Raw genomic sequence first — 245,323 nt, forward strand, 5'->3', positions numbered from 1 at the left:
TTGCTTATTTGATTGAAAGACATTTTGTTGCCTCCAAGTTTTCACAATTATGAATAATACTGCTATGAACACAATTGTGCATGTTTTTGTGTGAACATGCCTTAAACTCATCCAATATTCTTTTGACAAATGATGTAATTGGCAATCAGTGTCCTTACCAGGCAATTCTCAGTGTACTTGCTTTTTGCAGTCAAGTGCCACCCCTGGGATCTCAAATTCATTTTCTAGCTCCTTTATAGAGCTCATTTCGCTGTTCTCCTAAATCAACTGCTTCTGTATTTTGGCCAGGTGTATAGAAGACCAGTAGGTTGGCTTTGGGCTTATGTTTAACTCTGCCAACATATTTGGAATACTAGAAAGAGCTTTACACTGAAGGGAAATCTGAGATCTTTGGCTTGGTTCTAGTCCCATCCTTGTAACTCCGATTTTTTTTTTATAGGTTTTTAATCTCTTTAGGTTCCAGTCAGCTTCTCTGCAATCCAGGGATAATAATATTTTATTGCCTGAAGCGAAAAATTGGATTAGTAGATGTCTTGAGATTATTTCTCAGTACGTGATTGGGCATTGTAGGCATTTCAAAATGTAAAGGAACAAAAGAGTGCATCAGAGAAGCCCAAGGAATGCATCTGAATTGGTAGGGGGCAAGAAGGCAGTGGATTTCCGGATTGTGGGGATTTAAAGTGCTTCTATTTCCCATTTTAACCCTTGGCCTGACTAGAATTCCACTTGTGTTCCTTCCATAGTGGTTGTGCTGTGGGGAGACCCCGTTTGATCAGTGATATGCACCCCCTCAGGCTAGCTCCAGTCAAAAGCCTTGGGCAATCTCTTCAAAGAGGTACAGAATGAAACCAGTGAAGATGCCTACTAAGTGGAGTCTGTTCTGGGGGCATCAGAACCCAATTGGTCTGATCCTTTCTGGGCTGCAGGGCCATTCTAGATAACTTCCTGGTTGCTGAGACAACAAGTAGGAGAGAGGAGTGCGGTGTCTCTGCCCAAAGGATGTCTTTCTGAGCAGAAGAGGCTCTGAAGGGTTGGGGTGGTGGTGGTGAGGCAGACTTACAAGTTCTTCTTCCCTCTTCTGCAGATATCACGGTGATTTGCCCCTGGGAGGCGTTCAGCCACCTGGAATTGCATGAGCTTGCTCAGTTTGGGATCATCTGATGCACCTGAGGTTCTGCCACTTTCAACAGCATCTGCTCTAATTTTGCTTACTTTTGCCCTATTGATCTGCCAGAGTCTTGAAATTCAGCTGTTCGGAAGTGGTTTCTTCAGCTTACACAGTCATTTCCCCCTAAATTGCTATGAAGAGTTCTCTTGGTGTGAGATTCTCTCTTGCCCTATATAGTTCAGCTCAGAACAGTGGATGCAAATAGACTTTTGTTAGGACATTTCAAATTTCCTATCAGCTGGTTAGAATTCAGTGATAGTTCTTGAAATTTTGTTTATCTGTTAAGTCCTTCAAATTTAGTTTTTACCAGGCAGTCCCTACAATTAATAGTAGCTTTTAAGATAACATTTTTGTCACCCCCCTTCCCCTTCTCATTTAATAAAGGAGATACTTACCTTGAATCTTATGATGAAGTTGTATTAAATGCTATATGCAAGTATCTGATGCCCTCTTCTGAAAGTCAGTTCAGCAAAGAGGGCACGGTCGTACAGGAAGTAAACACAATGCATGCAAAAGAGCATAGGAATAAAGTCAAGTTCTGATTCCACTTTGTAACTTGTAAATCGTACATTTTCTGTGTCTAAATTTGGAGACGGAAACTCAGGAATCTGTTAGCGTGAACCTTCCTTTTAGTGTCCTGGCTCAGTTGATTGAAAATATTTATATGCTACGGAATTTAGACTCAGATGGGACAGGTAGTTGAACCCTCTGAATAAATGATGGTTTGCTTCACCTCTGAGGTTGTGTCAAATGTAATGTGCACATAGCCATCTTTCCCCAATACTTTCACGGCAATTGTGCAATTCAATTGCTGCCCCTACGTGACCTGGATGCCTTGGGTACTAGCAGTATTGATTTCTTCATTTCAGTTTCGTAATCTGTGGTAAAAGAATGGGGAAAATTAACTGAAAAGAAAGACAGGGTTACAGAGACAAAAGAGATCTGGGTTCTAATCCTGGCTTGACCAGTACATTACTCTGCAATTTTGGACAAAAATCTTTCGCCTTGGATCTTCTGGTTTGCCTGCATTAGGCCATCTAGGTTCACGGTATTGATAATTCCACAACTTTGAGGTCTGCAGAGTGTGAGTGTGAAAATCAAAGAAGCTCAGCACTCAAGAAAATGTCTTGTGCTACAGGCTCTGCACTGTTTTGCACAAATGACCTAGTTACCTCTGGCCAAAACATTTGAAGCCCAAGGGAGGAATCTGGATTGGTTGGGGGTAAGGAGATGTCCAGACCATGGGAATTTAAAGCACTCCTATGTTTCATTTTAATTCTTGGCCTGGCTAGAAGTCCATTGCTGTTCTTCCTTAGTAGAAAAGAGGGGAACCTGGGTGGCTCAGTTGGTTGGACATCCATCTTAGGTCATGATCTCATGGTTCATGAGTTTGAGCCCCATGTTGGGGTCTATGCTGACAGCTAGGAGTCTGGAGCCTGCTTCGGATTCTGTGTCTCCCTCTCTCCCTGCTACTCTCCAGCTCATGCTCTGTCTCTCTCTGTCTCTCAGAAATAAACATTAAAAATTTAAAAAAAAAAAGAAAAGAAAAAGTATAGAAGAAAAAGTAAAGCATAAAATCTAAGAGTTGGAACTGTGACATGCAGGAAGTATAGTGATGATGTGTAGGCACTTCCCCTCCAGCAGGAAGTCCTGCTTCCACTCATGCTCCTATTTTCAAGTCAGACACTCCACTTGATGGCCAGAGCCTCTGGGTGTGCTTGTTCATTCCCGTGCCTTTCAGGTAGGGAGGTCTGTGTTCTTCTCCAGTTCAGTGAGATTTCTCCATTGGATTACTTTGCAAATGTTTCTCTAAACATTTTAAGAATGCACCCAGAGGAACATATTCAATGGTCAGGCTAGAGAAAGATCTAGAAACCATGCTGCATGAAAAATTGTTGAAGGAACTGATAATATTTAGGCTAGATGAGAAAACCATAATTGCCAGCAAATATTTGAAAAGTTGTAATGAGTGGGATGAAGCAGGTCTATTTTATGAAGTATAGCATTTAGTGGTAAGCTAGATCAGATATAATTGAAAGCCATTCAAATTCTAGAATTCTGTCCTTTCCATTTCTAATTCTATGTCTACCATTTCTATTATTCCTAATAAGAAACAAGAAAACCTTTCTCATATAAATAGCACACATATGAAAGAGAATAAAGGTAAATCATGGTCTCCGTCAAAATCCTGGCAGCAGAAATGCCATACTCAGAGTAACTGAGGAAATTTTAACAAAGGAACTATTTAAAGCTTGGGGTGGGGAGAGTGCCTGGGTGGCTCAGTGGTCGGACTTCAGCTCATTCATGATCTCGTAGTTCATGAGTTCAAGTCCAGTGTTGGGCTCTGTGCCGACAGCTTGGAGCCTGGAGCCTGCTTTGGATTCTGTGTCTCCCCCTCTCTCTACCCCTTCCCTGATCACGCTCTGTTGTCTCTCTCTCTCAAAAATAAATAAACATTAAAAAAATTTTTTTAAACACTTGGAAAAGGCCTGGCTGGCTCAGTGGGTAGAACATGTGACTCTTGAGCTTGAGTTCATTAGTTCAAATCCCACATTGGGTGTAGAGCTACCTTAAAAAAAAAAAAAAAGGAGAGAGTAAGGTAAGAAGGCTTGGGAAGGGTTAAGGAATATCTAAAAAAGGTAGGACAGTAACTTGGGGCTGGCTACAGTGTTGAAACTACGATATTTCAAACCCTAGGCCTGAAGGAATCCCAGTAGGTCTTCTCTCTAAGAAAGGCCACTGAGGGGGCTGTAGAAGGACACAGCCACCTCACAGGGATCCTGTGAGTAATCAGGAGGGAGTGGGGATGAGGCTGATAAATAACCCAATGTTATTCTTCTCTCATTCTCTACTCTTCTGCGGATGCCTCCCATTAGATAAACCCAATTGGAAGTCAAAGGACAAAGGAGCCCATTGACATTGTCTAAAGTTGATTCCAACAACAGGGATCAGGTGGACAAGGGTAGAGAGTGGAGGGGCAAATGGGAATTTTCCAGCTGGGCACAGTATCAAAGAACAGAAACCATTCGTCCACCAGAGCTTGTTGGAGTTGGGAAATAAGCCTGTGTATGCGCAAAACCTAAGGTATGTGTAAACCAAAGGTGAAGGAAGGATAATGTCAGGCAGAACACAACAGAAAAAAGAGAACAATCCCAGAAGGAAGTTATCATAGCATTCCATGATTTGGAGGATTTTTTGAAATGTTCTAACACTTTCTTGATAATAAAAACCATTGAGGATTTCTTGTTAAAAACACAAAATTTGGGCCACATTTTGGATTTTCTGAAGAAAAGCCTCCAAGGGTGAGATCTAAACATCTTTTGTTTTCAAGAAGGACTACAGGTGATTCTCACATTTGTACCACCTTGAAAACACTGATGCCGTCCAAGCCTACGTTAGGAAATGTTAGGAATTAGAGAATTCTAATAACATCCAGGTGACTGATTTCACTGGGCCTACTTGCCATAAAAACATATGTAATATATGTGAGAACAAGGGCTACCATTCATGTGTTCTGACTCTTTTAGACTTATAAAATAGACATGCCTCATGACTTCAGACCTAACCCAGTTAAATGCTTCTCAAATGGTACAGAATGTCAGACGGTTAGACTGAGGCAGTTCCAAGAAATATCGGGCCAAATAGGCACCATTACTCCTGGGGTGGACCTCTTACCATTGTCTCACATGGCCGCCCTCTGTCTGTAGTCAATGTCACTTTCTATCCTCATTTGTCCCCTCTGACTGGAGTAGAGGGGACCAGGGAGGGAGAGAGCTTTGTCTCAGCAGGTGGAGGCCGTGACCTTCACTTATCCGTCACCCCTTTTGTATTTGTTCCCATCAATGGGTGGAAGTTGGGGTTGATGGTGCTGGTGATGTAGGCAGCAACTCCCATGCTAGAGCTCAGGAGCGTTAGAGCAGGAAAAAAGTGTGTAAGGAGGAAATGCTCTTCTGGAGGGCCCCACTGTGGGCAAATATACACAGTTGTTACTAAACAATTGAGACTGTGCAGTTGACCTCTAATATTTTTCTTTGCACCATGAGAAAAACAAGAATCGCTATAAACTGAGAAAAGGAGGGAGAGTATTTTCTCAACAACTAAAGAAGTGAAGGGAAAACACACATAGATAAGACGAATCAATAAGACTAATATCTTGCACAAGAGGAAAACCAATAACATAAGACTGGCAACACAACAACTAATATTATGAGAACAGAGATAATATGACACTGAATTTTTTTTTTTAAAAGACGTATTTTATAAAAGGCTAGAGGGAAAGGCTTATTTACACAAGCCACAAAAATTATGTACGTGTATAAACTAGCACAGTGCTTTCTGCAACTCAAAATGAAGTATTTGACTTTCTTCTTTTTCAAGGGCAGAGCCAGACTGATGAAAACTGAAATTTAAAACCAGATTCATAAACCGATTGTGCGCATCAGTCACACCATGTCCTTATGATAAAATAATTATGAGGCTCGGGTTCTGCCTGGCTGAGCTGCACAGGATCCGCTAGACATCTTCTTGGTCTCAGTGTTTGAGAATAAAGCAAAGATATTGGATTAAATAATTGCTAAGGTCCCTTGCAGCTCAAAATTCTAAAAATCAAGTAATAAATCTAAGCATATTTCAAACATGAAGAAACCGTTCTCTTTCTGTCCAGAAGTCCTAAGGCGCTGTTTCCAGCTCTTTTCATGTATAACACTGCCACCTGCTGTGATGAATGAACACTTCATGAACTTGAAGACCATTTGCAATGGAAAACTTTTAAGTCCATTGAGCTAGTTCTGAATTTGTTCCCACTCATTGGCCAATTTAAAATGGACCACTTGGTTATTCATGTGTATCAAGTGCATGTTTATTCAGGCATAAGATAAACATTAAAGGAGTATACATGCAAATGAGGTAAGTTTCATTTACCCCATGCTTTCTGTCTCCCTCCTGTTCTTAGTCAATCCTTGTTATTAGTTTGTTGTACATACTTCCAGAGACAATGTTATGTGTATACATTGTTTTCTTTGCATGATGATAGCATACTATATTCATTATTCTATACCTTGCTTTTCTACCTATCTTATCTTGGGGGTTGCTTCATGTTCGTTCATTTTTATACACCTCATAGGTTCAATTTACATGATTGAATTCTAATTCACTTATTTAGTCTCATACTGATGGTCGTTTAGGATATGTTTAGACTCTTACGTCTTTCATTAATTGTCTGCACATGTATGACACTTTTGCACAGATTTATCTCCAGGTAAATTCTTAGTAGTAGAATGGATAGATTCTGAAGGAAAGAGATTGCCAAATTAGCCTCCAAATAATTTGTAATTGCTAACACAAAATGCACAATTATATACACTTTCCCTAACACTCTTGTCTACACAGATTATTAAATTTTATTTTGCCTGAGAGTGAGCAAGTTTTCATGTTTAAAAATCACTTTTGGGGTGTCTGGGTGGTTCAGTTGGTTAAGCATCAGACTTCGGCTCAGATAATGATCTAACCGTTCATGAGTTCGAGCCTCACGTCGGGCTCTGTGCTGACAGCTTGTAGCCTGGAGCCTGCTTTGGATTCTGTGCCTCCCTCTCTCTCTGCCCCTCCCCTGCTCATGCTCTCTCTCTCTCTCTCTCTCTCTCTATCAAAAATAAATAAACATTAAAAAATGTTTTTAAACAAATAAAAAAATCACTTTATAATTGCATCTTTATAAATTGTCTTCTTAAGTGCTTTGCCTGTTTTCCAATAAAATGATTGATCTTTGTACTGAATTATAAGATACTGATCTCTATTTTCCTATCAATCTATCTGAATGGAAATATTTGTCTTTATCTGTAGTAAAAACATTTTTCCTATTTGGTTTCTTAGTTTTTTATTTTCCTTTATATTATTTTTTATCAGGTAGACCTTTATTTATTTATTTGTCTGTTTGTTTATTATCTATTTATATTTTGAGAGAGAGAGAGGGAGAGAGTGCCCACATGCATGCAAAAGAGGGAGGGGCAGAGAGAAAGGAAGAGAGAGAATTCCAAGCAGGCTTCACTCTGTCAGCACAGAGCCTAACATGAGGCTCGATCTCATGAACCCTGAGATCATGACCTGAGCAGAAATCAAGACTTGGTCACTTAACTGACTGAGTCACCAAGGCGCCCCTGATTTTAATGACCTCTGTATAGTTTTGTTTTACTTAGGTTTTCCCATTCCAAATTCGCAAAAAAAAAAATTCATGTTTTCTCCCAAGTTTTTCTTTCATGTTTTACTTTAAGTCTTGGATTCATCTGAAAGTTATTGTAGAATGTATTTTTTCCCAGGTAAACAGCCATATATCCTAATGGGATTTATTTATTTAACAATCCATGTTCCCATTAATTTACTGAATTGCTGTATTTATCACAGTGGCTCTATTTCTGTCATTTTATGTTGATCTATTTCTAAATAGCTACCCACTTCAGAGTATGCTATAAGACCTGAGAAAACTTCCATTGCCTCATTATGATTCTTTTTCATATATTTTCTGGGTATTATTGCATATTTATTTTTTCATGTATAATTTAGAATCAGCTTGTCTAGCTCCTTCCACTCTCATCCTGTGTGTGAACCCTCCTAAAAAATTACCTTGGAATTCTTTTTATTGTGGTAAAAAACACATATAAAATTTACCCTCTTACATTTTTGTGTACAAAATTGTTAACTATAAGTACAATGTTGTATAGCAGATCCCTAGAAATGGCTCACCTTGTATGACTAAAACTCTGTACCTATTAAATAGCAGCTTCCCAATACCCACCCCCAACCTGCCCCTGGTAACCACCATTCTATTTTGTCTTTCTGTGACTAACTTATTTCACTTAGCATAATATCCTCACATTTCATCCATGTTGTAGCATATGACAATATTTCCTCATTTTTCATGGCTGAATAATATTTCATTGTATGTGTATTCAACATTTTCTTTATTCATTCTTCTATCAATAGACATTTAGCTTGTTTCCACCTTCTAGCTATTGTGCATAATGCTTCAATAAACATGGAGGGGTGTGCAAATGTCTCTTTGAGATGCTAATTCAAATATTTTGGATCATATGCTAGGTCTGTTTATTTTTTGGGGGGCTTCCACACTTTTCCATAGGAGCTTCACCATTTTACCTTCCCACCAAAAGTGCACAAGGCTTCCAACTTCTCCACATCCTTGCAAACACTGATTTTCTGGGACATTTTTTTGTTTGTTTATTTTTTATAATGGTTATACTAACAGGTATGAAATAATATCTTATTTGTGGTTCTGATTTGCATTTCACTCATGTTTTGTGATGTTGAGTATGGTTTAGTGAGGTTTTCACATACCTGTTGGCCATTTCTTATGTTTTCTTTGGAGAAATGTCTATTCAAGTCCTTTGTCCATTTATTAATCAAGTTATTTGGGATTTGTTTTTCTTTCTTTTTTTTTTCTTCTTCTTTTTTTTTTTTTTTTGGTATTGAATTGTAAGAGTTCATTATGGGCATTAATCTCTTACCAGATATATGATTTTTAAATATTTTCTCCTATTCAGTAGGTTTCCTTTTCATTTTGTTGACTGTTTCCTTTGCTGTACATAAGCATTTTAGTTTTATGTAGTCCCGCTTTTCTATTTTTGTTTTTGTTGCCTGTGCTTTAGGTGTTACATCAATGAAATCATTACCAAGACCAATGTTATGAAAGATGTCATCTAGGTTTTCTTCTAGGAATATTATGGTTTTAGGTCTTTAAGTCTTGATACTCATTTTGAGTTGATTTTTATGAATGGTGAAATATAGGGTTCAATTTCATACTTTTGCATGTGGATATACAGTTTCCCCATCACCATTTGTTGAAGAGACTATCTTTCCCCATTGGGTAGTATGGCACCCTTGTTGACCATTTGACTGTATTGGTTTACTTTTGGGCATTCTATTCTGTTCCATTGATCTATATGTCTGTGGTTATGCCAATACCACACTGTTTTGATTACTGGGGTCTTGTAATATGTTTTCAAATGAGGAAGTCTTGGGTCTCCATGTTTGCCCTTTTTCAAGATCATTTTGGCTGTTGGGGGATCTTTGTGATTCTAGATGCAATTAGGGATTATTTTTTATATTATGTCAAAACACTATTGAGATTTTGGTAAAGATTGCATTTAACTTATAGATTGCTTTGGGTAGTATGTACATTTTAACAATACTAAGTCTTCCAATCCATGAACATGGGATATTTAAAAAATTTTTTTTATCCATTCAATCACTCTATGTCTTTTCACTGGAGAATGTAATCTATTTTCATTTCTGATAAGGAAGGACTTACTATTGCTCTTTTGTTAAATGTTTTTTGTCTGTCTTGTAGCTTTTTTGCCCTGTCTTCCTCTCTTGCTAATTTCTTTTTTATTTCATTGATTTTATATAGTGATATGCTTTGATTCTTTTTTTTTTTTTTTTTTTTTTTGCATCTTATATAAGTAATTTTTTTCTGGTTATCATACTTATAATAATCTATTTTAAGCTGATATCTTAAACTTCAATGGCATACAAATACTTTGCACTTTTACTCCCCTTTTCTATGTTATTGATGTTGCAAATTACATCTTTTCATATTGTGTATCCCTGAACATATTTTTATAGTTATAGTTCTATTTTTGTATTTTAACTTCTATACCAGAATAAAGGTGATTAACATATGACCATTACAGTATTACAATATTCTTTATTTTTCTCTATATTTACTGTTATCAGTAAGGTTTATATTTTCATATGCTTTTGTGTTGCTGTCTAGTGTCTTTTTGTTTTCATTTGAAGAACTTCCCTTCTATTTCTTGAAAGGTATTGTGTCTGTTTACAAAATGTTGGACCAAATAAAGTGCTGACCTTGAGTGGAACAAATTAGTTTTTGAAAATAAGCTGACATTTGCCAAAAAAAAAAAATACATATACATCTTGGTATTTTCCAAATCCTCTCAACTTGAAATCATTTTATTTATTTAGTTAGTTAGTTATTTTGGCCTGAATAATGTCATGGTGGAAGGTTGTGAGATGCAGACAAGGAAGATAATGATCAGAACAGGAAAAAGAAGCATATGGTATGCTTTGGTTATAGCAATTCAATAGACCCTCTGATAGACATTTTTGGAGGCTTATTAGGATGAGACCCAACCAAGACAAACTCTGGAGTCACAGAGATAAACAACTTGCTTCTCCAAATGTATTTTCTCATCTGTAAAGTGGAGAAAGTAGCATCTGTTTCATGGGGGTATTTTTTGAAGATTATATGAGATAAGAATGTAATACCAAGCTCATAGTAAATACTCAATGATCACAGTATAATTGCTATTGTCATTGTTATTATTATCATGAATCTCTTGCTCTCAAGATGCTTATAGCCTAGCACAGGGCACGGTTTGATATGAAATCACACTGAAGGGAGCCATCAACTACATGACAGTACTGGTAGATGTGTCTGTGGGGGATGAGTTTTGAAGTTAGGAAGAGTAATAATTTAGGTGAATCTGTCCATTGCTCTCCGTTTCTATAGTCTTCTGGATCAATTATTACAACCAACTTCAAATAATCCTTCTGTTCTCACTCCTGTCCCCCAATTCATCCTTCAGATTGCAGCCATAATGTCTGTTTTCCCAGAACTTAGAATGTAAACTCCACGAAAAAAGTGACCTTAAAGTATTATTCTTGGCTGTTTTCTCAGTGTCTGTCATGGAGTCAGGCAGACAGTAGGCACTCAATAGATATTTGTTGAATTAATGAATAAGTAATGAAGTAAAAGACTCTGGCCCTAACATTGCTATCCTAGCCTAAAGGAACCCTCTTTCATGTTGACTTTGTATTCATGAGAGCTCACTTGGCAAAACTGGCAAAATATTATGCTGATCTAGATGAGCATTGTACTCTCAGCTGAAACTTCTACATATACTCTCTCTCTTCCTAAAAATCAAGAAACATCATGAACAATGTCAATTAAAGACATATCAACAGCACCTTGCTTGCATATCCTTCACTGGCTTAGCAGAATTCTATTGATTTATGTTTTTAGGAATCACCATAGAGTAAATGAATGTTTTGTTTTCAATTAGAGACCACAAAATTTTAGAGCATATTAGCTTTTGTTTTTAGCTCTATTATGTAACATTCTGTCTAGAGGTAGAGAGAAGGGCATTAGGATAATTGAAGAGTTAATTCACAAAGCCTCTGGTTTTGTCCTTTATACATCTATTACTCAAATATTTTAAAAAATTTTTTTAGGGAGAGAGAGAGAGAGAGAGATTGTGAGTGGAGCAGAGGGATAGAGGAAGAGAGAGAGAGAATCCCAAGCAGGCTCCATGCCCAGTGTGGAGCTCAATGTGGGGCTCAATTCCACAACACTTCGGCCATGACCTGAACCAAAAGTAAGAGTCAGATGCTCAACTGACTGAACAACCCAGATGCCCCTCAACATTTTTATTAATATTTTTGAACACTTAGGAAAATATTGTGGTAGCCAATTTTGTCTCACACTTAAATATCTGATACGGCCAATTACCTTAGTGCTGAGTTATTCTCATTTTAAAAAAAATTTTTTTTAACATTTATTCATTTTTGAGACAAAAAGAGACAGAGCATGAATGGGGGAAGGTCAGAGAGAGAGGGAGACACAGAATCTGAAACAGGCTCCAGGCTCTGAGCTGTCAGCACAGAGCCCGACGCAGGGCTCGAACTCACGGACTGCGAGGTCATGACCTGAGCCGAAGTCGGATGCCCAACCGACTGAGTCACCCAAGCGCCCCTCTCATTTTTAATTATGTGGTCCTATAGATCTTCCCTTTGAAGTGGGACAGTCTCATTTTACACATAATGTCCGGAGACCCAGGAGATAACTAATTCCTGGTTTAACACTTTAGCTCCCATTATGAGCTCCAATATTTTCCCATGTTCTTCATAGCAAACATGGACAGATGAAATATATATTTTCATATACACAGATTTATATACAGATGCTATATATGTACATGTATATGTAGTGTACCTATAGTACACATATGTATGTGTGTGTGGTCTCAGATGAGGTAGTAGAAAAATTGACATAGAGGTGAAAGAAGAAATGGATATTCATTCAACATGTTCTAAGTGTCTGATGACTTATTACCCCCTTTTAGTTGTGAGAATAACAATGCAATATGTGCATTGTTAATAGCATTTTACACCACAGGAGAGTATGTCTTAGCAAGGTTAAAATAACAGAACTATGATTAAAATTCTGGTCTTTGAACACAAATTGGAAAGTTCTTTTCATTACACCTACTATTTGCACAGGATGAAAAAGGACTTGAACTACATTGAACATTCAAGTATAAATTATTGTTCCATGGAAATGCAAAGAGTAGTTTGAAGGGGATGCTTGGGTGGCTCGGTTGGTTAAGCATCCTATTCTTGATTTTGGCTCAGGTCAGGATCTCATGGTTTGTGGGTTTAAGCCCAGCATCAGGCTCTGTGATGAATGTGGAGCCTGTTTAGGATTCTCTCTCTCCTTCTCACTCTGCCCCTCCTCCACTCACACACTCTCTCTCCCTCTCTTTTCCTCTGTCTCAAAACAAATAGTAAATAAACTTAAAATAGTTTGGAGGTGTTCTAGGAATAAGATATATATGGCCTCAAGTAAAACATACTGTATTATGTGATGACATTTCTGCTTGAAGTTTGGAAAAATTTACATAAATTTAATAAACATTTTCAGTATCAACTTTTCAAAAGACTCTGTGTGTTATAGAACGAACTGTACTCCCCTCAAAAGATATGTGAAAGTCCTGATTCCCAGTGCCTATGAGTGTGACCTTACCCGGAATTAGGGTCTTTGTAGATGTAATCAATATGAGATAATATTGGAGTAGCTTGGGACTATAATTCAATATGACCATTGTCCTAAGAAAAGGGAATTTGGGACACAGACACTGACACACAGGGAAGATGGCCTTGTGATGATGAAGGCAGAGATTGAAGGTAGGCTTCCAGAAGCCAAGAAACAGCTGATACTGTCAGAAGCCAGATGAGGCAAGGAAGGACCCTTCCCTAGTGGCTTTGGAGGGAGCATGGACCAGCTGATACCTTCATTTCAGACACTAGGCTTCAGAACTGTAAGAGAATAAATTTCTGTTGCTTTAGTCACCCAGTTTCTGGTACTTTGCTATGGCAGCACTAATTGCCTTTGCTATGGCTATATGGAAATTAATACACTGTTAGTTCTGGAAAGGAATACAGAAGCTAATTATTTATTCATTTACCAAATTTTTGAGTGCCAGCTTATGCCAGGTTCTCTTGCACGGGAAGAATACGCACTGCAGACATAATGAACAAAAACAGACATGATCCTTGCTTTTGTGGCACTTACACTCTAGTTGGGGAGAAATAAAATAAATAAAGATGACATACAGAAAAGTAAAATTTCAACCGTGGTTAGGTTTGTAATTATCTCTAGTACTTAAAACTATAAGTATACATAATGGGGAAGTAATCAGATAAGGTTGTTGGGACAGACATTCCTGAAGAAATGACAACTGAAGTGAGATCTAAAGGAAAAATCTCATTATCCAGATGATGGGTTAATGGGGATGTGGTGAAATATACCAGGCAGAGGGTAGAGCACATACAAAGGCCCAAGGAGGAGTGAGCTGGGCAAAGTTCAAGGACTGAAGCAGAGACCGTTGAAGCAGGAGTGTAGGGAGGCAGAAAGAACACATTGTAGGGCGAGACTGGAGAGACAGAGGGAATCAGACAATGTGTCTGGAAGGTCACGCCAAGAGTTAGTTAGACCTTTATTTATCCCTCCTAAGAGCATGTTAGAGAAAGCCAAGGTATACACGTTTAGTCCAAAGAAAAGAGCTAGTGGCTGATGGTGTGTTTGTGCCAGATTATGTCCTCGGTTCTTCCTACTCAGATTTTCCAGTGTCCTGAGACCCAGGAAGAGATGCTGTAATCAGAGACTGTGTCACTGAAATCCGGGAGGAGCACTGAGAGGACAAGGGGGCATGAGCATATTTAAAGCCTAGGCGGTTACAGCTTCAGTGGTTCAGAGAGAGTGTTCCAGGGACGCTGCACAAGAGCAACACCACAACATCTGCATCTTTGGGAGTCAGCCTTGCCCCAGAGAGCAAGAGAGAAAGAAAAAGGAAAGAAATTGTGAAGGTCGGTTTTAAGTATCAGCTTGACAAGGCCATAGCACCTAGTTACTCAATCAAACACTAACGAATAGGCCAGGAAGAAATTTTGTAGTTGTGATTAACATCTACAATCAATCAATTTAAATAAAGGAGATTATCCTTGCTAATCTGGGTGAGCCTGATCCAATCAATTATCAAGCCTTGAAAGGAGAACTGACATTGCCCTTAAAAAAAAGTTTGGCCTGTGGACTGCTGCATCAGTTTCTACCTGAGAGTTTCCAGCCTTCACTAAAGATTTCAGGCTTGCCTAGCCAGCCCCCACAACCACATACACCAATTTCTCACAACTTCTGTGTAAAAATGTATTAATGCTTAAGTCTACTCATTGTTTCTCCACTAGGACATTGACTGATACGGACATGAAGGTGCTGAGAGGTATGGTTGATGAAGCACCTGTTGGGGATCTCAAAATTAAGTGGAGGGGTTAGGTTAGTGAGCAGCAGACCGAATTTCCCACAGGAGGAGTGGAGGTCCAAACCAGAGAAATATGGTTTTGTGATCGTTATTTTGAAAATATGTTAACATTCAGGCTGTTATGATCCGTGGCAATGTCGTTCCGTGTTATTGGACAGGTTTAATGATGGTGAAAGTGGGGGGCGGTAAGCCTGTCTCTGAATGTTATTTATGGCCTTATTGAGCTTTCCTCGAAACATTTCTCTTAGTTCTTTATGCTTTGTAATTTCTACCAGCAAGATTAGGAGACTGCCAGCTTGTGGACATTTAGCTTCATAGTCTAGTGCTAACAAAAACAAATACATAAACAAACACATGTACACAAATGTTCTTGAGACCTGTTAAAATGGGAACAGACTTTAAATTATTCACTGCATGACCTCATTTTACAGAAGGAAAACTTGAGGCACAGAGGATGAAGTGGTGGGTCACTCATGATATTTTCATTTGACCAATTTGATCAGCCATTTTGAAACTTTAGCTACGTGCTCCTCCAGAGCTCAAAATGGATTAAGACAGGCTTGGGGCGCCTGGGTGGCGCAGTCGGTTAAGCGTCCGACTTCAGCCAGGTCACGATCTCACGCTCCCTGAGTTCGAGCCCCGCGTCAGGCTATGGGCTGATGGCTCAGAGCCTGGAGCCTGCTTCCGATTCTGTGTCTCCCTCTCTCTCTCTGCCCCTCCCCCGTTCATGCTCTGTCTCTCTCTGTCCCAAAAAGTAAATAAACGTTGAAAAAAAAAAAAAAAAAAAAAAGACAGGCTAAAGGCGCAGGTTGGACAGATACGAGATTTGGGGTGAGAATAAGGATAGGATGACGTTCAGAAGAGGATGAGCCTGAGGGATGGTTCTTAACACATTGTTTTATTGTAAAATTAGTGTTAAAAATCAGTGTAAAATACATATTTGATAAAATGGAAGAGCTTGTTCTAAATAGTAAAATGCCCCTCATACCCTTTATGTTCTCTACTTCCTAGAGGCAACTCTTTATCTGCTTCTATCTTTTATCATCTCATAGTTACCAGGGTAACTTAAAATTATAGGCTTCTGTCTTTATTTAAACAATATTTAGAGACTCCTCGTGATAAAAGATGACATATTAACTCTTATCATTGGCTACTTCCCTTAGCCAATCTCATTTCCTATATTCAATACTTATTATTTTTAGATTTTCTATTCATTACCACTATTATTTCAATGATACAGTTCAGTGACGTTCCGTCTTCTACCAGCTTTAGTCATTATCTTGAATCTTTGCTTATTTAGGATGACACTCTTAGGGTTTCACCCCTCTCGCCAAATTTCTTTCTTCTTTTGCCCATTATGTCAGCCACAACTTTTCTTTTATATTCTCAGGATTTTCAATATTAACATTCTGTTCACTAGCCCTACCTGAATCTTCTATATTTTCCCTATAAATTGATTCTAAAAACAAAACTAATCAACAACAGTTACATTATTGTGACTATATAATTTCCCCCCGCCCCTCAAAGTGGGGCCAACTAGTATGCTTAGTAAACATCTCTTCTCTACTCGTTCAGTGTCTACATTTCTGGACTGCTCAGGGAAACATCTTTCCTGTATAAAGGTCAGAAAGAATTTCTTCCTCTACACATCATTAGTTATTTAAGGTCCTGTAAAGTTTTTTGTTTTATTTATTTGTTTACTTGTTAATTATCTTGTTTGTTTTTTTGTTTTGGCAAAAAAACAATATACTACATCATACTCTCATAGTTTATCTAGCTTCATGATTATTTTGTTTATTGTGTCAAGTCCTCCAACTCTGGGGGACACTTCCCTACCAGAGCCTCTATCCTACTGGGCCTATCTGGACTGGCTGGTTTCCAAGCTCAGAGCATAGCTATGTTGTTCCAGACATACTCTTTTCTAGATCAAATTCGTGTTTTCCTTCCTGGAAATATTTACGATTATTTTTTGTTGGTGGTGCTCTAAAATTTACAAGGATTTTTCACTCATGCTACTCAGCAATTAGGAAATCCTTCTCTGCTGAAAATGTCTTTCCCAATTTTGGAGATTTTTTTCTGCCTGCTGTGTCTTTGGTAATATTCTTTCCCCCATTTTCTCTGTTCTCTCTCTCTGAGATTCTAAGTCAAAAGATGGTTTCTCTAGTTCTCTTATGTTTTCTGTCATATTATATTTCTCCTTTTTGTTTTGCTTATGTTTCTTGATATTTTTGTCCTTTATTTTTCTTATAGTTTTGTGGGGGTTTTTTTCTATCCTATTTTCAAACTCTTTACCAGTCTCTGCTTTGTCCTTTTTCTGCACATCCTGTTCGTGGATGTCAAATCTTTTTCTATACCCGAGTTCTCTTTTATTCCCTGTGGTTATTTTGTTGTTGTTGATGATGATCTTTTTTTTTTGTTTTTTCTTTATGCTGCTGTACTTTTTCACATATCTAGTTACCTTTGGTTTGTTTCTCCATATTTAAGAATGAAGGATGGGATCTGGTAAAAGCACCTCCCCTGTTATACTGGTTTCTAATATTGGCTTTCAGATATTAGAGTATTCCACTGAGTGGAAATTTCTGAGAGGGACTTCTGTTTATAAAGGCAGAGCTTGTGCAATGGCAAGCTTAGCTTTACGATGAGAAGATGTGAGGGTGGCTGTCAGGTGTGGTTTCCCCAAAAGTCAGAGTGAGGAGACTTGACTGTGAGTGTCAACATCATACTAGAAGTCTTAGCTCCCCAGACTTGCAAATGTCAGCAATGAGAGAGAAGAAGAGAGCAAAATTTCACTGGTAACCTCTTCTCTGTTTATATTTCCAGTAAATCTGTCCATTTCCAGGCTCCTAATCAGTCCCTCCCCCTGAGCTCAGAGCCCCTCTGATATTCTAGTTGGCAGATGGTGGCATCCCCCACCCCCTTCATCTTCCAACACAGCTCCCTCATGGAACATTCCAGGCCATGACTTCTTTTGCTATAGTCCATCAATAAACTCCCACCTGCGTTCTATCTTCCAAAGATTTACTAAAATCTCTTATGTATTGGTTGTTCTTGCCCTCTATCTGTACTCTTTTCTTGAGTCTGTGTGTGTATATTTCTGAAATATTTCAATCTATTCTGGGAGATATGGGACATAAAGGCATGCACCTTTGAACAGTTTGATTCCTTTTGATGTTAAAATGTTGTATTTTATTAGTGCTAGTGTGTGCTTTTCTGATTCTTAAAAAAATAATCTTCCCACAATTTGTTTTTTATGATGTCGGTTTCAGGACACAGAAATTATTTCACACATATTTTGTTGAGTAAGGATCTACAAAGGAACTTGGAGATAGTTTCTGTTCCTTCCAAATAATAAATCAAGGACAGTCTGAGGACCTCTATGCATTCTGGAACATGATATGCACTTTGGTACATAAAAATACAACGTATTGTTGCTGCCTTCTGGAACTATAGATGATAGTGGCAGGGACAAAGCTATTCAGAAAAACAAGAATCAATAAAAGACATTATATAATTAAATCCCAAATTGTATAAAATAGCTGATTGTCTTTTAACCTCTTTCATCGAGACTGAGAGCCATGAAGACTTGAGACAGTGTGGATGCCTCCCTAGAGGAGCTAGAAGCTGAGTTGGCATAAATAGGACCATAGTTAGAGAGAGGGTGGGCAGATGGGAATGATCAAGGCACAGAGGACCCAGTGAGGGCCAGCTTATTATGGTCTAATGAATCAGACAAAACCCAATCGAATGTGTGGAATCACTTTTTTGGTCAATAAACACTAACTGAGCATCTCCTATGTGCAAGCAAGGTATTGTGTTGGGCACCAGATGGGTAAAACAGTGAAAGAATCCTTGTCTCTTTCTGTTTATAGAACTAGATACAGCTGATGGGAGCATGAGAACATATGTTAAGACAGCTCCCAATTTAGGTCTTTCAGTCTCCTCATTTGTAAAACAAAGATGTTAGATGGGTGATAGAATCTCTAAGCCTCCTTTCAATGATTATAACTTATGCAACAATCACATTTAGAGGTACTTCAAGTTGTTGGCTTATTCTGTTTCAGATCTAGGGGTTTTCAAACTGCTGCAGATGCATGGCAAGAACATGCAGATCATCAATATTCATTAGTTTTTCAAAGATAAATATTAGTGGATAGCAATGTAATGATTAATCTTTTCATCACTGTAATTGGTTTGATAACATTGTAACAAGGTATTAAAGCACTTACCACTAAGACAGTCTGATTGTGAAAATACAGAGGGACTGTGGATTTGGACAGGGCTAAATTTACTGTTCTTTGCTGATCAAACAGATGCAAAGGCCATTGGGGAACTAGGAAAAGGAGGGAAATCATACACAGTTTAGCAACATTGTCTACAGTGACAAGGAGCTTAATTAGGGACTTCAATATCTATTCCAGAGAAATGGAGAAGTAAATTTCTAAATTTTTTTTTTTTTCATTTTCCAGCAGGGTTGGTTAATTCTTAGCGTTTGTCCTGGAGGGAAATCATCTGAAGACTGTAGAGAACACTGAGAAAATACACCTTGGTTTCTGACATCACACTCTTTCAGACCCAAAGTGCTCTGAATACATTTACATTCCCCATCCCCACAGTGTCTTTAGCAGAGAAACTATATTCCAGAATTGTGTAACTTTAACATTTGATACTACTCATTAGTGGCAAGTAACAGGAAATCTGTTGGTTTAAACCTTTTTCGAAAACCTTCACTTTTCTTCAATCATCAGACCGAAGCTGTGTAGATGCTAGTGACAGGTCCATTGCTGAAAGATGTCAGGGTTGCTAAAACATGCTGAAAGATTTTCAGGTCTTTTTTTCCCATAACTGCAAGGTGGCTGTTTCAGCACCAGCCATCACATCCATGTTCAAGATAGGACGAAGGAGACAGAAAAGCCAAAACAGCCAGAAAATGCAACACTGATTCCTATCCCCACTCCAGCAGACTTTTCCTTACAGATCAGAACTATCACACGGCTACCTCTAAGAAAAGGAGGCCATAAAGATTTCCAGCTGCTATACAAAGAGACCATGAAGATGAAGGGGTTGGGAATGCCTTTTGCGTAGCCAATCACCAATGTCTGCCCCATTATTTCATACGTCAGCAGCATACTTTGAACAAATAAATGCTTAATATTACAGATTCCCCCCCACAACTGTGTGCCAAGATAGCTTACTGATTGATATTCATCTACTTATCCATTCAACAAATACATTACTCTGAGTCAGGCAGTAAAAAAAACTTCCCTCAAGGAGTTTCCAGATGAGACAGATAAACTAAAACAAAGGGAGAACACCTAAATCAGTTTGAAGTTGGAAGAGGCTGGGAGGAGGCATTTTGAACCAGGCACTGTCTTAAATTTGGGAAATACAAAGACAAAAGAAATTCAGTTCAGTGGAAGAAGACAGACAGGAGAGTGGGATAAGGGATGAGACAGAGGTTCCTGTCACATTAGTTCTTCCATTATTCAGGCTTTTAGGACCAAGGAATCATTGCTTTTCTTAATCATTTTTTAAAAATGTTTATTTATTTATTTTTGAGAAAGAGAGAGCATGCACAAGAAGGGGAGATGCAGAAAGAGAGAGAGAGAGAGAGAGAGAAAGAGAGAGAGAGAGAAAGATAGAATCCCCAAACCAACTGAGTCACCCAGGTGACCCTTCTTAACCATTTCAAAACAGAAATGTCTTAGATATTTCGTAGGTCTAGCAACTTCTACACCCCATGCTCAGGCCCTTAGAAACTGTATTCTTTCTGAGCTCTACAGGCTTTCTGTAGGTTTTTTGGTAGAAACACACACACACACACACACACACACACACACACACACACTTTCTTCTACCCTCAAGTTCTATGACCTGAAGGCCTCTTACCCTCTTTTTTCCCCTCCACATCTTCCTTCCCTTCTATATCTTTCCTTCCCTCACTGGTCACCTTAAACTCATGAAGGAGTCTCATGAATCCTTCACCTGAAGAATGCACACTTACATCTGGTATTCAGGCAATGTGACCCTATGGGCTGTTCAGATATTGATATTTCCATAACTTAGGTACATAATTACTGTCTTGAGCCCCCTACATGCCCCCTCCCACTCCTGCACCTTAGACTCTTTTCTACACAATCCGAAGCCAATGGGTTAATACCTAGCACTGCATGAGACCTGGAGGACGTCACTTTATTGCCCGTGACTTTTGGTTCTTAAATATGTTTAATATCTTTTCTGAGCTATTCAACAGCACATAGAGTCTGTAAAACTCAAATGCCTCCAGAGGCCAGGAGATAGTGGAAACCTGGTGCAGCAAGCTGAGTGGGACCAGAGGTTGTGCAGCACTGAGGACAACATGCTCGTGTCAGAAGACATCTTCAAGCAGTGGACCCTGGAAAGTGAGGCCTAGTATTACCAGATTCTCAGAAAAGAAGTCAGAATATGGATTTTAATGTTAGCTATGAGAAGCAATATGGTGAGAAGAGTGTTTTTAATCCCTCGGGAAATAAAGATTGTATTTATAGCATTTTAAGTAGTATGTATAACCTGATGTTTTATATTAAACAGAGTTTAAATTAATTAAGGATCAGTAAACGTATGCTGGAGTCTCAGTTACTCTTTCTAACACATGTTACTGTAACGACACACATGCACACTCATAGAGATTTGATTAATATCCTCCATAATTTAATAGTCATAGTGCCTTGAAGAAGCAAAACAAATTAGAGTCCAGGCATCTGTGGTATTTATTTTGCCCAAAGTAAAAATATAGCAGAGCTGGAGCAACCATTTTACCATATTTTTATCTAGGCAACTAACTATACATTAAGCTACAAACAGGTGATTTGCCACTGAAGCTTTAAAAAAAGGACAAGTTGAAGGGCACCTGGGTGGCTTAGTCGGTTGGGCAGCAGACTTCGGCTCAGGTCATGACCTCACGGTCCGTGAGTCCATGAGTTCGAGCCCCGCATCGGGCTGTGTGCTGACAGCTCAGAGCCCGGAGCCTGGAGTTCTGTGTCTCCCTCTCTCTCTGCACCTCCCTCGCTTGTGCTCTGTCTCTCTCTCTCTCTCAAAAATAATAAACATTAAAAAAAAGTTAAAAAGAAAAAAGGACAAGTTGCTAACTCATCTTCTCTGGGATTTCATTCTCCTGTATAATCTGTGCCCGTAGCTCTTTACCAACTTTGAGGAGATCATTTCAGACACCAGAGTAGGTCTGGGATGCAAAAACATCCTCCAAGAGAGTGTCCTGCCGCCCACCCACCTCAGTGTGCTGGGCTTGAGCTGATGTGTCTGTCTTTGGTTCTTCCCAGGACGCCACAAATCTTAGGTCTTGTTGTTTTATCAGGGAGATGATGTTAGCCAGAATGCTTAATACGAGCCACTGACAGTTGGAATGATGGCTTATGAAACACAGAAAGTTAATGTAAAATGTCAATCCAGGTGAACTGGAGCCATTAGTTGTTTTTCTAGAATTTTCTGTGTGTTCACATTAAAAAGAAGAAGTGGATTGAATACCCTTTTCCCCCATGGACCTAGCACTACCGGCCATTGGTATGTATTTGTTTCTGTCTGTCTTCCCCATTAGAATGTCAGCTCCAGAAGGACAGGGGATTTGTCTGTCTTATTCACTGTTATAACCACCCCGACACCTAGAGAAATGCCTGGAAATGGAAGGATGTCAATAAATATTTCTTGGTTAATAAATACACGAATGAATAAATGAAGGAGATGATTATTTGTGTGCATGGATGGCTGCAAAGATCAATGGGGCATAGACGGGCTTTCCTACTCTAGACTCAGCAGTGCTGTTCCCCGTTTGCAAACCTCAGGTGCCAGTTGAACCATCAGCTGTGATTTGTGAATGCCTCCGTTTACTCGAAGTTGTTGCTAAGAAGATGCTGTGCTGATTTATGAAGTTAGTCTCGATTCCAAACCCAGCTTTCTATCTTCAGCTTTGTGACACAGGTCTAGGAAATATAGTTCGGGCTGCCTGGAGGAGGAAGCCCTGGGGGCATGCTGTGAGGTTGGAAGGGGACTGCCTGGAAGTTCCTGTTCTGGTTTCTGTCAACAGCATACCCAGCAGCAGCTGCTCTCTTTTGGCAGCCGTGACTGTTCCAGTCTGTTCTCCAGTTCCTTCTAAGCCCTCCCTAATTCTGCAGAGCTGTCTGCACCAGCCAGGCAGTGCCGTCTCCGCAGCAGTCTGCTGGGCTTTGAGGACCCGTTCTCCACCGCCAAGTTCCCCCCTCCACTGCACCTTCCCCGTGGTGCTTCCTGCTTCTGGAAGTTCTCTCTGTGTTAATCCCTTCAATGTCCCCTTTTCGCATTTTCCACCCTCTAACACTTACTTAGGCAATTGTTTAGTTGATGATAATTACTTTATACTACGTCTATTTGTTAAATGATTAGTATGCTTTCTAGTTTCCTGAACTGGACTCCAGTGGACAAAGATTCTTGTCATGTTCTTTGTCCTAAAGCTATATGTGTTTCTCCAAATTTTATATTTTAAGGCTCTAATAATTCACAGACTTTCAGAGCTGCTACAATTCAATTTAATTGTAATTGCAGGATTTCTTTTAATTTAAAAGATCTTTCTGATGATGGGTATTTAACTACATAACACACATGGAAACATGTACAGAATACAAATACCATAATTCCTTTCATCAACTTTAATATATTTCAGTTGGATCAATTTTTCTTTTTTTTCTTTTCTTTTCTTTTTTTTTTTTTTTTTACTCTTCAGAGCATCTCTTTTTAAAAATGCAACAACAAACAAAAACAAAAACAAAACCTGAATGGTCCATGAATTCTGAGATCATCATCTCTTTCCATGATACTGGAGGAGAGAAGAACTTCCTATAGATTTATAATCCTGTCCCAGACAGGTAAAAAAAAAAAAATTCAGATTGAATAATTTGAGTAGTTTTCAGGAGGGCCTCATCTTGACAGACCACTTGCTTATTCCTGCCAGAGTCTGTTCATAGCAAGAAGGATGCAAGTACACAGAATTTGAAAACCATGTTTTAGGAAGCTATCCTTTCCTGCTGGGTCAGAGTAAGGGGTTCCAAACAGCTCATTAGGAAATCCTGGGCTGCGACCAGACGAGAGACAGAAATGGCCATCTACGATGGCTGAAGTTCTGTGTAATCTCACAGTTATGCCCACAGTAGGCTTTCTGTCTCTGAATTGTGACCTAAGGTCCAGCAATCCATTTGATTTTGCTGATCACAGCATTTCCTTGTATTCAGCAAAAGATGAAAACGTGATATAATGGGAAGGTTCCAGCCATCAATAGAGAGTGTTGCTTGACCTGTGGAGAGGACATAAAAGTGTTCCTCTCTCTCTCACCAATTTCTGGGGCTGCTATCTGCCAAGTGCCTCTTAGGTGCAAAGCATTATTGTAGACACTTTACATGCATTTTTTTATTGGTTCCCCACAAACCTGTGTTTGTAGATGTTATGGTGACATAATTTATCACAAGTCTTGAGCCCAGAATTTAATCACCCACAATTAGAAAGTGGTGGAGCTAGCCCTTTGTCAAAACTGAGTTTAAAACCTGAAGTTTTGTCTTTTTATCTTCCTTCCTTCCACTGTAACAGCTGATGTGCTCTTGTGCATAATCTTGTGGGGCATTTTTCCTATTTTCCATTAATGAAGACCACAGAGGACTTATTGTCTCTTGCAACTTCTTTTTGATTTGCATTATTTTTCCATTTCAAAAACAGGTATCATGCCATCTCTTGTAATTTTCAATAGGTTTTATGGCATCAGTATTGATTCCTAAAGATGCCCCTTAGAGTTTCAGATCTGAAACTATTGATTACTCAGAAATTCCTCCTTTGTTTAATTTTAATGTCAACTGGGTCATTAGAACTTCAGGTTTCACATTTCCTCTGTAAGTAGTTTTCCGGCAAAGATGGGCACTTCCTTTACTGTTTTACTAAAATTGTATAATTTTGGGGTGTTTTCTTTAGCAAACATTGAAAGAACACTTATATACATTGGGTGCTGGAGTGCAATTCTTACTGCAATCTTACCTAAGATACGTAATATTGAAAGCCCGATTTATAAATAAGATACACTGAGGCTTAGATGGTAATTGCTCAAGGTCACTAACTAGACTAGAAAGTAGTGGGGCTGTGCCTCAAACCCAAGTTTGTCCACTGCGCATAGCCTGTCCCTTGACACACTAAAACCTATCCATGTCCACTGCATCATACCATCACCCCAAACTTGACTCAGAGTGATGGTTTACAGAGCACATGCCTGGTGCCCCGGTGGCCCTGTGTGTTCACTCCAGAGCCAAGGGTCCTGTGCAATGCCTGTAGAGCAAGGATCTCACTCTCTTGTAACTGACTTAATTTCTGTTGCCCCAACTTAAGGAATAACAGGCATCTTTGAAAGAGGTCTTTCCACTGTTTCATTCCAGCATTTGGCCTAATGAGGAGCCCACAGTTGTGATTTAACAAATATTTATTAAATAAATGGATGAATGATTCTAGACTTGCCAAAGACATGCTCAACTTTGCCTTGTGTGCCTATATCTACCTGGGGGAATTTCCATCTGTTTCAGCTACCATCAGATCTCCATAAACAAACACGTAGTTGTTGTTAAGTTGGTAACAGATATTTGTTGTTGACAAAGCAGATTAAGGGATGTGGAGAAATTACATCTTTGATTACCTACAGGAGCAATGGGAGGTGTTCTTGAGTGGACATTTTTATAATAGTACATCGAACTGAGATTATATTGGCAGTATCATTTTTTGTTGCAAGTGGCATAAACCCAACTCACACTGGCGTAACAAAAAGTATATTTATAAAAAAAAGTATATTTATAACTTTTAATATATAGCTGGGAAATGGAGTGTTGGAGCTGGCTGCAGACCCTGATGGACCCCAGAGCTGAGCAGTTGTGTTTAGGTTTCTCCCCATGTTCTCCTTCCTTTTTCTTTATTTTGTTTCTCTGACCCTGACTTCGTTCTACAGAAAGGCTCTCCCCATTTGACCAAAGAGGAAAACCTGGATAGGAGGACCGTAAGTCAAAGGGTCTTAGAGTGCTCCCAGCAGAATCAGCATCACCCGTAAGCTGTTTGGAAATGCAACTTCTTGGGACCTATCCCAGACATTGACTAAGAAGCTCTGAAAGCAGGGACCAGTAATCTGTGTTTTAACAAGCTCTCAAGCTCTTGTGATACACACTGAAATTTGAGAACCACTGGAATAAAGGATGGAAACTGAGTCATGAAATACATGGGCATCACCCAGTGCTACCTTCCATGTACAGAAGTAGAGGAACATGGAGATGGCCCCGAAGGACAGATGTATGCCTGGAATTCATCTGATATACACATCACTCACTTGAGAAAAGCCTAATCAACCCACCTTAATTAGGTCTTTAGCTCTATTTGGAAGAGTTTTCAAAAAGAAAAGGATTTGGCGAAAGTGTAGTAACGGATGCTTTTTGGTAAATCTCACCTTTAAGACTTATGGCAGCACTGGAGGAGAGTGGGGTCCGTGCCTCATCCAAGAAAGGCATTCAGAGTCAAAACCCCAGAGTTCCAGGAGAACTCTGGGAACCCTGTAGCTTCCAATTTTATTTTCTGTTAACAAAAATTTTGGCACCATTCTTTTACTGTATGGTAATTAGTAATAAAATCGTTGGATGAGAGTGGGTTGTTTGCTAATTTGGGGAGATAGCACAAAGAGGAAAAAGTCAGAGAGAATTGTGATCCTCTCTGAAACAGGTCTAGGGGAAAGGACATCCCGGGCGATGAAAACAGAAGCCACAGCTCAGAGAAGGAGAGGAAAACTGCTTGAGTTCATTGTGCTTCTAAGAATAGAGGAGCCCCCAGGGACTACAGAGGATTCCCAGGGACCTCAGTTCCCTTAGAAGTAGTAACAAGTCACTTTGGAAGGCTGTATTCTGTGCAGCTCCCCCCTGCACCCCCGTTATCTGCAGGGGATTGGTTCTAAGACCCCCTGTACATGCCTGAAACTGTGGATAGTACTGAACCTTCTATATATGATGGTTTTTTCCTAGACATGCACAACCACGATAAAGTCTCGTTTATAAATCAAGCACAGTAAGAAATGAACAACAATAACGAATAAGTAGAAAGTATAACAATACATTAATAAAAATTATACGAATGTGGGCCTTCTCGCTCACAAAATAGCTTACTGTACTGTACTTACCTTTCTTCTTCTTGTGATGACAGGAAATGATACAGTGCCTACATGATGACATGAAGTGAGGTGAGTGATACAGGTCTTGTGAGTAGCTTTAGGCTACTCTTGACCATCAGAACGAGGATCATGTGCTTCCCAACTGTGATAGACTGCAGGTAATTGAAACCTTGGAGAGCAAAATCACGGGTAAGGGTTTCTTTTCAGACTATAATTGCTTTTATTCTTGTTTGGTCCTTTAATTTTTTTTTTCTTTTTTTCTTTTTTTTTTCAATATATGAAATTTATTGTCAAATTGGTTTCCATACAACACCCAGTGCTCATCCCAAAATAATTTTTTTTTTCAAAGAGATTTTCCCTCCTTTCCGGGCTAATTAGAATTTTCCTGGCCAGGGTCGTTGTAGACACAAGGTTGTCAGAATGCCTCTTCAGGACAGTAAAACCGATGGTAGTTTGGAGTTCCTGAGTAAAATTAAGGTAGCAAGAGTCAAGAAAGAGCTAATTAATAAATCGAAATAATACAATGATTCAAAATGGAATAATCCTAATAATTATTCTAAATAAAACAATTCTAAATAATAAGAGTAATATATAATGGCAAACGCCATTGATCTTTTATGGTGTGCTAGATCCTTCAGTTGTATTAACTCAGTTAATGTTCCTAGCTACTGTCCATTTCAAAAATGCAAAAAAAAAAAAAAAAACAAAAACAAAAAAACAACCAACTGATACAACTTGCGCGACTCAGTTTTTTTTATATAAACCCATCAAGTTCTGTCTTCAGAGCTTATGCAGCTTATCATGACATAATGCTACCTCTCGAGAGAAAGTGTATATTTCATGAAGTGCGCAGAAATCTGCAAATATTTAATACTCCTTAGCATTGAGAAGGCCATTGCACATAGTTTCCTTAAGAGGCCCTCTGTATGAAGATAGGATCCAACCTGCCATCCTATCCTCACCGTGACATGTTATTACAGCTAAGACATCAGAGTGTACATTAACCTCTTCTTAAGAAGCATTTCCATCAACTGACCCTATAGAGAGGTTAGTAGTGCTACCCGTAATTTATATTCTTCTTTACAATTATTTGAACTCTTTGCTATGAAGGTTAAAGACTCTTTCCCATCTCAGCTATTTTTATGGGAAAATTAACTTGAAGTTAACTTAGGAAGAAACACATGAACCAGTGACTGAATAGGAGGCTGAGTAACTTACAACCTGACTTCTTGACAAAGTGACTAACATTCATGTGTTGGGTTTTATTGTAATTTGCCATAGTTCTCAAAGACTGCTCAGAATATTCAACTGTATTTTAATTTCACTGCTGGCTTAGCTGATGAATTCAGTTATTCTTATCTGAGCAGTAGTAGAGTCTAGCAAGATCTTACATCGTTCTAAAGGAATCAATTTATAAATTTTGTTTACTTCAAGATTCTAGCTGACACATAAATTTAGCAACTACAGAATTACAGATAGCATTACAAAAAAGCTATTAGCTCTTCTCTTAGAAATAATATTTATACATGAAATATAATTACTGCCTGAAAGCGCACTGTCTCCAGAGCTAAAAGCAATAAAGCCAAAGCAATAAAGAATTTACTATTAGTTCTCCTGGGAGAAAGAGGCCACCAGCAGGATGGGAAAGAAGCTGTCGAAAGAGCTAAAGTCTTCTGCCCTCACTAGGAGATTCGTTAAAGTATTTTTCTCATTGGAATCCTTTGTTCACAGATGTTTTCCCAAATGATGCTCTCTCTTCTTTCCCCAGATAACTGGATTAAAAAAAGTTAATGAATACAACCCCAACAAGCTAGATAATATATAGACTTTGTCCTTGAAGTTTAAATTCAGTTCAGCAAATACTTATTGGGCAACTAGTTTATGCAAGATACATTTCTAGGTGTTTTGAGAGAAACCAAGGTGCATAAGGTATGATTCCTATCCTTAAGAGGCTTAAGGTTTAGAAGGGAGAGAAGCCATGCAATATTGCAGCTACTAATACTAGCTACTTCATGCCAGGCATCGTTCTCGGGGCTTTAGACATATGAACTCATTTTATCCTCACAGTAATTCGGAAGAGTATGTCATCCTTAGCTGATAGGTGGAGAAACAAAGGTAGAGTATTGTTATAACTTGTCCAGTATTACACAGAAAAAAGTGAGTGGAAACTTGGGATATCAGGAGACGACATGTGTGCCTTAAAGTCATACAGTAAATCAATGTCAGAGCCTGGGCTATAATTCACATGGAGTCCCCTGACTCTTGGCACAAGGCTCTTTTTATTAAACTACGAAGTCTTTTTGTTCTTTCCTTAATAATGAATGGGGCTAGAAGGGATTTCCACACTCCATCCAAGACTCCTGCTTGCTTATTCTGAGAAAGCAATCAACTTTAACTCCAACTTTGTTTTTCCAAAGAGCCTCGACAAGTATTCACTAAGGGCTTTATGAAACCTTAAGCAAAGCACTCTTTGTATAAATACCATTTTGAAAGAGTTTTCTGGCTAGAATTAATATAAACGCACATTGACTGTTGACTTTAGGAAGACTTTCACGTGAATATCAATTTTTGAAGTTTATTTATTTTGAAAATTCACTCATTTATCTAAAAATGTATGTTTTGGTTTAGCAAATTATAATCAAAGTTTGTTAGATATTTTTTTTTATTGGGGAAACTGGTTTTATTTACATAAAATAAGCATGCTAATTTTCCTAAATGATTTTCAGGACATAGGCAAGGCTGACTATCATCAACCTGGACCTTTAGACAAAAGTGAATGGCAGGTAGTCTCACTTTAATATCATATTTTTAAAAAATGTTTATTTATTTTTTTAGAGAGAGAGAAAGAGAGAGAGTGAATGGGGGAGGGGCAGAAAGATGAGGTCAGAGGATCCGAAATGCGTTCTGTGCTGACAGCAGCAAACATGATGTGGGGCTCAAACTCATGAACCGTGAGATCATGACCTGAACCAACATTGGATCCTCAACCGACTGAGCCACCCAGGTGCCCCAATAATATCATATTTTTGATCTGCTTTCTCTTCAGTTCAGTTCCTGGATTGTCATATTTGTCCACCATGGGATGGCTCACCCCCATGCTTTTGGCAGCCACTGAAGCTTCATTATTTTCTATTTCATCCTTTCAGATTCTATGCTTTTTCAAGTGGTTAGGAGATAACTGCATGGATAAATCAATTAGTGACAACGGGCATATTAGTTTCCCAAGGCTTCTATAACAAAGTGCTACAAAATGAGTGGCTTAAAACAGCAGAAATTTATTCTCTCACCATTTCAGAGGCTAGACGTCCAAAGTCAAGGTGTTGGCAGGGTTGTGCTCCCTCTGAAGGCTCTAGGGGAAGAAAACTTCCTTCTTTCTTTCGAGCTGCTGATGGCTTCTGCCAACCCTCAGTTTTCCTTGGCTTGTACCTGTATTAGTCTAGTCTCTGTCCCTTATGTCTCCTCTATGTCTCTGTGTCTGAAGCTCCACCTTTCTCTTATAAAGACACCAGTCACTGGATGGCTCACTCTAATCCAGTATGACCTCATCTTAACTAATTACTTCTCCTTACTGCCCTATTGCAAATAAGGGCACATTGTGAAATTCCAGATGGATGTGAATTGTGGCAGACACTATTTACCCTGCACAAAGGGGTTTAATAAGAGGAGGAAGGGGGAAAGGTCTACTCATCCAAACAAATACAGTAAAACTTTGGTTTGTGAGCATAATTCGTTTCAGAAACATGCATGTAATCCAAAGCACTTGTATATCAAAGCGGATTTCCCCATTAGAAATAATGGAAACTCATGATTTGTTCCACAACCAAAAATTTTCATGTAAAAATGATTGCAGTACTATAATACAAAATAATAAATAAAATACAAAATATAAAGAAAAATAAACAAATTAACCTGCACTTACCTTTGAAAATCTTCGTGGTTGGTGTGAGGGAGGTAAGAGAGGAGAGGATTATTGTGTAGGATGATTTCCACTATCACTAATGGAATCACTGCTATCTATTGGTTCAATGGAATCTTTTTCTTTTTGTACAACTTTAGCCAGGAAGCTATCCAATGACCGAGCATGAAGCAAAGCATTCCTAAGCTGACCCTTGTATGGAAAAGCAAAGGAGTAGCCAAAGGTCCTTTGAAGTGACCAAAAAAAAAAAAAAAAAAAATACACTAGTGCCAGTTGTGGGCACTTTCCAATGTTCTGAAAAATCACTGATTTCTACCAAACATCACGGCCTGAGACCAAGTATCTGAGCACCCACAATCCCACAGCGAGAGAGAGAGAAGACCCATTGGCTCAGTTGTGCTCATGTGACATTTGACATCAGGTGCTATTCATATTGCAAGACATAACTCACTTATCAATTTAAAATTTATTAGAAATGTTTGTTCATCTTTCAGAACACTCACAGAATAAGTTACTTGCAACCCAAGGTTTTACTGTATAGGTTTATTTTGAGAGGAATTGTAAGGTTTCATCTGTCCAGAAATTACTTTGCCTACAATTTTGTCACGATTTTAGTTTCCCTTTATGGCTGATTAGAAATGTCCATTGACCCCCTTGGGTCAGACATCATCTCAAAAAGTCATGGTGACAAGTGCCCATGTTACTCAGGAGAAGAGGGAGGGTCATATTTGGTCATATTAATTCATCCACTTCACTAATTATCTTCCAAAGAGCAACAGAATTAGGTATGTCTTGAAAAGAAATGATTCTTAAAAAGAAAGAAAGCAAGAAAGCCACTTGAGCATAGTGTCTTTAGTGTTAGGCAAAACATTTAATTCTCAGTACTGCCATGTACTAGGTTCCTAATCATGGGCAACTCTCTTGGACAATTAAAATTACATCCAGGGTTTGTTATTATTAGGATTAAAGAAACACATGGTAGGGGCCCCTGGCTGGCTCAGTCAGAAGAGCACACAACCCCTGGGGTGCCTGGGTAGCTCAGTTGGTTAAGCATCTGACCGACATGTTCTCATGGTTTATAAGTTCGAGCCCCACATTGGACTTCGTGCTGACAGCTCAGAGCCTGGAGCCTGTTTTGGATTCTGTGTCTCCCTCTCTCTCTGTTCCTCTCCTGCTTGCACTCTGTCTCTCTCTCGCTCTCAAAAATAAACATTTAAAAAAAAAAAAAGAAGAGTACACAACCTTTGATCTTGGGGTCGTGAGTTTGAGCCTACACATTGGGTATTGGGGATTACTGAAAAACAAAACAAAAACAAATCCAAAACAAACAAACAAACAAACAAACCCCAAAACTTACAAAAGAAAGAGACAGAGGCACCTGGGTGGCTCAGTTGTTTAAACGTCCTACTTCGGTTCAGGTCATGATCTCGTGGTTCATGGTTTGAGCCCCATGTCGGACATGTCAGCTGTGCTGACAGCTCAGAGCCTGGATTCTGCTTCAGATTCCGTGTCTCCCTCTCTCTTTGCACCTCCCCTGTTCACACTTTGTTTCTCTCTCTAAAAAATGAATAAACATCAAAAATTTTTTTTAAATAGACAGTAGGTATTAAAAATAATAGCCAATATGTTTCCTACAATTAAAAAAATAATAAAAATGTCAAAAGGGAATGGGGTTGCTATGTAAGACGATGACATCTAAAATGTATTTTACCTTTTTATTTTATTTTTTGATGAAGTTAGTCTCCTATATTCCACACCGAAGTAGGGGACAGTAGGCTACCTTAGAATGCTGAAACAAAAGATTTACTACTTACTGGGGTAGTGAAACCACCAAACTCCTCATCCTTTGTAAGCTGTGGTTCAGTTTACCCACAACTCACATTTGACAGAGTGCCCGTGTTGGGCCTGCTAACTGCAGGAGCCCAAACACAACCCTTCCCCAACACGGCACAAATTCCATCTTTCCTGCAGTAATTTTTTGTGTGTGCGTAGGGTAACTCTAAAGACTAAAAGGAAGTGAGAAGGGGCACCTGAGTGGCTCAGTTGGTTGAACCATTTTGGCTCAGGTCAGGATATCACAGTTGCCATATTGAGCCCTGTGTTGGGTTCAGCACTGAGGCGGAGCCTGCTTAAAATTCTCTCCCTCCCTCTCCCTCTACTTCTCCTCCCCTGCTCATCTGCATGCACTCTCTCTCAAAAAAACTTTTTTTTTTTTTTTTTAAATAATAAAAGGAAGTGAGAAGACACCACTTACAACGAGCAGGTAATGTGGATAGTTGGTGTATTTCTAAGAATGCAGGCAGCTCTTTGAGACAGGATTCTGACTGCGTATATGAACCTCGGGGGTTTTTTTGTTTATTTTACACCAACTGGTAGACCAATCTGTTGCTCATTGCTTCTCGGTTACTCCCATCAGTCCCTAGTTTGCAAAAGACAGTTTGCACGTGATCACTGGGCTTGCCATGGCTTAGGCCTGGGGTTGGCTTAGTCTGCAAAATCTATTAATGTGGTGATACTTCTCATAAGTAGTCATTGGACACCCAGGTTTGGTCTCTGTATTTCGGTCTCAGGGTCTTTGGTGGATTTCTTGCCCTTCCTGATCCCCTCTGCCCGTTCCCACCAACACCACTACCTATCTGGCCCCACAGACCCCAGTGTTGTTGCCTGTGGTACAGTTCTGGAAGAGTTAGCTGTCTTTTTAACAAACGCTCACTAGGGAGCAGCACACTGAAAGGTTTAAAGCCATATATACTTTTCACTGGGTGGATTCATTTAACTTTCTAAACAGTAATTTCTTATAAAGGTACAATGTATATTTTCACATGAAATTCTTATTTGAGTATTTTTCTTGGACTTTTGGGACAAAAACAGTCAGATAATGATACTTTCCTGACACTCACTGGTTATAGAAATTTAACTAGGCTCTGTGGGAAGGCAAAATAATATGGTGCTTGCTTCAGGGAGGTCAAAACACATCCTATTTTTCTCATCCTAAATGACCCCCCATTCTTCTACTGTGAGGGGAAAAAATCAAGGAAAATGTTCTATCACACAGTTCATTCCATTTCCTTCATTCTGTCCTTCTTTGAAATGTCTACCACAGCCAACAGCAAAAGATTTTCTAAGCAAAACAAAAATTTATCCTTGCCAAAGGAAAAATAAGGGTCAACCACTGGAAGAGGCTCCAATAGTGAACTGAAACTAATGCAGCCCCAAATCCCTCTTTTCTTAGCATGATCCTTGTACTTTGAATCTTGAAATGGAAGAACAAGGGGAAATTGTGCTATGTTCTATGTACTACATAGGCCAATGTCACAGATAGGGTCTTATTTAAGAACAAGAACTTCTATCACCCTTAAATACACCAAAATAATTTCCTACTTTCTCTCTCTTTCTTATAATCACAAACACTCCTCCCTACTACCCACCCCCACACCCTTATGTAGTTGTTTCTCAAAATTGATTGTGGAAAGGAGAAACATTAGTAGCTAGTTCAAGCCCATTTATCTCAGTAGATAAACTAACCTGTAACTAGTGGGTTACCATCAATTGGGATGCAAGTTCAAAATAAATGCAGTTTTCCATGCTTGGTGGCAGCTAGAACTTACATCCTCATATAGTTCCAGTCCTATAGTACACACGGAAGGAAAGGAAGCAATGTAAGTACATATAGTGTTCTGGTAACATAAAGAAGCAGTAAGATAAAAATTGAGCGTGTCTGCAGCTGAAGCTGGAAAGTGGTTAAGCACATAGCATAGAAAAATGTCAAGTATAAAACTGGGATCCAGAAAGTAGATAATAAAGAGTGGCCCCTGGATTTAGCTAAATGGGAAGGGAGAAATTCTTGGGATTGAGATAATTAGACTTGGAAAGTAAAATGTTTAAGGAAAATGCTCTTTCCTGAAAACTGTGTTAGAATTAAGTGATGATCACTCATTCAAATATTGTAAATACGTGTCATGAACATGAAAGTGGAGGCATAGCGGGGTCAAAAGACATCTTTGTCTTTGAGCTAGTTCCACATGGGGCTCAAGAGGAGGTACCAAGAACAGAATTGATGTCAGAGAAGGAAGAAAGGAAGGTGTAGCTGAGAGCAAATTGTTCTTTGTCCACGAGATGGAATGGAATTTTGTACTGTTGGTTAGACATGTACATGGCATAGGTCCCAGAATGAATTTTTTAAAGATGTCTTATTGTACAGAATGAATGGAAATTACATGACCACCTGCTCTGACAGATCCAGTAAGGCAGACTGAAGATCTCACACTCAAGTTCTCATGTCTGCAATGTGTTCCTCAACATGGGATACTACATTTAATGTATCTTTTGTCTTTTGATCCTCAAGGCTGTTGCCCATCACATATCCATCTTATGTGGTTACTGGCGACTCATTTGCCAAGAGGTCACCTTCGGAAGCTGGAGACCCACTGTGGGGCAGCCTCATAACAAACCTTCGGTGTCTCTGAAAGAGAGAATTTTGGAGTCATTGGTTTTTCTACTTTCCCCTTGTGGCAAGTTTCTGCTGTGTTGCCATGGAGCAACGCTGCAAACTGAATGTGGCTTTATGGTGTCTAGAGTTATCAGTTAACCCAATCCAAGTAGGTTATTCATCCCATGACATGACTGAAAACACCACCATACCCTTCCACTACCCCATCTCCTCTGCTGAAACCTATTATTTTCTCCAACCACGTGGTGATCAAAAGACCTGACATTGGCTCCTCCTTTGGGTAAATGCTTGTAATAGATATTGTTGTATGGGATGGGTTATTGCTCTAAGCCAAGACTTTTCAACCTTGACATTTGGGGGCACTATTAGCATTTGGCTAGGTAATTCTTTGTCTTGGGGGCTGCCCTGTGTATTGTAGGATATTTAGCAGCACTTGATCTCTACCTGTTAGATGCCAGGCGCACAAAAATAGCTCCAGACACTTCTAAAGTTCTCCCGTGGGGCAAAATCACCTGGTTGAGAACCACTGCACTGAACTATTTTTTTTTTTAATGTTTATTTATTTCTGAGGGGGGGAGGGGCAGAGAGAGGGAGGGAGACAGAGGGTGTCTGTTCCCCACTGACAGCAGGTTCCCCACTGACAGCACAGAACTGATGCTGGGCTTGAACTCATGAACTGTGAGATCTTGACCTGAGCCAAAGTTGGACACTTAACCGACTGAGCCACCCAGGCACCCCAACTGTACTGAACTGTTTATGTCCCGTCAGTTCCATGTGACTTGGCTCCAAGAATCTAAGAGAGCACTGACAGAATGAGAGGTTTCTGGAGCTGAGGAAAACCAGAAGTTCAGGAAGCTGTAGGAAGTGGCTACAAAGGGTAAATGTGAGCTGGTTATTGTGACACAGAGGTAACTTCCAGAGAACCGCAGAAGACCGGATGAGGGGGAGGCAGGGATGAGGGGGAGAAAGAAAGCTGAAAGGAAGATGAAATATTGAGAACAATGTGGCTTTCCCTTTAGTGCCTACAGAGATAACCAGCAGATGAAAACCACAATGGAGAGTCAGAAAACCTAGGATCCCACTTTGCTCCCCTCTTGGTCTTTAAATCATGACTTTATGCTTAGTTTCCTTATCTATGAAATGGGGCTCTGTTTCCAGACCCGATTATCTCAGGTTGTTGTGTTAAGGTAATACATGAGACCATATCTTGTGATTGTGTTCTCCATAAAAGCGTCACGAATTACTATTTTTGTATGGCCGTGCCTCACATGTAAGTCAGAGGCTAAGGGCATGTAACTCAAAACTACGGAGGACCTGGAGGCAGAGAGAGTCAAATCCATCCTCGGGGAGAATCATGTAGTTTAATTAAAATGCAGGCCATCCTTCATCACCTAACCCCGGGGCTCAACAGCAGTTATAAGGCATCCAAGAGTGAACAGTTATATCTGGGTAGACGGGAGAGTAAAATTCAACTCTTAGCATCTTCCATCTAAAGGAATTTCTGAGAATCTCAATGTGCAGGTATAGGTCTTCCCAAAAAGGAAATCTTATTAAATCTCAGTAATAAGATCACGATATGTCTATAAGCTGCTTGTGTTCCATGGTGGAAAGAATACTTGCCTGGCAAAAACTTTTAGATATTTTCAGTAACTCCCTACACAGAACAATCATGGATTTCCCCTCCCCCTCCTCCCCTTCCCCTTTATATCCTGTATGGAGGGCCGATAAATCTTTCTTAAAGCATATATATTTTTTCAGGACTGGAATTGGCTGGTAGACAACAGGGGAACAAGTGAAACACCAGTCTGAAAACCTAAGGCAACAAGACCTTTTGGAGCTTCCTAAAAGGTTATGATGAGGATCAGCTCAAGTTTGGAGGCAAGATTTAGTGCTTATTTGCTCAACCCTAGTCAAAATAACTAAACATGTTTGCCTCAGCAGTCTAGACTTTAGCACCAGGCTGAGAGGAAAAACGACATCGACTAAGATGCACCCAGTTCTTCTGGGGATATACCACATGTGGCAGAATTCAGAAGCGGAGATATACGTACAGTGACTGGATTAGCCCCACCTCCTCTTTATGTAGAAACTTAGACATCATTTCAGAGTTTCATTTTCATTTGCAAATTTTCTGTAGACCAAGCTACACATAAAGACATGTGGAAATGTGTTTCAGGCTTTCTATAAGTGAAATGCTGCTGGAGATCACAGTCGTACTAAATTGGAAGCTGAGAGCTTAATTATAGTAAAATCTAGTAGCGTAGGAGGTAGCAGCTGAGATGCCAGACTGCCTTTCCTTTGTCTTTGGCTTTTAGGGATGGTTTCTAACCCTCTTCTTTTATATGACTCCCCCTTTTCATTTTCCCAAACCAGACAGCTTACCCTACGGGCACATCGTTACTGCAGCCATCTTCTAGGGGGTGATTAATAAGTAACTACGGTTTAATGATACAAGGAATAGAAGGGCTAGTAGCCAGAAAGACAAAGGTGACTTGAAGAATGTTAGGAGGTTTTAAGAAAAACAAGTGCTCTAAACTGGCATTCTATACTTCCTCTACGTCTGTCAAATTCTAGGATTCAATAAATGCATCCTCAGAACAGTACAGAGAGTAGAGCGTTGTAGCTTTTAAAGATGAGGTTTTTTGAAAAAACGCAGTAGTTTTTTGAAAAAATGCAGTCGTTTTTTGAAAAAATGCAGTAGTGCTCTCAAAATTAGCGGTTCCCTGTCATGGAATGATTTCTAATAAGAAGAATGATCTCTTCCATGTTAAGGATAGCCACAAAATGGATGGAAAAATTCTCATGATTCCTACCTAACTGGAAATTGTGTGACTTGCATGTGTTGTTGGACTCTTAGAACTTTTACAAGAAAAACACTGAAACCATGTTTGTTTGTTTTAATGTAATTTATTGTCAAGTGAGCTAACATACAGTGTATACAGTGTGCTCTTGGCTTCAGGAGTAGATTCCCAACTCATCACTTACATACAACACCCAGTGCTCATCCCCACAAGTGCCCTCCTCAATGCCCATCACCCATTTTCCTCTCTCCCCTCCTCCCCCGCATCAACCCTCAGTTTGTTCTCTGTATTTAAGAGTCTCTTATGTGTTTGCTTCTCTCTCTCTGTTTGAAACTATTTTTCCCCCTTCCCTTCCCCCATGGTCTTCTGTTAAGTTTCTCAAGTTCCACATATGAGTGAAAACATATGATAGCTATGTTTTAAAAATAGGTCCATTTTATGTGGTACAACATGGATGAATCTTGAGGACAATAAGGCAGTCACAGAAAGACAAATATTGTATGATTCCACTTATAAGAGGTATCTAAGATAGCCAAATTCATAGAAACAGAGTGTATAATGGTGGTTGCCAGCAGCTGGGGGGAGGGAGAAATAATTTCTCTTCAGTGGGTAAAGTTTCAGTTTTGCAAGGTGAGAAAGTTCCAAAGATCTAATGCACAACAATGTAAGTATACGTAATAGTATAATAGGGAATAGTACAATAGGGAACTATATAGTTAAAAAATGGCTATGATGGTAAGTTTTATGTTACATTTTTTACAATTAAGCATTTTAAAGTATTTAAATTTTATTTTAAGCTACTTTGCAAACAGCGAGTCTTTGCTCTAAAATATTGGCAAGAATTATTGAGTAGGAACACAGAATGTAGAGAGTGTAGCTGAGTGTGGTTGTGTTAGTCTGTCAGATAAGCTTTCAGATCAGAGTGAGGATCACTAAATGTTAAGTACAGTTGACAAGAAAGAACAACAATTCTTTGCTCATTGCCTGTTACATGACCTAGGAAAAGATATATTGTGTAATTACTCAATAAGTATTTACTGAACAATGAGAAGAACAAATCTTTTTGCTAGGTGGTAGGGATTCAGCAATGCATAAGACTGACTTACATTTCACACCTCAATCTATTGCAAATTCCTCCTTGTTGAAGTTATCAATGACCTTCTGGTAACCAAATACATTAGAAGCATGTTTCATAGAGCCTCATTGATTAGTTCCTCCTTCTTAAAACATTTTCTCTATTGGCTTCCATGACATCACCCTTACCTGGCTCTTTTTCCACTAGAGCTGCTTCCTCTGGCTGGTCCTATGAATATTAGTATTCTTCAGGGTTTGATCTTAGGCCCCCCCCTTTCTTCTCTATGCATACTCCCTAGGAAATCTCATCAACTAACTTATGACCCGAAATCTTATCTCCAGCTCAAATATCTTTTTCTGGACTCCAAAGTATGACATCTTACATGGTACTAGATAGTTCTACTTGAACGTCCCAATGACATTCATTTGAACAATCTCCTTTTAATTATTCAACAGATTCATTAGTTCCCACCCACCTAGCCTTGACTTTCCTTAATTCATCCAACATATTGTTTTCAGAAGGACCTTAGTACATGTTGAGGAGGAAGAACTTCCTTTGTCCTTCAAGGTCCTTCTTTTGGACTTCTGCCCTTCGTGGTCCTTCTAGCAGGATTAAGAATCAAACTGACAAGAGACAGATTGACAGGAGAAAAGTATATTTAATTTCATATGTGTGGGGAATCCACACAGACATGAACTTCCAGAGACAGTCAGGCAACATGAGGTACACGTGTCATCCTGAACTAAGGAGAAGGATGTAGAAGTCTGGGACTTCAGAGGGAAAGAATGCGACTCACAGGAAAATGAAAAAGAGTAAATGTTTGGTACACAAATGTTTGTTGGGCCATTCAGAAACAATGGAACATAGATGACTTTGACCAAAGAGACTTCGCTACGTTCCTCCCTGTCTACCACACCTAGTACGTATTATAATGTAGTTATCTACTGCGATTGCTCTCTTCCTGGAGCAAGTCCTCTATCTAAATTCGTTTTAGGCAGTTGAGACCTGATTATCTCATTTCACTGGTTTGGGAAAATGAAAAGGAGAAGTATAAAAAAGCAAAGAGCTTTTCCTGAATCTGCTGGATTTTGATAACTTAAAAAAAATTTTTTTAATGTTTATTTTTGAGAGAGAGAGAGACAGAGTGTGAGCAGAGGAGGGGCAAAAAGAGAGGGAGATACAGATTTTGAAGCAGGCTCTAGGCTCTGAGCTGTCAGCACAGAGCCTGATACAGGGCTTGAATTCACAAACATGAGCCGAGGTCTGATGCTTAACCAACTGAGCCACCCTGACGCCCCTGGGTTTTGATTACTTTTAACTCAAAAATGATCTTCATGCTCAAGTGGGTCGTCTCGGGGCAGCCTGCCTTTGGCCCCTACACACACCGTCTGATTATGTTGTTTTTCTTTGCAAAATTCTTGAGTGGATCCTTATTACCTGTAAGGTAAAATCTTTACACTTTTTCAATATCTTTTGGGTTCTCTCTTTGCCTCTTCTCAAGCACCACCTCTTATTTATATAATCTCTGCATCCTATTCTCAAGCACATTGCTCTTTAATTTGAGACTCTCTCATGCTTGCTTTCACTTTGGTGCCATTGTATATTATTTCCTTTGGCTAGAATACCCTGCTAAAAACTTGCCCAGGGAATTCTTTTATAAGAGAGCGTACTTTTTGTACCCATATGGAGTCTTATTTGTAGGTGGTTCATAACTATCGTTTTATTATTTCTTTGATTTTAAATGTACACAAGTACATGGGAACTCTATACTCTTTGCTCAATTTTCCCATAAACCTAAAACTACCTCTAAAAAAAGAAACAAAGTCAGTTATATATTTTAAAAGTACACCTTAATTCCTGAAAATAGGCAGGTAATTAGTTTATTTAACCATCTATATCTGCTTTATGATGCACCTTTAAGAAACTAAAGACGATATGAATGAAACGCAGGTGGATACCTTTTCTTGTCATTGATTGTTCATGCCAAGCATTACAAGGGAAGAACTGGTGATTCTCAGGATATTTATGAAAATTTTGTTTTCTGTGGAGTAGGATAGATTCTCAAATCAGCCAGTTCTTCTATGCCGTTGGAAGCAAGTGAATAATCTGCTGTGTTGAAAAAATGTTTATTTATTTTTTAAAGAGAGAGAGAGGGGAGAGTCAGAGAGGGAGGGAGTGAAAGAGGATCCCAAGCAGGCTTGACACTTACAGCAGAGAGAACCCAATGTGGGGCTTGAACTCACAAACCATAAGATCATGACTTGAGCCAAAATCCAATGTTTAACCGACTGAGCCACCCGGGGGCCCCATTATATCTGCCATTCAAAGAAAGAAAAAGTTAGTCAACAACTATACATCTTCTAAGAAGAAAATCCTAAATGACCATAACAATACTTTTGAAGAAATAGCATTAATGCTGTTGATGATGTTGATAATGATAAAAGCAGTGAACATTTGCCAAAAGCCCACTACTTGCTAGGAACTAACCATTTTGCCCACAAGGAAGGTATCATCATTCTTAGCCCCATTTTTCAGAGGAAGGCTCACAAGGTTAAATCTCTTGTTGGAGGCCACACAGCTATAAAATAAGAGTATAATGTAAAAGCCTCTTTGGTATTATAGCTACTACTGCCTCTAAAAAATGTAGAAACAGAGAATTTGGAATCGGGAGAAGGCTTTGGAGGGCTGACTTCTTAGAACCTGAGCCCCCACACATTTCTCGTTTCTTTACTCTTAAGTTTTCTCTCATTTCAAGGGATCTGCACCACATTAGCCAGGAAGTGTGAGAGAGACCTTTGTCACAGTTATTTAAAACCCAGATTATATGAGCGCTATGCCTTCATCATCTCTACATTAAGCCACAGCAGGGGGAGAGCTACATGGAAAATGAATATCTGTTAAGTATTCTCTGCCTTGGGCCACATCTTCCCTTTGAATTTGAAAGAGAGGAAAAATGGCATAGCTCTGTTATGACTGTGGGGAGGGAGAAAATCCTAAAAATCAAATGGCTTTGTTAGAGATTCATGCAAGACAACAAAATGAACAGACAAGTCCTTTTTGCTGCACTGAAGCTCCTTCGCTGGCTTAGGCTGAACGTGAAATGACATTGGAGCAGGATTTGTGAAAAGGGAATTGGATATCTTGATGTTCCTAATAAGATAGAACATAACCAGACCTCCACTGCTTACAAAAGCCATTTGGGGCTGGCGGAATGAGGAGAAAGCCCTGAAGGGGAAGGTGAAATGGGCAACGCAGAGACTCCTCCATCCCCCTAGCCAGTCCCAGCAGGGCAGTGGGATTTCAGAAAGAATTTTCCCTGTGAAAATGAAGGCACAAGTGTTCTGACTTCACATTCATCACGCTTTGTTCTTTCCCACTTACTTTCACATTTTATCTTCATGACAAATCTGTGATGGCAGCAGGAAAGTACTGTTATCCCTATTTATCTAAGAAAGAAATAAAAGACCCAGTGAGGTCCTGTGTCTTGGCTGAGTTCAGGGAGTTAATAAGGAATGACAATTGTACTAGAACCATGAATGTTTGGATAGGTACTGGACTCATTGCTCATAGCTGAAAGCAGATAGAATGGGAAAAGAATAGGACCTCAGATCTCATATATTTTCAAGCTTTCAAGGTCCAGGTAAGTGCAGAAATGTGAAGTGCAGGAAGCAGAGGAAAAATGAGACCATACCAGGCCCACCAAAATTCACTGCCAGAATTTTGAAGTTAGGTGTCTTGTTTAGGGTTTTTCAGAAACAGACCCAAATGCAAGGACCCAATACAAACAGACCCAATGCAAGAAGTTTGACTGGGAGGTGGTGTTTCCAAGAAAAAAACAGCTAGAGGGTGGGAAATTGAGAAAGGGAGAGAAGCCATGCAAAAATGGGCGATGCATGACAAGCCAATTACAACTGTTTGCTACTGGATCTTGATTCTACTGGGGAACTCCCTGGGAGCTGATGTAGAAAATGCACTTCATAGTTTGCTCATCCAAGGGCTGTGGGTTAGGGGATGCTGCAGAGATTAGTGTAAAAGGGAAACTGTTCCCTCAGCACTTGTTGCCAGGTTTGTGCAGGTTCCGGCCTGCAAAGAAAGCCTTCAGTCAGTTTAAAATTGGTTGGATTTCCACTCCAGTGATAAAATCATAAGGAGTGTGGGTGAGTGCTGACAGTCTACAGCACAGTGTCTCCAGCAAAGGTCAAGAGTGGGAGAGAAGTACTCAGAGTAGGCATAGAAAATTCTTATTTTGGGATAGAAAAGCATAGTATGGTAATTGATTGAGTTTTCTCAGCATCAGAGGTAATATCAGATAACCTCTTTTTAAAATTTTTAATTAACCTTTGTTGAAAGGTTTGTTGAAATTAACCTCCCTCCTCCCTCTTTCTTAACCCCTGGCAGGCACTGATCTGTTCTCCATTTCTATAATCTTGTCATTTTAAGAATGTTATACAAATGTAATCAAATAGTATGAACCTTTTGGAATTGGATCTTTTTAAAGCAGCATAATTCTCTGGAAATCTATTCAAATTGCATGTTTCAATAGTTCATTCTTTTTCATTTCTAAGTAGAATGAAAATGTGGTATGGAGGTAACAGTTTGTTTAACCATTCAGCTGTTGAAAGACATCTAGAATTTTGCTAATTTCTTGCTATTATGAATACAGCTGCTATGGCCATTTATGCATAGGTTTATCTGTGAACATAAGTTTTAATTACTCTTGAGTAAGTCGGCCCAGGATCCAACTGTTGGATTACGTGGTGGTTTTGTGTTTGGTTTCCCCGCCTTGACTGCCAGTCTTTCAGAGTGGCTTTATCCCTTTATATCCACACCAGCAACATATAGGTGATCCAGTTTCTTGGCATCCTCACTAGCATTTGGTGTCATCACTATTTTTCATTTTAGCCATTCTGATAGGTATGTAGTTATCGCTCATTGTGATTTTAATTCCTATTTCACTGATTGCTGATGATGTTGAACATATTTTCATATGCTTCTGAATATAAGGCCTATGTGGTTTAACAAATATATGGAGTCCACAATTTGTCTTTTCTGTATTTTAACAGGATATTTTGCTAAACAAAGTTCTCAATTTTGATTAAATCCAATTTATCATTTTTTCCTCTTATAAATTGTGCTTTTGGTGTGTTAAGTGTTAAGAACCCTTTGGCTGGTCCTAAATCCCCAGTATTTTATCCTATGTTCTTTTCTAAGAATTTTATAATGTTACATGAAATCCGCAACCTATCTTTGTATAAGTTACATTTTATGTAAGTTAATGTTTGTATAATGTGTGAGATATAGGTCAAGTTTCATTTTCTTTCTTTCTTTCTTTCTTTCTTTCTTTCTTTCTTTCTTTCTTTATTTCTTTCTTTCTCTCTTTCGTCAATAAATACTCAATTGCTCCAGCACCACTTATTGAAAAAGCAACGCTTCCTCCACTGAATCGCTTTTGTTCATTTGTCAAAAATTAATTGGACATATTTGTGTAGGTCAATTTCTGGGTTCTCAATTTTATTCCAGTGATCTTCATTTGTATCCTTCTGGTACTACTATACTCTCTTGATTCTTTCAGCTATGTAGGAAGCCTAGGAACATTAGGAAAAGTGATTCCTCTACTTTATTTTTAACTTTCAAAATTGTTTTGAAAAATAAAGGTCTAGAACGTTTACCCTTTCCATATAAATTTTAGAATAAGTTTGACTATGTCTACATGAAACTGTCTGAAATTTTGATAGGCATTTTGATAAGCAGGCAGATAAATTTGGGGAGAATTGATGTATGTGCTATGTGGAATTTTCCAATCCATAATCATGGTATGGTCTCTCCAAGTGTTTAAGTCTGATTCTTTTTCTGAGCATTTTATAATTTTTGCAAACTGATTCACTACGTTTTGTTACCTTTATACCTGACTATTCCACTTTCTTTTGAGCAACTGTAAATGGTATTGCATGCTTTATTCCAGTTTCTACTTGTTCCCGGTCAATATATAGAAAAACAGTTGATTTTTGTGTGCTGATCATGGATCCTGTCACCCTACTAAACTGTCCTGGAAGGTTTTGTTTTGTTGATTCTTTGGAATTTTCTGTATATATATGGTATCATTTGCAAATAGTAGTAGTTTTCTTTCTTTCCAATTTGTAAACCTTTTGTTTCTCTTTTATGCCTTATTACTACAATGGCAAAATTTTCCAGGTCTGTGTAGGATAAAAGTGTGAGAATGGGTAGCCTAGCCTTATTTCTGGTCTTACAGGGAAAGCATTCTTTCACTATTAAATACGATGTTAGCTGTAAGTTATTTGTAGATGCTCTTTCTGAGGTTAGAAAAGCCCTCCTTTATTCCTGGTGTACTAGGAGTTTTATTACGGATGAAAGTTGAATTATATCAAATATTTTTTCAGTGTTAATTTATATCATGTGATTTTTCTTCTTTAGTGGTTGTTATGTGAATTACATCGGTTAAATGTTGAATATTGAACCAGCACGTATACATGGAATAAATGGTACTTGGTTGTGATATATTATATCTTTTCCACGTTTGGTTAGATTGCTAAAATTTTGTTGAGTTCCAAGAACTCTGCTTCTCACTAGGATCAAAGAGTTTCAGATACTTCGAATCTATGACAAACAGATTTTTTTTTTCTACCAGGCCTGCACTGTCTTACTTCTGTGAAGGAGATATGATTTTAGGGATACTGGAAAGACTCTTACCGTACCTTTTCTCAGGCTTGCTGATAATAAAAAAAATTTTTCAGAGGAAACAGATTATTTCATTCTACAGTTAGAAATAAACAGCTTAAAATGCAAAACACCTATGGGAAAAATACATGTGCAGGTTTTGGCCTTGGGAAAAGCAGTGGTACCGACAACCTCTAATGTTGGCTATCATGAATGGCAACATGTAGAAATGTCGCATTTGCCACTCCTCCCAGCCACCCGTGATCCCTGCACTTCTTATCTCCTACTCTTTCCTACACACACTACATCAAAACCCCATTGCCAAACCACTCCCCAAGATGTTTAAAATCACAGACACCTGTTTTTTTAAATTTTAACATAGACGTGCAACATAAATAAAACATATAGATCTGAATTGTTCTGGATTAAGTGGGATAGCTGGAGAGGAAACTCAAGCCCAACCCATTTTTCTCTGCCAACAGTTCCAAAACCACTCTCCTAACTCACTTTCCCCCGAAAAATATGTAGGATGGTTGCCTGAAGAGTGGGGAGATATTGAAGCAAGACGATTTCTTTTTGGTTAAAACTACATAGTTTTTAAAATCCAAACATGGAAGGCTAATCAAAATCACTGCTAATGTCACTCTTTCTAATTACCTTAAAAATCAAAATAAAACAGAATGTTGTGCAGGACTGAAGAAGGAGAATGTCTCTGCAGAGATTATGTTGATGTCACTGGGATGAAAGACATGCTCTATGTCCAAGTTTTGACTGCAAACAGGGAGTTCTGTCTGTGAGCCTCCAAACTCCCCCTTCCGGACCTCTGCTGCTATCTTCCTGCACCAATGTGGATTCAGTGACTCTCAGGTCACCACAGTCTGTTTTTGGATGGGGGAGGGGGATTTTGAGGAAGTCTTGGAGCTCAAGCTTTAACACTTGTCGCTATGGCAATACATGTAATACAAAACCTAGAAATGATGATATAACAATAGAGGTTGTGGTAGGGTGGTGAGGTTACAAGATTTTATTTCCCCATAAATTTTGAAAATAATGTTCAAATTTAGAATTTGGAGCTAAGTAAATTGTGTACTTTATAGCTTTAACAGGAAACAAAGAAGATGTAACTGGGATTTCCATTAGCCCAATGTACTGTCTTCCAGTGAGAAGAGAACACAAGACTTGTGGAGGTGGGGTCTTCTGCTCACCTCCTCATACTCTTGCCCAGCTTTCAGAGAGCAAGCACAATTAGGACTCCACTAAATGTAAAATGAAAATTTTAATCTAGGCTCCATGGTTGTAAAAGATGTAGGAAAGAAGAGTTCTTGCATCGTGGAAGGATTCCTGTACTTTGAGGCAGGATGTTTATGTTCAATTCCTGCTCTGAGAATAACTAACCATGTGATTTTGAATAAATCACTTCATATCTCCAGCTGTTTTCTATAGGACAAAATATTTACCTCACAAGGATACATTGTTAGGTGCTTCAGAGTTGCACTGGCATCTCTCACATTAGGGGAGAGCAATTTCCTGTATGCAACCAAACAGCTATTTACACTTGGAATTAATCTCTGGGCACTACTGATGAAAACATTTTCTACAGTGGTTCTTGAATTTGACCAAGTTTTGGGAGTTTTAAAAACAGATTTCGACCCACCCCAAACTAAGAGAATCAGCATTTCCATGGGCAAGATCCAAGACTAAATGTTTTCAAAAGTGATCTACTGTGATTTTGATGATTGCCCAGACTTGGGGAAACCTACGCTTTTCAAACTTTAAAATGCATGTGATTCACTCAGGCTTTTGTTAAAATGGGGATTCTAATTCAGGAGACCTGGGTTGGGGGCTGAGGCTCTACTCTCTAGGTAGCAAGGGTTTAGATGTCCTTTGGGTCTCCCTCTCTTTGAGAGGGCAAGTCACACATTGTCTAGGAGGTTCTCTCTAGGAAAAGGGGAAGATGATTTGAGCTCAGAGACTTCTTAGTTTGTGAGTAACTCAAATGGTTAAAAACCACATAAATTATTCCTGCCTGGACTAAAAAATAAATGGTTGAATGTATAATTAAAATGTCAACTCTGAGAAGGCATTAAAAGAAAGGAGGCAGTGGATCAAATATCATTCCTTGTTTTTATAAGATATTTTGGGAGCAAGGGGTGGAAACCATGCTTTGTTTTGCATGCTCATGCATTGGGCAACTTGATTGTTATCTTATAACAATTTAGAATCACTTCAGACAATAGCCCAGGTAATAAAGGTCCTTTGCTATTGAAAGACTCCCTCAAAATGAAAATTTATTGGGAAATTCCATTTTTAATCGTTCAAATTCAGACTTCTCATAAATATTGAAATGGGACCAGGAAACATTTTAAAAAATCCAAACAAATATCTAATTTTCAAAAATAAGTGAACATAGAAAGCAATCCCATTTTGATGAGTTTGTCAGGGTCTGGGTTCTCATCCTCAACTTTGTATGTTCAGACACTGTATTATAAAAAGTTAACTATAATATCAATGTTCTTAATATACACCAAACAGCAGGCAGGTATAGCAGTTATTTCCTTGTTCTGATCAGGGTATATTTTCCTATAGGCAAACTAATGATGATGTTGCCAGGAGGCATGGTTTCAGAAGAGAGGGATCACTTATATAATCTAAATGCTTACTATTATCAAATTCTGGTAATTTGATTATTCAGTCTCCACAGAGAATTGCATCTATGGTGGGTAAAGTGCAGGGCCCCAACCCAGATAAATGGATACTGTTACCAATGTGGTCTCTGGCCATAATCTACCAAAATGGTGCATACTTGCTGAATACCAGTCTGTAAGGTGGATGGGACATTTGAGTCAGTCTGCCAGAATATTCTCATCTCTGGAAAGTGAATAATAAGTCAGTGTTTCTTATTTTATGCTTTTATTGCTGACAACCACAACCTCTTTTCCTAAAATGCACTAAATAATACTTTTTTTCTTCCTTTAGGAAAATAGAACTGACTATACTCCTCGCGAGGTTTCAGGCTCGTTATAGTAAGCATTCCAAGATTTAATGTTTATTTTGTGATATTTATTATTTTTTCCTTTACCAGCTCCCAAACACAATTCCATTTCCTTATCCCCTCAGGAGGCACCCACTCTAGTATTTATAATATGTGTTCTTCCAATCCACTTTCCATACATGTTTTAATCTTTGAAGAATGCAAGGTGGTATTTTGTCAGTTAAATATGCATATACATTTAACGCTATAAAATAAAAGTTGTAATTGCATTTTTCTTATGTTTTTCACACAACATTATGCTCTTGATGACCAACAAAGTTAAGAATTCTAGTTATGGCTTCTGACTACTACAATAGTAATTCTATTCTATGTATATATCAGATGTTCCTTGGTCATTCCACTAGTGATAATCATGTTAGATATTTCCAACTCTGCTACCATAAGCAATACTATGTGGATATTCTGGCGCACTCAATCTTTTGATTGAGGTTTTTCATATATAGTTAGTGAGTTTTAAAAATTAAAAATACCTTCCCCACTCAATCTTCTATTCATTTGCCTTGTCTAAAGTGTCCTTAATTGAAGAGAAATCTCAGTTTTGATGTAGTCAGATGTATACATTTATTTGTTAATGTCCTAAAAGTACAAACTAAAGGGGCGCCTGGGTCGCGCAGTCGGTTGAGCGTCCGACTTCAGCCAGGTCACAATCTCGCGGTCCGTGAGTTCGAGCCCCGCGTCAGGCTCTGGGCTGATGGCTCGGAGACTGGAGCCTGTTTCCGATTCTGTGTCTCCCTCTCCCTCTGCCCCTCCCCCGTTCATGCTCTGTCTCTCTCTGTCACAAAAATAAATAAACGCTGAAAAAAAATTTTTAAAATAAAAGTACAAACTAAAGAGGAAAAAGCAATTTGTACATTTGATTACCTCATTATTAGTTATCTCCCAGATATATATAAGTTACATGTATACAGAAATTCCTTTATGCATTCTTTACTTGTTTTACTGGTCTATTTATTTGTTCTTGTTCTAGAACTGCACAATTTTAAATATTTGGCTTTTTTTTTTTTTTTTTTTTCACTTGAAGGAGGCTTGTTTATTGGACCGCAGGGGATAGTTAGTGGCCAGGGAATGCACTGAGAGGACCCAATTTCCGGGGTGCCTCCCTCGATCTTCCATAGGTGGTGACAGTTTTGCACAGTCCTTTCTATGGTGTCATCTATGGTGACTAGGGGCCGGTAGCCCATGACCTGTTTGGCTCTCTCACAGCTTAATGGTGGAATGTGCCAACCAGCATGACCCGCATTGGTGTGAAAGGGGGCTGGAGATGGATGACAGGACTGATCACCGTCACCAGGAGGGACAGCAGAAGGGCCAGGTGGTAGGGCACCCAGCACAGGATGTGGTACTTGGGGGCCTCGTAGTTGAGGCCTGTCAGGATGTGGGGCAGGAATGTCCAGAAAGGGATGGGTTCATCGTTGGTGATGTGAAATGCCTTCCCAATGACGGCTGCATCTTGGGAGAGGTGTTTTGCAGCCAAGATGTGTCCGTGCACCACGTTCTCCACATTCTCCACAAAGGTGAAGCCCACCAGGTCCTCCCCGTTTCCAATCACAAACTTCATGTTGCCTTTCTTGGCTGCCTTGATGAGGATGGGGACCAACTGGGGGTCTTTGGGGCCAAAAGTGACATAAGGGCGAGTGGCTATGGTTACGAATTTCCTCTCAGGATCACTGGGGTCCAGGACTGTTCTCTCCTTTAAGATTTTTGTCTCCGTGTAACAGTCAATGGGTTTCATGGCATAAGGGAGGTCTTCAATTCCATTCTTGATGTTGACACCCTCAAAGATGAACTGACACTGCTGGTTAAAATTAGTTTCTAAACCCCAGCCTCTTTGCAAGTTTTAATGACATTCTTGGTTGCAATGTAATTCACTCTGTAAGAGTTCCTTGTCGTTACTGGATGGTGGGGGTGATGCACAGTGGAAAACTCTGATTATACCTTTCAGAGCTGGGTACGGATCCTGTTGGTTGCAGAGGTCACCCGGAAAGAATTCCCCCACCCCGGGGGGTTGTCAAACCCTTGCCGCATATCAAATCCATTGACAGCGTAGCCTCTTGCCAGCAACTGCTCCACCATGTGCTGCCCCAGGAATCCAGCGCCTCCAATCACTGTGCACTTGGTGGCATTTGGAACGTCTTCTGTCAAATGTGTCCGTGTGACTTGGTCTCTCATTGGCTCACCAAATGCTTGTTCCATTTCAGCTCCAAATATCGTTACGTTTGCGATGAAGTTTTCTCAGTGCTCACTCAACCCTCAGCAAACCAGCCTCCATCTGTAGGCGATCCCCGGGGCCAGCCTCAGCGCTCCCTCAGCTTGCACCCAAACACCTGCAGGCGCCAGCGGCCATCCGTTTCTCCACGCCCCAGTGAGCCCAGTACGATGTTGCTGGAGCACAAACACCTTTGTTCTTCTTTTTTTCAAAATGTGTTAGTTCTGCAGGAATTTTTATTCAGTCACATTAATTTTTGAGTTAATTTATCAAGGATCTTCCTTTCAAAACTTTCTGAGGTTTTGACTGGATTTCATGGAGTGTATAATTTATAAATTATTTTAGAGGCAGACTGCTATTAACCCATATACACATACAGACATATATAATCTTTTGTATCCTCTAACAGAATATTCAGATTTTCTCTATAAAGGTCTTATGCCATCTTTTTTAATTCCTAGGAATGGAGCAAATTTTGTAAAATATAATTTTTTATAGTTTAGTATTATTGGACTAGAGGAAGAATATTAATTCTTACATGTGGCTCTTTTATTAAGTAAATTTATTGTACTTCTTATAGTTATAATATATATAGTAATTTTCTTGGGATTTCATTGTAAATGAAACCATTCATAAATAATATCTACTTGTTATTATAGTTTTTCTTTTTTGCCTTTTTTTACTAGGAAGACCTACAATACTTGGTTGAGGCACCATTTATAATGACAAAAATTCTTGTCAGTCTCCTAAACTTATGTAAAGTTTGTCTAAAACTTTTATATTAAAAATGATTGGAAAACAGCCTTAAGATTAAAGAAGCTCTGTTCCATCCATAATTTTCTGATAATTTTATTATTAGTGTATTTTGAAAATTATAGCATACGTTTTTCTTTTTTTCTTTTTTATTCTGTGATGTGGCAAATTTGAGAGTTTTTTTTTTTTTTATGTTTGACCTCCTCATATTCCTGAGTGATACCTACATTACCACCATGCATTAAAAAGGGAAAACGTTGAGGTAAAGGGGATTGATCCTAGTATTACTCCTATTTTTCTGTGAGTTTGAAAATGTTCACAACCAAATTTTAAAATTTAAACTTTAAAAATTTAAATAAGAACCTGTTCAATAATCGGGAGTTAATATTTTATGTAGAACTGTTACATCTATGTGGTTTTTCTTTTTTTTTTTTTTTTAATTTTTTTTTTTTCAACGTTTATTTATTTTTGGGACAGAGAGAGACAGAGCATGAACGGGGGAGGGGCAGAGAGAGAGGGAGACACAGAATCGGAAACACTATGTGGTTTTTCTTAAATGTGTCAATATCATTAGTTATTTCTCTTTTTTAGCAGGGCCTTTCATTCTCTACAGGGTAATTTTATTTATTTAATTTTTAATATATTATAAGTTTGCTTTATTTTTTAAGGCTCAGAGGGCAATCTTATTTCCCTGAGTGCAAGCCATTATCATTTCACAGGAGTTCTCAAAATCCTATGAAAAATCACACAACATGAAGAATGCCTCCCTCTTGTGCTTCTGCTTAAGGCAGAGGCTGTGAGATTTAGGGAAATACGATAAGGAAAGTGGGGTCGTTTTTTGTTTTCTTTTTTAACCTTCCCAACCTGTTTTCTAGAAACCAGATGGACATTCTAGCTGCTGGTAATTGGTCAATAGCTTGGTCAAATGAACTCTTCTAAGATGACAGTTGTGAAATCTGGACACTACATAAAGCACAATTATTGGAAGGCACCGGAAAGTGATCAAATGCAGGCTGAAGGGAATAAACCATTCAAATATGGAAAATACAACAGGTAAGTTTTGCAAATTTACAGGTTTGTGCCTGAGCACATATCTTGCACAACTTGGGGTAGCAGACAGCCATAGTTCATTAAAAATTATGTGAACCGGACCTCCAATTCAAAAAGTTAGAGAAAGAACATCAATATTAACTTTATAAAGGCAGAAGTAATTACTAAAAGTAAAAACCCAATGAGTTAGAAAACAAAAATTACCAAATAAAAGAATATCATATTTGGGAAGTTATCAACAAAATAGAAAGCATTTTTGTAGTCTAGTTAAAAGAATTAGGCATAGATGCACAGATACAATAGTAAGTTGACAAAAGGGAATAAATAGCAAAGTGAAATAATTTTAAATTATCATGTAACTACTCTATAAATCTTTTGTAAATAAATGTGTAAACCTAAATGAAATGAATAAGTCTCTAGGAAACTATAGTTTATTAAAAATGCAGTTAATATAGCAGATCCTTGCAGACCAATTTCACTGACCCAGACGATTTCATAGGGAAATGCTCCTTAACCTTTGAAGATGTAGATAGCCCCAATGCTACTTAGGCTATTCCAGTACATAGGGGAAAAAAAATTCCAAATTCTTATATAATGTAAATATAGCACTAGCGTCAATATCAGATGAAAACTTCACAAAAGAATAACTAATTTTGTTTATAAATACTGATGCGAAATAGTCAATTATAAAAATCACAAAGCACACATAATTCAGTATATGTTATCTTTGGATTCAGTGAGATTTATTTCAACAATGCAAGGATGGTTTTTAATATTATGGGTTCCACTAATCTAAACTGTATATTGAAATTTCTAGAAGAATTATATGGTAATCTCCATAGATTCTGAAAATGCATTTGACAAAAATCAATGTCTGTTCCTGATTAAAATAAAATCAGTGGTATAAGAATAAAACAATACAACATGCATACTCTGATGCCAGCATCCTATTTAACAGGAGAGCATTAAATAACCAACATATTCCTCCTAAAGTCAGAAACAAAACAGAATTTCCTATATCATTGCTATTATTTAACATTACAAAGTATTACTAACAAAATTAGACTGTTAAAAGTTATTGAGGACTTAAGATTTGTAAAAGGAAAGGTAAAATAATCTACATCTATAGATGATATAATAATATATCTAAAATCCCCCACATCAGTAGAAAAACTACTACAAAATAAGAGCCCTTAATAAGGTAGAAAAATATAAAAAATAATAATCTATCAGTCTATCTATCCATCCATCCTTTGTATATACAGACAATATCTAGTTAGACAATATAGTTAGAAGAATCCATTTACAATCATAATAAGAAAGATAAAATGAACAATCTCTTTATGAAGAAAGTTTTAAAACACTCGTGAAAAACCTAAAAGTTGACTTAAACAAATATACCCCGTTCCTATTAAAAATTTAATATCACTTAGTTGCCAGCTCTTTCTAATTTATTTAATGTAGTTCAAATAACTATGCCAACAAGTTTTTATTTTCCGTAACCACACAAATAGATTCAAAAGTTCATTTGGAAGAGTAAATAAACAAGAATAGCTAAAAAATACTTTGAAGGAGACTAGTTCCATGTTCCATGTTCCATGTTAAAACCTAATATAAAGCCTCTATGATTAAGGGAGTGTGATATTATTGAATAAATAGGAAAACTAATGGAATAGGGTAAAGAAATTTAAAAAATAGACCATGAACATAGTAATTCTGCAAATGATATGATAAATTTGGAAATTCAAATTCATGGATGAAAAGACAGATTTTTAATAAAAGGTTTTGGAACAACTAGTTAGTCATTTGGAAGAAGGCAAAATTCTATCCAGATCTTATATTATAAACTAAGAAATATTCCAGAAAGATTAGCACCATACGAATGGAATTGTACTATGTCTAGAGGAAATCATTTGTGAAATCCTTTTTCTCAACAAGGTATAGGGAAAAACTTCTTAATTATGACTCAGAATTCAAAAGCAATAAATGTAGATACATTTGGTCATATTAAAACAAAACCAAACTTCTTCATGGCAAATACCAAAAGGACAAATGACACACTGGGAAAAACCTGTTGTAAAACCCTAATATGTGATAACCTCCAAACATTGATAAATGTTTGATTTTTAAAACTGGACAAAAATACAGACAGTTCTCAAAAACGAATGACAATGACCCTGACGAACGATGAATATGAAAAAGCTTTGCTCAGTCTTTCTCATAATAAGAGAAATGCAAATGAAAACCCCAGTGACATACTGTTTCTTGCCATCAGTTTCAAGCCCCACTTTGTTGGTGTGACTGTTAGAAGACAGGCACTCTCACACTTTGCTAGTGAAAGTGCAAAGTAGAGCAGCTCTTACAGGAGAGAATTTGACCACAGTGAGTAAAATTCCCACTAAAATTGCTCCTTTGACTTAGGAATCTCACTTTTGGAATCTATCATAAACACAAATTCGCAAAAATAAAAAGTGACATATGTACAAGATTATTCATTGAGGCATTATTCGTAATAGTGAAAGACTCAAAACAACTCGCATGGTTAGCCATAGACAACTGGTTGCATAACTATTGCACAATCCCACCATGAAAACTATGCAGTGGTAGAAAGGAATAAAGGTATTAGAAGGATCTGTATACATTAAAGTATAGTTATCTCCAAAATATATTGTTAAGTGAAAAAACAAAAAAAAAAAACACCCAAAATATAGAAGAGGGTATATAGCATGCTAGCTTTTGTATTAGAAAGAGAAAAAGGGGAAATTATTTGGAATCTTTCCTTGCAAAAGGAAACAATGAAGGGAGTGTAGAGTTAATGCAGGAATTCTTTGAGATACCTCACTGACTTTTGAACTTGGAATTATGTAAATATTTTACATCATAAAATAACTAAGTAATGAAGAAAAATAATCCTTTGGTATTGATGAGAATTGAAAACAACAGAAACAAATGAACATTACCACATACTAATTTATTTATTCTGCTTGACCTTGGAACACAGTACTATAACTGTAAATCCTCAGCTATGTATAACTTCAGGACTAAAAACTGAAAGAAATCTTAAACTTCATTGAATACTTTTATTGCAGATTAAAAAAACTCAATTATTCATTTGAAAGTATTATATGCATACCATATGTATACACGAATAAAGTACAGAATTATATTGATATTGTTAGGAGATGTTCAGATAGCTAGCATTTTGTATTCACAGGGAGAGTGTGAAGGGGACCAGCTACCAAGATGCAGTGCAATACAGAGAAATACCAGCACTCTAGGCAGAAGTTAACCCTAGAAATCAGGCCAAAGCTGGTCTCAACAGGCCAGATAATTGTAGGCAGGAAGATAATGTTGGCAAACTTAATATGAGGCTTGGTCCTTATTTGAGTATTCCAGGATAAGATGAAATCATCAAATAGTTGCATATTCAATTTATTTATTTATTTATTAAAAAAAATTTTTTTACATTTACTTATTTTTGAGAGAGAGAGAGAGAGAGACAAAGCACAAGTGGGGGAGGGGCAGAGATAGAAGGAGACAGAATCCTAAGCAGGTTCCAGGCTCCAAGCTGTCAGCGCAGAGCTGGATGCCGGGCTCAAATTCATGAACCGTGAGATCATGACTTTAGCCAAAGTCGGACACTTAACCAACTGAGCCACCCAGGAGCCCCGTATATTCAATTTATAATTGAAGCAAGTTACAATTGTTTCTTATAGTTATTCAATGAAACAAAAACATTTATGACTGCTATCCATTACGATAATTTATTATATATTGAAATACATGACACATTTATTTCTCAACTCTCCACTCAGATTCAAAAAGTAGAATTCTGTTAGCTTTTTCTTATGTTTTATTTTTCTAATCCTGTTATTTTTCTTCTTTTTAAGTCTCCTGATCTAGATTTTAATTACAGAGCACATGGAAACACTGTATCAATATCAGTAAATCTTAAAGGGTACATACAAGAATTCAACAAAGGCAAGAATTCTACACATTAAATAGAAGTCATAGGAGTCACATGGACTGATGGGGCCCGGAAGAGGCCGGCAACTAAAGTCAGTGACTCAAATAACATTGGCATTTTCCACAAGGCAAAATTGTCTATGAAGCAGGTGTAATGCTATGTCCTGTATCCAGAGGTGGAAATTGTCTTTTTTTTTTTTCCTCTCTCTCTTTTAAGTTGGAATACAGTTAGAAGTCTGATAAAAGTTTTTTTGCTTGTGTGAAGTCCTCGTCAGGCTCAGCAGGGTTTGTCAGTTGGATGTGCATATGGGAACTACTCCTTCCAAATGTGGAGCGTCTGCCTCTACCTCAAACATGATGTTTTATATTTCCATTTGCTCAGATCCAAAAATATCTTTCCCAATGGAGTGTTCACCTACCCATCTTGATCTCTTTTTCTCACCCCACCAACACTTTTTAACTTCAAGTCACTATGAAGCCCAAACAAATAAAGCTTCCTGAAGTGTGTAGAGTTTTCCAGATGGTTCTTACTTCTTTGTTTCATGGAAATGGAAAAGTGCATATAGCTTTCCTCTGCTTAAGAATTAGAAATCACAGGAGCGCCTGGGTGGCTCAGTCGGTTAAGCCTCCGACTTCAGCTGAGGTCATGATCTCACAGTCCATGAGTTCAAGCCCCCATTGGGCTCTGTGCTGAGCTTGCTTTGGATTCTGTGTCTCCCTCCCTCTCTGCCCCTCCCTTGCTCATGCTCTGTCTCTCTCTCTCTCAAAAATAAATAAACACTTAAAAAATTTTTTTTTAAAGAATTAGAAACTATAGGGGCACTTGGGTGACTCGGGTCATGATCTTGTGGTTTGTGAGCTCGAGGCCCGCATTGGGCTCTGGGCTAACAGCTCAGAGCCTGGAGCCTGCTTTGGATTCTCTGCCTCCCTTTCTCTCTTCTCCTCTCCTGGGCATGCTCTGTCTCTTTCTCAGGCACTTGGTGTATTACGATTACATTTTTTCTTGTAAAAAGTTTAATTTCTCCTGGAGCTAATAATTGCCTCTTTTTTCATTTGTTTAGGTTTTTTTTGTTTGTTTTTGTTTTGTTTTGTTTTTATGTATCTAGAAACTTCAGAAGGTGAGGGTGCCTGGCTGGCTCAGTCAGTTGACAGTTCAACTTTGGCTCAGGTCATGATCTCACAGTTCGTGGGTTCAAGCCCCACGTTGGGCTCACTGCTGTCAACACAGAGCCCACTTTGGATCTTCTGTCCCCCTTTCTCTTTGCCTCTCCTCTGCTCATGCTCTCTCTCTCTCTCAAAAATAAAATAAACATTAAAAAAAAAAAGCTTCGGGGACACCTGGGTGGCTCAGTCTAAGTGTCCCACTTTGGCTCAGGTCATGATCTCACAGTTTGTGGGTTTGAGCCCCACGTCGGGCTCTGTGCTGACAGCTCAGAGCCTGGAGCCTGCTTCAGATTCTGTGTCTCCCCCTCTGTCTGCCCCTCCCCAGCTTGCGCTCTGTCTCTGTCTCTCAAAAATGAATAAGTGTAAAAAAGAAAGAAAGAAAGAAAGAAAGAAAGAAAGAAACTTCTGAAGGTGAAGGAAAGCATTGAACCTCACTGCATCTCTGAGGGCATGGGTGTTGGAAGCATCACCAATGACTTCATTTCAAGAATTGACAGAGGCTAGTTCACCAGCTGGTGTGTATGTGGGGTCAATGGGGAAACTGTGCCTAGCAGGATTCATAGGTAGCACATGGCAGAAGACTGGAATGCTTTGGAATCTTCCTGGGAGGTAAAAATAGATAAAAAGTGCAAAGAAAGGACAGTAAATGTTGCTTTGAGAAGTTGCATGTTGAAAATGAGAGGAGCTTTACTTATAAGAAGCACCAGTAGTTACGTGAGAAATAATTTACACAAATTCCATGCCTAGAGCGCTAAGTACATAAAGTTCAAAGGGAGAATGGAAATTAAGACTTTTTTAAATATGTGGGATCAAGGAGCAAAAAGAAGGCTCACGGAAACTGGAATATCTGAAATGCTCTGACTGAGCGATAAAGCATTGTATATGATAGATATTTTTCCCCCAAGATGGGGAAACATATTATGAAACTTTATGGCTCAGTGGGAGATTTCCTGGAAATGAGTTTCATCTCACAGATAGCGAGCTTCAGACTACTATTCAGAAAATGAGTGGCATCCTAATCACTGAAGGCAAGATATATTTTTCTCCTTTACCTCTTATACTTCCTGTCTACCCTTCTTTCCAAGATAATACCAAGATTTTGCCTTGGTACACTTTTGTAGGTATAGGTAGTCTTGAGTTATGGAATAATTTTGTTCCTAGGAATTTGGCCACGGGGCCAAAAATTTGTTGTATAAGTTTTATGGACATGAGGCCAGTGGTGTGATAGCCTATATCTTTTATGGTAGGACTGCAAAGAAGTACACACACGTTTTAGAGTCGAAATAACAACAATTTAGGAGGCACCCGGGGGAGACAGTGCAGCATACAGCAGGTGCTACAGAAACCCAGATTAAATGAGTATCCTCTGGGTTGAGCTGAAAACTGATTTTGAACTTAAAATTTTTAGTGCCTAAGAAGGATATTCCATCCAAAACTGTAATTCTCTCTGGCAGCTTCATATTTGAAAGATCTATATCTTATTAATTTTCAGCACATTGTATCATTTGGAGATGGTCTTTGCGCTGTCATTTGGGTATCACATATAATCTTGAGTAAGTTACAATGGATAAAATTACTGAGCATAATTTGAAATGAGAAATAGAATAAAACTGGCTTTTGGTATAGACAGCATAACTTTGAGTTAATGTTCTGTTCTGACCCATATCAAAGCACTTGGGGGCAACCACTGAGTGGCCACATCATGAATTTCAGGAGAATATTTCAGGGCATTGAGCGTGGTGTGGCATGGCACCGTGAAGGACAGCCATGAGGGCCATTCACACTGCTGGTTGACCAGACGCTTGGCTATACGGTCTGCGGGCTATGATAGAACAAAATTTGTGGAATCTTGATGACACTGCATAACCCTATACTGCTGTTTTGGCCAAGAAAGGAGGAGATTTTAATTTTCTATTATCGATAGATCTATATATGTATAGATAATAGATCTATTTATTATCTATATCTATCTCCTACCTCTATAGGAGAGAGTGTTAAGCCTACTTCACATCCTTACTTGCTGTCCTTTTCAGATGAAGGGTGAATAATGAGAGTCTGTGCATTTATTGGGTCGTGGCTTTTTTACTAGTTTCTAGAGGACTCTCCTTTAAATCTAGGAAAATGGCACCACTCAGCCAAAAGGCTTATCTTGTTCTTCTGGTGCCTTCAAGGGAAAGGAAAGATAGGGGTTTTATCTGGAAGGCCCAACTAAGTTTCTGCTTTCTCTATTTCAGCTTCTTAGCCTGCCATGGGGTGAGTAAATCAAACCAGTTCTGCGTATTTTTGATGTCTTCAATTTGGGGTTAGGGAACAAATGGCCTTTCACGTTGTTGAAGTCACTCTTGCCAAAGGACACTGCACTTTAGTAGAGAAATGAGCACCCGACTGACCATAAATAAAACTGACATTTTGAGTCCTATTAGCTATAATATCATTGTACCTATTCTTTCTCACAGGAAGGTGAGTCTTATCATTCCTTTCTCTGCAAAGCCTTCCTATCTGTTAAATGACCTGATGAGCTGTTGCACCTGTAGTGGCCACCAATATAAACCACAGCCACAGGCACTTCGCTGGGCCCAACTGAAGAGCCTATGGGGAAGTGGGGTTTGATCCTGAATTACAATCACCTGGGGCATTTCAAATAATCATGATGCTCAGCCCTGCTCTCCGGAGACATGATTTAATCCGACTGATTGGGGGGCACTTGGGGGGCTCAGTCGATTGAACGTCTGACTTTGGCTCAGGTCATGATCTTAGGGTTCATGAGTTCGAGCCCTGCGTCGGGCTCTGTGCTGACAGCTCAGAGCCTGGAGCCTGCTTTGGATTCCGTGTCTCCCTCGCTTTCTGTGTCCCTTCCCTGCTCGTGCTCTGCCTGTCTCTCTCTCTCAAAAATGAATAAATATTAAAAAAAAATTTAATTGGACTGACTTGGGGATCCTAGCATCAGTGTTTCTGCAAAGTCCTTGGAGTTTCTAACATGCAGCGAGAGTCGAGACCCAAATAAAATTGGAAGCTGAACAACAAGTATTCTTATTTCACTTGAAACAGGCAAGGAACCCGGCTCCTCGGTAATCAGAATGCTCTTTTCATTAAGGCCAGCTTCATGACCCCGAAGGCTGCCTGCAAAATAAGTAAAGAAATGGCTAACAGGTTGGGGTGCCTGGGTGGCTCAGCTGGTTAAGCGTCCGACTTTGGCTCAGGTCATGATCTCACAGTTTATGAGTTCAAGCCCCGTGTTGGGCTCTGTGCTGACAGCTCAGAGCCTGGATCCTGCTTCGGATTCTGTGTCTCCCTCTCTCTCTGCCCCTCCCCTGCTCACACTCTGTCTCTCTCAAAAATAAATAAACATTAAAAATTAAAAAAAAAAGTGGCTAATAGGTTGTGTTAGTTACACACACTATAGCTTCCTTGTGCTGGTTTAAAAAGTAAACATGTGAGTTCAGAAATTGTGACCCAGAGTGATGTGAATTCCCTTTGAGTCTGGACTATTGTGAGAGAGAATACTTTAAATGTATCTTGGCAAGAATATCAATGTGTCTCTGTGATTGGTAAAATTATACTTCTAATCTACTTTGATGCAACAAACATCATTATTTGGGCTTCTAGCTATTTGTTAATTTATAATCAATCTTTACATTTTCTTTCACCTTTTAAAATATTCCATAGTAATTTTAGAAATATAAAATGATTCAAGCATGCTGAATATCTCTTATTTATAAACTTATAATTTCAGTGTTTGAGTAAGTAAAAATATTGGACCATTATAAATTTCCTCTTTAGATATCAAGATGACACATCAAATACAGAGAATCTACAGGGCACAGGGCAGTATAAGTAGTCAGTGTCACAATTTTCAAAGATAAGGCTTCAAGAGAAAGGAATGGCTTGAAGGAAAATCCCTTGAAGAAAACTTTATGGGTTTGGCAAGATTATTGTCATATGGGAATGACAGGAGCAAAGGTATTGACACAGGAATGTCAGGTATGGTCACAAACAATAAGTAGATTGTCAGTTGGAGGAAAGGTTTGTATTCAATTTCAGATCCCTTTTAGGAAAAACACATTGATAAATGTACTTGCCCTTTTGATGTAATCTTATTTACTAATATAAAAGTCATTTTGAAGATGCTTCTTTAGTGTAGTTTAAGAGCGTATCTCCTCTCATTTTTGTTGCCCAATGTTTATATACTAGTTAATACTTATTTCTGGGCTTGCCCTTTTCTTTTTTCCTTTTAAAAAGCTTTTTTTTAATGTTTATTTATTTTTGAAGGAGAGAGAGAGAGCATGAGCAGGGCAGGGGCAGAGAGAGAGGGAGACACAGAACCTGAAGCAGGTTCCAGGCTCTGAGATGTCCCCAGTGCAGAGCCCGACATGGGGCTTGAACTCACAAGCCGTGAGATCATTACCTGAGCTGAAGTCAGACGCCCAACTGACTGAGCCACCCAGGTGCCCCATGGGCTTGCCCTTTTCCGTTAATGGTAGAAGACGGAGGACCACATTTTCACTAGTCACTGTTTGCTTACCATCGATCTACTACTGTGTGTTTGTCTAATGGTGCTGGAGAGCTCACTCTGTATTTCACATGAGACTACCTCCTTCCCTTTGCTGATAAACTATAGTTCTTTTATAGTACATCACGTGTAGCATCTTGTCTTTTAGATATTTTTACCTGTAATAACTGAGTGGAGGTAGATGGACAGATGGATATAAAAAACATTTCAAATAATCCTTAGAGGCGCCTGGGTGGCTCAGTTGGTCAAGCGCCAGACTTCAGCTCAGGTCATGATCTCACGGTTTGTGAGTTCAAGCCCCGCGTGGGGCTCTGTGCTGACAGCTCGGAGCCTGGAGCCTGCTTCCGATTCTGTGTCTCCCTCTCTCTCTGCCCCTGCCCTGCTCATGCTCTGTCTCTCTCTCTCCAAAAATAAATAAACATTAAAAAAAATTAAAATAATCCTTATATTTCTAAGGATGGAACTTGCTTCCTGCCCTCTCAAAGAAACAGTAGCAGAGTTGATCAGTTCAGCCTTCTTTAGCCCAAGGCATCAACATGATATTATGACTAAGGGTGAGAATTCTGGAGCCAAGTTGCCTTCGTTTGAATCCTGGCTCCACCATTTTCTAACACTACTGACTTGGCCAAAATATCTAGCTTCTCAGTGCATCTGCGTCTTTACTTCTCAGATGGAGATGATCATCAAAATCCACCTTCTTGGATCATTCTGAGAGCTTTAAATAAGGAATACATGCCTTTTTAAAAAGTGTTAGGCACAAGTAAGAAACTGTAATGTAATTAAGGTGACATATTTTCATTTTCTAATATTTTTTTCTACTACTGAAAAGTTGCTACTACACAGGCAAAATATAATTGTAAAACTTTAAGTGAACCTTGACACGCCTCTACATATTTGCTTTTTTTTTTTAATCCACCCTATTATATTCTCCCATTCAGAAAATTGTGGTAGTTTTACATTTCTCTGGATAAACTGTGTCCTTCTCTCCAACGATCATGCAAAACGTGTATTCTGCTGGTCACAAAGTCTTGCTTTGCCGCAAGACTTTCAGTGCTCTGCCTCACTTCCCCATTTGCTGAGGAAGGAGGGAAAACAAAGAAGGATTGTCTCCCCTCCCTGTAAGTTTCCTTCATGTTTCCCCCCCGCCCGCCACACACACAGACATGCTGGCACTGAGTTACCTTCAGGAGAATATAATAAGAAAACATGAATAAGGACTTTTAGTCTTCCACATTTGAACTTTTGGACACAACTTTAAACAAATTTGGCATATGTTAGCCATATGTTTAAATGTCAGCCAAGTTGTTAGATGTCTAATATGCAAACATAAGCTGCAAAGTTTAGGGTTGCAAGTAGAAATTTTCCTTTTTGTTCAGAACTGGGCTCACACTGTTATGTTTTAATGTTTTTTGATTTGAAGGGCATCAACAACCTTTTCCCTCTGTCCAAAAAATATCCCCTTTTGCCCTCCTGTTCCAAATGCCTCTTCCCTACTAATTATTTTTGGAAAAAATGACAAAGACTTGCATGCCAAAGCAAGTTAGATTGTTTTCTGTGCGGGGAGGATTAGGAAGCATGTAAACAGCCAGTATGTTGGAACATTTCAGTTGAGTAAGAGGAAAGAGGGGGGGGGGGGGGTGGAAGGGACAGAGCCCTGAATTAATTTTTGCCCATATGTTTGTCTTCCTTAAAGAGTTTCTGCTTTCACTTACTTCTAAAGTTCTTTAAAGGGAGATTGGTTCAGTATAGACCTCCCTATGTTATTGGGCAAATAATAGTTGGTTGCCCTTTAGAAAATGGAACCACAAAGACAGCTGAGGACCAAAGAATATGAGCTAGAACCAAAAACTATCCTAATATAAACAAGGACAGGGATATTTGCCTCTGAGAAATGATCTAACACTTAGTGTCCATGACGTTGAACTGAAAAGAATATCCACTTAATGGAAAACAAGAGTAGAGTAACTACTCACTGTTTACGCTTATATGATCTTTGTTTCTTTAAATGTAATGCCATGTGCTTCTATGTCTTGATATTGCCAAATAAAAGCAATATAGAAGAAATTAACAAAGTATCTGCAAACCCCTTGAGGCCGTATTTCATATGCAGTGATGAGATACTGACCCAGATAAATCTCATTATTCAAAACATTTAATTTCCATTTATTCTCACTTGTGCTGATCATTAAGAATGGCAACAGACTAGGGGAGCCTGGTTGGCTCAGTTGGTTAAGCCTCTGACTTCAGCTCAGGTCATGATCTCACCGTCTGTGAGTTTGAGCCCCATGTCTGGCTCTGCTGACAGCTAAGAGCCTGGGGCCTGCTTTGGATTCTGTGTCCCTAGCTCTCTCTCTGCCCCTCCCCCACTCACATTCTGTCTCCGTGTCTCTCTCTCTCTCTCTCTCTCCTTCTCAAAAATAAACATTAAAAAAATTTTTAAAAAAAAGAGTGGCAATAGTCTAAAATCTTTCTTGTTTCAACTTAGCATTTGGAAAGCATCTTTATTTTGGTTTGGTATACCTATTAGTATACAATGTATTCACTCATCTTATCTCTGTAGTAACCAGCTTTTGGGGCAGGGCAGTTTAGGACTCTTTTTTTAACCTTAAACTGAGGCTGTCCTGATTAGAAAGATAAGGCAACATACATTTGAATCAATATGTTTACATGCAATAAAAGAGATTTTTAGTCATCTGGCCACATGCAAAAATTCCCACATTGTATATGATGTGGAAAAGGGTAAACTATAAACACTATAGGTAAAAAAAAAAAAAATTGAATTCAGTTGTGGTTGTGGTAAAAAGCACAACAAACCACGAGTCAAAGTTTGGATGACTTAAGGTCAAATCTTGTCTCTACCTTCAGTAGTTACATCATTCTGGGTAAGTTACTTAAAGTTTGAATGCCTATTTCTTTTCTTTAAATGAAGATATAAAAATATTCCTTGATGACTAGTGTGAGGAGGGAAGAAAATAAAGCATGTGAAATGTAGGTGGGTTGTAGACATTAATATTAAGGTTATAGATGTCTAAACTTTCTTTACTCTACTTACTATCACCATCATGATGATCCCATACACTCCCTACTTTTACGCACCCAGTGAACTAGATCTGAAAAATCTGTAACAAACAGATTTTCTTTGTTGTTTGGTTGATCCCTATTTGAATGGATCTTAATTAGCCTGTAAGGCAAGACAGTATCTCTCAAGAATTTCCATGGATGTCAGGAAGCTCTTCGTGCCATTAGTATGTTTGCAGCTTTGTTTTGTTTTGTCTTAGAAAAAGAACCTACACTTGCATTTCTTTGTTGACTGAATCCGTAGCTATGCCTTATCATTATTCTGAAAATGTGTAAAGATAGACTAAAATTATTTGTCAGCCTTTTTTGTTTGCAAACTGTGCTACATTGCCAATATAAATTCTCCAAACACCTTGCTCTGTAAGACATTCATTGGAGATATTGTCCCAGTGACTTTGGGTACCCTCTAATAATTTATCTTATTTTAACTTCATAAGTTGGCTGAACTTTTTGTTGGGATCTTTATTCAATGATTCTCGGTTTCCCAAATTCAAAGGCTATCTCATGACTGGAACTGCCACTCTTCTGGAAAACAAGATTTAAACATAAGTTAAATGTATATAAATATAAATAATGTACCTTTTTGTAGGGTTTATCACCTGTATTAATTTAGAAATATTTACTGTATGAAGAAGACAAACAGGGAGGGGAACGTTATCTCCGTAATTCCACTCTCCATTTTGAAATAGATTCTGTCCACCACTGCCTTTTGTGATATCAAAAGTATTCAATTTATTCCTCAACATTGGAATTAAAAAGGAAAAGACTCTTCATTAAAATAAAATTTACTAACTTAACTTCAGTGATGAAAGTATTTTACAAACTTAGTTTAGATCCCACAAAGCCAAGTTTGGAAGAATTTATCAAGACATCTTAAGCATGGTGTCCGGCTTATTTCTGGCATTTTAGGTTCCCAACTTGATATTCCAATTAAGGTTCAGAACTAAATGGAAATAGCTACTTCTACTTCAAAGCAATGGACTGTTTATCTTCTATGAGCTATATAGATTTAAACCATTTATTTTCTAACTTTGAACAACTTTTTTTTAAATCAATGATTATTCCTGTTTAAAGAATATCATATTTTAATTTATTGTACATATGGAAGTTAAAATGAGTAAGAATAGAAGTGATCTATTATCATCCTCATTTTACCTCCATTTTTTGTTTAGAACATTTCCTTCTGATTCATTCTGGGTCCACTGTTCTACTTCGGGGATTTAAATTCTTTTTTTTTAAAAATTTGTTTTTCAATGTTTATTTATTTTTGGGACAGAGAGAGACAGAGCACGAACGGGGGAGGGGCAGAGAGAGAGGGAGACACAGAATCGGAAGCAGGCTCCAGGCTCTGAGCCATCAGCCCAGAGCCTGACGCGGGGCTCGAACTCATGGACCGCGAGATCGTGACCTGGCTGAAGTCGGACGCTTAACCGACTGCGCCACCCAGGCACCCCTTGGGGATTTAAATTCTTGATCTTTAAGCTTTTGATTTTAGGTTTGCTATTTCCCTTGGGAATCAACTTTAATTGCACAAATAAGAGTTCTTTCTGTGATGATGAAGCAAAAGGGCTGTGTGTGTAGTTTTCCTTTTAAAATATGCTCTCTCATCTAAGGTCTCTCATGTTCTCTCTCATGTTAAAAAAGAAATTAGTTTCTGCTATATACAGGATGTGTCTCCAATTTGAAGCCCTAAATATGTCTTTTTTTTTTTTTTCTTTCCTGTTAGGTGGTTTCTGTTACTTGCACAGTAAAAAACATAACGTTTGCATACTTTCTTATGTATAAATTGCTTTCGTGTTCTCATTTGAACTTCATAATAAGCCTATGAAGTAATAGAATCACTTATGAAACTCCTGGCATGTAGTAGCTTCTTAAATATTGACTGAATAAAGCATGGATATTGATGTCTTCTTTTTTAAAATAGGTGCCTGAAGCACTGAGAAGTTAAAATAATTTTCTAAGGTTTCTAGTTAGAGTTTGGACTCATTATTTTCAGCTTTTCTAGATCACGGGGCAAGGTTCTTGCTACCTACCATATGATACCACACTGATGACAGTGTGCCTTTAGTTGTTGTAAAGGCAAATTTTACATTGAGTGAAAGGTTCAGATATTAAGTGTACTATTCAAGTTTTGAAAATTGCATTCCTCTGTACAACCAACACACCAATGAAGATACTGAGTATTTTCATTTTCCCAATATTCTCTGAGGACCTTTCCCATACAGCCGCTACCTCAGGCAATCACTGTTCTGATTTGTTTCCCACCATAGATAAGTTTTCCTTAGGCTAACTTTCTTACAAATAGAATCAGATAGTCAATACTTTCTTGTGTCCCAATTCTTACACACAGCACAATGTCTGAGACTTACTCATTGTGTTACATTGTAAGTAGTTTATTCCTTTTTATTGCCGGGTAATATTCCATTGTATGAACATACCACAATTTGTTAATCTGTTTTCTTCTTGGTGAGCACTTGGATTATTTCTAATATTTAGCTATAAGTCAAACTGATATAAGCATTTATGTATAAGTTTGTGGATATCCACTTTCTTTCTTCCCTTGCCTTCCCTCCCACGCCCTATCCTCTCCCCTCCCTTCTCCTCTTTCTTTTCTTTCTTTCTTTCTTTCTTTCTTTCTTTCTTTCTTTCTTTCTTTCTTTCTTTCTTTCTTTCTTCTCCCATCCTCTTTCCCTCCCTCGTTCCTCCCTCCCTCTCTGTCTTTCTCTCTCTCTTCCTTTCTCTTTTCCTTTCTTGAGAATTGCTAGGTTACAGGGTAAATGATGGGAAATGAAAGAAACTGCCAACACCTTCCCAAAACGTACCATTTTGTCCAATTTTATGATAATTCCATTTGTTTCATATCATTATGTTGTCAGTTTTTTAAATTTTGGCCACCGTACTGGGTATAAGGGGATCTCTTTGAGGTTTATTTTGCATTTCCTTGGTTAATATGTTGAGTTTTTTTTTTTCTTGTGCTTATATGTCATTCTTGTATCTTTGTTAGTGACATGTCCCACTTTGCCCCCCATTTTCGAATAGGATTGTCTTTTTGTCATTGAGTTGTAGTCATTCTTTATATATTCTGGATATCGTTCACATGTACTGTGAATATGTTCTCTGAGTTGGTGGCTTGCCAATTTATGTTCCAAGCCTGTCTTGATGAACATAAATCTAATGCTTCTTTTGTTGTTTTTGCTTTCGGCATTCTGTCCAAGCAGTATTTGCCTTATCCTAGGTTGCAAATATATATTTCCTCCTAATTTTTTTTATAGATTTAGATTTTATATTTTAGTTTGCAAGTTTAGCATTTCCATATGTCCATTTTGTGTTAATTTTTCAGATAAATGTTGAGATGAATTCTTTTCCATGTGGATAGTCCGTTGTTTCTGCATTTTCATTGAAAAAATGTTTATTTGCTTACTGAATAGTTATATCATCTTTCAAGTCAATTGACTGTGTAAGTTTATTTCTGAGCCCTCTCTTCTGTTTGATCAATCTACTTGCCAATCCTAATGCCAGCATGATACATGTTAATTACTGTAGCTTAATAGTAGGTTTTGAAATATGTTAGTGTCTTATGATTTGGTCAAAATCCTTTTGACTAATGTAGGCTCTTTGCATTTCCATTTAATTTTTAGAAATATCTTGTTGTTTTTAGTGAAATCCTGCTGGAATTATAATTAGACTGTTTTCTAATGTATATGTCAATTTAGGGAGAATTATTAACATGTGAACAATACTGAGTGTTTCAATCCATGAATTTAATATGACCTTTATTTACCTGGGTCTTCGTAGTTTTCAGTATACAGGTCTTTAGATATTTTGCTAAATTTATTTCTAAGTATTTTAATTTGATATTACTGTGGATATAAGTTTTACATTTTAGTTTTTAATTGTAAGGCGTAAGTGTATAGAAATAAATTGATTTTGCATATTGACTGTATGGAGAACTTACTAAATTCTCTTAGTAGTTGTTTCATGAATGATCTCAAATATTTTCACATAGACAATCATGTTATCTTCAAATACTTTTCTTTCCTAATTTTTATGTAGTTTGTATTTTTCTTGTTTTGTTGCACTGTGTAAGACCTTCTGTATTCTATTAAATAGCAATGATGAAAACTGATATCCTTGCCTTGTTCCTGATCTTAAGGAAAAAGTATTCAGTGTTGCACCATTAAGTAAGCTGTAGGGTTTTCTCTTTCTTTCTTTCTTTCTTTCTTTCTTTCTTTCTTTCTTTCTTTTAAATAAATAGCCTTATCAGAGTAAGGAAATTCCATTCTATTCCTATTTGCTGTGAACTTTTATCATGACTGGCATGTAATTTTGTCAAATGCTTTCTGTATCAGATGAGATAAGCATATGACTTTTCCTTAAACCTGTCATTGTGCCGACTTAAGTGATTTTCAAATGTTAAGCCAACTTGCATTCCTAGAATAAATACCATTTGGCCATTACATTTTATTCTTTTTATCTGTCGCCAAATTCAATATGCTAAATTCGTTAAGGATTTTTGCGTGTATGTAATGACGCATATTGGTCTACAGTTTTCTCTTCTTTGTAAAATCTTTGTTTAATTTTTGGTATCAGAATTATGCTGGCCCCAACAGTCTGGGCAGTGTTCCATTCTCTTTCCTTCTGCTGAAGGGCATATGTAAAACTGCTGTTATTTCTTTGTTAAATATTTAATAGAACTCACTAGGGAAATCATCTAGGTGTGGCATTTTCTTCATGGCCTTTTTTTGTTATTATGGTTACCTTAGTAGGAATAAGTCTACTCAGATTTTCTATTTCATATTTTCTTAATTTTGATTCAGTTTTGTCTTTCAAGGAATCTAAGCATTTGATCTGAGCTGTTGAATTTATTGGCATAAAGTTATCCATGGTGTGCCCTTATTATTCTTTTTTTTTTCTTAGAGAGAGAGAGAGAGAGAGAGAGAGAGAGAGAGAGAGAGCAGGGGAGGGGCAGAGAGAAAGAGAGAGAGGGAAAGTCCCAGGCAGGTGCCACGCTTAGTGTGGGCCCTGATGCTGGACTGTATCTCACAAGATCACTGCCTGAGCCGATATAAAGAGTCTGAGGCTTAACTTACTGAGCCACCCGGACACCCCTTATTATCCTTGTAATATCTGTGGAATCTGCGGCTGTTTTGTCTCTCACTTATAGTTTTGGAAAATTGTGGTCTCTCTGTCCCTCCTCTGTCTGCTGCTCCTCCTCTCCTCTCTCTCTCTCAATCTCTCCTTCCCCCCCCCCTTTCCTTGTCTTCTCCCCTCCCCCCACCATGATACTCCCTTGGTAGGAGTTTTCCAATTCTATTTTTCTTTCCAAAGAAACAATTTGGCTTTAATTTTTGTATCGTACGTTATATCTTTATTGTATTGATTTCAGCTTTTTATGTCTTTTCTTCTACCTCTCAGATGAATAATTTAAGCTCAAAGAAAATTGAAAGATCTTATTTTTATGGAATTCAAATTTAATTCTGCTGTTTGTTTTATTAAAAATTTTGTTTTATTAAAAATTTTTTTAACGTTTATTTATTTTTGACAGAGAGAGAGAGAGAGCATGAGCAGGGGAGGGGCAGAGAGAGAGACACAAAATCCAAAGCAGGCTCCAGGCTCTGAGATGTCAACGCAGAGCCCGACGTGGGGCTCAAACTCACAAGCCGTGAGATCATGACCAGAACTGAAGTCAGATGCCCAACTGACTGAGCCACCCAGGCACCCCAAATCCTGTATGTTTAAAGAATGTTCTTCATGAGATATCAGTCTTTAAAATGAATTTAAATTTATTCTATGGTAAAACATATGGTTCATCTTTGTAAATATTTCATATCCACTTAAAGAGTATATATATATATAAAGTTCAGTTGGATATTGTGAGAAGTGTAAATTAGGTCAAGTTGGTTATGGTGTTTAAATCTTTTTTGTCTTCACTACTTGGTTTTATATAATTAATTGTTTTATCCATTGCCGAAAGAGAAGTGTTGGCATCAAACTATCTTTGGGGATTTCTCTTTCTTTAATTCTGTCCGTGTATTGTGTTTCATGTATTTCAAAGCGCTATTATATTAGGCATACATACATTTATAATTTACACTTTATTATGATTTCTATTGAACTGGCCTTTTATCATTATTAAATAACTTTGTCTTTAAAAACATTTTTTTAAATTTGTTTTTGAGGGAGAGAGAGGGCACATGTGAGTAGGGGAGAGGCAGAGAGAGGGGCAGGATCTGAAGTAGGCCCTGCACTGACAGCAGAGAGCCTGATGTGGGGCTTGAACCCACAGACTGTGAGAGCATGACCTAAGCTGAAATCAAGAGTCAGATGCTTAACCAACTGAGCCACCCAGATGCCTCAATAACTTTGTGTTGGGTGGTATTCTTTGTCTTGAAGTCAGTCTACATCATCTGCTATTAATATAGTTACTCCAGACTTCTTATGCCAACTCTTTTCAGTGTGCCAATATTGTTTCCATCTATTTGTTTTCATCCTGTCAGTGTCCTTATATTTAAAGTGTGTCTGTTAGAGGTAGCGTTTACTTGAGGCTTGCTTTTGATTCAGTCTGACAACCTCTCTTTTTTTATTTGGAGGGTTTAGATCATTACCTATGACATAATTATTGATGTGGTTGGATTTAATACTATTTTGTATTTATAAAAATTTTGTCATTTATTTGTGTTTTTTTATCCTCAGTTCTTCCTGTCTGGTCTTATTTTAGATTAATCATTTTTTATTTCATCTTAGTTCCTCCATTGGCCATTTAGGTATATCTTTTTGTTTACATCTATATATTTTTATATTTGTAGGATTATATTTTAGTGTTTGATTCAAAGTATTCAGAATGTAGCCCTTTGAAATGATATCTAAACCCTTTACAAACAATTTAAGAACTTTTTAATAGTGGAATTCCCACTTTCCTATTGTATGTTATATATAAATACACTTTAAACCCCACAATAGACGTTTATCGTTGTTTTAAATGGTTGTAAAAAAAAATTAAAAGAAGAAGAATATAGTCTTTTATATTTACACTCATTTTTACCTCTTTTGGTACTCTTCATTTTTCCTCCATATTCAAGTTTGCATTCAATGTTAATACAATGCATTGAGAAAATTTTCCTTTAGATTTTATTGTTCTGCTATCAACAAATTCTCTTAATTCTTCTCTATTAATACTACCTTATTTCGTAGATGAAACATTTTCACTGGGTTTACAATACAGGATTGCCTCCTGCTACCATTTTCCTCATCTTTTAATACTTCAAACAATGGGGGTGCCTGGGTGGCTCAGTCGGTTGAGCGTCCGACTTCGGCTTGACTTCGGCTCAGGTCATGATCTCACACTCCGTGAGTTCGAGCCCCACGTGGGGCTCAGAGCCTGGAGCCTGCTTCAGATTCTGTATCTCCCCCTGTCTCTGCCCCTCCCCTGCTCATGCTCTGTCTTTCTCGGTCTGAAAAATAAATAAAAACATTAAAAAAAAAACTTTTTAATACTTCAAAAAATGTCACTCTGTTGTCTTTTGGTCTTCAATTTTTTGGATAAGAAGTCTTCTATGATTCATATAATTGGTTTCCTGTATCTGATATTTTTCTCTGGTTGTTTTATTTATTTTCTCTTTATTCTTTATTCTCAACAACTTGTCAGTAATGTGCCTAGCTGGGGTTTTCTTAGTCTTTATTCTGCTCAGAGTTTATTGAGATTTTTGGATCCCTCTGTCACTTTTCTCCACCAAATTTGGGAAATTTTCAGCCTCTGTGCTTTCAAATATGTTTTCCTCCCCCACACTCTCTTCTCTTTCTGGGATTTGAATTATATGTCTAGTAGACTATTTGCTGATGTTCCCCAGGTCACCTAGGCTCTAGTTTTTAATTCTTTTTGTATCTGTTGTTTCAGATTTCTGTTGTTCTCTCCTCAGATTCACCAATCTTTGGTTTTCCCCAGTCTGTTTTTTATGTTCATTGAGGGAGTATTTATTTTAAATGTTTTCAATTTCAGTTCTAGAATTTCTTCTGTTTCTCTCCTTTTTCTTCTTTTTAATAGTTTCCATTATTTTTTCTGCTGAAAGCTCAGTTTGGGCCACTATGGATTAATATTTTTTTTTCTTTAAGTCCTAGACCATTTTTATGATGGATTTTTTAAAGCCACTGTCTGCTATTTGCAGTGTCTTACCTCATTTGTTACATGTGCCTTCATTCCTCCTGGTGTTTAGTCACATTGTTTCGCTCATTTGCTTGTCTAGTAATTTTTTATTGTATATTGCACATTCTGAGTGCTGTGTAGTTGTATCTGGATTTATCACCCTTCATATTGTTCTGGCAGACAATTAATTTCCAAGTAGATAAGCTTGATCTTTTTGAGGTTTGTTTTTAAACATTTTAAGGTTGCTTCTAGAGGAGCCATTATTTTAGCCTTATGTGTATAAGACTGGTCAGAATTTCTCTGTCTCCCTGTATAGCTCTAGGATCCACTCATCTTCTAAGTTCCTAGCATCTCTTTTCTGGAGGACCTTGCTTACCATTGTCGTATGCATGTGCATATTAATATTTGGCAAAAATCTTAAAAGGAGTCACATGAAGATTTCTTTCTTTCTTTTCATTTGTCTCTCTCTTCTCCCTGGTAGACTGCTCTACAAATTTCAGCCAGTGTGGTAACATCGAAGTCTGATTTAGGACTTTCCAGCTTATTGAGACCCATGTGGTCTTCATGAAGTCTCCCTTCCATGTAGATCAATCAGGAAAGTACCCCCAGCCAAAAAGTCATGGCCATTCCTAGGTTCATCTCACTGACTTTCTTCTCTGAGGGATCACAGCCCTATGCCTGTTGTCCATTATCTGAAAATAGATTCCTCAGATATTTTATCCTATTTTACAATTGCTTACCTTGGAAACATCAGTTGGGTACTAGTTACCTTCTCATGAGCAGAAGTGGAAATCTTTCATGAGCAGAACAGAAGTTTTGATCACTGATTTTTTCGGAGAAACTTTGTTCCTATTAGCTTTAAATACATGTATAATCATGCTTTCTACTTATCTTTCCCACAGTTCATTAACTTAAATAAGCTTAAACTTCTTCGTTTCCTTTTTCTCATTACCCTCCTCCTCTTCTTAATTCTTCTCCTCCTCCTCTGCCACCTCCTCCTTCTTTTTCTTCTTCAGAATTAATGCTTAGCCATGACATTTATCAGTTTTGACCTTTATTACCGGTACATATATATGTGTGTTTGTTTATTTATGTATTTATTTATTTAATTTATATATATTTTATATATTATATAAATTATTTTATATAATTTATATAATTTATATTTATAATATATATATCATATATATTATAAATTTATATAATTTATATTATATAATATTATATAAATATATTTTATATATTATATAAATATTATATTTATATATTATAAATTTATATAATTTATATTTTATATAATATATAAATATATTTTATATATTACATAAATATATATTTTATATAAATTTATTTATATAATTTATATGTCATATAGAATTAATTTATAATTAAACTACATTTATAAATAATTTATGTAATTATATAAAAATTATATTTATACTTTATATATATTTAAGGAGCTATATTTTTAACTATTATGTATTTTAATGTATAATTAAATAGTGTAAGATATAATATATGTTTAGATACCATTAAAATTTGGGAAGATTACTGCTTTTTCTATGCAGCCTGACTGCCTGTCCAAATCTACCTCTCATCTTTTGTTTTTTGTACATCTAATCAGAATATTTTGTTTTATAGATAGATGCCTTGTCATAAAAATTTGCTTCTCATATCAGCCAATTCAGAAACATAGCTTGGGATCTTTGTTTAAAAATGTTATGCTGTGTAATTGAATACATGCCTATTTGCCACTTTGATAAAAATAACCAGAGTATATGGTATTTAACCAAATATTCACCTTTGCTAGACATCATAGGTATCATTTTCTTTATAGCAAATATTGAAAATGTTAGCAGCAAAACTTGTTTATGCTTCAATTTTTTCTTGTATGAGCTCCCGGCTGTATGAATAAAATGAGAGCTTTTCCTTCCTCAGATGGATCTGTTTTCAGTACAGTCACAGAGAAATCAGTTTCCATGACTGCGAGATTAGTTGCCCATTCATTCCCTTATTAAATTACTGTCTAACAATAGTCTTTCCTACTTGCTGGCCCAGGGACATGATTTGACCTTTCATTTTGAATTGCTAAGTAAAATTATAAATTCATGTATTCATTTCCTATTTGAAAAGACTGGTTTTTATGTTTCCTTGGTTATCAAAGTTAATTTTTTTTTGGATTGATTAAACTCAATCTTGTTATGTGAACTCTCAGGGGTGGAGTCATAGGGTTTATTGGTTTCACAAGGACTCATAAAAGATAATTGACTGCCTACAATGGAACTGACATTTCTTTTCTATAAAAATTGTAACAAGCTGATGAGTGTCTGATAGTCACATTTCTACCACTCACATACAGGAGTTTGTATATGTCTTAAAATGAGTTCAATCAAATCAGCTAGCAATAACCAGATATATTAGACTTATTGCTAAAAGAACTCTACTCCCAAATGAAGTTTGAGATAGGATTATAGTAGCTATTCGTTTTTGCTCTGATGGTAAAAAATATTTATATTAAAAATAATGCTTTTTTAAAAAGAAAAAATGTATCTATATCTATATATCTATATATCTACATATGATATTTTCTCAGTATTTTGATTACTTAATACCTCTACTTTCCTGTATGGAATTCTGTGAGATACTGAAAGAAAGGTATTGGAATCTTGTCAGCCTCTGGGGGAAGATACGAAATTAATTCACTAAGATGAAACCTACTACAAAGCAATATAACTCTTATAAACACTGAAAGAATGACTGGAATAGAATTGATTTAGGTGATATTGGTTCCAAAAGAACATTTGGTATGATTGCCTTCATATAATTTAAGGCTTATTTTCTGTGTCTGTTAATCTTTGTAAAATGCCTGTGTATGTCTTTGGACCCTTCTGAAGAATTGAAAAGGAAATGATGAAGGAGTAAATTCAGGATTAGATGTTACTTCTAACAACCACTGTTAGCAAACCAGTGCTGGTCTATTGTGTGTATATCAGAGCACGCTAGCTCAAAGATTTGGTTATTGAATCATCTAACGTTTTGACACCTTTAGGAATGTCACATACCCTTTCTGGTCTTAGTTACCTCACTTATAAACAAAGGATACTGATTAAATACTTTCTGGTATTTAGTCTTATATTTTGAGTTTCCCTGATCAACTGTCTATTACCCTTCTGGCCACAGCCGTGACCCTTTGAATGTACATAGGTCTCCATGACACCTAGCTTCAGAAATTTCAAGAACATTTGAATAAAAATGCTATGTTAGACTTCAAATCAATCCCCTTCTTTTCCCAATTTTGCTTAAAACAACGACTTTTCAAGCCAGAAAGGAGACATAAACCAATTCTGAAAGTGTAACTGTCATTTTTCTGTTAGATGCAGTTAATTATAGATGTAAAATGTAACTAAGAACTGGTTCTACTTGAAGCGCATGATTATGGTAGAGGAACTTCCAGAGAAAGGAAACAAACTATCCTAACCCCCAGCAGTGATGACTAGCTTTAAATAGTTGAGCTTGATCATCCTAAAGTATAAAGTGTCTCTCATTCCTGCTCTTATCCGGTGCCCTTCTGTTACTTATTTATTCTGGCTCTTTTTTTTTTTTTTTTTTTTTTTTTAACTTGACCAATGAGTAAATTGGGATTGAAATAGGGATGGAAGGGATATGAATAAAAAATGGCTGATAGGTTGTAGCGTTCACTATTTCAAGAAAGCACTGTTGGGGCGCCTGGGTGGCGCAGTCGGTTAAACGTCCGACTTCAGCCAGGTCACGATCTCGCGGTCCGTGAGTTCGAGCCCCGCGTCAGGCTCTAGGCTGATGGCTCGGAGCCTGGAGCCTGTTTCCGATTCTGTGTCTCCCTCTCTCTCTGCCCCTCCCCCGTTCATGCTCCGTCTCTCTCTGTCCCAAAAATAAATAAACGTTTAAAAAAAAAAAAAAAAAGAAAGCACTGTTGATCTGTACAACGTTTAGTAATAAAACAGCTTTCCCTCAAATTCAAACATACATATGTGCCCCTAAAATAAGCTGTTTGGGGACATAGGGAGACTCTGTGGGAGTTGTGTAGTCTTCTGTTATTAGCCAAACCCAAATGGAGCTGAGCTATATCTTGATCACTCAGGAAAATTGCAGAGGAAATTGATGTCTCCTTGGCTCGCAAGAGATATAATCCTAATGACTGTAGAGAAATACTAATGCCAAATACTTCCTTCTATACACTTATGATCATTAATATCTGTATCTCAATTTACTGGAGTGAGTAGGATACTTGCAATCCTCTTCCTTTGGGAAGGGATGTCGTTATAAGGTATAACTAGATGAAAGGGAGTTGTAGCATGATTTGAGGACAAAAACTCTATCACAGGTTTTTTCAAGAAGATAGATTAGAAAAAACTTCCAATGCATCTGAAAATTTTGTTAATCCTAACAATATTGCACTATAATCATATTATACTAGACTTTTAGTTTTGTTGGCCAGTGCAGACTTACGTGTCTGTATCACTTTAGGAATAACTGTTTACATCTAATAATGATGAAATTCTATGCCAAACCACCTTTGCCTATATGCACCATAATTTGCTCCCAACCCATACAATGCGATGGATGACGTGCCATTCACATTCTGCACTTTTTTTTTTTTTTTTGCCTACTTCTTCTTGAAACAGTTACTTTTTTTTTCATCCTCCAAGCATCCACACTGAGCTGACTTTTGCTCAGCCTTCAAGATGAACTCCCAGTGTGCATTCTCTGCCACAAAGCTCTGGGTCACCCTCACGCCCATCCTGCTGTGTGGATCAGGTACTTTATCTATAATTGTCTCTATCAGAGCATGACATTACATCAATACCAAGAAAACATTATAATTTATCTTCTCCTCAGGTAGACTTTGAACACTGACGGCAGAAATTTGGCTCATTTATCTTGGTGCCATGTATGGCATTGTGGACACCATAACACACAGTAAGAGATTTATAAACAAAATAAATCAAAATACCAGAAATAATACGTTTGCCCAGAGGGAACAGCAAAGTGGTGAAATTGTGAGAAAGTCAGGCTTTCATACCACTCATTTCCTGTGTGTATGGCTGTGCTACTTAAGGTACACAGAGGTACCTTAAGTGTCTTCAAAAAGAAATATATGGTTTAAAATAAATGATCAGAGAAGTAATATGATTAAAAGCTAACAGTCTGTTAGTGTAACAGGTTTTCAACTTTTTAAAAAAACTGATGGACTACATACACAGTTTGTTAGGGGGAGGAATGCCATCTTAGCTTTAACGTTTTATTTATTTTTGAGACAGAGAGAGACAGAGCATGAACGGGGGAGGGGCAGAGAGAGAGGGAGACACAGAATCGGAAGCAGGCTCCAGGCTCTGAGCCATCAGCCCAGAGCCCGACGCGGGGCTCGAACTCACGGACCGCGAGATCGTGACCTGAGCTGAAGTCGGACACTTAACCGACTGAGCCACCTAGGCGCCCCCCATCTTAGCTTTAAATAAAAGGGAATCTTGGGCTGATTCTAAAAGATTACACAATGGCTTCACATTCAGAAATTTGGGACAATGTGTTCTCCGTAGTAGTTCCAAATTTAGTGCATATAATAGGGATTACTCTAAAAGAGACTCCTGATTACTATTTATACTACTGCTACCAGATATTATTAGCATGAGATGGTGAAATATCTTCTTTTCTCTGATATTAATGCCATTTGTGTTCAACTGTGTTCCATCTAAGATTAAGCTTCCACATTATGTTTTCTAATGATGTTTTCTCAACCTCTATTTTTTGAGGGCAAGATCAAAGAATATTATAACACCATGAGTAGAACTTCAATTTAAAATTATTTTGCCATTTCACCTCCCTCCTCCCCATTTTTTAACTTTAAAGAATATGCCTTGCCAAGTGATTTGGCTTAAGATAAAAGAATATTTTAAAGCAATTTCAAGTGTATGACAAGATATCTAGAAAATAACTTGCCTTGCTTGAAATTTGATTGTCTAGAAGGATAAATTTAAAAAACCTGATTTTTTAAAAACTGATTTTTATAATATCTGCAAGTAACTAAAGCAATAATTGTCATATCAGGTGCAATCTTATTAGGAATCTTGATTTCTTTCTCAAGCCTTTCTGAATTGATTTATAATATTTATAAATATTGCTTGGTAGTGTTTATATAATGTTTAAACAATGCTTTTATTAAAATAAAGTTTAATAACATATACCTGAGTTATATACTAAAGTTTGCTTCCATATTTTTGACCCATAGTCTATTAAATTTAGATTTCAATATTTTATCATTCATTCATAATTCAAAGTTTGAGTGAATCATTTCCATATGGCACACGCTGTCCCAGGCACTAGATAAATTGCCATGGACAAAGTAGATATGATACTAGCTTTTGTGGGACCTGCATTAATCTGGATTGAAACTGTCTGGCCCAGAAATAGTTCTTTGCTCTTGTCATCTTTCTGTCTGTGTTTGACAAAATCTTTTGAATTGGGGGCCTATCAGGACAAATAATGTCACAGAATTATTTGCTCATGAAAGAAGAGGGACGTGTTGGTCTGTCTGGCACATGAGGAGGCAGGAAGGAAATCTTACAGTCTTACAGGGCCTTTGAACGTGCTATGCATCTATTTCTGGTTGCTTTCAAGATTTTCTTTTTGTCTTTGATTTTCAGCACCTGATTATAGAGTGCTGAGGTGTGATTCTGTTTGTGTTTGTCCTGTATTAGAGTTCAGTGAGCTAGAATTTGTAGGTTGATATCTCTCATCGGATGTGACAAATGCTCTACCAATATTTCTCAGATATTCCTTCTATCTCATTCTCTTGTATCTCCTCTTGGAACTTCAATTACAGGTGTTAGACTTTTAGAGAAGATCTGCGGGTTCTATCGTTTCCATCCTTTTTCTCTCTGCGCTTCAGTTTTGATATGTCCAATTGAAGTCTTTGCATTCACTAATCCTGTTTTCTGGGCTGGTCTATTGTTAAACCTATCCAATGAGTTCTTCATTTCAGATGTATTTCAAACATTGCAAGTTGCAGTTCCAGAATGCCCACTAAATTTTTAAAAAATTCTAATTCTGCACTTAAGTATTCCATTTTAAAATCTAATTTGTCCATTTCCCCTATTTTCTTCACTATTAATTATGTTATGTACTAACTTCTGCATGTGAATCATCTCTGGATCTCATTAATTTTTAAATCTCCTTTATTAGCTTTTTCCTGCCTTAATCACATTTGGATGATATATTGTCAGACTACACTATGACGTTTTCCTCTAAAGAGTCTTGAATTTTGTTCTGACAGTCAGCTAAATTATTGGCCGTTAACTCTGATCATAGGGAAACTTGATTTTAGGCTTTGTTACAGCAGGTATGTTTTGTTTTGCACCTACTTCTAGGGTGCGACATTTTCGTGGCTTGGAACCCAAAGACTAGATTGTTCACCAAGGCCTTTGCACACTTGTTTGGCCCAAACTTCAACTTCTGTTTCCTCGGTGTTCTCTGCTGAGCCTCTTAGAATTTTGGTCTACTTTTGTAGGTATCACCTTAGGCATCAGCCAAAGATCAGAAGGGAATTTTGAACACAGATTTTTAGAGTTTTTACTGTTTTTATCTCCAGTACCTTCCCCTCAAATGTCACCTGCCTTGGCAACCCCAAACAGTGACCTGTATCTTCGTGCTAGCAAGAATCACTGCTCTATCACTCTACTTCCTTGAACTGAGGTTTGGAAGATGCTCTCAGTGAGAGCCAGGGAAAACATAGGGTTCACCTTGTGTTCTCTCTTCCTCTCAAGGTTTGAGCTCTGCTGTAGCTGCTGTCCAGTGCCCAGAAAGAGCTGTTAATATGTTTTAACTCTTAACTATTTATAATAACAGGATAAGCTCAATACCATCTAATCCCTCTTACCTTTCAATAATATAAGTTCTTTCAAATATTTTTTATCAAGAAAGTTCTTTCATGTGAAATTCATTATCTTTGTGTTACTAGGCAATCACTGTATCACCTTCTTTCTCAAGAATATTGAAATGGGAAGTGGACGAAATACTGTAAACTTGGTCTTTGAGTTTTTATTTCCAGCCCATTGGCCCTGCCAATCTGGTTTTTGACCTCTGCACTCTATGGTATCTTCTGTACACATTCAAGGACTCAGTTTATTTGAGACAATAGGTATATCTGGAATTTCAACTTCCTTAACCTCTGCAGCAACAATGGTTGTTATTAGTAACAACCATACCATTCTTAATATTCTCCTCCTTGTATTAGTCTGATAATATTTTATTGACTCCTCTATGCCATGTACCCTGTAGATGTTTACAGTTTCTCTTCTCAGATTATATTCTTTCTCTGTTCTTCCTAGTCATTCTAATGAACTCCTGTGGCTTCAACCACTGAGCACATGATTTCTTTGGTCTAGAGTTGTAACTCTAAACTTCCAGGGTTGTGCCTCAAATGTCAACTTCTTTGAAGTTCCTGAATTGTTGAAACAGCACTGGGATGAGCATTTCTGCTGTCATTTCATAGAAAATTGAGAGCATTTTACCCAACTACTGTGCAAATCTCTCTCTTCCTCCCACATCCTTCCCCGTCAAGAACTTACTAGCTCATAAGCTCTGTAAAGACAAAGACAGATTCATTCATCTGTGTAGACTTTATAGTGCTCTGGATGCAGCTAATAAAGATCTCCTTGAGTAAATGCTTATTATTCATGTGCTACTGAAAGTCTTATTAATATCTCAAATATAATTGTTCTGCTAGTCACTAAGAAGATTTTGAGTTATTTTTATGGTTATAAGAGGAGAATATTTTATTACAAACATCTAACACAAAGATATTTCTTAGAGGATATTTATTTCTTTACAGAAAAAAGAAAATGTTGCACAGGGTCAGGAAATGGAACTGAACATCGTGGCAAGCAGGAAGATAAACAACAGAGACTTTTTGCTCTACAAAAAAAGGGGTGAGAGTGAGCTGAGGAGTCAGGAGACTGGAGGGCTGAGAGCTGTGAAGGATAAAGTCAGGGGGAAACCAAAGGACCTTTTAGGCACACAAAAATCCTATTTATGGCTGGAATCTGTTTGCCTTGCTTTAGTAAAGAATCCTCTTTCATCACCTCAGAGCTCCAGCTGAAACAGACTACATTCATTAATAATTTGGGTGAGTGTTTCGTATTTTGTTTTACTTTGAGCTTTAGAATTTGAAGAAGACTGTGTTTCACATCAAGAACAAAAGTTTAAGGCACCAGAAGACAGATGTGGCCACAAGAACAATTTGCCTTAATCTTGGGAAAGAGCTTTCTTTAGACCTCCAAAGGCTATAGTAGTTCCAAAGCATTTTACCTGGATCTGATGGCAGAAAGGATCTCAGTTACTTACTAGATAACGGTAGCATTTACCAAGCAACACTTCCAAAGTATTGCTAAGTGCAGTTTCTTATTTTCTTGGTATATTTGAGCTCCTGAAGGATAGAATCATCCCTGAAACATTCTTTGTTTCTTCTGCCATCTCTAAAATAGACAAGAGACTTATAGGATGAAGTTTACAGTTGGTCAGTTCGAATGAAAGAAATGAATAAATTAAACAACTTACGCTATTTCCTCACCTTTTTTGGGTGCATGAATGATCAGGTTTACCTTGATTTCATAGTATTTTTTTAGAAATTAGGGAGAGGGAGGAAATCTTCTAAACGTGTTGCCAATCATATGGACTCTGGTAAACAACTAGATCAGTAGTTCTCAGATTTTAGCAGGCGTCAGAATGAGCTGGAGGGTTTGTGAAAACATTTTGGGAGCTCCACCCAGTTTCTGACTCAGGAGATCTGGGGTGGGGCCCAAGACATTTGCAAATCTAACAAGTTCCCAGGAGATGCTAACGAGGCTGATCTGGAGACCTTACTTTGTGAACCACTGATGGAGGTGATATATTAAAATAGAGGACTCTTCACAGATGACATTACAGGAACACTTTGTTCTTGAAATGCCTAAAATATCTTTCACTGCCCTGTAACATAACAAAGTAGAAGGTTCTAGGATTGTACATCCTCAGCTCTGCCACCCGCTCAAGGTGACCTTAGGTAAACCATTTCTATTTGTACCTAAACTTCTTCTTATGAAGGGGTGAGTGGTAAATTTCCTATTTTTCAAGCTCTTTCCAGTTTTTCTAGAATGAAAACTCTCTACAGAATTGAAAGTACATAAGCCTTCTATCAAGAGCATTAACTAAGTCCTAGTGATTCAGTGACAGTTTTTCCCCAGGAGCTTTTGTTACAATATTCTATCATCAGCCAGACTCTGGAGAAGTGACACACTAAAAATAAGAATAAAACCAGAACTTGACCTTGATCGATCTGTTATACTTTTCACAGTACAAAGATATTAAATGTGCCTGATTGAGATTGGGATCTAGGCTCTCTCCTTCCACATCACACGAGGACAGGCTACACAGGAAAATGGATCAGTTGTCTCTCTGTCTGAAACAAGGAGCACCTTAGCTCTTGGTGTCTGTGCACATCGATTTGGATGGGTCAGTCATCCCAAATGAATGAAATAACTACCTCCTTCTCCAAGTTCTCAAAGCAAAAGCATTGCAAATTCAGTTATCTTTTTTTCTGTTATAAAACGAGATTCATGTTTGAAAGTCAGCCATATGAGAGAAAGATATTTTTATTTTATTCCTTTTCCAAAAAGATTCACATTTTGTACAATCAGAATGCCTTTCTGGGGCTCTTCATATGGAGAAGTTGGTTTAAGGATGTATATAACAGACACATAATTTGAAGGCATAAAGAAGGCCTAAACCATTAGCTTTGAGCTTCTCCATATGATGACACGTATGCAGTTTAGTTAACCGAGAGCACTGCAAGTTTATTTTCTTGCTATTAATCGCCGTGCTTCTTCTTTTTCAATGGTTGACATTGATTGATATTGTCTAGACAGAATTGATTATATTTTTCACTCGGTTGTTTGGTATAGGATAGATAGAGCTTTGAAAGGAATGGAGTTGTAAGCTTGGCAGCCTTTATCTGTGAACTACCACGCGCCTTGCAGAAGGGACTCGTGCAGCGTCCAGGAGTCACATCTGATCTTAGCTCTAATTTTGAGTTTTCTTCTCTGCATCCCTGTAAGTTCTATAGATCGAACTGATATTTGGATTCCGGCAGGAAGAAGAAAATGATGCAGACAGCAACAGACTGCAAAATTTTAATGAAAATCATGATATTCGTAGAGCAATAATATACTTTTAGGTACAAAGTACCTTTCCTTGATATTATGGCAAAAGCGTATTTACGAGTAGGATGATCATAGATGACATTTTTGCCTGGACAGTCTTGGTTTACACCTATTTCCTTGGCACACTTATTCATCATGCTTTTTTGATCTAAAGTGCTTCAGTTTGGATGGTAAATGTGGTCATCTTATTTACTGGCAAGTGTAAATCATACTCAAAAAATGACTTTTTTGTGTGTCTATTAAAGAAATAAGTTGTAAACATTTTTTGATTCCTTGTGTGCTTATTATTTCTACAACATTGGGCCCACAACAGGCATTACTTCAGCAAATACTTAGCCTCTGATTCAAAGAGAGTCCCCAGGGGGCACACCGCAGGTATAATGGACACGAAACACAAGATGTGGCAACTTGGTTACACCAGTCCTTTCATCGGTGATGACTGGAAATTATATTGCTTATGTATCTGGAAAAACATGACTTAACATCATACCAAATATATTTTGAATTATTATTATTGCTGTCTATGGTGCATAGAAATCCTAGCAAATGTTTTTGAATTATTCAGGAAAAAGGAAGGAATTGTAATGGGTGATCTTTATAGGTAAGAGGGTCCATTATGTATGGAAGAGCAGAAAGTTTCCTCATAAGAGGAGTCTTGCTGTTCATTATCTATTTATGTTTATTATTATCTACTTATGTTCATTACCTACTTACATCATAGATACTACCTCCCAGTATCAATGAACATCATAAATTTGTCATAAAATTGTATTCTGACAAACGTGTTTCTAGTTTCAAGCAAATGAAATATTTAGCACCAACTTTGTTCTTAGCACTGCCTTAGCCCCTAGAATATATAAAAGAATGATTTAAAATTCAGTAAAGACTCACAAAGCAATTATATAAATGTAGGTCTACAATAAATAGGAAATATGGTTATGCTGTGGAATGCATGACATATAAAATTTTAAAGGCGTTTAAGAGGCAGCAACTGGAATTTGCCTGCCATTCGGGCCTTCGAATGATGCTCGAAAGGCCTGTGCTCGGTGCTTATGTGCCAGATGTCAACCCTTTAGCAGCACTTATGCCAAGAGCTTGAACAGACTGCTGCCAAATCTGCAGTGCAATTAAACAAATGGCACAATAAAGAACCTCCTTTTTATTTACCAAGCTGTTGTACAGGCTTAGGGGCCATTTCACTCCACATGAAATAAAGGTACTCTCTTTAGAGAAATTCTGGACACAGCAACAAAGGGAAGAAGAGACCGAAATAACGAATTCTCTGAGAACATTAGAAGAAGTTGTGATTGATATGACTGGCTTCATTCATTTATTTTAATGTTTATTTTTTGAGAGAGAGAGAGAGTGTGCATGTGAGTGGGGGAGGGGTGTAGAGTGAGGGAGAGAGAGAATTCCAAATGCAGGGCTTGATCTCACAACCATGAGATCATGACCTGAGCTGAAATCAAGAGTCTCACGTTTAACCAACTGAGACACCCAGGCGCCCCAAATGTGACTGGCTTTAAATAATGCCATTCTGGAAAATCCAAATAGCTATCAATTTAGAATGTTTTTCTTAAAGTTAAATATTCAGTTGAAGAGCAAGTAAATACACGTTGGGAATTTTTATTTTTATTTATTTTATTTTATGTATTTTTAAGAGAGAGAGAGACAGAGAGAGAGCAGGGGGAGAAGGGCAGCGGGAGAGAGAGAGAGAATCTTAAGCAATCTCCGAGCTCAGTGCAGAGCCCAGAGCCTGACACGGTGCTTGATTCTATGACCCTGGGATCATCACCCAAGCCGAAATCAAGAGTCTGTCCCTCAGTCGACTGAGCCACCCAGGCACCCCCTTGCAGGGAACTTTGTAAATCCCCTTTCCCCTCAGGAAGATATTAAAACAGAGAGGGAGTGGACCTGTTGGAATCTTTGCCTTCCGTTTTCCTGGCAGGCTAAGGCAGCTAGCTAGCTAACTTTAACCATGTGAATAACTTGGCATCATCAGGATAGCAGCTTCTAGTTTTCTTATCCTCTCTCCCTAGACGGAGTAGTTTTTCTATTTCCATTTACCCAGGCCAGAACAGAAAGTAGCACTTTTCATATGTGCAACTGTCATTAAATTTACTAAAATAATGAGTTTTCTTAATGCATTTGGGATATACTGAAAAAGGGCATCCTACATGTAGAATTTTAGGCAAGAAAGAGAAATACAACGTTTCCTTATTGAAGGAAGCAATGTTTCTTGATTTCACAAAATAGAAAATTTAGAGGTTGTGTCCAGTGATTTAGGATAGTTGTAGAAGTCTATCACTAAAGTCCTTTTCATCAGAACTTTTAAGAAAAGGTGAAGGGTATAACATTGAAGGGAATGGAGAGCCAGGAAAGTTAGGTGGACTGAAAGCTCACGCAGATGGGAGCAGAGTCAGAACGCAAACTGTTCTCTCAACATCTCAACTAACAAAACTTCCTTATGTAAGTGCCTTCTATAATTCAGATACAATAAAAATGCCCAGTAGAAACACTAGCATGGAAAGTAGGTAAAGCAATTTTCTGACTATTAAAAAAGCTAATTCAAATGAACATTTTATGAATACAACTGAATGATTGGAAATTTTTCTCTGTCTGCTAAAATCGTATTTATCTGTAAAAGACCAGCTGTGTATTCTCCACAAACAGAAATGATCTTAATTAAAACAAACAAATAGAGAAAAACCTGGTGCATAAGCCTCACCCAGGCCAACTAAATCCATGTCTGGAGGATGGGGATGAGGCTTTGTTACTGGGAGAGCATGTATATGGGCTTGTTAGGGCTGTCATAACAAAATACCACAGACTGGAAGCCTTAAGCAACAGAAATTTATTCTCTCACAGTTCTGGAGGTTAGAAGTCCAAGGTCAAGGTGTGTTCAGGTTCGATTTCCTCTGAGGCTTCTGTCCTTGGCTTGCAGATGATCACTTCTTGCTGTGTCCTCAGATGGTTGTCTTTCCGTCTTGTTGTCCGTGTCCTAATCTCCTCTTCTTCTAGGGACACTAGTTCAATTTGAGTAGAGCCCACTCTAACGACCTCATTTTACCTTAATTACCTCTTTAAAGGGTGCACTTTAAAGGTCACATTCCAAGGTACTGAGGTTAAGACTTTAACACATGAATTTTGGAGTGGACACAATTCATCCCATAACGGCATCCGTGGGTTAGAAGTCCTACTTCAGAGGATCTCTGAGCTGCTTAAGGGCACTGCACACCTGGGGATGTTTGGAACAAACTTAATATAGCTCATATTAGCTTAATACAGCTAATAACAGGCTGAGCCTTGAAGTCAGCTTGTGTTAAAGGTGAAGAGCCCTGAGCTGCAAAGGCAGTATGGGATGCTAGAAACATACAGGAATTGTCAATGGCGAAGGCAGCTCTGTTGACTGGTAATTACATAGGTGCGTAATTTAGCCATTCCAAGTCTGACTTATCTGAAAAATAGGAATGATACCTCAGAGATTATTTTATAGAATAACTGTAATAGTATTCGAAGTGATAACATAGTGACTAAAGGGCAGTAGTACTCAAATACTAGCAAAAATAGGATTCTAGTCCTCACTCTGCCACTTATTATCTGCATTTATTTTTTACCTCTGTTATAACAAATTCCTATAAGCTTAGTGGTTTGAAACATTAATTTATTATCTTACAGTTCTGGAGGTCAGAAGTCTGACATGGGTCTCATTGGGCTAAAATCAAGGAGTCAGCAAGGCTGTGTTCCTTTCTGGAGGCTCGAGGGGAGAATACATTTCTTTGTCCTTTCCAGTTTCTAGAGGCTGCCTGTACTTCTTGGCTCATGATTTCCTTCCTCACCCTGAAAGCCAAAATCTCTCTGATCCTGCTTCTGGTCATTGTCACATCTCTTTCTCTGACTCTAGCCAGGGAAGATTCTCTGCTCTTAAGGACACATGTGATTAGACTGGGCTCATCCAGGATGATTTTCCCATCTCAAACTCCTCTACTTAATCACATCTTCCGAGTCCCCTTGGCCAAATAAGGTGACATATTCACTGGTTCACAATAATGGAGGCCATTATTCTACCTACTACAGTATCCCTGGACACATTTTCTCTAAGTCAGTTCTTTCACAATAAAATGAAGGTGTTATTGTCACTGACATTAACTCGAGAGGTTTGTTATAAAAACTTGATACATGATTTCTTATTTGAGAGTAACAGTACTACAATGAATAAGCTTAATCTTTATTCTGTAGCCATATGAGAAACAAAGACTGATTATCAAAATCATAAACAGAAATTCTATCAATTTTCCTTACATTGTGGTAAATTCTTACATTTTCTTTTCTTTTCTTTTCTTTTCTTTTCTTTTCTTTTCTTTTCTTTTCTTTTCTTTTCTTTTCTTTCCTCCCTCCTCTATCTGACCCTTATCTCAGTGATTCCTTTTTACTTTAGTGATAGCTCTCTCTTACCGTCCAAGTCCAAAGTTCTGTCCTTACTTTGGAAGTGTACCACAATTGCTACCACATCTGTTAACTAATCAAGATACCACTTTCTCTGAGAGTTCTAGACCAAAAACAAAAAAAACAAAACAAAAAAAAAATTGAAACTTGGACATGGTCCTTATCTATTAGATACTAAACTTGATACCGAGATCAATGCCATATTCTAAGATTCCTGAAAGTCAGAATTTATTGCGCTAGTCCTAAAATAAACTAATGATATAATTTGGGAGTACGCATGACTAATTGTTTCATTTGTTACTCTTCTCCAATAAGCTTGTAGAAGCTGGGCCTGCTTGACACAGGCGGAATAAAGGGGTAACCAATACATATCATCCTTTGATCTGTTATAGTCACACAATAAAAAACAGTGCTTCGGAATTGGGTCTCATGGTCAAAGATATCAGCTGATAGCTGATAGCTGATAGTTTAACCCTTGGTCTGCTATTATTCACTAGCTGAGTGACCTTGGGAAAGTTTTCCCTTATATAAAACTTCCTCATCTGTTAAATGGTGATGATATCTAACTTATAGGTTTGATTTGGATAACAAATACTGCATGGAATACATTTATCACAACATCTACAATAAAGGAAACGCTCATTGTTTGACTTTTGTTATTATATTTTGTCTTCAGCTTTCCAAATGGCTGATATGAAGAAAATGGGCAAGAGGAATAATTTAGATTGATAATAATTCATAAAAATTAGTTTCTTTCCTATGTGAAGACCCACAGACACAGGAAGCAAACATGTTGAGCAAATTCAGAAATGTAAGTATTTTCCCGGTGTCTTCCTTTTCCTCCCTACCAAAGATGGTCAGCTTTCCTCTATCAGTTTCTTCTTGATTGCCCACCAAAAGAAAGGTCTTTCACTTTGAGATTTGTCCTTTGAATTTCTGTAATGCAGAATCTGAAGAAATGGGTGAATAGGAGGAGGAAGGGGGGTAGCTTTTTTTTTTCCTTTTGAAATGTGCCAGAGGAGCTATTGTAGGAGTAAAAAGAAGAAAAGAGATTAAAAAAAATTTTTTTTTAATATTTGTTTATTTTTGAGACAGAGAGAGACAGAGCATGAGCAGGGCAGGGGCAGAGAGCGAGGAAGACAGAATCTGAAGCAGGCTCCAGGGTCCGAGCTGTCAGCACAGAGCCCCATGCGGGGCTCAAACTCCCCAACTACGAGATCATGGCCTGAGCAGAAGTCAGAGGCTCAACTGACTCAGCCACCCAGGTGCCCCAAAGAAAAGGGATTTAAAAACGTATTACTGTTTCACTTTTGAATTATTTTGGATTATGTATTTACTTTAAGATGTTAAGAAATACATTAAGAAGTTAGTTTTTTGAAATTAGGTTTTAGTGATGAAGCTATTCATTTGCTATACAGCAAATTGTGATAAGCTAGGATCGGAAAACAGCAAATATTGAGAGAGAAAGAGAGGAAGAGGGAGAGCCTGGAAGGAGTGGCCTGTGAAGAGGGAAGGAGGAGACCAGACAAACTGCTCATTTCAGAATGAGGTCTGGCTGGGGTCAGACCTGCGATAGGAGTTGGATGTATCCATATTCAGCTACTTGGAGTTCACATTTCAGGTCATATTTTAGGCAAGGCAAGCCCACAGATCAATTTGCTAACCTCAGATTTTGAAAAGCCTTAACAACTGGTTTACTTTGGGTCTCATGGAAACAAATAACTGGCTTTGCTAACGGGACATTTTTCAGCTGGTGGTTTTGGCTCCATCATCACAGACAGAATCAGGGATCAAAATCAAGCCTTGACTGTGACTGAGCGGATGCAGACATGTCAAATAAAAAGTGACATTTTCTTCTTGGACAAAGATCACAGATTATATGCTCTGGCGTTTTAAATTTTGGCTTTGTCTTTGGGCTATATTTTAATTCTGGTATATCGTCCTTTATTTCCCCAACTCTTTCCTGGAAACAATGGCAGTTTTCATCCAGAGACTGATCTTGTGTCCAGGTAGCTGATAGCTGATGTCTTTTATTTGTGGACCAGATGCTGGTTTAATTTTTTTTTAAGTCCCTAGCCACAACCTTAGAAGCTCATTAATATAGAAGGTAGAAGCTGTAGTAAAATCAGGAAAACTGCAGTATTTATGCTTTTGGTTTAATCCAACATGCTGCAAACAAGCACCCAGGTTTTCAAAGACTTGTTCTCAGAGCTATGGAAGCCCACATCAAAACAAGGTGTGACTCCTACAATTAAATGAATGATGATCTGGTTCATGAAACTTACAAAAACATACATCACCACAATGAAAGTTAAAAAAGGATCATTATGAGGCACCTAATCTGTGAATACAAGAAGGAAAAGGAGAAAGGTCAGTGAAAAGTTCACTGGAAAGATATTTAAGCCGATGATATTTAAGATTAATCTTTAAGATTAAGCAGCATCTATTTTTAATACTGCCTATAACTTCTCTTTCTTATCCTAAAAGTTATACATGTGCAGGTTATTTGACAGACACCAAAACATCATAATCCAGTACAAGACAAGCACATTAGCAATTTATTTTAGTCTTTCTTTTTAGGCAATTTATTTTAGTCTTTCTTTTTAGGCATAGTTTTTACATAAAGTTTATCTGCATAATTTAAATCCCATTTATCTTTTTAAAAAAATGTCAGGAGCACTTCCTCATGTTTTTTACTTTGTCAATAATTGCACTGTCCACATAAAATGTATTTGCCCATACTGTAATTTTAATTTTTTTACTTTTGTTTTTTTAACATTTATTTATTATTGAGAGACAGAGAGTGAGCAGGGGAGGGGCAGAGAGAGAGGGAGACATAGAATCTGAAGCAGGTTCCAGGCTTCTAGCCACCAGCACAGAGCCCAACTTGGGGCTCGAACCCACAAACCGGGAGATTGTGACCTGAGCCAAGTCAACCGACTTGACCAACTCAACTGACTGAGCCACCCAGGCTCTCCTTCCCGCACTGTAATTTTAAACAAACCTTTTATTGGATATGTAAGTGGCTTCCTTTTAAAACATTTCTTTGCTTGCTTGTTTGTTTTTTGTCATTATGAGGCTCAACAATGTGACTTGTACTTTTGGTATTAAGTGTTTGCTGCTTTTTAAAATTTCCTTAAAATATTTTTCTGGAAATTGCCTCTTGAGTGTGAACACTTGAAGGTATAAAGGGGCTGATACAGGAATAGTGTTTCAGATACAACATTATCATAGCAAGGCTATTTCACCAGTTGTGAAAGTAACTGTGAAAAAATAAACTTGATCTGGAAGGATGACTGTGGCTGTGGAGATGATTTTCCACATAGGTCTTATGTTAATATGTGAAAATAGAACCCTATATATACAAAAACAAAAATAAAGCAGAAGTCTGTGAGCATGTTTTATTGTGAATCCTCGAATATAGCATTTTATAGAGATAAGATGTTTCTGAATGGGAGACAGAAGAAATTTACATTTTGCCTGGGTGGGCAGAGTGTGGTGAATTACAAGTAAAACGTAACTTTAAGACAGAATGAGGGAAGCTGCTAATTGTGTAACTGTGCTTATAGAATCCAGATAGCTAAACACAGAATACTTGAGGCTCTGATTCAAAAATTATATAATGGAAGAGCTAATGATGAAGCACCAGGCAAATAAAGTTCACACAGAGAATCTAAAAAATATCTTATTTTTCTAGGGATGAAATAGTGGCTAAAGAAGAGGCAATATGGACTGGACCAATCCAGGAATGGGACCTTAAGGCAGTTTCTTTTGGTTAGGGGGATCACAGAAGAATCTTAGGAAGATTTTCTGGACTAAACAGGGAGTTGATCTTGGCTGTTGAGTAGCATGAAACCACCTCAAAACTAACAAGGGTATCTCTTCTCAGGTAAGGAAATACCAGTGTGCCCCAACTCATCCACAGAGAATGGAGAGCTGACCGTTCTCACCTACCACCCGGTAATGGCCACAATAAGAGGAAAACACCAAGCCAGCCTATGTGCTTTAGCCAGAAATGATCCCGTTTTACCTCTGACTGATAGAGGCAAAGAGAAATACATCCACCAGCTCTCTAGCAGTTTCACATGGAGCTCTATTTTGTTTGCTTTAATGTTTTAGAAATAAAACAAAAACAAAAACCCAGTGCTAGATCCCCATTCTCCTAGAACTAGAACTCTTTCTTACAGGGAAATCACTGCATGTTATCTAAGCAGACTTGATCTTTTCTCCTGCTAGAGGAGTCAGAAACAAACATGGTCTTGAGAAATTAGTGTACCCAACCTACTGACCACCATGAATGGTTTAAGGGTGGGTTTAATATATACCTCAGGACAATCAAGGTCTGTGCAGTTTTTACCAGCCCTCTTTCCTCTGGGCTGACCAATACCTGGTTTTGTTTTTCTTGACAGAGAATGAAGGGAGACAGTATCTTATTGTGTTTTAATTCCCTGGACCCATCCATGCCTAAAGCCCTTATCCATGACCTTCTTTATCATGCCTAAGCCAGATTGCAAAATTTCTGTCAGCTATGACAAAAAATGCACTGACTAATACAGGTCATGTATTCCTTACATGCCACTGAAATGACTTTGTTAAAGAAAAGGCAGTATTTATTTGGAAAACTCTGAAGTGAAGGAAGAAAGAAAATATATTGTATTTCCTTCTTGAGCCATTAGGCTCAAGTTCCTGAGGATCCTCATGACCTAACTCACCCTGGAAAAGTTCAGAGACTTTGTATAACAACAACAAGACTAGATGGTCAAATGCACTTACAAGTATTTATTAAGTTCACAGGAATAAAACAAATTTAACATTGAATAAATATAATGGAATTGATTATTATTTTTTTAAGTTTATTCATTTTGAGACAGAGAGAGAGCTTGCACATGTGCACACACATAAGCAAGTGAGGGAGGGGAAGAGAGAGGGGGGTAGAGAGAATCCCAGGAAGGTTCCATGCTATCAGTGCAGAGCCTGACTCAGGGCTTGAACCATGAGATCATGACCTGGGCCAAAATCAAGGATCAGATGCTTAACCAACTGAGCCACCCAGTTGCCCCATGTTACTTATTTTTAAAGTAAGCTTTAGTATCATAGATATCAATTAATTTCTATATACTATTCTTTGATTGCTAAAAATTTTTTTGAGTATTTTAAAGAAATTTCTCCTCCACATTCCTAGTAAAGTCATTGTAAATTTCTTTTGCTTTATCTCACACTAAGAAGTATTAAGTATAAGCTTCCTTCCAAATGGTCAATACTTTCTAGATTTTATGACTTTGAGTCACTTGTGCCTAAATATTCAATCTTTACGATGATGCAGAATAATCTGAATGCTTGAGATAGAAAAAGCTTCATGTATCATTTGCAAATTATTTCCCTATGTCTTTCCCAGCACCTGGACTAAATAATTTTCACTCTTCCCTTGACAAGTTTAGACTATGGTACAAAACACCATCCTGTCTAGGCAGGATTCAGCCTGAACACCTCCTCACAAGCTCTGGAGTGCTTCTTTTCTCTCTCCACAGAGTAAATTACAGAAGCCTTTACCCTTGTTCTGACGTCACTAAGGTTGTTTAGCAGTTTAATTATTCACAGGGCTCCTGGGAGGAGCTGACCTCCTGGGATGCTCCCTTGCAGACATCAGAAATTAATATATTTATCTTCTTATCCCCATTATTTTGATGTATTCCTGCTCAATTTAAGTGAGGACTGCCCATTACAGAAAACTGATAAATTGATTTCAAGGCTATTTCAAGACAATGTCTATTCTTGGATACAAAATAAGATGATTATAGAGACTTTGGTACTCAGGTACATGATGTTGGCCTGAATTCTCTTTACCATTTTAATTAAACATTTAATTACCATTTATTATGATAAAGTTGGAGGTGAGAAGCTTCATTAGAAACTCAGCATCATTCCATCTCCAGGAACTATACAAATTACCCACGTACTTTTGTTAAAGCTGTTATAATTCTAAGAACATGGGAAAACCTTGGCTCCTGCGCAGTAATAAGAAAATCTGACATATCCCTTTATGAGGCAGGAGAAAACTGTAACAATTTAAATACTCCCCTACCCCACAATATTCACAGATTCTTCCTTTACTATATCTGATGTTGGTTTGTTGTACCTTGGCCCAGCAGAAGAGGTTGTCACATTTTGATGTATACAATCATTATTTAGGAAGCTTGCTAAAATGCAGATTTCTGGGATCTACTCCCATATATTCTGGTTCAGTAGACCTAGAGAGGGTCTAAGGTATAAATTTTCAACAGGCTTCCCAGATGCGTCGATTGAAAGTGTTCCATGGGCTATATTTTGAGGAACATTGCCATAGGGGATAGAGTATTCAGCTGTTTTAAGGATACCCCAGGGATTCCTACAGCCTCTCCAAGCTGTGTAGAAATGGGATCAAGATGCTTTACTATTAACGCTCCCAATAAGTTTTGACCAAGATGGAGAAAGATAGAGGAGAAATGGCTATTTACTTATGGGTTCAGATTTTTTTCACCATGATATTACCCTTGATTCTGACAAGGACATGATTTGCAACCCGGAAGAACATCTGGCGGGTCGGCAGTCCAGAGTGTAGCTTAGTGTTAGGCCAAGCAGAGTTCAGATAGAGCAGCATGTTTGTGGGCTGGTGCCCAGTAATTACAGTTGGTGAGAAGAGTTCCAATATGCTTTAACTGCTCGTGATGTTTTATGGTCATGGTCAGATCATTTATCAGCATCCTACATTTGTCCAGCATAATTTCTGTTCCCCACTCTGAGCTGTGATTTTAACAGATTGTTTCTAGCCAAGGTCATAGCTGGAGGTAGAATGTCAGTTCACGTTAACTAATTTCAGCTGGGAACAGAACCACAGCAGTGTGTCTTGTTTGTTTTTTTGTCATTGTTCCTAAGAAACTTGGATGGATACTGCTTTGCCCATTTTGTTCTCACCTATCCTTTGCACTCCTTTTCTCCCAGAAAGGGTTTCCTTTAGTACTCGGGTTGACCTGAATGCATAACATTTACTATTAACTAGAATTCCAGTAGTAAAGTGAAGCAAGCAAGCAACCTGGAGACCCGCTTTTTGTGAGTCAATGTGGATGTGAAATGTCTCAATTTTCCATAGAAGAATAGTTTTGTAAATGTTGTGTAGATAATTAAATCTCAAGTGAAATGTGTTAGTTTTTGCATATTTCTATTTTTTCCCAAGTTCCAATAGAATGAATTGGCTAGCAAAACTAGCAAAATGACTTTTAAGATTCAAATTGTATGTGATATGATTTGGTTTAGAGACAAAAGCTGAGCAAATAAATGAGAGCTGCATGCCCCTTTTCGTCAGAGAAATGGAAAGCTAGCATATTACTAATTTGGCTATAGAAGCTGAGTTTATTATATGTTTGTACTGACTTAAGTGCTTCATACAATGAAAATGTAGCAACAGACAAGAAGAGTTGCTCTATAATCCACAAAATATGCTCTGTTTTTGGCTTGGCACTAAAAATGAGCAGGTGGCATCACTTTATGCAGTAGATAAAGTCTGGAAAATGTGTTTGCAAATTGAATTTTTATTTTAAGAAATCACATATTAAATTTTCTGGAGATGGACAACTTTATAAGGGAATTCTACAGTGATTGTTTTTTAAGGTAGGGCTAGCAATTCTTTTTATAAATTCACTCCTAATATTTCCATTTTAAAATGCTATAGCATATGAAGGGCCAGAAGAATGGCACCTAGCCATCCAGAGACCCATGGTCCAATCTCACCACTATTCACTACTTTACTATAGACTTGAGAGGACTGTATCAGATGATTTCTAAGAACACATTCATGTCTAAAATGTCAGGATTCAAAGTGCAATTTTTTAGTGAGCCAATCTGTTCAAAATAAAGGAGGATTAAGACTTGACAGTTGTTAAAATATTTTAAAGCTGCACTATCCAGTACAGTAGCCACTAACCACATGTGGGTATTGAGCTCTTGAAATATGGTTGGTCCAAATTGAGATGCACTATAAATGTAAAGTACATATTGGACTTCAAAGACGTAGTGAAATATTTCATGAATTAATAATGTTGATTATTTTATGTTGATTATATGTTGCAGTGATAATATCTTAGAAGACTGTATTAAATCCAACATACTAGAATGAATTCCACGTATTTCTTTTTTAATTTTAAACACGAACCTTCTTAAATTTTAATAGGTTAAATTTAGGCAATTAATAATGATCTAACACATCTAAAATAAAAATTTTAACTGCTATATATGGCTCACGTTATATTTTCATTGGGCAGCACCACTCTAAAGGGATAGCATATCCTACTAAAGAACCCTCCTGAAGATCAGAGGACTTCCCCCATTCCTGATGGAAAGCCTTGGTGATATAGAAGAGATTGTTTGAAGATAAGATGAAAACATTATTTTCTAGAAGTGTAGTTCACAGAACACTAGTCCTGTGAGGCGTATCACCGTAGCTGAGTGAGTTTAGGCAACACTGTGTCCCTGTTACTGAGCCACTGGCATAATGAAAGCTTAACTAAAGTCACGGGCAGTTAATGAAACTTGCTTCTCTCATGTTAATGCACAAATTCATTTGAAACTGGATCCTTTCATTTTTAAGTGGTAACTGGTAGCAGTCTATAGACTCAAGAAAGTTACTTTGGGACATGCTGTTGGAGTAGATAATCACCACGTCCCTTTTGGCTGCTGTTGGTTTATAGGCAGCTTATAGAAGCTCAGCTCTTAGAAAATTGTACTTGCTTCTTTGTATGCATGCCTCTTTTCTAAAAAAAAATCCTCCCTCTATAAGATTCTTTCTTTCACTTTTCTACGTGGTTTGAAATATCACCAGTTAACTGTGTTTGTGTTATCAATCCTATTTTTTTAATCCTAATTTGCCCATCCCTCAAAGAAGGTATATATAGTTAAGGGTTCAAGGAGGTTGGGAGTGAGGGAGAACCACAATGTGTAAGAGAGAGGCAGGAGAGTTGGGAGATTCTGAAAAGGTATTTGTCCTTCTGGAAATATTATGTTGAATGTATTTCTCACCAAGAATCGTGCTGCTATGGATTAAACAGGCTGCTGTGGACTAGCCGGGGAACCTAAGTATGATTTATAACTTGACTTTCCAGGGAAATTGCATTCAGCATTCCAAAAAGCCAATTTATAAGCAAATGTTAGGAATGTAAATTGCAAGTTGGACACTACCAGGGTATAGATTGACTCAAAAGCTCAGGGGATAAAAGCAATCAATATCCTGTATTTGTTTCAATGCCGTACCTTGCTTTTCATAGTAAGCCCCCGCTTTCCCAAACAGCGGGGAGATGGAGAGAATGACAGAACAAACATGTTTATGACAATGTTTATAGGCTCTCATAAATCATAAAGGAATGTCGAGAAGTAATGTCAAGCACTTACTTCCCTGGGTTACTAAATAGTGAGGTTTTTATTCTTAAAACTACTCCTTCATAGAATAAACCAAGCAATTTTCTTCTCTCATAAAACATGTAAAGAGTAGACAGACACATGCACATACACACACTCCCAGACTCAGGAAATCCAGACACTCCTTCAGAGTTCCTAAGGAAAAATAAAATGCAGTGTTTGGGTTCAGTAGAGTAGAATGGAACATTCCCTGGTGATGAGTCTCTATTGACTGGAGGTACTCCAACCGGGGAGCCTGAAATGGTATAGGAGCATGGGGAATTTAAATGAAAGTATTATTTTAAAATAAAATACTGACAGTTTATCAAGAGTGAAAAAGATGCATATCAAAAACCTATTCTCAGATGTTGTACACTTGTTTTAAACAGATTTCAGGAAGACTTTCTTTGACTTGACCTCCTTGTTGAATTCCCAAATGAAAGATATGTTTCTTTTTCTAATCTGCATTTTTTAGATACCATTTACATTTAATAAATAAACCAATTTCACATTTATGTATTGATGCATTTTAGAAAGTATATACAATCCTATAACTACTGCCACATTTATAATATAGCATATTTCCATCACCCTAGAAAGTTCCCTTGAGTCCCTCAGTATGCTCTATTCCAGGTTGTTACCTTCAGATTCTGGTGACCACAGATCTGCTTTCACTGTCATTTTCCTTTTCTCGATTTTGTATCGTATAGGTGGAATCTTAATCATATGTGGTATCTTGTGTCTGGCTTCTTTTACGTAGCATAATGCTTTGAGAATCACGTAGCCGTTTGCCACTTTCAGCGTGTAGTGGTTTTTCACAGCACAGGTACACCATAATTTGTTTATTCATTGACTCATTGATAGAAAGTTGAGTTGTTGCCAAGTCTGTGGGGGGATTTTTTGGGCAATTATGAATAAAGCTGCTGTAAATGTTGGCAGACAGGTCTTTATGTGGACATAGATTTCCATTTGCCTTAGGGCATAAGAAAGGATTGCTGAATCATATGTTAAGTATATGTTGAACTTTATAATAACTGCCATCCTGTTTTCCAGGTTGGCTGTACCATCTTGCATCCCCACTGGTGACATTCCAGGAGGTAGTCACCTTCACCCATATATGTATCGTCAATCTTTCTTTGAATTTTAGCCATTCTAGCAGGTGTGTATAAGTAATGCATTATACTTTTCATTTGTATTTCCCTAATGTCTGAGGGTGTTCAGCATCTTTTCATGCAATAGTTTTCCATTTGTATATCTTCTTTGGTGAATTATCTATTCAAAACATTTGCAGAATATTTGCCTTATTATTGAGTTCTAAGAGTTTGAATGTTCTGGATATACTTTCTTGGTGAGATATGTATTTTCCGCACATTTTTCTATCTGGCTTGCTGTTGCATTTTCTGAAAGCCTTTTATAAAATAATAACCTTTTAATTTTCATTTTATTTGTGCTTTTCGTGTTCTAAGAGATCCTTGCCTAACTCAAGGTCACAGAAATTTTCTTCTGTTTTCTACTGAAAGTTTTATAGTGTTAGCTCTTTTATATAGCTCAAGATACATTTAGAATTTAAATTTTGTATATAATATGAAGTATGAGTTGATATTTATTTATTTATTTTGCTGACAGATATGCAATTGTTGTAGCGTTGTTTGTTGAAAACAGTATTTTTTTTTTAACTGAATTATCTTGCTACCTTTGTCAAAAATCAATCAGTCTTACAGGGTGGTTCTACTTTTGCTTGATCTATTATTTGCTTGATAAGTTATTTTGACTATTCTAGGTCCTTTGCAGTTCAATATCAGTTTTACAATCAGCTTGTCCTCCTTAGAAAATAGACTTAAAATTTTGATTGGCATTTTGTTGAATCTATAAATCAAGTTAGAAAAAAGTTAACATCTTAACAATATTGAGTCTACCAACCCATGGACATGCATATGTCTGCAATTATTTGTGGATTCCTTAGGATTTTCTATACAAATGATCATTTCATCTGCAAATAAAAACCATTCACTTCTCCATTCCCTTATCTTATTGCACTGTCTAGAACCTACAGTATAATGTTGAATATATGTGATGAGAGCATGCTTACTTGTCTTGTTCCCTCTCTTGGGGAAAAGCTTTCAGTCTTTCAACATTGAGCATGATGTTAGCTTTGAAAATTTTGAAGATAGGCTTTTTCAGAGTGAGGAAGTTTTCTTCTGGTCCTAGTTTCCTGGGAAATATCTTGGTTTTTGTTTTTTTACATCATGATTTGGTACTGGAGTTTATAAAAATACTTTTGAGATTGTGACTCCTTTGAGATTATTATAAAATTGTATCTTAATTTGTTAAAATTGTGAATTACATTAATTGACTTTTGAATATTAAGCCAACTTCACAATTACTAAATTTTGGTAAGGATTTTTGTTTCTATGTTCCTGAGGACTATAGGTCTGTAGTTTAACAAGTTGTTCCAACATTTACAATATACTCATTCGACTCATCACTGCCTACCTTCGAATAATATAGTTACATTTTATCACTCTTCTCTCTTACCCACTGTACACATGTGTTTCCATCTTCCCACCCCACCCTTGGCTACTTGAAAATTTTTCTGTTCGTCATTGCTTTTAAGAAATTTGGTTTTGATGTTCCTTAGTGCTGCTTCCTCCAGTTTTCATTCCTGAGGGCCCCTTATCCCTCTCCTTTGTTTCCAGGAATTCAATTATATGGGTGTGAGATTGATTTTGGCTCACAGACCATTGGTCTTTTCTTCATTATTGACTTTTTAGTCTTTTTGCCTTCTTTGCTTCATTTTGGGTTGTTTCTAGTGTCATCAAGTTCACTGGTCATTTCTTTAGGGTCTAATCTAATGTTAATCCAACTCGGTATTTCATTATTTTAGATATTATATTTTCCACTCCAAAAATTATATTTGGGCCTTGTTTATATCTTTCATTTCTGTCCTTATTATGCTCATGTCTTTCCATACCCTGAACACATAAAGCATATTTATAATACCTGTCATGAATTCTCTGTCATTTCTTGTTCTGTTCCTATTTATGGGTCATATTTTCCTGTTTCTTAGCATTCCTGGTACTTTTCAACTGGGTGCCAACATTGTAACTTTTGTCAGTTGGGTGCAGGACTTTATTTTAACATATCTTTTTATAGTGTATTGGGTATTTTTCTATCACAAATCAAGTTACTTTGACTCAGTTTGAAAATTTTCAGACTTACTTTTGAGCTTTGTTGGGCAAATACTTAGCAGCCTGGTCTATGACTAGTTTAGATTCATAACTAATGTGATATCTTTTTAAGGTCTTGTGTATTATCTGATGCCCTAAGTATTACAAGGTCTTTCCACTCTGGTCAGTGGAAATACAAACTATTCTCAACTTTACGTATGCCCCCCAAGATTTGACCTATTGCTTTTTGGTATTTTTTCCCTCCACCCTTGAATAAGTTTTTCTCACCATACAAAGATCTATACTCAGCTAAAGACTAAAGAGAACCCTTCTAAAGATCTCTAGAGGTTTTGCTCTATAGCTCCTTTCCTTCCAAAAATTCTATCCTGCAGATCCTTATCAGCTTGGCCTCCTCAAACTGATTTTTGTCTCCTCAACTCAGTAAGACTGCCAGGGTGTGTTTGGGTACGTGCTACTTCCTGCAACCTGCCGTTTGGCAGTAAGCTGGCACGATTATAGTTACCTCATTTTTTCCCCTTCTGTCAGGGATCACTGTAATGCTTTTTCAAATCTGAAAGCCATTGCTTCATATATTTCGTCTGATTGTTTCTAGTTGTTAATACGTAAGGGTAAATCTGGTAGCTGTTACTCCATCATGGCCAGATGAATTATATACTTTTAACACTGAAAATAAAAATCCAGCCCTACTGAAGCTAAGTAAATCTTTCTTCATTCACATTCATGAAAACGAAGCTTGGCTTCCAAGTAACTAGTAGTCTCAACTTGTTTAGGATTGGCCAATCAAGATGGCTGCATTAGACCTCCCTCACACGTATCCTCCCCTCAACAACAATAATTTGGCATTTATCCATGGACAAAAGTACTTGTGGGAAATTTGAGACCTAGGTAGGAGATTCTGAAACCATAGGCAATCCAAGGCTGAGAAGAGCCATTTTGAGAAGGCAGGCTCACAACCAGGTGGCTGAATTGCCAACTGTGGTCCCAGCTACAGATAAAGCAACAGGCTTCATACCTGTGAGAACTCAGCTACGGCCCCATTTGCATTTGGGTTTTTCACCAGCACCATGCACTAAGGGACCCAGGAGGAGTCCCACTAACTCATGTTTTGGGTATGTCTATACAGACCTCAGTTTTAGCTGTGGACACTGACAAGCCTGTGAACTAGCCCTAGCCCCTGGCAGCTGTGGTCCAGGAGTCCCTGGAGGTAAAGCCCACCACATCTGGTTAGACTAGATTCTGAAAAGGCCCTGTAACTGGTCTCCAGCCCATCCAGTTTTGCTGCCATGGGGACCCTGCAAGAGACACTCCCATCTGTACTCCTGGAGTCCTGAAAGGGCCCTATACTAGGCATCAACTCCCTCCTACTTGTATCACAAGGAGCTGTGAACAAGGCAGGATAAATTCTAATCTGGGCCCCCGGAGATCCTAAAAGGGCCCTAAATGCAGTAGTCTTTTTAATAAATAGTGTTGAAAAAAGCAGATATTCACATGTAAAAGAATGAAATTGGGGGGTGCCTGGATGGCGCAGTTGGTTAAGCATCTGACTCTTGATTTCAGCTCAGGTCATGATCTTGCGGTTTGTGATAGAGCCCTGCATTGGGCTCTAGGCCAGATGCGGTGGACAGTGCAGAGCCTGGTTGGAATTCTCTCTCTCCTTCCCTCTCATACCCTCCCATTCTCTCTCTCTCTCTCTCTCAAAATAAATAAAGTTAAAAAAAAAAAAGAATGAAATTGGACCCCTGTTTTACACCACTTACAAAAATAGCTTCAAATGCATTAAAAACTTAAGGGCAAGACATGAAACCATTCAAGTCCTAGATGAAAACACAGAGAAAACTCCTTGACAATGATCTTGGCAATGAAATTTTGGATATGACACAAAAAGCACAAGCAACAAAAACAAAAATAAAGTGGGTGTACATGAAACTAAAGTCTCTATACAGCAAAAGAAACAATCAACAAAAAGAAGAAGGAACCTATGGAATGGGAAAAATATTTGCAAACCATATATCAGATAAAGGGTTAACATCCAACATATATAAGAAACTCATACAGCTCAATAGCAAAAATAATTCAAATCAAAAATGGGTAAAGGGCCTGAATAGACATTTTTCCAAAAAACCTGCAGATGGCCAACAGGCATATGAAAAGATGCTCATCATCACTCATCATCAGGGAAATGGAAATGAAAGCCACAAGGAGGTATCACTTCACACTTGTTAGAATGGTATTATCCAAAAGACAAGAGACACCAAGTATTGATGAAGATGTGGAGAAGAATCCCTTAGTACACTGTTGGTGAGAATGCAAATTTGTACAATCAATATGGAAAACAGTATGGAATTTCCTTAGTAAATTTCAAATAGAGCTATCATATGATCTAGTAATCCCACTTCTGCGTATATATCAAAAGGCAATGAAATCACCATCTCAAGAAGATAGCTACACCCTCATGTTCATTGCATCATTATTTACAATAACCAAGATGTGGCAACAACTTAAGTGTTCGTCAGTGGATAAATAGATTTTTAAAAAAGTGAGATAGATACATACACACACACACTTGAATATTATTCAGTCAGGGAAAAAGAAAGAAATCCAGTCCTTTCTGACAACATGGGAAGACTTTGAGAGCATCAGGGTAAATGAAATAAATCAGTTAGAGAAAGGTATATTCCATATGATCTCACTTGTCTGTAGAAACTAAAAGAAAGTCATAGAAACAGATTATAGAATGATGGTTCCCATGTATAGGGTGGGGGAAATGGGGAGATGTTGGTCAAAGTCTCCAACTTCCAGTTATAAGATGAGTAAGATCTGATATTCAGCATGGTGACTATAGTTAACAATACTGTATTATATACTTGAAAGTTGTTAAGAGTAAATCTTGAATACTCTCACAATGGAAAAAAAAAAGGCAATTTTGTGAGGTGATCAATATGTTAATGAACCTTATTGTGGTAATCATTTCACAACATGCACATGGATCAAATCGCCGTGTTGGATACCTTAAACTTACACAATGTTATATGTCAATTATATCTCAATAAAGCTGAAAAAAATGGGCATTGGGTTCCAAGCTTAAACAGCAAAATTTCCTTCAAATTCCATTTTAGAACAAACAGTTGTATAGTAATATCCAAACCAAAAAATTCATTCTTAATTTTGATCACCCAATCAGAGCTACTTTAACATATTATCAGGCTCAATTTTAAAATATCATGGCTCTAGAGCATGAATAAACAGACCAGTGAAACAGAATGGACAGGCCAAAAATAGACAGGTATGTATGCTAAACATAGCATTTCAAATCTATGGGTAAAATTAATTTATGACATTTTTTTTTTTTTTTTTTTGCCCTCAGAATCTCCCAATAAGTTGTTAGCTCAGGACAACTTTACTCTGATTAAATTTGGCCCAATGAACTGACCGCTTTCTTACCATCTTCAAGGTGGGCACAGGACGGCTTTAATAAGAATTCTTGGTTGGTACTATATTTGGAACCCAAAATGTTGTGTTTGTCTATGTATGTGTAAGTATTACACATGTTATTTAAAAGGAAGATCCTGAATTATTGGTTCCTTCCCTTAGTGCTGTGAGGCATGTGAATACAAACACAGTATTTAGAAATAAAGTTTTTTGAATTTTGAAAGAAAAGAAAAACAACTACAAACAGCAAATGTTGGTAGTGGTAGCGTGGTGATAACAACCCATTATTATTCAAGAACACACAGGTTTCCATCATTAAAATATCCTGTTAAAAAAACCCAACTTATAACCTTCATTTGTGAAGAAGCCTGAGGCAGGAAAGGAATAACTAATTTATATTTGTGCAATCTCATGTTCTTCTATAATTACCAGCTGGGATGTATGCCAGTGGTTCTTTGAATTTTCAACAGGTCCGGATTTGTATGTGTATGTCTAGGGAAGTTGCTGGTGTTGTTGACTATGAATTTCACTTCCTCAGCGTCTGACCCAAAATGGCACCCAGGTATTTCACTACATCTCCTTAGGAGCTTGCTCCTTATAAGAACTGACTGAGGTCCATCTGCAAGCATAGGTATGAGAGAGTGAAAGAGTTGTGATCCTAGAAGATGACAACATTTAGAAAATAATTTTACTCTCCTTTCCTTTTCCATATCCTGTCTAGATGGACATTACCACAAACGAATCACAGCTAGTCTACCTACTTGGTCCTTTCACGTGTAGTTACCTAATCTTGCAGTTTTATGAATTTTTGACATTTTTTCTTACTTCCAAATGCCTTATTTTTTTCTTTCTTTTAATTCCTTCCCTCTGCTCTCCCTTCCCTTTTGTTCCTGAAGAATGATATATGTGGATCTCTCAACTGTTTTTAATGACTACACTCACTATCACCTTTCATATCTTCGTATTTTTGGTTCCATTCTATTCCTTCTGGCTAGAATATTTTCACCATCTCTTTCCTGGATTGCTTGTATGTATTCTTCAGTGTTCAGCTAAGACACTATCAAATGGACTAAATTGTGTCAAGTTATATGCCCAGCTTCTATATAAATGTTTCCTAATGAATGAATGAAATCATAAATGAAGCAAGTCTTCCCTACATTTTCTACTTCCTGTGTCTTAATTCCCACAGCTCCAGAATAAGAGCTATATGTCATTTTACTAATATTCCATAGTGGATAATAGTATGGGCTCTACAGTGTCACTGCCTCTCTGGGTTCAAATCCTGACTCTACCCACTAAATAGCTGTGCCGTCATTTTTTCTCAGGGCTCAATATCTTCATCCCTGCAATTGTGATCATCGTAATATCTCTTGCATAAGGTATTTGAGGATTTGATAATACATAAAGTGTGTAAAATAACACCTAAGCATTCTAAGACAATAGCTGCTATTATGAACAGGAGCTTGTTTTGTATATCACATTCACTGCTGCATTGACCCTGCAATTCGATTGTCTTTTCAAGCCTTTCCTAAAATTACAAACTTTTCATGTTATCACAAGAAAGACTGCTTGGATGTGACAGAATGTGAAAATTATGCTTTTTATTATATCACATAAAATAGTTACACCAAATTGTCCAAATGCATTGGTGAATTAAAGCCTTCAACTCTTACAAATTTTTATACATATACTTATGCATTTATAAATACACACATATGTAAAAGATATATATTTTCTTCTAAAATAAAGTGCCCAAATTTTGATATATGGGGGCATAATAGGGAAAAAAGAGTCATAAAGTTTTATCAGTTATAGACCTTACCTTCACAATATAAGAATCTGTTTTATACACATTTATTCAGATATAGTGAATTTCAATCACTCATTTCTTTTCTGAATTCTAAGTGAATCAACTTATCCTAAAAATTAGAAGAAGTCATGTAGCCAATTTAATGAATCAGAGGCTAATTTTTCTTACTGGCATTAGAGCATTGGCTCCCCCAATGGAAGGTTGGTTCAGCTTCATTCTTACTTTTCCTGTTTTTTGCACTGTTGTCTTTCTGCTAAGATGACAAGCAGAGAGACAAATGAATGGGACATCTCTAATCTAAATCCTTTAGTAGCATTCAATAAAGTCAGGGTTTGGTGAAAAGACTCCTAAAGTCTTCACATTGCCCTGGGCTTTGTGAGAAATGGCCCAGCAGGCTCTGACAATCAATTCTGCCTCTCTTATGCTGAAATCTTACTGAAGCCACACAAGAAGAATCAGAGTACAATGATCAATGGCCCATTGAGAGAGCCTGCTCAAACTGAAATGGAACTCTACTACGGTGGAAAACTGTGAGAACACGTTTGGGTTTAAGGACAAAATAAGGGTTAAAGAAAAACTAGACAATTGGAGATCATTCAGAAAATCCTCTTTTCAAAAAGGAACCAGGGCTCTATTCCCTGCTCCACTACCTCAGCTACTCTTCCTGGGTTTTTACTGGATCTTCCATTACCTTAGACGTTTAAGATGATCATTTGCAGTCTTTGACAAAGAATGGAATTTAAAAATGCCTTTGAAAGCTTCCAACCTATTGAAGCAAGGTGAAGATGCCTAAAAATAGTGTAATATGAGCCCAGCCATTTCAGAATCTCTGGTGATTACAGGTTCAAACTGCAATAGAGTGTATCTTATTCAAGCAGGAAAGGGAGACATTGTCAGCACTAAAATTGCATAAAACACCCTATGACTTCTCAACATCCAGGAAGCCCGGGAACAATGGGAAGCCCAGGCGTTTCCCAGAGTCAGCACAAGGAATGGAGTATTTTCTTTTATTTTTTGGGAAAAGGGGTGGGGGGAAGAGGGCAAGAAAGTGTTTCCAATAACCTGACTCACCTCCGTAGGGGCTTTGCAAGAACAGTGCTGCCTTAACTACTGATTTTGGTGAGCATCTTGTTAATGGCTTGCTTGACATGCGTGGTGGAGCTGCGTCGCCTAGTCTTACCCTGGACCATCCTCCTGCGACGCACCTCTCGACACAGCTCATAGAATATCTCGGTGATGTTCCCTTCTCCAGTGCAGGCAGAACACTCATAAAAAGCACATGCCAGTTCGGTGGCCAGCTTCTCCCCTTCTTCTGTACTAACCTGTCTGGAGTGGTCCAAGTCAGCTTTGTTTCCAACCAAGATGAGAGTCACATTCTTGGGCTTCTTGACCTCATCCAGGATGTTCTTAAGTGGCAGCACTTCCTCAAAACTTCCTCGGTCAGTAATGTCATAAACCAGCACAAAGCCTTCTCCCCAACGCATGTGTCCTTCCCTCTGAATGGTGTCTTCCTGTTGACAAGAAAACAATGGCAGTTGGGAGAATTAGAAGTAATCACCATGTATAGATGTGGCTAATGCCAATGGTGATTCCTTAATTACTACTCCATGTCATTAAAATTTCTTGATAGTCTGCCTGTACAAGCTTACCTTCTACTCCAATCACTTTGGAATAGAAGCATTACTTACTCATAGCAAGATATGTTGGGGAACTAAAAACATTCTTAACTGCATAGACCTTTAACTTTCTGCTTCTAATTTTCTTCTTGCCATATCATTAAATCCATAATTACAAGAACTATAAAGAAATTATCTTAGTTGAACACACTGCCTCTAAGGCTTTTCATCACAAAGAATTGGCAAATAGGTAACAAACAAGTAGACATTACCCCACCCTATAGAGATCAGATTTAGAGGCACAGCTTAGTGAATGGTTTTGATTTTGTTTTTTGCTTTAATCTCTTTGTCTTCGGCTTATAGACAATTAGGCACCAGGGACAGAAAAACAGTGAACAAATGGATAGAAAGTCAAACTCAAAGCTAGGGGCTTTGGGCTTTTTTTTTCTTTCTATCTTAACACCGCAGAAATATTATAAAGTCCCAATAATGATACAAATTCATTTCAAGTGGTTTTCTAAGGGGATGATCACTCCTTCTTAGGAAAGTAGCACGTATGATTTGAAAATGCATTGCCCTCATGGGCTCAAATAACCTTTGCAGGCATGTAATTCCCTGTCGCCTCTTTCTAGAATCAGGGCTGGGTGGAAGGGAAAACATAAAAAGGAGGTGATGGTGAGAAAGAAAAGTGTATAGCTAGTTACAAGAACGTTTCTTGGATTAAACAATTTAATTCAAGTCTTCTTTGGGTCATAGGTCACTGATGAAGCACCATGGAATACGTCAGCTTCCTAATTTTCATTCTTAGTGGTCATTCTTATTCTTGGGAACGAAACCTATCCTATGAACCCATTTGTAATCTCAGAACATACGGACATCAGAGAAAATTTATATTAGCTTCCTTTTTAATGGATTATTATTATTCAATTATGTGGCTCAAATTTTCAATAGGATATGGTGAGGTCTGGAAAGAATATTACAGGAGAGATTCCAAAAGTATTCTGAAAAAATATTCGGAGGTTATATAAGTTTGGAACAGAATAGCTACAGAAACTCTTAAGGATTCATCATACGCTAAGGCATACTAAAGGCTCTGAGAACTACTCCAGTAAAAATATCTGCTTCACTCTATCAGAGCATTTCAAACACTTAACCATGAATCTATTAATATCTTGCCATCCCCCGAAAATATATGTTGGTAATTCTATTCTGGATGACGTCATGTGAATGTTATTTTCAACCTCCCCCAACCCCTGAAGTACTGGGCAATTTATATAAGGATGCATACACAAGCTGTTGCAAAGACATTAATATACAAATAACTAGATAATTAAAGAAAAAAGTCTTTAGGCATCATTAGTTAATTGTAGGAAAATATCTTAATTTTGTTTATAGAATGCACATACATGTATCATTTTTATTTAATACAGAAAACATTTTAGCTGAACCCTTTATTCACCTGACCAGCAGTATCTAGTATCTCCATGGTGACAACTTCATCATCAATGTTTGCTTGGTGTCGGTAGGTTGATTCTGAGGGAATGAGCAGAAAAAAAAAAGAAGAAGATAAAAAAGTAAATAAGTGCATGATTTAATTTGACCTTTAGTCACAGAAGTATGTCTGTTTATTTGGCATAAGGAAATGTGCATCCTGGAAGGAGAGGATGGATGTCTAAGAGTGTGCCATTTCTGCACTCTTTAAGATCCTGGAACTACAGGGTCTCATCAGGGAGCCACAGACATTCAGGGTATAGCATGGGAGAATCTCTTTTGTCTCTTCACTCACTCTATTCTCCTATCAGCTCAGCTTTCTGATGATCTCTTCCTCCTAAAATAAGGCTTCCACATCCTAGACTGAGAAGGTGATTCCCACAAAACACATTCTGTCTTGATACTCCTAAAATCCAGTTTCTGGAAATCACTTTTAATTACTGTTCCTGCCAAGATGACATAAAAGCAGGAGCTGTTCATTTCTTTCAAGACCTCAACCCTGACAATGCGATAGACATTAGAGGATGTGGATAGCCATCCATGTAAAAAATTACCATTTAAAGCTATGAAAAACCCTTGTGGCAGTAGAAGGAGATTGGACCCCACATTTGGGGGTTGTGAGGAAAGCAGAGGAAGGCTGGGCCACAGGGATGGAGACACAAGAAAGCAGAGTTCTCTTGCTCTTATTACCTCTTCAAGGTAGAAAAATAACAGCTCAGTACCAGCTGAAGGCTGGTAGGTTAATATCAGAGTGGTCGGTCCCCAAGCTCTACTGGGGTGAGGAGAAGTTAGGAGAAGTGAGAACTTTGGGTGGTCTGAGTGTGCCTTTCACCACATGAAATTTAAACCAGAGATTAAAATAAATACCACCTGGTGCTGCTCTGTATGAAAACTAGAACAGTTGAAATAATGAAGTCAACAAATGTTTGACCGAGCTGAAGGCCAGGTTGGGGAACTCTTCCAGAAGATATCAGTAAATGATAAGAAGAAGAAAAATGTAAAGTTAAAATATAAGAGTGATGGATAATAGATCTAGACATGTTATTATCTCTTATAAAATGAGCCTCAAGGGGCGCCTGGGTGGCGCAGTCGGTTAAGCGTCCAACTTCAGCCAGGTCACGATCTCGTGGTCCGTGAGTTCGAGCCCCGCATCGGGCTCTGGGCTGATGGCTCAGAGCCTGGAGCCTGTTTCCGATTCTGTGTCTCCCTCTCTCTCTGACCCTCCCCCGTTCATGCTCTGTCTCTCTCTGTCCCAAAAATAAATAAACGTTAAAAAAAAAAAATTAAAAAAAAAATAAATAAAAAAATAAAAAATAAAAAAATAAAATGAGCCTCAAAGAGAATAAAACATATGGGGGGTGGGGGATGGGGGTAAACATATATGAGGGTAAACAATATCTGAGAATTTCTAAGATAAAAGACATTGAACAATTCAGTTCAAAAGGACAAAAAGGGCACACAAGAGGAAAAGCCCCATATATAAAACAATTATAGAAAAATTTAGGGATATCAATGATACAGAAAATTTTTAAAGGATCTAGAGAAAAAAGGCACATCACTTACAAAAGGACTTGACTCAGACTGATATTAGACTTCTCACCAGTAAAACTGAATTCAAGGTCCCAATGGAGTAAAACAAAGGAATAAAACCACATTGAAAGCAATTGAGAACTACTATTCTAGATGATACCAATATATCAGGGTGTGAGGGCTGGGGAGAGACAAGAGGCATATTTGAATGAGCTAATGTAGTTGTCTTACTCCCGAAGATGACATCAATAAATAAGAATAGGAAAAAAGTGAGTTAAGTAGTCAACATATCAGAAGAGGAACATAGAATAAATCCAAGAAAATATGAGGAAAGAAATAAAAGAGAAAAAAGTGCAGGAGAAAAAATTAGACAAGGTTAACAAACCAAAGCATGAGGCTTGAAAGGATTAAAAAAAGAGGGGGGGAGTAGAGATAAACAAATGTGGCAACACTGACTAGTAAATTGAAAGAGAAGGAGTAATCAAATGAAATTTGGCATAAAGGAAGAAATAACTACATATTGTGATGAAATGAAAATACAATAATATTATGAACTGTATACCAACACATTTCAAACCCTGATAAATTCTTGGATTAAATGATGCACTGATGGGTGCACTGAGAACTACAGCACTTAAGTTGATCAATAACCAGTAAATAATTTAGACGTTAATTGTAGATCTCTTCTAATCATGAAAAGCAACTGCATCCAATTGGTTTTAAAGGAGATTTCTAGAAACATTAAACAAGTTGTTCTAGAAAATAGAAAAGGATATCTATCCAATTCCTTTTATGGGGCATATGCTGACTCTAATAAGTATTACAAGAGTAATAAGAGAAAAAATAAAATAAAATCATAGGTTCACTTCATTCTTGAACATTGATTCATAAATTTTTTTAAGTTTTTTTTTTTAAGTTTATTTTTTGAGAGAAAGACAGAGACAGAGATAAAGACAGAGAGCAAGAGCAGGGTAGGGGCACAGAGAGAGAGAGAGAGAGAGAGAGAGAGAGAATCCCAAGCAGGCTCCATGCTATCAGCGCAGAGCCTGATGCAGGGCTCAATCCCACAAACCATGAGATCATGACCCAAGCCGGGATCAAGAGTTTGATGAGCCACCCAGACACCCTAGAGTCATGAATTCTAAATAAAATATCCCATGGAATCTAACAGTGTAATAAGAAAAGTATATCACTGATCAGTTAATTTCAAAAATGCAGGGTGTTTAAAATCTATCAGTGCAATTTTTTTCAGTTTTTATTTAACCAGTTAGTTATACACCTGGTGCTCATCATAAGTGGACTCCTTAGTCCTCGTCACCTATTTCACCCATCCCTCCACCACCCCCCCCCACTAACCATCAGTTTGTTCTCTATAGTTAAGAGTCTATTTCTTGGTTTGCCTCTCTACCCCTCCCGCCCCCATCATCATTTGTTTTGTTGCTAAAATTCCACATATGAGTGAGATCATATGGTATCTGTCTTTCCCTGATTGACTTTTTTCACTTAGCATGATACTCTCTAGCTCCATCCACATTATGGCAAATGGTAAGATTCCATTCTTTTTTATGTCTGAGTAATATTTCATTGTATATACATACAACCTCTTCTTTATCCATTCATCAGTTGATGGAAATTTGGGCTCTTTCCATAATTTGGAAAGGTTTTTTAAAATTTTTTTAATGTTTATTTATTTTTGAGAGAGCAAAAGAGACAGAGCGTGAGCAGAGGAGGGGCAGAGAGAGAGGGAGACACAGAATCTGAAGTAGGATCCAGGTTCTGAGATGTCAGCACAGAGCCTGATGCAGGGCTCGAACTCACAGACTGTGAGATCATGACCTGAGCCAAAGTCGGATGCTTAACCAACTGAGCCACCCAGGTGTCCCAAAATTTGGGTATTGTTTCTATCCATGCAATGTAATACATTGAAGCACTAAAGGGAAAAAAAAAAAAAGCACTAGAATAAAGAACCACATGATTACCATTATAGGAAGATCTATAGCACAATGAAGTTTATATAAATTTAAAGTATATGGATACACACAAAAATACCTTTTTCAAAAAATATGTAATACTTAGTACATACTGCTTGCCATTTGAACATGAATTGTTCTAATGCTTTACTCATATTAATTCATTTAATCTTCACAAATATCTCTGTGGTAGGTATTACTGTTACCTCCATTTTACACAAGGATACTGAGGCACAACAACATTTAATAACTTGTCAAAGGTCACACAGGGATAAGTGGTAAGTAAGTGGTAGCATTGGCCTTGAAACTCAGGAAGACTGCCCTTGGAATTCGGCTTCTACCACTATGTAAAGTGTCAAACATATTAGATTATACACCTATGGGAAAGAGGAGGGCAATGGTGTCAAATGGGAATGCCAGAAAAAGAAAGTGAAAGAATATAAATAATATAGATAATAATAGAAATATAATAATACCTAATATATACGATATAATTATGTAAACATAATATAAATAATATAAAGGCGTCACAAGCACATGGATACAGCAGTATGATTAATTTAATTCTTTACACCTCAACTATCCAATTCACCAACCAATTGACCAACCAACCAAATAAACCTGCAGGTTTCTCTCAACAGGGTAACCAGTGAGCCATTCCTTTTATTTATTTGTTCTTATCTCATTTTTCTGACTTTCATTTCTTTATCTCATCAACTATTTTACAGTTCTTTTGGGACCACAGTTTTTTGCTACTTTGCTACAAATATATCGTCCTACCTAAAAATACAAACTGCAGAAAGGAGGCTTAACTAAGTGGCATAACCTAGCCTTCTACCTGCCATCAGCCTGTGTCATGATCATTGCCATAGGCATGGCACATAACTGAAGTCTTTTCTGAACAGTAAAATGCAAATTTTTAAAAATATTTATTTGGGGCGCCTGGGTGGCGCAGTCGGTTAAGCATCCGACTTCAGCCAGGTCACGATCTCGCGGTTCGGGAGTTCGAGCCCCGCGTCAGGCTCTGGGCTGATGGCTCAGAGCCTGGAGCCTGTTTCCGATTCTGTGTCTCTCTCTTTCTCTGCCCCTCCCCCGTTCATGCTCTGTCTCTCTCTGTCCCAAAAATAAACGTTGAAAAAAAAATTAAAAAAAATATTTATTTATTTTTGAAAGAGAGACAGAGTGTAAGCAGGGGAAGGGCAGAGACAGAGGGAGACACAGGATCTGAAGCAGGTTCCAGGCTCTGAGCTGTCAGCACAGAGCCTTTTGCGGGGCTCAAACTCAAGAACCGTGAGATCATGAGCTGAGCCGAAGTCAGATGCTTAACAGACTGAGCCACCCAGGCGCCCCTGAATAGTAAAATTTTAAAGTGAGGTTATGTTTGGGGTGCCTGGGTGTCTGTTGAGCATCAGAGTCTTGATTTCAGCTCAGGTCATAATCTCATGGCTGTGAGATCGAGCCCTGAGTGTTGAGTGTGGAGCCTGTTTAAGATTCTCTCTCTCTGCCCCTCCCCTGCTCAAGTGCGTGCGCTCTCTCCCTCTCTCTCAAAAAAAAGTGAGGTTATACTTAATATATTTTAATAAGCATATTTTGCAGCATTATTATTCTCTTAGAATAGGTAATCCATACATGGTATGGACAATGGTTCTCAATTCTAGAACATTTCATCCCCCTACTCTTTATGTTAAATGGGAGGTTATTCTTTTGTGTAATTTACTGCTCTAAAATACCATTTACAGGAGCATGTGGGTGGCTCAGTGGGTTAAGCGGCAGTCTTTGGCTCAGGTCACAATCTCGAGGTTTGCGAGTTCAAGCCTCTGGTGGGCTCTGTGGTGACAGCTCAGTCCGGAGCTTGCTTTGAATTCTGTATCTCCCTCTCTCCCTGCCCCTCCCCTGCTTTCTTTCTCTCAAATAAATAAATAGTAAAAAATTAAAAAAACACCATTTGCAGCAACTACTCATGTATGAATCTTCTCTCAATGATTTCCTTTTGCATCTTCAGTGCTCCAGCTTGAGGAAGAGAGGCCCAGACAGCAGCATGCATGCTAGGATCTATGTCCTTTCTGTCTCTCCTGCTACTGTTCAGTGGTGGCCTTTGTGCTACCTTCCTTTTTAAAAGGGCTGGCATCCACCCTAGGGCCTGGAAAACAGAGTTCTGGGCCCTCTTCCATCTCCTTACACCATAAGTTGCCTGACAGACAGGGACATTTTTCTCTGTTGCTTCCATGATAAATAGGATATGTGTTTCAACCACAGAAGGCCACAGTAGGGGGGAAATAAAATATAATGAAAATTGTATGGAGCTGTGCGATTCTTTGGCTGTTTGTTAGCTAAAACGAAAGTGATGAAATGCAGGAAATGAGGGAATGTCTGTCACAGACACAGCAGCGGGGAGCAACAGTGATTTCATCTAAGCTGAATACTGGTTTTATGCCATTTTGAGCCTTCTCTCTTTAAGCCTCTTCTCTTATTAGAAACACATATCTTCACGTAAACAGCGGAAGTATAGCCCACACAGGCGAAATGTACATCTGTGTGCTAACTGTAATGAAGATATAATTCTAAAAAATGTACTGAGCACTTTTTGGAATTAAACTCCACTATGCATTTTAAAACATAAGAGACAATGTGTATCTGTGTGGAGGTTGGACACACTTTTCATTTTGTTCATATTAACTTAAAATGTAATTTTGAGTCTTTTTTTCTTTTCTTCCTTTTTCTTTTTTCTTTGAGAAAGTGTGTGTGCGTGTGTGCATGCAGAGAGCAGGGGGGCAGAGGGAAAGGGACAGAGAGAATCTTAAACAGGCTCCACACCTCGTGTGGAGTCTGACTTGGGGCTTGATCCTATGACTCTGGGAGCATGACCTGAACCTAAATCAAGAGTCAGAAGCTCAACCAACTGAGCCACCCAGGCACCCCAAGTCTTTTTTTCCCTTTTAAAGGGAAGGGGGGTGATTATTTAAGGCATATATCTAAATGAACCAAAATATCATATACTATAACACCAATTATTAGTTTCAAGATGAAATTAGGCATATTAAAAATTATATCTGAGTTTCATTGTATATGAACTGCATTCAGCAACATTTTTATAAATCGAAGTATATTTTGTATATGCTAAGAGAAATTGATGCTCAGAGGGACGTCGTATATATGCTAAGAGAAATTGATGCTCAGAGGGACGTCGTATATGGTTAATCCTTTTGCCAATTTAGCTTTTTGCAAATTTCAACGTAGTAAGATGGACATGTAGCCAGCACAGTAACAACAGCAGTTAGTAATGTTTTGATTTATGCTACAATGGAAATTGTACTGACTTGAGTTCCATTATTTGACTTGAGTTCTATTACTGGTCTAACCACAAACTAGCCACATAATCTTGGATAAATTTACTTCACTGGCCTTGTTTCCTTATTTGTCAAACGATGATCTTTAAGTTCCTTGCTGAGCCGATATTAAATAGTTCCATGAGTCGGCTAAGCACCTCTGCCTTAGTATCCAGTTGAGTAAATTTGTTCCGGGTGTGCCTCTCTCTTGGATAAGCCTTTCCAAACAGAGGGTAGTGCAGTGCAGGAAGGAAGAACCAATCACAAAATCAAAGTGCCAATGGATCTGTCTGCCAATTCCTACCCTCATTCCCATCTGAGCCTTTACTAATGACACAGAGAGCCCTGTAATCCATTCAAATGGAGTAGGGTGCCTCCAATACAGTAGTCGTAGCGGTAAGTGCTGACGAATAGTTTCTCTTCCTCTCCAAACACCCCCAACACACACACACACACACACACACACACACACACCCCTACCTATACACACCATCTCAGCCTTTACCGTATTCTCTGGCATGATCAACACTCTCAGAGGGTAATACGACTCTCAGAAGTAGGGATTCAGTTCTTGCTGGGGATCTAATCAGAACATGGACCATGTTGTTCTACAACTAGAATATTACACTCACCACCATCAGGGTTTTTCCTGGTCAGATGATGCAAGTCCCAAATCTCACAGGCTGCAGTGCTGGTTTTCAAATGCTATTCCTAGGCCAGCTCTGGTCTCTGACAAAGAGTTCACTGATCCCACAGTGAAATAAAAAAAAATTAAGGAAAACTAAATTTCTTTTTTTTTTTTTTTAATTTTATTTTTGGGACAGAGAGAGACAGAGCATGAACGGAGGAGGGGCAGAGAGAGAGGGAGACACAGAATCGGAAACAGGCTCCAGGCTCCGAGCAGTCAGCCCAGAGCCTGACGCGGGGCTCGAACTCACGGACCGCGAGATCGTGACCTGGCTGAAGTCGGACGCTTAACCGACTGCGCCACCCAGGCGCCCCAGGAAAACTAAATTTCTTAGGTTATATCCTCCAAAAAAAATTGGATGTTAAAGGTATTCGCTGCTTCTATGAAATGCAAGTGCAAATAGAATCTGGGTTTAGTTCTCTCTCACCCTCTGAGCCTTGCTTACATCCCTAATTGGAGTTCCTATGAAAATCCTTCTCCTTAAAAAAACAAAAAGTGGGGTGCCTGGGTGGCTCAATCGGTTAAGCATCTGCCTTCGGCGCAGGTCATGATCTGGCGGTTCATGGGTTCAAGCCCGTGTCGGGTTCTGTGCTGCCAGCTCAGAGCTTGGAGTCTGCTTCGGATTCTGTCTCTCTCTCTTTCTCTCTCTCTCTGCCCCTCTTCCACTCACACTCTGTCTCTTTCTCCTTCAAAAATAAATAAATATTAAAAACAATTAAAAAAACAAAAAGCAAAACCTACTGAAATCTAAAAGTCTGGGACTCATTTGCTAGTGTACTAGCAAATCTATTCTTCATAGATTTACTTCAGAGCAGTAGATATTATTCCAACTGGGTTAATATGTGGAATGGTGTTCATAGTCTTCAGCTTCTCATGGGGCAATAATTCTGTTACAGGTGGAAAAAATTGCACTATTAAACATTTTTTCCCTTTCTTTCTCTTATTGAAATATAATTAACATACAGTGTTATACCCCATGGTTTTTTTTTTTTTTTTTTTTTTAATTTTTTTTTTCAATGTTTATTTTTTATTTTTGGGACAGAGAGAGACAGAGCATGAACGGGGGAGGGGCAGAGAGAGAGGGAGACACAGAATCGGAAACAGGCTCCAGGCTCTGAGCCATCAGCCCAGAGCCCGACGCGGGGCTCGAACTCACGGACCGCGAGATCGTGACCTGGCTGAAGTCGGACGCTTAACCGACTGCGCCACCCAGGCGCCCCATACCCCATGGTTTTGAGGAAGGCTCTGAATTCAGAATTCAAGACTGGTTTTTACAGATATGCCACTTTGCTTTTTAATGGTAGCTTTCCCTTTTTGGTGGTGGTTTTGAAACTCATGACAACATGTAGTGAAGTCCAGGACGTGCTTGATTCATCTTGAATCAAATAGATGGGGGGCTCCTGTTAGCTAGAACACTGGGGACTTCTAGCACACAAATACACACACATGCGCACACACACACACACACACACATCAGTTTCCAGGGTGAGTTCGTAAAACTCTCACCTGGGAGTGAGTCATATGCCTGGTACTCCCGAAGTCTGATCAACGCTTTGTTGCTTAGCAGCTGAAATCCTTTCTGAACAGTACAGTACAAGGTCACTCAATAAAGTTTCATTGTTCTTAGTGAAGGAGGTCTGCATTATAAATAACTGATACAGGCAGATTTCTATTAACAGCAGTTGTTTTTCAGAATGAATAAAAGAAAAGGGAAAATGGTTCACCTAAGACTAATGTAAAATAGTAACATTAGTTACTGGAACATATTCAGAGAGGTAAAAAAATTTATGAGATCATTTTTCATAAGTTTCATCTTTTGTTGAGATACACTGGGATTGGTAAATAAGATTAGTATTTTTCTACTGAACGCCCATAGCCATTAAGAGTCTCTGAACTACAATCTTTGTAGAAATTATATAAGTGATAAAAATATAAGAGTAAGCATTTACTTATGTGGAACAAACAATACACAGTTGTTTGTTATTTTAAAACCAAGTGTATTCTTGATCCAAATACATCATCTTAAGATTAGATTGTGGCTATATCCAAAACATTTTAAAAATTATTGATGTTTAAAAACTATTTAATAGCAAAAACAGAGAAGTAAAGATTAACAAATGTAGAGGCATACTATTAGATTTAAAAAAAAAAAAACAAAACAAAACCCTGAATCCCATAAGGAGGTGACTCTTCTCAAAGTAATTTATAGTTTTAATGCAATTCTAATCAAAATCATGTCATGTTATGACAGAGTTTTTAAAATTGGCCTGGAAGAATAAACTAGAAATACTGGCCAAGATAATTTTGTAGAAAGTTAAAGAGAGAAGATTTTCCCTCCTGTGTGTCACAATGTGCTAAAAGCATACAGTTATCAAGAGTGCGGTACTGGAGATAGACATGAAAAGCAAATCTAGAACTGCAGCCTAGTGTAAATAATCCAGTGTATTAAAAAAAAAACAAACAAAAACAGCTTTGAAAGTAGTGGGGAAAGGTGGGGACCATTTAGTAAACAATAGTAGGAAAGTTTGTCAACTATTTGGAAAGATTGTTGGATCTTCAGTGTGTACTTCTCACTAAAATAAGTTCCAGATAGATTAAAAAGTTAAAAAATAAGTAAACTATAAGATCACTCTGTATTCCTTCTCAGTCCAGTCTTCCTTCATAGTACTTATCACTATTCATTGTTTATTTGTTTATTGACTCTTCTGTCTTTACTAGACTGTTAGCTCAGAAAAAGCCACAGGCTTTCTCTTTCTGCCTATTGGTTTATCTTCACCACCTAGAATAATATATATGGCATTATATATATATGTCGTATATAATATATATGACATAGGAGGCATTTAATACTTATTTGTTGAATGAATGAATAAAATCAATGAAAGGAGGCACAAAGGGAAGCCCAATGTGGGGCTCAAACCCACAACCCTGAGATCAAGAGTTGGATGCCCTACCAACTGAACCACCCAGGTGCCCCAAGAAGGCTGCCTTTTAACTTGAACATATGTATGTAGGGGCGCCTGGGTGGCTCAGTTGGCTACGCGGCCGACTTCCGCTCAGGTCATGATCTTAATGGTTCGTGGGTTCGAGCCCCGCATCGGGCTCTGTGCTGACAACTCAGAGCCTGGAGCCTGCTTCGGATTCTGTTTCCCTCTCTCTGCCCCTCCCCCACTTGTGCTCTTTCTCTGTCTCTCATAAATAAATGAACATTAAAAAATTAAATTGAACATATGTCAGCTTGGAGTGATAACCAAAACAAAACAAAATGAAACTTTCAAAAGAGGAATATTCTTTGCCCGTTTCACTATTCTGAGTGAGGCCAGCTCAACCTGGACACTATGCCTGGTAACCAAACAATGGATGTACGTCTCTCCTGTCTCTGGATCAAAGTAACAACTTTTACAATACCAGCTGGGCTCCTTGAAGCATCAGAAACAAAACTCAAAGGATTCACGCAGAATAAAATCTGAAGCTTAAATTAGAACCCATGGATTGTCAGCATTATTTTGAAGATGGTAACTGAATAGGTATCTGATATGTTTTGGACAATTTAAAAAACACCATGAATGGTTCATACATCAATATTATGGCTACTTTCAACATCCACAGATACCAGTTTTGCTACCACTTTTTTCTTTTTTAATTTTTTTTTCAATGTTTATTTATTTTTGGGACAGAGAGAGACAGAGCATGAACGGGGGAGGGGCAGAGAGAGAGGGAGACACAGAATCGGAAACAGGCTCCAGGCTCCGAGCCATCAGCCCAGAGCCCGACGCGGGGCTCGAACTCACGGACCGCGAGATCGTGACCTGGCTGAAGTCGGACGCTTAACCGACTGCGCCACCCAGGCGCCCCTTCTTTTTTCTTTTTTAAATAGGCTTTGATCAGATTCACTGGAGAGAAATATGGTTTACTTTTATGTTTTCCCAGAATCAGCATTCAGAAGGCTTCTTTTATTGTAATGCTTCCTCAGCATGCCATTCTCTTCCACACCAGATTAGCCTGTGCACTGTGGCATCCTTCTCCCATTAAAACAATGCTACATTTCCAACAGATGGACATCATGTGGTACCCACTCCCTTCTTGTCCCCAGTTTGACCTGATTTCTTCATGTAGGCATGAAAATCCTGCATGGTTCTAAGCACGGAGAGCACGAGACACACGGCTAGCTTCTTTAAAGACTTCTTTGCATGATTTGATAAGGCACTTCCCAAACACCTGGTAGGTGCTTCAAAAGGTTGCAACAGAAAATGTTATTGTCTCTTTTGGGTCATAAACTTTGAGTGGAAAGGAAGAGGAAACAAAATTTGACTTACCAAGAGTGGGATCATATTCCCAGATGAAGCGCTTGGTCAGGAATCTCACTACAAGAGCTGTGGAAGAAAAGAGCAACATTTCAAACAAATTTGTTAATTTCCTTATAGTTCTTATCCTTGTATGGAAAGAGAAATAGCCCAGACAACTATATGTGCTTTATAGTTCTTGGCATATAAACCCAATCCATTCATTTATGTTTATTCAGATGCTTTTTCTATTTCATATTGTGGCCTAAAAACTGGTATAATGTTTTAATGGCGCATTAATCAACAGGCTAGATTTGTTCTCTTAGTTATAGGATAAAAACAAACAAACAAAGAAAAGACATCACAATTTGAACATGCCCATATATAAAATTTTTAGCAGAACAATGAATTTGGACGTAAAGTGTCACAATACAGGCATCTGAAGTTTTGAATATTGCTAACAATTGACAAAGGTGAGTTGAAAACATGATTTTTAACTGCAATGAAAAGATCATTAGCTGGTAATTGGTATTATTAAAAAAACAGATTTTCAAAATTAAGGATTTTATTAGTACTCATTAAAGCTCATCAAAGGCAACACTGATGAAATAATACAGTCAGAGTTAGGGTATGGAACTGGGCTAACACTTCACTTACATGATCTTCTCAACCCTTACCTCCTCCCTATGAGTCAGATACTGTGATTATTCCCATTTTTCAAATAAGGAAACTGAGGCTCTGAAAACTTAACAAATTTAACTGAGCTCACTGAGCTAGTTAGTGGCCAAGTCAGGATTTGAGTCTAAGCAGTCAACTTCCAAAGCCTGTGATTTATCTATTGTTCTAAACTAAATATGAGGCCTGGGCCATTTAGATAATACTTGACTGGAAGCCCATGACAGAAGGAGAAGTGGAAAAATTGGAGGAGGCTCTATTGTCCTTAAAACCTGATGGGACACATGCTCAACATTTTCCTATAGGTGTAGCGAAAGCAGCGGCTTTTAATCTTCTTAAAAACATTTTTTTTTTTTTTTTTGGAAAGGGGTGTCACAGACACTTTGAAAATGGAACGAAAGCTTGGAATCTTTTCCCCGGTAAAATGTATATACATACATTTTGCAGATAATTTCAGCAGCCTCATGAGCCCTCTGAAGACCTTTAGTGGTCTTCCCGGGAATCTCACTGATCCTAACAAAAGAATCAATGTCTATCATATTTTATAGTAAAAAAAAAATCTATTATGAGAGTATTTTTATTTTTACTGAAATGCCCTGTATGTAGTAACCCAAAGCTACTCCTTGAAGAAATACAACTAGTCAGCTGGTATTGCCATCAGTCTGTCCTTTGTCTGTTGCCACTGTTAGGATCAACAGAAGTCTGTCATCCCTACCATAGTGCCTTATGTGAAAGATCACAGTGCAATTTGCAATGAGAACCTCAAAACAGAACACAAACATATGTGGCTTGGCTGGAGCCTGAAAGTACAATGTTTTTTCTAATTACAGAGTGTGAGTCTGAATTTAAGCCAAAATATTTGCAGTGCCTAAAGTAGCAAGGCCACTGACCCTATAATACTTCCCACAGTAAGTGTACTTGTGGGTTCATCTGCAATTTTCAGAGTCTGTCACTGTTCACTCTCTTGAGGATGCATTTTTTTGCATGTAAGAAGCAGTAAGCAGTAGCCAATTATTTTTCTGTTTTTAGATTAGCACATTAGTAAACATAACTGCCTGTACTATTGAGTTTTACCATTTGTTAGAGTTACGTAGTTTTAACTCGAAAGGTTTGGACCAGAAAAATTCATTCATCTGACATCCTGAAGCAATGAGGTATTAAAATTAATAAAGTTTCACACAGCTGAAGTTTGAACTTCCCTAATTCTGAGGCCATTTAAACTTTAATTACTTCTCAACGAAATCTTTCTACAATGCATTAGGCTTTCCATTGCCTTTCAAAACCGAGTATATTGAACATAACTGAATCATTTGAAAATGTCTGGATCTTAGTTAACAACCTGGATTAGTGCCCTGTGCAGTTACACAGCAATTCTTTGAGAAGCCGAAGAATGGTCAAGGCAGCACAGCTCAAGAGTGCTAGGGCTTAAATGGTTTTAGCTTTTGAATATATGTATTCATACACACATACACACACCTTTTTTCCTCCTTCAAAAACAATGGCTTTCTCTTTTTGCCATGGTCACTGAGACCACCTCCCATAACCAACCCATCTGTATGTCTCCTTTGTGACTTTTATCATTCCAAAGACTGATGAGCCACATGAATGAGCCTGTTAGAATTTTTTCTCATATTAGAATAAATTAGCTCTGGGGTTGGATTCTAAGGAAGCTGTTCTATGAATACAAAGAGGATTCTGGTGACCTTTGAGATGTCATGTTTGTTTTTGAGAAGCTGCTCCTGTTGGCTGCTGGGTTATTGGCTCCGTTTCAGGAAGGTACTTTCCAATGGGGCAGTGTTGCTAGGCTTAATCACTGATGTCAATCTAAATATTTCTAATATTCTTTTTAAGAGATGAACATTATTATTTGATGGCTATTTTGACAATAGGATCATATGTTTTTTTAAACAAAATTTAGTCTATTTCAAATACAGCAAAAAACCCCAGCAAAACCATACTGAAAAACTGACATGCCTTATGTTTATTCTTGGAAGACGTGTTTTTATCTCTCTTACACAGATTATTCATGGAAAAGACAAATGCACTGTCTGTATTTTTAAGTTTTAAAAAATATTTTAATTTCAAATTGTCAGTCTAAAGAACGAAAATAATGTTGTATACGTGGAAGTGATAGCTGTTAAAGTCTTGATTACTTACTTTGTTGTTTGAGGTGCTTAAATAACATTCACCACCTACTGATGTAACCATCAATCTTCAGTATTATTTACCCACAAATTTGATTAGAATATTATTAGGGAATATAACTTTTACGTGGGACATACCTTGCAGGTCTCACCTCCTCCATCACTACCACTCTCTCATCACGTGCTTTCACCTGTTAACGATAATGCAATTGTTTCCTTGGGGTGTCCCTCCTTCAGCCATATCCCTAGAATTCCTTTAAACTACTCTCTATGCAGCAGCCAATGTTTCTGCTAAAACTTAAGCCATCTCATGCCACATTTTTTCCTCAAATTCTTCTTGACCTCATCTCACTGAATAAATACTTACTGAGTGCCTACTCTGTATCAGGTTCTGTTTCAGGTGTTTGGAATAATCCAATAAGCAATTCAAAGATCTCTGACTTTACAGAGCTTATACTCTACCAGGAGGAGACAGATAAAAAATAAAAATAATAAATACGTTACATAATACATTAGAGGTAGTAAGTGCTATGGGAAAGGAAGTAGAACAAGGTAAGGGTATTGGCATTGGGGTAGGAAGATGTAAGAGTTATTATTTAAGATAGGGTGACCAAGATAATCCTCATTGAGGAGGTGGTGTAAGAAACAGATGAGAGAAGATTTCTGGGGGTAGAGTGTTTGAAGGAGAGGGAGAAGCCAGTGCAAAGGCCCTAAAGCAGGAAGGCATGCATGATATGGTCAGGGAACAACAAGCTGACCCACTGGTGTGGCTAAATCAGAATGGCAACAGTGAGTGGAATAGGAGATGAGGTCATTTCTTGCCACTGTCCCAGTCAGACATTCCATAAATCTACTATTACTATTGTTAATATCCCCACCACTAATAATAATAATAGTGATGATAAAAACAACTGAAATGCTATTTTACTATTATCATTATTTTATTATTATTATCATTATTATTATTATTTTACTTGATTCCTTCTTTAGAATGTATATTCATAAGGGCATTACATTTGTTTGATTTATCACTGTTCTCTAGTATCTGGAACAGTGTCTGGCACACAGTAGACTATAAAATACTTCTTAAATAGATGAGAAAGATTGATCACTTCAGGTCACAGCTCACTCTTCTTTTTTTTTTTTTTTTTTTCCAACGTTTATTTATTTTTGGGACAGAGAGAGACAGAGCATGAACGGGGGAGGGGCAGAGAGAGAGGGAGACACAGAACCGGAAACAGGCTCCAGGCTCTGAGCCATCAGCCCAGAGCCCGACGCGGGGCTCGAATTCACGGACCGCGAGATCGTGACCTGGCTGAAGTCGGACGCTTAACCGACTGCGCCACCCAGGCGCCCCTCACTCTTCTTAACAGTTAAACAATAACCAGGCATTGAGAGAATAAGCAGAAAAAACAATCCAAGAGAATCCACAACAGAACCATGCCATCTTTCTACGACTTTTTCTTGAAAGGTGATATTAACATATAATCTGAATGCCTTCTAATGGCTATTCCATGATCCTTCTACAAATTATACTTCTGGAGTTTACTCAAATGGTTAATACAAAATTGATTTACTTTTCTTTTGAATACCTGGTCCTCTTTATCCCAAGTATCCTGAGCAAAGGTTTTCTTTTGATGCAAAAGGGTGGTTTTGCTAAACTTTATTTCCACTGGCAATCTGTTATAAGATCTTGTTTTCCCTGAAGTTTTAAGATTGGTTGCAGTTAAGTTTCTGCATTCTGAAATATCTTATTTTCTTCCCATTGCCTTGAAAACCTACCTTTCCACTGAATAGGTGAACATGTCTCAAAGTCGATCTAGAGAAGAACATTTTGCCTAATTTATAACCAACATGAATAATTCTTCATTTTATGTGGTTTATTTTTTATATTACTGGAATTGCATTTCACGATTACCTATGAAAGTTGGTTTTAACAAAATGGAAAATTCACGAAGTAGAATTTAATCCAATGATAATATTTCATTTATAAGCAAATGCTAAAAGGCATTATTTCTACATTAAAATAGTTATGTCATTTCAAAATAGATTAACAACTCTGGGCTAGTTATTCAAAATAATTTCTGATGTCATCATCAAGATGAGGAGGACATTGAAAGTACCAACTTTCGTGATCAGAATAATATTTTAAAATGAAAATTCAATGGATATGATCCGTACAGTAGATCAACTTTTGGAAATGAACTTTTTTTTTTTTTAACATTTATTTATTTTTGACAGACAGAGCGTGAGCAGGGGAGGGGCAAAGAGAGAGGGAGACACAGAATCAGAAGCAGGCTCCAGGCTCTGACCTGTTAGCACAGAGCCCTATGTGGGGCTCCAACCCATGAACTGTAATGGTGAACTGTGTGATCATGAGATCATGACCTGAGCCAAAGTCGGATACTTATCGGACTAAGCCATGCAGGCGTCCCAGAAATGAACTTTTGAGGTAAATGAAAACTAACACACATGATATTCTTTTGCTCTTAAAGACATTTAAAAATATACTCTAGAGATTCCAATAGAGCTTTCAATTGTTACTTTTTACTTACATTTACTTTTTTTAATGTTTATTTTCATTTTTGAGAGAGAGAGAAAGAGCATGAGCCAGGGAGGGGAAGAGAGAGATGGGGACAGAGGATCTAAAGTGGGCTCTATGCTAACAGCAGAGAACCTCAGGCGGGGCTTGAACTCACAAACGGAGAGATCATGACCTGAGCTGAAGTTGGACATTCAACCCACTGAGCCACCTAGGTGCCCCTAGGCCCAAATTCTTAAAAAAAATTCTTGTTACGTCATTATTTTTCACTTATATCGTTTATGAAATAACCTGATTAACAATGTATATAATACAATTGTTCCGTGGCTACTTAAGCATATATGACCGCCTAAATATTTGTGATTATTGTTCTTCTCTATAGGTCCTTTAAAGAAGCATCCTTACTGTAAAAATCTAGTCCTTTTGTCTGAAGGGAACATCCATGTCTTTTCACTGATGTGTACTGAATGCTCTATCAGTTAAAGTAGTTTCCAGTTACCTGTCCTCTCCAAACTTCGGCTTTCTCATCTGTAACAGATGGCTAGCCACCTTGTGGGTCAGAGTTGATTCCTTTCCTTCCTCTGATCCCCACAGACCTGTGCAACCTGAATTTCAATTACTTTCAGTAGCACTCCTTAAGCTTACGTCAGCCCGGCAGACTGACTGTACTACTTAATATCACGCACATTCAACTCCTAACGCATCTAATCATGTTGTTACCTCTGCCTCAAAGGTCCCTATCCAACTAATAAAATCCTAATCATCCTTCAAAATCTAATTCAAATATAACCTCCTTTGTGAAACCTTTCCTTTCTTTCTATTAGTTATTGCTGCTGAACAAATCTATCTCAAAACTCAGCAGCACGCAACAATAAGCATTTATCATGGGAAAATTAAAATAAGCTTATGGAATTGTGGTCGACTGATTGTTCTGGAAAAAGCCTGCTACACATGTTTCAAATGGCCAGTTCAGATATTTTTTTAAGACAGGTAAAGAATCTGTGGTTCAATTAAGTACTTCAAAGAACTTCATCACCTGAATTCCTTTTGGATTTTATCTATAATCCTGATAACACACCCAGTGAAAACCATTGATTTAAGGCAGACTCAAAGATTGTGCTTGTTATCTACTACATTCATATCATAATGAAAAGTTATTATGAATATATATTAAGTGATGTGTATGGTTTTCATTCTGTAACCTGCAGGACCTTCATAAAAATACACAGTTACTTTTTTTTTAAGTTTATTTATTTTCAGAAAGAGAGAGACAGAGAGAGAGAGAGAGAGACAGAGAGAGAGAGAGAGAGAGAGAATAAGTGGGGAAGGGGCAGAGAGAGGCAGAGGGAGAGAGAAAATCCCAAGCAGGCTGCAGCTCTCAGCACAGAGCTTGATGTGGGGCTTGATCCCACGACCCTGGGATCATGACCTGAGCCAAAATCAAGAGTCTGATGGATGCTTAACTGACTGAGCCACCCAGGTACCCCATATATAGTTACTTTTAAGTTGTAAGGCAATGAACTAGTCTTTAATGACCTTCCATAAGAGTATGCTAAATTCAGAACAATTATGTCACAGAGTGTCAATTATTCTGTGAAAAATAAACAACTATTTTTGTTACAGGAAAAGAAGGCAAATGTGGACAATACACACAGTCATAGTCCACTATCGGTTGTAAGTATGTTCACAACTTGTTATTCAAATTTTCTCTTTTTTTACAACAAAATTTTTCAATGTTTCATAGAATTCTTAAACCTTGAAAACCACATGGAAACATTATAATAAACTTTCACAGCATTCTAAATGTGAAACTTCTCAAAACTATGCTGCAGCTGGGAGATAGAGTAGCTCTCTCCCCGTCTTCTCCCCCTTTCTACTTCAGTACAGAATTTACAGAATCTTTACTTGGCCAGCAGAAAACAAGAGGCAATGGTGTGTATTCCTAAGCCAACACGGGTGGCCAAATCAACAGTAAATTGCTTTCAGTTTGAATTTTATGAATGTCACAATCAATGATGTATGTGAAAAATAATGAACAATACAAGGGTGAGAGAGTTTAATACAACTTGGGAATTGTTTTTCTCACTTCATTAAACACTGATGTGCTTAAGCAATATCATAAACATTATGATGGGAAAGCATTTAAAAATAATGCAGTATTGTTAGTATCACTATCCATGTTCATCTATTGAGAATGCACTATTAGGTCGGGTGTTATGCCATATCTTTACATACATAGTTGACCCTTGAACAACACAGGTTTGAACTGTGTGGGTCCACTTACGTGCACAGTTTTTCAATAAATACAGTACAGTACCATACATTTATTTTCTTTGCCTCATGATTTTTCCAATAACATTTTTTCTTTAGTTACTTTATTGTAAGAATACAATACATGATATATAACACACAAAATATGTGTTAATTGACTATTAATGGTATTGGTAAGGCTTCTGCTCAACAGTAGACTATTAGTAGACTATTAGTAGTTAAGTTTTGGGGGAGTTAAGTTTACGGACTCTCAACTGCACGGGGGGGGGGGTTAATGTCACTAACCCCTGCGTTATTCCAGGGACAAATGTGTGTCTTTACCCTTCATTGTCCTATAGCACCGAATATATGTATATGTATATACTTAGGCCTATGTATATGTATCTGTGTGCAATAACAAAGAAAATGAAGCTCAGATAATTTACATTTCTTCCTCAAATATGTGTGCACCCTGGTCTGATCCCAGGAACCACATTCTTTCTTTTTTTTTTTTTAATGTCTATTTATTTCTGAGACAGAGAGAGACAGAGCGTGAGTCGGGGAGGGGCAGAGAGAGAGGGAGACACAGAATCCGAAGCAGGTTCCAGGCTCCGAGCTGTCAGCACACAGCCAGACGCGGGGCTCAAACTCACAAACCGTGAGATCATGACCTGAGCTGAAGTCGGTCACTCAACTGACTGAGCCACCCAGGCGCCCCATCCACATTCTTTCAGTGACTCACCCTGACTCATTTAATAGAATCTTCTTTTTTTACAGGTGAGAAATTTGTCATCAAACGGCCTACAATTCCTGGTAATATACTCCTCTCCTGTTATTAAGCTCTTAATTTGAAAATTTTGGGAGTGAAAATTGCATATACTTTACATATAGGGTACTTCTTAAAAATGTTTATTTAGAGAGAGAGAGAGGGCATGTGAGCTGGGAAGGGGCAGTGACAGAGAGGGAGAGGGAGAGAGAGAAAATCCCAAGCAGGCTCCACACTGCCAGCTCAGAGCCGGAGGCAGGGCTCAATCCCACCAACTGTGAGATCATGGCTAGAGCTGAAATCAAGAGTCCGGATGCTTAGCCAACTGAGGCACCCAGGAGCCTCGATATAGGGTCCTTTGATTACGCTACTTCATTACAAAAGATTAAAATCAAATCTCTGGCAAAAATAAAGCCTGAAGGGGCGCCTGGGTGGCGCAGTCGGTTAAGCGTCCGACTTCAGCCAGGTCACGATCTCGCGGTCCGGGAGTTCGAGCCCCGCGTCGGGCTCTGGGCTGATGGCTCGGAGCCTGGAGCCTGTTTCCGATTCTGTGTCTCCCTCTCTCTCTGCCCCTCCCCCGTTCATGCTCTGTCTCTCTCTGTCCCAAAAATAAATAAACGTTGAAAAAAAAAATTAAAAAAAAAAATAAATAAATAAAGCCTGAAGTGTCTCTAGGAAAAAAATGACTTTCTAGACATAAGCTTCTGAACATTCATGAGCTTCTTTTATTGCCTCCATGTGGAGCACTAAACACTATTCATGCTGTAATCCATGGTGGATAAAACCGTACATAAGACATTGTAATCATCCTCATGATGCAGTTTTGCTTCATCATTTCAATGTAGTTGACTTTATGTTTCTTTAAGGTGTCTTTTAGGATCTATTGCTACTATTTTAAATACAAGGCAAGACCATAGCTTCTTTTGGGCGCTCCATAAATACTGTCAGGCTCATTTCCTTTTTAACCTGGCACCCCTGAAAGTCCAAATATGCTAAAAACGAGTCAGCATATTAAGTAGGAGATAGAACTACTTTGGTAGATCAAAGAAAGGGGCAAAGACAGATGAATTTAGAAAGCTGCAGACTCATAGATAGTGTTACTATTCACCGCATTTCGGTCTGTGGTAACTAGTGAAGGACCACCTCCTTTAAAGTCTTCCCTGGCCTTCCCCAACCATTAATCACTCCTTGTATGACATGAAATTGTCATTTGTTTCTTCTCTATTATAGGACAACTATAGAACAACTTAGGCAGCGTGCAACTGCCTTATAAATATGAAGTTATATTCCTGTATGTCTTACAGATTCTGAGATTGTAGCCTTATTCATCTTCATCTCTGGTGGCTGGCACACTGCCTGATATGTGACATGTGCTCAATAAATATTTGAGATATAAACGAGAAAACAATTAAAACCTGGGTAAATTATTTGACTCCCATATTACCGTTGTACTTAGGTCTGTACTCTAGGGTGTCTTTATTATTTAAAAAACAAGTCCCTTGAAGGAATTTCCATTGACTATCTACCACCATTTCACTGGTCCAATGTCTAGTTCAGGAGTCCATTGCAAACTTGATGGACTGAAAAGGGCAAGATCCACCAAATTTGTGGAGCCAAGAATCCATATACAGTAAAACCTTGGTTTGCAAGCACAATTTGCTCCAGAAACATGCTTGTAATCCAAAGCACTTGCATATCAAAGCGAATTTCCCCATAAGAAGTAACGGAAACTCAGGTGATTTGTTCCACAACCCAAAAGTATTCATATAAAAATGATTACAATACTATGCTATAATACAAAATAACAAAGAAAATACAAAATATAAAGTAAGCAAATTAACCTACACTTACCTTTGAAAACCTTCGTGGCTGGTATGAGGGAGACCAGAGAGAGGAGGGTTACTGTGTAGGATGACCTTCACTATCACTAACAGATGTTGACTACAGTACAGTATGAATGAACTCTTGTCATATACTGTATTTAATGTAACTGGCAATAAGACCACAGAGGAAAAGGTCTATATCTGTAGGCAGCCCGGCCTACAATAAAGCGAAGCATTCCTAAGGTTACTCTTGTATGGAAAAGTAATGGACTGTCCATAGGTGCTTTGAAGTGACAAAAAATACACTAGTGCCAGTTGTGGGTACCTTCCAATGTTCTGAAAAATTACTGATTTCTGCCAAACACCGTGGCCTGAGACGGAGCGTCCAAACATGGGAGATGATCACCCACCATCCCATAGCGAAAGACAGAGAAAAGAACAATGGCTCAGTTGTGATCATGTGATGTTTGGTGTCACATACGACTCAAGGCATCGCTCCTTTATCAAGTTAAAACTTAATAGAAATGCTTGCTCATCTTTCATAACACTCGCAAAACAAGTTACTCGCAATCCAAGGTTCTACTGTATTAGTGATATTAGCTCTTGGATTAAAAATGTATATACTCTTCAAAAATATCTTTAGGCTTGGAGTGCCTGGGTGGCTCAGTTGGTTAAGCATCCAACTTCAGCTCAGGTCATGATCTCACAGTTTGTGGGTTCGAGCCCCACGTCGGGCTCTGTGCTGACAGCCCAGAGCCTCGGAGCCTACTTCACATTCTGTGTCTCCCTCACTCTGCCCCTCCCCCACTCATGTTCTGTCTCTCCTGTCTCTGCCTCTCTCTCTCAAAAATAAATAAACATGAAAACAGTTTTAAAAATGTCTTTAGGCTTTAGTTATGTTCTAAATTCAAACATGAATGGGAATTCTGGAATGCTAAATATCAGAAGGGGAGTTTGTACTGAAGTTTGTATTGAATACTGACTACGAGCTTATTTATTTCTCAAAACACTCTTAAAAGTAGGAATGAATGGTCCTATTTTACATTAAGAAATCTGAACTGAAAAGTAAATAAACTTGTCTATTTTACAAAGCAGTGAAGTGACAGATCTGAGATTGAGCCCAGGTTTGTATACTTTAAAACTCATTTTCCCCCAATATTCAATACATACCACTATATTTTAATATTTCAATGGATATGATATAATTCTGAATGGCTGATAGTATTTTCCAGATGAGCATACTTTTTATGAAGAGGCATGCTTTGAAAAGTACACTTTTTGCTCATGACTGGATTTCTTCATCCTTAGTGGAGGGAACATCCATGACCAGAAACCATGGCAACATGGAGAAAGAATATGAATTTCAAGAAGGAAACTCTTATATAAATAAGATTTTTGTTTTTCTCTTGAGAAGGTCTTTAAGGATGCAGCAAAGGAGGAAAACAAGTAGATAATGATATAGACATAAAGTGGAATGTGATAAGCAACTGTTTCCTCACTAGTTTCCTCAGTCATTAGCAAGTTCATTCTTTCAGCAACAAAAAACAGAATGTCAGAAACCATTTTAGGCAAAATGGCAAAAAAATAAGATACAGTTTCTATTCTTTAGGAGATGAGAGTTTGGGTCTTTGCATCTTTCAGGAAAAATAAAAAAGATCGGGGTGGGGGCGGGAAACACTTGTGTTTTATGGAAGAGAAAATGTAATAGACAACATCAGGGTGGTATGTATAAAGCATCAATCCTATAACTACATCTGTTCCATCTTAGAGACAGCCAACCAGAAGGTTTACCTAAAATATAAGAGGAAGTTCAGTTTCACTTTCTTTGCTCTGTCACCTAGACCTCTATTAGCCTCCTGTCAATCAAAACTCTGAATCAAATTTCCCTATTCCCCCACCTCCTGGGTCCAACACTTCTGTTCCTTCACACTTTATTCCTGGGTCTTTCCTAAACCACCAACCCCCAAGTTCATGTTCTTATTTCTAATAGTCCTCTCTTTTCTGTGATTATTCTAACCTCGTCTAAGAAACATGGGCCATTTTGCCTGAAATCAAAGTGAACTATGGAGATCTTGGCACTGAGGCCTGGTCTAGTAGGTCACGGCAGGTGAGGGACTAACAACTGTCAGTGGCAGCTGAGACCAAGAATGCGCCAGTTTTGAATCTCAGGGCCTGTAGTGGGAAGGCATGCTTTGAAACTGAGGAGCTTGGGGTGCCTGGGTGGCTTGGTCGGTTAAGCATCCAACTTCGGCTCAGGTCATTGTCTCACAGTTCGTGGGTCCGAGCCCCACGTCGGGCTCTGTGCTTATAACTCAGAGCTTGGAGCCTGCTTCAGATTCTGTGTCTCCTTCTCTCTCTACCCCTCCCTTGCTCATGCTCTGTCTCTCTAAATAAATAAATAAATAAATATTTTAAAAAAATTTTAAATGAAACTGAGGAGCTGAACTAGAAAGGAGTTATCAATAAACTCCAGCAAACTGTGACTTAAAATGCCAGACCTTAAGGAGAGGGGCTCAGAGCAAAGTTGTACACACAACATTCAGAACAGAAATATTGATACCTAAATTTAATAATTTTCAAGTGCTCTCTCATTGGCTCTCTCATTAAATGTTTCTGTTCTGCCTACTCCCCTATGGGTTCTACACACATCCATTTGATCAATATTCATTGAGCACTGTGCTAGCCACCAAAGAAAGCAAGACAGAGAAGATTCCCTAAGCAAGATATTAGAAATGACTCTATATTAGAGCTAAATTTTGAGCTGGGTCTTGGATGAGTTGAAGCTCACTAATTTAGGCAGAGCATTCCAAGCAAAGAGCATCATCTTCAAAGGCTTCTTTCATGGGAGAGCCTGGTTTAGTTAGGAATCACATGTGGTTCAGGGTAGGTTGAGTGGTGTTGAGGGTGGAGCTATGTGGAAGGTACTTGTGAGCTTTTTCAGAAACCAGACTAGGAAGATGCTTATATGTCACCTTGAGGAGTTTAGATTTCACTCTGAAGTCTATGAACACACAGCAATTTGAGTAGGGGTATGGCTCAGTATGAACTGGTTACCTATAGAAATTGTTCATTGATTAGCTATAGAGAGTGAGGTAGAGAAGTCAGTCCATATGAAATAAAAGTCTGGGGTAGCATTATTCTTTGAGACAGAAGATAATGAGGAAATGATGTAAGAGCAAGTGAGGTTAGGCTTAAACATGTTGAACATGAGACACAATGAGAACTTCCAGATAGAAATGTTCCATCCATCCATCCATCCATCCATCCATCCATCCATGCATCCATCCATCTATCCTCTATCCTTCCATTCATCTATCATACATTCAACATGTTTGTCAAATATCTATCACGTCCCAAGTACTGCTTGACGCTATCACATAGAAAACCGTCTTCATACTCCTGAAGCTGGAGGGAGTGATCATTGCCATAGTGACACTTTCTAGTGATTAGTAAATGCAATGGGCATGGTTAAGATGTCCCATATAGGTAGTTTACAGTAGGAAAAGAGGACTTAGCACAAAACTCTATGTTTAGCTTAATCTCATGATGTCCTTTTTTGCTTCCTATGTTCTCCCCACTTCATCTCCTCAACATTTCTAGCTAAACTATAAAATAGTTAACAGATTAAGCCAAGGGACAAAAATTTGTCCATATAGCTGTAGTTTCTGAAGCAGTCTGTCTCCTACCCCATCCCCTCCCCGCCCTGCCCCCACCTGCCTTGCTCTACTCCCTGTGAAGGTCAAAATCATTGGACATAAAAAACCCTTAAGCCACATAAAAACATAGAAATTGAGTAATTTAATGGAAATTTAAAATTAACGCAATATAAAAGTGAATGCTTTATAACACCACAAATTAAAATGAGACATAAATTAGTTCCAGATGGGGGTCTAGAAATTGCTTTTAAATTATTATGGTTAAGCCTGAAATTTTGACCTGTCCTGCATTCTGACAAAATTATCACTCTGAGAAAGAGTTAGAGAATAGATGTCAGTTCTCCTCACGAGGAATTTCTTAAGGATAAATGGTATAGTCTCTAAGAATTATGAGGCAAACACTTGTCTCTGAAAACCTAGCCTGGGAGTCTGGCTTCAGTGCATCCCAAGTCCTAAAAGGTAGGAAGGTAAAGGTTAATTTGATACTGATAACTGGGTTTAGGATGACAAATGAGAATGGGAAAATGGCAGAATCATGACTTATAATTCCTAGCATGTTTGATAGGGAGTAGAGGTTAGGGAATGCTTATAAAGGATGTAAAACAACAACAAAAGAGATGTTCGAAATAAAAAAATTAACTTGTATGATTCAATAACAATAAACTCTTCCTGAATTTAAACTGAAAACAGAAATAAGAGGAATTAAGTTTGGAATATATAATCAGCTGATTTGGCTTTGTCTTTTGGCTTGTATCTTGAGGGTTAATAAACCGAAAGCTATGGATTCTGTGCCCAAAAATTCAAACCAGTTTTGTTTAAGTTGAAAATTATTATTCATTTTAATTATGAGTGATGCTTAAGCATTAAATTACTAGATTTTCCAAACTTGAATTTTTAACTTAATAATTTATAATTTATTATGTTTTTTATTAAAAATAATATTTTATCTCAAAGCATTACATTTAAATAGAATTATCTGTACTATATTGAGTATTTTTCTAAGTTTTCAAGGAATTTGGATATAAAGGGATTTGGGTATAAAATTTGTATTTTTTTATTTTAAAAAGACAATGTACATGTATGCAATAATAGAAAGGACAGAGGCAGAGAGAGAGAGAGAGAGAGAGAGAGAGAGAGAATCTTAAGCAGGCTCCATGCTCAGCATGGAGCCCAACGTGGGGGTCGATCCCATGACCCTGAGATCATGAGTTAAGTTGGAATCAAGAGTTAGATGCTCAACTGACTGAGCCACCTAGGCTCCCTAAAATTTGTATTTTTAACTTACATTTTTTATGAAAGAGGACATACATATGGTGTTAATGTCTTAATTTTTTCTATGCTTCGTTTTTACTAGAGCACATGAGAAACTGGCAACTGAAAACATTTGGACTTTGTTGGGACATAAAAGTGATTCAGAATGACTAAGTATCCCAGAGAAGCAAAGGGATATCTCATATAATCTCCCTCTTTTGTAAAGAAACAGGGAGCTTACAAGTTACTCTGTTCATGTATGCCCTGTACCCCAGACTCCATTTGCTTCACACAGAGATTTAATAGGCTGTTGCTATGACTGTAGCCCAGACATCTACCTATAGATGTCTCATTTGCAGCACGAACCACCAATCCTACTCCTATCTTTTTAGCTTCATTAAACAAAAACAAAAACAAAACAATGGAAACTTAAAAATTCATAGTATGTATGGAGAACTAGAGTCTGGCAAAATAAGAGTGGAAGTGAGAGGAATTGGGAGAGATGGGCCGGAAAAGTACTCACATTCTGAAAAGCTGATAACCCAAACTAAGAAATTTCAAATTAGGCTTAACATGATGAGAAGCCATTAAAGTACTATAAACACAAAGATGTCACGATCATCTTTTTTGTTTCATAAAGGTCACTGCTGTTTCAGTACCAAGATGAACAAGGGGGAATGTAGGTAAGACTGGAGACAGGAGGACCGACAAGGGAACAATTCTAGTACTACAGAAAGGAAAAAACGTGAAGCCAGATGGCTTCTCCTTCACGCCTATCCACTAGTCAATATGCCAAGTCATAATTAGAATTATACAGTTCAGTCTGACTTCTTCTACTTAGCACTATGCATTTAAGGTTTTTCTGTGTCATGTCCTGGCTCAAGAGTTTATTTCTGTTTATGGTTGAGTAGTCCGTTGTATGGATATACCACAGTTAGTTTATCCAGTCACCAGCAGAAGAACATCTTGGATGCTTCCAATTTGGAGCAATAATGTTTTGGCTATAAACATTCACATGAGGGTATTTATGTAGCCAGAAGTTATCAGATAGTTGGGTAAATATGTAGGAGCACGATTCCTGGATTATGGTAAGATTATGTTTAGCTTTGTAAGAAACTGCAAAACTGTTTTCCAAAGTGGCTGTACCATTCTGCATTCCCACGAGTAATGAATGACAGTTTCTGTTGCTATTTTTGTCAGCATTTGGTATTGTCACTTGTTAAGCACGTAGCCTGCTTAAGATTCTGTCTCTCCCCCTCCTCATACCCCTCCCCTGCTTGCATGCACACACTCTCTAAGTAAAATAAAGTACTAACATAAAATAGAATAAAATAAAACTATACTGTTTCGCAAGTAATGCAAGTTACTTTATAACAGGATATTTCCAATACCTCTCTTTCATCTCTTATGGCATCACTGTGACTCATTTCACTTGCCCATATGCTATAATTATTCAGTACATTATTACCACTGTTACTTTGAACAATAGTTATCTATGAAGTCAATTAAGAATAAGAAACATACAAGATTCTATTTTGTTTGCATTTATTCTTTCTACAATGCTTTTCTTTTTTTCTGTAAACCTGAGCTTCTGACCTGTATCATTTTCTTCTTCATGGAGAACTTCTGTGTACATTTCTTGCACAGTAGCCTGCTAGTGATGAATTCTGTCAGTTTCTGTTTGAGAAAATCTTTACATCTTCACTTATAAAGGATAATTTCTATGTTTACATCCTTTCTAATATAAAATTCTAGGTTGTTGGGGTTTCTTTTTTCTTTCAACACTTTAAAATATGTTATTACACTCTCTTCTTACTTGGTTCCTGATGAAAAGTTGACTGTAGAATTCTTACACTTACTCCTCTATAGGTAAGATGACCCCACTCCATTCCAGTTTCTTTCAAGGTATTTTCTTTGTCTTTGGTTTTTTGCGGTTTGAGTATGATGTGCTTTCATGTAGATTTTTTGGTATTCACCCTTCTTGGTGTTCTCTGAGACTTTTGGAACTGTAGTTTTGGTGTCTATTACTCGTTTTGGAACATTTTTAGTCATCATTATCTCAAATATATCTTCTGCCCCATTCTCTTTATTTTCCTTATGGAATTCCAACTGTGTGCATTTTATACTTTTGGGGGGGATTATCCTATGGTTCTTAGATAGTCTGTCTCTTTACGTTTTAGCTTGGGAAATTTCTATTGACATATGTTAAAGCTTACTGAATCTCTCCTCAGCTGTGTCCAGCCTACTGGTGAATCCATCAAAGGCATTCTTCATTTCTTTTACAAAGTTCTTCCTTTTCAGCATAACCTCCTGATTCTTTCATAAAGTTTCTATCTTTCTGCTTACATTACCCATCCATTCTTGCATGTTGTCTACAATCCACAGAGAACAGTTCACAGTTCCGTTAGTTTCTGCCCAGATAAGCTAATCTTGGCTATGATTTTCAATATTTGCTCCTCTCCAGATTTCAGGATATGGTAGATTGCTCCGCAACTTCATTTTTTTTTACTGTTCCAAGAAAAGTAATTGATTTTGTTTGTTCAGCTCTTCTCTTGCTGTAAGGATAGAAGTGATGATTTAGAAGCTCTTTACATTTCAAGGCTGAAATTGAAAGGTTGCCCAGCTTTTTTACATGGTAAGTGGGCTTCAGAGCTTCTTCACCCTGTTGTTCTTTTCTGCCTCTTTAATATTCTCACTCTTCTTCTAGCTCAGCCATGAGTTACCTTTATTCTAGAATTTTTAAGTAATGCATTATTCACATATTTTTACGTATGCAATGTAAAGATGAATTTCGCTGATCTACATCAACACTGTATGGTTGGAAACAGAATTCAGTTGATAATATTTACTATTCTACCATTAGTCTCATTTAGTTTATTTCTAACTTTTCCAAATTACTCATATTACTTCAATTTACATATTTTACAAGAATATCTAGTTGATGTATTTTATATATATATGTTATATATGTATATACATAATCATAAACTGTTGATTATCTTCTATTAATAAAGTGTGTTCACATTTTTTCATAGAGTCATAACCTTACATGTGTTATATTTGACCCATCGATTTATTCAAATTGAGAAGTTATACTCCAGATTCACTTTCCTAATCTTATTTTTTCAACACAAATGACACAAACATATTCTCTTGCTAGCAATTTCTCTAAGAGTAAGTTGTCAAGAAAAACCAAATTGTAACAGCTAGAAATTTATGGACAGGAAACAAAGTTTCTATGTCACTCACTGGAGTATTTTATGAAAAGATTCCACTTTATTCTTTATCTGTTTTGTTCCTTTTGTTCTGAAATAAATTCATCTTGAAAGCTCACCAAATCATTGTCATGTTCATTTATTATATACATGATCCTAAGATGAATATACGGTTGATAAGACTCACATGGTGTGATTTAATTGTCAATTATGGACTATTTGGTGGTGATTTATCAATTAGTCTTTTCTCATTTTCATTTTTCAAGCAGTTTTTCTGGATAACAATAATATTTTGGATCCCAGGAGAATACTTTGGATGGGATAAAAGAAATAAAAAATGTAATACTAGCTCTTCTAATTAGATAAGTTAAACCATCTAAAAAATTCACTGGCATGTCTTTATACACACTTTCTAAAACTATATTGTCATCTGTTATGTTTTCATTTTGAAATAATTGGCCCAAATTTGATGCGTATATTGGCAGAAGCACACAACTTAACCAACTCTTTTCTAGCTGTTCCAAACCCATTTTTCATAGTGTGGGATAGAAAAGCAATCTGTACCATAGCAGGGAATACATTTGGATGCAGAATAGAGTGACAGAACCTTAATTTCAAATCCAAAGGATTTGGCTCAGTGATCTTTAGTACATGTTTTCTAAAACTCTGCTGGGCACTAATGGTCGGAATAGTATATTAAAGTGGTAGCTCATGTTAGTAGCTATTAACAAAGGCCTTTATCCAGTATATGTTACCAGGCTTGTACTTAAGCTCACTAAAGGATAATTCAATAATAATTAATGGTTCCTTCCACAGAAAATCTCAGAACAAAGACACAAGCTATAGAAAAAATAAAGTGTATATTTTTTCTGTGTTTCAGAGTTCAAGACAAATTCTCATAGGTTTAACCCATTTCATTACATCAATGCAACATATTTTTAGTAATAACTATTATGTGTTGTCACTGAGCTGGTTGCTGAGTAACAGTACTGGCCCAAGGTTGTTTGTTCATTAATCCACTCAATATTTATTGAGCAACTACAATGTGCCAAGCTCCCTTAAGATCTAGAGATGTAAACAGACAGAGCATAGTCTCATCCCACAAGATTTATGGTCCTTAGATTCCAGTACAGGAGGGCAGATAAATAAAATAAAATAAAACAAAATAAAATAAAATAAAACAAGTAAATAAATAGTGTGTTATATGGTGATATGCTATGCAGAAAAGTAAAGCAGAGAAGAGGGGAGTGGAGGAGCTGGAACGGGGTACTATTTTCAAAAGTGTGATCAAGGAAGGCTTTACTGGAAAGATGTTATCCTGGAAGAGATGCAAAGTGGGTAATGGAGTCACCCGTCTAAATATCTGGGGGGAAATGTTTCAGACAGAAGAAAGAACAAATGTAAAGGCCCTGAGGAATAAAGGCACTCGGTATGTTTAAATAATAGGAGGCAGCCATTGTGACTGGAGTAGAGAGAACAAAGGGAGGAGTGGAAGGGAAGAAGAAAATGAACAGTGGTGGGGTCCTGCAGAGTCATGTAGGTGAGTGTACAGATGTTGACTGGAGACAGAGAAACATCAGACCATGGTGAGGAAAGAGGGGATGTGATTTGATCCCTATAAAGGCTAAGAAAGGAAAGGAGAAGGAGAGTAATTAAGAGGTTATTGTGATAACCGAGATCATGGCAGTAGGACCAGGGCAGAGCAGCGGAGTTGGTGAGGAAAATCAAATTTGCTTTTGAACTCGCTAAAGAGTGTGAGAGGAAAAGAGTGGAGAATGATTCCGAGGTTTATAGACTAAGAAACGGGAAAGATAAAGTGCCATTTGCGCAGATGAGGAAAGACTATACAGGTAGAGAAGATTGTAGAGGGAAGATCAGGAGCCAATTTCAAACATGGCAAGTGTGTGATATCCTTTAGACGTGCAATGGGGACGTTAGGAGGCAGTGGGATGGAAGAGTCTGGAGCTGAGGGCAGAGATCCAATCTAGGGAGGCAAATCTGCAAATATGTCAGTATAAAGATGGTATTTAAAGACACAAGACTGGATGAAGTCACCTGAAGGCAGTAGAGATATAGGAGCTCCCTGAATTTGGGGGTACCTCTTTTAGCAGTGAAGTTGATGAGGTAAAAACCCGTGAAGGTGACTAGGAAGGTATGTAGGAGGAAGACTTGGAGGTTCCAAGTCCTGGGAGCTATACAAAGAAAGGTTTTTTTGTGTTTGGTGTGTGTGTGTGTGTGTGTGTGTGTGTGTGTGTGTGTGTGAAGAAGGGATTGATGAACCATTTCAAATGCTGCAAGTAAGAGAGGGATGGAGAATTGGATTTAGCTGTGTGAAATCATTGGCGATGGAGTGGTGTGAATGACAGCTCAATGCAAGTGGGCTCAAGAGAATACAGACGGGAGGAAATGGAGAAGTAAATCTAGGCTTTGAGGCTGTTATCAAATGGTTCTGAATCACATAACAATTCACAGTGATGTGCCCATTTTAAACATTTGTCAGTCATCGTTGTGTTTGAAGATGACATTATGAATCACACAAACTTAATGATATATTCAGCTACTATTTAGCAGTATGCTAAATATAGTTTGAATGTGTAATGCTACAGTGACAAGACCAGAATGAAATGACAGAAAGTTGTAAGATAAGAGTGAGAGATAATGTGGTGAAGCATTTACTTAAATGCATGTGTGGCTTTTTTTAGTAGAAAATGTCTTGATTTTTTCCCCCCACTCTCTTTCCCCCTTTAAATGAGACCTTGACTTCCACTCACCCAAGGAAAGGTAAACCAGAGCAAGAACACAAAGAGAAATCAGATATTAATTCCCGGATTGGAGCACCCAGAAGCCAGGATTTTGGCATTAATAATTAGATTCTAGCCAGAACCCTGTCTACCCCCAACTCCCAAACACCCCTATTCTCAGATGCCTGAGAAAAATGCTGTTTTTATAACAGGAAGAGAAAAACACAGAGAGAAAAGCAGGTGAAATTTTGATATGAGCCTATACCTCCCTCCCTCTTAGGCTGAGCCAGAAATGTGGGGCTGGAGAAAAGGTCAGAGGAATCTCTAGTTAGCCTTAGTGGATTTAGAACAAGGGGGAAGAACCTCTCCTCCACAGCCTGTCCTGGCCCTCAGAGCCCTTACCAAATCCCCTGCGGCTAAGGAGGAACAGCAGGGGCACCTCATGGGATGACCCAGCTTATGGATTTCAAACAGGTTCTCGGAACCACTGTCCAAATAGGACCCACGGCATCTCTAAAAGCTTGTTCCATGGCTCAGAAAGCGCCCAGGGTATGCCTTCAAGAGCCAGTGGGCCTGAGCATATTCTATAGTCTGACAGGGGGATTTCAACAGAAAATGTGCTCAAGTTCATCACTGGTGTGGCTACACAGAGGGAGGGCTGTGCCTGAATGCCAATGCCAGCAGACACCTGCCAGGAAGTGGTAACGAGCTTCCAATGCTTGATATAAGCTTGTGTATTTTATATCTCACACCAGGGAGTGGAGAGGGGGCACAGCAAAAGCCGACCGTGGACCATAAATCCACTAAAAGTTTCAGATGAAATGCACATAAAATTGACTACTTTAAATTCATGTCAGAATGCAGAATAAGACATAAGATTGACATTAGGTTGTTTTAGAGAAACTTATACCAGCTACAGGAGCCTACAATCACACAGAAAGTGTGTTTACAAGCTCTTTGGGTGAAGCCCTGGTATAGGGAAGGACAATACCCGGTCCTTGGAATGGTAAGACTTGGGTATGAACCTCAGCTCTGTTCTTTCTCGAGAATTTCAAGCAAGGTCATTATGCTTTCTGAGCTCCAGGGCCCTTATCTGTAAAACGAGGACAAGTAAATACACCTTGCAAGGCTGTTGTGATTATAAAATGCCATACCATATGTAAACATGTTTCATAAACTTTAAATGTTCCAAAACAAAGGATAAAGAAACCGCCACCAGGTGTTGCAATGTACCAAGCTCCTTGTATTATAGTAAATATTATGTGTATTTTATGCTATATTTTTATATTTAATGTATAATATACTATAATATATATCCTAGCTATGTTGCTTTATCGGAAATCAAATCTAGGTCCACCACCTTGAAACGTCAGGCTGTTTTTATCTACTGTACCCTCATGTAAGGTAAGATATTACTCTCTTTTTCCCTTTTTTTATTGAAGCATAATCAACATACAGTGTTATTTTAGTGTCAGACCTCCACCATAACGATTCAACAATTCTACATATCACTCAGTGCCCGTCATGAGAGGTATATTTTAATCCCTTCACCTATTTTATCCATTCCCCCCCCCCACCCAGTTTGTTCTCTGTATTTAAGTCTGTTTTTTTGTTTGCTCACTTGTTTTGTGTCTTAAATTCCACACGTGAGTGAAATCATATGGTATTTGTCTCTCTCTGACTGACAGCATTACTCTTGATTTGCATTAGAACTATGTGATGTGTAAATTGAAGCAATTTCTCTGAGGCCCAGGGGAGGGGACCCATTTGGACTGACAGCAGCTCACGTCAAGGGCAGGATAAAGGCTAATCCTTGAATCCCAGAGCAGGCAGCCTCCCAAATCCTGTTTACCTTTAGCGATTTGGCCTTTGCATTGTATTGGCAAACAGTACAAAAGCATGCAGATCTGCTTTCAGCAAACCAGCTTAGAAATATTACACTAACAACCCCTCTTCGGTTTTCTTTTATTTTTATTTGGGTTTTAGTCTAATAGTCTTAAAAGGGAAATCTACATCTCTCTCAAATCTGCCTTTTCCTTGCTATTCTAAAGCTTTTAATTGCGTCCAGCTTGTAAATGTAATTTAGTGAAACCTGAAAAAAAAAAAAAAAAAGCTATGTTTGCTTCAGCTCAGCCTGGATAAGGTTCATGCCAGATCTCATTTTAACAAAGTGAATTCACTATTCCCTGGTAAACATTGGATGAAAGTTATAATTATACTGGTAACCAGAAAGACTCTCTGGCTTTAGTTTACAGAATTATGTGGGCTTAAATTAATATTATAAATCAAAAAGATTAAAATCTGGATCTGAAAGTGAACACTATTTCTATTGTAAAATTTGCTTTAAGCAAAAAAAAAAAAAAAAAAAAAAAACGTTTTATAACATTCTGTAAGTAAAAATGTATCTTTACAAGCCAAATACAATGGATATTTGGGGGAATGATCGTTAGTTAATTCAGGCTGAAAGAACCTAAATGAAAACGGAGGCAAAGCGGAATCATTTTTATTTTTATTTTTGGGGGGGGTTATTTATTTTTGAGAGAGAGAGAGACAGAGTGTGAGTCGGGGAGAGACGGAGAGAGAGAGGGAGACATAGAATCTGAAGCAGGCTCCAGGCTCTGAGCTGTCGGCACAGAGCCTGACTAGGGGCTCAAACTCAGGAATGGCAAGATCATGACCAAGGCTGAAGTCGGATGCTTTACCGACTGAGCCACCCAGGCACCCCAAAAGTGGAATCATTTTATAACTGTAATTATGCAGGTATATTTATTTTTCAGAATTGTGAGGGCATAAATTAGCATATTCTTATACTGATAAAAGATGAGGGAAACTAAAACTTTTTAAAATATATATGTACACATAGAACCTGTATCTGAAATGAGGTCCCCTGACCCAGATACCTCTATCAAAATGTGCTTAACTATTTAAAAATATTAAACATCAAACCAATTGATATCCCAGAATGATTCACTGAAGATTAGATCTGAATGCAGTAGAAAGTAGATTGTGAGAAATTCATGTATTAAGGTGCTGAACAAGAAAAGAGAGACCAATGAACTTTTTTTTACTTGGGAAAATATATGTTTATAAATTGGGGCTAATCTTACCATTTCTATAGAATCAAAAATGCCATCTCAGGAATCAGACAGCACATCTGTGAATCTTGATGGATAATACTAATCTGTGCACATGAAGCATCAAACACATATGTGAAGTGTATCACATTTCCTCAGAATAACATGTGGGAGTGTCCAGATCTGAGATCTCCACTCACAGATAGTGTGGTTAGTAGATCCTAGAAAACACTTCAAAAGTTGAAAGCAGTCTCACAGCCTAGGGACTGATTGCAATACATTCTAAGATAATGTGAACTGAGAGGGGGAACAAAAGCCATATGGAGACGTTCTCCAGAAGACAAGGCTATAGAGGCATGCAAAATAAATTACAAGTGAGTTGTAGGTAACAAAGTCAAAGGACACCCAGAAAGCTAGGCAGACATCATGGGGACTTTTGGGATGTTGAAAAGATCAGTAGAAATGCTAACTGGAATAAAACTAGAAGCAGTAAATAAAGAATGTAGAAAGAAAGAAAGAAAGAAAGAAAGAAAGAAAGAAAGAAAGGCAGAAAGAAAGAAAGAAAGAAAGAAAGAAAGAAAGAAAGAGCAAGAAAGAGAAAAAAGGGAGAAAGAAAGAAAAATCGAAACAAAAACAAAGACAGCAAAGGAAGAAGAATGCCAGTAATAGTATGCTTTAGTGAGCCTACTGTTTCTGGAAGAACGGGGACTGAGTACTGTAAGAATTAAACTTAAAGACACTAGAAAAAGATTTCTATCCATGTCAGCCCAAGAAACTTTGTAATAATCCAAGCACATGAGTTATTAATGAATAAGCTGTATGTGAGATGAGTTGATAAATCAGCCATAGATGCCAAGTGCAAAGGCACTGAGGGGACATGAAGTGAATTAGAGAAGGTCACTTTTTTAATTAAAACTACCTGTTCCATAGGCATTTAGAGATTTTTTAATACTCCTATATTCCAGTTCCAATATTAATGTGCTCATTTATCATCGATATTTTGGTCTGCACACAAACACCACAATCACTGGGACAATGGTTCCATTAAATGCATTAGCGACCTTTAACCATTAATGTTGTCCTTACAGCAACTGAGAAAAACAGGGCTGAAAAATAGTAAAAAGTATCCTTATATTTAAAGCAAAACATGTGTATCCACATCTACTATGGAAAAAGGCAATGCTGTCAGTGTCATCGGGGTGGGAATGAAACACAGAAGCCAAAGACAGAACTTCTACTTCAGGGCTCGGCTCTTCTGATGGGAGGACAGTTGTTCACTAATAATAGTACGTGGCAGAATGTGACCTGTGTCATCTATTGGAAGGGCAGAGTGCATTCTATAAAAGACTGGAGATTTAACTCCATGGTGACAAGTCCACTTGCAGGAATTTATCTCAAAAGATGTGTTGGACAAATGCAAAAAGATGTCTGTACCAAGATGACTCCTATGTCAGTATTTTGCCTACGTATACTGAACAATTAGCCATCTGCTTGATTGTGCCAACATGCCAGTCCCTGTTACACTGGATTTGGAGTCAACAGGAAATTAAATACTTAAAAGAAAGAGTGTACATATGTAAATGCTATCTGGGGCCAGCCTACAGACGTTCACTATCCCTTTCTGTGCCTGTGACAGACATGACTAATTGATCATGGCGTGCTTTCGTCTGCATTCTCACCACGTCCTTAGAATCCTTCCTTCTTGACGTATTATTCTTTTTTTTTTTTTTTCAACGTTTATTTATTTTTGGGACAGAGAGAGACAGAGCATGAACGGGGGAGGGGCAGAGAGAGAGGGAGACACAGAATCGGAAACAGGCTCCAGGCTCTGAGCCATCAGCCCAGAGCCTGATGCGGGGCTCGAACCCACGGACCGCGAGATCGTGACCTGGCTGAAGTCGGACGCTTAACCGACTGCGCCACCCAGGCGCCCCTTGACGTATTATTCTTGAGAGTTGCTACCTAGTGAATAAGGTGGCAGGAATGCATTTTATTATCCAGGATCTAGGCACTCGTTCTCATGCCAGGGTCAGGGAAAGTTCTTGGGAGCTCTCGGGTCAGGGAAAGTTCTTGGGAGCTGCTAGAAGCAGTGAGTAGAAGGGAGAGAGTGTGTGAAGATCCAAGGTTTCTCACTGTTGCTTCTGTCATAGCAGCTCCTCTGGCCAACAGTTTGCACTTCAGAATAAGAGTTCTTTGGGGCAAATGGATTTGCTACTAATAATGTGAAAACTACTGGGGTACCTGGGTGGCTCAGTCGGTTGAGCAGCCGACTTCTGCTCAGGTCATGATTTCATGGTTTGTGAGTTTGAGCCCCGCGTCGGGCTCACTGCTGTCAGTGCAGAGCCCACTTCAGATCTTCTGTCTCCCTCTCTCTGTGCCCTTTTCCTGATTGCGCTTTCTCTCAAAAATAAATAAATCTTTAGAATCTGAAAACTTAAGACTTATAATTTCCCTAATTGATAAGGACAAGATCCTTGATCTTGAACAACTTGTTCTATGACCCAGTTTATGGATGACTATATGATAATGACCATATAAAAAAACTTGCAAGAACACAAGCAATCAGACTATTCTGTTCTTTGGCATAAATACCACACCATAAATGCCATACCATACTTTGCCATAAATACCACATCCTTGTTCACTCTTAATTTTATCCTTTTAAATTTAGATTTCTTGATATCTCATTCATATCATAGAATTTAACTGTTACAAATGAGTCATTTCTATTGTGTAAGTAAATTTAAACTCAAGTGCTTTTCAGAAGCTAATAATTATTAATGGATTTCATTTTTTAATGAAAATATCACTTAAACTATGTCTTTTGTTCTACTGTTTTAAAAATAAAAAATGGCCTCTAATTCTCTTATGTTGGTTAAAAGTTAAATCTCCACAGAGTGTAAACTGATATAACTATTTTGGAAAATTAAATGGCAATACAATTCTAAAGCCAAAAATATGCTTACCTCATGACCCAGCAATTGGGCTCCTAGGTGTTTATCCAATGGAAAGGCATACATATGTTCACCCAAAGTCATGTGCAAGCATTATCACTGAATCAATATTTGTAATAGTCCCAACTTGGAAATCTCCCAAATGTCCCAGAGTGGAATGTATACGTTGTGATGGGCCACTTAATAGAATGTCATGTATAGAGTAATGAAAATGAATGAACAACTGGGATAAGTCTCACAAACATAAAACTAAATGAAAGAAGTCAGACACAAAAAAGGGTTATAATGTCTACTTCGGTGTATATAAGGTTCAAAAATAGGCAAACCATCTAGGTGTTGGACATGAGCTCAATGGTTACCACTGAGCTCATGTCCAACACCTAGATGGTTTGCCTATTTTTGAACCTTATATACATGTGACTGGGACAAGTCACTGAGCCCTCCATTTCATTTTCCTTATCTGAAACAGGGATAAGAATATCTAACTCATAGATTGTTATGAGGGTTAAATGACATAATAAATGGTAAGAACTTGGTATAATGTCTAATATGTCATCTAAAATATTAATAATAACAGCTAACATTTATAGACTACTCCCCATGTACCCAGTTATGTTCTGGGCACTTAATTTTCTCCTAAAAATCCTGTGGGGCAGGACCTTTATTTGACAAAGGGAGACACTGTAGCACTGACTTTAAATTACTCGTCCAAGATCACACAGCTATTAGGGGGAAAAGCCAGAATTACAATCCAATCGGGCTACCTACTTAACCAGTAAATTATCTTGTGTAATAAGGTCCTAATAAATGGCAGTTATTAGTACTGCGAAAACAAATACTGGGAGAGATGTGGGAGAGGTTATAGGAAAGAATTGAGTGTGAGCGAAATTGCTGTTTTCCGGGAGGCGAATGGCAACTCCAGTGTTAGGCTCTGAAAATCTGTGCTAAATAAATGGCTGCTATTATTATTATGCAATTGCCGTACCTAATTTGAGAGAGAAAATGAAAGTACATAAATGCAATATTATCATTGCCCTTTATAAATTGAAAAAACAGCTGTGTGGAAAGTTAATGACATGCTCACCCTCAGTCTATCAGGGCCTGCTCCCTTAGGATATATCTCAGGGAAGCAGTCTACCTTGGTAAGCTGTATCTAAAACCAGTCTCGGCTTTGGCGGAACTGTGGGCGATATTTTTGCTCTCTGGATTTTCACTATTGTCTACCATGCACACACTTTATTTCACAGTGGAAAACTCACTTTAAAAATAAAATGAAGTGAAAACAAAAACCAATTTCTGTAAGGCAATAAGAACCACATGTCTTTTAAATGGAAAACATGCTCATTTCTCCTTTGTTTCTTGGAAGCAGCTTGCCAGACACACAGTCCACAGCTTTGAACCGTTTACATAAACTGACTCGAGCCAAGGGCTTGCACGCAACAGTTAAATTGCACCCACATTGGCAACTGAATAACTTTGAAGGGCAGTGGTAAAAATTGATACTCACTTCAGTTGAATTCACCTTAAAAATTTCTCACAAAGCACACACCAGTGACATTTGTGGTAGACTGGAGCATCCCAAGTCACTCTGAGAGAAAACCCTATTGATGTTGAGATGGGGGAGAAAGGACAAAGTGGTTGCAAAAGGTATAGATCCTTCCAGTGAAATGGAATGTCCAGGAATTGAGTGGTGCAAGAGCATTTTTATCATCCACTAGAGGGCGCTACCAGTATGTATGTACACAACTTCCTCAGGAAAAGTTGAACATCGCACTCCCCTCCCCAGTTCTAAGCAGACAAAACCAATGTGATTAAGTCAACAGAATTCCACTTTTATTCTGCTTGCTTTCCCTTCATAAATCAGGTAAGGTATTTCCTCCTTATGAGGGGATTGATGGACTACGGGTTACCCTTCGTATTTGGACTCCCTTAAATTGCTGTAACCATTTGTAAAAACGCAATTTTACAATAAATGTTGTGTATTCCAAAGTGCTAAATACCAAGCTTGTCGCTATGATGGTACAAATTAACTACAAGACCACCTCCTTGCCTTCAAGTTGGAGATAAATAAAAAAGCATCTGAGATAGCCATGGGGCACATGAAACAAACTGGGAACTATAAACCATAGAAGATTTACGCTATTTTGCTTTACACTGCTAAATACTATTGCTCAGTGAGAATATTGGCCATAGTCATTTTGGAAAGCCGTTAGAGGAAGACACAGAAGGTGGTGCAACTAGAACAAGCAGAGAGGAAAGGAGAAACCAGCATTAGCAATGTCACAGAAGTAGAAATTTCACTAAGAAAAACAAATGCCTTCCTTAAAAGTTTATTTATTTATTTATTTGGGGAGTAGGGGCAGAGAGAGAGAAGGAGAGAGAGAGAATCCCAAGCAAGCTCTGCACCGTCAGCAGTGTGGAGCACGATTCCGGGCTCGAACTCGCAAAACCATGAGATCATGACCTCAGCAGATATCAAGAGTCAGATGCTTAACCGACTGAGCCACCCAGGCACCCCTAATGCCTTTTACTTAATATTGCTGGCTGTGTGAACACTGATTTGGAAAACTTTTAAAAATTCACCTGCTTTAGAGATGAAGTGATAGTTCTGTCTCTCCTACTGTAATAGGTGGGCTTTTCGTATTTTCTGAAGCTGTTATCTATAGTGGGTTGTGTTTTGTCTATTGGTTCCTTTGTTTTTTCCCTAACGGAGTAGACTCTGAAGCAAGCCACCTCTTAGGAGCTCAGATCCTCACCTTGTCCTGCCTGATCCTGGACGTAGTAGGGGTTTGCTCTAAGAACAGGAAACACATGGCACTGTCCCACTTGTGTGGGTCATGTATCAGTGCCCAAGGAGTGAAGTTTGACACTGACCACTTGAACTGAGGGAACCAATCTGGCTGTAACATCTCCCAGTGTTTTCCCATGGACTACGAGTGGAAATTTGCTACGAACAATTATATTTTATTAAAAGTCAGGGGTGCCTGGGTGGCTCAGTCAGTTACGTTTCGACTCTTGGTTTTGGCTCAGGTCATGATCTCACAGTTTGTGAGTTTGAGCCCCATATCAGGATCCATGCTGCTAATAGTGTAGAGCCTGCTTGTGATTCTCTCTCCCCCTCTCTCTCTGCTGCTCCCCCTGCTCATGATCTCTCTCTCAAAATAAATAAATAAAAATAAATAAAAGTTAATTTTCAAGTAGTATTTGAAATTTAACAGAATTTTTTTTTGGAACAAGATCTAGTATACATGTTTTCAAGTATTAAATCGTAACATAATTTCATTATTATTATTTGGAAAAAAAGGATTATTTTATCATAATAACTTTTCTTTAAAAATATCACTGGGGCAGCTGGGTGGCTCAGTCAGTTAAGCATCCGACTTTGGCTCAGGTCATGATCTCATGGTTCGTAGGTTCAAGCCCCGCATCGGGCTCTGGGCTGACAAGCTAGCTCAGAGCCTGCAGCCGGCTTCTGATTGTGTGTTTCCCTCTTTCTCTGACCCTCAACTGCTTGCACGCTGTGTCTCTCAAAAATAAATAGAAACATTAAAAAAAATCACCACTTTTTACTTATATTGAACAATTGTTTCTTCTGTCATACTACTTAGGAAAATGCTACTTTCTTGTTAAGTTAATATGTGCAGACAAGCATTTACTCATTACACATCAACATGACCTCCTTATAAGTCATCACTCCTAATATTTATGGCCTAAGGATGAAGTAGTCGGGGTGAGTCACATATTTACACTTAGCCCAGAGTTTAAGAAAAAAATTAATACCATAATTTCCCTTGAGTAATGGAAAAGATTGTTGCACATCTATTTTCTGGGTCAGTATTTTTCCAGCCATTCCACAGAGCTCACGTGTCAATCAAGGCTTCTTCAGATTTTCTTGAAAGGAAGAAGAATAGGGGAAGTTATGATGGATCCTTAATTTTAGATTACAATTGTCTGCTACTTTAAGAGAACACAGCCAGGAGTGCCTGGCTGGGTCAGTCTGTTAAGAATCTGACTCTTGATTTCAGTTCAGGTCATGATCTCATGGTTCGTGAGTTCAAGTCCCATGTAAGGCTCCACACCGACAGTGTGAGATTCTCTCTCTCCCACTCTCTCTGCCCCTCCCCTGCTCATGTGCAAGCTCTCCCTCTCTCTCTCAAAATAAAGAAATAAATTTTAAAAAGAGAGAGAGTTCTCTGGGAAGGTTTCTGGACAGTGGAAAATAGAAACCAGTGGTATAGACTTTGAATGTTTGAAATAAATGAAAGTGAACTAAATTTCCCAAGCAACAGGGCCCCAGACATGTTACCCAGAAAAAAAAAAAAAAAAGAGAGAGAGAGAGAGAGTCTGGTGTTTATAAATGAAGTGAAAGCAATGAAGTTCAGGAAAATGCCAACAGGGTCTATGAGGAAATAACAGAGAGTCAGTCTCTGGAAAATGTAGGAATAATTGAATAGTATTTATAATTTATATTAAAAAAACATTCATGGTACATTACTTTTGGCATCCTATCATCTAAATAAGACATCTGGAATAAATAAATTCACTGAAGGCAAATGATATGATTCACATAAATTTTATTAGTAGTTATAATGATCCTCTCTGGCGATTTTTCGAGATAAATACTGCTATGGAGTGAATTGATTTTGAATTAATATTGATATTGAAGTCCTAACCCCCAGTGCCTTTGAATATGACTATATTTGGAGATAAGGTCTTTGCAGATGGTCAAGTTAAGATGAAGTCATTAGGATGGGCCCTAATCCAATACGACTGCATCCTTATAAGAAGAGAAATTTGAATGCAGGGACAGACACGTAGAGAGGGAAGATGATGTGAAGACATGGAAGACCACTATCCATAAGCCAAGGAATGCCTGAACCACCAGAAGCAGGAGAGAGGCCCAGAACAGATGCTGCCTCACAGCCTCAGAAAGAATCAACCGTGCTGTTGACACCTTGATCTTAGACCTCCAGCCTCCAGAGTGGACCGATGATATATCTCTGTTGTTTGAGCCACCCCGTTTGTGGTGCCTGGTTATGGTAGCCCCAGAAAACAAATACAGATATGTTTTCCTAATCCCAGTCTGTTGGCTTGCCATTTAGTTGCTGAGCCTTCCTGGCAATCAACAGAGCACAGAAGTTGTGTCCAGATTGCCTTTATAGTCAACCACCTGATCTGGGTCTAAACCATCTCACACTGCCACCCATCTAAGGCAAGTTCCTTTTAAAATGTGCCAGAACGATACAATTAGAAGGGCAAATCTGTTGTAAAAACTCACATACTGCGTGACGAAGTGAAACAAATGCTACTTTGATTACCGCTCCTCATAAAGGAGGCAGTGGCCTCAATAAGCAGAAAAGAATCAAGGGTGGACTGTATTTCATTTTCTTCCAGGAAAATCTGGCCAATAGCTAGAGTAGCCTGATTTATAAGAATTTAGCAGAATGTAAAAATAAAACAAAAACAAAAACAGAAACAAAAACCACTGGAATTAACCAGAAGCTACCCTGGATATCCACTGACGGTCAAGGAACACAGAAAGTCTTCTGGTGCTTCTATTTACATGGCGGGTCATTCATCTCCTACTCAACAGGAAATGAATGTAGGTTAAAACTTGCCTCAGTCATGCTCAACAGTCACGTTTATAAACATTATTTCTGTGTATTACTTAGGAAAGATGATGACTTAAACACTCTCATGCAAACAGAATTTTTACTATTATAATTTTTAAAATTATATTAAGCTTCAAGAATGGGTCTGTCCTGATATTTCATGGCAAAGCTTTAGAGAAACTAATTTAACTGAAATTACAGTATCATACATTTTTGTTTTTTGAAATGAAAGTTACACATGCTTAGGCTCAATCCTTGCTCCACAAAGAGACTTGGAAAAGAAACTGAATAGCATATGTATAAAATGGTAAGTTGTGATGAGAAGCTCAGCTAAGAGATATTCAGGGGGAAAAAAAAAGAAAGAAAGAAAGACCAAACAAGGAAACTTAGGTGAAGGAAGGAAAAAAAAAAGCAATCGTACTAATAGACTATCTAAAGTAATCTAACACAAACCACTAAGTTTTTTCATCTTTCATTTTCCCGTAAGGGTCTGTGATGCATTGTAACTATCAGAAAGATATGCACACACCTGGTGCCACCTTGTGTAGGTGTGAACAGAATCCGCCTGTTGGAAAATAAAGGATTTAAAAAAATGAAATTAGAGAAAATGACACATAAAAGGACAACTTGAGTTTCCAGCAATACAAATATACTGCTAAGATCATCAACCCTCCAGCATAGTCCTTCCGGGCTGTGTTTTCACAGGAAAATGAGGGTGGAGAGAATCACAAAAGTCTTGGCTCCCATCCATCCCTGTGGCCTGCTAACACAGGCCCAGCTCCCTAGAGCACTGGAGTCTACTGGAGTTGCTGCCAGGAGATCTGTTGTCATGAAAATGGAGCAGGAAGGAGAACCAGCAGTGTGGCTGGGCAGAATAACTACCCAGCCTTCTGGTCCTGGAAGGGGTTGGGGTTACAGAGGGTAGGGGTTTCTTTCTCACTGGGAAGCACTGGGTTGGACGTGCATGGTAGTACCTACCAATTATTTTGTCTGGCATTTACAGCTTTCCCCATTCCTGGGGTCACTGCAGTGCCCCAGGGACTCCGAAAGCAGCCAGTTGTTATTCTCATTAAGGTTATGATGGGGTTTATGCTATAGAGCGGAATTCTCAACCATTCTTGTGTCACGTACTATTTTGGCATAGACTATAAACCAACTCTCAGAATAATAATAATATACGGGGGCACCTAGGTGGCTTAGTTGGTTAAGCAACAGACTCTTGATTTTGGCTCAGGTCATGATCTCACCGTTCGTGAGATCAAGCCCTGCACTGGGCTGTGTGCTGTCAGCACAGAGCCTGCTTGGGATTCTCTCTCTCCCTCGCTCTCTGCCCCTCCCCCACTTGCATTCTTTTACTCTCTCTCTCAAAATAAATAAATAAACATTTAAAAAACACAAAAGACATATAATTACAAATAACACCAACTAGGTTGAGAAAGTACTATTAAAATATTTAAAAATACTAACATCCTATTATAAAAATATTAAAAAAATTTGTGATATAGCAATTACATGCTTCTTTGTTAACATTTTAAATAAGAACTAGTCACAAGTTTGATAACTACCTAAAAATTATCATAATCTCAGTTTTTTTTTAAAGATTTTAAGTCATCTCTACACCCAACGTGGGTCTCGAATTTACAACCCTCGAGATCAAGAGTTGGATGCTTTACCGACTGAGCCAGCAAGGTGCCCCATAAACCTCAGATTAATTGTGAATATAAATGACATTTGAAACATCAGAAACAATTGACAGGACTGAAAATATCTGTGATTTTTGTTGGTGACAAAGTCTGACAACAATACTGTGATATGTTTCTACATTCACAACGGAAGGCGGTGCTAGATTTCACTTAAATAAAATTTAAACGTTAGTGGAAATTAAGACGAAATGTATTCCCATCCAAGTTCACAGACCCTCTGAAATCTATCCGCTGGCTGCTTGGTGGGTCTGGCCCTCAGGTTAAAAACTATACTATAGAGGTATACTTACCCTGATACAGAAATTACCACAAATAATGACAATATCACAACAGTTTTTAAGCAATTGTATTATGATTACCCACTTTTAAGAAGCGCTAATTTAATCTCTGTCTCTCTGATGATTCAGAAGTCACTTCAAAATCTCATAGTGTGCCCAGAAGTAACACTGTGAGAACCAAATACTGTTGGCCTGAAAAGGAATGCTTGTTAATGAAATTGCTGGGGTCAGAAAACCTGTAATGGATGTTGGTGTTTTCTTTTTAAACCAGGATAGGCAACAAATTAAGTAAGAGTGGATAATGTTCTCAATGTGCTATGAGCCTTCAGGAAAAAAAAGTAGAGTGTGTTGATCAATATAGTTCATAGCACAGCATAGTTAAAGCTTAGTGAGATTCTGAAGTTATTCAGAAGTTCCTTCAAACCTCAACCCTGCCACTCACGTTTGGCAAGTCATTTTACTTCTCTAAATTTTAGTTATCCGAGCTGCCGAAGGGAGATAAAAATAGTGCCCATCTCAGAAATACTAAGGGACCAAATGAGATAAAGTCATAGAGTACCCCTGTTGTGAAATGAGCAAATGAGGGTCGGCCACAGATCTAACATCTCAACCTGTCTTCCCTTTCAGCTTCTTTTCTTGGATCCGCTCTAGATTCTCCCCTTTAGTGGATATGCTCTGCTTTTCATTCTGGACTCCAGGTCTCCTCAGTTTAAAAAAGCAGGAAGAGATGGAAGAGGCCGCTTAGATTACATAAGGCAGATGCTCAGGGCATACCAGAATAGCGTAAAATTATTTGTAGTCAGCAGATAAGAGTGTAGGTCTGGTATCAGCTCTAAAATATTTTGTGATTTGGGGAAATATTTTACAATCCAGCCACCCCCAGTTTTGCTTTGCCAAAATGTCACAAGGGACGTGCAAGAAGCTTGAGAACTAGCAAGTAATTTTTCATGCAAATTCCCACCCGTTGGGGCTGACTTGAAGAATGTAATTTATCGCCCTTCTTGAGAAACAACCATATTCCTGTTTCATGAAAATATGGTACTATAACTGATCAACTGCATTCTGTCCCTAAAATAGTAGGCCTGAATGTACCAGGAGTGTCTCTTTTTTACCCCTTTTGGTTCTTACCTTACACTTAAAGATACAGAAATTTAAAATAAAGCAGAGCAGAACTCTAACTCCAAAACACACGAGCTAGGGAATGAGAGTTTGGGCTGCTTATTTAAAGAAGTTGGGCTTTCCTTTCTTATCCTGGTGAGATGCAGATGATTGCATCTGCTGATGGGGAAATTTTGCTTTCCCATATTTTTTTGTCATTTTTTGAGAACGTGTTGTCAAACCTAGAGAAAAGCTATGAAAATTGAATAAATATCTCTCATATACTCTTTATTAAAATTCACTCATTGTTTACCCTTTGTCTCATTTATTTTATCATTAACTCTCTTCTCTCTATACCTAGATGGACGATAGAGAAATAGATAGATATAGATATATAGATTGCTCTCTCTCTCTCTCTTTCTCTCTCTCTCTCTCTATATATATATATAGCTACACACAGAATATATATACATATATTCACATTTTCCAGTACCATTAGAGAGTAAGTTGGAGATATGCATTCTTACCTCCAAATATGTCAATATTTATACTTAATAATAAAGATATTTTGTAACATGCCAATACAATTATCAATATCAGATTTTTATTTAAATTTTTTAATGTTTACTTATTTTTGAGAGGGGGTGGGAAGGGCAGAGAGAGAGGGAGACACAGAATCCGAAGCAGGCTCCAGGGTCCGAGCTATCAGCACAGAGCCCGATGTGGGGCTCGAACTCACCAACCGGGAGATCATGACCTAAGCGGAAGTCAGACGCTTAACCAACAGAATCACCCAAGGTGCCCCTCAATATCAAAAAATTTAACATTGATACAGTATTATCTAATCCACAGTTCATATTCAGATTTCTTCAGTTGTCCCCATGGTCCAGAGTCTGATCCAAGAGCAAACATTCCATTTAGTTGTTACATATCTTAACTCTCTTTTATTTTTTATTATTTTTTAATTTTTTAAAATGTTATTTATTTTTGAGAGAAAGAGAGACAGAGTGTGAGTGGGGGAGGGGCAGAGAGAAAAGGAGACACAGAATCTGAAGTAGGCTCCAGGCTCTGAGATGTTAGCACAGAGCCCACAGTGGGGCTTGAACTCAAAAACCGCAATATCATGACCTGAGCCAAAGTAGGATGCTTAACAGATTGAGCCACCCAGGTGCCCCATCTTTTCTCTCTTTTAAATTGTAATACTTCCTCAGTCTTTAAAAAAAAATATTTCAAGCCTTTGACATTTTGGGTTTTTTTGTTTGTTTGCTTATTTTGTTTTTTGTATTATTTATTTATTTTGAGAGAGGGAGTGCTTTTGCACACCAGTGGGGGAGGGGGAGAGAGAGGGAAAGAGAGAGAATCTCAAGCGGGCTCCATGCACTGTCAGTGCAGAGCTCAACACAGGGCTCAAACTCATGAACTGTGAGATCATGACCAGAGCCGAAGTCAGGAGTCAGACGCTTAACCAACTGAGCCACCCACGTGCCCCAAGTCTTTGACATTTTTGAAGAGCACAAAGCATCTTAAAGAGTATACAGTTTTCAAAGAGGGACAGACTAACATGTCCCTCGATGGGATTTGTCTAATATTTCCTCATGGTTAGACTCAGCTTATGCACTTGGGGGCAGAAATGCCACAGAAATGCTATTGTGTCTTTCTCAGTAAATCACATCAGAAGACACAGTTGTTGGTTTGTCTCATCATCGGTGATGCTAACTTTATTCATTTCATTAAGAGGGCAATTTTCAGGTTTCTCCACTGTAAAGCTGTTATTTTTCCATTTGTAATTAATAAATAATTGGGGGGAAGATGCCTCCAAACTATGTAAATATCCTGATTCTCATCAAGCTTTGACCCATCAGTTTCAGCATCCACGGATGAGTTGCCCGAATCAATTAGTACTATAAAGCTGCCCAAATGGTAGTTTTCTAAACCTGCCATTCTTTCTGCACATAGTAGTTGACATTCTGTTGTAAGTTTTGGTTTATATTGTCATGCACACATATATTCTTATTTTATTCAATGGGTTTTAAACCATTACTATCAATATTTATTTTGTCTCAGAATTGGCCAGTGTGAGCCCTCTCAACTGCTTCCTGTGCTCTTTGACAGGCCCCTGTCATCTGTTGAGCATGACCATGAAAGTACTTCACTCTTTTGCATAATATGCGGCCCTGCTAGTACAAAAATATCTTTAGTTCTTACATAAAGATGATTCATTTTACTTTTACAGGAAGGAGAATAATGATTAATGACTGATTTCACCATATATACATAATATATTATACTAATATATAATATATATATATTATATATCTTCTTTTTAAAATTATATTTAGGGGCACCTGGGTGGCTCAGTCAGTTGAGTATTTGAATTCGGCTCAGGTCATGACCTCGAGGTTTGTGAGTTCAAGCCCCGCGTCGGGCTCTGTGCTGATAGCTCAGAGCCTGGAGCCTGTTTCAGGTTCTGTGTCTCCCTTTCTCTCTGCCTCTACCCCCACTCACACTCTAACTCTCTAAAAAATAAACATTAAAAAAATTTTTTAATAAACAAATAAATTAAATTATATTTAGTTTTTTAGGATTTTCAGTTTTCTTTATGTTATTGATTTCAGATATTTCTTTATATTTATTGATATAAGAACAGATCGCACCCCCTTCCTAAAAAAAGAAAGAAAGAAAGAAAGAAAGAAAGAAAGAAAGAAAGAAAGAAAGAAAGAAAAAAGAATTCTAGCCAAGTTTATCTTCCTGAATATGAAAAAAGAAAGACTTTGGATCTTGGCCTGAGACAAGGCAGGAAAATTGTGATAATTCCACTGTTTGTATAAGAATGAAGAGAACATTAGAGATTTCCTTAAATTTTGGAAAATGGACACAGAGAAAAATGACCATAGGTCCTTCACATCTTTGACAAAGTTTTCTTTGTATAGAACTGTGAACATGCTTCATTATAATGGCTGAGAATACTTTCTCTGTAGTTGAGCAGGTTTTATTTGTAGGGTTCTATACATACAGCAGCACATTTATTTCATGTTCGTTTTAAATCGTTTTCTTGATAGAGTACTGAAAAAAGTAGTGTGAGAGTGTTGATTTCACAGAAGCTTGGGACAAAGTACTACGACCCTTGTTGGGCAGCACAGTAGCACTGTCTGGCCTAGGCCACTTCGAGGCCAGCTAGAATGCAGGACACAAGAGAAGTGTGTATGCCACTGACACGTGGCTCTTTTAAGCCCACATTTTGGGAAACTTCTGTAAAGGCTCCATCCATAAAGGAAACCTGAAAGAATTATACAGTGGAAGATTTGCAGGATTTGGAGTGTCACATCAGACATGTTATTTAACCTTTTAATCAAAATTTCATCATCTCTAAAACAGGCATGATGATACTTACCTTACCTATCCCACAGGGTATTATAACAATCAAAAGAAAATCTGCACAATAAAATACTTTGCATGAGACAGAGAGTCATATTACGATCACACTTTGTCCAAAGATGTTTGAATTTGAATTTGTCCAAAGACAATATATTAAGTGCTGGAAATTAAGAATCCATTTCCCCCCATCACATGGATGGTAGCATAGTAGAAACAGAAATTTAAGAACTGAGTTGGAAGAATCCTGGGATGCTCAACAAGCATTAAAGCTATAGGGAATAATGCTTCTTCTTTTTTTTTTTTTAATTTTTTTAACGTTTTTTTATTATTGAGAGACAGAGCATGAGCATGAGCATGAGCATGGGAGGGGCAGAGAGAGCGGTAGACACAGAATCCGAAGCAAGCTCCAGGCTCCAAGCTGTCAGCACAGAGCCTGACGCGGGGCTCAAACTCACAAACTGTGAGATCATGACCTGAACCAAAGTTAGATGCTTAACCGACTCAGCCATCCAGGTGCCCCGACAGGGAATAATGCTTCTTACAAGCAGAGCCATCACTGACTATTTATCTGGTATAAATAAAGTACGTCACCACATCACACAGCAAAACTTCCATGTATGGACCATCCTAAGGAAAACCCCAGAATCCACGAAAGTGTGTTCTTTGGAGCCCATTTATCTTTCCTTTAAGTACTCTCCTCTCTCCAGGGTAAGCCAGTCACTGAGAATTCCTCATGTAGCGCAAAGACCTGCTCTCCATGTGCTCTGGACATCCTTTCTACCTTCTTCTCATTTATATTTTGCCTGTTTAGGAACCAGTCAGATTCTCTTCACTTGGTGTGAATGACTGGTGTACTCAATTAATTCTCCTAGAAGTACATGCATTTTAGCAAGAGATTTTGGAGATTCATTCACTTGATATTTCTCGAGCACCTATTCTATATCAGGCCCTATGTTAGGAGTTTAGACTCTGATTACGCACAAGAGAAAACAGTCTCTGCTCTCATATAGGTACAGCCCAGTAGTAGAAAAAAATAATTTAGGGGTGCCTGGATGGCTCCGTAGATTAAATGTCTGACTCTTGGTTTTGGCTCAGGTCATGATCTCACAGTTCATGGGTTCTAGCCCCACACCAGGCTCTCTGCTGTCAGCACAGGGCTTGCTTTGGATCCTCTGCCCCCACCCTCTCTGCCCCTCCTCTGCTTGCTCTCTCTTTGTCTCTCTCAAAATAAATAAGTAAACTTAAAAAAAAAAAAGAAAAAGAATAATATCAGTAACAATCTAATAATAACGACAAACCATATTGTTGAGCACTTACTAATTACAGGTTTGTTCTGTTTACATGAAAAATTTTCCCCTAAAACATGGATATCTATATCTATATCTATATCTATATCTAATCTATATCTATATATCATCTATATCTATATATCATCTATATCTATATAGATTTCTCTATATATATACCTATATTTATATCTACTGTTGTTATTATCATTTCACAATTTTTAAAAGTAAGTCTTGAGAAGCTTAAGTAACTACCTGCCAGAGGCAGAATTTAAGCCCAGTCTGTCTTCAGTATCTGTATTCTTGGTAAGGAAAGTAGAGAACGCTGGAAATATACTCTAGCCCACACTAGGGGTAGAAATGAAAGACTTTCCTGAGGAAGTGTTATCTGAACTAAGACATGAAAGATGAGATACTGCCTTCATCAAAATGAGTCTCTTATGAAGCTTTCAAGGTCCTTACATAGGACAATGGTAGGGAGATGGGAAGAGAAACGTTTGGAGGCAGAGGAACTAAAATGTCATCGTGGAAATGACCACCCACTTTGGTTATGCACCAAGTAGACACAGGGGCACACACAGCCCGGACAGGGCACTGTCACTAGGAGAAAGAATGGGGTGTGCCAATCAGAATAAGGGGAAAAATCAGGAGATCTAGTCTTCCAAAACACCGATATAATCCTCCAGCTAAGAAGTCTGAAAACAGAGACTCCAAGGCCCCATTAGTCTTTCCTCCCACTTTTAGAGCCAACTGCCACAGCACTGTTTCCCAGGCAAAGGGATAATGAGGCATGCTTCACACATCAAAGTGTTAGGGGCTAATATGGATGGAAGTATCAGAGCGGGGAAAGGAAGCAAGAAAAAAGGTTTTGCTTTCCATGCTCAAGAAGATCTCAATCTCAAGGAGGGAAAATAAAGTATGAAGAATATGAAAAAGCACAACTGAATTTACCATACAGTTATAACTATATTTCTGGGCTCTGAGAGATTATCTAGTCAAAATCGCTTAGTTGGCAAATGTGAAAAGAGACCCATAAAGAAAAGTCTTGCTCCTGGTCACATAGCTACTGACTGGCACAGGTCCCTTTACAATATAGTGCCAGGCCCTGAAATCCTATAATATACATTTGTATTGTGAACAATTTAAATTCTTACCATTATCAGTAGCTCTATAGAGAGATATTCAGGTAAGCCTAAATTTTTGCTAAGAATTTCAACAAATTTTGCTGAAGCAAATAATGAGGATCCCCAGCTTCACAGTGGCATGGCATTTCTGCCTTCTGTTTGAAATATGACAGATGTGGGTGGACATCACAAGCACTTTCCTTTCGCTGTGAGCCAACAATGCCAGAAGCACTACACGAACCTGAGCAGAAACCGCCCCTGCCAGGTGGCCTGATATTCAAAAACGAGAAAGGAATAGCATAATAGGAAAAGTCGATGACTCAGGCTGAAGGGAAGGAGGGATGAGGATTAACATTTATAATTTCATTTCGTGACTCATAGGACCATCTTTCCTAGATTGTATAGCAAGTGGTGCCAGCTAATTTTTTAAATGGATATATTGATTTGACACAAAAAGGACAGATGACCCAAAAGAACTAAAATTCAACATGGATATGAAGAACCAGCCTAGAAAGAAGAACTATTGTCAGTAGAGAATAGGAAATAAATCTGGACTAGGAAAGGAAGAAATTTAATAGTCAGATGGTCTCTGATGCAATTTCAGATCTTCTCAGTGGGAGTGCATCATAGGGTCTAGACAGAAAAATATAATATCATTCTAGGTCTTCCAAATAGAGGGCATTTAATAGAAGGAAATTGTTATTCAAAGTGATAGAAGAACTGGAAAACCAATTAGGAGATGGAGAGGCAACAGCAGAAAGCTATAACGCCAACTAGAGCTGAAAGGACAATGGGAGGAAACAAGGAAGGCCTAGCATCTGGAACCTTCCAAAAGGAGCCGGAGTCAGTGGAGACTGCCTCTGGGAGATGGGATCATGGAGGGAGGGCTTTTTTTTTTTTTTTTTTTTTTGAGGTAATTAGAGCTCTAGAGGAAATGTAGCTACCACAGGAGACATAAAAAGAAGCAGAGAGAGAGAAAGAGGGAGAAATATTGTGGTTTTCCTCTTTCCTACCCTTCAATCTTCTGCCACTGCCTCTCACTGGCCAAATATACTAGTAAAGCAAAGGACAAAGGAGCCTAGAAAATGTAATTCCATTTGAAACAGAGAAGAATTTGAATTTGAAACAGAAAAGGACTTGAATTTGAAATTTGAATTTGAAACAGAAAAAGGTAGAAATAAATCTAAAATTACACAGGTAGTTGACCAGAACTCAACACATTTAATACAGTCTGACCCTAACAGATGCTGTTCCATTGATCTCTGAGCAAGTCCTGACTGAAGCCAGTTTTCCATTAGGACCTTGGTTACTGTGGGGTCTAGATTTGCCCATTCTCCCCTCTGGTGCTTCTGAAGTAAGCTCCAAATTCACCATCTATTTGCCAAACTTTAAAGTGTTTGGACCATCATAAAGTTCAGCTCCAGGTCACCACAAGAGTCTACTCTGAACCTGCTACATTTTTCTAGGACCCTGACAGCCTAAGCAGGTCTTACTAATTCCCTCTTTTAAGATACATGAGCAATCCTGAACTCTCAAATTTGGACCAGAATACTGATCCAAAATGAACTGATCACCTGGCATCTCAGTGCAGCCATCAATAGGATGTCCTTCATGGCCACCAGTGAGTGTCCCTGACTCAGTTTTCCCAACCACCAGATTGGACCTCCTTGATATGGTCAACAGTGCCTGCCTTCTTCATCTGAAGGCTGTCAGTCTTGGGGCAACAGAACTACTGTTTAGTTCCCTGCACTCAGATAGCCCCTGGTTTCCACTAAGCACTAAAATTCAGTTTTCCTTCTTTCCTTCATTAATTTGCCACCCAGGAAAGATGTTAATTAGCACAAAACAGTCAATAGGTGTATGAGAATAAGATAGAAATAAAACTAAATTTGCTTTAGAAGCTCTACCCTTGGTCCCTGGAGAGACTCCAAAATAACGTTTTTGAAGTTTTCCACTGAAGTGCTCTCTCCATTAAGCCAGAGTGCCGCCCCAAAAATTTAAATGTAAGAGCACATTGTAAATAATCCTCTTGGCACTAAGGATTGTGATCTTTCTTCAAGGCTTCACACTGCTCCTCTAGAGCAGACTCTGTGCTAAATGAAAGTGAAGAACAAAGTGTACTGAAACCCCAATGGATTCTGAGGACACGGTCAGCTGCTTGACCATTTTTCCTTTCCCTACGGCACTTCAAAGCTCAAGGTGAAAGGAAGTCTCCTGGCTTCCCTGCTGAGGCTTGGTGGCATTAGTCATAGCAGGACAGCAGCCATTCAAAAACTGCAAATTACTGACTTCTGGCTCTGTATGTAAACCGTTACGGTACAACGGAAGAGACTGGATTGGAACCCCATATACCAACTGCTTCTTCTAGCCAACAATCTTTTAACTTCTGCCAAGGATTTTTTTCACTAAAATAAAGTTGCCCAGTCTCCAAAAATAACATCTGTTGCTCAGAGTAACATTTTCAAACAACACAATAAACTGTACTTCCAGAAAATATACACTCTACGTTTTCCTGAGGGACCTTGTAGAATGGATGATGGAGGGGTTCCTGGCTCCCCCATTTCCTGCTCTGCCTGCTCCTGGGCAAACGATTTTGTTGTCATGAGTGGCGGTAAGAGTTACCATGCACAAGTTACATCCAATTGCAGCAGGCAGTGACTGGGCAGGCTTTAAATGACAGCTGTACCCAGATGTCTGGGGCAGGCTTTCACAACCAGGATGTTTTTAAACTGGGGTATGGTGCTCCGGAGTTGGTTCCAGGGAGATCCAAGAAAGTGAAAAAATAAAAACGACAACGGTAACACTTTCAGCATAGCACATTGCTAGATTCCCTGAAAGTCAGCTCTGCTTTCAGGGATCACCTAACCCCTTCATTTCCAATTCCGCAGGAGTAATGGGCAATTTGCTAATCTTAGCGCTTTATCCTCTCCATCCCTCCCACTCAATCTTTTAGAGATAGGACAAAAGCAAGGAGGTACTCGGATCACAGTCTGCTCCAGGACTACAGTGAGCTCCCCTGATCACTCGTTACAGGAGGATTGGGATAGATAGGCTATGTTGGTGGTGTAGAATCACTACCACTACTGGAGAGAATTCAAGACGTTCATTTCTGTATGCACAGGGTGAAGGACTTAGCTCTATGACCCATCATTTCTCATTTGAGCAAGAGCCCCAAAGACATTTCTATTGTTACTGACCTCTTAAAAGCCTGAGAGATTGCTCTGCTGTCTGCCTGGGAAACGATGCGTGGTACACACGATGAAGGAAAGTGGCTACCAAGAGCAGATGAGCAAAGAGGCATAGCTAGTGACCCCAGGGTTTCTTAGAGCCTAAAAAATATTGAAAAGGCATATCCACCCTTTTCAAGGGCTTGCAAGGAGAATTTTTACAAAGAAACCCTCATATTCATACAATTCTTCCAATTTAATCTAATTGCTTGATCCTATGGAAGTGTAATGCAAAGAGGATGGGAAATGTGAATTTCAGTCGGAATTCTCCCATTTAATTATGGGACGCTGGAAAAGTCACTCAGCCTTTCGGAGCTTCAGTTTCCTCATGATAATGATGATACCCACATTCCCTAATACACAGGTTACTTAAAAATTGCATTAAATTAGCATATACTAACCTATAAAGATGTACCAAATTATAAAAGATATTGCACTTTGCTATTATCATGACTATCACCATCATGATTATTATTGAGAATGTTGCAAATAACGACCATACTGCCTGACAAAGAGCTGGACTACGTGGCTTTCAAGAACCTCCTGACCCTAAGATTCTACTATCTCATGCACTCACACTCTCTCTTACTATCTAAGGTCAAAACACCAATGAAAATACCCTGTCTTGCAAGTAAGGCAAACTGTACCAGGGAGACAATGCAGAAGCAAGACTTGCATATCCTCTCTGCCAGATGCAGAAGAGGAATTTTCTTACCATGTGTAAAGATTCCTCTGGGTTAGCAGGACTTGGCTTTCCCAATTGGCACTGCCTGGAGGACCACGCATACCAGGATTTCTCTGAGACTGTATTTCCTAGCCCAGATTGAAAGCAACCCCCTGCTGGGTTTCCCTGAGAGGAATTCAGTCTCTAGACTGGCCCTCCCAGTTTGTTCCATAGTAAAATCAGAGGGGATTTAGGTTTTGCCCTGAAAGAACCCTACCCCAGCGTCAATGCCTGACTCTTCTGGAGAAGATATTTTCAAATTTTAAAATCATCAGAATCACTTGGAGGGCTTCATAGAGATTCCTGGACCCTAACTCTACAGTTTCTGATGTGGTAGTTCTGGGGTGGAGCCTGAGAACTTGCATTCCCAAGGTAATGCTCATGCTCATGGTCTGAGGACCACACACCGAGAGTCACTATTCTGGAGGAGCCAACATATGTGCTGGTATCTAAAATAACTGTTTATTTATTTTTAATGTTTATTTATTTATCTTGAGAGAGACAGAGAGAGTGTGCATTAGCAGGAGAGGGACAGAGAGAGAATCCCAAGCAGGCTCCATGTTGTCAGCGCAGAGACCAGTGTGGGGCTCAATCTCATGAACCACGAGATCATGACCTGAGCTGAAATCAACAGTCAGTGGCACTTAATCAGCTGTGCCACCTACGCACCCCTAAAATAACTGTTTTAATGTGCCTCAGAAACAAGCGGTCTTCTGAGTTGGTTCTGATGGAAGCTAGAATAGAAAAAGTTGTTTTAAAGAAGGGTATGAACTTTAAAAATAGGTTATCCAAATAGATTCATCCAAATAGATACTCCTTTATGGTAGACTTTTCTTTTTAACAATTTTTATGAAGACAAAATCATCGGGTATCTTTTTTGTTTGTTTTATCTCCCCCTGCCCCCAACCCCCGGCTAGGAAAGCGAATAAAGTTTTAATTGGTTCTTTGCCCAAATCAAGGCAAAAGGCTTTCAGATTGGCAACACAGATACACAATTTGTCCTCGGGAAGTTGAATAATTAGAAATTATGGCCCGAGAGAAGGTAAGGTCAATTTTAGACCTCAGGTTTTTCCTTCATTATATCTCCAAGTTTGGCTTATGATTGCTTCCTACTTAATTAACCAATTAAGCTCCTAGCCTTTTGTTGTCACCCTCAGGGCTTCAAGGCTCCACTTTAATAGTGTATTCCATCATAACAAAATGTGGACAAGTTCCCTAATTTCCTAAACTGTTACACTTCCTGAGATTTATGTGTTTTCAGGTTCAATACGAGTGATGGGAATGCGTCCTCTGTAGTTTCAATCAGGCATCACAAACAAGAAGTGAAGTCTGAACACGGTCCAGCCTCTACCCACCCTCACTCTGCTCGCCTTGTTGGCTCCTGAGATCCTGTTCTAAGCCTGAAGATGCAGCCTCTGTCCAGCTGTAATTCATACTGGTTGCAGAACCTCAAGGAAGCCCGTGACTCCCCACACCTTTCCCATGGTAAAATGGGGCCAATATGCACCTAGACTACTTTGAAGGGTTGTTTTGATGATCAAATAAAAAATGAGATAACATGAGTAACACTTTGGAAACTGTTAAGCCTTAAAATCAGCAAGGTTTCAGAGCACCTGGGTGGCTCAGTTGGTTAAGTGTCTGACTTTGGCTCAGGTCATGATCTCGCGGTCCATGAGTTTGAGCCTTGCGTCAGGCTCTGTGCTGACAGCTCGGAGTCTGCGTTGGATTCTGTCTCACTTTCTCTCTGCCCCTCTCCCACTCACACTCTCTTTCTCTCAAAAATGAATAAACATGAAAAAAAATTTTTTTTTAAATCAGCAAGGTTTCTTTCTTTTTGGTATCAAGTTATGGGCACAGTGTATTCCCAGTGATTGGATTGTTAGTTCACCCTGGTCTGCATTCGCAGCCGCTCCCTGTGAACTGTTTTCTCAAATGTGTGCTGCTGGTTCCTACTTACAGACTGACAAGATAGGTGATGGTTCCATGCCACTCACCACCACCATAATGCTAAAAATTTCTCTGCTATGGAATAGATAATAAAGTCGCTTCTAAATACATGACCTCTCTTAACCTTTAAAATCCTGTAAAGTTATTGTTATTTTCATTTACAGATGAGGAAGCAAAGATGCAGATTATCAGTCTTCCCAAGTAGAGAGGCAGAACAGAGCCCTCTCAAAAAGTCCAAGGTCTCCCCATATCTAAGATGGCTCTCTTCTAGCAAACCAAATTTAAATGAAAAACAGATAGGTAGGTAAGTAGATAGATAATAGATGGGTGGTTGATGGATGGACAGACAGATAAATAGCCAACTAAAGGATGTGTTCTGCTGATACACTAAAGCCTTCTTCTTTATACAATAACATTATTTTAATGATTTGGGGGCGGTGTGCAGTGGGGGTGGGGAGAGGTTTGATTTAATTTTCAACAGAGATCCCAAGGCAGGAAAATAAAACAAAAGAATAGGAGTGCTGACTTGCCAGTGAAATGAGCCATAAACTCTAACTTAAACCTGTAAGGGTTAAAGTAGTGAGGTGAAGGGGCACCTGGGTGGCTTAGTCAGTTAAGCTTCTGACTCTTGGTTTTGACTGAGGTCATGATCTCATGGTTTGTGGGTTAGAGCCTGACATGGGGCTCTGCACTGACAATGTGGAGCCTGCTTGGGATTCTCTCTCCCTCTCTCTTTGCCCTTTCCCTGCCTGTTCTCTCTCTCTCTCTCTGTCTCTCTCTCTCTCTCTCTCAAAATAAATAAGCAATAAAGTAGTGAGATTTAAATGGTTTCACCTCATGAAGGGTTCTATAAGAGGTAACCTATAAAGACATCTGTAGTATTCCTTCTAGATAAAAGGGCTCCCTCTCAAATGTGTACAGAATCTTATTTTTCTGTGTTCCTAGCCAGACATTCATGTGACACCAATTCCTGGGCTATACTAAACTTCCCCCTTTTAATAATTAACCAACACTTCTTAGGGAAAGCAGGAGGTGGAAACTTTCACAGAAGCCAGATGTAACATAATGAAACCAGGGGAACACACATCAACACATCATTCACTTTGAATTGTGTGTGTGTGTGTGTGCATATTGTGTGTATCAGGGATCTAAAATGAAGGAATTCTGGGGAAAACAGATGTTATGACCCAGCTTACAAAGTGTTTTATATTGTTAATTATTGTCAAGCCCACCGCATTCAAAAGTGACATATGCAGACATGGAACCAGCACTCAACTGAATTCAACTACTTTAATAATAAGAACTAGAACCACTTTAACTTAAAGATACAATTTTATTTAAATAAAATCAGTGCTCTAAATCATTTTACAATAAATATTGAGAGTAAGCCCTAATGGACTATGGACATGGATGACAATGATTTGTTACTGTGGGTTCATTCATAGTAACAAATGTGCCACTCGGTGTGGGATAGGGATGAATTTCATCGGAAACTCCATACTTTCAATTTAGCTGTGAACATAAAACCACTCTAAGAACTAAAGTTGAGGGGTGCCTGGGTGGCTAAGTCGGTTGAGCGTCCGACTTCGGCTCAGGTCATGATCTCACGGTTCGTGAGTTCGAGCCCCATGTCGGGCTCTGTGTTGACAGCTCAGAGCCAGCAGCCTGCTTCGGATTCTGTGTCTCCCTCTCTCTCTGCCCCTCCTCCGCTTGTGCTCTGTCTCTCTCTCTCTCTCAAAAGTAAGTAAACGTTAAAAACAATTAAAAAAACCCTAAAGTCGATTTTAAAAAAGAAACATCCATAATCTTTTTAAAGGCATACTTTCTGGAGTAGTGTGGTCTTCAGGATCATTGCTGTCAAGTGCTTCTTACAAACAAGCAGGGGCCAGTGGGCTTCCAATCTCTGAGTACAATATACTGGTCTGGAGGCTAGACTCTAGTTTAACTTTTGGTGATAGAATTTTGCTCTGAATAAACATATTTTGTAGAACATACAATGGGAAGCCACATTGTAAGGAAGACTGCAGAATTCTGCAGTATTAAGGCACTCTGGATCAAAATGACATTTCCAGCTCTCACTGAAGACGCCAGTTTCCCATATACTTGGCATCCTAACTACCTTAGGTCCCTAAAGAGAAAAGGCCCCAAACAACCACTTTTTAAAAATCTAAACACTTGGGGAGCCTGGGTGGCTCACTTGGTTGAGCATCTGACTATTGATTTCAGTTCAGGTCACAATCTCATGGTTTGTGAGATCGAGCCCTACATCAGGCTCTGTGCTGACAGCACAAAGCCTGCTTCGGATATTCTCTCTCTCTCTCTCTTCCTCTCTCTCTGCCCCTCCTCTGCTCTCTCTCTCTCTCTCTCTCTCTCTCTCTCTCTTCATCTGTCTCTCAAATAAATAAACATTTTTTTTAAAAATCTAAATCACTTCCCTAACAACCAGGGAAGTAGAAATTACCTTTTTCTTTTACTACCTGAATGTGAGCATAAAGCTCTTGTAGACATTTAAGGAAACCTTAGAAAACCTCAGCTACACATACAGGTGATTCTCTTTGATTTCACAACACAGAGATTTTCACTGCAGTGACACGAATGATGATTTTCAGGACTCGCGGCTTAGAAAGATCACTGTAGTGTGTTGCTCCTGTCTTGTTTTGGGATGTGTGCGTCCACCTAGTTAGGAAGGTGTAGTCAAAGCTGGTAACTGGAGCTGGCATTTGACCTTCTTGCTGTGTTATGTTTGAGTTCAGTAATACCACTCATTTCTTCTCTGCCCTGTGGCCTTCTGACTTTTCCCTACATGCCAAGACCTTTAGTTTACTGTACATATGATACATAGTAGACATTGAACAAATATTTTCATTTAAAGATTACCGAAATAAATGAATGAATGAGTGAATGAATGAATGCCAAGTGAGTTCAGAGACCAAATCATTTGAATGATTTACAGAGTCTGTGTAAGAGCAGCAGATAAGGCTGGCCTGTAGATTGCAATTAAACTGTGGGAGACCCTGAGTGGCTGGCAGAAAAGCCTGGAAGAGAAGAGCACTAAAAGTTTCTGAGTGAGACAGGAACACAATCAAACTCACTTTAGTAAGAATGCAATCAGGAGTGTTGAGCCAAAGTAAATATCTAACAGACATACTTACAAGGCAATTATTCTTTCTTTTTATTTTATATCATTACTGAATTATTTTGCAGTGTATTTTAGGTTAACCCGAAGAGATCTTAGAATTTCAATAAAATTAAATTATTCGGTTTCCTTGAGAGTATTTTGTAAGTGATATATTTCCACAGGGGGGAAAAATTAACAAACTCTAAGAGTGCAATCTACCTAAAATAATATGGGTCATTGTTTAAACACCCCAGTAATAAAAACTATGTTAGCAATTTTTTAAGTTCATTTACTTATTTTAAGAGAGAGAGAGAGTGTGTGTGTGTGTGTGAGAGACGGGGGGGGGGGAGGGGGAGAGAGAGAGAGAGAGAGAGAGAGAGAGAGAGCAAGCGAACAGGGGGCAAAGACAGAGAGGGAGAGAGAGAGAATCCCAAACAGGTTCCACACTGTCAGTGTAAGAGCCAAATGCAGGGCTCGAACCCACGAACTGTGAGATCATGACCTGAGCCGAAGTCAACAGTCAGACACTTAACCAACTGAGTCACCCAGGCGCCCCCTATGCTAACAATTAATAGAATTATGATATGTAGTCCTCTAATTTTCATGAAATAAAGCATCTAACATGAAATAATTTTTGTTTATTCTTTTTAAGCTATGTAATAGCCTTTTTAAAAATGGATTTATTAAATAGAGGTAATTGACATAAAACAAATTCACCAGTTTAACAGGTACAATTCAATGTTTGTAGTGTAGGCAATCTTTCTGTATCTACAGATTCACCTATTGTGCAAATTTCACATTAATGGTATCATACAATATGTGATCTCTTGTGATTGGCTTCTTTCACTTAACATAATATTTTCAAGGATTATCCATGTTATAGCATGTATGACTACTCATTCCTTTTTATTACTGAACATATCCCATTATATGAACATACCATTTTGTTTATCCATTCATTGGTTTATGAACATTTGGGTTGTTTTAATTTGGGGGCTATTGTACATAATGCTGTTATAAACATCCATAAACAAAATTTTGCACCTTTATATACCTTTTCTTTCTATTGGCTATCTATCTAGAAGGAGAACTGCTTGGTCATAGAGCAACTTGATGTTTAACATTTGAGGAGGTGCCATTTTTTTTTTTCCAAAATGACTACACCATTGTACTTTCCTATCAGCTTTGTTTGAGAGTCCCAATTTGTCCACATCCTTGCCAACATTCATCATTATTTGTGTTTTTGATCACAGCCATCCTTATGGGTGAAAAATAATATCTCATTGTGGTTTTCATTTGCATTTTCTGAATGGCTAATGATGTTGAGCATCTCTTCATGTGCTTATTGTTCATTATATATCTTCTATGGAGTTATGTCCATTTCAATCTTTTGTCCATTTTAAAATTGATTTATAATTGACATACAATATTACATTATTATCAGGTGTACAATATAGTGATTGGGTATTTTTATATGTTATGAAATGATCACCTCGACAGGCCGAGTTACCATCTGTCACTATATAAAGTTACGATAATATTATTGACTATATTCCCTGTGCTGTACATTACATCCCTGTGACTTAGTTATTTCATAACTGGAAGTTTGTTACTCTTAACCCCTTTCACCTATTTTGCCTAGCCTCCCATGTCCCTCCCCTCTGGCAACCACCAGTTTGTTCTCTGTATCTATGAATCTGTTTCTGTTCTCTTTTGTTTGTTTGTTTGTTTTGCTTTTTAGATTTCACATATAAAGGAAACCATATGGTATCTGTCTTCCTCTTACTGATTTATTTCACTTAACATAAGAAGCTCCGGGTCCATCTCCATCCATATTGTTACAAATGGCAAGATTTCATTATTTTGATGGCTGAGTAATATTGTTTTATATAATTTATAATATATATATAGCCACGTTCTTTATCCATTCACCAGTTGATGGACACTTACGTTGCTTCCACACCTTGGCTATTGTAAATAATGCTTCAGTGAACATAAGGGTGCATATATCATTTTGAATTAGTGTTTTCATTTTATTTAGATAAATACCCAGAAGCATAATTGCTAATAGTTCTATTTCTGAGTTTTCAAGGAACCTCCATACTGTTTTCCATAGTGGCTGTACCACTTTACATTGCTACCAACAATGCAAAAGAGTTTTTCTCTGCTTTTTAAATTGGGTTATTCACTTTTTAAACATTTAACATAAAGGTTTTTTTTTTATAAATTCTTTTACATTTATTTATTTTTGAAAGACAGAGCATGAGCAGGGGAGGGGCAGAGAGAGAGGGAGACCCAGAATCAGTAGCAGGCTCCAGGCTCTGAGCTGTCAGCACAGAGCCCAGTGTGGGGCTTAAACCCACGAACCATGAGATCATCACCTGAAGTCGGACGTTTAACCAACTAAGCCACCCAGGCGCCCTATAAATTCTGGATACGAGTTCCTTATAAGATATTTGATTTGAATGTACTTTCTCCCGTTCTGTGAGTTGTTCTTTCACTTTCTTGACAATGTCCTTTGAGGCACAAGTTTTTAATTTTGATGAAGTCCAACTTATCTACTTTTTCTTTTGTCACACGTTTTCATGTCATAGCTAAGAAACTATTGCTTAACCTAAATTCAAAAATATCTACTCCTAGTTTTTCTTCTAAGAGTTTATAGTTTTAGCTTTCACACTTAGCTCAATGATCTATTCTGAGTTAGACTTTATATTTGGTGTGAGGTACAAGTCCAACTTCATCCTTTTTACATGTGGATATTCCGTTGTCCCAGAACAATTTGTTGGAACAATCTATTTGTTTTTCATTGAATTATCTTGGTACCTCTGTAAAAATCAATTAGTCATAAACATAGGTTTATTTTTGAGCTCTCAATTCTATTCTACTAATTTATATCTCTATCCTTATGCCAAGTAGCATACTGTTTTTATTATTATAGCTTTGTAGTAAGTTTTTAAATCAGGAATTACGGGTTTCCAACTCTGGTCTTCTTTATCAAGATTCTTTAGCTATTCTAGATCCATTGCATTTCCATATAAGTTTTAGAATCAAATATGAATGTCAGTAGAAACTCCAGATGAAATTTTAATGGGTATTGCACTGAATCACTAGAACAATTTGTGGAATACTGCCATCTTGCCATCTTAGCAATGGTAATTCTTCCAATACATGGACATAAGTTGTCTGTTTTTTCACTTACTTAAGTGTTCTTTAATTTCTATCAGCAATGTTTTGCACTTTTCAGTGTACAAGTATGGCACTTCTGTGAAATTTACATCTAAGCATTTTATTCTTTTTATGCTATTGTAAATGGAATTGTTTTCTTCATTTAATTTTAGAATTGATTGTTGGTATACAGAAACATAATAGATTTTTATAAATTTATTTTTTATCTTGAAACCTTGATGACCTTGTTTATTATTTCTAAAGTTTTGTGTGTGTGTGTGTGTGTGTGTGTGTGTGTGTGATTTTCTTATACATGGATTTTCTATATACATGAGCATGCTATCTGCCAATAAAGATTGTTTTATTTCTTCTTTTCTAATCTGGACGCCTTGTATTTTAAAAATACTTTTTTTTTTTTTCAAAATTTTTTTTTTCAACATTTATTTATTTTTGGGACAGAGAGAGACAGAGCATGAACGGGGGAGGGGCAGAGAGAGAGGGAGACACAGAATCGGAAACAGGCTCCAGGCTCTGAGCCATCAGCCCAGAGCCTGACGCGGGGCTCGAACTCCCGGACCGCGAGATCGTGACCTGGCTGAAGTCGGACGCTTAACTGACTGCGCCACCCAGGCGCCCCTTAAAAATACTTTTATACTACCTTTCATATTTACTTATGCAGTTACCTTTACTGATGTTCTTTATGCCCTCATGTAGAGTCAAGTACTCCCTTGTGTTTTTTCAATTCTGCCTGCAGGATTTCCTTTAGTGTGTTTTGTAAGACAGCTATATTAGAGACAAATTCTTTCATGTTTTGTTTTTTGAGGAATTTCTGTTTTCTGTTTTAATTTCTCCTTTTTTGAAGCATAATTTTTCCAGATACTGAATTCTCAGTTGGCAGACTTTTTCTTTCAGTACTTTGGACATGTCTTCTTACTGCCTTCTAGTCTCTATAGTTTCTGAGGAGAAGTCAGTTGTCACTCTTTTTGAGGATTCATTAGATATGATGGATAATTTTTCTCTTGCTGCTTTCAAGTTTCTCTCTTGGTCTTTTGTAAATTTGACTATGATAATGCGTAGGTGTGGATCTTCTTGAGTTTATCCAACTAGAGTTTTTGAGCTTTGGGGATATAAAGATTAATAGATTTTTTAACATCAAATTTGGTCATTATTTCTTTAAATAATCTTCCTGATTTTTTTCTCTTCTACTCTGGGATTCCCATTAAACATATGTTGATATTCTTCATGGCTTAAGCAGGTCTATGAGGCTGTTGTTTTCCTTCTTTCTTTTTTCTCTCTGTTACTCATACTGGATAATCTCAATTGACCTATATTCAAGTTCACTGATTTTTTTTTCTTTTTTCTTTTGCCAGATAAAATCTGCTATTTGGCCTTTCTAGTGAATTTTTCATTTTAGTTCTTGTAACTTCAAAACCAGAATTTCTATTTGGTTCTTGACTTATAATCCTTGTCTCTTTATTGATATTCTCTATTTGTTGACTTTCATCGTCATACTTTACTTTAATTCTTTTGACATGTTTTCCTTTAGTTCTTTGAACATATTTTTTAAAGCTAATTTAAAATCTTTGTCTAGTTAAGTCCAAGATTTGGGATCTCTCAATGACAGTTTCTATTAACTGTTTCCTTTCGGGTGTATGAATGTTACTTTATGATTCTTTTGTGTGCCTCATAATTTTTTCTTAAAAATTGGACATTCTTAAGTAATATAATGTGGAAACTGGAAATTAGACCATCTCCTCCCAACCAAGTTCTCATTGTTGCTATTAGTTTCTTATTTTTGTTGCTGCTGCTATCTATTTTGTAAATTTCCTGGACCAATCTTGTAAGGTTTGTATTCTCTGTAGTGTGTAACTACTAAAGTCTCTGTTTGATCATCTTATTAATCAGCTAATGCTTGGTCAGATATTTATTTAAATACCTTGAATAGGTAAGTCTTCCGACCTCTGCTATCAGACTGTGTGTGTGTGATGGGGCAGGGTTCCAATGCTTGGGAAGTCAGTTTACAACTCTGCCTTAGACTATTTTTTGCTTGCACAGAGATTCAAGTTTAGACAGAAGTAAGAGACTGGGAACCTCTCAGGTCTCTCCTGGGCATGTGTACAGCCTTGTGTATGAGTACAGCCTTCTAGTTCCCCAGGAATATGCTAGGGCTTTCAAAACCCTATGGACATCCCATTCCCCTTATCTTCCTTTTAATTTCTGGCCAGGCTCTTATTTATCTGCAATGTTAAATAATCACCACTGATATTTTTTGACACGTGCCCTAAAGATAAGGCGTTTTCTTCCAGCAGGTGTTCTGAGTCAGATCAAGTAACAACAGCACCCTGAATGGGTTTTTCCAGAGGCTGTGAGAGAAGTCAAATAGTGACAATGTTCAGCAGATGGAACTTTTTGTGGAGCTGCAAATACAGTTTGCCTGCCCTTCCCCCCAAGTGACTGCAAGTCTGCCATTTTCCACAGCTATCATGGTTGTGAGGCTGCTGGTTTTCAAGGTTGCTGCAGAGCTGGGGAAAGAGTGGTAACAGCAGATCAAGTTAAAATGCCATAAATCCTATAGTTCTTAATGAAGTTCAGCAGTTTTCCCTGAATAAACTTTTTTTAGATTGTTACAGAACTGTGGTTAATTGCCAACCACAATTGCTTTCATGGAAAGGGAAATTTACAGAGGTCCTCATTCTGCCATTCCAGAAGTCTGCTGCCATTATTTATTCTTAAAGGGAAATGAAATTTGATTAAAACTTTTCACGTATTATAGGGGTACCTGGGTGGCTCAGTCAGTTAAGTGTTTGACTTCAGCTCAGATCATGACCTCACCGCTCATGAGTTTGAGCCCTGCGTCTGGCTCTGTGCGGACAGCTCAGAGCCTGGAACCTGCTTCCAATTCTGTGCCTTCCTCTCTCTCTACCTCTCTCCTGCTCCCGCTCTCTCTCTTTCTCTCAAAAATAAATAAATGTTAATAAAAAACTTTTCACATATTATAAATGATTCTTCACATCTATTTTCATCAATTTTATTTGGGTGGCTACATATTTAGTTCAAAATTCATGTATTTATGACGTGGCAGAAATCTAAATTTTCTCATTCTTTCCATTTCTTCCTCATATACATAGTTCCTCGTATTATATCAAAGATTCAATTTCCTAAGTGGCCCTCCTTTCTGTTCCCTCTAGTCATGCCTTTCTTTACCATTAGTACCCAGAACAAAGCACAATATTCTTATGCAGTTAGAAGAACCTGGAAGAACATAGAAGGACTTTTCCATTTCCTCTAATATAGTATTATGTTTATATTGCTGTTATCAGTGTGTACACTAGCTTGAGTATGTGAATCTTCACAGATTCATATCAGCTTAAAATAGGACTGGGTAATAACAATTGATAATGATAGGTTAGTTTTCTGTATTAGAGATCAGGAACTTTGATACATGGGAATTGGAAAATGGCTAGAAGGCTAGTCTGCCAAAACAGATTTTTCCAACTGCCTGCCATGATGCCTATTAATTCCTTAAGAAACAATGAAGAGAAAAAATATTCCATCCATCTTTCATGACTATAAGGATAATCATGAGTTTAAAATACCGGAGCACACAGATTTTTACTTGGCATTTTATTTGTTATTCTTTAAAGATATTTTAATATATATATTTTAAAAAATTGACTAATGTAGGATTTCTTCTACTAGGAAATGCATTGTCTTACAGTACCTTTCTAATGTTTGATCTTTCAATAAAAGAACTTAACTATCACTAGCTAACCACATACACACTTAAAAAAAAAAAAGAATACAAAAAGGGTAAACAAATTTACTTGGCCACCAAACCTTTATGACATCTTATTAAAATGTTATCATATGTATGAAAACAATTGATTTTATTGAAAATGTCCTTACTGAATTTTTCTGTATCTAAATTACATATATATAGGTATGCATAAATCTTTTTGTTTCTAAGTAAGTTCAAGAATATATTTTGGCATAATAACTTCTAATTTCTTAAGAACTTTAAAACTCATATGGAAAAGTTGTCCCTCTTATTAGCAGACTTATTTATGAGTTTTCCCTGAAATTCATTCCATTATTTAGTGGAACACCTCAAGGTATATTTCTTTCTAATAAGTTTAATGGCCCTATGTTTGAACATAAAAAGCAGCAAAAATAAGCACAGTATATTTTAAAATTGAAGACACCTAAGCTGTCAGCTTAAAGTAACATTTGCTATCAACTTTCTATCTTATAAACACCTAGCCTACACCTCAAAGTCTAGGACAAAGACAAAAAAAACCTTCCTGAAAGAGCCTCTGAAGGACACGAGGAATAAAGACACAAGAGACAAAATGAGAGACTAAAATTGTGATCTCTCTGTTTAAATCTCTTTAATTTCAACATGTATATCATCTATTAAATTTTTGTTGTTGTTTATAACCATGACATTACACTCTTACTACTTGTGGCATAAACCAGAAGCACAGAGCACACGGAACAAATGGAGTTGGAAGCATATATGTAGACATTTAAGTGTTATAACCCCCAAATCTCTCCTTAGCTTTTTTCCCAAACAGGTTGAACTCTTCCCTAGATGACTGAAGGAACAGCTTTCATATTTCTATTGCTGAAATGGAGCAGGAAAGGAGAAAGAGAAGGGCTATAATGGAGGAATGTTCTGCGATTCTCTCATTTTGGCTCTATAATGATGATACATGATTCTATAATGAAATGACTTCAAGAGTATCTCCAAGCTGTCTAGAAATGACAATTATATTCTTGTTATTCATTTCAGTCTTTCTTCTGACGGAAGCATGCTACCCTCCCACCCCACTTGAAATGACATCATTGGGCTTTCTGTGATATTTACTATTATATATTTCTTTGGGTCCCTAGTAAAACTGTGGATACTGGGATGTTGGCCCTGATGAATGAACTTCATCTAAACTCTGCAGAATTAAAGCATCAGAAATAATCAATACACTATCATGGAAGGCACACAGACACTATATATCAGTTGTTTGGTTGTGTGTCTTTTTTTTTCTATTAATTTTATAGAATGTTATTTTATTTGGGGAGAGACTATGCTTTGGATTCATAGAGGCCTAGATTTGAGTTCCAGCTTCATCTCTTACTAACTAACTGTGTGGCCTTATAGAAGTTATTTATTATATTTGAGCCCCAATCTCCTCATCTGTAAAACATAGAGAATGAACCCTATTGAGAAAATGAAATCATAAACATGAATTCAATGACTGCATTGAAAGGAAAGTGCGACTTCCAAAAACCTCTAAGACACTCATCCAGGACAAGTTTCCCAATTTACATGAAGATTCTATCAAAGGACCATCCACTAGAGATGTGAAAAATATGTTTCTCAGAAGAGATTCCCCCCTATCAGAATATAACTATTTTCTTTTCTGGAGCGGTAACTGTGTTAAAATTCAGCTATAACTCTTTCATCTCAGTTATGAGAAGTGAGTGCCTATAGCAAATTTTTTCTAATTAATTACTAAGCGTTCATGTTGAAATTGTAACCTATTACTTTCTCTAGATGATATGTTGCCTAAATCGCAATTATTTGCCATACTCCAGTTAAATGAACATTTTTGGACATGAGAAATGTAGAAGTCAAAGAGATAAAGGGAGGGAAGGAGAGGGAAGGAAGTCAAGAGTGGGGAGAGCAAGAGAATGTGTGTTTATGTGGGGTGTGAGAAAGACCTGGTGGTAGGAATGTGTGTGTGTAGAGGGAGTGAGGGCGGCTACTTCTTAGCTCTCCTGGGACCAACTTAAACCCCTCTATTGTCCTTTAATGAATACGACTGCTTCTAAAGACAGCAGTGATTTTCTCCTTACGTGATTGGCCATAACTTTTGCCATCTCAAAGGCAGTTTGGCATAAAAGGGTCTCAAAACCCAATGCAGTTTGGAGAAAGGCTGAAAGCCAGGGCTCTGCACTGCTTTTATCTACCTCAGTGGAACTCTGGAACTGCATTAAGGTCTGTGCCGTCAATCACCGTTCAAGTCCAAGATGAGAGTTCCACTCCAGCTCTAAAGCAACCTCCTTGTCCTACATTGCTACGATTAAAAAATATAGGTTTTCTGAATTTCCACCAAAATTTTCTGAAGTATCTGGCTAATTCCCCTGAATGCATTATCATCCATATTTAGATTGCATTTTATCCAAAAAAAAAAAAAAATTGTTAGGAAACATTTGCTTGCTGCCGTGTAACATCCAAAAATATCAAGGCATTAAGAGACGTGTGAGAAAATGTGTATGGGTTTCTTATTCCAGTTGCCATTCCTGAAAGCCACAACACAGTGATTCACTGCTTTTCATGGAGAAAATCGCCAATTAACAGAGAAAGCAAAACGAGACACTGAGGGATACAGTGTGGGCAGCTCCCATTATAGTCACGCATTATGGCAGCTTATCCGCCGCACAGCGGGAGCTTCAAAAGATGGTGTCTGGACTTTGCATGAAGCACATGGAACAGTACTTCCCAAGCTTGGACACAGATCATCAGGGCCAGTGGCCAGGCCAAAGCTGTAATGAAAAGCAGGTGGTTGAGTTTAGTAGTTTTGAGAAGGAGGAGGAAGAGACATGAAATTCATGCATTTGATCCTATTTTAGGAGGCTTCCAGTGGAAGAAAATGAAAGAATGATAGGATAACAGTATTCTTCACCTAGGAATTTTAACCTTTTCTAACTGGAAAGTCAAGGAACATTATAATGTAACACTGTCTTTTCAAACAGAGAGGAATATTATCACACACGCAATTGAGACCTTGAAATTTTACTGCAAAGGGCTGACATAGGAAGTTAATATGGTTTTGAATTGGAAAATCAAAAATAAAGATGCAGCCCTATATCTAGTGTGAAATGAACCCATAAAATACATATGGGGGTCCTGGGGATCCCTGCCTTTGACCATTCATCCCCCAGAAGCCTTCTTCAAACCCCTCTTTCTTATCCTGGAGCCTTGGGGGGAAAGGCCTGAGCTACTGGGTATGCCTCTGGCATATAGGAGGATCCCTGCCTCTCTCTGCACAGCCCTGACAGCCAAGCTTCCTGTAAGCAGAAGCTCTGAAAACTGTGGCCAAGAACATTCAAATGCAAAACCCCACGCCCTTGAGGCAAATCCATAAGTCATCCAGAGCACCCTCTAACTAGAGCCACAAGCTTGCAGACTGGAGTTACACTGGCTGAAGTCAATAGAGATGACATGGAGCCCTCGTATCTGCTGGAAACTAGATGATTCTAAACCCCTATCCGTCCCTGGCACTACTGATAAAGAAATCTCTGAGGTGGATCTCTCAGCTTCACTTACAGGATAGATGCCTCGCTCCTGACTCCATGGGGATATATTTTCCCCTTCTAAAGCGGTAAGGGGTGGAAGGAGGGCCTCCCAACTTTGTGAGTGGAGGGCAGAATTTTCTAGTATTCTTAATTCGAACTGGGGAATAAGATCACACAGTCAGGTTGCTTCTAGTTGTTAGGCAGACCATGAGTTGTAAAGATACTTTACACGTTCCAGTCTCAGTTCTTCTCATATATACAAATGATTAACAATGACAACTCTATGGCATCCAGATAATTTGTTTTTTTCCACTTATTTTTTGTTTCCTTGGAAAACATCCCTTAGCCAGGAAGAAACTGAACATAGACATCAACAGCTTTAAAAATCTGGTTTGGGTTCAGCTTCTGCATCTGAGACTGGCTTCATTCAGAACCAGCACATACACAGCAGTCCAGATAAAGCCCTTCACCTTCCCAGTGGAGGCCCTGAGTGAGTCCCAACAGCCAGCAAGCTAGTCTTCTTCATCCTGAAAAATGTTAATAATCCATACAGTATGTGAAATATTAAGCTAGAGCACTTTTATGAAATTCCACATCCAATTCAAAAGCTGAATGGGGTTTGTTTCCTTGTTTGTGTTCCCAGACACCCCATTTGTCAAGGCTGCTAATAGCTGGGCTTTGCAGACTTAAACGAGTGAGCAATCAGCTGTTGTCAGGGCACAGTATAGGGTGCTGGCAGCCAGGGCTGCTAAGTTTCAAACCCTGGTTGTGCCACTCAAAGTCTTCCCCTCAATTTCCTCATCTGTAAGCAGAGATAATGGGAGCTATTTTATAAGGTTGTTAAGAAATCAACTAATACAAAAAGAAATTAATTAATATATGTAAAACGTTCAGAACGATTCCTGGAACATCAGAAGAGCTCAGTAAATGTTAGATTCTGTTATTATGTCTGGGTGAACATACTCTCCATCCCCTACGAGAAAAAAGGAAATGAGTAGAATCTGCCAGGGTAACCCTCATAAGTTTATATCAATGAGGAGAGGGTGGAGAACAGAGAGAAGAAGGTAAGAAGTGAGGTGACACATACAGCCAGGTGTCCACAGCCAGGTGGAAAATGCCCCGAGAGGTCATTGCAAAGGTGTGGCTGAATGGTCTTGTTATCCTGAGTAAATTCTGGAAGAAAGTCATTATGATGTTGGGCGGGAGTCATCTGGAAATATAGTCATTTTCTCTTTTATACTCTCAAAATTAAATTACAGTTGATGAGACAATTTTATCTCAGACTACACTTGAAGAGGGTTTCCTGGCTTCTTACTAAATGAACTATCCATCTACACCAAGTAATTCCTCCCCAGTCTTCAACATAATGGGACCATAATGGCTAATAAGAGTTTCAGAGGTAAAAAATAATCAAATATTGACTCAAAGATATAAGATCACATAAAATACATGTCATACTGCTTTTCATCCAAAGACATTAAACATAGGTAAATTCTAGGAAAGATGAGCCAATCACTAAATTGCAAAACACGTGCTTTCTTCATACATGTTGATTCCAGAATGACCCCAACATCAAGTGAATATAAACTGTTCATCTCTATATTCTGACTTAACAGTAATGATCTTTCACTTCCTGATGACTCAGAATAGATTCTTATCCAACCATTATGAAAAAGTGATGGAAGACATGGGATGGCAGACCTAAATTTTGATAAACGTAATGATAAAACTTGAAATGTAATAATATAATATTATGTAATAATACATAATATAATAATAACAACTCATTATCATATCATCTTTAATGGTTTCAAAAATGTCTTTTCAGTCAAGATATCATTTAAATTTTAACAAACTGTGAGATAGGAAGGAGTTTATCTGTGATCAAGTAAGTGCTAGAGTATTAAAATTGACTCATCAACTCATCAACTCATCAGTGGAGAAGTTTAAAAAAGTAAATGCTGAATGAAAATAATTTTGTTTGCAAATTTAAGTTGTAACAGTCCACTCATTCTACAACATTTTTGCAACTCAAAAATTTGTGTCAGCTTCCTGAAATATATACTCATAAATAAAAGTCTTTTTGGCAGCCAAAAAATATAGGCATCTATTTCAATTTTTAGTGATAGAAAACCAATGAAGGCATAAAATATGGTATTCTGAACTTCTAGTTCAGATACACAATTTCTAACCCAGGGAGAGTATTTTCCCTGATGCTACGTAAAGTTTTATGCTTACAGCATATTTATTTCACAAACTGTCATTCTGAGATGTCAAAAAATTAGAAAGCTATTAGGATATTTTCTTTTCTTTAAATAACTAGGCTTCCTGTATTATTTGAAAAAAATTTTTAATGTTTATTTTTGAGAGAGAGAGAGTGAGAGAGAGAGAAAGAAAGTGAAGGGTGGGAAGGGGCAGAGAGAGAAGGAGACGTAGAATCGGAAGCAGGCTCCAGGCTCTGAACTGTCAACACAGAGCCTGACACAGGGCTCAAACTGAACATGAGATCATGATCTGAGCCGAAGTTGGATGCTTAACTGACTGAGACACCCAGGCGCCCCACGGCCTTCCTATATTATTTTAGAAAAAATCATTTTATTATATTTTATCCTAAATCCATAAAAAGCATAGCTCTTACACAGGCCCTTGAATAGTGTGGAAAGCAAAGGCTCATCCTGATTAACCCTAAACTCACACATTTCAGGGTGAGCCTGCCACGGACCCAGCTGGGAATAATGCCCAGTTTTATCAGAACTGTGTATTTCTTCAGCTTCTCGAAATAGTGTAACGAGGAGCCTGTAAGCTAACACTTAATATCTCTGTTTTCCTATCAAATTTTTGTAGGAAGCCAAGTAACTTTTCCAAAAGTAAAATGTGTGATGTGAATTTATGGAAACCCACCATACCCTGCTATCATTCTCCAGCTTCTGCAACCAGCAGACACACATGTCAAACCCAATGACACTCGGGGGTCAGAACATGGTGGTGAGTACAAATTGGAGAAGGAAAAATATGGGTGAAGCACGTAACACATCTTAGTCCATTTTTCATCCACACCAGTAGACTCTAAAGGGATGCAAGAAGCAAATATTCAGACTTCTGTTTCTATTCATTTTAACCTCTCTTTTAAAAATTTCTACATTTTTTATTTTTTTATAATGTGAATGATACATGAGTGTAGTAGCGACATGTAGTTAATTCAAATGGGCCTAGTCCAAACAAACGGAAAAGATGTTCCTTTGTATGTAAGGGCAGTTTTGCAGAAAGAAGGTCTTATTTTTATTCTCAAATTTATGCCATTTGCTTTTCTTAAACTTGTGGCTTTCTTCTTAAAAAAAATTTTTTAAATGTTGATTTATTCTTGAAAGAGAGAGAGACAGAGACAGAGCATGGGGCGGGGCGGGGGGGGGGTGCAGACAGAGAGGGGGACACAGAATCTGAAGCAGGCTCCAGGTTCTGAGCTTTCAGCACAGAGCCCGATGCGGAGCTCGAACTCACGAGCTGTGAGATCATGACCTGAGCCAAAGTTGGACGCTTTAACTGACTAAGCCACCCAGGCGGCTCTGTGGCTTTCTTCTTAAAAAAAAAAAAGGAATATAATATATATATATATATATATATATATATATATATATATATATTTCAGTGAAGATTTAATAAACCAGAGGGTCTGAAATCTTTCAATCCAGCAAACCTTCTTCCCCATGCGTATTACATGACCATTCAGGCCTAATTTATCAGGAATTCACAGAGACCCAGATCATTATGACAAGCTGTAAACCTGGGAACACAGTGTGTTTGAACTGATGAATTTAATGGCATCCCATGACAGCAAATCATAATGACAGACTGTGTGTCATAAAAGCAGTCTGAAAAGAATTATTTAAAATGCATATCACCAAGTCAGTTTGGGGGCGACTATGTGATTTTCCTGTAATTCTTCCTTCTTAAGAGGGCCAGCCTTCAGGAGTTCTTTGAATATGAAGTGAGGTGCTTAGCAAGTCTTAGATGGCATGATTTAAAATATCACAAGAAAGAGTGGAGATAGGTGTAAGGAAGGACATTCTGTTTTATGTGTAATTTTATTTTCCCTTAACCTTATACAACATGCTGATGGAAAGTGACAGAAACGCAGCTACAGTCACTTGTCAAACACAAACTAAGCACAAGTAGCCTCCATGCGATTCCCCTGACATCCATCTCATTCTTAGCAGACAAGGTCTCGGGGAAGTAAGCGTGCGCCCACAATTTTTTTCCGACCCTTATGTTCATGTAATACTCATTCCCCTGAAAACATTTAGGTCTCATGTGGGTTTCCATAATTGCCAGAATACACACAAATTGAACCTAAATTCTTCAGTGTTTCAACAACTAGAATATAGAACACAATGGGGGATGGGTATCAAGGAGGGCACCTGTTGTGATGAGCACTGGATGTCATACATAAGGGATGAATCACCAAATTCTACACCTGAAACTAATTTTACCATATATGTTAAGTAACTACAACTTAAATACAAACTTGAAAAAAACATACTTAGCTTCTTTGCTCCTGACATAGGGTCTATATTCCTAAAATTGTGTCCTTTAACAATCCAAACCTCAAATACATTCCCTAAAAAGGGAGAGTATGGGCTGGGATGAAATTCTGTGACCTAAAGCTTGATATTCTAGAACCTTCATTGTCACTCTAGGTTGAGAAAATGTGCCTCTTTCATCTTTTTCATAGGGAGGGGAAAAGCCTAAGGTTATTAAGACACTTCTATTCATCTGATTATTTTTCCCTCTATATAATCTGGTCCTGGAGGATTCAATTAGAGCCTGGCCCTGCTATAGTAGTTCATACCTGCTAGAGAAAATAAGTTCTAAAGTACTGTTTCCACATTCCTTGCTAAAATTCCAGAAGTTGAGTTAAATGAAGAGACATTTAATGTCAGTGACTTGATCCTGGGTTTAAAGGACACAGACATCCTAAAATAATCTCTGACCACTGTTCTTAATGGAAACTAAGATTTATTGAACAACTTTCAGAAACTTTCAAACACATGTGTAACTTTACATTTACAACTCATATAGGAGAAGTTAGATGTTCCCATTTTACTGGAAATAAAACTCTGTCTCAAAATTTAAGCAACTAGTCTAAGGCCATGGAGCCATGCAGTTGCAGAGCACATTGATTCCAGTGTTCTTTCTTTTACTCTGTGTGATGCCATTTTTACCGAGTTCATTCTAGTAAGTTAACCACTTCAGTAAAGTGCCGGTTTAGAATATTGTGATGAATATACATACCAGGGTCACGGGAAGAAGTCACTACTTTGTGTAAACCCCTGCCCTCACACCTCTTCTTGAGCGTGGAAGCTGTGACTTATTTATAACCAATAGAATATAGCAGAAGTGATGGCATGTCACTCCCATAATTGTGTGGCGTTACACGGACTAGAATGAGAGAGATTTACTTGCTAGCTTTGAAGAAGTAAGCTGCCATGTTGTGAGGAGGTCATGTGACAAGGAATGGTGGACACTTCTAGAGCTGAGGGGGGTCGCTGGCTGACGATCAGCAAGCAGATTAATTCTGTCCAAATGTTAAATGAGCTTGGACATAGATTTTCCCCTGGTAAAGCCCCCCGATGAGAAGGCACCTAGGTGACACCATAATTGGGACCCTTAGCAGAGAACCCACCTCCGATAAGTCTGGCCTCCTGGCCCATGAAAACTGTGAGATAATAAATGAGTGTTGTGTTAAGTCACTAAATTTGTGGCCATTTGTCATGCAGCAATAGAAAACTAATACAAATCCATCTATCTCTGCGCTATATGGGTTTTATGCACACAAGGGACAAACTATTACATTAAACAGCTGTGCAGATGAAAGAGCAAAGCTGCCTTTTCTATGGCAATGCATTCTGTACAAGGTGGAGGCAATCTGCTTAATGATATTCATCTGTGCCAATCTATAAGGAACATCCTTTACACACCCTCAAGAAACACTGATGAAAGATGAGCTTTTAAAAGTTTCTCTCTGTGGCATGCCATGAAGAGTGTTCCAGAAGCAACCAGCAACATACTGGCATTGCGTGTTTCAACATGAATCCATAGGCTCTGAAGTTTGCTTAGAAGTCAATACTCCTTGACTTCCAAGATGGGAAGGAAAGTCAGTTTAAAATGGTCCGCCTCCTCCTCTCTTCTTTTTCACCTTCAGATGTGCAATAAACATTTCTGTTTGTTTCTAGGTGTGAAAGAAATCTTGATCATCATGGATCCTCCCCTTTACCATACAATGTTGTGCAATTCTACACTCACGCCAGCAATTAAGTTCAGAGCAACAGTTCTGGGGAATGCCTAGCAGCTGTTATGTGCTGAACAGCCGCTGTCTACAGGGAGAATTTTCTATTTGCTTTGGTAAGGGTTAAAGGACACCTGATTGGTCAACTGACAGAGGTGCAGGCACTCTCTTTCCCTCCCTGAAACCCTGTTTTCTTGCCACAATAGTTTTAGAGCTGTCTTACCACTCTAAGAATGTAATATATTAGTTTGACAGCAAAGATGAGCTTACATACAAAAAAAATATGGTAGTATCAGAGATTCACTCCCTGAAGCTACAAATTAGTTGTTCTTGTCTGTTTTGAAAACTTGTAGGGCTGATGAATTCAGTATTTGGAAAACACTGAAATTTGCTCTCATTCTCAGCTATGATGAGGGAGCTGGGTAATGAGTGAAAGGTCAGTTATGCAATTAGAGAACAGATTTTGAGCCTCCATGATGAGCAAGGAGCTGACCTAAGTTACGTCCTGGGCAATGGCTCTCAACCTTGGCTTCTCAATGAAATCACTAGGGAAACTTTTTAAAAAAAAATGCTTATGTCTGGGTATAGGATAACTAAGATTTTTTTAAGAGCTCCCAGATAATTCCGATACGCACTCGCAGGTCGAAAGCCAGTGGAACAAGGGAGGCTCCTCAGGAAGTTTGCAATTCAATTCTGTTTAACGAATTAAATTTTGAACCCTCAGTACATAACCAAAACACTTTTCCTCGAGAGGCTAATGGTATTTGAAGATCCTCTTTTCCTCTTCCATGCTTTTCTCTGCTTACCACATAATCTCCTTCTTTACAGGAGGTTCTCAGTGTCTTCCTCTCTTTCTGACTCCTAACAATGTTCTGGGCAACTCCAACCTTTTTTTGTGTGTGAAAAAGACATTAAAGGAACTCATTTGTTTATTCATTCCAACAATATTTATAAACACCTACTCTATTCCATGTACTGTTCCAGACACTGGGATACAAAAGATAAAAGGTTTTGTTCTTGCCCTTAGAAACTTAAGAATTTCATGGGAAGACAGATGGGGCTTCAAGCCATTAACACACTTTACCCTTGTCAGGGTAGTTACAAAGTGCAGGAGGAGTTCTTAAGTCTGATATGTAAGGTGAAGAATGCTTTGCAGGTAGAAACCGAGCTAATCCTTGAAGGATAAATATTCCTTTGCTGAGTAAACAAAGAGGATAACTTCTTGTAGTTAAAATGAGAAATTTGTATAAAACTATGGAGGTCTGAAAGAGAACTGTGAATCCTGAACCATATGCAGTGAGTTTGTGGGACTAGAAGAAGCATGGAAACAGAAGTGAGGTGTGGAAAAGGGTCATCACACTAAACACCTTGATGATTTATTAGATTCTTAGCAAGTGCCCCAAGTTGTCTGCACGTCCTATAAATATTTCCTTTTTTTTTTTTAATTGTTTAAGTTTATTTATTTATTTTGAGAGGGAAAGGAAGCACAAGCAGGGGAGGGGCAGAGAGAAGAAGAGACAGAATCCCTAGCGGGCTCCACGCCATGAGTGCAGAACCCAATGTGGGGCTCAAACTCACGAACTGGGAGATCATGACCTGAGCTGAGACAGAGTCAGATGCTTAACCGACTGCACCACCCAGGCACCCCATAAGTATTTCCTTTTTCTTCTTTTTAATTTTTTAATGTTTATTTATTTTTGAGAGAGACACAGAGTGTGAGCAGGGGAGGGGAGGAGAGAGGGAGACACAGAATCAGAAGCAGGCTCCAGCCTCTGAGCTGTCAGCACAGAGCCTGATGTGGGGCCTGAACTCACGAACTGTGAGATCATGACCTGAGCTGAAGTCAGATGCCGAACCGGCTGAGCCACCCAGGTGCTCCCATAAAGTATTTTAACTTCATGGCACACATATGCACTATGTATAATTATTCTCCTTTATAAATGAGAGAACTGAAGTCAAGAGAAGTCAAGAGTGTTGTTCCAGGTCTGTAACCAGCAATGCACATTCTTATTTGGTCAGACTCCAAAGTCTAAGCACGATCTGCCCCTTTAAAGAGAAAGTGAGACAGCTAAGCAGGTGTCAAACTTATAACGGTAAGAATGGCCTCCAATGGGAACTCTTAGCCACTTCTCATTGTCTATGTCTTCTTTGGAATTATTAAATTAATCCTCCCTCTCCTGAAAACTATTCCCTCTCGCATTGGTCTTGGGTGTGACCAACACATCAAGATTTCTATAAGCTCCCCCACGTAATTCTAATGTGTACCCAAAAGCTGAATATCAATGGACAGAAGGTGCAAGTGTGGGTAAAGGAGGTCCTTACAGAACTTACAATTCAATTCTGTGACCTCTGCTCTTAGAACTCCTGAGTCTCCTAGACCTCCTTGGATACCACTACCTTCCACTAGGGCAAGACAACTCATTTACTCTCAAGAACCTCTCTATCTGTGCAAAAGCAATGACATCCATTTTAAGCAATAATAGGACACCAAGGGAAAATTCTGACATTGGAATCTCTGGAGAAAAACAATGATTTTAATTTTTTAACTGTATTTATTTATTTTGAGAGAGAGAGGGAGAACGCAAGTCAGGGAGGGGCAGAGAGAGAGGGAGACACAGAATCTGAAGCAGGCTCCAGGCTCTGAGCTGTCAGCATAGACTCTGATACAGGGCTCAAACCCACGAACCATAAGATCATAACCCGAGCCAAAGTCAGACGCTTAACTGACTGAGCCCCCCAGGGACCCCCAAAGATAATGATTTTTAAATACCTTCCTGTACTGTCAAGGTGTGGCCCTTGCAACCACGATGAAGAAATTATTTAGCAGGATGACAAAATCAAGAAGCGTAATTCTTTATTTTTTACCTGTTCAGTTTTTATAGCAATCCATATTGTCTGGACATGTGCTGGACCATGTGCTCAAGCCAAAGATTAATCTTTGTGGGGAAAAACATTTAAAAGCCATGAACATTTAATTCTAAAATCTGAAATTTTCTTCTAAGAAGAAACTAGAAGGAAAATTAAAAAAATAGTTGATATCAATATGATACATGAGAGAATCTGGTTTTGTCGGAGAGATAAACCAAGCAGAGAGGAGAAGGAGAAAGAGGAGAAAGAGGAGGAAGGTGCTTGATTCAGAAAAGGAAGAAATATTAAAAAAAAAAAAAAAAAAAAGGAAAGATCTGGAGCCTACTTCTTCACAGCCATATGAGATTAGTGACAAAGAACAGGCACTGGTATTAATGAAAATAAGCTGCCAAAGTACAGGACCATGCAGAAAATAACAAAGCATTTAATTATACAGTGACAGTTGCAGCACTGGGGATTTCCCGGAGATTAATGGAGCAGCTGGGAAGAGTCAATGGCCCTGGGGACAGCCAAAATGATCCCAGTGAATGAATAATACCCAGGAAAAGCCTCTTTTAACTTCACTATTAAGCAGAAAATGGAGGAGGACTTGGGTGCTTGCTTTGCTGTCTCCTTTTACTTCCCATTAAAAAAAAAAAAAATTAACACAGGGGATAGTTTGGTTTCAATTAAGATTCCTACAGAGATAATTAGACCGTCTAGTTTATCTCTCGTGATTCAATTTTCTTAACCATGGACAAAACTTTTCCACAACCCCAGGCTAAACTGGGGGTTAGGATCAAGATAATTTTTGAAAAGGCGGGAAGGGCAAAAGTATAGATGTTATAAAAATAAGGCTTACAGTATGCCAACAGTAAATGTAATATTCAGCACAACCAGATGCTAAATATTAATATATTGATATAAAATTTAAACATGATTTGGCTGGCAGCCAGAAAGTTCCATAGGTCTGGGGTCTTAAGTGCTATCAGTAGTTTGCTCATACTTCAGTGACCAGTCACACTACTGTTAGCCCTTAAGTCTGACAGTGCCCAGTATAAATGTGAATTAAGGCTGTATATATTTACTACCTTTTCTTGGTCATTTGACTATTTTTAATAGCAAAACTAAGTACTCTGAGAGCTTTTCTTTTTAGTTGTCCTCGTTAAAAGAATTACATTGCAGTAAGCCTTTATTAAAATTTTCTAAGGTTACATATTGCTTTCCTTTGCATTATCAGGAACTAAATAGACACTAAAGATACAAGGACCTAGAAAATTTCTTCCCACCAGAGTAAATAAGAATAGAGAATGCCAAGCTGAGTTATAAAGCTCCAGAGCTAGACTGGGCTGTTATACAGACAGGAGTCTTACGGATGAGGAATAGATATCCAGAGAGATGGATTACTTGCTTACCCAAGGTCACAAGGCTAATGAGTGGCAAAGTCAAGACCATAACTCCTGTCCCCCACCCCCACCCAATCCAAAGTTCATGTTCTTCCACCTGTATTTTCTTTTTCTCACATGGCCAACTTTAATGTCTCCTTGGTGAAGAGATGTTTATCTTTCATTCTTTAATAGAATAAGCTCTTAACAAAGGACAAAAAAAGCATACTCTGCTCAAAGATCAAGCTTGGGTAAGCACTGTCACTTGGAGAAGGTCACAATGTTTCTACAGATATAATAAGGAAGTTACACAAACACATGTACAAAGATGTCTAATCTACTGACATTCTTCTTTGATCATCATGCATGAAGAAATGCCCAGAAAGGAGGCAGTATAAAGTATATCAGTGAAAAGCAAATGGTCTTTGGGATCAGTTCTTGCTCCAACACTAATTCCTACACTAATTTATCTTCTCCAAAATTTGGCTTTAACAAGTAATGGAGATACATTTTGCATACTTAGTGTGAAGATAAAATGAGATCGTTGTATTTAGTACATTATGGGTGCACATAATGTGTGCTTATACCAATATCATATTAAAATTGTACTTAGCATGTGATGTGTACTCAATTAGTAACATTTTATTTTCTCTCCCTTAACAGAGCTTTTCCAGCTGAAATGATCATTCTTAGAGAAAAATAAATGTTCTACTTGAGAGAAGGAGGAACCTATTAGCCCTTCCACAGGGTTTTGCTCTCCATTGGCAGGAGTTAAGAGGAATACCCGAGCCCACCATGTCCTCTCAGGGTAAAGGGAGAGAGATCCCTTGGTCATATGACAGCAGTCAGCAAAAGAAGCCAAGTTTTCCCATATTCTCCCTCTTCCCAATAGGTCAAATAGAACTTTCTGCAATGATGGAAATGCTCTCTATTTGCACTGTCCTACCCCGATTGTTTAAATAGTCAACTAACTGTAAGTCCCACCCTTGTTTTCAATCTCTCTGCCCTAAATACACACTCTATCGTATTCTTAGCATAGAAATTAGAGTAGTATTAGTAAAATGTAAACCATATCATATCACTGCTCTGCTTAAAATATTCCAGTGGCTTTCCATCTCATTCCAGTAAGAGTCAAAGTCTTTACACCTACCTATATGGTTTCACTACCTTCAAGAATCTCTCTGCTCCTTCCCTTCCTCCACTCCACTCCTCTCCAACTAAATTGGCCTCCCTCCTTGGTGTCCTTGCATACACAGAGCCTTTGCACTTGCTGTTTCCTTTGCCTAGAATATTTTTTATTCAGATAACCAACCACAAGACTCACTCCCTTACTTTCTTCAGACCTTTGCTTAACTGACATCTCATTGAAATTTTCTCTGACCAGTCTTTAAAATTGCAACCCTCAACACTGTTTCTATTCCCTGCTTTATTGTTTTCCATTTCAGCTATCATTATTTGACACAATTTGCATTGTAAATATTTATTTGTTTTCTTATGGTATCTTTTCCCCTTTAGAATGCAAATTCAATTTCATTTTTTTACGTTTATTTATTTTGAGAGAGAGAGAGCGAGCATGAGGGAGGGGCAGAGAGACAGGGAGAGACAGAATCCCAAGCAAGCTCCATGCTGTCAGCGCAGAGCCGAAGTAGGGGCTCGAACTCACAAACCATGAGATCATGACCTGAGCCAAAATCAAGAGTCAGATGCTCATCCAACTGAGACACTCAGGTTCCCCTTCAAATTTCATTGTTTTGAACTACTTTTTTCATTATTATATTCCCAGAGCTTGGGCAGTGTCTAGCATAGAGTAGTGGTAAATATTGGTTGAACAAATGGTTCTATAGCTAAAATATTAGGGAGAAGAATTTGCATGACCTTCACCAACAGTGAGGGCTAAGAAGTGGATAGCTTGGTGAATCCCATCCTCAAAAGTTCATGGAAAAGTCAGAAAGCCATAGCTTTCTAGTTATCACCAATTTCAGTAAGGATATAAACCAGAGAGCTTGACATTCAGAAATTTATATGATTTCTTAGACTCTGTATATCCCCAAATATATTATTTTCATAAAAATCTACCCATTTCTTAGCATTAACTTAAAATGTTACTTTTCTTAGCAATAGTTAAGATAGGGGGAAATTGAGGGTAGGCTATATAGGGTCCAGGTTAGGGACGAGATTAGGGTGGTTCAAAGAACTTTAAGAGTTAAAGCAGATGATGATAGCTTAAATAAAAGCCAGATGTCCCTTAGGTCCATAGTGCCTGTGGTAAGTGACATAGGAGAACATGGGAAGCCAGCGTGGGTCTACAGTGGGTCTTTAGGGTTTAAACAGAGATTAGACCTTTGGGATGCTCAGACCCCTGAAAGCAAATGTCATTGGTAATGTGTCATATACACATCATCGTTCTAGAGAGATCCAAACGTGGTAAGATATTTTTTAGTTTGTAAATTAACCCAGTTATAATACTAGAACCAAAGAGAGTTTTTGATATTTGGAACATCTGGCTTAAGTACCTGGAAACATAAGGATAGATTAAAAACGAGAAGAAAGACCCTGAGTTTAAGATTCTAATAATGGAAAGAGCTAGAGGTAGAAAATCCAAAACAGAGGACAAAGGCATCTGGAGCAAGTATATTCAGTTTTTGTGACTGCATCACAAATTGCCACAAATCTAGAGGCTCAAAACACCCTTAATTATCTCATAGCTTCTTGGGTCAGGAGTCTCACCAGATTTCAGTGTCAGTTGGGACTGTGGTATCATCAAAGGCTTGACTTGGGAAAGATCCACTTCCAAACCTTTTCAGGTTGCTGGGAGAATTCAATTCATGGAAGGTGTAGGACTAATGTTTTGTTTTGTTTTTGTTTTTGTTTTTGTTTTCCGGTTTTTAGTTTTTGTTTTGTTTTGGGTTTTTTTGCGGGCTGTCAGCCAGGGGCACTGTTAGCTCCTAGAGGTTACCCATAATTCTTTGCCATGCAGCCCTCTCACAACATGGTGCTTCACTTTTTCAGAATCAGCAAAGGGATCTCTCGCTTCGGTCAGCTGAGATGGGGTTGTACATAATGTAACTTATCACAAAAATGACATTCCATCACTCTTGCCATTTTTTGTTTTTTGTTTTTTTTTTTTGAAAGAGAGAGAGAGCATGAGTGTTAGAGGGAGAAAAAGACAGAATCCCAAGCAGGCTCCATTCTCAGTGCAGAGCCCAACATAGGGCTCAATCCCATAAACCATGAGATCATGACCTGAGCCAAAATCAAGAGTTAGATGTTTAACTAAGCTGCCCAGGTGCCCCTATTCTTGTCATTTTCTATTGGTCAGAAAAAAGATATAGTTTTTCTGCCCAAACTCAAGGGAAGGGGACATGACTCATTAGAGGTGCTCTTATAGTGTGTGTGTCACACCCACACAAGCATTATCATAGATCTCCAGACGGCTATATTTGAGTCACAGGCCACCACTGTCACACATGATAGTGTGGATCTATGCATAAACTAAGAAACGACTGACAGATTCTAGATGCAGAACTGAACATTCTCAACAGAAAATGCTCCCTCTCCCTCACCACCATCACACAAAGAAGCATTTAACTTCTGTTCATGAGACCTTCCTGAAATCTCTCAAATCTGTCCATTTTCTCTATAAAGCTTGCCATGTGTCAAGGTTATTATCACCCCTTGCTGGGACTGCTAGAACAGCTTCCTCATTGGTCTCCCTGCATCTCTGCCTCTGCCCCATCCCTCTTTATAATCTATTCTTCACAGGGAAGACAGAGTCATTTTTTCTCAAATGTAAATACGATGAAATCACTCTCAATTTAAAGCTGTGTATTAGCTGCCCCTCATATTTTAGTTACAGACTTCTTAACATAATCTGGTTTCTGCTTAACCTTTCTAGCTCCCCTTGAACTCCATGATCTGTCCATTCAAGTTAACTATGCTTGTTGTTTTTTCAAAAGTTCCATGTTTTTTCTTGCCTCCACTCTTGCTTTGTTATTGCTTTGTTACCTCCTCTCTCCCCAGACCATGAAGACTTGGCTAATTTGTATTCATCGTTAGCTCAGTGATCTCTGATGCCCCAAGCCTGAGTTAGGTGCAGCTTCTGTGTTTCCCCATAGAACCATATACTTCCCTTATCCTGGCACTTGTTGCTTTATCAGGACCTACCTGTCTTGTCATCTGCTAAATCCCTAAGACGAACACAGTGAATCGACGTGGTGGCTGCTGAGTAGCTGCTGAATGAACAAATGACAAGTTTTATGATAAAAAGCAATCTTGCCACTGTCCCAAATGCCTTACATTTATTTTCTAGTGTTGAAAAGTATAGAGAGATAACTAAATATCAAGTACGCAAGGACTTTTTATGTTGAGATAATTTTAGACTTACAAGAGTTGTAAAAATAGTACAGAGAGTTCCCTATTGCCTCCACCCACATTCATGTAATGTCAGTGTCTTACATAACCATAGTGCAATGTAAGAAATTAACATTGGTACAATACCATTAAGTAAACTACAGATTTTATTTGGATTTCACCAGTTTTTTCAATAGTGTCCCCTTTTCCTCCTTTCCAGGATACAGTTGAGGATCCCATGCCACATTTGATTGTCACGTGTCCTTTGTCTCTTCCAATCTGTGACAGTTTCTCAGTCTTTGTCTTTCTCCACCTTGACACCTTTAAAGAGTAATCATCAGCTATTTTGTAGAATGTCCTTCAATTTCGGTTTGTCTGAGGTTAATCCATGATTAGATATGAGGATATTGAGGTTAATGGAAAGAATGCCACTGAGATGATGTGCCCTACCTAGTGCAGCTTCTCACCATGTCATTATACTTTATGCCTAGTGATGCTAACCTTTAGGACTTGGTTAAGGTGATCTCTGCCAGGTTTCTTCACTGTACAGTTATCATTGTTCCCTTTTTAATTAATAAATGTTTATTTTAGGGACAGCTGGGTGACTCAGCTGGTTGAGCATCTGAGTCTTGATTTTGGCTCAGGTCATGATCCCAGAGTCATGGGATCAAGCCCCGTGTTGAGCTCTCCACTGAGTGAAGTCTGCTTAAGATTCTTTCTCTTTCTCCCTCTGCCCCTCTCCCTTGCTCGTACTCTCTCTCTCTCTCAAAACAAAATAAATGTTTATTTTAGGGGTGAATAATCTGCAAAAAGTTGTTTCTGCTTCAACTTTTACCCACTAAATCCATCAATGGTTGCCTGCAGCAATTATTACCGCGGTGTTCTTACATTCTGTTTCCTTTGTTCATTCTTCATTTATTAATTGGAATTGTTTTATAAGGAAGACTTGTCATTTCTTCCCCTTTTATTTCTTTAGTCACTTGTTATTGGATTTATGTTCATATTTATTTTGTTCAAATGGTTCCAACTCTCGCCACTTGGAGCCCTTTCAGGTTGGTAGACCTGTCTCTGTGCTCTCCTATTTTTCAGCACTTCCTTACTTTCTGGTAACACCAGATAGCCTATGCTTATCTTTCATTTGCCTGTCCTAGCCCTGGCACCAACCACTTCTCCAAGGAATCCTGGTTCTTTTTATTAGAGAATTATACCTGCCTATCTGAACTCTACACCCATTCCCACACTCCCCACACTGGAGTCCTCTCTTCTGTTTCCCTGCATGAGACAGTTTTAGAAACCTACAAGGGACCATGACATAGTAATGGACACATGGCAATGCAATATAGTAGAAAGTGTGCTGAATTTAGAGCTGGGAGAAATGCCTGATAATCTGGAATTTTGACTCTGAGTCTGGTTTGGATATTGTAAGAAAAGAAATTATAAATATCGTCGCAAATGAGAGGATTCTGCCTAAGAACATTTGGGATATTATTTTCCCTGCATGCATTCTCATGTTCCTAAATTTCAATGGCAGGCAAAGGATTCAGGTTATTATTATACTATAAAAAGGAGTGAATCAGTGAAAAAAGCCTTGTTTCTTTTTACTTTCTACTTTCCCACCCCTCCCCCCCCAAACGGATTTGAATTTGAGATTTCATTTTGCCAGCAGGAAAAAAAGTAAGTACCTTTACAAGAACAATCAAAACAATGACTCACAAACTCTGTGCAAGGATTTAAGATTATGTGCCTGTTTTGAGAACTTTGGGGGGATTATGCTAAATAATATGCTGATGGGAAAAAAAGAGTGTGTGCAGCTGTAGGACATCTATGCTTGCATGACACACATTCACAGGATCCAGGCTGTACTCTAAATAACAAGCACTGACTTCCTTCAACAGCACATTCCAGGCCTGCTATGGAGGGCGCAAAGGCAAAAGACACTGAAGTATGATCATAAGTGATCATTCACAAGTCACTGGAAACTGATCTTTTGAAGCATTCTTTTTGTACTCCTCATTCATTGTCTGCTGCTCCTCAGGTCCTGAAATACATATGTTCTCGTCTCAGAATCTATGCTTTTGAAAATAGCTTTTATTAGGCTGAATGTTTTTAATTAAGAAAAAAAAAAAAAAGAAGCCTGATCTCTTGAAAAAAAGGTTGGTGTTCAGTAAAATCTGTACTAGGAATGCTTCGCTCTTTTACTAGCATTCCATTATCTCAGATTCGTGTACTATATATACAGTCTTGGTGTTGTTTAAAAGCCTGGAGCCCATCTCTTCCAAGAATGCTTAACATGATGTCCAGTTCACAGCTGCCAAGAAAGGAGTTCTATTTTGCTTTATTGGTTAAAAGCAATTTTGTTGACAACAGCAGGACCTCTTGTTGTGTCCATACTTCACCCTCTGGTTGCTGCAGGATACTGGGTTAATTGTCTGACCACTGAGAACTTGATGAAACCCACAAAGAAAATCTTACGGGTGGTGTCAGGTTCTCCGCATACAATTTCCACAACCATCTCAATATCCACTATCTCTGCAAGACCAGTTTCCGGGTTGTCAGATGGCATGTGGTAACTTATGTCAAGGATTCGCCCCTTTCACATGCATCAGAAATCGCGAGCTTTTTTGTTTTTTTTCTTAAATATCTTCCTGTATTATCTTCCAATGTGCAAAGGTTTAAGGTACCACCCAGAAAGTTACAGCTTATCAAATTGATGCTTGCAAACTGACTTGAGTTAAGCCCTTTTGACCATCATTATAGTCATTGCTAATGAACAGACAACTGCTGAAATGGAAAGATTCTAATTAGCCACTGGGAGGTGGTGGCAAAACTGAAGAGATTCCCACACTACCTTCAGGAGTGTCGGTATGGGTCAGGTCCAATATGGCTGGGGATTAGCCTAACGCGACAGGTATGGAATGAGAGGCAAACTCTGTAAGACCACCTCACCTCTCTTTCCCACCTTACACACAAGTGGCACTGCCCCAAATGCCAGGGTGCCTAATTAGGAAAGGAAGAGATGGATCATCAGAGACAGGTCATTATTACCCTTGCAGTCTTTTCTGCCCACTCATTTTCTTCCTGCTAAGTAGGTGGCCTTCACCCTGCTCCAAAGATGATTGTGTCTCCTGGTTCTGAAACCATTCCTGGAAAATCTTCACTTACTTTCTTAATGCACAACAAGGTTGACTGTTTTTTGTTTTTTGTTTTTCAACCAGTTGGTTTAGTTTATTACTCAAGTCCATCAGCATTAATCTGTCTCAAACTGAACTGAGGTCAAAAGAAAATCAGTTCAGGAAGGTGGGAGGAAATCGGTGTTGGCTGCCATATGGCACCAAACTGAGGCAAGCAGATACCTAGAGAAGTTGCACCATAGATGATAAATACATTATTAACATGCCATTCTCCTCCCCAGAAGGCTTGTAGCTTTGGTTACCATCCTGTGCTCCTGTCCCCAAATCATACTTAAATTGGATTTATGAACAACCGAAGGTGGAGAGCCACTCCATCAGATGGATTTGTGTTTTATGTATCTTGAGATACTTACAAGCTGAATGGGCAGGCATGTGGAAGGGACATAGCTGTCTACCCAGAATGCTCAATGGGCTACATGAACGCTTCACCCAGAGCAATACTCTCAAAGCTGAGTGTGTGACCTGTGACTACCTGAGGAATATGAGCCAATGATGTCTCCTCCTTTCAGGACATTTAAAATCTGGGCAAAAAATGGCTCCATAATTTACATGAGTGAGCCCTCTCTAGTCAACAATTTGTTGAAAAGGTTTCATCCTAAGTCCAGTTAGAAAGCAGCCCAGGTAGAGATCTGTGGGATGGGCACACCGGCCATCCCGGTGAAATGATGTGGACACAGAGCTTTTGTTTCTTTATGGGAAAGAGAAAAACATATTGTTCTACCCAGGCACAACTTTCCTGACTGAAGAGGTGATCCTGGCTTCCTGGATGAAGATAATTAACATTATCAGCTTCCTACCAGGCTGGCAGAGTCGTGCTAGAAAATGATACCTTGTCTTAATTGTTCTTTTCCCCTGAGGAAGTATTTCTCCAACACCTGAAACCTCCAAGCTTGGGCTTCATATGAGTGACTGTACTCGGGTTTCAAGCCCTGGTGTAAAGGTCAATCAGGTCTCCTCTTTTTCCAGACTGTGGACCTCGCACCCAAAATGTGCTGAGCCAACTTGAGGAAACACATGAGCGCAGGGAACGTTTTGGTGATTGGTGAATATTTGGTTTACACTGAAATCATTTTTAAAGACCTTCAGAAGTCGCGATTCTCCAATACTGAAAGGTATTTTCTACACCTTTGTGCTAGACAGGAAAGGCTATTCTTCAGCACTCATAGCACAATTTGTAAATACCGTGTAAGCCTTAATTGCTGCCACTGAAACAAAATAGTCATAGGAGAGAATGAGAAGTGACAGAAAGGCCAGGGACAAGGGAGAAAGGTTCCAGTCATAAAATAGCCAAACCTCTTCATCAGTGGCACCTTAAGGGACCACCAGCCTGTCCAATCACAGATCAAGGGTTTCAGCCTCATGTACAATAACAACTGCTAACACTGACTGAGCATTTAATAGCTGTCAGGCACCGTTCTAAGAATGTTCACAGACTATTCCCCTTAATACATGCAATGGACAGCAAGTCCGCAGTGTAGCAGTTATCACGTTCACCTAATACGTGCAATGGCAACTAAGCAGTCTTTCATTCTGCAAATATTTACTGAATACCTCCAGTGTATGAAACTGGGTGCTGGGGCTGTTGCGCTGATCACAACATGCCAAAATGCCTGCATTCTGTAGCTCACCTTCCAGTGCAGCCAGGAAGCAGTGCCGCCAGGGTTTGCATCCAAGAAGTCTGGCTACTGGGCTGTAAAATTATTACAGTTTATTAGCAAGGTATCATAAAATGCAACCTCTTTTGGAGACCCATGAGAAGTTCATAAATCACCAAGAGTTAAATGTGAACCTATGGGGAGATATTTGCATTCTATGACCGATACTACTAGATTGCTGAAACAGAATTATTCTTGATGAGCACAGTCTGAGCAGGCCCAGAAGAGAAAACAGTTAGCATTTGAGGTTAGCACACCTGGGTTTCAGTCCTGCCTCTGAGATTCACTACATCTACACCTTGGGCAAGTTGTTAAACCTCTCAGAGCCTCGATTTCCTCATCAGGAAGGCAGGGCTTAGAACAAGACTTAAATCGTGTTATGGTGAGTTATTAAATGAGATATAAATAAAGTACTTTGTAAAATGCCTGGTGTTGTATGAAGTAAGCTAATTTTATTATTTACCGTTTATGGGCCCTCAAAGCTAGACAACAGAATGTTCTCATAAAGCTAATTTAAGTCATCTGAGGAATGTGAGCCCTGCACCTTATAAATTCCTGACTATACAGAGTGAGGCACACTGCAGTCCATCTGTCTTCAGCATGTGTGCATGTGGGGGTGGGCAGTGCAGAGAGAAAGCCCTGTTACCCAGGGCATGATCCAGCCCAACTCAAGTGCTGAGCAACCTTTATCAAGGAGACTGGTTTTTATCCTGTGTTCCCAGCTTTCCTTCCTTTAAGTGTCTGCCCTCAGAATGACCAGGCCATCTAGGGCCCCTAGAAAACAAAGATGCCTAAAGATCCCAAACTGCCTTGTCTAAGAGGATATCACTTGGCCTGGGTCTCCATATGTGGTGTCCCAGTTCTCTTTAGTTCACAGCCTCTGGCTCTATTTTCTTTGCTCTGCATTAGACTATCTTCTCCCTTTGTAAGGATGCTTCCATTGATAGATCCACATGGATTCAATGATTGAACTACATGTAGTTCCTCTCCTACATGTATAGTTCTCAAAGGCACCCCCATTCTTTACAAAGAGGGGTGCAAGACTCAAGCCCACTCAGGCCATGCCTCGCTCAAATGATCATTCAACATGATCCCCTGAACCTGGAAATTGACCAGCTTTGGTTCTTCAGGATTTTGGTCATCTCCACCCATTTGGTCTCCCCCAAGTCTTATTTGGACTCCATTCTTAAGTTTTCACAGGCTATTTTGAATTTCAGGGTAAGGGGGCAAATGTAGACACAGACTCAGAGAACTCATTCTGTGTAGAAGAGTGGTTTCTCACTGTATGCAGCCATAGCTTCTAGGAGCCTCAATTTTCATGCTTAAGAATCCAAATTATCACACATTTAGTGCTCAACAACACAAATTTACTGTCTTGCACTTTTGTAGGTTAGAAGTTTGACACCATCATCAGGGTGTCTCTGGAGGCTCTAAGAGAGAATCCATTTCCCCACCTTTCCAGTTTCCAGAGTTGACCCACATTTTTTAGCCAATGGTCCCCTTTCTCTGTTCTCAAAGCCAGCACCATTACATCTCTGTGACCATTCCTTCTTAGTCACATCTCCACCGGCCTCAGCCTCTGACCTCAGCCTGGAAAGGTTCTTCAATTTTTACGAATCATGTGATTAGGCTGGGCTCACTTGGACAATCTAGAACAATCTCCTCATGTCAAGGTTCATAATCTCAATCATATCTGCAATGTCCCCTCTGCCATGTAAAGTAATATATTCACAGGTTCTTGAGATTAGGGCATGGGCATCTTTGGGGGTCATTATTCTGCCACTGCATTCCTCTCTCAGCCCCCCTAGGGGAGTCCCATATGCAAATATATCCACTCCATCCTAAGGTCCTCAATATTCTCAGTCCATTACAGTATCTCTTCATGGTCCCAAATCTCATGTTAATCTCACCAGTTCCAAAGTCCCAAATCTCATTAACTACCTCATACAAACCAGCTACGGGTGAGGCTCTGGGTGGCAATATGTGGTAGTCTTTTTCCAATGCAAATAAATGTTTTAAAATAACAGAGTTGTTACTGTTTGTATAGTTAATATATTTTATCTAATGTTTCCATTTGGTGATGGCATTCTGATGAATTTTTACTGAAAGGACCATGAGTGGGTTCTTTGTTTGGTTTTGTTTCTGTATGCCCCAATATGTCTACTGTGTTCCATTTCTATCTTTCTATTCTGTCTGCAGCTCTGTTTCCTAGAGTAGAGAGAGTCCATGTTTTTCTCATATTGCCATATTCTAGACTAGCGTTTGCCACATATGGAGGAAAAGCTACATGAGACTAAGTAGAAACTAAATATTAAGTACATTAGCATCTCAACATTTTCCATGCGTTTCAAGCCTAGAAAACACTACTGTTCATAAAGGGTTTAGGTTTTGAGTTTTTTGGAGTAATACTCTTAGTGAACACACACACGTACACACATACATACATGCTCATATGCACATTCATCAAATAACAGTGGAGATTTGAAAATTATCTAATTTAACTGAATGGCTAGTCCAGTATCTTTAAAGTTCAGTTTGACAAATTCAACTTTGTTTGACAAATTCAGTTTTGTTTCCACCTTTATCAATACATCTTTATAGAAAAAGCACTCTAAGATTAAAATAAACTTGATAGTTCTTGGAAATTTATTTCTTTATTTTTGTATTTGTTCCTCAGTAAAACACAACCCTGTCACTGTCATAAAATCACAGTAAATTTTGGGTCACTCAAACCATCACATGTTATATATAAACATGTTAATACTGTGAATTGTATCAGAACTCTACACAACATGCATAGGGCTTACAATAAACTTGACTGAGCAGACAGAGTAAGGAATTTGGGAGTCTATATTGAATATTCTGTAGGGAATCAAACAAGATAGAAGTGTTTACTTACTAACTATGACAATGCAATATTGCATAAATAAAAGATAATTTTAAAAACTCTTGCTTCATGATACCTTAAATAAAACATATTTACAAAAGCTCATATTTTCTCATGATGGCTTGTTTGAGAATTTCTTAATTTGTACTGAACAAAACCTCCTTTTTACTGAATCTGAAACAATTACCTGAAAAAACTATATGTAAAATTTCCATTTTGATGTCACAGCTGTTTATGCCAATTATTCATCCAAAATAGCACCACCATAATGTAGTTTTGAATAATTAATTATGGGATCAAAAATAATTGGCAACAATAAATGATAGTGGTTCCTTGAATTTATAAGCAGTGTCACAGACTTGAACAATATTTATTAACTTAGACATCTCAGCAATAATTAATCATGAATTATTCACAATCTAGATAAAGGATCTCGAGTTATCTGATGGGATCCAATCCTACCCGATCTGCCCTCATAAAATGTTTGAAGCCTCTTGGCATTTTGCCCTGTGTAGGAGCCTCATTCTTCCAGCTATTTGGTTCACAAGAACATCTTGTATTTCAGTGAAGAAGAAAAAAACCACTCTCCTATTGTGATAAATAATGAAGAAAAGCTCTGCAATCCAGTATTTTTAACACATAACATCATTTAAAAACTTTGAGTTGACTATATATTTTCCTTAATTTTGACATGCTAGGACTTTCACGTTTTTAAATAGCTTCTGAGTTTTGCTTCTGGGGCTCTTCCAGGTCAAATTATTAATGTATCCTCCCTTCCCACTGAGGATATTTAACACACTTCACATTTTTCACATATTCAATGTTAGGCTCGTCTGTCTTTCTTTATACTTTCCATCTTCCTCCCTTAACACCTCCTTCACATACTGTGGGGCCTCAAAAGCCAAATAAGAGGTTTTAGCATGAAATCATAGGCAGAGTTTGGGATAGAAATATTATTTTTAAAGTTCAACTGAATAAAAATATAATAGAAGGCTATAAGATCTCTTAGTTAATCACCATCTTCTCTCTCCTGGTTCCTCATTTTTCTCTAGTAATGGATCTAGTGAAGTAAAGTACTTTTCATAGATACTGATTAAACCAAATGAGTATTCCTAAGTAATGAGGAAGAGAAGACAAGGGGAGAGAGAGGAAGATAACACTTGTGGAGTATTTCTAGCCTTGTGCCTGGTGTTTTGTTAAAATTTTCAGAGTACTGTGGATAGAAGGACAGACAGTGGAGGCCAACTGCTGGGTTTGAATCCTAGCTCTGCCGGAATGCAGTCACTAACTGTAGGACCCTGTGCAAGTTACTTCCTCTTTGGGAACTCAAACTCCCTGTCTGTAAAGAAGGGATAATAATTGGGCCAAATTTATCGAGGTGCTGTGATAATTATTTGGGTTCGAGTGTGTTGTGTCCTGTAACAGTGGTTGGCCTATAATCAATGCTAGAAGCATTAGCTAGTTACTAGGATTGCTGACTATTATTACTGAAAGGGCGGGGCTATGCCCACCTCCATCTTGTTCGGTGTCCTTCACCTTGACCACACCTCCTTCCCTTGAGTAACCACCCCCCCCCCCCAACAGGACTCGGACCCTTCCCCAGCCAATCTGCTGAGGCCACAGCCATTACCTCACCAACTGCCCCTAGGCCCCAATAAAACCTTTGTCCTTTTGAAACTCGCTCTCTCTCTCCGGTATCTCACCGCTACGTTGGTGCAGGTAGGGGATTGAGCTCGAGCTAGCTTGAATAAAGGCTTTTTTGCTTTTGCATCGGACTCGGCTCCCTGGTGGTCTTTGGGGATCACGAATTCTGGACATAACAATTACATCTCATTTGTTTTTGGTGCACAACAGCTTTCAGATAAGATGGTTATTATCATTTGCATTTCACTGAAGAGGAAACTGGGGCTCCCCAAAGTTAAGAAGCCAACCATACATACAGTTAGTAAATGATCTTTTGGGCTCCAAACCTGTGTTCCTGGCGCTAAAGGGAAATGAGGACTGCTGAGCTAGTTCCAGGCACCTTTAAAAGGACCTTTCCTGGGACGGAATCAGCAAGATTTCGAAAGCTCTTCTCCCTTCCCAGCTTTCATTCAGTTCCTATCTCTCTTTTTTCACTTTGTTGTCCTTTCCCCACTTCTACTTCCAACATTGATGACATATGTGAATTGGTATGAGGAAAACATCATAATTTTGAAAGATAAGAAACAAGAGGGAAGTTGTTCCGTTCCTCACCATAAAAAGCCCACTGAACTGACAGGATTTTAGTGTCACTGCCTCCCTCAAGGTCTCCCCAAGTATGTCCCACTGATTTCTCTTACTCTCCTCAATTCCTACAGCATTTATGGCCTAAACTAAACTGCTAGAACATCTTATGTATGACCTACTTGCTAAATTGTACATATTTCAATGTATACATTTCTGATAATAAGTAATTTATCAGATTTCACCTTTTGAAAACTCATGAAGAGCTCTGTCCTTTCTCAAAGGCTCTCCTTCGGTATCCTTCCCAATTGCCTTTCCAAATGGGTCCTGAGCTTGAATTGAGTCAAAAATCAATCATTTTTAAGATCTATAACCTAGTTGTATCCATGCCACGCAACTGATATGGTGTCTATGTTAATTTCTTGGTTTTGACAATGTATTGTGGTTATGTAAAATGTTATCACTGGGAAAAGCTAGGTGATGGGTACAAAAGGACTCTCTATACTGTTTGGTAACTCTGGCAATTTTTTAAAAAATATTTCAAGATACAAATTTGTAAAAATCAGTCATCCTGCTGGAACATAAACTATCACTAAGTGATTTCTAATTGTAAGTCGTAAATGTCCAACAAAACACCAACGTCCCTGAAGACAAGGCCAATGATGTAGTTCTCTGGACTTCCCCCACAAATATTGACATTATTGATGGGAGAATAGAGACAGTAGAAGAGTTGGGAACATAACAGTAATGTCACAAACATTTGTAAATTGGTAAATGGGAGACATAAGAAATCATGGGTTAAATTGGAAGACTCAAGGATATTCAGACTCATGCTTGCTATGCTCCTGATTTCACCTCTTTTGGGACACTGTAGAAAAATAAATTCAAGATATAAAATATCTTGAATGGAAAAATGTCCCAGACATTGGAACAGATAACCATTACTCATACTACCATGCGTGGTTGAGTCTTCCTTTAAAACCTCTAAGTCAACAAGTGTTGCCAAATGACTAGGAAGCTGGCTCAGTTGTTAGATTTAGTTGTAATTTATGGGATTCTTAATGCACAAAAAAGTCAAATACTTTTCAGACAAATAAATATTCACAATTTTTTATTCTTGCTTTTTAAATTTTTGGCCTCGCCTCTTAAATTACTGCCCAGTCACATAAAACAAAAGAGACCTTTTTCACGTATTTTTAAAACCAGGAAATGCATCATTGAGAAAAAGATATCTTTTTACCCCCGACAGTGGAAACTTATGAACTTTTCTCAATACTACAGTTCTGTCTACACACCACTGCATAAGTTTTATATATGACAACACCAAAGAGCAATTTAAAATCATTTTTCCAAATCATTGTTCCAAAAGAACAACTTCCTTTCTTTAATTTGGTTCTATATTAGCCTTACCTTGATAAAGTGGAGCTTGGTGTTAATTAAAAGTTCAAAGTTATGGGTTCAATTCCTATGTGGTCTGCTTAGTTTCTCTCAGTAGAAAATTTGGTACCATGGTCTTAGGTTAAACGTTTAATTCTCAGACACTTAACACTGCAGTTTATTTAGCTCAATCCACACCTACCATTGCCAAACATCTCATCTTAAAACCAAAGCCCAGCATGTCGCAGTTGTTAAGACATACATTTTTTTTTTTAAACAAAAGTTACCAGACCATGGGAGTGAAAAATTTGAATTGTAAGGAACCTCAGAAAAACCTCACATTTGCTCTGCCCCATAGAGTATTTTTGGCTCACTTAATCCACTCCAATATAGATGTTAGCCTCATGAGGGCAGACAGCCCATCTGTCTTATTTACCATTGTATCACCAGGACTCATCACAGTGCCTGACACTCAGTGTTTCTTACAAGCTGTTGGAAACAGCTTGTGCATTTGCAAAGCTGAAAGCACCTATTTCAAATGGAAATTAAGTACTTAGCAAACTTAATACAATGGTTCCCAAAATGTGGTCCCCAGACCAGCATCATTAGCATCATCTGGGAACGTGTTAGAAATCAGAAATACAAATTCTCTGGCTCTACTACAGACCTACCGAACCAGAACCTGTGAGGATGGGGTCCTGAAACATGTGTGTTAACAAGCTCTCCCTGTGATTCTGAGGTAGGCTAAAGTTTGATATCTACTGGTATAATCCAGTGAAGAAAATCTCTTCCCAAACTCAGTTGTGATTTGCAGCAGCAGTCCCGAAGCACATAAATTCAGCCACTTCAGTACAGAAATGTACATACAGATCCTGGATGAGTCTCTGAAAAACAACTTTCTGTATCGAATAGATATGTGGACTAATAAAAATTGATCACTGGTATGCACTTTATAGAGCTATGTACCTCGATTCTTAAGATAAGAATGTGAGACAGAAACAAGAAATGCTAAACAAAATACTAAATGAGGGATCATCACTGTAAGACTTCCTCCCAGATCATCCTTTTTAAGGCAAATCTTAACAGAATTTATTTAATGAACATGGAAATAATGTGATATGCTGGTAATGTCCCCATATCTTTGTTTTTCTTTACTGGCTGTAAATTATCCAAAGAACTCCCTGGGATTCTCAATCATTTCAATGAGCTAAATAATACCAAAGTGGAAAATTCTATGATTCAAGCAGAGCAGCAAGGGCCCATAATGTTCCAAGACCAACATATTTCTAGATGACAGAAAATAGAGAAGAATGATACATATACTAGACACAAATTCTCCCGACAGGCCAGAATAGATTAAATCTAACAAAACCATATTTAAGAGGATGAAAATAAACTTCTACACCTGGGTTAACCATACACAAACTATAGGTTTGGGAAAATTTCACTCAGCAACAGCACATATTTTTTAAAAAGACAACTTCATTTGCAGTAATGTCCCCATGAGCCAACACTACATCCGCTGTCATGCGGAAACCAACAAATGACCTAGGATGTCTTAGCAAAAGCAGGGTAGGCAGTCACAGATTCACAGTCCTGCTCTGATCTGGCCTGGAGGTCCCACATCTGACACGTCTGCATTCGCTTCCAGCCCCCACACTTTCTGGAGTGCACAGATCAAGTGGAACCGCCGCCGGTATGGTGCTGGGATTAGAAACCACACTCTGTAGGGCAAATGAAGTAACTAAGAGTAACCAGACTGTGGAAGAGAAAAGCCAGCATGGGTCCAGGCACGCTAGTTATCTGCAAATGTGTTAAGGGCTGTCAGATGGAAGAGGGATTTAAAATGTCTCCTGTCACTCTGAGAGTAAGCTTAAAGTCAACAAGTAGAAGCTAATGAACCCCTTTTGGCTCCAAAGGTAAAGTAACAAACAGGAAGAGCTGTTGTGATAGTTTCATGTGCCAATTTGGCTGGCCCAAAGCAGTGCCCAGTTATTTAATCAAACATTACCTTAGGAGTAACTGTGAAGGTATTTCGTAGATGTGGTTAACATCTACAGTCAGTTGACCTTAAGGAGATTAGCTTTAATAACGTGGGTGGGCCTCATTCAATTACTGGAAGGCCGTTAGTGCAAAAACCAAGGCTTCCAGGGTGAAAGAAATTCTGCCACAAGACTGCAACATTAACTCCTGCCTGAGTTTCCAGCCTGCTAGCTTGCTCTACAGATTTCCGTCTTGCCAGCATACATACATACATACATAAATCGTGTATGGGTGTATGTGTATGCTCTTGTCCTATTGGTTCTGTTTCTCTGGAACACTGACTGACAGCTGTCCAAGGGAAAAATAGTCTACGTCCAATCATACTGAGTTCCTATCACTGGAGATTTTCAAGTGCAGGTGAAGAAACTACTTTGGTTATAACAAGGAGACCATTAAAATATATGCCTTTCAGTAAAATTATAAACCATGTATAGAACACGTAGTCTAACTCAATTTGTTCATTTTACTGAGGATCCAGTCTGTGTCAAATACTGTGTGAGGGTCTAGGGATATAATGATGAGCAGATATATCTATCTACTGTTCTCCCTTTTGGGAATGTAGATGTATCCTATACCATGTACAAATACTCTAGAACACAAAGTTGACTCAACAGATGTTTGTTGGATGAATGACTGAATGAATGAGTAAAAATATACTTTAAGATTAAAAGGAAATACGGAGATACATATATTTATATGTTATTTGAGAAACCTTTCTACCAAAATATTTAAACTTTTATCCTTTAGTAAGGACAAGATTCGATCATCAAAAAAATTCTATAACATGTCATGCTTCCTTCTCCAATAAGGCATAAGTCTGAATTATTTTCTTAAGCTCTCCTCCCATCTTGACTTCTTACATACCGATCTTTAAAAAATCTCAACTCAGTACTTACTCATTTCACATATTTGAAAGGGCAAGTTACTTAAGGCATAGAAACTGCTACATCTGAATAGTCTGTAATGTTATGTAGTTGGTGGAGAAACATTAACAGTCAACTGCTGAATGGAGCATGTTCGTGTGGCCTCCAGCAATGGACAGCTAGAGAATTCACCATCCTGCTTGTCCAAACAGAAATGTTAAGGATCATAGAGGAAGAACTGCATGGACTTTGATAACAAGAGCATCATTGGATTAAGACCAAATTCAGATCACACTTGTGATTTTTCAAAGTACCTTCAAAGCCTATCCTACCTGCCTTGTTATATCAATCAATCAATAAGCAAGCGAATGTATATTTCATTTGACAGATGAATAATAAAAGACATGAGCAGGATGAAGCTGAAGTTTAAACCCAATCCTTTCAGTCAGTAGAGTTGAGTGCCTTTTTAAAAATAATTAGATCAGGGGCGCCTGGGTGGCTCAGTCTGTTAAGCGTCTGACTTCGGCTCAGGTCATGATCTCACGGTCTGTGAGTTCGAGCGCCGCGTCGGGCTCTGTGCTGGCAGCTCAGAGCCTGGTGCCCATTTCAGATTCTGTGTCTCCCTCTCTCTCTGCCCCTCCCCTGTTCATGCTCTGTCTCTCTCTGTCTCAAAAATAAATAAACGTTAAAAAAAATTTTTTTTTAAATAAAAATAATTAGATCATATTGACAGGACATAGTGTAAAATATTCTTTTGATAACAATGAGAAATTTATTCTTTAGCAGAGGATGACTCATCAGTTTTCTTACACTTGATCCAATGCTATAAGAAACGAAATACTATATTACAGAGGAACTTTCTTACATGTACGATTGTTAAGAATCTTACAGGTGGCCATACTGATTGGTAACACACCCAGGAGTCCCAGAAGGCTTTGCTATGCACTGGTTATTTATTGATAACTGAAAGTTTCTTATAAACACAAAATTCACCAGGTTTTAACAAGGTTCATTTTATAAAATCCTAACGATCATCTCATTTCCTAACATAAGGTGTTCCAAAGAATGTGGAAAAGAATGGTGTGATACCAAATGAACACATTTATTTGCAAACTTGCAAGAGTCATAAACTAGGGACTCTAGACTTGGCTGTGCACCAAGAAGTTGGGTGATCTATGTAACAACCTCTCTCTCATATGTATATACAGGAGCTTTACGTATTTGCTTACTCCATGCTGAAATTACCTTTTCAGACTGCTCTGTCTCTATAATGTAACTGCTTTCATTTTTAATGGGATGGAAGAAATTACGGCTGTTTTTCTGAAACCACATCAATTTTCAAAGGCAGCTGTAGCAACAGAGATGCGTTTGCACTGGAATTTTGGCTTCAAGGACAGTACCACTTTGAAAATTTGGCTGATTTCCCTAAACCCATAAGTTGGAGAAATACCAGGAATAAAAAGGGGAATTACATGGATGATTTACAATTTTCTTCACTCCCTTTCCTTAAAGTTAGTCCTTGTCAGTTGCCAAGAAAACAAAAATGGAACCAAACAACAACTGACAATTAACTACAGGAAACTATTTTGATGAATAAATTACCTGTCAGTTAAAAATAAAGGATACCCAAATTTTAATAATATATTCCAATAGAAAAAAGAAAGGACAGAGATATGTCCTTTTGGCTTTGAAAACCAGGTCTTGATTTTTTTTATTTTGTTTTGTTTTGCCAGTATTGTTTCTTGCCTAATTATATTTTCCTTAGGAAAAGTCTAAGAATTGGTCATTGCCAACCTACAACATGTTTAACCACCCACCCGTTAACAACCGATTTTGCATTTAATTTTTTTCTTTCCTTTTCATGTTTTCTTTTCTTTTCTTTTTCTAAGCCCTCACCACTCCTCATCCTTGCTTTTTCTTTCTGGGTGTACAATAAAGGTCATCGTGACTTACAGCTTGCACAGAGGTATGACTTTTACACATATCCAACAGGTGTGCACCTGGGATTTGAAAATACCCTTTTGTTCCTCTTGGGGTGGAAGAAACAAATGAAAATCAACTCATCTAGGCTGATTGTCTCTTCTTGCTTTTCTCTCTTTGCAAGTAAAGAAAGTATAAATGCTTGAAAGCCAAGGTAACCATATGATTACATTCATGGCAGGAAAACAGCTAGTTTTCTAGCCTCATCCAAACTTGTCTCAATGCCAACTTCCTCCCATGGGCCCGGTCCTTTAAGAAATACTTATTTCAGGGGTGGGAAGGAGGGGAGGGTGGGTGATGGACATTGAGGAGGGCACCTGTTGGGATGAGCACTGGGGGTTGCATGGAAACCAATTTGACAATAAATTTCATGTTAAAAAAATCATAAGATAAAATAAAAAACAATTATTTCTCTAACCACCAACTAAACAAGGAACCAATGGACCTCATTTCTGGCAATCTTTCAAATTCAAGAACCACCTAGGAAAGGCTTTTTGGTATGCACATGCACACACACACACATATATACCCTTGTGTCTACTGTTCATGTACATACACTTGTGTTTGCACCAACCCGAAACATAATCTGTCCCTCTTCTTGTTCAGACAAATTTTTAAAGAAAATTTACCATCAAGATTATACAATTTTAAAACAAGAGTGACCAAGAACTTGAAGAGCTGGTTGAGAACTTAAATAAGTAAAAAGTGTGGGACAGGACCATTCTCAGTGGTCGCTCACTTTCATGTGACGTGCACAGCCGAGGTCATTTCCTAGACTTGTGGTTTTCATATTGGACCTGGAGCTTACGTGTTATTGAAGCCACAGGTCAACTTGCTCTATCCTCCCAGGGAGTCCACTTTGGTCACTGTTTGGTGGGGGGTATCATTTTTATACTCAAACAAACATGGATATATTACGGAGCAACATTGAATTTTGCATATATTTTGCGTAATTTATAAAGCACGCAAAATAATTACATGATTGTCATGAGATGCTTACATACTCCAAATCGCCCAGATCTTTCTCTTCCTCTTTTATTTATTTATTTATTTATTTATTTATTTATTTATTTTTAATGTTTATTCATTTTTGAGAGATGGAGAGAGAGCACGAGCAGGGGAAGGGCAGAGAGAGAGGGAGACACAAAATCCAAAGCAGGCTCCAGGCTCTGAGCTGTCAGCACAGAGCCTGATATGAGGCTTGAACCCACGAAATGTAAGATAATGACCTGAGCCCAAGTCAGATGCTTAACTGACAGCCACCCAGGCACTCTTTCTTCTTTTAATAGTACTTTGAACACAACATTCAAAAAGCATCATACTACACCATTAAGTCTGAATGAAGGGAACGAACTGGCATTATAGCTACATACAGAAAAAAGGTTCTAAAATGCAAAAGGTAGGTTCTATAGCATAAGGAAACTGACCTAGCCAGGATGCTATTGATATTGCTGTTTTCATTTAACGTATGTGAAATCTCATGAACATACCCCAGCCGTAAAGCATACATATTATGTTAAAGTGGTATTTGGTACTTTCTGGAAGAGTCATATTTAAAATCAGAATTGTCCTTGCCCCACTGAAAAATAAAATGAAAGAAGTTTTTCAAAAATTTTTTTTATAATTGAGAGACAGAGAGGAGCAAACAAGAACAAGGAAACAAGGAAAAAAGAGGGAAAAACAGATCACTTCTCTTTGTGCCAAGGAAAAATATATCACAAGCTCGTTTGTGTTTAGCACTCAATTTATAGCCCAGCAATCTGAATCTCCGTACTTAAGCCTTCACGGATGAGTGCCCCAAGTGGCTTTTGAATTAGAGGATAGCATTACTCAATTTGAGGCTAGCCCTTTCAGGAAATATATTTAGCTACGGCACACAATATTTCAATTCTAAAATGAGAATGTCAACTGTGAAACTAAATTTAAAATTTTTGTTGTTTTTCTCTCAGCTCCTCCCACACTTACTATGAATTTGAATAATATGAATCCAGGAAGCATTTAAGTAAATATGGTGTGCATTCTAGGTTTTATGGCAAGCATTACTGCTTTGATCACTAGGAGCCTATCAAATTATAGGCTGACACACACAAGTGAAGAAATCTATGTCCCACATGCCATGTTATTAGAGCTCTACCCTCAGCCAGTGAAGGGGCATGTCTACCCTGCTGGGGTAAGAGAAGATACAATGGGCTGGGAAAAGGACCCTCTGCCGTCTGCATCATCCCCCACAGTGCTCACCATGCTGAGCCAGCAAGCAAGCTCTCAGAACTGTGAGGTAAAATCAGACGGAAGAGAAAAGAATCCTCCCAATACAAGACCATGTATATACTCTGTATATAAAAATACACACACACACACACACACACTCCTCACGTTTTATCAGTTCTCCTTAGTAATTAACAAATTACTAAATTTTGCCTGTGCTAATACTTCTATGGTCAACCTGTCAACCAAAAAGTTCTGGGTAAGGTCAAATTCTGTTTTAAACATAGAGGGCCTATCCATTACCTGGGCTTAGGAAGCTGCCTACCACATACCAGCAGTACTTTCAAATTTAAGGTGTAAATTTATTGATGACACAAACATATTTTTGGCTGTTCTTCCAAGATATAAGACACAAGAAGTAGAGTTATGATCACCAGTAGTCAAACTGTAACTGACATTAGCCAGATTTTGAATTCAAGAGAAAGAGACACCGGCATCCGGGTGGCTCAGTGGGTTAAGCATCCAACTTCAGCTCAGGTCATGATCTCATGGCTCCTGAGTCCAGCCCCACATCACGCTTGCCGTTGTTAGTGACAGAGTCACTTCTGGATCCTCTGTCTCTCTCTGCCCTTCCCCCACTTGCACGCTTTCTCCCTCTCTTTCAAGAATAAATAAACATTAAAAAAAGAGAAAGAGACAGAGAAGTTGTGTGTGTGTGTGTGTGTGTGTGTGTGTGTGTAGGGTTTGCAGAGTAGCAATATAGAGTTCCTGTCTTATACGCTTTCCGACTTTTACTGAAAACCAAAATACCCACTTGAATGTAAATGCATCTTCGACAGTATGTTTTCTCTAGAAAACTTAACAAATTAAAATCAGTATGCCTCGAAAAGCTATAATATTATAAACTAATACTGGAGCACTTACTATGTGCCAGGTGCTGTTCTAAAAGATTTGCATGTAATGACTCATTCAATCCTAACAATGACTCTTTGAGATTGGCACTATTATATCCTTTTTATACTTGAGGGACTTAACTTGCCAAAGTTGCCATGTTCACCCCGATGATAAAGTATAGAATTGGAAGTCAAACCTGACTTGTCGATTAGCAAGTAGACAACATGTCTTGCTTATCCCAAATTCTAACTTGGTAGTGAGTATGGGGAGAAGTAGATGGTACAGGTAAGACTTGAAGCCTCTGATGCAATGAACACAGACCCAAGTCAAATCGGAGATGGTCTATTTCTACCCTTCCAAGATCGCAAGCTGGCTCCCCTAAGAATCCTTCCCCTGCTGGGTGTCTGGAGAGAAACAGATCATTGAGCCCATGGGAAGATCATGACCATTTGTGGGGAGGCATCTGAGAAAATGAGAAGCTGCTGTGACATTCTAGCAGGCATAACGTCTTACAGACTTAAAAAACAACTTATAAGAATGACACAGACTATAGGATAGAAAAGTGACCATGTGGTACAACAACTAGGCAGAGACATCAGACATTCACGTTAACAAAAAATTAGAATAAACGTGAGTTTAACATTGCTACAGTCAGATTCCAGAGTTGATGGATACAAAGCACTCTGTAACTTTTCACTGAACTGTGAGAAAAGGTCTCAGTACTGTCTCCCATGCACAAGTCAAATTAGTACCACCTTTTAAATGTGACGTGTGGTTACCAGGTCTCAGGAAAAACAGTCTAAATGTTGAAATAGGGAAACACTGTGTACAGATGACAGACAAAAGGGCAATTGTTTAAGGCATGTAAGTCTATCACTCTCATTTTCACCTACATGAAAATAAATACAAATGGCAGAATGTATACAAGGTGGATGGAGAAACCAGTTCAAAGAACATGCATTAAGAATCACAGGACTTTAGGGGCGCCTGGGTGGCGCAGTCGGTTAAGCGTCCGACTTCAGCCAGGTCACGATCTCACGGTCCGGGAGTTCGAGCCCCGCGTCAGGCTCTGGGCTGATGGCTCAGAGCCTGGAGCCTGTTTCCGATTCTGTGTCTCCCTCTCTCTCTGCCCCTCCCCCGTTCATGCTCTGTCTCTCGCTGTCCCAAAAATAAATAAACGTTGAAAATAAAAAAAATTAAAAAAAAAAAAAAAAAAAAAGAATCACAGGACTTTAGAGTTAGAAAGGAACTTAGTGAACAAGTCCAGCTTCTGCACTTGACATAAAATAAAACCAAGGTCAGCAGAATTTGGATTGTGTGTGCAGGTGTTATCTTCAACTATGCGGGTGAGGAATTGCCTCTAGGGAGAATGTATGGAGCAAGAAGATAAGAGGTGGGGATGCAGGACCTTGAGGTTTCTGAGAGGCGGGCTGATGAAGAGCACCCTAGGAAGGCAGTTGGTTAGGGACAATGAAGAGGTAGAACGAAACCCAAGAAGTGTGAGGTCGTGACAGCCTGAGACAGAAGGAGTTTTAGGAAAGAATACGTGGTTGTGTTGAATGGCAGGAAGAGTTCTAAGAAGACCAGAACCGGGAAATGTTCATTAGATTTGGTGGCTATTGATTAGTGGTGACCTTAGCAAAAGCAGTTTCGGAAGCATGATTGCAGTGGAAAATTGCCACGTTTTAAGCAATGAATGAGAGGTGAAAGAAAGAAGAAAGAAAGAAAGATGTCCAGTGCTTGCCCTCAGACAGTATAGATGAGAAGGGGATGGCTACACATACAGCAAGCTAGTTTCTCAACCAAATTTTAATTTTTTGCTTAACTTTTCCAACCATGTGGAGTTTATTTTGATAAATAAAAGGAGTTCTAAAACTTTCCTTCTTTTACTGCCTCTAGTAAGTTTTGAATGAATGAGTAATAAATAGGCAGCCCCAGGCCTAGACCCTTCACTCACGAAGGACTTAGGCAAGCTATTGTTGGCAGCTCTCGCCTTCCCACAGACTCCCTTCCCTTCATCCTCCACTCACTGGAACAGCTTCCTCATTCTCCAGAGCTTTCTACCAGCTACGGAAATTAGGTTCTCACGCCATCGGAAAACACTGAGGAGATTAATGGGGAGGAGTTCAACTATCTTCAATCTTGTGAAGGCTGGCAGTTTTTAAGCCTTGCCAACTATCTATTTTCTTTGCTTGGTTTCTGCCAGAGGCAAAAGTCAGCAGCAAGAAGAAAGGGTGATGGCAGAAAAGAGCACTCTTAAAAAATTAAAAGAAAAAGAAAGAGAGAGAAAGACTTAGAATAGGGAAGATTTACTGCTGAAATTAAACCAGAGAGCCAGTTAGGAAAGGGAGACTGGTCACAGAATTAAAAGCTATTTATGTTTGTTTATTTAAGATTATGTGGATTACCTATTGTATTGGACAATCCAAATGGCTCTCCCTCTACAAATATGCTCCTACTAGATATCTGTTGGAGTCATTTCCTGAAAACCAAGAGCTCCGTGTGCAAAGTCAATTATGGTTCTTTCCTCCAGTAAGAGATCAAGACAGCATGATCTGAAAAGCCATGTTGCCTTCACATTTTAGCAACATCTACTTTAGCATTGTTCTTTAATTATGAAATCTGAGATACATTTTCAAATTGGATTAGATGCATTTTCACATCCACCATTTCACCCTGAATCTTACAGGTCTGTAAGTCTTTTCTCATGTAAGGAATAAAAAAAAAAAAAGTCTCTGAATTACTAGTGTAAGCCACAATACGATCATTTAAATTCACTCCAGAGGCACTGGTGGCGATAGCTGTCTTGCTTGAGGTCATACATTCTAAATTTTCTTCCCCATTTTAAAAGTGTCGGGTAGTAATGCAGTTCTGTTTCTTGAAAAGATATATTCATTCAACAAGCATGTGTTTAGCATCCAACACGTGCTTGACATTGGGCTGGTTGCTGCAAATATCAAGATGAATGAGATATAAAAGTGGCCCCTCCGGATCTTGTACAGAGAAAGAAGAGAAAATACGTATTTTTTTCATTTCCACAATCTGATTTCTTTGGAGGTTTGTTTTATACCTTTCCTCAGAATACCACGACCTTGCCTCGTGTATTATCAGCTGAGCTACTTCATCATAAATAAGCAAAAAAGTACATAAAACTTGTTACGCAAAATGAAAGTTCTAGATAAAGAAAGAGACTTCACCTAAAAGAGCAACACATGAGACTACGAGAAACGCCGACCACCCTCCTGTCCAATCTCAGGAGGCAGTATCACCGACACACGCGTTCGTGCGCGCGCATAGACACTGCAACAACCACATCAAAAAACTTACCTGACTTGCCCACACCTGCTCTCCCAAATATTGCCAGTTTGACCTCTGCACTTTTAGCCATGCTGGGTGTTGGTAGATAATTCACTGTCGTTCCAACTAAAGAGCTGAGAAAATCTTTTCGGTTCCCGCCTTTGGATTCACCATATCATTGTAAATCTGCAATCCTTGAAAAAAAGAGATTTGGGAATTCATAAGTGACTGGAGAGAGGGCTTAGTGTTTATTAATTATTTCCTACATGCCAGCCACCGTTCACTTTATCAGCATTTTCCATTGTGATCTCCATCGCAATCCTGTGAGAGGGCTATAGCAACTGACTGCAAACTAGTCAACTAATAAACGATAGATTCAAGACCTGAATTTAGATCTCTTTGGTTCTAAAACATATACATTTTCAGACACAATAGCATAACCTGAGACATCTTTAATGAAGGCATTGTTTTTTGGTCAATAACTGATAACAAATACTTGATGTGTGTGAATACGTGTATTTACCATGTGTCTATAAATACCCAAGACACAATACACATAATGGGGGAATCACATTTGGAACTCTTTTATTTTCCTTAGGGCTGAATAATATACATTCATATTAGTCAATCCTGTTGTAATTATTGAATTTGGACTTCAAGGTTAAATTTTAGCTCAGTTCACACTAGATCACATGATTGAGTCATGTGACAGATACACATGTTCCAGGAATTGATATATAATATCTAGTTAATATTTTAATATATTTCTGGGCACAATACCATTGGCACACAAAAGAGAAATGCCATTCCTCAACTTCTGATTCCTTTTCTAAGACAATCTTAAGTAAATTAGTTTATGGTACCATCCTAACCCTTAGGAAATGATATTATATACAATGTAAGTACATTTTATATAGATGGGTGCTTTCAGAATGACACCTAGGTTCTTAGTACCATGGAAATGTAAAGTTGGAAAGAGCCTTGGGGTCAACCAAAGGAATCCTCTAGCCATGTCAGGAATCCTTCCTTGAGATCAGACAACCATCTTGTGTCCGACTGAACACTTTCAAATACCTGGGGTCAGAGATGGTCAACGGACAGAAAGTCAACTTTTTGTTTACATTTACTCAGAACCTTTCAAGCAGCCCAGCAACTATTAGGACCCTCTACCCCATCCTAGGCGACTACTTTCTAGGAAAATGAGACCTGGCATCTTCCCTTGTTCTTCATAAGATGCATGGTCTTGTTTGTTTTTTTCTTTGACTCTTGCCTTCTCTCTTCGCCACATGCACTTTGCTGGCACTTGCCATTTCATCACTAAAAACATGGCCTTCCATCCATCCACTACTTGCGACATGACTTGACAAGCTGACCTCGCAAAAGTTCACTGAGATTCTCCCAATTCTGTATCCGGCACTGTGGTTGTACAGCCACTGTCAGCAAGATTCACATCTTTCACAAGAACTGCAGACTCCTTCATTCGGAACTCCTGCAATCAGTGTCTTAAACTTAAACATGACTTAACTTTCATCCTTGTTAAACTTAATCACGTTAGTGATTCATTCATTTCATCCACTCTGTCAGTCTGCAAAGATATTTTTGCAACACAAATCGGTTATCTAAACGTGTAAACTGCTCCTGGCAGCATTTTGTCATCTACAACTTTTCAAAAGAGCTTCTCAAGAGAAAGAAAGAAGTGAAACTCCTTCTGGAAAAGTATTTCTACAACAGCTTGAGAGTGTAATTGCCTTCTTCATCATGCATCCTAGCCTTGCACCCAACAAAGTTTGTATTTGCTGATTTCCAAAGGACCAGAGCTTCCTCTGAGGGATAAAAAGGTCAACATTAACATTAGCTATTGTTTACTTCATCCCCAATAACAAACAAAATTTCTCTGTAATCATTAATAACAGCACAAAAAAAAAAACAGAAGCTTTAACATCTGCAATGTGTCTAAGCCCATACTTTTGGCTAAAGATAAAAGAATTTCCTTATTTGTCATTTTATATGCATTCATTAAGGAAAAGCCTTATGTTTAAAGTTCAGTGCTTCATCACAGAAGCATCACAAAAGCATAATATCTGCAGATATATAACTGTATAAATTCTACATAAGAATGGCAAGCATTTCTTTGAAACAGACCAAGCAAGGGTCTGTATAAACAATGATTTGTTATTTCATGCAAAACTGCTCATTTCCATGCACATAAATTCTAAGTAATTATCTATCTTATTTATACATCATGAAAGTAGTCATCAAATGTGATTTCTAAAAAAATATATAAGCCAAATACTTCATTAACTCCCAAATGACCTGAGAGATATAGGAATTGCACACAAGAAAAAAATTGTGTAGGTTAATTTTTTTCACTTATAAGGATACAGCTGCTGACTATCAACCTATTATTTAGGAAGATCACTTAAAGACGATGCAAACTGACATGTATGTTTCAACATTTTGGTTTTCACATAAAAATGTGAAAAGTTACATTTGACAAAAATATAAAACAAAGACAAATGTGTAAATTGGTGTATTAAGTGATCTTTTGCCAACTTCTGATGTTCAAAATAATTTATAATTCCAGACCTTCCATGACATGGACCTAAAAATGTTTGTCTTAATGTTGTTGTATAGAAATATACTGGCAGGGTCTAGAAGTTGCCATTTCCTTTTTATGTGGACAGTGCTTTACTAGGACAAAAGAACTTCTGAGTTTCTATCACTCCTAAAGCTAAAATGACACCTAGATATTTAGGACACTAAAGGTAGAGTGATTTTCCCCCTAAACATAAAGGAACTAAAAGAAGGCTTAGAAAGAAGAAAAAGAAGCTAGCCTCCAAATCCTATGCTATTATTAATACATTTGTTGATCATTCCACAATTATGCTAAGCACATACAAACAAAAGTGGCCACCTTCCAGGAGCTTCCAGTCTGTCAAACCTGTGACATTTAGGTCACCAATAACCTGGTTTTATTTATTTCAAGAAAGGTTTCATTAATAATAAATCATTCCCAAGACTATTATTATCAAGGTCCTTGCCTTCTACTTCCTCTTTGGGGATGGGGTGGGGTAGGGGGAACCAAGCATCTTTATAAGGTAATAGTTTTTCTAACTTCTGTATCTATCATCAAAATAAAGCACAGCTGTTTAGGCAAGCGGACTCTGGTCTTAGGAATGAGATCCTCTTCTTTAGCTCTGAAATCAAGTTTTCCTTCTCCCGTTACCAGGAATTCTCCCTCATCTTGCAACGCAGCACCCACAGCGACGAGGATAATTGTGCAAGACCCCCCCCCCCCCCAACCTCGGGTATAGCTTTGCTCCAGAGCAACAGGTATCCGAGAACGATCAACAAGCCCATGGGGACTGCAGGTCACTTGCTCTCAACCTGGAGAGCAAATGCAGCCTAAATGAAAAGGGCATTCTCGGTCTCAGCTCGGAGGGCGCTGTCAAGCTCTGGGCGCCGGCGCTCACATCTCCCCTCTCAGCGAACCCCAAAGCCGCCCCGGGAAGACCCGACGACCAGGACGACGGATCCAGAGGCCACGCGTCCTTGGGGGGCGGGGGCGGGAGTCCCAGGGGTGTGCAGGAAGTCGTTCCGTAAGAGCCACCTGGGCACGTGCGTGACACTCACCTGTTCACACTCTCCAGGCCCGGGAGAGCCGCGGTCCCCTGCAAGTTCGGAATCGGTCCCCGCGAAGCCCTCCCACGCTGCGCAGCCCAGCCTGGGGCTCGCGTTTCCGCGGCTGCGATCGCCAGTGGGATCGCTGCGGCGGCGACTGCAAGTGCTGACGGGCCGGTGGGGGTCTCTGCGCTCGCGCTCGCGCTCGCCCAGACTAGCGGCCGAGGGACTGCGGCAGGACGCGAGCTCAGACCGGCCGGGGCCGCCGCTCTGCCGCCAGGATGCTGCAGTGCGGCGCGTCGGCGCCCCCTACTGGGGCCCTGGACCGGTACCTCCCGCGACGCCGCCTCCCAGCCCAGAGGAGACACATCCGCCTTCTGCGTGCTGCATCCCAGGCTGGCTTCCCTTTCCCGGGGTCCTTCCCGGCCTCTAGGTTCTCGAAGAAGAAGGACCTCTCCTGTAGGTTACAACTTTGCGTGTGAAAGCATCGCTACGTGGTGTTTTCCATTCCTTACTTCAAATGGTGCTCACAACATCCCTCTGAGGTATGTTTAATTATCCCCATGTTACCCAGCAGGAAATTGAAAGAGGATAAATAACTTGTCCGAGGCTAATAAATGGCTGGAATGAAAACCAGGCCGGATTGGAAGCTAAGAGATGCTAGGAGCGATATTGAAATTTATAGTTATATATTTGACAAAGTGCCAAAAGCTTTACATTCTCCTTACATGATCAGCATTTACAGGGGTTGAATAGAAGTCATACTTCATCTTCCTCAAAACCTAACAAAGATGATTAATATTGGTGCTGTGCTAGGCCCGCTTTTCTCTCGTCTCATTTGATATTTATACCCTCCCTTGAGGTAAGCACTAGTATTATAATTGTTAGCCTTTCACAGATGAGTAGGTGGGTTTCAGAGAGGTTAAATGATTGCCCAAAGGCTATGAATCTTCTGATCAAAGGAGCAGGAAACACCTAGGCTAGTATTTCTATCCTTCAAGTTCTGGGTGTTCTTACTAAAAGACCAGGTGGCCTCCAGAAAACCACTGCAATATAGAGCAGACAGGGACCTACCACTAAGTGAACAATCTTCAGTGTGTCCTTGATGGAAGAGGTGTAACCATGGAGGCAGTTTCTGGGGCCAGTGCTGACCTGGAAAGCCACTGCACAGAGAGTCAGGGGCCAGACTGAATGAAGAAGCTAGATCCGTGGCGGAGGGAGGAATTGCCAAGCTGCTCAGGTGCTCTCCTGCTTTTTCTTTGAGGAAGCTCACGTGTTGTATCCTCTGTGACTTTCCTGACCACCAGTCTATTTCCTCCTCACAACACACACCTTGATAGGATGAGCCTTGTAGCCTTATCTGTCATCATGTTTGCATTGTACTCATTTGCATTTCTCAGTCTTCTCCATCAAACCTGAACTTCCTGGATGGTGGGATATATTGTAGGTATGTCTTCATTTCCAGCCTCTACCACTGTGCCTGGCACATCGTGAATATTCAAAAGACAAGTTGTTGAATGAATGAGAAGAAAGAACAAGTTGTGACCAGATATGTTTGATTTTTTTCTTACATACTGAATTTGGAACAGTATAGGCAGTAAGAAGTTGAATATATATGGGTGTGAAGTTTAGGAAAGAGGCCTGGGAAAGAGATTTCATTATCTCAGCATACAGGAAGTCTGGGATGGGCAAAGAATTGTCCAGGTAGATTATATGGAATGTTACAGAAAACCAATTACGTGGGATTTCATGGCATTTGTGTTCAGGTCCAACATGTTACCTTCTTCCCCTCTCAAATCCTGTATTCCTGAATATTCTCTATATATATATGATATCTCCTATTTATACAGACTTAAGTGGACATTTCCACTTTGCCAATCTTACCTGATTGGAGTTATGGAAAAGACCCCAAGCCAGACCTTTTTTGAAGCAGTTCCTTGGGATCTTGTTTATGGAACCTGTTTCCCTCCATTTTCCCACTTAGGCCAGCACACCTCTATCAACTAGGGAAGCATCTGTATCCATATTTCCAGTTCTTAATGTAATATATATACCAAGAGAGATGAAGTAGGTATACTGGAGCGTGACCCTATTGTGCTGTATCTTCTGTAGGTATCCTGTATTGACTGGGAGTGTTTCCTTTGTCTCAAAAACAGCAGAAAGGAACCACTCCCCACCATGCTGCCTGCTTTATGGATGGGTAAAGACAGAGGGGACATGTCACATGTACAGCCTCACCATATTTGTTTGCTGGGCAGAAAGTCCCCTGCGGAGAGGTCTTCTCATATTTAAGTCCCTTAGCCTGGCTTGGGCTTGAGCTAAAACTAGTAAATGAATCGTCAGTATAACCTCAAAACACACCGAATACTGGAATTGTATGTATGTATGTGTGTGTAGATGCTAATCGTGCTCATTGTAAATTAATTAAGCAGTGGAAAAAATACAAAGGAATAGAAAATCACCCCCAAAATCACACCATCCAGAAATAACTGCTGTTTTCATGAGAGGACCATCATTGTTACCATAATAGAACATAGATGAAGCAAGAGATATGTTAAATGGCCTTATAGTTACGCTAAGTTCTTTTATACTATTTTAACAAATAAGTAAATGCTATTTTTAATGTTAAAATACACTTAATTAAGCAGGAGATAAAGAACTTAAAATGAATGATAAAACATGGCTGAACTTTACATGCTTACTCACCTCACAAGATATTTTTTTATCTTAAAGATTCCTCTGAAGTTAAAATTACGACATAAAATGATATCTGAATGCATTGTGTTCAACCATAACTTCATTTATATTTTTTGTTATATGGTTATATATTTATATGGTTTATATTTAGCCTCTTTTTTGTTTTACTCAATATCATTTGGCTTCTTACCATTTCAAAGGAGGAAATTAGCTGTCATATTATGTCTCTCTCTTCTCCTTTTTTCTTCCTATAATTTTACTTCTGTATTATTTTTTTATTGTCAAGATTTATAATATGTACATTGTTCTGTAATTCTAATTCCCAGAGCAGTCTAAACTTAGTTCTATATTTAAATGAGATAGGGTTATTTAATTATTTTACCATAGTTTTTCTATTACATACTTTTTATTTTGATTAATCCCTTCATATCTTCATTAAGTGATGTTTCCAAGAAGGTCTTATAGATGCTGTTCCATATAACTGAGGATACCCATGTCTTCCTTTCCTTGTTTTCAATTTATTTTGTTATTTCCCTACTTTCATGTACTATGATCTTTTCCTCCTTTTCGTCCTGCACAAAATATTTTTGTATTTATTATATTGTTTATTTTTTAAATCAAATATCATATTGTCTGTGATACATAATAAGTGAATTCTATTTGGCTCCTAGACTACCTTATCTGAGACCTTTTTTTGTTTTCTGTATGGAACAGTGGTTTGAAGGCTGAGCATTCCACTTTGTCTACCGTCCTGGGACAAGGACATAAAGCAAAGAAGAGAGGTCATCTGAGTTTCTGTGCAGCCTCTGTTAAAGGTTACACACCCTGCTTTCCTTCTAAGGTTTTATCAAAGACCCTGTACCAAGATTTAGTGCAGGCAGTCAGGATGAGATACCATTCTAAAGAAAAGATTCCCTGGAGCCTGAAATAGCTTGCCTGTTAATTCTTAGCGCCCCCTACTCTCTCTCCTAAGCCATTTCAAGGATAACTACTCAGTGTGTCCCCTCCTCCTGTCAGAAAAGATGAGGGTAGTTGGCTTAGGTCATTTCACTCCAGATTTGGAGATGTTCATTATTGGTGAAAAAGAACACCCAGGATTTGATGATTCACCAATACTGCTTCTGGAGTGAAGGCAGTCTGTATCATGATCTTTTATTTCTTTAGAAGATCCATTTTGAAGTTTTATGGTAAGAAATCATAACCCTTTCCTTGTTTTGTTGCTACTAATGATTTTTTTTTAACTTAAGGAGGTATTTTATTATTGTTATTGTTTACTGAGGTAGATATCAGGCAAGAGTAAGTCTGATTTTGGCCATGATTGGACTTTCCCACTGACTGAGAACAACTATAAAACCTACCCGAAACATACTGTTTAGAAGCATTGGAAAACAACCTGACAGAGGGGAATGCACTTGGGTGTATCCCCACAGTCACCCAAGTTTTCTCCTTGGGGGCATTTTAAGGGCCCTGGTCCATGAAAGTGGGGCCCAGACAGCAGTGAGATCAGAGTTCAGGGCTACTAATGCAGCCAGGTTCAGCAGGTTAAAGTGTTGCAGACGATAGCCACAGAGAGACAACTCCAGATATTTGCACAGAAATGTCTCTAGGACCTTGGTCATTTCCTGGACTGTGTGTTGTCTGATGCGTCTCTTGGAGCCCTAGTAAAAGGGCAGCTGCCTGGGGTCTGAAAGCTAGGTGGGGTTTCAAAGACCTCAGAGTCCTCAGAAGGACACTGAAGTTGAGCCTACTCAGAGTTCAGAGTAATTTCTGAACACCTTGGACTTTCAGCTGAGGACTCAGAAAGATTATATTCTAGGAGTGAAGAACATGCTGTGGGAATAAGGGCAATAGTCTAGGAGTAATGGCAAATCTGACCCTCCCTAGAACAAAGATTAAAATGAAGAGCTGACAGGGACAACCTAATCCACCAGCAAATTAACTGCCTGCCAAAACAAAACTCAACACCATGAAGAAAGATAATGTAATCCAGAGCCTCTGTAAGTATCATCTATAATGTCAAGCATCCTGTATTAGTTTGCTTGGGCTGCCATAACAAAATACCACAGACTGGGTAACTTAAACAACAGAAATTTATTTCTCACAGTTCTGGAAGCTGGAAAATCCAAGATCAAGGTTCTGGCAAAATAGATTTCATTCTGAGGCCGTTCTTCTTGGCTTGGAGGCAGCTGCCATTTTACTGTAAGCTCACATGACCTCTTCTTTGTGCCTGTAGAAAGACAATGAAAAGTCTCTGGTATCTTTTCTTATGAAGATACTAATCTTATCAGGTTAGGGTCCCACCTTTATGACCTCATTTAACTCCAAATACAGTCACATTGAGGGTTAAGGCTTCAACATAACAATTCGGGAGGGTCAGAAACTTCCAGCCCATAACACATACAATAACAACTACTAGGTCAGCAGGAAGAAATTACCAATAATAAAGTGATAAAAGCCAATAGCTATACAATACCAGATGACCTAAAGTGAGTAGGCAAGAACTTCAAAATTTCTAAGATTATTGTGCTAGGAATGATGGACAAAAGTAGACAAAAACATAAAATATTTATCTGTTTCGTCCATTTGTATATTTCAAAAATAAAAAAATAGATGCTATAAAAATGATCCCCCTACAAAAAAACTTTTTGGCTTTATTAATCCTGTCTTCTGATCTTTCCATCTACTGCTAAACCCACTGAATGCATTCTTAATTTCAGGTATTATATTGTGTAGTTCTAAAGTCAAAGATATGCCATTAGAAAATATCCAAAATGAACCACAGAGAAAAAAAACAAAGGGAAAGACCACAACAGAACATGAGAAATGTAAAACATGGTAAAAAGGTCTAACACATATGTAGTTAGAGCTCTAGAAAGAGAAGAAAGAAAGAATGAAATACAAGCAATAGCTGAAGAAATAATGCCTAAAACTTTTGAAATCTGGTGAAAAATAGCAATCTTCCAATTCAAGAGCTCCATGAACCTCACTCAAGATAAAAAGAAAACTATACCTAACCACATCACAGCAACTTACTGAAAACCAAGTTACAGAGAAAATATTAAGGTCAGCCAGGAAGACAAACAAACAAACAAACAAACAAAACAAAACCAAAAAAAAAAAAACAAACATTATTGCAAAGGAAAAAAAAAGAATGAGCAGTAACTTCTTAACATAAACTAACAAAGACATAAGATGATGTAATGACATCTTTAAAGTGCCAAACTAGAATCCTATATTTACTGAAATAAATCACTCTCAGGCAAACAAAATTTGCCAGCAAAACAATGGGAAAAAAAATATTCCAGATGGAAGTATAAAAATTCAAGTAGTTATCAGCAACATTAGATAAGGCAAATATATAAGCAAAAATAAATAAATGAATATTGACCAATAAAATCTACAAGCATTATGATGTCTCGTGGGGTTAAAATAATATCTAGAAGAAAAATATGTGACAATAGCAAACAGATGGGAGAGTATAAGCAAAGTTACACTGCTATAAAGTTCTTCCGTAATTTGAGATATGGCAATATTAGTAATTTATGATATACAACTAATTTTATAATGGATTTTGGAGTTCCGAGGAAAATACTAAAAGAATCCAAAAATATACTAATAGAGAGGATAAAATAAAATTAAAATACTATATTAATAGAAAAGAAGGCAGGAGAAAAGGAATAAAGGAACAAATAGATGGCACAAATGGATAGCAAATAATTAGTAGTAGACTTAAATCCAGCTATCTCAGTAATTATATTAATTGTAAATGTATTATGTACTCTAATTAAATGACAAAATTTGTCAGACTGAATTAAAATGAGGCAAATATATATATATATATATATATATATATATATATTTACAAAAATAAAAAAAACACCTTAATGACATAGGTAGACTGAGACTTAAAAACAAAAGAAAGGAAAATGTGTGCCGTACTTAAATACTACTCAGAGGGCAAGGGCAATTTTCCAACTGAGCTTTATTCCATACCATTACTTACATGAAAGTCAGCCCAAAGCCCATGTTCTCAATCATCACGCTTCACCACTTTTATAATAGTGGTGGGTTCATCTCTCTGAGAAAGATTTCCCCACCATGGTCAATGTGGATTCCCTCCATTCTTCTTTCCTACTGTCAGTTCTCCAGCTGGTGCTATACTGAGCATGACCACAGGAATATTAAGAATGACCATGTTTAGAGAAAAACAAGCTAGGGCTAATGCCCTGTACCTCTTTTGCATAGGATTCTCACCCTGAATCCTCATCCCTGCCGTGATGGACAGGGATGTTGTAACTACATCTCCCTTTATTAGGAAAGAGAGAAGACAGTGAATGCCCATATGAGGCTGTAAAAGCAAGTTTCTAATTCATCAGATTTTTGAACCATAACCCCTGAACTAAATTTAGCTTTCAGGAGTTCATCTCTGTTAACTATTTTTCCAGATCACTGCAGATTAAATTTTCCTAGCAGAATTGGAATTCTTATTGAATTCTTATTGCTTTCACCTTTACAGATATCTGACTGAACAGTAGTGTGAGAGAGGGAGAGAGAGAAAAAGGTAAGGGGTATAAATGAGTGGGCAGGGCATTCACTCTGAATGCAATTTAATTGCTACTACAGTTATATAAGCTGGACTCAAAGAAATTAATACATTCAAATGGAATAGTAAAAAATTTTATTGGAAGTTAATACTGTTCAGTTGATATCAGATGATCTTTACTTCATAAACTGGCAGGAAATTAGAAACATTCGTGGAGTTCTGACGACGTGTGGGACCTGAACTGACATATTAATCATAAAAATCGGCCTACCACAGAGTTAATATGAAAAGTTAAATTTGTTTACATGGGAAGGGAGCCTGGGTGGCTCAGTCAGTTAAGCGTCCCACTGAATCTTGGCTAGGGTCATGGTCTCACAGTGGTGAGATCGAACTCCTCGTTGGGCTCCATTCTGATAGCACAGAGCCTGCTTAGGATTCTTTTTCTTCCTCTCTCTCCACGCCTCCCCCATACTCACTCTCTGTCTCTCTCTCTCAAAATAAATAAACATTTTTTTAAAAATTTGTTTATGTAGGAAAGTCCACATGGTTTTTCACTTTCTAGCGTTGCCTTAATGATACATGAAAACAATTCTGAACTGAAACATTCTTCAAGCCTCACAAACTAGGATGGAATAATCAAACATATGATCGGTGATTAAAAATAACGCTAAAAAACCATATGCACCAGTGTCCTTTTCCTAGCTGCTCTGTCTCCTATATAGGGTTGAAAGAAGACACTATTCTTCAATGAAATGGTAATTTTATGCATCCAATTGATAAGATGGCTGTGGACTGGAATGAGAAAAAGTGAAGTAGGAAAGTGGGTGAATAGGGGTTGAAGGCTTAAGAACATCTCACCAGCTACTAAAAATTCTAAAGCTTAACCACAGTCACCCACTGATTTAGATAAGCAGCTAACTCAGAGAAAACTGTAGAAGTTGAAAAATAGTACAATTTTTGGGTGTTGTATGGAAAACGATTTGACAATAAATTATATTTGATATAAAAAATAAAAATAAATAAAAAGTAGATAAAAAAAGAAAAATAGTACAATTTTTTCACCATCTCTCCATGACTTTTAGCACAGTTCCTGGCACTGAGGGAATTCATTTTTGTTATTGTTGAACAAAATAAGTGAAATAAAAGAAAACATGTATATAATCTCTAAATAATTAATATAAAATAAATACATAGTAATTTCTGATTTAATATGTCAACTGGTTACTTGTCCCTGGCTAAGCATCTCTGAAATTGCAAGTAAGATATGTAACATAAGAATTCATAAAGATGAAAACTCACACTAACACCAAAACCTAAAGCAGCACTTAAAACCAACCACTTTAACAGTTTAGGATATATTCTTCCACTGTGTATGATGTACCCAAACATAAACACAGACATCCCAAAACATACATTTTTAAGAAATGGGGGCGCCTGGGCGCTCAGTCGGTTAAGCGTCCGACTTCAGCACAGGTCACGATCTCGCGATCTCGCGGTCCGTGAGTTCCAGCCCCGCGTCGGGCTCTGGGCTGATGGCTCAGAGCCTGGAGCCTGCTTCCAATTCTGTGTCTCCCTCTCTCTCTGCCCCTCCCCCGTTCATGCTCTGTGTCTCTCTGTCTCAAAAATAAATAAACGTTTAAAAAAATGTTTACATATTGGATTATAATCTACAAATTATTCATTTTCTCACTATAGTTTAGAGATCTTTTCACATCACCACCTATGTCTGTGCCTCGCTGATTTCAACTATGTAAGGGTATTCAGGTACTATTGTACCAAATATAATGTGTACATTTAACCCCATAAAGAATACATCTTAAAGCAAGGAATACTACATATCGTCTTTTAAAAATACAATAAACCGATATACGCTGACATAAAGATATTTCCAAAAAATAAACAAGACACAATATATAAAATATGATATCATTTATGTCAGAAAGCCAGAGAGTATAATTTCTATGTGTATACACACACATATACACACGACTTTATAGGAAACGTATGAAGGATATGAAGCTAACAGATGAAAGCAGGCACCTCTGGGGAGGTATCTAGGGCTGGTGTAGGTAGATAAAGGTGGTGTTAGGCTTGTCTGTAGGGTTTTAGTTTGTTTTATTTGGTTTATCTTATTTTTATTTATTTGTTTATTTATTTTAAGTAGTCTTCACACCCAGCACAGAGCCCAACACAGGGTTTGAACTCATGACCCTGAGTTCGAAAACTGAGCTGAGATCAAGGGTCAGATGCTTAACTGACTGAGCCTCCCAGGTGCCCTCATTTAGTTTATCTTATAATGAAGATATAGGTGTTGTATTAGTTAGAAAATAAAAATTATACTTTCCTTTAAAAATCAAGAAAATATTAACCGAAAATTAGTACATGTATTCTGGACATGGTTGGAAAAGCTTGACAAGGAAAATTGGTTCATCAACGCAAAAATGAGTAAATAGGCGGATTCTGGAGAGTTATATCTCTTCTATGAATGCTGCCAAGAATCTTCATGCACTTTTCTCCAGTGGTTCTGAGTAGTATATTTTAGCCAGCTTGCTCATGAAGGGTGATGATGGGAAAGCATTAACGTAAGCTGAAAGATGCGGTCATTCCTGTCAAACACTGAGACTGGGAAGGCCACAGCTATGCTGCCATAGGTCCAGCTGGTCCCGGCCGTATCAGTGCTACCACGGGCTGAAGTCATATTCAAAAGACTCACATTTAAAGGCCTGCTCCTAGCAAAGTCACCTTTAGGTTGCCTTGTGGAAGGTACCCCCTTTTAAATTTCACACATAGTTAGTCTTTATTCCTTTTTTCTTTTTCTTTTTTTTTTCTTTAGCCAGATGGTAATCTTGGGAGATAATATCGCTGGAGCTTGTTGAAAAGCAAACCCCAAAACTGACAACTTTTTAATAGACACAGAGCTCAGAATTGCAAACACACAAGTAAATCTCTATTTCTAGGTGTTTACCAAAAATGCTAGAAGAAAGCAATTTCCTTTACATTTAAAAAATTTTTTTTTCAACGTTTATTTATTTTTGGGACAGAGAGAGACAGAGCATGAACGGGGGAGGGGCAGAGAGAGAGGGAGACACAGAATCGGAAACAGGCTCCAGGCTCTGAGCCATCAGCCCAGAGCCCGACGCGGGGCTCGAACTCACGGACCGCGAGATCGTGACCTGGCTGAAGTCGGACGCTTAACCGACTGCGCCACCCAGGCGCCCCTCCTTTACATTTTAGTAACTTGAAGATCTGTAATTAAAGTGGGCTTTTAACTAATACAAAAACTGAGCATTCTTTCATTCTGATACAAAGAAGGGATTGTCACATCTTTGAATGGAACAAGAATAATCTAAGATTGGCAGAAGAGCATCAGTAGAGTCTGGGTTATGTAATGAAATAAATCTGGAACCAAGGAGCAGGGAGTGGTTCCCCCAGCTGCCACAAAGGCTTTTATGAGTTCTCTAATGGGGATGAATTGTAATGCCAAGAGAGGATCGTGCAGCAGGAGCAAGCGTGTATAATTATTCCTGAGTTCACAACATAAAGCAATCATTCTCACATTACATATTCTTGTCTTTGTTATAAAGTCTTTTTTTTAATGTTTATTTATTTTTGAGAGAGACAAAGTGCGAGCAGGGGAGGGGCACAGAGAGAGGGGGACGGAGGATCTGAAGCGGGCTCTGTGTTGACAGCAGAGAGAGCCCGATGTGGGGTTTGAACCCACGAACCATGACATCGTGACCTGAGCCGAAGTCGGACCCTTAACTGACTGAGCCATGCAAGTGCCCCATGTCGTAAAGTCTTAAGTTAAAGTTAGCCTCCTCAGAAGTTCTAGACTGGGTAGACCCCACCTTGCCATTTTGTGAAGATTCTGCAAATTAAGTAAGCAGACCTCTTACTATATATGTTTTTAATTTTAACACTTCAAAAAATAGTTGTATCTTGCATCATATAGTCTGATGCCTGAGGACAAACAAGATATTCACAGGCTTTCAAGTGTGCCAATCTTCGCTGGTACAAGAGGAGGGGAATGAATATCTGAAAAAAATTCTTATGGCATGAATCTATTCTTACAGCATTCTATAAGGAGCTACAGAAACATTTGCCTAACATTAACTGATTTGCCACCCCAGCCAGAGGACCTTGGCAAGGATGGAGGTTAGAAAGTCCTGGCAGGACAAGCCAAGGTGGAAATATACAAATGTTAAAGCCTAGGGAGTTGTCAAATGAAAGAGGCATAGATAGGCAGGTTTAATTAAAGTCAAACTATAGAAGCAGGAATTGGGGACCAGGACACAAGCAGAAACAAAAGCTGGTAGGAACTAAATAAATAAATACATCTGTTTTGACAATTGTTTATTTAGGGATTTCCATCTCGTTTCCCTCCGTCTCCCAGATGCCCAAGCCCGGCTCGCTCTCCACTGCAGTGATACCGTGAGCCCTGTTCTCCAGTGGAAAATGTGCATCACTCAGCTCCATCTGTCCTCCTTCCCTCACTGTTTACCTCTATCAAGTGTACCTGTCTGATTGATGTCTGGTGCTCTTAGATTCTGGCTGGGAGACAGAAGCAGTTTGATCAATGAATTCCTGCCAGGTGTTAATTGGGGCAATAGCATCATGAAAAAGGTCAAGAGCAGCCTAGGTTGGAATAGAGGCTTTGCCATTTGACGATAGCTATGTGCCTGGGCAGTAGGTAGTCATACCTGTAAAATGAGGACAATAATGCTTGTTTTAGAAGGTTCTTGTGAGGACTGCATTGGATAAGTTACGACATGAGCTATGAGATGGTGACAGTATTCAATTTCTTTTTGGAGGGGCAGAAACCAGAGCTAGAATTTCAAGTGGTTAATAAAGTTTTCTGTTTTTAGAGATGGAGACACCAGTGGGGCTGATGCCTTCTGTTCTAGGATGAACTGCATATAAGAGTCCTTTTGAATTATGTTGATAGTAACCAGGGCATTGTTTTAAGGAAAAAATATCAAGAGAGGAGTTTGTTTATTTGTTTATGTGTTGTGAGTTTATTTGTTTCTGCCAGTCATGAGCCTGAGCTTTAGCTACTCCTTAGGGAACATAAAGAATCATCCCCCCCCCCACCGCCCCCTCACAGATCTCTTTGCATCCATGAATTTAAAATAGAGGCAAATGGGGTCTTTAGAGAATGTCCTGATGAACTAGACCTCATTCTTTTTATTTTTAAAGTTTATTTATTTATTTTGAGAAAGAAAGAATGCAGGAGGGACAAAGAGAGAGGGAGAGAGAGAAAATCTCAAGCAGGCTCTACACTGTAAGCATAGAGCCTGATGTGAGGCTCAAACCCATGAACCATGAGATGATGACATGAGCCGAAATCGAGTCTGACAGTTAACCGACTGAGCCACCCACGTGCCCCTAGACCTCATTCTTTTTGAAGTTGAAAGTTATTGAGCCTGACTGATGGGTCTCTGAGGTCTCACAGAGGCTACCAGCTTCAAAGGTAAAGAAGGATCACCAGGCTCTTGAGTTAAAACACTGTAAAGAACAAGAAAGTCTGGACTGACTGCCTGAACTCAAAACCGGTGCCTCACCTGTGAGATGAGGCAGCTGCTTTGAGGCACAGTGTGGAACTGGGCAAGAAGTAAACTCTCAAATGATGAGATCACGGTTCCCAATCTTGGGAAGCTGTCAGCAGACTGGTGAGACAGTGGAATTAGGCGGGGATTGATGGAGTTGGCTTCATAGTATCTAATATTCCATGAACAGATTTTGAATATAAACTGGAAGCCATTTATGGTCACTTAGCTATTAAAGGACCCTAGGGCAATTGAGAATATTTCCCAAACCAGGTTCCTCTAGGAAAGAATAGAGCAGTAGTCTCAGTTTAGTTTGGTGATTTGTATATGACTTTGAACATTTGTGTCAGGTATTTGGTGCAAGCAATAGAAGTTGGATAATACCCAAAAGGCAGACAATAAGGTTGAGGTGTTATCAAAGGGACTCTAGTTATCTGCTTAGGAAGAGGTCTTACAGGCTTGCATTACCTTCTGACTTATAATAAACTGTGGTCTGGTTTACTGATACGGGCTCTCAGAATTGATTGACTTCATCTGACTTGAGTTATTCAAACTCAGCAAGAGATTAAAGTATATAATCAGGTGACTAATTAAATTTTAACAGTGTGCATCAATTTTTTGTGAATGGAAACTCCGTGTTCCCCACACCCTGTTTCCTGTATGTCTGGAAAGTACAATAATATTCATAGGACTGTAAATAATATAAAATTGGCACAAAAGAAAATTTCATCTGGAGTAGACCATGGAAAATTGTATTCCTTCTTTTATAATTTTTAGTTACATTTTATATTATTTTATTATTAAATTGTAGAAAAGGTACCAGTTGTGCATGTGCAATGGGAAGAATTTCTCAATATATTTGAAATCCACCATACACGGGGCACTTGGGTGGCTTAGTCGGTTGGGTCTCTGACTCTTGATTTCAGCTCAGATCATGATCCCAGGTTCATGGGATGGAGTTCTGCATCAGAGCATGGAGCCTGCTTGGGATGCTCTCTCTCTCTCTCTCTCTCTCTCTCTCTCTCCCTCTCTCTCTGCCTGTCTCCCCACTTGCTCTCTCTCTCCCTCTAAAATAAATTTTAAAAAATTAAAAAGAAACCCACCATACACACAGAAAAAGGGACCCAGCTTCTGTTTTCCTCTCCTTTACTCTTTTGTTCTCTTTTTCTAGAGAGGATACAATTAATTTAATTAGGCAGTTTGGTAGTAAATTATCAAATTCCAAACCCTGTTTGGAGTTAAAATACTTTTGAAAATCCACCCCTCACTCAATTATAGAAAATCTGTTGATTTCTTCTCATAGCCATTAACTTACTAGTATGGATTTCACTTGTTTAACTACTAGAGGGAAAAATTATTTTCCTTATTCCCAAATTTTCCATGGGACATCTTGGTGGCACTTGCAGACAGAGGAGGCTTGTTGTGGTCACTCCATGACATAAAGGCTGGATACTTACTTTAGAATTGTTCTTTTTCTGTGGCATGTTTCACTAAACATACCTATATTATGGGGTATAATCATTAAATGTCTAGAGAATCATTTAATGTCTATAGATTCATTAAATGTCTAATTAATCTATAGACAGTATAGATTTCTATATCCTACAAATAAGCTCAGAATTTAGAGTGCCCATCCTTCTCCCCTGTGCTAAAGATCAGGGATGCTGGTGCCCCTGGCCTCAGTCCAGAGCCTACCTTGCTGCCTCCTGCTGTCACATAACTATGATTCTGAATCTTCAGCTTTCAAGAAACGCTTTTGAGAATTTGGCTGTCATCATTCTCCTTTACCTAGAAGCAGTCTATAAGGAATGACTTTCCATCTTAGGAGACTAGAGTATTCCTTTCCACAAAGTTTTCACTGCTATCATGAGGGAGGTTTTCCACTGTCCCTTCCACTGTTACAGTGAAGGGAGGCTTTCGCCCGTGTGAAATTCTCCAGCCACCTTGGGGAGATAAGAATCTGAGATTTGGGTGCCTCCTGAGAGATATTGTCCATTACTGATCTAAGCCCTCACTTTATAGTGAAGTAACCTTCACTTTAGAGCTACTTATTAAGTAATGGACGTATCCTCAAGCCCATCCTATAGGGATTAAAACCATCATTTGATGCCTTCCAAGCTTTTGCTTTTAATATATTATGACAACATACTTACATTATTTTTGGCTCAGGGAATAGTTTATTTGTGAGTTAATTGCAAGGATTTGTTAACAACAAGAGTGGAATATGGAACTATTTAAATTTGAATTTTCATCCCTGCATTAGATAAACACCGTAAAGTTTTTAAGAGTGGTTTGTTTCCACATGTTGATATAAAACAGCAGGCTTAAAATCTGAAATACAAGATAACAATCAGCTTAAAATAATTGCCTGCTTCTTTTAACCATGGATACTCTCTTGCTCCACAAGCAAGAAAAAGCTTAGGATAGATGAACTGATACACAGTAAATTAGAATCTTTAAATTAATATATGCAACCTAACCAGGAGGCATATATGCATTACTCTCATTTTAAAGATACAGGGGAAAAAAATAAGTGATTTGCCTCTTGTGGCCAGCAAGTCAGAGCAACCAGCCAGGAGAGGAGTTCCTATAAAGTTGTCACTGAGACACATTGCTCTTATTAGAATGCAATAGGCTTCCAGGTGATTAACATCCTCAGACTGTAACAACTAGATCATCACCTTCATATTGCCCACATGCACAAAAACAATAATCTCTAACATTCAGATAGCCCTTTTATGATGTTTTCATTTCTCCCACTCTACCATTAGCTTCCTTTTAGAGATAAGCAAAGGGACGCACAAAGAGTACCTTGTCCAAATTTACGAAGTTAGTAATTATTAGATAATACTTAGTTATATATATATATATATATATATATATATATATATATATATATTTAAAATGGAATATGAATTTTTTTTTATAAAATATGTTTGGTCACTTAACCTTTTCCTTCTGGGTTATCTATATCATTTATTTATTTCACAAACATTGAGGCTCTAATATCCCCAAGGTACTGTGCTGGATTCTGAGGATATGTTAGGGAATAATACAGACACAGTTCATTTCCTATAGAATTTATAATATGCTGGGGAAAGGCAGCTGTTAAATAAGTTTTGATTCTTATGAAACACTTTCAAGGAGTTTTATTCACACTTGCGCCCACATTATTCACAGATACAGTATGTATCTTTCCACTTGCTTGTTGTGTTCTACAACATACTGGTAGACTCAGATACACTGGGCATTAATTGGGTGTTAACTTCTCTGAAAAAAAGAAGACTCATCAATTGCACGTAAAGAGGGCCGGTGGTGGTCAAGGGGCAGGGTTTGAAAGCAATATTCCAGAGGTTCAGTGAAATGGGTAGGTTCTGAGGCTGAATTCCTATGCAAGGCCTAGAGGAGTGAACTTGAGCAAGAATATCAAAGATTCTTGGGAACTACCCAAGGCTGGAAAGGGAGGAGGAGTACACTGGGACCAAATTCAGCAAATGCAGGGGCAGGTCTCTATGTTATATTCAGTAGAGGAGGGTGAGAGGCGGCCAAGGCAGCATCAGAAGCAAAGGCCATAGTGAATCTCAAAAGGACAGCTGTGGCCCAGAAAGTGAGCTGGCTTGCAGATGCTGCCATTAATGGGGCTCCAGACTTCCCTAGAGAACCTGCTCTGGGGCTATTTTTCTAGTCCAAGAGAAAAGAGTATTTCCTGATAGTGGCCATCTCTTGATGCAACTAGGAGTCAAATGAGATACTCTTGTAATTCCAACGAATTTAGAAGGGGGAGAAGCAATCTTGTTTGTTCTTCCTAGAAGAAAAATCCTCTCCTCAGTAAATATTCACTTTTGTTGAATAAATATTTTATTAATATGATTGGAGAAGATCCAAGACTCCCAAAAGACAAGTTGGGTAACAATGGCGTGTTGATAAGCTGCTTTTTAAGGAGAGTGGGGGATATGGGTAAAATGGGTGAAAGTGGTCAAAAGATACAAACTTCCGGTTATAAAATAAGTCCTGGGGATGTAATGCATAGCATGGTGACTATGGTTAATAATACATGCATTGTATACTTGAAATTGCTAGCAGAATAGATCCTAAAAGTTCTTATCACAAGAAATGTGATGGTGATGAATGTTAACTCAACTTATCATGGTGATCATTTTGCACTATATACAAATATCGAATCATTATGTTGTATTCCTGAAACTAATATAATGTTATATGTCAATTATATTTCAACCTAAAAAAAAAAAAAAAGGAGGGTGGGTCCATTTACCCTGAATAGTTCTTTAAGTGAGATCATTTAAGTTTTGGGTAAAATCTGAATATGTTGGGACAGTAGAAAATAATTTAGAAATGTATGGGGGAAACATCAAAAAGTGAAGACACTTATTGGCTGATAGCTAACATATCACTCTTGTAGGAAAAAAATGTAACGATGATCATTGTTTGCTATGAGGTATATAAGTAAATTTGCTCTTTTATTAAAAATTAAAAATTAAAAATTTCATTGCTCTTTAATGCTACTCTGATGTGCATTTGACTTTGGAGTGCATGACCAAGTACCGAGTGTTCATTAGAGCTGGTACAGAAAAAACTATGGGCTATACCTATGGAAAGCCGTATATGGGTGACAATATTAATAATAACAGATGCCACTTAGATGCTACTATGCCTAATGCTTTCTTTATGTTACCTTGTTCAATTTAATCTTTACCCCGACTCTTCGATTTAGTGTACAGCTATGGTTTTAATTGCCTTGGCCTTTAATTAACACCTATCACTACTTCTTCTCATCTTCCATTAGCAAAACTTAGTTACGTGGTAACACCAGATGTAAAGGAGCTGGGAAATGCAATGCCTCCTGGACAGCCTCTTTCCAGTAATAACCTTGCTCTTTGAAAATGAGAGCACACGTTTGATAGCCAGACGACCATACCAGCCATATCAACTAGATACGTAGTATCCCCTCATGTAGTGGAGAAAGGTGAGTCTTTTCCTCAATGCCACACAAACAGAAGTGGAAGATCTTGCTCCATGCCAGATATTTTTGTAGACGTTTAATGCGTTTGTTTTTCATTTAAATTTAAGGCAAAGATTCTTCAAGTGAAATGAGTTCGATGAAGCAAAATTAAGATGGCTGCCCAACTACTAGAATTAAGACAACAGAAAACCGTTAAAAGGAAGAAACTTTTTAGGTAAGGGCCAGGAATGAACTCCAAGGTACGTTGTTACATGAAGAAGAAACAGTAGGTGAATATGATACAATTTGTACTTAAAAAAAAAATTCTCTTCCAACCATGCATGAGTTCTCATACATCCATCCATCGTCTGTCTCTGGAAGGAAGATACTTGGTGCAGTGGTTTCCTCTGGGGAAAGGAACTGAGGCTTGGAGAGATATTTACCTTTCATTATGTACTCATTTATGCCTTTTTAATATTTTATTATGTTCAAGTAATTCTTGTAAAAATTCTAAATTTAAGTAAAACCACAAAAAGTATCAGGAGATAACATAACCTTTTGAGAATTGCTGTTCTTTTGACAGATTGGAGAAAACTCCTTAGTGCTGACCTTCCTCCCACACTCTTGGCAACCATCAGTAGCCTGCAAGTCTATCATTCCTGACTCCTTTGGACTTGAAACTGTAGTGACTCCTGGCAACCTTAGGGAACATTGCCCCTGGTCCCGTTGCTAATAAACAATTCTTTGACATGGTTCTGCTTCCCCATTTCCTGGAAATTGAGCCATCCAGGTTGACTAAGCACCAACCAAACCCTCTCAAATTTACCACTTGTGCCTGGATCTACCCTCCCGAGCCTGAAAGTCTAGCCAAACTTTCTGGATGACTGGTCCTGGTGCAGCACGCATGGAGAAAATCTGCAGAAGTCAGCCAAGATGTATGGTTGGTAAAGGAGTGAGTTGAGAACAAAGAGTAGTGAAATTTCAAATGTGTATGTCTACAATGAAGGATTTTAAAGAAACAAAGAATTTTTTTTCTAATTCATGTTTATTGGAACAAATTATTAGTAATTTTTATGCCAGCTATCTAGTTAGATCAAGCTCTATTGTGACCAGAACTGATTTTCACAAACATGAAAGCAGGTGCAAACAACTTAAAAATAGCCTTGAATGGCAATGATAACTGTTCTATGTGATCAAGAAAGCATATCTTTGTGCCAGAAAGCCCCTTTCCTACTTGGCAAGGTCCTAAATACCACTGCTCACGAAAAGAGTTGATGCATTAGTTGGAATTTCTAGGATTCCAATGTTTAAAATTGTTTACTAGTGTTTAGAAAATGCTAAAAATTATCTTTCAGTTCAAGATGGCTTCACAGACAATAATTGTTGTTCTGGTGATACATGAAATGTTCAAGGGCGCGTGGGTGGCTCAGTTGGTTAAGAGTCCAACTTTTCATTTCAGCTTAGGTCATGGTCTCACAGGTCATGAGTTTGAGCCTGTGTCAAGCTTTGTGCTGACAGAGAGGAGACTGCTTGAGATTCTCTCCCTCTTTCTGTCTCTGCCCCTCTCTGCCTCTTTCAAAAAATAAGTAAATAAACATTTTTTTTAATGCTGGTTAAATACTTTAGGCTTACTTTTGAGTCTCTTTTCCTTTTTTTTTTTTTCAGGGAGAGAACCCAGCTAAACAAATGTAGACATTAATCCTTAATCCTAACAGCTAAATTTCCCTTTAAGGCAACAAATGTTGTCTCTACTAGAAGTTCAAATAATTTAAACTACAAAGTCAAAACAAAATTTATAATTGAAAGTGTTTTAGAGCATAGGCTGTATTAGGATAAGTGATACCACATTCTTCAGAGAGAACATGATGCCCTGCTTAGAATACAGATGGAGAACATATTCATTGGACTTTCCAGACATTTTCAAATTTTTCATGCTGTTTGGAGCATGGTACACATTACATACATTCTTTAACGCGTTTGTATATTCACGCATGCCAGACAAACATTTCTAAGATTATTGATTTTTAAATGTATGTGGACAGTAAAAAAAAAGTCAGTATACAATATGTTTATTCTTGTTAGGTCTAAAAATGGATATCTCAGCTCAAATGTCAACTTTTTAGAGAAAGAGAAAGCAATTATGTTCTAGCATTTAGATATGGGAATGAAAAGGAATACAAGCTGCTTTCCTAACTTTTTTGGTTGGTTGGTTAATTGGTTTTTGTTTTTGTTTTCATTTTTGGCTTTTTTATTGGAATTTTCTTCCTTGCCCCACAACACTTTAAAACTGAATTGTGCTCCCTGGTGCTTTCCATTTATTAGACTTTGTTACTGATCAAACAACCTGAAAGCAATTTACTTCTATTTCAAAGGTCATTTCATGATATTTTGGTTCACCAAGGCTTTTAATCCTATTATAAATTACAGTACATCCCAACATTAGCTAATGGATTTATGTCTGTCAAGAAACAGCAAAAACAAATTTCATCTCTGGTAGAGAAAGACCCACCATGGTAACACTTTGCTTTTTCCTCTTCAAAATGCCGTCATATACCACCATCCATTTTTCCCCTCATCTCTGTCTTTATCCCTTCTTGAACTGCTTTGCAATTTCCTTCTTTATCTTACATCTGAATATTGGCACTTCTTGGAGCTGTTATGTGGGCCCCTCATTCTTTTCTCCCCCGCCCCTTTCTCTCTCTCTTCCTAAATTTTCTCAGGCAGTCCTATAGTTTAAACACTATCTCCATGCAAATGATACCTACATTTACATAATACTATAATAACTGTAAAGTTTCTCCCCTCTGGGTAGGGGTCTAAAGCCTGAGAGCAACACAATACTACTCAAGGACCTCCACACCCTAGAGAAGAGGCTGATGCCACATGGGGGGAGTGGGGTCATGCTGAGGGGTAGGAAATGAGCACAAGTAGCATTAACCTGTTGCCTGCCCTCAGAATCTAAAAGGAAGACAGCAGATCCACTGGGAGGTTGCAGCTGCCAATAGCATGGGTTTCCTTGGTGGAAATTGTCAGGGTGCTGTGCGTGCACCCCCAGGTACTCCACCCAGTGGTGAAGGAGGAGAAAACACCTCCTCACCTTTGTTTTCCAGTAAGTTTAGTTAGTAACCATCATCTCATATAGAAAGAAAGAAAGAAAGAAAGAAAGAGAAAGAAAGAAGGAAAGAAAGAAAGGAAGAAGGAAT

General features: G+C 38.3%; 3 protein-coding genes and 1 long non-coding RNA gene across 7 annotated transcripts in view; 2 read left to right on the forward strand and 2 right to left on the reverse strand.

Moving 5' to 3' along the window:
* PDE6H (phosphodiesterase 6H) overlaps window positions 1-1,607 on the forward strand; it is a 3,964-nt gene extending 2,357 nt beyond the window's left edge. The window contains exon 3 of the mRNA XM_032593724.1: window positions 1,085-1,607. Coding sequence (XP_032449615.1) covers window positions 1,085-1,161 — 77 coding nt within the window. The 3' untranslated portion in view covers window positions 1,162-1,607. The remainder of the gene's footprint in view (window positions 1-1,084) is intronic.
* A 13,302-nt stretch (window positions 1,608-14,909) lies between these two features.
* LOC115518660 (sterol-4-alpha-carboxylate 3-dehydrogenase, decarboxylating-like) lies at window positions 14,910-51,145 on the reverse strand. The gene is given in 8 exon segments (XM_030322232.1): window positions 14,910-15,115; window positions 22,870-23,083; window positions 41,713-41,803; window positions 50,024-50,159; window positions 50,162-50,737; window positions 50,740-50,828; window positions 50,830-50,945; window positions 50,948-51,145. Coding segments are annotated over 8 exon segments (1,626 nt in total).
* A 55,969-nt stretch (window positions 51,146-107,114) lies between these two features.
* Window positions 107,115-224,602, reverse strand: RERG (RAS like estrogen regulated growth inhibitor). 3 transcript variants are annotated; one of them, XM_030322334.2, is made up of 5 exons: window positions 224,387-224,602; window positions 220,784-220,947; window positions 122,281-122,337; window positions 110,419-110,492; window positions 107,115-108,854 (listed from the first exon to the last, which is right to left on the reverse strand). In XM_030322334.2, exons 2-5 carry the CDS (start codon window positions 220,842-220,844, stop codon window positions 108,447-108,449), a joined length of 600 nt encoding a protein of 199 aa, XP_030178194.1. In that variant the 5' UTR covers window positions 220,845-220,947; window positions 224,387-224,602; the 3' UTR covers window positions 107,115-108,446. The 3 variants fall into 3 exon arrangements, with proteins under 3 accessions (XP_030178194.1, XP_030178192.1, XP_030178193.1); XM_030322332.1 differs by lacking the exon at window positions 224,387-224,602 and adding an exon at window positions 153,119-153,229 and having other exon boundaries at window positions 220,784-220,838; XM_030322333.2 differs by lacking the exons at window positions 220,784-220,947; window positions 224,387-224,602 and adding exons at window positions 153,119-153,229; window positions 155,480-155,500.
* Window positions 224,603-224,699: 97 nt separating this feature from the next.
* On the forward strand, window positions 224,700-243,560 carry LOC115518452. Of its 2 annotated transcripts, XR_003970269.1 has the most exons (4): window positions 224,700-224,919; window positions 241,965-242,144; window positions 242,249-242,355; window positions 242,704-243,560. It is a non-coding gene; the product is annotated as an uncharacterized LOC115518452 (long non-coding RNA). The 2 variants fall into 2 exon arrangements; XR_003970268.1 differs by lacking the exon at window positions 242,704-243,560 and having other exon boundaries at window positions 242,249-242,627.
* Window positions 243,561-245,323: the final 1,763 nt, after the last annotated feature.

The sequence above is a fragment of the Lynx canadensis genome, chromosome B4, assembly GCF_007474595.2.
Source record: "Lynx canadensis isolate LIC74 chromosome B4, mLynCan4.pri.v2, whole genome shotgun sequence".
Classification (NCBI taxonomy): domain Eukaryota; kingdom Metazoa; phylum Chordata; class Mammalia; order Carnivora; family Felidae; genus Lynx; species Lynx canadensis.

Excerpts from the sequence above, each read along its gene's own strand:
- RERG (XM_030322332.1), bottom strand. The coding sequence starts at position 153,188 with ATGGCTGGAAAAATACTGACCCAGAAAATAGATGTGCAACAATCTTTT. Across the intron at positions 122,338-153,118 it reads ATTACTCAAGGGAAATTATG|CTCTTGTAGTGAGATTCCTG; the intron begins GTATTAATTTTT and ends TTTCTTCCACAG. Across the intron at positions 108,855-110,418 it reads TACTAGATACTGCTGGTCAG|GAAGACACCATTCAGAGGGA; the intron begins GTGAATAAAGGG and ends TCTTGTCAACAG.